Source organism: Hylobates moloch, unplaced genomic scaffold (genome assembly GCF_009828535.3).
Source record: "Hylobates moloch isolate HMO894 unplaced genomic scaffold, HMol_V3 SCAFFOLD_1, whole genome shotgun sequence".
NCBI lineage: Eukaryota > Metazoa > Chordata > Mammalia > Primates > Hylobatidae > Hylobates > Hylobates moloch.
In genome coordinates this window covers 202,782,196-203,035,744 of record NW_026652276.1, presented here as the reverse complement: position 1 = coordinate 203,035,744, position 253,549 = coordinate 202,782,196, and the positions used below count along the sequence as shown (strand labels likewise).

The 253,549-nt window shown below is 36.1% G+C and overlaps 1 protein-coding gene across 4 annotated transcripts; it reads right to left on the bottom strand.

Moving 5' to 3' along the window:
* Window positions 1-11,572: 11,572 nt before the first annotated feature.
* On the bottom strand, window positions 11,573-200,650 carry PTPRZ1 (protein tyrosine phosphatase receptor type Z1). Of its 4 annotated transcripts, none has more exons than XM_032761580.2 (30): window positions 200,259-200,650; window positions 146,585-146,650; window positions 106,009-106,188; window positions 101,454-101,605; window positions 97,809-97,904; window positions 97,219-97,285; window positions 90,604-90,761; window positions 90,309-90,459; window positions 77,539-77,723; window positions 76,091-76,217; window positions 69,434-69,480; window positions 60,204-63,756; window positions 54,782-54,926; window positions 45,466-45,557; window positions 42,546-42,631; window positions 40,007-40,027; window positions 39,743-39,839; window positions 37,464-37,546; window positions 35,272-35,406; window positions 34,573-34,707; window positions 33,207-33,370; window positions 31,440-31,575; window positions 29,617-29,763; window positions 22,560-22,653; window positions 22,147-22,220; window positions 20,042-20,170; window positions 18,994-19,140; window positions 14,648-14,790; window positions 13,719-13,854; window positions 11,573-12,528 (listed from the first exon to the last, which is right to left on the bottom strand). In XM_032761580.2, the coding sequence occupies exons 1-30, from the start codon at window positions 200,314-200,316 to the stop codon at window positions 12,388-12,390; spliced, it is 6,945 nt and encodes a 2,314-aa protein (XP_032617471.1). In that variant the 5' UTR covers window positions 200,317-200,650; the 3' UTR covers window positions 11,573-12,387. The 4 variants fall into 4 exon arrangements, with proteins under 4 accessions (XP_032617471.1, XP_032617473.1, XP_032617472.1 ...); XM_032761582.2 differs by having other exon boundaries at window positions 62,784-63,756; XM_032761581.2 differs by lacking the exon at window positions 40,007-40,027.
* Between the last annotated feature and the right edge of the window lie 52,899 nt (window positions 200,651-253,549).

Sequence of the window (253,549 nt, the reverse complement as noted above, 5' to 3'; positions counted from 1 at the left end):
TTTGGGGTGATGTAAACGTTGTAAAGTTGATTGTGGTAATGGTGGCACAACTCTGAGTATACTAAAAACCACTGAATTGTATACTTTGAATGAACTATGTGGTATGTAGATTTTATCTCGAGTTGTTATAAAAAATTAAATTACAAATACAATTTGTTTATTTGCTTCTTGGGGAAAAATCTCTTGCCTTTAGAGATACAAAGTAAGCACCTGTTTAACCTTCACAAATTGTGCTCATATCCTAGTACGTGAAACTAATTCTGCCCTTGAAAGAAGCAGGTACTACATGTGAGGTATATGACAGTTGAGAAAACATCTCCTGCTATTTGAAAACAATCGAAATTGATTAAGGCCTGGTCCCACCTGTCACAGATAATATATGGAGATCAATAATCTATTAATAAGTAAAAACATTTTGTTGTGGAATTTTTCTTACCATGACATTCAGTTCGACCCAATTGATTAGGAAATACAACTCATGTCATATTGATTTCACTCTCTAAAACAGCGCCCAGATTAATTGGGAACTGAGAAACTAGCACTTTGTGTAAGAACTGGGATCCAGTTGAGCTCTCAGTGTAGTTAACTGGTTTGCACTTTATGATGACAATGAGAATTAAAGGGGATTTGATTTGAAGAGCTGATTTAATGTTAGTGTTAAACGTGGTAATAGAAAAGGCAATGTCAGTAAGCTTGAATACAGCTATATGTAATTAAACACTACATTATCCCTCAATAACAAATTTTCCTGCAGTACCTTTAATAATAAAGGTGGTGGTGCGCATGTTCTCACTCACAGGTGGGAACTGAACAATGAGAACACTTGGACACAGGAAGAGGAACATCACACACCGGGGCCTGTCGTGGGGTGGGGGAAGCGAGGAGGGATAGCATTAGGAAATATACCTAATGTAAATGACGAGTTAATGGGTGCAGCACACCAACATGGCACATGTATACATATGTAACAAACCTGCACATTGTGCACATGTACCCTAGAACTTAAAGTATAAAATAATAAGAATAATAAATGTGGTGGTGATAGGATTTGGGAATGAATGAGCAGATTATGGTTATAGGCATATCAACATATAGCTTCACCAGGAGTCCACAATTATTTTTCTGTGAAAATCAGATATAAACATTTTAGGCTTTGCTGACCAAAGATATCAAAACTGTTTATTTCTGCCTATATATTATGAAAGCAGCCATAAACAGTACATAAATGAATGGGCATGGCTGTGTTTCAATAAAACCTTATTTGCAAGGACAAGTGTTAGGCAGATGTGACCCTCGAGCCGGTTTGTGGACCCTTGGTCTAACCATTCTGGTAGACTTAATGCTCACATCTTTCAGATCTTCCTCTTTTGTTCTTTTTTAGATAATACCAATGTTTGTATTATCCATTTTTCTTGTTCTAGGTTAATGAGACAGTAGATCATACTACACAATGTGAATGGCTCTACAACATACTAGCTCTTCTCTTCTTTATGAAATGAGGATAACAGTAACTCCCAGGATGATTATACAAATTAATGAGATAATGAGAGAGAAATGCTTGCCACTTAGTAGATGTTAAAAAACACAAGTGGGTTGTTCTTCTCTCTTTTACAATACAGTTTTTGCCTGAAGTTTATGTTTAGTTAATATGATCTTAACTTTGATATATATATATATATATATTTTCAATTTCTTGGATACCTTTGGAAGACTCCTCAAAGATCCATGCTGCTTAAACAAGCCATAGATTTATCTGCTGCATAAAGTGGTTGAAGAGATGAAAAAGACCACAACAATCATTTGGCCAAGCCTCTGACTTCACAGAAGAGAAAATGTGCCTCATAAAGTTGAATGACTTGCCTCAGGTGATAAGACTGAACATTGAAATTTGATCATCATTTGGAGACACTCAAAATACTTGAAACAATTTGGGAGCACCCTGATTTTTAAAACATCTAGGATGGATGACTTAGGGCCACCACTAGCCCATATGGTGTCTTTTTGAAAATTAGAACAAGGCATTCCTTCTCAAGACACTTCTACTCATCAAAAAATTGTTCCTAAATATACAATTTATTAGAGTCAAACACTTTACTACCCTCTAATGGAAAATTGCCATAGTGAATACAGAAATCTTTAACATCTATGATATGATTAGTTCTCCCTTAGATGCAATGCATAATTTACACATCTGTGCAAAGTAGTTAATCTTATCTTTATGTTTTGTATAGTGTTAGTGGCTTACATTTGCTGATTGTTTGCAGTGGAACTACATCTGCCAGATCTGAATTCCATTGGAGGGAATCCAGTAAGAAAAGCTAGCTGTTCTGGAGTGATACTTGTTAGTTACTGACAATTAATCTAATAACTTCCTTTTTCCAGTCTTGTTTTAGTCCTAATACCCATTCTTAATTTTCATTAATTAGCAAGAATTACAAAACACAGTCCTAACTTCTTAGATTAAGAGGTTACATCCTCCCAGTTTAAGTTGTCAGTGTAGTAAAATCGAAGGTTTCTAGTACCTTCTAGTTTCATGTTAATTGACAATGTGTGCTATATCACCAGCTAACAAATTCATAAACCCTGGGAATCCCACTCCCAGCCTGAGAGCTCATGAAGCTGAATTGATATTGCGCTCCTCTTTGTTATATTGGAGATGATTCTGGCCTGTTGCCAGGCACAACTAACCAGACCCTTGGCTCCAATAATCTGAGCCTGATTCACAGTGAAGCTGGCACAGGGTAAAACAAACCCCCATAGAAACCTCATAACCTTGACAAAGAAAAAAATCGTGCTTGCCTTAATAGCAAACTATTGATAAAAGATTTACTCTCCTTGAGAGAAATAATTAATAGGAGGTAGAAGTCAAATGGGAGCTGGGAAAGAAACTGAAATAGGTGCTGTAAAACCTGGGGAAGACCAACAGAAAAGATGAGAGAATAGCAACTCCCAGGGGCATGGATTGTTAATACTTTTGCAATGTTAGAAAATATTTGGCTGGCACAGTGGTTCTATTTAGTTCCAGACTATGAATCTGGTGAAAATTGTGCAAATGGTCCATCATGTAAGATGCTTAATAAAGATGATGATGCTTTGCATCCTCTTATTTATCTGTCCATATGGTAATTATTGATGTTTTTTGGATTTCTTCCCTGGCTTTTTTTTTTTTTTTCTCTCTCTCTGTGTTCTTTCTGGGTGCATGTATCCTACCCATGACATTGAATGCCATCTATGTCTTAAATCAATCCCAATTTTCTCACCTGAGCTTCAGATTATCTGTACTACTATCTACTTGACATCCTTGTTCAGATATTTCCAAGACTTCTTAAATTCAATGTAAATTTAAAAATTTATACTATAAATCAGTGTTTCTCAATGGGGCCAAGCTAGGTCTGCTAAATGAATCCTTCACATGATTACTCATTTCAGGAACTGGCAACCACTATCACCCTAGTTGCTCTCTATATAATCCTTGATGCTCTCTTTTCTCTCACTTCCACATTCACCAAATCAGGACTTTCTCTTCTCTATTAAACGTATTGGCTCCAAGTCTTTCTACCCACATACAACTTGTCTTCGTCAGGCTGCTATTATGTTTTACCTGGATCGTTGTGACAGTCTTTCACCTGGCCTTCCTCTCTCCAGAATTACTCCCCTAATGACCATTCTCCTCACAGTAGACGCATTAATCTTTCAAAACTGCAAATATGGTCATGTTCTTACTCTCAGCTGTCTCCCCATTCCTCCCAGGATAAAGTTCAGACCTATTATAGCCTCCAGGGCTCAGCATAAATGTTCCCCTATATATCTTTATAGTCTCATCTCATCATCACCCACCTCCTTACAAAATATTATCCAATTCCTGAACTTCCTCCACCTCCTTGAATAGGCTTGCCCTTTCTTGTTTTTGAGCCTTTTCTGGTTGTTTTTTTTTTACCCTAGATATTCATCTCCCCCTAACCTTTTACTTGGTTAACTCCTAGTCCTCTTTTTAGGTTGTAGCTTAGAAGTTACTTTCTTGAGGATTCGCAAGTGTGAGTTAGGTATTTCTAAAGGACCTTATACTATTTTTTTCATAACACAAATTACTCTGTGATTTCATTGACTGTAGACTTTTGAAAATACGTGGAAGATTTTTCGTTGTTACAGACTCAGGGCAGGGTGTTGCTGACATCTGGTAGGTGAAGGTGAAAAACAATAAATCCCCACTGAAAGAAGCCACTCAGAGCAATCGGTTTCCTTAATTTATTAAAGCATCATATAACTGTAAAGCCATTTCAGATACCTTTGAATGTTAATTTGCTTTGATGATAATGATTATGTTAATATTATCATCCCTTTCAAATCATGGGTGGGTCTATTTGTGCATCAATAAAAGCAGTCTTTGATTTCCCTCTCCAAGGTCAATAAATAAATAAATAAATCCTCGCTGAGTCATACACCATATAGACAAAACTATTTCTAGCACACAGTTGCACTCACATCTTGGCCTTACCATCAATTGCACACTTTTGGACTTCCAACAGTCAGCCTCTCTTTGCCTGAAGGCTTTCTTTGACAGTGAAAGCTCTCTTTGCTCCTAATAACAGCAGCCCAGAAATGCCAGGAATTGTGACCTTCCTCACTTCCATTCTCTTCAGCCAACCAATGACCCATGGGAGCTGATATATCAATAGGCTAGCTCGTTAGTTTTTTGGATGGGATAATTTGGATGTGGATGTCTTCTACTGGCTCCCAGAATTCTACACTGGGATTATATTCCAGTTATCCACTTGAGGAACTTGACTGATACTACATCCATTATCAACTGTCTTTCCTTCCCTGACTCATTTTCCTCCTGACAGGCATTAAACTCTTGTCACAGGTTCTGCTTCTATAGCAATCCAAACTAAGATTCCACTAGACTCCTAAGTATCCTCAATACCTATCATGGTGCCTAGCACATAGCAGAAATTATATATACTAAATATATAATACTGTATAAATTTGTTATATATATAATTTTAATTGTACATAATTATACCATATATAATTAATTATACCATATATAGCATAATTGCTTGTTTTATGTATGTAATTATATATAATTTCTGAACAGAGATGTCAATTGTATGTATAACTATATATGATTACAATTATATATAAAAACAATTATGCCATATATATGGTATAATTATTTAATTCTGGCATATACAAATATTGCAGAATAGTATTGACACCTTTAAAAGCCATGGTACGAAGATGTGTTAAAGGTGGAGGTGGAGATAAGGGAAAGTTGTTACAGGCTTGGCTTGTATGTAATGCAGCTTTAGGTTATGTTTGAACATTGGATAGTAATGCTAAAGAGACACATTCTTCTCTATCATTTCTTCCTTCTTGGAGTTCATGTGAAAATTTCCCCAAACTTGAGGGTGGGTAAAGAGCATCAGTATGAGTTTGAGCCAGCCCTGACTATCAACATCATTGTGTAACCATAGGTTTAGGTCACTGCATGGTTGACAATACAGGGGGCTGATAGGACCAGCTTTGTGCTTCTGAAAGATTTATTAGACTGAGTGTTGAGAATGAATCAGGGAAAGGGGAAAGGGCCAGAAGAATATATATTCTGAGGCTACTGCAGTGTCAGAAGAAAAGATACTTGAAAAAAATGATTGGATGATCATAGCATCATTTAGACAATTCTTTTCCAGTTTGTTGAATTTGGAGCAGGGAGAGCAGAAACCACTCTAGGTATTTTAAAGAAAAATTCATACAAGGCACGAAGATCAAGAGTGTATACACATAGCTAGGGTCCCAGGATTGGGAAGCTACTGCCCTTGCTGCCATGGTTCCAAAATTAGGTACTAGAACCCTGTAGCAGAAAAATTATATCTTTATAATCTTCTTACCAGCAGGGTCCAAGAGGGCAAGAAGAGGGCTTCTGCGAATTTCTGTCTTCTAAATCTGTGTAAGGGCATTTACAGGGTAGCCAGCAAGTCAGAAAGCATGAGTAAATATATGATAAATCATTTAATATTACATTATAATGCATGGTAAAATAACATTGTGCTTCCAGACCTGTGACTCCTGTATGTGGTGGAACATACTTCATTCAGGACCCTAGCTGCGAAGCAGTCTGGGAAATACAGTTGCTAGCATTTTAGGCTTTGAAGTGTAGGAAGTGTTGTAGTTACTATTGCTGTGTAACACACTACCCCAAAATGTAGTGTCTTAAAACAGTAGTCACTTATTTTGCTCATCAACCTGTAATTTGGGCATGGCTCAGTGCAAACAGCTGGTCTCTGGTCCATGTAGTGTCACGTGAGATGTGTTGATACAAAGTTGGAGAATCCATTTCATGACAGCTTGCGTACATAGCTGACAAAATGGTTCTGCCTGGAAGCTCATCTGGAGCCATGGGCCAGGGCCTTGGTTTCTTTGATGTAGGTCTTTCCATGGCTACGCAACTTTGACACAGCATGGTGGGGCTGCTCCAGGAGCGAACATTCCAAGAGAATCAGGCAGAAGCTGATTCTTTGATGACTTGGGCTTGGAAGTCACATAGCATCACTTTCACCATAGATCCAAGAGGGACCATAGACCCTGCTTCTCAGTGGGATGAGTTTCAAAGAGTCACATACAGGACAGAAGATACTGTCTGGCTGTTTTTGGAAAATATTATTTGCTACAGAAAGGTTCCCTAGAGGGTGAGTGGCTGTGAATACACAGCGATTACCCTAATTGTCAGTCTTTCTCACTGGCCTTGTCAATATTTCCTCAACGGCCTTAATAATTTTTTAACAGTTCGTTTTCTTCTCTAGGTGCTTTATCGAATCTTTTTAAGTATCCCCTTGGACATAAAACTAGAATGCCATGTAGACAAAATGTGGAACTTTTTTCATTTAACATTCTCTAAAAAGCTCAGGAAACATACAGTTTTAACTTCCTAAGTCTCTTAAGTTACTTCCTTGAAGTAAAGGTGCTATAACAGACTTTGCTATTTTAATATTTTTCATAAAGAACTTTAATGCTGATAGTTTTCACTACAAGGCTTATTAAATAATTAGCAATGAGGATAGCAATTACTTTCACCAGTTCATTTCTTTGTATGGATAATTCAGAACTAAAGCAACTCTCCTAGGATTGAAGCAAGATAATAGAAATCTGAGAGATACTGGGAATAGCTCATGCAAAAGTAAGATATTTCAAATTAGCATATTTGGAGCAGTTCTCTAAGGTCAGTCTGTGCTTCTTGTGGCCTGCTTAGAATGTGTCACAGCTGATGGACTGATGATAATTTTTTGTATGTAACAAGAAGTTTCAATTTAACACCTACAGTTTTTCTTACTCCCACTTCCAAATCTTATTTTTTTAAAAATGTTTTTCTTAAAAAAAAAAAAAAAACCTTGATAACTACAATTTAATGTCAAGGATGTTTAGATTCTTAAAACTGGTGCAGTGTCTTACATTTATATGTCTTAACATTTAATGCCACCCTAACACACTCATATCATACTAATGAAGAAGAGATCTCTAATGTACCAGAATATGTTGTAATTAGCAAATCAATCATGGTTTATAATATTAAAAAGCATGTTTTGTTTATCTTGACAAATGTGCAGATTTTCCATTTTCCCTGAAGAATTCAATTCAATTCAATAAACGTTTAATATTTCTGATGCGCTATTTGTAAGCAGAATTCAATTCTAATATCACATTTTAAAATTCATCTGCTAGTAAAGAAATCATAGTTTCCGAGTTTTGTGTATTAGAGAAATAGCCTGTCATAATAGGTACTAAGAGATTTGAGGCTTTCAGATAAGAAATATTACAATTCAGTAAGATTTTCGCTGTATCATTTGAGCAGAACATGCATCTGTTAAATGTTTGCATTGATTTTATATGAAGAAGCTGCTGTCATAGTATCTCAAGAAGTATCATATTGGAACTATGATGGCCTCTGTAGTCCTCATGGAGGTAGCTAAAGAGATGGATTGTGCTCCTGATTAATACTACTTTTGAGGTTTCAAAACTGCTCTCCATGATTTAAAACTGGAGATGCATTAGAACTTCCTTTTTCAACTGGAGTAAGTTACAAAGGTGTTACCAAAGAAAAAAAGAACAGATATTTTGCCAAAACTAGTAAATTTATTATGTTAAGTAACATTGCCTATAGAGCGTCAGGTTTACAAGGAAAGGACTATTAAAGAGAGTATTTTCATTTTCAGTAAAATTCAATGCATTTTTTTTTCATTCACCTAAAATACTGTGACTGCTGTTAGTGTGCCAGGCACCGTTCTACATATGGGGATATGAGATTAACAAAAGAATCAAGACTCTTCTTCTCATGGGGCTTATATACGAATGAAAGGGAAAAATAACAAACAAATATAATGTCAGAAAACAAGAAGTGTTATGGATAAAAATAAAGCATGATAAAGAGACAAAGAGGGCCTGGTGGGAGTGGCGGAGAGACAGGCTGACATTCTGCTGGTGTGCATGACTCAGTCTCTTCTGATGGTTACTGCTAAATATTTTGAATCTCCTTCTTGAGAGGAGAGAATGCCACTTCAGACAGGTGGATCAGAGAACGCTTCTCTAAGGAGATGATATTTGAGCAGAGACCTGAACCCATGAGTGGAACAATAGGACTCTGATACCCTGCCAATGGAGGTCTCAACAGCCTAACTCTTGGAAAGTGAAAGAGTAGTAAGGTAAAAATGTTCATACTATCTGCTCCCCCAAATAACACAACAATTGGTCTTGAGGAATAATCCTAAACCTGGTGAAAAGCTTTTCTGCGCAAATAAATGTTTATCATTGTATCGTAATAGGAAGGGTTCGAAAGAACCTAAAGAGCCAATATTAGGGGCCGGGCGCAGTGGCTCACGCCTGCAATCCCAGCACTTTGGGAGGTTGAGGCAGGCGTATCACGAGGTCAAGAGATCAAGACCATCCTGGCCAACATGGTGAAACCCCGTCTCTACTAAAGATACAAAAATTAGCTGGGCGTGGTGGCCGGTGCCTGTAGTCCAGCTACTTGGGAGGCTGAGGCAGGAGAATGGCATGAACCCGGGAGGCGGAGGTTGCAGTGAGCCGAGATTGCGCAACTGCACTCCAGCCTGGCAACACAGTGACACTCTGTCTCAAACAAACAAACAAACAAACAAAAACCAATATTAGGAAAATAATTACAAGAGCCGTAGTATAAGAACAGGGTTTCTCTGTCTTGGCACTATTGACATTGTGTTCTGGGTGATTCTTTGTCATGAGGACTGTCCTATGCATTGCTGAATGTTTGGTGGCATCTCTGGCTTCTACCCTGTAGTTGCCAGTAGCACCCCTCACCCTCTGGCCAGTTGTAATCATCAAAAGTATCTCCAGACATTGCCAGACAGTGTCAAATGTCCCCTTCTTTGAAACTACTATACTGAATGAAATATTATATAGCCTTGGCAAAGGTAGGCTTATATATTATGTGTAATAAAAAAATGCCTGTATCACTATAAAAAGAAGCATAAAAACGTATTCACAATGAGACCACAATTATAAAAATAAAACAATCTATGGAAAAAAGCTGTGAATGTGTTAAACACAAGGAATGAAATTTTGGTGTTGGATGGAAAAATCGAGTGATACTTACCTGACTGACTTACCTGGCTTCATTTATTTTCATTTGTCTCAATACTGATTATCGCCTCAGTAAGGATCAAGGAAGAGAAAATGTTGCTGTATCTGACAGGAATTTTCTTTTTAATCTGTTTCAGAATATATTTATTAACATTTATGTAAGAATGCATAATTGATATGATATACATGTTACTGCATAATTATTTTCTGTTGGACAAGACTCTGTAAATCACGTTACTACATAAATGACCTTAAAGGGTAAAAAATTCTGTATCTCCTCAAAGGCTGCTTGTTCCTGGGACAAAGGCTAAGGGAAAAATAGACAAAATAATTGAGGTGACATGTATTACTGATTCAGATCAGCTCATGGTTAGACATTGTGGGTGGTGATAAAACAAAACTGTAAAACAAGAGGGCAAGGAGATAAGGTTAGAAAAGCAACAAAGGAATTCAAAATTAACCTTGTGTCCTTCCTCCCTGGGAGGAGAAATAAGAAGTACATTAATTCTTTTTGTACCTTGTAGAGTGGTGCTTATCACCATTTGGGGATTTGTCACACTATTTATGAGACTTTTTGTGCGTGCCTATTTCTATTTCATATCTCCCATGACTATTGCTTTAAAAGAAAAGCTCCCATAAAAAGGAAAGCTAAGTAATTTTAGCTCAATTTTAAAGACATGGTGACAATTTCTTGATATTGCTTGAGGTAACTGGAGGCTCCCTGAAGTGTTGTTGCTATAGAGCAATGGTTCTGAAACTTTAGCATGCATTAGATTGTTGGGCCCTAGCCCCCAGAGTTTCTGACAGATGGGAATCTGAGATTTCCACTTCTAACAAGTTCCCTGATTTTGTCGATTCTACAAATCTGGGAATCATATTTTGAGAGCCACTGGTTTAAAAAAAACTTCTCTGGCTTCCTGTTCTGGGCCCTGAGCTGAGCATTCTTAGGGATCAGTGAGCTCCTTTGTAGGTAGTATTATAAAACACTCCTGGCCGAGGCAGGGGACCGCTGCAAGCATCAAAGTCTGCCTGATACTGATGATTCCATTTTCCTGCATTTCAGTTCCACATGGCTCTTGGATCTTGATGATTTGCCTCAACATGGGACCCTTCTCTTTTTCCATTCTGGAATTTTTTTTACCTCCTAATGCTTGTCTGTCTATGCCTTTTCCAATCCCCTCCTTGATCTTTGCTTATACTGGAGTCTCTGGCTAGCAAATCTGCCTACTTCTAACCCCCAGCTAGTTTCTAAACCGGAAGTTCCCAACATTTCTTGGTACATGATGCTCTTAATTCATCAGTAACATTTTCATAATTCTGTGTCTTGGTCCATTCAGACTGCTGTAACAAAATACCATAAACGTGGTGGCTTATAAACAAACATAGATTTATTTCTCACACTTCTGGAGGCTGGGAAGTTCCAAGATCAAGGTCCCGCAGATTTGATGTCTGGTGAGGGCTTGCTTTCTTATAGACAGCTGTCTTCTCATCGTAATCTCACACAGCGAAAGGGGTGAGGGGTCTTGCTCAGGCTTCTTTTATAAGGACACTAATCTATTTATGAGAGCTCTGCCCTCATGACCTAATCACCTTCCAAAGGTCTTACTTCCTAATATTATCACCTTGAGGGTGAGGGGATAAATTGTCGGGAAACATAAACATTCAGATCATAGCACTCCCTAAGCCAAAAGAAATACATAATTTTTCTGTTCATTAAGTAGTAAAGTTCAAATAATTTAATAGTAAAAGTTTGTGCAGTGTCTGCACATGTCGCTGTGTTCTCACAAATGGAAAGTTTTGTGACTTCCCTGTGTACCTCAATGCACAGTTTGGGACCCACCACTCTAAATCCTGTCCCATCCTACTAGCCATTTTTTTTGTGTGCCATCATCATAGGGGGACCCACATCCACAATTTTCTGCCACACACGCTTCAGCACAATGCTCCACAAGCAAACACAAACTAATGGCAATATTTATATTTATTTTTGCAGTTCCTTGGATAAAAACCATTTGAACAATGTTTGGTAAGGTGTTATTCTCATAAAAACTTCTTTCAAAACAAAGGTATTTCTATTTTCCACAAAAGTTAAAATTACATGCTGAAACAAAGTTAATGACTTAGGTAACACAATACAATGTCAGAAAACTGGTAGAGTAAGACCAGATAACGAACTACGTCATTAAACTAAACAATTACACGGAACTAGAAAACTTGACTCAGTAGTAAAATATAAAAATCTACAATTATAAATATAAATTTGGTCCATGGAGACACTAGGGCAGTATTTACAATAAGTAACAGATTATTTCTACTTTAGGTGAATGCTGCAGTTGTAAAATGTTGAATATCATAGGGAGGAGTGTTTTATTTACAGTCTACTGTATTAAAAGTTATATTTCTAGCACACTTGATAATTGCTACAAATACAGCTAAAAATTTGACACTAAAAACAAACATTTTCTGTAGTTTGGAATTCCTAATCTCTATAAATTGAAATTTTCTGTTAAAATCAATACAGAAAAAAATACCACAATTCCATTCTTAGAAATACTGTAAAATTCAATCATTTTAGTTCAAACATAATAAGTAAATTACAAGTCTTGCAAAAAGGCACACATTGTTAATGATATAAATTTGGCAGCTGAATCCTATGTCATGAAAGTTACTGTCAGGTGATGGGAAATCAACAGATAACAGAACTAGACTGATTTTCCTGCCTAATTTTAGGAAGAGGAAAACAATGCTCAGATGTGAGTTCCCCCACCCCTTTCTGTGTTAAACTAAAGACTCTAAGCTCTCAGCTATATTTCCATCAGGCAATGCTGCACCATTACTGTCCAGAGAGGTGGATGGATTCTCTTCCTGCCTTGTGCTTACGAGGCTGAGGATCACTTTGTAGAGAAACTGATACTGCTCCTAGAGAACAGAAGATGGGACGTTTTTAAGCTCGGTGAAGACATATATTTGTAAAAAGAAGAAATATTTTTAGACACATTTCAGCACTGTTCATGAAAGGACAATGTGTTAAGGGCACTGTTATACTCAGCAGATGTGCATAACCTATACTGATGTCTCTTCTGATTAAATTAATGTTGCAATTGGCAGACTATTCACTGACCTAGAAAATTAACCTACATACATTTGCCAACAAGTACTTAATTCTTATTCATGAAATCAGAAGGTGATGAGACAGGGTTCTGTTAACTTGTAGGGGGAAACCGTTTGGCACTGGGCCCCTGTAACTCACTCAGAAACAAGTTTCTTCTTCTTTCTCTACTTGTTAGAAAATCCACTGAGTCTGCCTGTTTATGGAAAGATCTCAGGAATGACTGTACTGTTAGCCCAGGGACCCATGTAGAATGCAATCCTTCACTGTTCACCAATAAGAAGAATTTCACATTCTATATCAGCCCCACTGGTCCTATGCCCTGCTATGAGCAAAGGTAAGCACCTGCTCTGCTGTGGTCTCAGAGTAGTGGCACATAGAAGAATGAAACAGTTTTTCTCCTACAAGTGCCATCTCAGACAGTTTGGGGAGAGGCAGCTACAGAGAACCTGAACCAGTGAGCAGCATCATAGCGGAAAACCATTAGGCCTACATGTGAAGCAGTGCATAATTAAATGCATTTGCGAACTGTGCATCTCCAGAAGGGAGTTTCATGCAGCACAAGCTTGATACAACTCAGCGGCCCTGAATGAGACTTAATAGGGGCTCCTCTGCAGTGCATGTGCGTGAAGATAACCTTGACCTCCTGCCAGCTGGTCTGGGCTGGAGCTTTGAAGAAGGTCCCTTTACAAGGCCCTTAAACAGACCAAAGAGCTGAAGATGAGCCTATGACTTCTACATTCACCTAAGCTTATTCGCATTGTTTACTATTGTGCACAAAGGCAAACATGAGATTTAAAAGTTCTTATCCATAAATTTTCTGAAGTATAAATTTTAAATGTCTATTGTTCTATGGATTGTGGACTTGCAATTCAGCTTGAAAACTACATACTAATGTTGTCAGTTAATAAGCTCTTTCTTGATACATGATTTCGGCAGCCTCTAGGAAGTTAGTAGTACTCTATCAGTGAAAAATTTGGTTCGCTGCCTTGCTACTTACAATGTCAGCAAAGACTCCTGGCCTCATCAGATTGATCATCTTGGCTACCTGGTAAACATCCACAGAATTTTCTTTTTCTAGTTGGTGCATAAGGGTTGTCAGAGCACAGAAAGTTCCTGCCGTCACTCCTCCGTGCCTTGTAAAAAAAAGAAAAGGAACAAAGACTCCATTGAGATGCACCACTCACATTTAGAACTCACAAAGCATATAGCCTTGACAACTTTGCAGTGAAAACACTGAAACTTTTAATGAATTGTCTCTCTTCACTTTTTGCACAAAGAACTATGATTTAATCTGAAATATTGCCAAGTGCTCATGATATTAATAGTGGAATACTTTACAGAAATTTAGTATTTGCTTATGGTTTATTATTTGTATACGATGAAAGGAGTTGGCAATAATAAAAAAATAACCTGAGAGTATCATATAAAGACATGTATAATATACATATAATATAAATGTATAAATACATATATAACAAATTGTATTTTATATATTTATAACATAAGTTCAGCATATGCATTTTTTATTTGTTTATGATGGAGTCCTAGGAAGATTTATTGAAGTTTCTTGTTCCTGAAAAATAAAAATCGTATCAATTTCACTTCTATGCCAGGAAATCAATGACCGAAAATGCCTCTCTGGTTGGCTCCTGTAAAATTTCACTGCTAAAACACTGACTTAGTATACAAAGTGTTCTCAGCATGAAATGCAAGAGAAGATGCTTGTGATCATGACCCCATTCTCTGTCTTCAACAGGGACTTCAAGTGAAGTAAAACAAAACAAAAAAATGTTCTGTGTTAACTTTATTGATGAGATGCAGATAATCCACCATGGCTGAATCATCACAGTGGGTCCTAAGCATTAGGTTTGTCTGAAGACAACAGAGAATGAGCAGGTGTGAAACAATCTAACACATGGAACTTACTCATCATGAACAATCATGGGCCCATCCCTATTGGCAGCTTCTTCTTTTATAACACTTACAAGTTCAAAAGTTTTACTAATGGGGCTATCTGGATTTGGCCATTTAGGACACTGAAAGTGCCTCACTTCAAGTACATAATCATCCTATAACAAGAAAAAACAAAGTAATGTTAGTGGTAGTTTACCAGGAGTGGAATCATTGAGGAAAATCAGGAATTACAGTAAGGTAATAAAACCCAATGGCAGGCATGAGTGAGCAGCAGTGCAGCACATTCTTCATTGTAGAAGGAAGAAACAGTTGTGATGCCACATTTACCACGCATAGATTTACTAGTAGAATCAAAAAACATAATTTCTTTTTTTATTCTAAAAATAAACTCTATCTGTGGGTAAAATATGCCCGTGCTCACAAACCATGAAACTATGTACCAAAGATGTATTTGCACTGCTTAATTCAGATTTATAAAAGGAAATCATTGGTGTTAAAATTTGTTTTGAAAATAGCTTACACTTTCTTCACATATCAGTAATCCTCAGGCTTAAGTAAAAGGAGATTGCATGACACAGTGGAGAAAACGCCAACAATGAGGTAGAGGTCTAGGTTCAACTCAGATCCCAATTCTGATTCTTACTTAAGTGACCAACAAGACTGTGACTTGATTAAATCCCTTAAACCTCTCACCCCCAGCTTCCAAAAGTGTACTTTTTAAAAAAAATGTTATGTTTAAAAACAAGTAGCAGAACCTAAATTTTACGTAAAAGTGCAAAGGGCCAAAATAGCCAAGATACTGGTAAATAAGAAAAACAATAGAGGAAATTAACTCATCGGATATCAAGAATTACTCTAAGCTATAAGAAGTAAAACACTGCTGAGGGATGAACAAAGTGACCAGTGGAATAAAATAAACGTCCTAGAACAAGCACATGTATATATATACTATATGAATCACATAAACTATATGATCATATAAACTACATGAATGACTGAACTGATATTGCTAATTCATAAATAATGGTGGGACAATGGGTGTCACATGGAAAATAATGAAACCGAACCCTTGTCTCACAAAATATAGTACAAAAAGTCAATTTCAGGTGGTACATTTAGAAAACAATGTAGGAGAGCATCTTCATGATTTCAGGGTAAACAGTATTTTTTAAAGATACCAAATGATGGTTTCCTTTTAAAGGCCAGCAATAAAAAAGATCAATAAATTCATATAGATTAAACTTCAAAACTTTTCTTTCACCAAAAAACAAAGAAAAAAAAGAATCACAAAGAAAGTAAAAAAGTCAAATCCCAAACTGGGAGAAAGTATTTGCAATATATGTAGCTGACGAAGGATTAGTATCCACAATATGAGACCTCTGATAAATCAGTAAGTGATAAATAACCTAACAGAAAAATGGACAAAAATCATGAACACAGTACAAAAGATAAACTCTGAATGGTCAATTAATTTATATAAAATATATTTATGTAAAATATTATTTACAAAACATATTTTATGTAAAAATATTATTTATGTAAACAATTATGTAAAAATATAAAGTTACGTTGAAGACTTCATTTTCAACAAGAGAAATGCAAATCAAAACCAACAAGAGATGCCGTTTCATTCCCAAAACAAGCACTAGTGAGGATGTAGTGATTGCAGATCACTCATACATTCCTGATGAGAGGATACCTTGGTAGGATGACTTTGGAAAACAATTGACTTCATTTAGTAAAGTTAAAGAAAGTTGAAGATGATCCAACACAATAACACAGCAGGGGAATTCCCAGGGTATCCCCAAGAGGAAATTTTGCATGTGACTAAAAATATTCATATCAGCACTGTTTGTAATAGCAAAACGAAACTAAGACAAAACACAACAAACAAGTAATAATTTGCATGTAAAATATAAAAAAGGATATGTGATTATCTGGAGTGCTAAGCAGCAGCAGTAAATGAATTTGAACTACACCCAAACGCATGGATAAATCTCAGTAGCATAATACACATAATTTATATAAAGTTCACAGATATTTAAAAGTAAGCAACACACATGTGAAGGAAAATAAAGACAAGAGTTAAATGACAAAATAGGTCAAGAGAGTAATAAACACTAATTCAGGAAGAGGCTACTTCTGAAGTGAGGAGAGGATGAAGGGGATAGGGAGCACATGAAAGACTTGATGGTCAAGGCGGTGTTCTATTTCTTAAAGTCAACGGTGGGTAACAGTAATTTAACATAATTGTTAAACCTTGCACATCGAATATAAACATCTTAAATATATTCAATATTTAATAAATTATTAAAAATAGTCCTCACAACAAATACATAAATAAAAGGCCCCTAGCTTTTGAGCTCAGTAGCATAGACCTTCACTTGTCTACTAATCTCAAATGTTGTGATATTTGGGTAAAGTGCTTGAAAATGTCTGAAATTAATGAAACTCTCCACTTTAGTCTTTCCTTCTTTTTTGATCTTTGTTATAGAAACACTGTTGATCCCTGGGTTGGGCTCCTGGATTAATAATAGCTGATTTACATAGATGAGACATACTGAATTGGGATCAATCGGGAACTTCTATTATCTAGTTTATATTCCGTATAATACTAGGAGAAAAACAGTGCTAATTTCCCAGTGCCGAGCAAGATATTAAACACGATCAGTGATCAGGATAATGGGTGTGACAAGATAATAGGTATCTAATGATTATTACTCTTGTAATAGGCTTTCTTACTAACTAGGAATAATGAGAAGAAGGCATGAGAGATGGAAGATCTAAATGGATGCTACTAAAGTGATCAGGGAATAATCAGAGGTAGAAATTAGCATGGAATATTAAGAGCTCTCAGGGACCTTAGGAGCTTTCTAGTTCCTGCCCTTCATTTTACAAATAAAGACCTAAGTCTTTTTTGTTTTAATGAGATAGGATACTATTCCACTGCTATGCTGTTTACATTATTAGTTATTTGTATTATCAAGTTTATATGTATTGGTCATTTAAATATTCTAGAGAATAGAGAATCTTCTTGCATACCATATACGTACTAGTTTTCAGAACTAGAGAAAAGTGAAACATTCAAATTATTTGGAACATGATTTAACCTTTGTCAGATTAAGAAGGTACTCTGAATCTCACATTCTTTAGACATCATTGTTAGTATCTTTTAGTATTTTACTATAGCTCTACATAAATCATTATTGACAAATAATTCAATAATAGATATTTGCATATAATTAAGAGTTTAGTAAAAGAATGTATTATCTTGTAGATAACAGCAGTATCTTGTGTAATAGATAACCAAGACTTTAGTAAAATATTCTTTTTTTTTTTTTTTTTTTTGAGGCAGAGTCTCGCTCTGTCGCCCAGGCTGGAGTGCAGTGGCGCGATCTCGGCTCACTGCAAGCTCCGCCTCCCGGGTTCACGCCATTCTCCTGCCTCAGCCTCTCCGAGTAGCTGGGACTACAGGCGCTCGCCACCACGCCCAGCTAATTTTTTGTATTTTTAGTAGAGACGGGGTTTCACCGTGATCTCGATCTCCTGACCTCGTGATCCGCCTGCCTCGGCCTCCCAAAGTGCTGGGATTACAAGTGTGAGCCACCACGCCCAGCCTGACTTTAGTAAAATATTCTTAGTTTATTGTCCTGCATGTTTTCAAAGCACTTCATTTATCAACTTATTACATCACTATCACTCATCAACTTTTTTTTTTTTTTTTTTTACAGGCGCCGCCACCACGCCCGGCTAATTTTGTATTTTTAGTAGAGACGGGGTTTCACCGTGGTCTCGATCTCCTGACCTCGTGATCCGCCCGCCTCGGCCTCCCAAAGTGCTGGGATTACAAGCGTGAGCCACCGCGCCCGGCCATCAACTTTTTACATCGGTAGAGAATAGTAAGTTTCGGTAGGTAGTATTTTTCCCATTTTATGTAGGAGAGTAAAGGTAGATAGTATTTTTCCCATTTTACTTAGCAGAGTTTAGGTGGGTAGTATTTTTCTCATTTTACTTACAAGGTAAGGGCTTACATTAAAACATGAGAATTAAAATGAATAAATTTATTCTTTTACTGTGTTTATTTTTCACCTAAATTCTGTCAACCACTAAACTGGAGTAAATGAGCTTTGATTTCCTGTGTGTGTAAAATTCAGGAATGATGTAGTGATGACTAACTGTTTAATGATTCTACACCATTTCGAAAATGAAAGTGACAAGGTAATTTGATTATTTGTGTAATTGTCTCAGTTGGGAAAAAATCAGAATCATGCTTTTCCTTTCTAGGAAAGATCCTTAGGTCAGAATATGTTTAACATGTGTTTAAGATAAAAAGTTTGTCATTTAACTTATATCCTTACCTGTGTAGCTTCTAAGATAAAGTCCTGAATTATAAGTTTTTCCTCATTAGATAGACATTTGTGTTCTTCAGCCATAAGAGTGACCTTAAAGCTCTCACAATTTATAGGCTCATCTTTATTTGGCCAGTAAACAAATTCATCTTCTGCCTGGAGAATTGCAAATGAAAGAAGAGTCTAGATTTTAATAAAATGCCCAATAAGTCAGACTGTGAAATAAAGTTAATTGGTTGGCACAGAAATTTCAACTCCGATTTTTCTTTGAATCTGAATATTTACTCTTAATATCTTCCTAGTGCCTTCCACTAGATTGACGTGCTGAATAAAATATCACACTTAGGAACCCAAGCTATTGCTTTATTATTTTACGCTCTTAGCTTAACAACAATGATAAGCTTATTGCTTCTGTAATTGACAACTGAGTAGAGAAGATTCAAGTGATTTTAAGAGCTCAGAAATTTCCAGCCTCATGTGTAATGGTCACACAATAAATTTGTAGACAAGAACTGAATATCAAAGCTAAGTAAACATGTAAAGCCTAAATGAAATATTTATTTTGCTCGTTGGGTTCTCCAAACACATACAAAGAGGGGGATGGGATATCGCTGCTTTTCTTATACTAAAAACGTCCTTCCTATACTAGGAACTCACTTAATTCTAACTAAGTCTTTTTTTAAAGAAAAAATTAGGGACCTCCTTAAACTCAGGGAATCTCTAAATATTCTAACACATTTTATTTTAAAAATGTAAATAGAAACATATAGACTGATTTCTTTCATGGCTGTGATTCTAATTTTCTTAAGCAATGCCACAAAACACATACATTTAAGTTCATTTATATCTACTTTCATTTAAAACTTTTATTCATCACTTTGACCTAGGAGATTGTATAATGAAACCAAGCCCAACAGTAGAAGAGTATGCCTTCAATGACATTAGTTTATTAGTTGAAAACAAAATTACTTTGCTTGTGTGTATGCTGGACTTTTCGCTATTTGTAACCTGATATTCCCCTGTAAAGAAAGTCCCAAAAGTGGTCTAAGGGACTTACCATGTTTTGGCCATCAGGAATCATAACCACCAGTTGGGCATTATGGTCCCATATCATCCTCCAGAAATCCTTGATGGTATGGAGGAGAGGGTGCTGGGTAATGATGAATTCATTGCTCTGGTAATAGCCCTACAAAACCAAAGAGAAGACAAAAACAACACTGGCGTATGCCTTTAAACATTCAGATAAACATTTATACATCAATGGACCTTAAGTCAAAATAGTCTTTTGAATTGCAGATTGTGTCTATGTGTAGTAATATGATTATTATAGCCAATGCTTACTGGGCACTTTGTATGTTAGGTGTGACACTATGTGTTTTTTTTCTCTTAAATCGTTTGTTCCTCACAGCAGTACTGTGAGATAGGAACTGTGATCCCCATTTTACAAATGATTAAACTGAGGCTTTAGAAGTTAAGCGTTGTGCCCAAGTTTGCCTTAAGAAGTCAGACGTAGTATTCAAGGTTACCTATCATCTTGTAGTGAGTGTTTATGATTTTTGTGTTGCCTTGGCATTCCTTTTAAATATAAGTTGGACTTTGTCATGCCAGAAGCAGAATTCAGTCACCCTCGATACAGTTTCCAGTTCTACATCGTCCCATCCACCAGTTCCTTAAAGTGATCGATCCAGGTATCTAACTTACAGAACTGCTCCATAGTGACCATTTCACTACGGAACAGCCTGCTTGGCTGGCCTTGCTGACCCTCACACCTACATGGACTTTGCAGATATGCCATAGTAAATACCTCTCAGTCATTATGTGACCTCCTGGGACTTGTGCCTGCTTGCTTTAAACCCATCAAGTAAAACTCCCCATGGAAAACCTACTTGGATTATGCCCTGGACCTGATAAAGGCATTGGTTCATGGGTCCTTTTCTCTCTTTCCCTGCTTGCTCTGCCTAAGCTCTATGCATGTGGCCTCCAGTGCCATGAACTCCTCAGGGTCCATAAATACTAAAAACTCTAAACTTTCACACTGTGCTTTTGTCATTGAAGACTTCAGGTGAGACTGCTCAACGGAACCCATGCAGGTGAATCCCATATTGGTGCTCTTTCGTCTGGGCCTCTGGTGGTCACTGAGGATGGTAGCTATCAGCTAAGCTGATAGAGAAACCAACAGTTTCATTAAAAACACACCTCTAGCTGTAGACTTACCAAACTGCTTTGTGGATACTGTCTCTTACTCCACAGAGAGTGGGAATCTACAGGAGAGTTTACATTTCCCACTTTGGTGTCCAGACACCTTGGTTGCCTCTACAAGGGAGGAACCAGGGAGACACCTTGCATATTTTGCTACAGATACCTAGAAGCTAGAGCTATTGGATTAATTGTGATATTTATACTGTCACTGAAGTCCTGGCTCTTCTAGCCCCTTCTGCTTTCAGATCCCATTCCTATTACCCAGTGGCTCATTTGAAATGTGAATGTATTTAGATGCCACTACCACACATCCCTGTGTTTCCTGCATAGATATTCCTTCATATTTTCTTTGCTGGATAAATAGAACAGAGGTTTTGGAATAAGAATTAGGAGCTTTTCATCAGAAGCCGAGCTCTGTGACTGATTGACCTTAAATGTTAATGAAGGTCACACAACAGCTACTAAAACATTCATCCCTCACACAAAAGATGTAAATGCAGAAGAAAAGCATTGTATCTTTAGAAATCCAGGTCCTAAAATGAGCCCAGTTTGCAGGGTAAGAATCATGCTGCAAACCTGGAGTAGTGATGTCAGTGAGGTTAGGCTTTGCTGAAGCCAGTGAATCCTGAGTTTGCTCAGGGGTTCTGCCTTAGTGAAGGAAATAAAGCCTTTTAGATAAGCAGGTGTAAGTTTTACACCTAGTCATCAGCTCTGAATGGTGAGTTTGTGTTCCTGCATCTACTAATTGGTCTTGCTTGAGGTTTCTTCAGTCCCAGCACACATAAAAGCATGCTGTTATTACAATTGTTGCCGTGGACTGTGGGCTTGCAGTCAACAGATTTAACTTAAATTTACCACTCATGTTGCCCATGCCTGTAGTCTTTGCTTCTGGCAGCCCATTCTGGTTTTGATCCCTGTAACACAAGCTGGCAGACAGTCTCCTCAGTGACTTCTCTGACTTACCATGATATAGGAGGCATTGATGTAGTCTGTGCCTTCTCCACTGAGGGATGAAATGCCAACCCTTGATCTTTCCACTGGAACACAGAACATTCATTGTAAAACAAAACAAAACAAAACAAAACAACCCATGCTCACAGCACTGTACCATCTTTTCCCCATGCCAGATGTAAAATACAGCTGCATTTTTCAAGTTGAAGCATCTCTGATCTGTAAGCTAATTTTTCTATATATTTTGCATATTTAGATAAGACTTCAAGGATTTATGAGTCCTTTGGAACACTTACATATTGGACAAAATTAAAAATATCTGAATGTGCTCCATTTGCTCCAAAGGTATACACATATTGCCAAATTTCCTACAAGGCTCTTATCATTTTAAAAAAGTTGTTTTTTCAAGGATCAACACAACTTACCAGGGATGATAGAAGAAGTTCGATTCTTTTCCCTGTTGCATTGCTTTAGGGCTGTAGAATAGTCACTCTGCTGTATATTTGACTGACTCAGGAGCTGGGCAAGAAAGTAAAAAAATATGTAGGTTATTTCATTTAAGTCCCCCAAATACACACACACATACACACACACACACACACACACACACACACACACACCAATCAAGATAAGATACTGACTAAAAATATATATAAAATATTTTCCAATAAGTCCTTGAATTTAACCTTGTTTTAGTGAACTTCCTGGAGCTTCTGTGTTTTACACCAGGGGAATTAGAAGAAGCAAAGAAATCTCTAGTAATTCTTTTAGCATTGAGAGAATCTTCCTCATGGCTTCCACTATAGATGTGCAACCTCCATTTCCTCTATTTAAATCTAACACAGATGTTTGGAGGTAAATTACATCATGTGTGTGTATATACATATATATATGTATATAATTCAATTTTATTTATTCCTTCTAACTGTTACTGCTCCATTACATGAATAATCTACATTCTGTTTATCTACTCCTCAACTAGTCAATGTTTGAGTATTTGCAGTGTTTTGCAATTGTATAGCTTTATAGCTATGAGCATCTCCTGTATGTCTCTTAATGTGCACATGTGTGACAGTTTCCATAGAGCATTAGGAGTATTCAGTTATTCAGTGTTTAATTTTTGACAGTCGGATAAATGAAAAATAGTATATCACGGTTTTGATTTGCATTGTCTTAATTTCTGTGAAATTGTGAATTTTGGTGCTCATTAGTCATTAAGATATCTTCTTTGATGATTGCCTTTTCATATATTTACTTCATTGCCACTTATTAATTTGTAGGGGGTTCTTGCTGTCTTGAATGTAAATCTATAGTGTGCAAAAAGGTGGAAACGTCTTCAGTTTCTTTAATCACACAGAGATTTACAGCCAATTTACTTTTCTTATTTAATAGTTTTCTGCAAATTATCGTTTTACGTAAGAAGTCCTTCTCTATCCTGAAGTTATTAAGAAATACTTTCCAATACATGCCCTGCCATGCGTTTTCCTCCCCTCCCCTCCTCTCCTTCCCCCTCCCCTCCTCTCCTTTCCCCTCCCCTCCCCTCCCATCCCCTTCCCTCCCCTCCCCTCCCACCCCCTTCCTTCCCCTCCTCTCTCCTCCTCTTCTCTTCTTTTTTGAAACAGGTGTCCACTCTGTCACCCAGGCTGGAGTGCATGCAGCTTCAACCTCCTGTGCTCATGAGTTCCTCCTGCCTCAGCCTCCCGAGTGGCTGGCATTACAGGCATGCACCACCACACCTGGCTAATTTTGGTACTTTTTGTAGAGAAGGGGTTTCACCATATTATCCAGGCTGGTCTCGAACTCCTGGGCTCAAGCAATCCCCCTGCCTTGGCCTCTCAAAGTATTGGGATTACTGGTGTGAGCTACTGTGCCCAACTCAATATTTTCTTTTCTAAAATGATCTTACAATAGTTATAAAGGTTTGCTTTCACCTTTAGGCAGTTAATCCATCTTGAATACATTTTAGTGTTTGAGGAGTGGTAGAGATACAATGTTACTTTTTTTGACATGAAAATTTTCCCAATGTTATTTATAGATTAGTCTGCTGTTTCTTCACTGATATGTAATGTTATCTTGACCACATAACAGATTTCCTCAAATGCATCATTCCTCTGCTAGATTCCTCCATTTTCCAATACTATTATATCACATCATACATTTTCCATATACAGTACAACAGAATTCTTCTATTATTATTTCCTTTTCAGTATGGGTGAGATATGTTGGCTCTTTAATTTTCCATGCTAAATTAAAATCTGTTCTACAGTTTCCATGAAAAATCCTGCTGTAAATTCGATTGATACTGCATTGACTTCTATAGTCAATGTAAGGAGAAGCAATATCTTAATATTTCCATGTATCAACATTATATTTTATTTGGGCCTAATTTTATGCTCTTCAATTCACTTTTATAAATTTCTCTATATATTTACTGCACATTTTGCTAAGTGTCTTTTTTGAGATGATGAAGTTTTTGCTACTGTTTTGTTACTGTTTTTGTTAATGATTGGGTTCTTTTTTGTTCTAATACGTTTTCCAATCACTCAAAGCTAACAAATAACAATGCTATTGATTTTTATGTATGTTTATTAAACTCTAATTAAAGATAATTATTTTCTCTTTTGTTTCTCTTGATATTCTTTGAAGGTAGTTATATTACCTATCTGCAAATCCTTTTCTACCTTTATACATCTATCTAGTTTAATTCTATTTCCAGAATAATGTTGAATAGTAGTGCCAATAATTGACATTCCTTATCTTTTCTTGAATCTACTATGAGCATTTCCAATTTTAATTTTTATGTATGATGTTTATTGTAGTTTTATGATAGATACTTTCTGGAAGGCTAAGAAAGCTTTCTTCTATTTCTGGTTCACTAAGAGTTTTTTTTTTTTAAATGAACAATATAGAATTTGATTGACTACCTTTCCTGTATTAATTGACGGGGTCATAATGTTCCTGTATGTAAATCTATTCATATTTTCCAGTGTTAAACCATCATTTCACTTTTGGAATAAACTCTATAAACTCTACTTGCTCATGATATTAAAGAAATACACAGCTGGATTTGAGTTGGTGATATTTTAGATAAGATTATTGATACTGGCCTATAAGTGTCTTATTCTGTCTTTGTTCAGTTTTGGTATCAAAGTTATATTTGTCCAGTAAAATAGCTGGGTTAGTTTTCCACCTGGATTTTTTATGCTAACATTTGGAATTTTCTGTTCCTTAAAAACTGGTGAAATGTGACATTAAATTCTTTTGGGCCTGGTTATATTTTGAAGGTGAGATTTTAGGCAGCTGATTTGATTTCCTTAATGGCTATTGGCCTAGTTAAATTTTCTATATATTTTTAGTGTATTTTCATTATATTTTTCCTTTAAAAATTCTTTTTATTTTTCATTCCTTTGGGTACATAAAAGGTGTAATATTTATGGAAAACATGAGCTATCTGATACAGGCATACAATGCATAATAATCACAGGAGGGTAAATGCGGCATCCATCACTTCAAGCATTTAATCTTTCTTTGTGTTACAAACAATCCATTGATATGCTTTTAGTTATTTTAGAACATACAATAAATTATTCATTTCATATAGGTTTTCAAACGTATTGTCACAAATATGTTCAAAGTATGCTTTTGTCTTTAAAAATGTTTCTACATTATATCTCTTTTTTTTTATCTCAATACTATTTACTCACATTCTTTCCTCCGTTCATCAATCTGGACACAGGTTTGTCTATTTTAATAGTCTTTTGATAGAACCTGCATTAGGTTTTGTTAAATCTTTATTTAATCATTTTAATTTTCTATTTAATTTTTAAAACTTTTAAAATGTTATGTAGTGCTTCTTTTGACCTTTAATGCTAAAGATTTTATAATTTCCTCTTAAATATGTATATTATTTAAAAGGGTATTTTTAATGCCCAAATATCAAAATTTTTATGGAAACTTTTCATTGTCAATTTCCAATTTTTACTGTATTACATTCTGAGAAAGTGACTGATATGACATAGATTCCTTAAAATTATCTCCCTTTTCCCTCTGCATCTATTAACAGTTTTATTTTAGAGTATGTATGCAATAGGCCAGGCGCAGTGGCTCATGGCTGTAATTCCAGCACTTTGTGAGGCCACAGCAGGCAGATTGCTTGAGCTCAGGAGTTCGAAACCATCTGGGCAACATGGCAAAACCCCATCTCTACAAAAAACATTTAAAAAATTAGCCAGGCGTGGTTGTGTACACTTGATACAGTCCTAGCCACTCAGGAGGCTGACGTAGGAGGATCACTTAAGCCAGGGAGAGGAAGGTTGCAGTGAGCTGAGATTGTGCCTCTGCACTCCAGCCTGGGTGACAGAGTGAGACCCTGTCTCAAAAAAAAAAAAAAAAAGGAATATATGTACAACACACCACACCACACACACACACACACACACATGCACACACACTCACCTTCTCTTCACAGAGAATAGAAACCACAGAGTACTTCCTCAGCCTCCAGCCTTACAGCCTATACGTGTACTACCGTAAACATGCACATAGGTTTTACTGCTTTTGAACACTAATTCCTTTACCTGTGTCCTGAATCCTGCCTCTTTGTACCACTCAGGGTCTCTGTACACTCCAATTATCTCCCTTCCCAGTAGTTTTTAAAGAAGCTCTCATGTCTCATATTAAAACATAAGCAAAGAAACCCAAAATAAACACCCCCCAAATCTTACTAACTCAAAGTTTTCTTATAGTTATCTTAATCATTCTGTCCAGAGTAAACAATTTTTAAGAGTTATATAATTGTCATTAATTCCTCAGATCCATTTACTCCTTCACTCCCTGTAATCTGGCGTCAATGCTATCCTTTCCAAATAGCTCTTAGACAAAGGTCATCAATGACTTATGTCTAAATCCAATGGCCTCTTCCATTCCCAACATACTTGATTTGTCATTAGCACTTGCCATCTCTGTTCACTTCCTCTTTCAAGAAACATTATTTACTTTGGATCCTAGTATATCCCGCTGTCCCAAATTTTCTCCTACCTTCTGATGTCACTTCCCCCCTTTCCTTTGTGGGCTGGCCATTCATTGGTTAATTAAAATCTTTTCTTAAGTAACCCTTTCTAACCTTTCTTGGACATTTCATTTTTAATTGGCTATCTTATCCAATTCCAAGGCTTCAAGGAACCATCTCTAAGCTGATCACTCCCAAATCCATTTTTTCAGGCCAGACCTCTCTTATGCTTCAGACTCAGTATCCAACTGCCAAATATACATGTTTATTGGGACATCTCCCAAGAACCTAAAAATAAGGTAGATTTGGAAATATCTCACCGTCTTCTCCCTCACCACACCTCTCAAGCATGTACCACCTCCTCTTCCTGAATTTTCAATCATGGTGAATGACATCACTACTTTCCCAGTGCCGAAGCAGAATCTGAGTAGTTATGCTTGTGTCTTTTCTCTCCTCTCTCTCTCTGCAATGTCCAATGAATCACCAAATCCTGTGTTCAATTCTTAAATATATCTTACGCAATTCTCCTCTGGTAAGTTGCATCCTTACCTGTACTTCTACAGCATCCTGTTTTACCTCTATAATGGCATTTTTCACACTATTTTGTTTATCTGTTTCTTTCTTTTTTATTTTTTTTGGGGACAAAGTCTCACTCTGTCTCCCAGACTGGAGTGCAGTGGCACAATCATAGCTGACTGTAATCTTGAACTTCTGAGCTCAAGCAATTCTCTCACCTCAGCCTCCGGAATAGCTAGGACTACAGGCTCATGCCACCCACCCAGCTAATTTTTTACAGAGACAGGGTCTTGCTCTGTTGCCCAAGCTCGTCTCAAATTCTTGACCATGGTCTCCCAAAACAGAGGAATTACAGGTGTGAGCCACTGCACCTGGCCTGTTTGTGTTTTCTTACCTGTATCTTCTATTAGACTGCAGGCACCATAAGACTAGGAGCTGGGTGTGCTTTATTTATTTTACAAATTCATGTTTGCATCCTAATAACACAAAAGCCTGGCATCTGGCAGATGTCTGATAACTACTTGTTGAATAAACAGATAGTCAACTTATTTCAAGGAAATTTTCTGCAGACAAACTTGAATAGATATCTTTTTTATGGGATGGTACACACACATACGCACAAATACATTTCCCTATTTATGATGTTAACAGGAAAGAGAGTAAAATATCTCTCTTTCAATTGAATTCTGACCTTATAGTTAATATTTTCATTTTGATCCTGGATTATTTAGCTTACCATATCAATTTTTTTATGCAACTACACAGGGGTAAATAATATTTAAATGACAGTTTTGTTGAAATGGGTAATATTGTGTATGTGTGTGTGTGTGTTTGTGTGTGTGTGTAATTTATTTAGGGAAAGGATATCTTTACAGCTTAATTACATTTTAACATTTCTTTATTATCTGAAACCCAACTGCATACTCTTTTCCCCCCTAAGGCATTCCTTTATGACTGAGATAAGCTTGGCTGAGTAAAACATGTACGACTTTCTGACAACAGGTTCTAAACTCAGTATTGACCCCAATCTTTCTTTTACACCTCCAAAGGCACACTGTGCAGTAATTTAAAAGGCAAACAGCCCAAAGGAATTCATGGTGGCTAACATCCTATGCTGTAGACTGGGGAACAAAGCAGGAGAAATAAGTGAAATCTCAACATTTGTTAACTCTCCTGGGTTTTTCTAAGGTCTTCCAAATTTTTCCTAGACATTCATTCTTCAAAATTTGGCCCTATTTCTCCAGGAACTCTGAGAAGCAAGCAGATAGCACGGGAACAATGTGGAGAGAAATAATATAGCCCCCATTCCTGTGGAAAGCTACGATTCTGCAAATGCTTTGGTCTCAGCTGGCAGGTCCAGTAACACCTGCTTTCTGAATTCTTTGCCTACTGATTTCTGAAAGTCAGAGAGCTGGTATTGTGGGAAGTACAATATGGACAAAACATGCTCTTGTCTCTGGCTTATGGCCTTGAGACAGTGTGAGGGGGAGAAACTGGGGTTCAAGAAGCTATTATTCCAGTGTGTACTACTCTGGTCCAGGGGTTTCAAGTGAGACACAGATTTTTCCAAAGAGTATCAGGAACAGCCTGAGCCACAGCACTCATGTTTAAGTGGTCTGTTTTTTTTTTCAAAGTAAAAAGAGCACTTATATAGTCTGTTTTACAAGTTCTTTCTGTTCATTCTGTTATGCTCTGTGCCCCTCTTTTATCAACAAAGTTTGCATTTATAAAAGTTAGTTTAAGGTTTCTGAGAACTTTTCCTCTTGCTACTCAGAATTATGTTTCTCCTTGAAATTTACCATGTGGCACTGTAGCCCACAGTAAGGAACAATGATGGCTCAAATACAAAGTCATTGTACCCACACTGCCCACTCAACATGACCCTGTCAACTCAAATGGGAAGATGCAGGGACATTCAGTTCTGTAGTGACATCCAAGAGGCTTCCAAGAGGACTCACCTGGAATTGTTTCTCTAGCTTTGTTTTGCCTGTTGGTCCAGGAATGAGGAGTGCATTAACATAGGCATGAATATGACTGTCCAGCACCTCAGTTTCTTTACTAAGTATGGCCTCAACCAGTGTATCATGAATGAAGACATATTGCTCCTGGCAAAACAATGATAATAAGAAACATTACTTCAAGTTTTCCTCGTATGTATCTACCTACAAACATAGTACTTTCCATTGACAGACAAGGAGAGTTTTACAGAATGGGGGAAGACCAACAAAAGATTGCTTACTAAACCTGGAAGGAAGTCAGACAGAGGAAAGGAAGTGGTCACAGAAGAAAGAACCTCTTCTCATTCCTTACCTTTTCATTTATTATGTATTGTTGGCAATACACAATAGGGTAGGAGGCAGGAAGAGTTAGCAAGGCAAAGGAATGTCCTCTCTGCCTATCCTTCCAACTTGACACCTCTACACTTCATGAGAGGGCTTTCTTGACTTCTACACTTCTGGTGGGCCTACCCCTTCTGGCAATGCCAACTCTCCTTTTCGCTTGTCATATATAATTTAACTCAATTTTATATATAGTTGTTAATAGTTCTCTGATATTTCACATACGGGACTCTTCCTTGGTCTTAGATGACCAGAATGTTATTTTTTAACGTTTATTTTAAGTTCAGTGGTACATGTGCAGGTTTGTTACACAGGTCAACTTGTGTCATGGGGGTTTGTTGTACAGATTATTTCATCACCCAGGTGTTAAGGCTCATACCCATTAGTCCATTCATTATTTTTCCTGATTCTCTCCCTCCTCCCATCCTCCACCCTCTGAAAGGCCCCAGTGTGTGTTGTTCCCCTCTATGTCTCCAGGTGTTCTCATCATTTAGCTCCCATTTATAAGTGAGAACATGTGGTATTTGGTTTTCTGTTCTTGTGTAAGTTTGCTCAGTATAATAGATGGAAGGAAGTTTGGTATGGTTTCGTTTTGAAGCCCACTCAGCCATGTGTTTCTGATTGCTTTCAAGCTGCCATTCATAGGTTTCCACTTAAGTTCATTTTTATTTAGAAACAGTGAAGATAAAATGCAGATTTGCTGACGCTGCTCTGTCACTTACAGGTAAACTATATGGGCTTAAAACGGACATAATTTAAGCATAATTTATATTTTTTTAAATAATGAATCCATTCATCCACTATGTGTATGAAGACCTTGAGATTTTTGTTAGCAAGGATGTGTGTGGATCACTCTACTTAGACTTTTGCTGTATCTTCTCTGTGACCAGCATTTTAAAGGATATTCCCTATTTGGGGTCACAAAACAGGTAAAATTTATCTGGCTCATTCATGACATAGCTGCAGTTACTGGTGTCATGGGTTGAATGGTGTCCCCCTACAAAGATATATTAAAGCTCTAACCGCCTGATAACTCAGAGTGTGATTTTATTTGTAGAAAAGTTTGTTACAGATGTAATCAGTTAAGATGAGATCAACTGGAGAAGGAGGATAACTGGTATGCTTATAAGAGGAGGAAAATTTGGATACAGACACAGACAGAGGGAAACAGCCAAGTGAAGACTGAGACTGGAGTTGTGCTGCCACAAGCCAAGCAATGCATGGGGCTACCAGGAGATGAAAGAGGCAAGGAAGAATCTTCTAGAGGCTTCTGGAAGGGCATGGGCCTGCAGACATCAGAACTATGAGACAATAAACTTCTGTTGTTCTAACCCACCCAGTTTGTATTACTTTTTTTTGCAGTCCTAGGAGATGAATACACCTACATTTTAGTGACATTTCCATACCTTAGATGAATAAAGTCATCTTTTTAAAAATCATACCTCAGTTTGTACCAAATAATTTCTTTGTGAACGGATGTGTTTTAAGAAGCCAAATATGTTGACAGTTCCTTCATGTTGAATCTGCTGCAACATACTGTCTAGCACAATATATGTGCCTGTTCTTCCAACTCCAGCACTGAAGAGAAGACCAAGAAATTAATATTTCAATGTTAAGCATAAAATAAATTTGAAAAATAGATTACTACTGGTTGTCATGTTGATTAAAATAACTTCCTTCTTCAAGCAAGTGAGCCACACAATAAATTTGGCAATTCAATATTGTAAACAGTTTAGTAGTTAAGCATAATGCTTTAAACAACAAATTTAGAAGTACCCTTTCTAATGTTTTGTTATGTGTCTAATTGCAAAACAACCTCAGTATTTCTGTTGGAGATTTTAAAACTTTTAAAAACTATATTTACTATTCATTGTATATTGTAAGATGAAAATACTATGTATCAGAGTGTGGCAAATAGACATTTAATATGACAAAAATGAAAGCTTTAGCTTCACCAAATTCTGAAAAGAAAAGGTCCCTAGGTCTATGTTTCCAGCTAGACATGTTTGTAAAGGTTTCCGCGTTAATGGGAAAAAGAATTTGATAAAGCTTTCTGCTGAAAATATCATTTCAGTGAGATTGTGAGGAATAAAGCATGACTTCAGTTATTTCTAAAGGGCCATTATCTATTGAGTTCTTCAAAGCCTCTAGCAGAAGGACAGAATTCACAGACAGGGATTCTTTTCAAATGTTCCGACAAGTAGGAAGTGCTAGAGTGGAAAATTAGCACCTGCTCTGCACAATAGCCTGGTCCTTCTCCGTCTGCTAGGAAACAATCTCTGACCTTCAGCACTATTTTTCTTGCATCTTCCTGTTTTCCTCAGTTTATAATCAGGCTAACAGATTAAAAAACCTCAAGATGGGTCTCTCAAATTTAACTCCTGAGATGGTAATTAGAATGTGTTAGATAAGCTATATATCAAAGGCAAACACTTGCTTCTCTAAAAACACACTGCTTTGATAACAATACTTCACATAGAAACAAATTTGATTTTTGTGATCACAAGGCTTGGTACACAGTCAGCACTCAATAAATATTAACTGCTATTATTATTTTAACTAAAAACATTAAATAAGGATGTTTAACATATTTTTCCTCTTTCATTGAAACATCATTATTTCTATTTATCAACCTAGTCTTAGAAATTAAAAAATCTTGGCAACAATGAATTGACAATACATTCAATGTAATGTATTAAAACTCAAGAAAATGAAAAAGGGATTCTGGTACCAAAATGTTTAAAAACAACTTAAATATATTTTGCCAAATTTCTCACAATCTATGTGCTTTGGCTTCTGTGATGCAAGCCTAGCATAATAATTCTTAAACAGACTTTTAACTCCTAGGGACAGGGGTTGTAGCTCCAGCTACATTATCCCATGGTGTTATATGTTGAGGTAAATATTTGTTTAACAACAAAAACATTGTTCCACCTGCCTCAAATAGTTAATAAGCTGAAATGCAATTGAACAGTCAAATAAAATAATCAACATCAAAAAATGTGTGGTGCTTAGAGATATTCAGAAATCCAGTTGTGAGTCTGGCATGTTCATTTCCTAGTGATCAATACTTATGAAAATGAACATATAATTTCATCACCCTCGCTTCAAGAAATCATTCCCATTTTGGCAAAAGCTTTGTTCCATTGATCTCCTTTTTGCAAGTATAAGCAATTCTATGGGTTTAGAGGCACATCTCTGAGACTCACCTGCAGTGGACGACAACAGGCCCCACTGCATGGCGCTTGGCATAGGCTGCCTTTCTCACAAAGGTCAGCACCGGCAGGGAGTACTCTGGTACTCCCATGTCAGGCCACTGCGTGTAGTGATACTGTGTGACCACACGTCCACTGGGTCTTCCTTTCTGGGAGCCCTGGAAAAGTTCAGACAGTTAATAACAGTCAAGCGCACACACACACACACACACACACACACACACACACACACACACAGTTCTTAAACAGCAAGTCAGGAGTCATAGCTTGATTTGATGCTGAGGGTCCATAATGAATGAAAAAAAGTAGAGTGTCATTTGCGATGGTTAATTTTGTGTCCACTTGGCTATACTATGGTGGCCCATTGTTTGGCCAACACTAGTCACACAAAATGTTGCTGAAAACCTATTTTTTTTAGACGTGATTAACATGTAAGTCAGTAGACTTTGAATAAAGCAAATCATAGTCCATAATGTGGGTGAGCTCCATTCAACCACTTGAAGGCTGTAAGAACAAAGACTGATAGGATAGGTTACCTGAAGAAGAAAGAATTCTTTTCAACAGTGCAACGTAAAGATCCTACCAGAATTTCTAGGCTGCCAGCCTGTCCTACAGATTTAAGATTTGCTAATGCCCATGATCATGTGAGTCAATTGTTAAAAATATAAATCTCTCTATCTCTCTATTCTGTTGGTTCTGTTTCTTTGAAGAACCTGAGTAATACATTATTCTTCGTGTTTTCTTTCTTTTTCTTGTTTCACTCTCCACTCTTTTTATTTGAATGCTGGGATTGTGTCAGGGCCATCCTATGCAGTTGCCACACAAGGTAGGAATTTCTGTTCATGCATCACATTCACTTTAAACATCAGCAACAAAACCAGTGTGGCTCCAAAGCCACAGCAGTCATCTAGAGACTTGAAAGAAACCTTTAGGACTGACAGCAGCTGTGATAAGAATTCTTTTTTTTTTTTGACAGAGTCTCACTCTGTTGCCCAGGCTGGAGTGCAGTGGCATGATCTCAGCTCACTGCAACCTCTGCCTCCTGGGTACATGTGATTCCTGTGCTTCAGCCTCCCAAGTGTGCACCACCACACTCAGCAAATTTTTGCATTTTTAGTAGAGATGGGGTTTCTTCATGTTGGCCAGGCTAGTCTCGACCTCCTGACCTCAAGTAATTCACCCACCTTGGCCCCCCAATGTCCTGGGATTACAGGCGTAAGCCATGCACCTGGACTGTTATAAGAATTTTTAATGTCTTTAGTTATATACTTTTTACCCTTTCTTGGTTCTATCGCTTATTCACTTAAAAAATGACCAAATGCATTGTTCACTTGATTATGTCCATCATTTGTTGATTCACCTTTTTTATTTTTGTGTTTCTTAGAGTAAAATTCCTCACAGTATAATAGGCAAGCACTTGCACACTCTTCTGAGTGACCAGAAAGTTCCCGTACTCCTCACTCCCATCGGCAGGCCAGTACTGATCACATTTTCTCTGCAAAAGAAAATATAGATGTTACTTCCGTATTTCAAATGCTCCATGTAAAAGTCATTCCCTGAAATCAGTAAAGGTCTGAGATGGTGACAGGAATGGACTCCTTCATTCTTCTAAATGTGTTATTTTCTTTATAAGTGACTGAAATTAGTTGTGGAGGAGGCTAGGGATAGAATCTGAGAGCTGAACGAGACCGAGATGAGGTAGCCTAAATTTTTCCCTTTCAGATAAGGTGAGTGAGTCAGAAGATTCAGGTTACAGAGCCAAGACTAAAATCCATGTCCTGTGAATTAAAATTGATTTCACTCTACATTGCTTTTCAGTGAGTCCCATTTACTTCTCTCACAGTATGAAGAATGCATTTAAAAGGCAGATAGCATGACTCATAATGAAACTTTTTGACTAACAGTATTAACAGTTTCCCTTTAGCTGTCATATTTACTAAAAAAGAATCCCAACTAACTCTCAAAGCTTTGGCTCCTTCCTAATGCTGACTCTATTAAAACTAATTTAAAGTACCTCTAATTACTTTTTTGGGGATGACATAATAGATTATCTACATACCCTTCCTTTCTCCACGAGGTTTGTTATCATGACAATAACTTCCACGTTATGTTCCCATATCATTCTCCAGAAATCTTCAGCTGTGGATTTCAGTGGACCTTGGGCAGCAATATAAGCTTTTGGTCTGTTGTAGCCCTGAAGAATTAAATGACAAATGTTTTCTACTAACTGATTTATACGTCACCTTTAACTGTACAACACCTAAGTTTTTAAGGTCAGCATACTTTTTCATAAAAGAAAACCATAAAAAATAAACTTGCAAAGTTGGAGAAATTTGACGGTACTAACTAAGATAGCTGCTCTTGGTTAGAAAATACTCTTGGTTAGGAAGCAGAAGGATCCCTATCATTTCTGTAAAAAAAAAAAAAAAAAAAAAAAAGAATAGCTCTCTTTGCTTTGACACAACTATAATTCTGTGCATTTGTATTCCAAGTGTATTTAATCTGTTTGCAGTCTACTTGCTATGCTTAAAATCAAGTCTTTAATAGCACTACTTTGAAATGTATTTTAGGCAATGGGCTCAGGTGTCTACAACAGCTAAAAAAGCATCTGGAATGTAACCTCCTTACTCTACTTCAAGGTACTGAGAAGCGCTAATCATTATTAGCAATTCGTCACTGTGTCCCATTTTGTACATAATATGGATTGGCTGTTTTCCCACCCAAATCTCATCTTAAATTGTAGTTTCCATAATTTCTGTGTGTCGTGGGAGGAACCAGGTGGAAATAATTGAATCATGAGGGTGATTTCCCCCACGCTGTTCTCGTGAGAGTGAGTAAGTTCTCATGAGATCTGATGGTTTTAAAAGGGGATTTCCTCCTTACTGGGCACTCATTCTCTCTCCTGCTACTCTGTGAAGAGGTGCCTTTCACCATGACTGTAAGTTTCCTGAGACCTCCTTAGCCATGCAGAACTATGAGTCAATTAAACCTCTTTTCTTTATAAATTACCCAGTCTGGGGTATTCCTTCATAGCAGTGTCCTTCATAGACTAATACATAAAGTGAACTTTAATCTTTCATCTATGCAAAATGGAAGCATCAACCCTGATGTGGAGATGAGGAACCTAAATCTCGACGAGTTAAGTGGCTTTCCAAAGTCCCACAGCTAGCCAGTGGCAGAGATGGGATTCAAATCAGTTCTAACTCCAGATCTCATGTTCATTCTGACATGCATATTTCCTCCTCAGGAAGCATGAGATGGTTGCCTGTAACAAACCCACTTTATACTTATGTACTCATTTATTTGAATTCAGTGTTCCACACAGTATTAACCTGAAGCCAGCTAGACTGAGAGGTGCATCTTAGGGAAATAATTGAGTTCTGCTGACATTCAGGTGATCACAGTGAAAAACCAATTAAGTTAGTGAGCGGTCTACAGCCTCTGGAGAGTCCCAGTAAGTTCCACAAAGCTGGGTATCCTGAGGAATACCCAAAATTATAAAGGTTGATAACTGGATTAATAATCATGTTTGCCTTTTAATCAGTACTACTATGGACAATTTTTGTTCATCTGCTAAATGCACATCCTTGTGCCAGGAGCTATGGGAAACTTAAAATAAGCATTGGCTCTGCCCTTCACATTTTTTTTTTTTTTTTTTTTGAGACGGAGTCTCGCTCTGTCGCCCAGGCTGGAGTGCAGTGGCGCGATCTCGGCTCACTGCAAGCTCCGCCTCCTGGGTTCACGCCATTCTCCTGCCTCAGCCTCTTGATTAGCTGGGACTACAGGCGCCCGCCACAACACTAGGCTAATTTTTTTTGTATTTTTAGTACAGACGGGGTTTCACCGTGTTAGCCAGGATGGTCTCGATCTCCTGACCTCGTGATCCGCCTGCCTCAGCCTGCCAAAGTTCTGGGATTACAGGCGTGAGCCACCGCGCCCGTCCCTGCCCTTCACATTTCAAGAGTTAGAAACCTATCTGAATCTACCTATTCTACCCTGAAGGTACACTCCCATCATGAATTCCTTTCCTCACTCAGGAGATAAACCAAGTAAAATAGCTTGAGTGTCATTTAATATGAAAATTTTTAGTCAGAGGCTCTCTTAAAAATTATTTACTGTTAATTTACCATTTTTATTCTCTATCAAATAACATGACATTAAGCACTAGTATATGTATGCATGTGTGGCATTATGGTATAATAATTCAGTCTAATATAATTTCTATAGAATTTTCAATTAAAACATGCTTACATCAACATAATTGGCATTGATATAATCAGTCAGTTTGCCATCTTTTTCAGCAAGCTGTGCAAGCTTAACCCTGCTATGATCATCTGTAATATAAAGAGAATATATTTCATTGTAGCACAGACTACTTTTCAGCATAAAGATCATTCATATTTGCATAATAATTTATTTCATACAATTAAAATCAACACAAGCAATCATTTACTTTAATAGGCTTTTTGGGGATACAGAGACAACAAAGATAACAAAGACAAATATTACAAAAATCTCCACCCTCAGGAACATTTCTAAGGTAATAGGTGAAACTAGGGTATATACACAGGTGTCAAGTGAGAGGCGCAATGCAGTAGGGGATATAAAAACAGAAATTGTTTTGGTTTGAGATAAAAGTTTCTATAGAGGTTGACATCTGAAGTTGATCTTTTAAATGGAATTTTAAGGTTGGTTACAAGGGCTGTGAACAGTGGAGAGCTTCTCAAAGAGATGGAAACGTGATGGGTGGGGGAGCTCACAAAGCTAGGAGGCTGATGAAGGAAGAAGAGATAGAGAAGAAAGCCAAAGGTTCCCTAGGAAGTTTCTGTGAATGGTTACAGCAAGCAGCTCTTTCAGGAGGAGCCTCAAAGAGAAACTGCTTCAAAAGGAGGCAGGAGAACAGCTGCTCAAGCACAGAGGAGGGAGATAGCACACTGCCAGTGAAAATAGGATGGATGCAAAATCTGGTAAATGATATAAGGTATAACTATGGTAATTCAAAGTATGATTACAGGAGTTTGAGATTAAATTCAGTTCTACGGAAAACCTATTTATTTGGAGAAGATACATATGAGAAATAAAGTATTACTTGAAGGAAACATGGGAGTTTCACTCAGAAGATTATTCTTTTCAAGGATGAAGAAGTGAATACAGACCAAACCAAAACAAGTTAAAGAGATACTCTGGGATATGAATACTTCTGTGATGGTAACAGGTCACACTGATACAGGAATGTATGTGCAAATAGACGTATGGCAACTGACAGATGGGTCTCAATGTCAGGGTGACCTATTTTTGTAGTTTGGTTTTAATAGTTTTAGAATTTCTGGATGGTTTTTCTTTATCTCTGAAATTGGACAATTTCCTATCTTGCCTGGTTGTTTCAGGGATTAAATGAAATAACTTATTTACAGTGCCAGCCACATAGTAGGTGTTCATCAAATGTTAATCTCTGTCTCCTGCTTAATTACCTGATGGGTATGTTCTATGAAGCTTGAAGAGGAAAGTCTAATAATTTTATCTCAAGAAGCAAATGAGTTTCATGTGTAGCCAGGATAGATGCAGTTCAGGAAGACAAACATAAAGCCCTCTACTAAAAAATAAAAATTAGTGTAAACTCTGTGGAAAGAAAGGCAACTATACAAACTACATAAGAGATCATGACAGTAACAGGGAGAAGAGTGCAGCTCCATTGGCTTTCAGAACTAGAATGAAACCAGAATTTAAATCATCTCGTTGGTAATACCATGCTCCTATGAAGCCAGGAAAGGCCACGCCACTGAATATATAGAAAGGGTATGAGTAGAATGTTTGTTTGTTTGTTTGTTTTTGGAATGGGGAGGGAACATGAAGATGAATTTTAGGAGATGAATGGGAATATAAACAAAAATAACAGGGAACAAAGGCAACCAGAAGTGCTATAAGAAGACAGAGGAAAGACAATAATTTCATAGAGAAATATTAGGTAAAATTGAACTAATGAAAAAAGCCAGATAGCTGCTCATTGAGGAGAAAGGGAGAGAGAACGGCTAAGAAAACAAAGAGAAGAAAGAATTAAAAGAAAGAATCCAACTAATTCTTTCTCAGACCCCAGGAAGAATGCCAAGAAAGGGAGGAAACAGGTAAAGGTAGAAGAAAAAAAGAGAAAGTTTAAAGAAAATGTCATTCGGTTAGTAAATTCACATAAGAGTAAGCAAATCCTAGGTGAAAATAGGACCAAGTCGTATAAATAATGACAAAAGCCACAAAGGGAGATGTACAGTCCATGAAAGAAAGAACAAAAGAAAGAATTGGGTTAAAATTCTAAGTTTGTTTTGTTTAAATGAAACAGATGTTATTAATTGCAGAAGGTATTTAAGTCAGAGTGATATAATGCTACATATTATCTAACACAAGTCTTATTATTCCCTGATAAAAAGGACCCCAAACAGCCACACTAAGGTCAGCTCTCAGATGACTTCAGGACACTTTTAAAAGGCACCAAAATGGCAGTGATATTGAAGAAAGAGCTGACTTAAGAATATACTTACAGGCAACGATATTTATGTATCGATTCTTGTGCTTGTTGTCTGGGTGGTTTGAGCTGTCTGCTGTAATACCTAAGTCAACAGTACAGCTCTGCACTTCCTGTAAAAAAATTATATGTAAATTATTTTAACACACATTCTTCCAAACAACGTGCCTTAAAATATAATAACGAAGACAAAACAAATAAAATAATCTATCAAATGAAATTTTTTAAATGTTACAACTACTTCTTGGCTAAAAGAAAATGCAGTGAAATAATGCCTTACCTGGTAAAACTCTTTCAGTGTCTAATGAGGGAATGAATGCCAAAAAAGTAAAGAAATCAAATTCCACAGCACACGACAAATGAGAAAAAAAAGCGTTCATATTAGGTTTACAATGGAAAACTATGATCATGCAATAAATACATTTGTCAAATACTAACACAACAGAATGTTTCAAACAGTTGCATGCAAATCAAAATGTCTAATAATTTGGAACTTTAAAATTATGTAAAAGAAAAAATAACACTTTTAAAAGGAGATAGTGATGTCATAATATGATGATTTTAAAAATGCAGATGAGAGGAGCCACATATTCCATGATACATTTTGTCATATTAGTCAGATTGGCTAATATCCAAATTTTATTTTATTTGACCATAGTAGCACTATTTGAAACTCTGAATTAGTGATACACTTTTTTGTTTTTATTTTTTGGGGGGTTACTTTAAAAAGTAAACAGCTTCCTATTAGGTGGTTTGTAACAGATTTAAGGCTATCAAAACATTAATCATTTCCTAAAAATTTTAAAAATCATACACACTACATCATTTTGAAACAAAATTTAGATAGCATAACACTCTAAACATTTAATTAGTAGACCTCTTTTTGTTTAAACTTCAATAAGTACAGAAAATTCATTTCTGCCTTTTTTATTAAAAATGAGTTAATATGCTTTCAGAAATATTTTCTAACTAAATATATGTTTAGAATTTATAATTATTTAGTATTATATAACAAAATAAAGCCTTATAATTTCTGAGAAAGTAGATAACCAGAATAAAAATCTGATTCATCAGCAAATGGCCCAGTCTCTCTCCACATAATGTTTTAACTTCTTTTGCAGCAAGTCATTCTGAACAACTAAAAGCAATTTGATGTATGAACCACTTAAAAGGTATAACACTATTAGTTACTAAGCTAATTATTCAGTTAATGAAAAATTTTCTTGAATCAGGCAGTAAGTTAAGAGATGGAATTAAGAAAAAACTTTAAAAGTGAAAACATGAAGTTATTTTATTAATTTAATGATTTTGGACTGCTTAATAATATTCAAAATGATTTTATAGTTATGAAAACCATGAATTTGCATATGTTGTCAGTGACTTATATTATAAATTGTCTATTTTGTCTTATTTTGTTGGATGTTAGCCTGATAATTTCTATCAGTTAACACTGAAATTAACATTAACACTATAGCATGCGTAACCTCTAGCCTATCAAAATAATAAAAAATAATTTGATGTTTTAGACATGTAATTCTTTATATTATTCCACCCTACTTAGTACTGCCTCACACTGCTTTCTTATTCAATGTAGCTATGATTTAGATTTCTTTTAAAATTAAATAAATTGGCTTCTATTATTTTTAAATTAGTAAAAACATACCTCTCTTTCTTTTGATTTCTTAAAACTTTCTAATCTATAACATTTTGCCTCCCTAAATAAATAATGATGGGTGTGAGTTGTGGGAAGCAATTGCTGGGTGCAGTGGGGAAAGAAAATCAGGAGAGAGCGGATTTTGTGATTAGGCTCACAGCTCAAAGTACTTCAAAGAGGGAGGTCCGCAGAGCCACTGGGGTTAGGGGAGAGGGAAGCAAAAATGCAATATGAAGCTGTCTAGTGGGGAATGGCCGGAGGGGAGGCTGAAGACTGCTTTCCTGCTTACAGCTACAGTGGAAAGGACATGAGTTTTTAAATCACAGACTTAGGTTTGAATGCAACTCTGTTATTTATCAGCTGTTGATTAAATTCTATGAAGTTTGATTTCATCAATAATATGGATAGAAATAATAACAAGTAATTCCCAGAGATGGGTGAAAGTTGAATGTGAAAACACCTAGTCCAGTGACATATAAGAAGGTGTTCACAAAGGGTAGCTTTTATTTTTTGTGGTTTTTATTGTTACCTTTGTGCGTATAGCACCCTGTTTTGAAAAATCTGCTTAGCTGATAGTTCAGTGGGCCATGATAAATTTGCAGTAAATTTCTCTGCCCTTCTATCTAATTTTAACAGAATATCATTGGAAAAACTTACTGATTTTGAAGTTCAAATGTTTTTTTAGAAATGCATATTTTCTTGAAAAGAAGACACATTTTTACCTGGTATAATGTAAGTGTTATCTAAATGCTTTTGCATTAACACTGGTGTACAAACCACAGTTAAGAATTTTTATGTAATTTGGCTGGAAATCATTAAATTTAGTAGTTTAGTATAATTTATATAATTTAGAAAATTAAAAAGAATCACTTATTAATTCAGATTTTAAAAAAGAATATTAAAGATTTGTACTTTATGGAAGAAAATGAACAATGTTTTTTATGTTTCCACCAGTACAACTTGGCTTTTAAAATAGAAAACCAATTTTCTAAATTATATGGTAACTGTAACACATCTCCTAAACACATATGTAATTACGCAACTCATATTTTTACTAGAAGTGCAAATGGTTTCAGTGTCTTTAGGTCAAGAAATAGCCTATTGCTGAATCTTTTAAATTTTACTATTTTCTATATTATTTAAAGTAGACATATTAAAATCATACCTCAAATTCTTCAGTAAACCCACTACTTGCATGTAAGTCTGCAACATGCTTTGGAAAGTGCTTTATTGGAATTGCTCCAACATCATCTACGTGAATAAAAAAATTGTGTTAGAAAGCATAATTTAACAGAAATAAACGTACCTATCATTTATAAAGTAGCTTCTGAAACAACTTCAAAGTTCAATTATTTGTATAATTCTAACTAAATCTCAGCATTCAATTGTTAAGCAACAATTACCAATTTTCTCTACATTTATTATCAATGTATTTCAGAAATCCAATTTGTTCAGCAATCTCTTTTCCGTCTATACCTAAAGATAAAATCATTTATTTTCAATGTTGATTTATAAATACCACCATAGCCCCACTCCTTATCAGTGGACTGCATCTTTTGATGGACAACTTTCTTTAACATGCCTGGATGTTGCATGTAAATTCTGAGAAAAAAATGCAGAAATAATATAGTTTCAATTTTACTGTGGACCAAGCATAATAGATAGTGCAATTTCAGTTTTATAAAACTGTACAATTTAATGTCTTACAGTCAAATAGTCAGATGTTTACATTTGAAAACATTTTTTCCTTCTCTCTATAAATAACAGAAAACATTTATATGGAGAATTTCATTAAGGATAATGTCAAAAGCCTTTGGGACTTTTAATCTGTAAAATTTCAAGAATTCTAACTTGAAAATATGCTATGTAAACAAAGTCACTGGATCTGTTAATTAGTTGTGAAGGGGCCAAATTATTTTAACTGGTTCTGATTTTTTTTTTTATTTTCCTGGAAATACTTAGACTGAGCATATTACTAGTTCACAGTATGCAATTTTACAAGAGATTTTTCTAACAAGGAAACATCAAACACATTTCACTAGAAACAGTTATTTATATCAACAGATGTTCAGCATTTAGGCCATCTAATATTGTAAAGCTTCAGTTACCAAGAATTTGCTGATAAAAAAAAATTGGAATCCATCTGTTCTCTCTCTTAGATGAGTGGCTCTGAATACTAAAATTGAATTAGTCAGTCAAGCTTAAGAAACACTAGACAAAGGTGTAATTCTACCTTCACACTTATAGAAGGATCTTGCTTCGAAGAAGCTTTTATAATTAGATAAGAAAACAGAAGTCATTTGTCACATGTAAGTCATTAGTCCTAGTAAATGTCCTTCAAACCCCTTGATGATATCCTGCACAGCCAACCTCCTTTCATAAGTAGACTACTACTTTTTATTGACAGTCAGGTATTTTGGTAATTTCTTTTATTAACTGGTCTGCAAGTAAGTGAAACTAACATTCATTTTGCTTTCTGATTTTTACATGAAAACATGCATATTCGGGTGATCAAGAGGGAATCTTTGAGAACTGAACAAGTGAAATAAGGAGATGCCCTTGGATCACCACTCTTTTGACACTCAAAACAGGGGAGTTTGGATCTCCTGGACTGGGTTCTGATTTTGTATTATTTTATTTGTTAAAAATAAACCACGTTGGACTTTGGATAAAATTTTAGTTAATTTGCATACCCATGCTGATGGGGTATGCAGAAGAGACATGTTTGGAAGTGAAGGGAATCAAAATGTAACAGATAACTGAGAGGTGTTGGTCTAAAACTTCTAAATATGGTAATGAGACACTGTGGTACTAAAATAATAGTATTTTAATTAAACTAGAAAAATAAATAAAACAGTGGTGCTTAAAGACACAGACTTGACAAAAGAGGAAAAATAGCAAACACAAGTCCTAAGTTTATAAGGCACAAAAAGAAAATATCATAGTTAAATATATATAAATAATATATATAATATCTGACATAAACATATAACAAACATCAACATATAAATGTAACATATAAATAAAATGTGTCTTTTTTTCTGTTTTTTTAAGTCATAAGATTTCAGAAGATAACATCCTGTAGAACTTGAGCCTCTAGCAATGAAATATGGAGCATCATTCGGAGAATTTAAAAAGTGCCATCTGTGAAATGATCCCATAGATGAATTTCTCCTTTTGTATCCCTAATTTCTTAACTTCTCTTTCCTTTTATTGTCCTCTATTTTCCAGATCACACAATTCTAGACCACTATTTTTTGTTGCCACTTTTCAATCTAAGATGTTATAAAATGTTAATTAAATAAGTGGCTTGGATTTGCAACATGTCCATGTAGCAAACCTGCACATGCATCCCTTGAATTTGTATTAAAAATGAGTGGTTATGATTTTACTTATAGTGTAAACTCTAGGGTTAATGGATGTCTCTATCAAAATGACCCTGGCTACCTTTGAATACTGTTATTCAGATAAAGTATGATAAAAATAGCTAAACTCTTCCCAAATATTCAACTGTTCAACATTTTGAGAGATTATTTCAAACCACCATATATTGTTTGTGTCCATGGCTTTTCCTACTATTACCACCACAATTTTATAGATCTTTTCTTCTAATGTAGGTTAAAAAAAAAAAAACATTTTCTCACATAAACTCAAGTAATCAGAAAGGAACAAGACTTTATCCTTACTTTTGTCATTTTTTTCCCATCCACATTTTCTGCATTGACTTAATCTGACTTTTGTTGCTTGGGTTTCCATTAACATAATGGGAATAAGTAAAAGTCACCATTATTCTTAACTAATATTTTATGGTTATAAATGTTTATGTTTTTAACACAATACACCTGAACAATTACAAATTATTTTTGCAATATCATCTGTATGATTAAGAACGTTTAAAATTAATGAGGACAGAATATAAACCTGAGTACCTGAAACGTGATGTAATAAATATTTGGGGCAACACAAAAATTTACTAATCTACATTATAGCAATTTGCACAGTGTCCTAATAAAAATAAACCTTTCAACATTGTGCTTTTTATTCAACATCTACCAGCTACTCATGGTCACACTTTAAGCCATTACCTGAAATTGGAAAGATAGGTGTTGGAGGTGTGGATATTACTCTAGGGGATGTACTGTCCTCTAAGTAAAAGTGTGCAGTCTGGAAGCATTTCCTGGAAATAAAAGAAAACAATTTATACTACTAGTTGCTATGGATAATAAGACAATTTCTGAGCTGCTTGAAAATTTTGATAGAAATCTCTAGAATTAAAACAAAAGCAGGTATATACCCAGAAGAGGGATTGCTGAATCTACATCCATTTTAACAAGTCACAAGACATTAAATTATAAAATTTATCTCAGTTTTACCTGTAGCAGATGCAGAAGAGCAAGTAGATATCAGGCATGCTAAAAGCACAGACAGAATTTGAAGTTGTAGCTGGGTTCAAAGTGATACTTTGTTACTATAGGAAACCTCAATGCCCTACATATACTTCCATTGTGGCTGTAATGCCCAAAATGTCCTGCCATCTTGGATGGAGCCAGAGAAGAGAAGCAATAATGTCCAAAGCTATTTTCACTCAACATTTAAGTGACCATGTTCTTCTGAGCATATACAGCTGCTAGCAAAAAGCAGCAAGCTATGTAGAAATGAACTATGTAGAAATGAACTACACAGTGCATTGTACACAGAAATGAACTATGAACTATGTAGAAATGAAACTACACAGTGGTAACATTTTGATGAAAAAAGAAAGTGGCTTCATGCTGTAATAATGCAGGAGTGACAGAACTTAAATGAGAAAATAATGAGCCATACAACCAAAAACAGGGGTGATTTTCTTTCCAGCAGATGCTAGCCTTGTTGATGAGGGTTTCGAGAAGGAATATATTCAGATTCAGTGACAACTATGATCTACAATGTCACCTGAATCTATTTTCATTCGGATAATAAGAGCAACATCTGGTAAGAGCACACCACAAACTATCGACAAGAGCAAAGAACCAACTACTGCTGTTAAGTAAAGCCAATCATCTTTAATTTTAAAAATTGGATAATTAAAACTGCTAATGACACTCTTTGATGTAGGTCCTTTAATTTATTTGGAGCAATATTCATGAGTGGTTAAATTGAAACACTTGAGTTCTGTTTGAAAACGACGATCTCACTTTCCATCTAAACCTTCCAGCTACAAGGCATTTATCCTAATGAGTTTTAATGTAACATTTGTTCTTGTATAGTGACACACCTAAATCTTTATTTTTTTCTAGTAAATTAGTTCCTTTAGATAAAATTCTTGAATGGCTTCTCACTGCAATTAGAATTACATTCAGTTATGTTAGCAAGACCTTTAAGACCTTTTTAAACCCTGACCTGGCCCCCAACCTACTTCAGTAGCTTCCTTTCCTGCAACTCTCTCCCTCACCCACCAGGATCCAGCCCACACTGGTCCCCTCCTTCACCTCTGAAGAAGCCCTGTCAGTAGCTTTTCAGGGCCTTGGCTCTTGCCATTCCCCCTGGCTTCCTGCCTCCTTCCTATCACTTTTGCATTGGCCCAAAGGCCGCTCCCTCTTGAGTTCTCCCCTGATCATGACAGCTAAGTGTCAGGCTATCTCACTAAGTCACTATTCTTTGCCTTTTTGTTTGCTCTGTGGCACATCACTATTTGAAATACTATTATATTTTCATTTGTTTTACATGTTTATAATTGGTCTCTTCTTATCAGAATGTAAGCCCCACAAGGCAAACTACTTTGTCTCAATCATTGCAGTGTTAGTCTTTAGTGTTCGGGAGCATGTGTGTCATGTTGGAGGTAACTCCGAAGCATTTCTCTGATGAATGAACTTCTATAAGTAGGAGTGGTGTAAAATTACATAGTTTGCATATAACCTTAATGTCACAAGCAAATAAACGAAAAACTTAAAGCAATGATGTACATAGCAAAATCAGTCATCTGCTGTGGTAGTATAAGCCTTTGATAATCACACCTGAGAGAAGATATATTGAGAGAACACAGAAATATCTTCAAGAGAGAGCAGGTCGAATAACAGAAAGGTGAGTGGATACAGAAACAAGTGTCAAAGGGACCCTCCTAACTAGGTTAATATCCTGGAAAATGGAGAGTATGGCAGACTGATGAGGAATGAGAGACATGAGGGCAATGATTGAGACAAAGTAGTTTGCCTTGTGGGGCTTACATTCTGATAAGAAGAGACCAATTATAAACATGTAAAACAAATGAAAACATAATAGTATTTCAAATAGTGATGTGCCACAGAAACTATCCTACAGAAGGCCCGCATGAGCAGAATTGAAACCAGATCGTGGCAGAAACTATAGAGAAAGTTTGGCTTATCTGTGCAACTATGAATGGAGCACGTTCTGACATATTGATATGGAAACACTGGACTTGCTACATGCATTTAAGATCACAAAATTAAAATCCCTTTGATTTCTCCAAAATGTAGTTACACAAGCTGGTGGAATGTTTTAAAAAATATTTCAAAGAATCTTAACATTGTAAAATGCCTTTAAAAAGTTAGTGCAATATCACAGCAGATACAAGAATCCCTTCAACAGCATCTCTAACCTATGGTTAAGAAGGTCCAGTTTGAACACCTTCAGTGAGAAGATCACTCCTTTTGAATCCTTCTTATTTCCTAGATTTTATTTTTTCTTCTACTAACTCAAAAGTCATTCTCTTCTAAGTATTTACAAATGGTACTCAAAGAACAGGTCTTTTTGATCCACTGTTAACAGCTCTAACGGGTTCATATCTATCTCCCTTTTACTTTTGCCCATATATTCTAGTTATATATTTTACAGATATTTAGATTATAATATCCAAGGTTTTTCAATACTTAAACCCCACCTGTCTGTGGTTCACACCCTGTTAGACTTTTCTTATTGAAGTTTATACTCTAACAATATAATCACATTGTAGATAAATAAACCTGCCTTTTCTCTCCTGACTCAGTATTTATCTATTCTGCTTTAAACATTCCTCTACTTCTAACCAAAATATCTCACTGGCCAATATGCCAGGCAAACACTGTCTTCTTTCAAGACAGCTCAGAGGTATCTTCTCTGTGAAACAGCCTTTCATTTCCTAAGCAGCCTTTAGCACCACAGCTTCTCCTTTTCCACTGCACCTAACCCAAATTTCTATTCACATAAGCCTACATAAAGACTGTTTTGGCCGGGCGTGGTGGCCTGTAATCCCAGCACTTTGGTAGGCCGAGGCGGGCGGATCACCAGAGGTCGGGAGTTCAAGACCAGTCTGACCAACATGGAGAAACCCTGTCTCTACTAAAAATACAAAAAATTAGCTGGGCGTGGTGGCACATGCCTGTAATCCCAGCTACTCAAGAGGCTGAGGCAGAAGAATTGCTTGAACCAGGGAGGTGGAGGTTGTGGTGAGTTGAGATAGGACCATTGCACTCCAGCCTGGGCAACAGCAGTGAAACGCTGTCTCGAAAAAAAAAAAAAAAAAAAAGAAAAAAAAAGAAAAGACTGTTTTAAAAAATACACCTAATCAATCAAAGAGTAATCTTCATTTCCTGGACATTATTCTACATTATTTATTTTAAATATTGTTCTTAATTGGTGGTTAGTGTAATTATTTTGTATTATATTTGTTTTGTGCTTATATCTGTACTACATTTTTAAAAGATGGGGCCATATCTCTTGATTTTATGTAAAACCAACTCTTAATACTGTGCCAGGAGTAGAATAGGTGTTCAATATTTGTTGAATGATTAAATGGATTTCTAGTAGCAAGTAAATCCCACCAATCATATGTTGTTCAGCTGCATCCTGGATTCCCTTACCTACCTTAGCCTCAATTGGGATAATTTGAAATCTCAAAACATTTTGGAGGGAGAGATGAGATATATAGGTAGAGAAGGATGGATGAATGGGTGGCTGGATGGGCAGACGGATCGATAGAGAATGTACCAATAACTATGACTGAATGGGAAGAAGGCAGCATCTCATAGAATATAAAATGGTAAATTAAAACACGTTGGCATTGAGGTTGAATATGTTGTTAGTGTTCACTGTAGTGTGGGTAAACACAAATTCTACTCTTGTCACAAATAAACAAACAAATCTGTAATCAAATCTTTGTTGGTTCTAGAAGATAAGTAGCCCAATAACACTACTTGGCATTAATTTCCCTAAAGGACCTTATAAATAATACCAAAAAGCTTGTAAGTAAAAAAAAAATTAAAACAGTATAGGCTAAATTACGGATGAAGGCCATTTGCATATTGGTTAGGTATACTTTGTAGTGCAGTTTTATATAGCATGTGACACTACACTTAAAAGGCAATCTGGTACCAGAAGGCCTCCATTCTGGGTTAGTAGCCATCTTCAATGACCCACAAATTTGAGTTTAATATCAAGAGAGAATTCATATTGCTTTTCTTCTCCCTAGCCCCAGCCAAAACAATTGTGTTTATGTGAAGTCCTTTTCTATACTGCTTTTGATAGTGTGCCATTTGGTTGGGTATAACTTTGGTACTTTTTAGGTTCTAACTCTTAAAAAAGCTTTCATAAATTTGCCTTGAAAAGAAAACTTTTGAAAATCTTCCCTGTTGAAGTCATTTTTGCATCTTAGAAACTTATGGTATGGCTCATGTAAATTATACCATAAAACATCTGAAAAATGATTTCAAGGCATATTATTTAATGTATGACAAGATTCAGTATCTGTAGTCCATCTGTTCAGTATAAGCAGTGAATGTCTTCACGTCTATATGCTAAGTGTTGATAACTACGTCACCTGCTAATTATCCATCAGGCATGATGAAAAAAGTGATGACTGTTTTAAACTTGTAGACATAGGTCCTATCAATCAATGGTAATCTGATTATCTGACTTATGCCTTTTCATCACAGTATTTATAATGAAAACCTAGAAATGCGAATTATTCCATTCCTGGGTCTGGCTACAATCTTTTTTTTTTTTTTTTTTTTTTTTGAGATGGAGTTTTGCTCTTGTTTCCCAGACTGGAGTGCAATGGTGCGATCTCGGCTCACCGCAACCTCCGCCTCCCAGGTTCAAGTGATTCTCCTGCCTCAGCCTCTCAAGTAGCTCAGATTACAGGCATGTAACACCATGCCCAGCTAATTCTATATATATAATATACATATAATTATATACAAAATTATATATATATATACATCCCGAAGTGCTGGGATTACAGGCATGAGCCACCATGCCTGGCTGACTACAATCTTAAAGATGATCTAGTGAACCTACCCAAATGGTAAACAGGAGAAACCAAGTCCTGGGTGGGTAATTGACATGCCCAAGGCCATATAGCAAATGCCGGGCAGAACTAGGAAAGAGATCTGGATTTTCTCACTTTGAATTTGTTCTGTCTTTTGGCTAAAATCTGCTTCCTCTGAAAGTTTATGTAAAAAATAAGGGGAATATCTTGAGTTAGGTAAATTAGGTGAAATAGAAGATTTATTATAAAACTTTGAGATTAATTTCTCATGAAAATAGGTTAGAAACATACTTAAATATTTTCTTCTAAGAATTTTATAGTTCTTACACTGATGTCTATGGTCCCTTATGAGTTCATTTTTGTGTATAGTGTTAGGAAAAGGTTCAATTTGACTTTTTGTATGTGGATATTCAATTGTCCTAGCACCATCTGTTGGAAGGACTATTCTTTGCCCATTGAAAAGTCTTTGGATCCTTGTCTAAAATCCATTGATCATAAACATAAGATTTCTGGTTCTCAGTTCGATTCCATTGATCTATATGTATATTCTTATGGCAGTACCAGACTCTCTTGATTCCTGTAGCTTTTCATTAAAGTTTTGTAACTGGGAAGCATGAGACCTTTAATTTTGTTAAATTCTTAGACAAAAATCTAGGAGTAAATCAATGTGGTGCTGGGTTAGGCAATACCTTCTAAGATATGATACTGAAAGTGCAAGCAATAAGAAAAAAAATAGATGAATTTGGCTTCATCAAAATTAAAAACTTTTCTACTTTAAAAAAGATACCATCATGAAAGTGAGAAGATAACTCACGGAATGGGAGAAAATGATTGCAAATCAGATATCTGATAAGGGACTTGTATCTAGAATATATAAAAACACACAACTCGGGTTCTCCTCTTTCAGCTTTGGAGGCCCCCTCCCTCCGTCTCTGTACGGGGAGCTTCTTCCTTCTGCCTTCTCCCCTCTTTCTTACCTATTAAACTCTCTGCTCCTTAAAACAAAACAAACAAACAAAACCACAACTCAATAATAGAAAGACAAATAACCCAATTAAAAAATAGGCAGCAAAGGATTTGAATACACATTTATCCAAAAAAGATATACAACTGTCCAACAAGCACACGAAAAAACACTCAATATCATTAGTCATTATGGAAATAGTAGAACACTTTAAAAACCATTGAATCATACACTTTAAAAAGGTGAGTTTTATGATATTTTAACATTACCTAATTAAGCTGTTTAAAAAAGTTTAAATATATAAACTTGGAAAAATTCTTAAGGACTTCATTACTATTAGGACTGATATTGGTACGACATTAGATTTTTAAACCTTTTCTCAGGCTGTAGCTTTTGCAAAGGTCTAAAATGTTTATATATTGGCTAGTGAAATCATATTGTTTACATATGTAGCTTCACTGGAATTTGAATATTTCACATAAACCTTGAAGAATGAACTAAAACTATCATCTTGTGATTTAGCACATAATACCCCTAGCATATGATGATATACAAATTTATATTTTTTAGTGAATTAACTTCAAACAGATGTTAGTAGGTCAGATATCTAACACTACTTAACATTTCAAAATAGTTAAGCAAAGATTGACAATTTTTATCAGAAAATTTAATAGATATAAAACTTATACATAAAACCATCAAAGTGATTTTTTTTTGAGACAGTGTCTTCCTTTGTCGCCCAGGCTGGAGTGCAGTGGCATAATCATAGCTCACTGTAACCTTGTCTCCTGGCCTCAAGTGATCCTCCAGCCTCAGCCTCCTGGGAAGCTAGGAGTATGGCATGCCCTACCATGCCCAGCTAAATTGTTTATTTTTATTTTTTTTGTAGAGATGGAGGTCTCACTGTGTTGCCTGGGTTGGTCTCAAACTCATGGCCTCAAGTGATCTACTTACTTCACCTTTGCAAATTGCTGGGATTACAGGTGTGAGCCACTGTGCCTGACCAAAATACTCATATATATTTTACATTATTACACTCTGCATTCAAGGTACATAAAGTGTTATTTGTGAAGAAAAAAGAAATCTCTTATTGAAGGTCAAATTAATATACTTTTGACTGGTAATTTTATCTTTTCCCCATATAATGCAGATGAAATGACCCACTATTAATAGAAGATAGAAACCTCTCCAAATTTTAATTTTCCATGAACTATCAAATTGTATTAAATAAGATACTGATTTCCAAATTTTCAGAAAATAGACTTGAAAAGTAACAGAGATTAAGAAACTAATTTCAATCTTATAATTATAAACCATCTGACATCTTTATTGGAACTTTATACTAGCACTATTTACTATGAAGCAGAATTGGTCATATTCTCCATCTTATTTTCAATTCTTAACACTGAATCCCATTAATTAAAAAGGTAGTTTGGTAGGGAAAATCAGATTAGACAGAAACCTGTAATCTGAATACACATATCAATGTGGCAAAAAATTTGGTCAATAAGTTCAGTGGGGAATGGGGAGAAAAGCAATATTTATTTTTGTTGAACACACATTTATGGATTATGGATTATGTTCAAAGCACTCTGCTAAACAAGAAACCTTTAGCAAAAAAAAAAAAAAAAATCATTGGCAATTATTGGAATCACCGGGATACAGACTAAAGAAACCAGGTTTGTTTATTTCTTGTTATGAACAAAATAGACTCCTGACCCATGTAGGGTAACAAAAGCATGATCTGTTCTCCATAGTGTGCAGTCTACTCTGTTCTAGTAAAGGAAGTCAGATATGAAATACAGTTGATAGTGAAGACATTCTACACTAGCCAACCAATGTCCAACTACATGCAACTATTAATACATGCTCCAGGCCTCACTGTGTCCGAAACATCCAATAGCTTTCACTCAAAAGAGAGCTCATTTCTACTTCCCGATCTTTGCACCTGCTGTGTCCCTGCCTGGAATGCCCTTTTCCTTTCCTTTCTCACTCCCACAGAGCTTGAGTCCTATATTTTAGTTTACACTTGCCCTGAGCATTCTGGCCTACCAAGCTTCTTTGTTCTCTGACTACTTTTAGCACTAGATTTCAACTGCTATGCATACACTTTTGTGTAATATTTTATACATTTTTATAACAAATTCTTCCCCCTCAATAAGCATAGATTTCTTCAAATCACGGACTCTTTTTTTATTCATTTGTTCGTTTTTGATATTTCCTGATGGTTAACACAGTACTAGGTACGTGGGAAACAGTCAATAAAAATGGTAAATATTTCAGAATAAACCACGAGAATATATTTTGAGAGAACACATAAAGAGTGCTGATATAAAGTTACAGAATGATGTTGCTAAACAAAAAAAATTATTATGTATCTTCTGAACAAAATTCTTTTTTAAAATAAAAGTATGCTATACTTTATAAAAGTACTATGCTATGCCCTTTCTTGGTTTACACATATAATTCCTCACACCTTCATAAAGTCTTTGTTTTCTAACAGACACAGTTATACTGACCTATGTTCCTAATAAATACACTAATTTGCTGTGTGTTCTGCTTTCCACAGGATGGAAAGTTTATGATGGGTACAATTATTCTTGTCCTTTAAGGGACTTAATAGATTATTGAGAGCAAAGCTATATTTCATCCCCAAAGCAAATTATAATGTATCTTAAATGCCTGTGCATCTTAAGATAGTCATTAGCTGTATTCTCTAATTTTATTTATAGTTTAATTGCTTGATTTTACTTTTATGCACAGGTTATCATTTTTATCAGTATGTACAGTTAATACACATCTTGTACAAACTCTTCTGTCATTGAAAAACAATATTTGTTAGTATATAAAAATGTTTTCTTAATTTTTGGAATTATAACAACTAATGAGAAGCTCAGACTTATGTTAAATGCTATGATGATATCTATTAATTAGATTAACATGAAAGTACAACTGTCAAAATACTGTGTTAAATAGTAACAGGTAAAAGTTCCTCCATTTTACCTTTAATTGGTGTATGAAGAACAATTAACTCTTTCATTATTGTGCCTTTGGATTCACAAATTTACCTTGAATAAATTAATGGCAGCTCTCAAGTAAAATAAATTTTGAATATGCTTTGAAGACCTTTCAGATGAAATATGGGCAAAATCTGAGTTTTAGGAATTAAATTTTCCAAAACAAATACTCAACTTACCTCCAGTAGATGAGAATACCCACAAGAACCACTAGACAGATAAAAGTCAGGGCTGACACGATCACAAGGGGTATAACTGCCTTCTTCTCGGATTCCAACCCCTCAGCTAGACCAATACGAGACTCATGGCTACTATTACTGGCCTCTGTAGTCGGAGAAAATTGAGAGAATTGATATTTAAGGTGAAGGAAAAGTCACAGCATTTTTCAACTGATTAATTGCAACCTTCATTGCTGTTACTTACCTTTAAAATTTTGACTCTTTGATGCAAAGAATGTCTACAATTATAAGCCAATTTAACTAAAACAAAGTTTAAAATGTAAGGCAGGATATTAGACAAGAAGAACTACCACATTCCGGCAGATATTGGCACCCAGATAGGGGTGCCTTGGCAACAGGTAAGCATAATACTGCCTTGAAAAGCCTTGCTAAATAAGAAAAATCAAAGTAGTGAAATTTAAAAAACACTACTGTTTTAAAATAGAATGGTCAGGAAAAACAGCGCTACTTACTGAATCACCATATATATTAATTTTCTAAAATAAATTTAAATAGGATTATTTTTAACCCTGCATTAGGTAAATAGTTAGAAGCAATTAATAATTTCATGAAGAAAAAAATCTTGAGATAACTCTTCTTATATTAGGATAACCTTTCAATCCAGTAATCTATTTCAATTTTAAATATAGATTGTTTTTAAATGTTATTTTGAATGCTCTTCTTATCTGTTGTTTTATTCTACAAAAAAAAAAAATAAAAATGCAATTTCAGGTGAATTGGAGGAATATGTAGATCTAAGAAATTCTTCCGAAATATGCAAGTGTAAATAATTAAAATCCGACTTTGGTCCTTGAGTTAATTTTAAAAGATGACACATGATTATTTTGGGGGCCAGTCAGGTACATCATTGTACTAGCACTTTGAAAATCACTTTAACTAGAGATTACCTTCCAAGTTGTTAAAAAAGAGTTTCAGAACAGTGAGTGTTTGTGGCCAATAACAATCCTTCCTCTTTGCTTTGAGGTGTGTTCAGTGGGAAACCACGATGATTGAGCATGAGAACGGTTCCTAACATTACAGCATGCTGACAGTGCTACAAAAAGCCCTTATCTTATCTACCTGCAGACATTCTGAAAGAACCACCTTTGAGTTTCCCATCAAAATCTACATGCCTTCTTATGCACTTGGCACTTCTGATGCTTAAGTAATAGGAGACAGAGAAACTTCACTTAACTTAAATATGTATTTAAGAAAATTGAGACTAATATAAGTGCACATATATAGCATTAAAATATATCTAATTGGAGAGAACTTAAGATTTAAAGTAATAGCTTTCTTCTGTTGATCAAGGATGATAGCAGAAAGGGCCAGGAATTTAATCCACTAATAAAGGAAATGTATCAGGCTGGGTGTGGTGGCTCACGCCTGTAATCCCAGCACTTTGGGAGGCTGAGGCAGGCGGATCACTTGAGGTCAGGAGTTCAAGACCAGACTGGACAACATGGTGAAACCCCATCTCTACTAAAAAAAAATAAAAAATACAAAAATTAGCCAGGCGTGGTGGCACACACCTGTAGTCCCAGCTACTTGGGAAGCTGAGTCAGGAGAACTGCCTGAACCCGGGAAGTAGAGGTTGCAGGGAGCCGAGATCACACCACTGCACTACAGCCTGGGCAACAGAGTGAGACTCTATCTCAAAATAAATAAATAAATAAATAAATAAATAAATAAATAAATAAATAAATGTAATGTATCACAGGAATATAAATGGCACACACACTTCCCAAGATGTTTGGTCTTATAACTATAAATGCATTTACTAGGAAAAATGGAATTCAAAGGTGTGATTAAAAATCATAAAACTGTATAAAAAGTGAAAACATTCTAAGCCAACTCAGCCCTGAGTTGTAGCTAATATTCTTGTGAGAAAAGTCCAAGCCTCCATTTTTTAAAATGTTAATCCTAAGCTCTGGCCATTATTTTGTGGAGACTCATCTAGAATCATCTAGTCACCTAAATAACCTGATGGTGAATGCAATGAGCATTTCCTTATAAAATTTAGAAAAACATCTTATTTTATATATGGTTGTCTTCACAGTTTTTTCTATTGTAACTATTGTTACCTAGATGGAAAGTAAGAGTGTCAGCAATAAATGAAAACATTCACTTAGCAAAGTCCTTGGTACCTCATTTAGTACAAATGGTGGTTAATATTATTATCTATATCAGTTTTTCTTGACGTGTGATCCCCAGAATAGCAGCATCAACATCACCATAACTTAGAAATGCAAATTTTAGGCTTCACACACCAAATCTTCTGAACCAGAAACTCTGTGTGTAAGGGTCAGCAATTTGTGTTTTGACAAGTCCTCCAGTTGATTTTGATCTACGTTAAAGTTTGAGAACCAGTGATGTAGATTAATATATGTACGAAGTAAGCTTATATAATTATGCAGGTCTTCAATGGCCACAAATTTTCAAAGCAACATGTATATGGGTATACATATATAATTACATATTTCATTTATATATGTATAGCATACATATATATGAGATATGTCCTATCATATATGTAATATATATGTAAGATATATAATGCATTATATATGTAAATATACCATATACACATATTTATATACAGGCACTGTATACACACATGCACACACATATAGTCTTGCGTATAAACTTTTCTCAAAACTGCTCTGGGATATTTGATCTTAAATCCTTTAATTAAGGAGTCAGAATGATCAAACTATGGCATGAAACCTATCTCTTACACAAGATAGGATATCATATGAAAGCACAGACAATCAGTTGGTTGCTTTGTGTACTATAATGAGGAACTAATTGTACTGATTTTATTTTTATTTATTTGAGACTAAAATATCTGTTTGATATGGCTCAGTAGTATATATGTTACCTAAATTAAAAGATTTAATTAATAGGTAATTAAGAAAAAACTAAGATTAACATTTTAAAAGATGTTTTGAGAATAAGATAGTATAATTTTGGTATTACAATTTAAGCATTACATTTATTTAATTGGCCCCTAACATGAAAGCACAGTCTTTAAGAGATAGACACCAAGAACACATTTCCAGGCTCAGTTTTGTATTTATTTACTCATGTGACCTGGATCAAATAATCTAGTATCCTTGGGTCTCAGTGTACTCATTTATAAATTGTGGATACTAATATTTGCCTTATCTATAGTATTTTGAAGAACATATCCTATAAATTGTTCTGCATTCTAGAAATACACCATAAAATTTTAAGTTTCAGAGCTAGTCTGCATGCATTTGATAAAGGGATATATTCAATTATTGGATAAGACAGATTACATATGATTTTATAGATACAGTTTTAAAAATAGGCCAGAATTTTCCCCTAATCTTGTTTGATCTTATTTACTTCACTAAGTATGTTACTTGATAATGTTGGATGTCATATTCGTATTGTTTTATCCTAATTAGTGGGAGAACATACTCTTGATAATTAAATAAAACTAATTAGTGCACTGAAGAGAAACTTGCTAAGCTTTAGTCAATAATTTTAGGTTTAGCATTTCATTATATATATCCTTCGATAATAGTATAGTCTAGCAAGATCATATCAATGTCACTGCCTGGTAAGATAGATAGATGGATTCCTGATATTTTCTTTTAACATAAATCTAATGAAAACTAAAAAGCAACTACTATAATTGAGAACAGATAACAGTTCATATATATGACAGCACTAATGACTATAGTGACCTATGGATTCATTATTCATTCTCACATATCAGCATTTAAGTGTTTAAAATGCAATGTTAAATAGGTATCAATTCAGAATACAGAAAAAGTTTTCTATCAAAATGTACAAACTTTTAATTGCTGCTGCACTGAAGAAAAAATATACAACTAATTAAAAAGATGAAATAGCAAAGAGGAAAAATATCCTAATGAGACTGATGTCTATGTTCTAGATTACAAATATTCACTTTTATACAATGAGTGCATTTTGTTACATTAGCCTATGATTTAACTTAATGTTAAGATTTAAATAGTTTCATTATTAAACTTCAAAATACCTTCACATTTAATAAAAGCAAATTATAAAATTCTTATGACCAATTCAATGAAAGTATTACTTTTCTATACTTAATAGAATTGAACTTCCCTCTTCTTTCCATTGGCATTTAAAGCAGACATCTGTATTATAAACACTGCACATAATCTGCTCTAAGAAACAGCTGGTCAGTAAGCTAATTTGCATAAAATACATTCACAAATGAAATTCATTTCTACAGAAAAACGTTTAGTGTTTTACATCTTGTCATACAATACCTATACATACTGTACATATTAATGCCCATTATTTAACTTAAAAAAGTGTGTAACAGCAGGCATAAAGTAAAATGTATTTTGATGGTTTACACTGCCCTCTTTAGGCAACATTAAGATAAAGACAAAAAAATTAAAAAAATTTTTAACTTCATTATTAACTCTCAAAACTTACTAATAAAACTTAAAAAACAACAACAACAACAACAAAACAAAAACCTCCCCGGCCTGGTGCAGTGGCTCACGCCTGTAATCCCAGAACTTTGGGAGGCCGAGGCGGGTGGATCACGAGGTCAGGAGATCAAGACCATCCTGGCTAACACGGTGAAACCCCGTTTCTACTAAAAATACAAAAAATTAGCCTGGCGTGGTGGTGGGTGCCTGTAGTCTCAGCTACTCGGGAGGCTGAGGCAGGAGAATGGCGTGAACCAGGGAGGCGGAGCTTGTAGTAAGCCGAGATTGTGCCACTGCACTCCAGCCTGGGCGACAGAGTGAGACTCCGTCTCAAAATAAATAAATAAATAAATAAATAAATAAATAAATAAATAAATAAATAAAATAATAATAATAAAAAATAAAGCTCCCCAAGCTGATATGAATGTGGAAATTAACTAATTCCTTTCTATGGGGGTGTGTCAGAGAGAAGTGCTTATGTCACATTACTCTCAGATTTAATAATTCATTTTATAATTAAATAGAATTAGTCTACAACTTATTTTAGAACAAAAGTATGAAAATTAAAATCATCTAAAATAGCATACTCTGATCTCATTTTAAAAGCAGTGTACTAAAAATGTATTATGCAAACAGAATTGCCCCCACCCATAAAAGGCATCCTGTAGAGTAGGAAATATTGACAATAAATAAAAATTGTTTTGTCTATTTTGGAGAGAATTAAATTAAAAACCAAAATGTGTTAAATAATTGTTTGAAATAATGAATAAAATTATACTTCAGAAACTGGAGACTGATTTGTTGAATGTTTTGATTTTAAAAATGATGATGTACCATTTTACCAAATTTCTTTCTATAATTTTTGTTTTACTTTTAGAGCAAGCAAACCACCACACCTCAATCTGTCCTGATTCATAACTAACCTGCCTCTGAAACGTGGAACACTTCTGAGTTCTCGCTAGTAACAGATGGTGTTGGGGACTGTGGGAATCCAGGAGTTATTTCTGAGTCACCTGCTGCCAGGATCCCATCAGCATCTTTTTCATTAGTGTCTGCAAAACTGAAATCTGTGGAAGTCTCATTCTCATTAAGGCTATCTGAGGTACCTTGCCCTGATCCACTTTCTTCATCACTTGTCAGAACTGCCCATGCTTTAGATTCAGGGCTGAGAGGAAGCAGAGCACTACCAGTCTGAATGTCATTTTCCTCTTTTCCATCATTGTGCTTTTGGGATAGCCCATTTGCTGATGGTGATTTACCAGGACTTCTGTCCATACCAGTTTGACTGTCTGAGGATACACTTGTGACTCTGTTATCTTCTTCAGAATTCTCAGATAGTGAATATGAGATTGGATTATTCTGATCCATAAGACTGTTTTCGTGGGTGTCTGAATCATTCATTACCTTTTCCTGTGATTCTCTATAGGATGAGCATGACACACACTTATGTATGGATAAGCCATCACTATCTCTGTCATCATCATCATCACCATCATCATCATCAGTGTCACCATCTTCACCACCACCCACTAAATCGGCATCAGATTTGGCACTATGACTCAGCTCAGAAGTTGCCTTAGAAGGAAACAGCAACTTGGTTGAGGTTACAGAACCATCTCTGTTGGGAGAAACAGCTGTAATGGCAACATGCCCATTTCCTATAGGAATAGAATGATCAGTAGATACAAATGTATCAGAAGCAACTGTTGGAATACCAGCAAATACCTTATCAGTAACAGAACTTTTGGTGGAGGTTAAAATTTCATTGGAATGTATAAACTTATTTATTAATGTATTTAATGGTTCCTCAATTGATAAAACAGGTGTAGCAAATGCATGCCTTCCTTTTGGGGGATGGGCCTGGTTAATCTCCAAATTGGCCGTTTGGAACAACTCATCATTACTGTACAAAGAAGGTACCACTTGGTGGGAACTTTCACTTTTAAACAAAACTGGTTCATATTTCTCACTTGCATAGGAAATGGTCAAACCTTGAAGTGAAGCAGAGTGCATATGAGAGGTAGGCGACACATCAAAAACTGGTACAGATGTAGAGTGCAGCATGTTTTCACTTGAAGCAGAATTTGATACAATGAGATGCAACATTGTAGAACTAATTTTATCAACTTTGGGGGTTTCAACCAATATTGGATCACTAGGCACAGCTGGAAGAACAGTTTTAAGCAAGGTGTCAACATCAGAAGCCTGAAAGGAAGGTTGTAGCAATACTTCAGTACTAAAAGAAGCTGAGGTCTCATAAAATAAGAGCTGAGTTGAAGGAGATAACATTTCACTAGAAGCAGGGTCAGAGGATGCTGGCTCTGAGTTTGCACTAAGCACAGGTTTAAGCGAAGTGTCACCAGATGCTTGAGAGACAGTATGTGTAGGTTGAACTGAAAAGTTATTTTCTGGAACTTGACTAATCTCATGATCAAAAACCTTAGTGGTGGTATGAGCAAGGGACCCTGGAAACATGCCCTTGGTGCTAGAAATGGAAACAGAGGTTTCTTGTAAAGATGCATTCAACTTATTTACATTATCATACATGTTGGGCATGACTGTGCTTTCAGAAGGGTAAACCATCTCATTGAAAGAAGGAATTTGCAGTTCAGTCTCATTTCCATATATTATTTCACTTTTAGAAAGCGCCTTATTATCATCACCAAACACAGATGTTGTATATGGAAATTCAGCTACAGAAACAGGTGAAGAAATGTTAAGGGCTGTCAGCCCATCTGTGTCAGGTAAAAGCAATTCACTATCAGAAGAGGCTCCAGACCATTCCCCATCACCAGAGAGGGCATGAGTAGGCTGCAGTAATGATGCAGTTGGGGTTATTAACGAAGACTTAGGTATTGGTATATGGCTAGGGCCGCTAAATAAGGAACCCTGATAAGTTACACCTACAGAATCATGCACAGGTATTGCAGAACTGTAAGAAACACTGAAGATGTGTTGGGAGCCCTCGTTATCAGACAAGGCATAAGAAGGTTCAGGCCCTGAAGAACGTGCATGCATCATGGCATCACTGCTGGGTGGTTCAACTTGAGAAAACATAAGCGTTTTATAAAGAACACCAGATTCACTACCAAATTCCAGCGTCTCTGAAGCAGCATGAGTAGTGGACAGCACATCAGAATACTGAGCAAGGCTGGGTTCTAATAGCAAATCACCCCCAGCCACTGGCAGAGAAGCATGCAAGGGCACCTTATCACTCTCGGTAGCTGAAGTAACTTGTGGAAGGATTTGAGAAACTGTATGCAGATGGCGAAACAATTCACTACTGAAGGAAGCAGAGGAAAATGGAAGCAAAGGTGCACCATCATAGGAAGACAGGATGGATTCAAATGACACATCGACACTGGGAAATACAGGCGTAGCATGCAAGGCCGAATCACTACTTGAAGCAGCAGGGGTAGTGTTGAGGATCTGATTGTCAAGCAACAAAGGGGTGACTAGAGGAAAGACTTCACTACTGTAGGAAGGTTGAAGAGGTGTCTCACCATTGTATACCGGTTGGGTTGTCTGCGAGTGTACCATGTTGACCGTGGAGACCAAACCCTGTTGTCTGGAGGATGGGGTAAAAGCATGAGGTGTTACCTCAGTTGGGAAGTAGGCAAAGGTAGAATAATGTGGCATTTCCAGATCTGTAACTGAGGGACCCTGTGACATCACTGGGCCTGCAGAAAAGGACTTGGTTGTCTTCTCAGATTCATCAACACGTATCTCAGTGTAATTAGTCTGGAGAAAGCTCTCTCTGCCTGATCCAACATCGGGCTGTGCTGTTACGTCTGTAGAGCTAGGAAACCACACATTTCCCTCCACAGAAGGATCCTTTAGTGATTCTTCTGAACCTGATGAAGTTGAATCTTCAGAAGCATTTCTAGCAGATTCTGGTATAAGGACATCATATGTGATTGTCTCTGGGTTTTCGGAGGAAAATATATACCCTTGGGATATGTTCTCAGAGATGAATGGGATAGAAGTTGCGGGACTGGAGCCTGAAGAATCTTCAGCTCCAGTATCAAGCTTGAAACTGGTCAATAAACTCTCCTCCTCATATTCTGTTATAGAAACTGTATTTAAGGATTCTGCAGTCCCCGACAAGTTCATATGTGGAGATCTAAGAACAGTTTTAGAGCCATCATTTAAAGAGGCTGAAGTACCTTCCACAGTGTGAGGTGGCAGTTCAGTCACAGTCTGAGAAGTCAAGGAAATATCTTTTTCTGTGGCTAATTTAGTGACTGGTTGGGAAGTGGAATTTAAAGATGTGTTGGGAACATCACCCTTTCCAGAGAATTCACTTCCTCTGGTTGGGGATCGGTTAGTCTTGGCTTCATTGTATTTCGTCCCTATGCGATTGTAGTGTGTTGTGGTAGAAATCTGGGGTTCCTTTTTCCTGATTTGGTTTGTAGCACTGTCTCTACCAGGATTCACAATAGCGCCTTCTTCAATGTCTTTTCCCTCTTCCTCCTCCTTTGAAAAGCAAACAAGATTTAATGAGTCATGAGGAAATAAGAGAAAAAGAAAATCTTCATATCTTACACTGCCAATCATCACTTGTGGTATCTTGGGAACTTCTTATCCTCATAAAACACCATTCTGTACAATGCATACCTCTAACCTACAACCTTTACCATCCGCTCTCCAGGGGAGTAATTAAACATAATGAAAACATCTAATTTATGGCTGCCTTTATTTTAATGCTATGGAAAGAAGTGGTTAAATGAATAGATACCACATATTTAAAAGGAAGACACACTGTAGTTATTTATTGACAGTGTTATTTAACATGGCATTTATTTTATTGTTTTTATATTTCTTTGTCCATCAGGCATCAAGGTAAATAGCCATTAGCTTACTGTAATAAGAATTGGCGATGAAACTATTTTAAAGACCAAAGTAGTTGAACATTCAGAATATTTAATTATATCTATTTAGAGCAAATCATAATTTTAAGGTCATAATAAGGGGAAAATTTAGAACTAAAAGAGGTGTTTGGTTTTCTTCTCCTTTTGTTTTTTAATATTTTCCACTTAAGACTTAGGCAGATATTTCAAAGGCAACTTGTCAAAATATGATTCTACTCCTAGTTTTTCAATTTTGTGTTTCCCTTAGAATCACCATTCAGGAGGCTGAATCTTCCATGCAATGACCCAGGAGGAGACTTCTAGTCTTCTGGCTCGAAGTTAACCAAGACCTATGCTTTAAGCATAATCTTCATTGCATGTATATATATATATATATATATATACACATAAAACTGGGCATATTCTATCTAATTATATACTTAGAAAACTCAATTGCCAAAGTTATCAATTTTTTTTTTTTTTTAGTTCATGTGGGACATGATTTTGTCAGTATCTTTGTACCCAACAGCTTGTTAGAATTGCCATTTATCTGATCATCTATTAGATATTTTAAGGCCATGTTCCTTAAAAGAAGAAAAAAATTACTGAGTACAGCCATTGAGAACTTGACCAATATCAGTAGAAAAAATCTGAATCTTAAGCCATGTGTGCTCATGAGCATGTGTCATACACATGGAAATCTGCACTGTATGAAACACACGATTCCAAGCTTAATGGCAGCCTCATTATTTACAGCTTAATTATTTGGCTGCTTGTATTTTCTGAAGCATATGTGACAACTTTAGGAAGTTAGTGCACTTGATCTGAATTATATTGAGTGCTAAAAATGGCTACTCTCTCAGATTCCCTTGACACATTTCCTTACAAGTAGTCAGTATTCTTTATGAAGTTTTACATTCTGTGTGATACCTTGTTCACAAGGACCACATGAGAGGCTTTGCCAAATAATTTCCTAAATAAAATATTCCCATAATCTACAAACCTAAAAACTCAATGCAAAACGAAATGAGAATAATTTGCCTTGACTTGCTTTTAGGGAAAATTGGTTGGTGCCAATTATCTCTTCTTTCCTTAGAAGTTCTCATAAATATTTGTTTTATAATTTGATCCAGAGTTTTGCTGGGGATCAGTGTTAAGCTTGGCAATGTGGAGTTTCTAAACTCTTCCTTGTTTTTGCAAACCTAAATATTTGCCTAGTTTTCTGGTATCACTCCACACTCTTTCTCTCTACCAAAATTCTGTCAAACCTTCATTTTCCTATCCTTTCCTCCCATTCTCAGCAGATGGCCTTCCTGTTTTCAGGGAAAATAGAAGCCACCAGACAAAGACACACTTCTTCTTAACATTAAAAACAGGGACCAACCAAGTTACCTCTGCCCCTCCTGTCCTATTATAACTAAAGAGTTGTTTTCCTTCCTTTCTAAAGCTAATTCGCACTTCTGTGTTTTAGATCTAGTCTCTATCATGAACCTGGGAATAGAACATAATTGAGTAGTTCAGTCTATTTTGTGTTTCTGATTTGTTTTCTCAAATTCTCAAACAGATCATTCTCATCAGCTTAAATTAACTCCGATCTCTCTTCTTTAAAGGGAACACAAAGGAAAACCTTTAATTCACCTTCCAGTTATCATTCTACTTCTCATCTCTCCTTCACAGCGAAAGTTCCCCAAAGATATGTCATCCATTTTCTCTACATGATCTAACAATGTCTATTGACTTCCACAATAATATTACATTTCTTTCTCTTTGCTTATATTTCCACATAAACATCGTTTATCATATACTCCTATAAGCAATGTAAATTTTCATAAAATTTTTATTATAACATAAAGCTACACACCTCTTCTTGTTACATAGTTGGGAAAAAACTATGCCCACATCAGATACATATGCGTTCTATAAACTTTATGAGGTTCAGAACCTCTCAGAACCCGGTGAGGGTGATTAGACTTTCATTAATCCTACCCTGCCATATCTTGTTGATCTCTGTAAGGTCACATTGGCTATGTCAACATTTTAAGGAGAACATATCATTCATGCCCTATGATTACTTTATTCATATCTGACTACAAATATTTTAACAAATACTCTTTCCTACAATTTCTTTGTGGAGTTATTGTGACTCTTCCACTGTAGTTTCGATCTGTGTCATATGTTATCCTTCACAACTTCATTTTAAAAAGTTAGTGTAAAGCCATGATCATGCTACAGATACTTTGTCTTGCAAAATCATACATTTCTGTTTGGAGAGGATCTAAGAAATATCCTTCAAACTCTTTATTTCTATATTCAGGGATTAAAAGTCATTACGAATATATTCCATGCATTTTCCAGCCTGTCATTCATTCCTGCATGAAGCAAAGGAAGTGAATAGTGGATTGGTTAAGCAGTGTTTTCATCCCATCTCATAATCATGCTTCAGGAAGACACATTATGACACGTGTCTCTTTTGATTTGACAATATATTATTAATACAATAGTTAATTTCAATAGCAAGAACTACTACCAATTTGCCAAGCCAAGCTTACCAATCATTGCTCCTGTATCCTTTATTTTAAATCCCCATCTGTGTGGTGGTAGCTGCCTCCCTCCCCCTTGGCAGTGCCAAGGATTCTTCCAGCTCAAAGAATTAGAGCTGCTGTTTCTTTGGGCACTACCACCATGGGTAAAGCCCCACAAACCAAATAAGCCTAATGTCATAAGAATTCTTTCTCTTCCTCATTTTCCTCTAGATCATAGCCATCTACCAACAAGTAATGACACTGATTTTTAATTCTACTCTGCCTTCTCAGGTGACTCCTTCCTCAGTGTGTTGTATATTCTCATTTTGCTTTCCACAGCCTCTCTCCACCCGTCTCCATTCTATTTTAGGTGGGTGGCCAGAGAATGTGGTGATTCCTTGGGAGGTTCCTTACCTAACTGGTCACCACAGGATGGTGCTGTCCCATTACGGAGGCCACGGCATCTGCTGTGCCATTCTCTCTGCACCTTCTCCTTGCCTTCTTGCCTTTCAGGTTTAGATGTAACAACGAGTCCCTGATATCATTCATACCAAATGTACAATGCCACCTCTTGTTTATTTGCATTAAGACTTCCCACACCTGTGAATCATCCTTTTTGATTAAATTAACCTCCATGACTCCACTTGAGTGTGACATCTGTTTCCTGTTGGGACCTGGGCTGATGTACTGAGGCTTTTTTTTTCCCTCCTGTCTAGGAACTTTTCTCTGACTACAACAAGCCAGCCTGCTCACATATCTTCACGTTCTTCTCTAACAGGAAGATCTGCTTGTGTTTGTCATATATGTAAATGGCGAGACCAGAGGCACCATGACAGGCATAGCTTTAGGGATCTCTATTGTAGAGTGTATGACAAAAATAAAGATATACCTCCATTATGTAAGTGGAATAAGCCAGGAACAGAAAGATAAATACTGCATGTTCTCACTCCTATGTGGAAGCTAAAAAAGTTGATTTAATAGAAGTAGAGTGTAGAATAGTGGTTATTAGAGGCTGAGAAATGTAGTGGGGAGGGGGCAACAGGCAGAGATTGGTTAAAGGATACAAAATTACAGCTAGATAGGAAGAATAAGTTCTAGTGTTTGATAGCACTGTAGGATGACTATAGTTAGCAATAATATATATTTTCAGATAGGTAGAAAAAAGGATCTCAAATGTTTCCAACACAGAAAAATGGTAAATGTTTGAGATAATGGATATGCAAACTATGCTGATTTGATCACTATATACCTCATAAATATGTAGAAGTACTATATGTCCATTAAAAATGGAAAATATTTAAAATAATTGTATATAAAGTCACATGTGTAGCCTATTCACACAGCTAAATATTATACTAAATACAATATTATAGTTTTATGTAGAAATTTACTAGTAATTAACATTGGAAGATTTTAAATAACTTTTGTAGGCTTATGGTAAAAGTTGCCTTAGGGTTAATGGCAATAGAGAAGAAAAATAACTAAACATGGATCTTGTAACTAAAGTAACTAAACATGGATCATGAATAATGGTAATGGGAATTACTATGAAAAATAATTGATCATTCCTTGGTCCTTTCTAAAAAGTTTGTGATGTGTAATACTTATTATATGAGACGGAACTTAAACAGAATATCATTTAGTACATGGCGCCAATTACTGAAAAAAGGGCTTACATCAGTATGTCAGACCAATTATTTGAATTAACAACTCAGCACAAATATAATTTCTTTTCTGACTTAATTCTGTTGATCACTTGTAGGCATATATATATATATATATATATATATATATACACACATATCTCCATATGCATGTGAACATGTATGTACATATACAAATAAAGATATTCTTAGTTGAAATCTGTAAACTCTTGTTAAAAGGTAGACTGGTCATTTTGGTAAAATAGTCCCTTGTAAGAGAGACTAGCCATAAGATACGTAAAATATCAAGATAGTTTATACCTATGAAAGACCTAATTGTTATTTATTGCTAGATAACAGCACTAGTTATCACACTTTTATCAGCTCCTACACAGTCTATACACATGTACACATTTGTACTATCATCAACAGTAGCACCTGAACTGAAAACATAATTTCAGTTATGATGAACAGCACATTAAGGCACATGATGAAATATAAAAGATATTAAAGAATCATTTTCTCTCTCTTTAAAAAAATAAAATAATGTTAAAATTCACAGATAGTCTCAAATACCTATAAATTTTATCTATAAAAAGTATAGACTACTCGTAGTATAGGTGTCTGTTGTTAGCACAATGTTCTTCGAGTAGATGAATATTTATCAGCCTAAATAACAAACAATTTAAGTGGGCAAAAATATATATATAAAATTTATATTTTGGGCCATATTTATCGTTAATCTATCAATCATTGGTTATTTATATATAAACTGTAGAATGTTAAGAACTGGTTAAATATAATTTTAGTTTTTCAGAAAAATTTGGAGACTAAAAAAATTCCAGTTTATAGCTGTAGTGCATAGCTATAATTATTTTTAAAGTTCATTGTTTTTTATTCATCACCATTTATATTTCTTGTTTTTTAGTACTATACCAATCAAAACATCTTTCAACTTCTTCATAAGAGAATCATGTATATAAATTATGTGACTATCTATAAAGCTTAGCAACTAACCCCACAAACAATGAATCATACACACAACTTTTATTCATGTGGCAATACCTAACACCTAAGCAACAATTCAAAACAGACCACTTAATATTAAAACATTTGAATATAAAAATGGCTATGATACCTTGATTATTTCTTCAGTTCCAATTAATTCAGGGAAAAGATCAAGTTCTACAAAATTAAAAACAAAATTAAAGTTTTTATTCAACTATTTCAGCCTTTGTGGATTTACCTTTGGGTGAAAGAGAAGAATTTAAAAAGAATAAAAAAGTTAATGTCAGCTTTGAAAATACAGACTTTCTCACAATAAAAATTCCAAATTTTAGTTTTCAACATTACTGAACACTACAACACAACACTATATGAGCTTATATGTAACTCTACCCAAACCTTGATCTCTACCTACCACTCCACTCCCTTCCTCATTCCCCCTGCCCCTGAGTCTGATTGAAGCTAAGAACAGAGAGGAGGTCAGTGAAACCGATAAAACTGAGTGTAAAGAAACGCAAACAATTTTTCATCAGTACAGAGTTATTTCATCCTTAGCAGGGCTGATAAAAGCATGGTTGGGGAAATGCCAGGGATTTTCTGGAGAATTGCTAGAATTTATTTTCTTATTCAGCTACCTCTTCCTTAAGTTTCTATTTTAACTGAGGGACAAATAATTATCTTTACTCCTCAAATCTGGCCTCATACCTATTTCTATACACGGTGCTGCACCAGGTAAAATGAAGAGTGTTTTCCAGCAGGTTCCAGCCTTACAGTCAGTAAGAAGAACTAACAGAGTGAATCTTGTGCATTCTCCCCAGGGAAACTCAGCTAATGCTGTCTGCTTAAAGAATCTGATGACCAGGATCATTCAAGTCTGCTTGTCCTAACAAATCAGAATCAACATATGAATATCTCAGTTCTAAAACAGGACCTGTCAGGGAATGTCAGGAAAGACTAAGCTGGTTCTTTCTCGCCTAAGAAGGAATCTAGCCACTCTACCACATTACTGAGCGGCCAGAGGAGAATTTTTCTTTAGTCTTGGTCTGAGCTGCCTGGGTCATTAGGAAGATGGTAGACAAAGTAACTGTGAGGTTTGAGCATTATTATAATGATGTTCTTCAAACTCCCATGCCTTTATGGAATCTCAGGCTATCGCCAAAATTTACGCTCTGCACTATCCTAAATACTGCTTATGTTCTATGTTTTATGTCCTCAAAGGAAATGTATACTCTACAGAAATTTCAAGGTATAACTGAACCAACATTAAATGTTTATCATACCCAGGTCTGTTTTCCAATACAAAGTTTCTTGACTTTATTTTTATCAAGACTCCTGGGTATTAATATATTGAAAACCATAAAATGAGAATTCATGTAAAATCTGTTAAGCATGCCTAGCTCCCAAGAAGATTCAGATAAAGTTCATACTCTTGACAACTTAGCTGTTTCAAAATTACTTACTCTAAACAACTGCTGTAATTTAAAAAGGAAAGTACTCACTAGAAACAATCACAATCTTACTTTTAATTCTCACTTTTTTTCTTGTTAAAACTAACCATGAAGGACTTTGGAAATTTTATTTCAATCATTAGTGGTCTCTTTCTTCTATTTTTCTTCCTATGAAATCCTTTCGTCACCATCTGTTCTTCATGCTCTTTATTCTTTATGTTTCCAAACTAAAGTGATTTCAATCATCTCAAACACTTGTGTCTTTGTAATCGCCATGCAAATTAATACATGTGAATTTAAAAATGAGATGCAACTAAACTGTGACAAATGACCTTTCATATGATTTTCTAAAAGCTATGACTAAAGTTCATGCATGTAAAAAATCTTCAAATTAAGCCCATTAGACAATACTTAGTTTTATTGAAAATAATTTGAAGTGTAGCCACTCTTTTTCATAGACTGTTGAAATATTTAATGCTCATAATGGCAAATCATAATCAAATACTTGTTAGTGGTACACAAACTGTAGGTTTTTCCTCTGCTAAGTGGATATAGAAAAAATATCAACTATTTTCCATTTGTTTCAACATGCTTAAGAAGGTGTTTAAAATTTTTAAAAAATGGTCTAACTCTACCTAACTTCATACTTTTAATGGGCAAATATAATTTTCTTATTTAATCGTAATAATGGTTGGGGAAGTGTATGTATGTATAACTATCACATTGAGGATTTATTCTCCTTTTCTTCAATATTTTGCATTGAATTGCAAAACTATTGCATTTGACTTATTTTTATCATTTTACCAGAGCATCAACTAACTATAGGGATTATGGTTTCTATTCTAGTAAATTACAATACGGGGTTTTAATCCAATCATATCCCCTATAGAATATTAATGACTTATACTAGAATTGGATTGCTGTTTACTGTAATAAAAGCAAGACTTTTTCTTTGGGCCTCCTTAGTTCTGGGGCAACATGTGTGGGCCTAGGCAGGTCTCCTTGGCACTCTCATGGGTGAGCACCCCCAAGTGTTGGCACATTCATATTGCTGTGTATAAACCCACCTTGAAGGCTCTTTATTCTGGTTTCCAACTGGACTGAGATCATTTGAACAGACTGAAATTCCCAGGAATACTTCAATACCTCTATTTCTTAGAATCCAGAAGCCTTTTGCTGAGTCTCTTCATAACAATTTTGAAATAAAATAATTTGGAAGATTGTTTCTATCTTCCTAAAGATTTTGAAGCCATAATTCTGGATCTGTGAATTCAACAACCTGAACTCAAAGTTTAGCTCTGCTGATGGGCACAAGCTCTCATATTGGGTACCCCTAAACCTGCTGCTTTCTCACAAGTAATAACTGATACTTTAGTAAGCACTGGTTTGAGTCAGGCACTACTGATATATTAAATATTTCAAAAATTATACTGGTTTATAGAATCATCTCCCTTCATCCAAATAGACTCCATAAAGGCTAGAAAAAAGTCAGGTAGTGAACTATCAGGATTTTTTGTTATGAGTGAACACTTAAAATTCACATTTTTGTAATAACTGAACAAAAACTGTTGACTCATTCTGGTTTTGTTTTGGGACACATGTAATGTTAGATTTAAAAAAAACACATTAGGAACACATTAATTTTCTATAACACAAAAAAGCAACACTGAGGTAGGTGAGCAAGCAAGGCTTATTTAATTGTTTGAAGATAAGCCAAGTTTCACAGTGCACGAAATAAAAGCAATGTAGACTGCAACTGCTTCAAACTATAATTCTGCATGTAATAATGTAATAATACTAATAGGAAGGATGGTACAGGTGGAGTAAGGACAGATGTATGGTGACTTAACAAGACAATTGTTATACAACTGAAAGCACACAGTAACAAGAAAACTGTTGATTTAATTCATCATGCATTTAAATCTAACACATAATTATCAAGGCCCTAAAACATGTACTTAAATAATCCCTCTATAGCTGTATGTTAATTAGCTTTATCTTCTATATGAGAAATAAACATAATTATCTTAGTAACAATAAGATAAACATATTTATGAAACAGTTTATTGATAAATATAATTAAGAAGTCTTTTAAAAGAATATACATTCCTTTTTAACATTAAAAAGGCTCCTTGTATAAATTTAAATTAATTTCTAAATGCAAACTTACACATTTTTTTAAACGACAATTTGAAATAAATACTTAATGAGCATTAGTTTATGGTGATACTTTTGTACACAAGTGTAATTAAAAGGTACAAAGGATAATGTAAGCAAATTATTAATTTAAATGCATAGTTTTATCACATTTAGGAAGTTAAAGGCACTATTTGGAAGACTGAGTTGTTCTTCAGGGAAACGGATTTAAATATTTGAAATCTGGCCAGGCGCGGTGGCTCACGTCTGCAATCCCAGCACTTTGGGAGGCCGAGGAGGGTGGACCACGAGGTCAGGAGTTCGAGACCAGCCTGGCCCACATGGTGAAACCCCATCTCTACTAAAAATACAAAATTAGCTGGGTGTGGTGACGCATGCCTGTAATCTCAACTACTCAGGAGGCTGAGGCAGGAGAATCGCTTGAACCCGGGAGGCGGAGGGTGCAGCAGGCCAAGATTGCACCACTGCATTCCAGCCTGGGTGACAGAGCGAGACTCCACCCCAAATAAATAAATAAATATATATATATATATATGAAATCTATCAAAGAATGACGGCAATTATAAATTATCTTTTCATTTCTTTTTAACAAAAGCAATAAACAATACAAAATTTAGTAAACAGTTTATCCTAAATAATAATAGAATTATTAAATAGGCTACATTACAGTTACTAAGCTAATAAAATAACATGATTAACAGAATGAAGTGGTATTAATAAAAACCATGAAATAAGCAGCAAACTCAAAAGCCACTTACATCTATATTAGCCACACAAATAATAAAATTCACAAATCTTGTAGGCAGCAAATCTGTTTTACCAAGCCACAAGATAGTATTACTTTCAAGACTTTCATTGGGATATATTTACCAAAGAAACAATATTTAAGACAATGTAATTTCAATACTAAATTGTAAATAGTTGGATAAACATGCCATTGCAGCCTTTCAGATCAGAAAGAATAACTCCTAAGAGAACCAATATTTTCTTTATAAAAAATAGGATAATCCCAAACTTTGGAGGAATAGGCTTTTGATGCAGGAATTTTTGGTAGAAATAATAGGGAATAATCTACCTAAGTTTGTAACCCTTAGCTTTTAAGAGGCATAGCATATCAAAACATCAAATCAAATACCATCTTTTACTAACACATCATTACTATACAAAATGCCTTAAGAGACTGAGGCATCCATGGAGATTTAATGGTGTATCCAAACAAGCATCTCATTATTACAATGTTCAATAGTGTCCCGGTCCTTTAAATAAATAGAAATTTAAAGTTTTAATAATATTTATTATTTAGTACAAATGTGAAAATACAACAAATGATAGAAGAATATTATACTTTGTGCCAATATAGAGTCAGTCTAACAGGATCACTCAGAAATCACTTATGGAGAAAATACATATTTAATCTGTTTCTTTCATATGCAATAAGTTTCTCCAAAATAAAAAAAAAACAAAAAAATTCAGAAAGTTTAAAGCTTTGGCATAGGAAATAAAATAGGAAACAGTGTAAAAATAAATGGGTAAAAGTAATAATTTTTTGCAAACTCCTGAGAAATGGTTTTAGGTATGAAATTAGAATAGCATAATTAAACCAAGGTAACAAAATTAAGTGAATGTGTTCAACATACTTCATACTCAAAATGCATAAATAAAGGTAGAAGAGATTTTTTTATGTGCTGTATTTCAATCAATTCATATATGGTGTTGGCCAACATGATAAATGTTGTATGGCTAAAGGTGTCATTTTTCTGGGTAGCTCATTGTGAGGAACTTTGGTGAGGGTTGCCATGCAATGGTGTAGTGTGATATGGCATAGTTAAAATCATGGTCAGTTACTTTGATACTCACCTTTCTATAAGACTTAGAGCTCACATTCCATTAAAAAATAACCTGATTTTGAAAAACAATGCTAAATAAAGTCAATAAGAAAGATGGTAATACTCAGGCCATGAGGCAGGTCATAAGAAATATTAAATAATGATATTGCCATCATGGTAGTAGTAATATTCATTAGTTGTTAATATCAAGTTGGGAGATACCTTGGCAAGTTTTGTAGCCTGTAGTTTGGAATGATGCATACTATAATATCTGATGCTCTCATATATAGTCTTTAACTTAAAAAGTCAACTAGTAAGAACAGATATAGTAAGGTGAGCAATGAGCAAGTACTTTATTTAAGCTCATGTTGGATTAAAGTCCCTGCTACAGCATTTAGACAACAATGCAAACCGTGCACATCAGTTTTCCTGCCATAGGTAAAACTGAAATAGGCTATAATTAGTATAATTTGTAACCATTCACTTACATTAAAATTTGTAAAAGTTTCAATGAGCAGGCTCCTAATATGGATGACCAAAGAATATATATATTTACATATATATGTATGCAGATGTATGTGATTATACATATGTATATATACATATATACACATCTATTCTATTATTTAAAATTGCTTATGCTAACAAGAGGGAAACTAAATTATGTAAACTTGTAAATTGTCGAATTATGATGGTCAGCATTTGATTCGGTTATTGCATATGCTCTAAGATCAAAAGATTTTCCCATATATTTAGAGAGAAGGTGCATGCAAATAAAACACAAGTAGAAACAACTTTTGTTTGTCTTGTTTTTGAGAAAGAGTAAGGGCAATCAATCAACCAAGAGGAAAACACCCCACTCCCCATAACCAAACTATAAAAAGTAGAAAAATAGATCTAAGACAAACTCTTGAGATGCTTTGTATAGATATTTGAAAGTACCTCACATGGTCTTAGGATCATGTATATACTTACTACATAATGCTTTGGGGGCTGAAAAAAGGAAATAAATACAAATTAAACCAACTCTTAATTATCCAAAATAACAGTCTCAACATTTACACAGCAATTTTCATTTAATGATCATTACAATATCATAAATATGTTTAGTCGCTCTTACTTTACAAATGGTAAACTCCAATATTAAGGATAAATTTACTTACTGTCTGGCACCAGACCTGCTGAATGAGAAATGGGTCCCACGCCCCAAAAAATTACCTGGCAATCCAGACTTAAGAGAAAATCACATTGCCTTTTGGCCAAAAGAATATAAAGTTAGAGAGAAAGCATCAATGCATACAGTAATTAAACTAACCTCATTTATTGAATTAATATATAGATGTACCTGGGGGCACTTACCAGGATTTTCAGTAGGCATGTCGACAATCAGTTGGTCGCTGTATTTTCCATATAAGCCATTAGTGCATATGGCTACTATTTGAAGAACATAACTCATATTGGGTAGCAAATTATTGAGAATAGCACCCTAAAAGAAAGATGTTAGTAATTATACAAATGTTATTCTCATAGGACTACCAACACACTAGGTATCTTTCCTAGAAAACTTTTTCTCCCTGGTCCATGAAAAATACTTCCATTTTGTTAACCTAAGGAAAAGTTTATGCAATGTTGCCTAGTTAAACTTGTGGTATTTGTGAATTATGAAGAACTGGAAAACTAGGTTTTTTTTTTTTTTTTTTTTTTTTTTTGCTTTTTAAAAATCAGATTTAGTTTTAGGAAGTTTCATTTTTAGCCAGAACGCATCAAATTCATAAATGAGTACCACGAACTAAAAATTAATATTTTAGACAAATAAATGAGGAGCATTTGCAAATAAAGAGCAATGTAAAAAAGTGAACAACTAAGTTATCTTTTTCTTAACAATATATATGCAAGAGCAGTAATAGCATTATCTTCTTCACATAATTATGAAATAAATATATTTATTACTATTTATTTCACAATTTTCCCAGATCATTGTGTCTCCATATTCTAGGCAATTGAATTAAAAGGTTACTAAAATTTTATCCATTTTGTCCACATGATATGAAACATAATTAACAGTGAGTTTTTATTTAAATGCAGGTTCCCAGGACTTGCAGGACACTAGGTGCCTGAATGCAGAGTCCAGTGTCCTTTAACCTGCAGTGGGGACTTTCTGGACCTACATCCAGATGAAGGTTTGTCGACTACACCCTAATCTATGGCCAACACTTCCCTACCAGAGCAAAGTTTAATACTGACATGCTCAGGCCACAAAAGGAATCTGTACTTTATTTGCAAGCGCTGGTGGAGGGAGGCAGGGGTGGATCTTTTTGTAAGAAATTTTGTCTTACATCCCCAAAGTTCTGACCCAATCATGACTTCCCAGCTGTTATCCGAAAATTTTTTGGTGCAACAAAGAGGACTTGTATGTCCCCTACTCTACTTTTCCTGTGCTGATAGAGCGTAATGGAAGACACAATATAAAATGTATCAGAGCACTGAGATTCTGGCCCTGTTCTACAGCTGAAATCTTAAGAAAAGCCACACTAAATGATCTCCAGTTCAGAAGTCATATATATCTACGCTATAATGTTATTGTTGGCAAAGTTATGATACCCATTTAATTAAATGTAACTTTTGAGATAATTTAGTATAGCTTCTAATTTTAATTTTTTTTTTAATTTAAAAATACTCAGCCCACCCCACCTTCACACAAAGTCTAAAAGTAATGGAGGAAAATAATATATAACCATTTGTAAGTTCTTACCTTGGAAATTAAATTATAATGTTACCATATGTAAAACAACTGATCATATAGTTACCAAGTCTTGATAGCCATCTGTCAAAAATTCATGCTTGGTTTGGTCCTCTCCTTCCAACTGCTGGTACAAAACTGCAAACTTCTCAATCATGGTATCATAAACGACTCGAGGTCTTTCCCATGTAACAAGAAGGCTGGTATAATTCTCTGGGTCAGCCTGAACATTTTCTGGTTCTGAACTACAAACTTCAGAGAGAAAAAAAGTACAGTTGTTGATAGAACTTAGCCTTGAGGACTTGCATAAATAAAACATATTCTATAAACATTTTATTGTGTTTTATTTCAATATAAAGTAAAAAGTTACACTTTCTCACTATGGAGCTATTGCTTATTCCATTTCCTATATCTAAAATTTCCCTTTCCTCCCCTCTTAACTCTATCTGTTCAAATCCTAGCTTTCCATTCTGGAAAGGTCTTGGTCAAATGCTACCTCCTTCAATACGCACATTAATCTCTACTGAAGTGATCTCTGTCATTGTCAATCGCCTATTTTATCATTATTACTGCATTATTTGCATACTTTTGTGTTATATTTTTCCTGAATGAATCTTGACTCCTCTAGTGGGTTATAAACATAAGAACCATAGCTCTGTAGTTCTATATTGCCTAGAACATTGTTTTGAATATATTTGGCATAGATTCATTTTTAGAAATAAATGAACAAAGAATATCTGCAAGCTCATGGTGACTTAATTTCTCTCGTTTGATATCTGAAAATATATTCAGTTCAGGATGAGGATAATTTCAATCATGAAAGACTTATTATTGGGACATTTTGTTATTAGAGAATCCTTGAACTAATCTAAAATTCCCAACCAGAGAAAACCAAAGGAAACCTAAAATGGCCATTTCAGTATTTTTCAGACGTGCTGACAAAAATCCCATTTTGTTATCATAAGTAAATTAAGAAGATAATTTTAGGGAATTAAGAGATTTGTTTGTCTCATCTGAAAAAATAGTATTATGAAAAATCATTCAGAGACTTCTTAAAATGAATTCAGGCCCATGCTGGTAATCATGCCCCAAATTCAGATCCATCAGAGAGTGCCCTGGTACTTTCCAAAATGCATTTATAATGTTATAGTTTGGACTAATTTGGAGAAGAAAAACTATAACATTTTATGATATTTTACTAATGAAGCAAAGTAATAAATATAATCTCCTCACAGGCCAGACAGATTTGCAAAGCAGAGGGAGAGAAAGATCTCTCAGGCTGAATATTAATTAATATACTTACTTGTTTCAGGTGATACCTGAAGTTACAAAGCCACTCGATGCGAGCATGCAGTAGACTTAGGTAAATCAGTCATCACTGATACAACAAGTACTCAAAAATATGTTAACAACTGCCGCCGATTGTGACCAAAATGACTTGTCTCTGCTAGTTTGCAGTTCACCTCATGAACACAGGAGGGCACCCACAACTAACAATTGGTCTTACAAATGGCAACAAATATTACATATAATAGTCGTCACAATTTTAGCATATGTACAATATGCTAGCAATGGTATAGCATATGTACAGTATGCTAGCAGTGGTACAGAAGTGATTTAGAAAATATGAATATATATATATATATACCTTTTACAAATAAATACATATATAGCTTTATATCAGTTAGAAATTATTTTTCACTTCAAACCTTTGATGTTATTTTTTGTTTAGGAAGGGCTTAGGTTGGGGTGTTCCTTTAGAAATAAAAAAAAATTTCATTATCAAAAAACATGAATTCAGAATAAGAAAATGTATTTTAATTTAGGTGTATACTACATGATGTTACTCTACTGAGTGAGACTTCTACTGATGTCCACCAGATGGCAGAAGACCTTCAAATAGTCTCAAGTGAGCTATTCATGTTTCTATCATTGGAGCAACAAGCTCGTTCTTGCTTCTAATGAATCCCAAGTTCAGTTTTAGAAAAGTTGGAAGTGACTCTGGACAATATCATTTGTAGATTTCGTCCTCCAAAAATCAATCCCGCTTTTTACAGAATGGGAATGATTTAAAGTGAACTATGCTCTTCAAGATGAAACTGTTTTGAAATGCATTAATTTTATGCATACATACAAAGCATAACAATCTCTTGAGAAAAAAATAAAAGGATTCGTTGCAAAATATCCAAAGGACTACTGCCTAAGTAGCAGAAACGACTTTGGTTGGATGTCTATGTTTGTCTCGCCTTAATAGTAGCAATCAGTAGATGTGTCAAAATTTATGAATCGACATTAATATAAAATAGAGCTCCAAAAAGAAAGTTATATTTTCTTGCCCATAGGTTTTCACTTCTTTGTTCTCCTCCTTGTAAATCTGTAAGAGTTTGTTAGCTATTTGTTTAATAGTTTGAGTTTATATTTTAATTAGAAATTTAGTTTTTAAATACTTGTGTTTATTGATAATCAACAATATAGTTGTATGCTATCAAGCTTCAGGTAAATCTTTTCTTGTAGATGTGGAGACACAGGATCTTATGGTGACAAAAACATACATACTTTAGAATGTTATTAACAGAAAAGCCTATATTTCTATATGTAGTTTATGATCTTGCCAAAGGATTTCCTTTCTATAAGATAGAGCTGAATCTTTTAAATAAGAATTTAGTTAATTCCATATACACTATTTGGTGCTCAAACCATGGAATGACCATAGAAGAAGTGATTAATAGACACTAAATTTTCCAGGTTTTGCATATTGAAATCAGCCCCATTATCTTTTTTTTTTTTTTTTTGAGACAGCGTCTTGCTCTGACATCCAGGCTGCAGTGCAGTGGCACAATCTTGGCTCACTGCAAGCTCTGCCTCCTGGGTTCACGCCATTCTCCTGCCTCAGCCTCCCGAGTAGCTGGGATTACAGGCACCTGCCACCTTGCCTGGCTAATTTTTTTTTGTATTTTTAGTAGAGACGGGGTTTCACCCTGTTAGCCAGGATGGTCTCAATCTTCTGACCTCGTGATCCTCCCGCCTTGGCCTCCCAAAGTGCTGGGATTATAGGCATGAGCCACTGCGCCCGGCCAGCCCAATTATCTTATTAGAAGCATACATACCCTGTAAAGTACATTTTCTGGATTGAAAATCAATAAGATTTTTCCAGATCAATATGTACTCAGACATCAAATACAAGCTGCTATAGAGTAAAATAGTAACAAAAATATAATTTTCCTGATCATGAGGAGTTCGAAACTGTTGAAGCTTCATTCCCTCCCTCAGGATTACATCTCACATACTGATTCCTTTCCACATCTACGTGTGATCTGGGTCATAGTTACTGATTCTTCAGGGGACACTGGCTAAGAAGGAGAACCTAATTACTGGTTAGTGCAGGCTTCTGGCTGTGAATCTGGGGCCCATGTCAAGTCACGTAGAGTACAAGTAAACGGCACTGTACCATACATGAACAGTGAGCAAAGAATCCTCACTATAAAGAATGAGAATGTAGTCTCCTTTATCAGGGAGCTATACATGTTCTTGCTTTAAAAACTTATTTTTAGTATTCCACTCCCATCTGCTTGGTTCTAGGCACTGTAGACATACAGAAGAAGATAGTGTCTCAGCCTTTAGGATGCTCATTCCCGTGATAGCTTTCAAACACTTAGATTTGGTAAGCTCTCAGATGTAACAAGTGGTTTTAGATTCTAAATTCTGCACTCCATTGATAGAGGAATGTATAAAAAACTGGTGAAAAATTCTGCCATTTAGGCCAAATTGGGTAATTCTTTTCAAATTTATACACATTTCCTACTAAAAGTGGTATAAGCTTCTTAAACTTTTAGCTGACACAAAGTCCTATGCTTTATCATTCATCCTCTCATTACTTAAATGAAGGTGATCTGTGGAACCAGTGCCAAAATATTAATAAGCAAAGCACTGAGTGATGAAGAAAAAAACAAAAAAACAGAGACAGAGAAATGCAAATGCATTCCTTGGCTGTGACAAATCTTTGTTAATCAAGAAAGTTGATGCAGATGACCAAGGGGAGATAGGAGATTCCTTCCACTTCTGTTGCTCTCTAGCCTGCCTTGGAAGAAGCACAATCTGCCCTGAGGGAGAAGGCGCAGTCTTAGCTTCAGGTATTATGAGTAAAATGTGGATTGATATGAAATGGCAGGGAGGTGATTCTTAGGGAGTGGCAGAGAAAATGTCATAATTACCCAAGACTATACAAGGACTCACTCAGTTATTTCCCACTAATTTGAAGTTCTGTACAGTATAACACAGCTCATGCCAAAAGTGCTTCGTAAATACATGCTAATAAGTCTACCACTTCCCTATTTGAAGTTTATCAGTCTCATTCTTAAAAGTAGTAAGACAATGACTACTGAGAGAAAAGCTGAATGACTTGCAGATCCAGAAGGTAACCAACGAGGTTGTGACTTCTTCTCGGGCAGTAGCAGATCCTAATACAACCAATGTAAACATTGACACAAATGTTGAATGTAATTGGAAAACATCTATCTCTGTTTTGTACTTCTGAATGATTACATATTCACTTTAGATTAATAGCCAAAAGAAGTCTTTCTAATTCTACCTCTTTCACTCAGTCTTTAGGGACCCAGAGTGACTTCATCAACAGTTCAATTTGTAATATATAATCTTCCAAGAAGTAAATATTCGTTTCACTTTTTAAAATATAGTTGCAGTACAGTGTTTACATACATGTGACCTTAACAAACGCTAGTAACAACCCACTGACCTTCAAGAACGTAAGTCTACTAATGTATAATTCATCATGACGTTTTTCAGGAAATTGTACAAAATTTCTCATAGGTCAAAATATTATGCTACAAAGACACTCCCTTTATGCTACTCTGCCTTGACAACTATTTTATCTTTTACTGTTTTGGTTTTTTTAAGTTTGTATTAAATATATTACAGTGCTAGCAAATGAGATTTGAAGTGCATCCATAATTCTATTCAACAATTATTTAAAAATACCTTAAACATGAAAAACTTGAATAGTATACCATACTCATTGTGATATCTTGGCTCTTTGTACATATATACACATGACAATGATACTAGTTATGAGTCAGTAGCACATTACATTCAAGGGACTGTACTGCTTTGCAAATTTTAGGTCATTTAAACCTCACCACAACCCTATAGGGTGACCTTTTTTTTTTTTTTTCCTGAGACGTTGTCTCGCTCTGTCACCCAGGCTGGAGTGCAGTGGCGCGATCTCGGCTCACTGCAAGCTCCACCTCCCGGGTTCACGCCATTCTCCTGCCTCAGCCTCTCCGAGTAGCTGGGACTACAGGCGCCCGCCACCACGCCGGCTAATTTTTTTGTATTTTTTTAGTAGAGACGGGGTTTCACCGTGGTCTCAATCTCCTGACCTCGTGATCAGCCCACCTCGGCCTCCCAAAGTGCTGGGATTACAAGCGTGAGCCACGGCACCCGGCCAGGGTGACCATTTTTAGCTTTTCCATTCTATAGGTGAAGAAACTGAGGCTAGGGGAGGTTAAGTAAGTTGACAATTTTTATACCACTAATAAGTATTGGTGCTGGAGATTAAAATCAAGTCTACTGAACTTTAAAGTCTGTTTTTCGCCCCTGTGCTTTAGCAGGTCCCTGCTTCTTAGCAGAAAAACCTTGTAAGGCGATAAGAAGGCAGCATGAAAGCATCTGATGCCTGGAAGGCATGGATACAGTTGAACTTAATCTACTTCATACTTTTGCTATGTTTGTACTGTTATTCACACATAGTACTCATTATTTAAAAAACAAACAAACGAACAACAGTTTTTATTGGCCGAGCACAATGGCTCACGCCTGTAATCTCAGCACTTTGGGAGGTGGAGGCAGGTGGATCACCTGAGGTCAGGAGTTCGAGACCAGTCTGGCCAACATGGTAAAACTCCGTCTCTGCTAAAAATACAAAAATTAGTCGGGTGTGGTAGCACGCGCCTGTAGTCCCAGCTACTAGGGAGGCTGAGGCAGGAGAATTGCTTGAACCCAGGAGGTAGAGGCTGCAGTAAGCAGAGATCGAGCCACTGTGCTCATGCCTGGGTGACAAAGAGGGACTCTATCAAAAAAAGACAGTTTCCACTAACTCTTTCGAGACCAGATGGTTCTATTAAATTCTGTGTTACTTAGAAGCGCCAGTGTCCATTCCATGATGCCAAAAAGAAATGCCTTCTTAATAAATGGCATGCTTCGTACAAATGGAAATACAGAGGTTTGAAGTTCTGATAAAATACGCATTAATTCACAAATAATCTATTGAGCGCCTGCTGTGAATGCAAAAAATGAATAAGGCCTAGTCTCTAACCTTACAGAGTTTATATGAATATATAAATCTCACATGGTTTTTGTGATTATTTAAAATGTATTTCTAAAAATACATTTTCCTACAATGCATTTATTGAGAGCAAGATTTTGACAATTTTTATGCTAGCTTTTACTTCTCCTCTTTGTCAAAATGAGGATGTTAGATATTTATAATGGCAAAAAATATATGAACTGAAGGTCCAAAATTGAGGAACTGGTTAAGGTTTAATATACAGTTATAACTATATGATGGAATACGACAAAAAATTAAGAATGATGTATTAAAGGTATAATATGAAGTAAAAAAATCAGTAAACAGACATGGTATAGTCTCATTTTTTGTGAAATATAATAACATTTTTTAAAAATTTCATAGAAAGATCTGGATAGATATTTACCAAAATCTTCATAATAGTTATCTCTGGGTAGTGTAATTACAGGGTATTTTTATTTTCTTCTGTGTGCTTATCCATATTTTCTACGTTTTATAAGTTCAAGTAATAAAAATTTTCAGATTGAATTTAGTAAAGATCAAAACTGAATATAAATACAATCCTCAATTCTTACTCTCAAATTCAGTTCCAAAGGAGATAGTATATCCATTAAGAAAAAAACTTTCGGCAGAGCGTGGTGGCTCACGCCTGTAGTCCCAGCACTTTGGGAGGCTGAGGTGGGCGGATCACCTGAGGTCGGGAGTTCGAGACCAGCCTGACTAACATGGCGAAACTCCGTCACTACTAAAAATACAAAATTAGCTGGGTGTGGAGGTGCATGCCTGTAATCCCAGCTACTCGGGAGGCTGAGTGAGGCAGGAGAATCACTCGAACCCAGGGGGCGGAGGTTGCGGTGAGCCGAGATCATGCCATCGCCCTCCAGCCTGGGCAACAAGAGCAAAACTCCAACTCAAAAAAAAAAAAAAAAAAAAAAACTTTCATAAGAACACAGTATTTCTATGCACAGGACAAATGATAATAAATGCTCATTGAGTGTAAAGACTCGCGATGGAAAAACCAAGTCCTAGTTTGTGAAGAAAGAAACAACTAATTTCTGTGGGTCTAATCAGATTCATTTCTCCTCTTTTTTAACTGCAAAAATAAAAGCAAGTAGCTCACTTCTTTATAATGATTTCAGTAAATGCAGACTGTTATACAATGGGCATCTATAAAAATTATTACATAATAAATCTTGATATGTTAGGTGTTCATTATTGTTAAGTACAATAATTTTACAGAGGATTAACAGAGTCAAAATGAAGAATGTAAATTATTTAGCTATTTTTTTCAGTGACAGAGGAAACTATTTCTTAACAATTCTATCACAATACTGATACTATCTTTTTAAAATTAGAATCTTTCTTTTCCTGGAATGATCTTTAATTTTGAACATGAACTGTACACACATGCTAATCCTACTGTACTGTATTCTTCTGAAGGATGTGCAAATTTTTAATTATTTAAAGGATGTTCAGCAAGAAGAACTTGGCTCCAACCTGTCTGGAAATCTAAAGCCAGTCATTCCTTCTGTGTTTGTTGCCAATAACACAGATGCTCTTTTTAACCCCAGAGGCTTAGACATGAGTAAGCTTTGGCCAATGTTTTAATTCATTCACTTATTCACCATTCATCAAGGAATCAGAGAGCTCTTACTACCTGCCAGGTACTTTATCAGATGTTACAGGTAACAATACTGAGATCAATTAGACAGGGATCTACTAAGGAACTAAGGCATGCACATAAACACCCCTGAAGCAAGGCAAGAAAGGCAAAGTGCCACAACTGCAGGTCAGGGATGATGATGGTTCAGAAGAAAGAGGAATTACATTCAGTTTTGGGTAATCAGGAAGGCCCTATACTGCATAGGGGCATATTAAGTATTTGACAGTGGTTCGTATTAAATGCAAAAAAAGAATTGACTGAATATGTAACTGTGTGGATGAGACTCATCCAACTAACATTACCTGACTTTTCTATTTCATTGCTATCTCAAAATGATATATTTTGACAATGATAGAAACTTTAAAATCATAAATGTGCATATTAGTCTATGTAACTAGAAAAAAAGTTCTGTATCATCTCTGATCCCCCCTAGAAGGGTATATGTTTTGGCAAATGAAGGGCCCCTTTTAAAAAATATTTATGTATTTATTTATTTATTTATTTTTTGAGACGAGGTCTCGCTCTGTTGCCCAGGCTGGAGTGCAGTGGCGTGATCTCGACTCATTGCAAGCTCCGCCTCCCGAGTTCACACCATTCTCCTGCCTCACCCTCCTGAGTAGCTGGGACTACAAGCGTCTGCCACCATGCCTGACTAATTTTTTATATTTTTAGTAAAGACGGGGTTTCACCATGTTAGCTAGGATGGTCTTGATCTCCTGACCTTGTGATCCACCCACCTCTGCCTCCCAGAGTACTGGGATTACAGGCGTGAGCCACCACGCCTGGCCGTATTTGTTTATTTTTACTTCAACTTTTATTTTAGATAGAGGGGCACATATGCAGGTTTGTTACATGAGAATACTAAAAGATGCTGAGGTTTAGAGTACAAATCCCATCATCCAGGTAGTGAGCATTATATTTGATAGGTAGACGTTTTAACTCACCCACCTCTCCACTCTCTCGTAGACCACAGTGTCTACTGTTCCCATGTTTATGTCTATGTGTGATTAATGTTTAGCTCCCACTTATAAGTGAGAACATGAGGTACTTGGTTTTCTGTCCCTGCATTAGTTCATTTAGGATTATGACCTCCAGCTCCATCCATCTTGCTGCAAAAAAACATGATTTCATTTTTTATGACTGTGTAGTATTCCATGGTGTATGTATACTACATTTTTTTAATCTACCACTGAGCACATGGGTTGATTCCATATCTTTGCTATTGTGACTAGCACAGCAATGAACATATAAGTGCACATGTCACTTCTTAGAAGAAGGCATACAACTGCTAAGAAACATATGAAAAAATACTCACCACCACTAATCATCGGAGAAATACAAATCAAAACCACAGTGAGATACCATCTCACACTATTCAGAATGGCTATTATTAAAAAGCCAACAAACATTGCATCTAGTGAGGCTGCAGAGAAAAGGGAACGCTTATACACTGTTGGTGGGAATACAAATTAGTCCAGCCATTGTGGAAAGCAATCTGGAGATTTCTCAAAGAACTTAAAACGGAGCTACCATTTGACCCAGCAATCCCATTACTGGCTATACACCCAAAAGAAAATAAATCTTTCTACCAAAAAGGGCCTCTTTTGATTGCTGAGCTCATTAGGATGAGCACGGGTAGGCAAGTTTGAAGGACCTGGGACAAAGCTAATTTTTCTGCCTTAGGAAGACGTGAAGACTTGGGTGGGATGAGGGTAGCAGCTGAGACTCTGTGAGGGGAACTGACCAAAGAGGAGGGTCAAACAATCTGAAGGCAAAGACTCTAAGACCCAGCAAGGGAGACTGCAAAAGAGATGTGTTTCTGTTAACATAATTTAAAAATAAAAACTGATGGCCATAAAGATACAAAACACTAATAAAAACTAGGATTGTCTTTTGGGCACTTTTATTTATCCTAAGGATATACAATATAAGGGAATAATACTTTCTAAGCAATATTGTCTAAAGCTATAGGCAGATATTTTGATGAGATACTGAGTTTTGTAGCCTCTCCCCATCACTCCACAAATATTTAGTCAAAAATACAAACATAACAAAGTAGTTGGTGCGATTGGTTTTTCCTGAGGAAGCTGGGGAAGGCGCACATATAGGATAAGGACACAACAAAAACAGCCTGTAAGTGTGCATTTTTATTGTAAAGCTTTCCAGTTTTTCCTTAAGTATTGCATATATAAGTCCCTTCAATTTAAATGAGTGAGTCTATTTTGAGATGTTGTTTTTCTAGTTAGTTTTACCATTTATTTTGGAACCAAACCACAGACAAATAGGTGACAAATAAATTATTATTACTATGGCAGGCATAATAGTGTTGCAGCAGGGATGTGAAATTCTGTGACAATATATACACGTGATCTAAGGGAATAAAATCGATTCCTACAAGCTCCATTCAAGAAAATTACTTTCCTTACTTTATAGGTCCTATCATATATTTCTAGAACCCAGAACGCCAAGTAGTTTAGAAAATGTTGTTTCTGTATTTGACCTTAAGATAAACAAAACACTCCAAATCCATTGCTATTTTTTTGAAGCTTCATGTCTTTAAAGTCATCAGTTTTTTATGCAAGCAGAAATTATGTTCCTGTATAAATGTAAAGTATGGTGGACAGAACTTTGCAAAGCTTTAGATTCAGGGAGACTTAGGTTCAAATACTGACTCCATTCCTTTCTAGTTGTGTAAACTTGGGCAAACCATTGAATATCAGCTTCCCAAACTGTAAAATGAAGACAATGAGGCCAACTTCATAAGAGTGATGTGAGGTCTAAGTCAAATATTGTCTGGTTCCAATGCCTGGTAGAGTCACACAGTACGCAGTAGCTATTACTGTTTTTGTTATTATGGATTATTACTTTGGGCCTTTAACACTTAACTGTGAAAGCAATGTTCTACATTAAATCAGAATTATATACAGGCTTACACATTAAACAGTGCAGGAAGCACCCATCATGTATAACTTGCTGTGTTTTTATTATGTGGAAATGGAATCTTTCAGCCATGCAGTACATATTTAGTGAATGAGAGCTTTACTTCAGTTTGGCCACAGAGATAAAGAGATAAAAGACTTATTTACTTCCATTATGGGGCTCAGAGATTGCTGGCAGAGACAAATAAGTAAATAGACAATTACCATAATACGGCAACTGCTATGAAGTCTGGAGGAGCTGAGCACATTGTACAACATCCAGAGGAGCACCATTTACCATCCATGGGTATGGTGTCTCCTTGAGTGTGCAGTCCTGTGGCCATTGCCAGGGCCAGACTTAGGGGGACAGAAGTAGAGTGAGAGATGGCCTCCCAGTGGATGCAATGCTCAACTTGAGTCTTGAAGAATGAGGAGGCAGGGAAATGAAGACAGTGGAGAGGAACATGCCATCAATGGGGAAGCCAAATGTATAAATGCACCCTAGAAGAATGTGGTCTTCCATCTTCAGGGGACTTCCTGGAGTTCAGTGTAAGGGAAGGATGCTAGCTGGGGAGGCTTAAGGACTAAGACTAGTAAACCTACACAGAGCCTACCATGCAATAACAAACAGTTTGAATTTTATTCCAAAAGTGATGCAGAGCCACCGAAGGGTTTTAATAAAAGAAAATTGATAAAACTGTGTGAAAAAAAATCATATTTATTTAATTTGTAATTTGGTCTATTATATTTAAGAAGAGGGGATGGTTAAATCCACTTTCTTTTTTCTAATCGATTGTCTATTATTTACTGAACAGTATGCTATAGTATTTAGTACTACTGATAGAAATATAATTAAATTTCCTCACTTTGGGGCAATTTAATTTAAAATTTAGTCTCACAGTAAATATAGCTATTCATCACTGTTGTCTTGAATTCTATTTTTTTGTTAAAGGATAAATGATTCTTGGAAATATCACATTAAAACAATAAAAGCTTGTTTTAATGCCTAATCTTCCAAAGCAGATGATTATTAAATTAATATTATACATGGCAAAAAAAATCATCGAATTCACTGCAGGACTGATATCAAAGAGGTCCATCTACTTGGAAAGGTTAGAAGTCCCCAGTGCAAAGGTCAGTTCAACAACTTCTTTAATGAACAAGTGACAACCTCAGTAAAAACTGAAAAGGCCAAGTCAGCAGATGTATCTGATTGTGTTCTCTGGACATTTAAAAATGCTTTTAACTACCGTGTCAGCTTCAAAAAACAGATGGCATTCCAGAGACACCCCTCTGGTGTCATTTCCCTTGGCTGTACCTAACTAAAGCAAATTTCTTTTCCTCCAAAGAAGGAAACTGGGAAGAAGATTCACTTCTTATTCATTAATAACTCGGTGCATTTATTTTCAGTACCAATTAGGTGCTAGGCTCCTTCTTGGGGGCTGCCAACACAAAGATGAGCACTTTAAAACCCCAATACTGTGTCAAGACTCAGTTCAAAGGCGGTTCTCCCATGAAGGTTTCTTGATCATCCCAACCAGAAACGATCTCCCAAGCTCTGAACACCTCAGCCTCTTATTCATTCCTTTCTCATACCTCTTAGTCCAGGCAAATACCAGAAAGTGAACTTGGAGGTGTGTACTTTGCTTTGCTACTTATTACTGTGTATTCTGGAAAAATGGTTTTCCTTATTAAATCTCAGTTTTTTCTTATCTGTAAAATGGGGCTATTCTTATGGGAAGAATAGATTTTTTAGTTGCCATTTTATAGATGTGGTATCTGATATTCAGAAAATTAGACAGCTTACCTAAAGCTACAAAATTAATAATTAAAACATTTCTAAAGCTCTAAGTCCTCTATATTTGTCATTTTACCAAAATTACCTCCTATAACATTGCATCTATGACAGTTGTAGATTACATTTAAATACATACCCGCTTCATGAATCTCTTCCTTTCCAGTATATGAGGAAAACACCTGTCTAGAGAACTTGTACTGCTGCTCTCGAAAATTGTTTTGTAAGTAGTCCATCAGCATGACATAACCAGATTGTTGCATTGTAAGAACTTCACAAAAAACAGCCAACTGAAAAAAAGATCAAATAATTTAACATATCTGCTTCAAAGGCATTGGTAAATGCTTTAAAATGGATATTTTATAGCAAAGGTACAATATAATGTTTTTTAAATGGCTTTGAATTACTGGATTTGTTTGAATTTCTAAGATTACCTGGCTTTCGGAGATGCTAACTGTATCTTTAAAAACAATCCAGTCAACTGTGTCTGTGCAGGGAGGAGATGTCAATGAGCCATTGTAAATGTAATACTTGTCAGTTGAGTTTGGCAGAAGGTTCAACAGTATGAATGGATCTAAGGCAGCCTGCTTCCCTGAAAAGGAATAATATACATCTCAGCTGGAATCTCAACACTGGAACTTAGCTGTTCAAAGCTTCTATGAAACAGAGACACATGCTTTGTTATGTATTTAATCAAAACTGAGATTTTGAAACATTTTAGATATATTTTTAAATGGTAATAAAGCTGGCATGCCTCAAACTGTATTACACGTGTCACTATACAGTGTTAGACGTCTTATCCTTACATCAAGATGGTGAACAGAATATTTTACATATAAAAATACTCAGAAATCATATGATCATCTCAATAGATACAGTTATATCATTTCATAAGACTTGATACCAGTTCATGGAAAACAAAAACAAAACCTTATTCCGGTGAAGATGATCATCAAAGCCTGTACTAGTCATCATATTTAAGAGTGACTTATTGAAAGTGTTTCCCCTAGAGATCAAGAATGACACCAGGATGTCCTGCCATCACCACTTCTATTTAACATTGAACTGGAAGACTGAGCGAGTGCAATAAAGAAAAAAGAAGTGAAAATCTTAAGATTGTATAGGAAAAAATAATACCATCACAATGTGCAAATAACATGATTGTGCATGTAAAACATTGAAAATTATTTACAGGCTGGGCGTGGTGGCTCATGCCTGTAAAAAGGCCAAGGTGGGTGGATCACGAGGTCAGGAGTTCGAGACCATCCTGGCTAACACAGTGAAACCCTATCTCCACTAAAAATACAAAAAATTAGCTGGGCGTGGTGGCACGCGCCTGTAGTTCCAGCTACTCAGGAGGCTGAGGCAGGAGAATCGCTTGAACCTGGAAGGCAGAGGTTGCAGTGAGCCAAGATCACGTCACCGCACTCCAGCCTGGGTGACAGAGCAAGAATCCATCTCAAAAAAAAAAGAAAATCATTTACAGAGTATGAGAAATAGTATGTGAAATTAGCAAAGTCACTGCACATAGACCAGTATACAAAAATCAATTTTATTTCTGTGTACCAGCATCAAACAACAGAAAATAAAATTTAAAGCAATATGATTTAAGATAGTAAAACATTATCAAATACAAATAAATCTAACAAATAATGTGTAGAACAACTACACTGAAAATTACAAAACATTCTTGAGAGAATTAAATAAATATTAAAATGGTAGAAAGACCATGTTCATGGGTTGGAAGAGTCAGTATTGTGAAGGTGTTGATTTTCCCCAAATTGATTCATAGATTCAATGAAATCCTAATCAAAATCCCAGAAGGTTGTGTGTGTAATTGATGTATTGATTCTAAAATTTCAATAAAAATCCAAAGAAAAGTTAAGACAATCTTGAAAAATAATAAAGCTGGAGAACTTTCATTACCAGATAGGAAGAGCTGTCATACTGTTATACATAAAGCTGCAGAAATTATGATAGTGAGGTATTTGTGCAAAGATCGATGAAGAGAACAATGGAAGAGAAAATAAAAGAGAAAAATATGATCATTTGATCTATGATAGAAAAATTATTATGGAATGTGGAATGGATGGTCTTTTCAATAAACAGTGCTATATCAATTGAATATCCTCATGGAAAAAAGTGAATCTTGATTCCCTACTTCACATCATAAGCACAAATCAGTTCTAAACTGATTGCAGATTTAAATGAACATATTTACAATGCTTTTAAATGAAAACATTATCATCATAACCTAATGGTAGGTTGAGGTTTCTGAAATGGCACATAAAAAATATTACTCATAAAAGGAAAAATGATAAAATTTAGTATATGACAATCAAGATCTATTCATCAATAGTCATTAAGAGAGTTAAAAGGAAAGCCAAAGAGTGAAAAAAAAATTTTTTGATACAATATACACATATGTGTTTGTGTGTGTACACACACACACACCCCAATAAATATTGATTTATTCTTATATATAAACTTGTATACAGATTATAGAATTTCTATCCAAAAACTGGTAGAGTTTTCTTAGGTGGGCCATCTGGCCTTCAAACCCTGAACCAATCCAAATATATCTGTCTCCTTGAATAGTCTCATTTGTATCTCTCCAATAGCACTTACCAAGAGCAATACCTTGGTCATTTAGCTATTTGTGAACCAGCCCTCACTCATGTGGGCAGGAATCTACTTACCAGTGAGATCTGTGTCTAATTTGTTTTCCTATCTCCGGAACTACCCAGCCCAGTGCAAGTCCTCTGCCCTCTCTATGAGATTAAGGCCATTATGAAATAGTCCCTGAAGCCAATCCGTGTAGTCTAAGTGAGGTGGCAGAGTGTAGAGCAGTGGTGTTAATCCTTATGTGAATAATCCAGGGAGTTTTAGAAAAATATCAGTGCCTCAGGCCCCACTCTAGACCATTTGAATTAAGATCTCTAGTGGTCAGTCCTGGGCATCTAGATTTTTAAAAAGCATTCCCAGGTGATGCAAACATGCAGGCTGGTGTAGAAAATCCCAAGTAAAGTGAAGCCTTTTCAAGGTTTTAGTCTTTCTTAATCATATTTTTCACATTAGAACACGAAATGACTAGCCTATCTCATCTTAAAAGTCTATTCCAGCTCTAACCTCTATGAAGACTGAACATATTCAGAAAGCCTCAAAGAAAAAAAAGTTATTTAAAAGTTAAATTAGTAAATGTTAACTTTTCTGTAACACAGAAACTTCCGAAGGGAAAAGGAGTACTGTTACTAACTAAAGTTAGAGACAACTGCTTCAGTCTAATTAACAACTGAATCTTAGAAATAAAAACATTTTCTTAACTGAATTGGTAGTCATGTCAATATGGCCTACGTGTAGTTTTAATCCATTAGAAAGTTCAAGTTTTGTTTGATTTAACGGATTCATTAGTAACTTCTAAAAGTATGTCCTCCTCTTCTCCAATGCCAAGATAACATGATCAGAATTCAGATTAGATTCAAGTTCTTAGGAACTGAGAAGAATATTTATTTTTAATCTGTGAATGTTTTTTAGATTTATGTTTTCAATACTAGAAAATTGTTGTAGTTAAATTACCTCCTTAACTGACAAGTGGACTGTAATTGTTCCTTTTCCCACTGAAGACTAAATTTATCTTACAAATATTTCATGAAAAATGTGTATGTTGAGAATACTAATTAGGTAAGGAGCCAGAAATTGACTCACTGCTAAGTTAGGTGGAAATGAATTGACCCCAGGAGAGCCAGGGGCCCGGAAGGGAAAGCAGAGGTGAGACCTGAGTAAGGAGAGTGAGATAGAGAATTTTCCTATTATTGGGAAAGAAATTAAAAGGGAAAAAAGTTAAAAAGAAGCAAAAGAATCAGAAGAAGTTTTTTTTAAAATTTTCCTCCCCCTGTCCCCAGTGTGGAATCCATTCTTTCTGCCTCTGGACCTCAATAGCGGTCACCTGGTCTCTCTTACGGATGTGGTAACTAGATATCACAAGACTTTTAAATTACAGAAGTGCTTTTCAGTTACATTTTCTTCTAACAAAATTTCACTACAGTGTTTTTCCTTTGTTTGTGTTTGTGGTTTTCATTTTGTTTTGTTGGCTTGAGAGAAAAACACCTGCTACATCCAAGTAATCTCACTATTGTTAACACAAGACAGAAGCACACCAGAGCCAGTGGTGCTCTATTTGGGGTCAGTCATTCATTTATGCAGTCATTATTTGCTTGAACATATAATGATGATCAACCAAGCAACTAATCAGATCCTTCCATGAGAAGGCTAACAGTGGAAGAAAAAAAGATGGGGAGGAACAAAGATGAAGAAACCACAATAGGGCCAAGCACTGGAGAAAGGCTGGTAACTACATAAAACCAGCTCCTATTACTTAAGACAATGATATTTAGCACGGGGCCACACCAGTGCCTATGAGGACTTTTCAGTACAGAAATTTCTGGGCTGAAATGGTGATTAAGAAAGCACTATAAATCATTCTGATGAGAATTCCCATCAGATAATCACTGATGATGTTACCTGGGATGTGTCTCTTCCCTGCAACTCGAAAGATTGCAACTAACATCTTTTGTGGGCTCTGCTTGGAAAATATTAATTCATTATCTCAGTATTGCTGCAACATCACGCTCTCTCTCTCTCCACTCCATGGATAGGATAATGCCTAACATAGAGTAGGTATGGTGGATGGGAGGGAAAGAAAGAAAGAGGGGTTGAGGGGAGGAATGAGAAATGGGCTTTGTCCTTTAGAGAGGAAACAGGAAATGAGCAACCAGCCCACAGCATAATAAGATAGATCTTAAAATCTGAATAATGGTTGAAAAAGTGTTTTTTTTAAAATAACTTACATTTTATGGTGAATACAGAGCCAAATTTGGGGGTTTAGCTGTGGTTCCAGAATCACTGCCTAAAGACAAGTCCCACCTTTGATCCTCAAGGTTGCCAGCAGCAATGTCTGATGGCCAATATGGGGAAGCCTGCAGTTTATTGGGCAGTAGGGGATTTTCTAGAGTCAGAAATAAGACTGGATTTAATTCAAGAACTCTCAAAATGGAAACGTTTGACTTTAGAAAGACTTAACTTATTTGGTTTGGGTAGTTGTCCTTGCTGAGTATATTGAAATACTAAGTATCCAGATGAATGAGTGGATAGGCATGAAGGATTTTGGTTTTTGGTAAATGAGGAAGTTGGTGCACAAATAGTGTTGATATGGTTTAGCTCTGTGTCCCTGCCCAAATCTCATCTTGAATTGTAATCTCCATGTGTTGAGGAGGGACCAAGTGGGAGGTGATTGGATCGTGGGGGCAGTTTCCCCCATGCTGTTCTCATGATAGTGAGTGAGTTCTCATGAGATCTGATGGCTTTATAAGTGTTTCACAGTTTCTCCTTTGCTCACACTCTCATTCTCTCTCTCATGCTGCCATGTAATACATGCCTTGCTTACCCTTTGCTTTCCACCATGATTGTAAGATTCTTGAGGCCTCTCCACTCATGCAGAACTGTGAGTCAATTCAATCTCTTTCTTTTACAAATCACTTACTTTCAGTGTGAAAATGTACTAATACAAGTGAGGTAGAGAGACAGAGAGAGTGGGGGTAAATGACTAGAATCTGTCCTCAGCTAATCCAAGTATTCTGCTTTCAAATTAAGAGCCAGAATATAGGCAGAATAATGCTGTTAGGGAATCTATATTCTCAGAAAAGGAGAGAATATGTAGTCACAGTGTATCTGACAAAGTATCTTCCTGAATGGTTTTCAGACAGTAGATATTAGAAAGGAAATTTTAAAGAACACGAGCAAGTTTATTCTCAAGCTCATACGAGTGCCTTCCAAGGCACCCCCAAAAAGTAAAGTACCCTGGGAAAATAAAGAGGCCTTAAGAGAAAGTCTCAAAGGTCCCATAGTTACACAAGTCAGGGTTAACACCCCAGTGTTAACATCTCTTTCATTGTCCCCACAGGCTGGTGCAAGGTCTGGAACATTCAGAATTCATATCTTATACATTTTTTTAAGTATAAGAATTCAAACAAGTTGCTTTATTTCAGTCTCGATAGATTCCACTTTGTGACTCAAGAAGGGAAAAATTAAATGTGACTTATGGCACTCAATGTTGAATTTTGCAATCTGGGTCGATTGAGGGAGATAACAGCTTCTTCTTGCGTTTGATTGTGTCTTTAAAAAGTTAAAATAAAAGCTACACTGCAGGAGTTCACATATTCCTGACTTCTGAAAAGTTGGGTCAATTCAGATCCCCACATGTAATTGACAATGATAAATCAATCCTAGGCCAGGCTTCTGCTTTCAAGAAAGGATCTACATGAGTTTTGCTTCTGATTTCAAATTTTGCAGCTTCCCAGAGAGGAATAATCCTCATTTTATTGGTAACTCAGGGCAGCATTAAGATCCTGTTTGTGAGTGCTTAATAAAAATAAAATAGTAATATTAACAGGCTTACACTCCACTGCCCATATAGTTAAAAGCATTTGTTGTGACAAATTACAAGATCCATGAGATAGCAGGCAGAACAATGTTAAAGTATATTGCATTTTCTTCTATGTAAGTGTTGACCTTCTTCCAAAAATCTCATCTCCTCATGTTGATAAAGCAAAGGATTTATCAAGGAAACCACCAGGGAATAAATTTTAACTTGAGTAACAATTCCTTTTCTACTTTAAAATATGATATTTATAAAATTAGCTGGTTTCAGATTAGGAATTAGTCTTTAAGGGATGTATAATGCAGAGACATAATAGATAAATAGGCTTTAATTGCATGATATAATTAGATTATTTTCAAGAATAAATTTTAAAAACTTCAATTTCCTATATACATTAATGTTTCATGCTTTTGATGTAACAAAATTTTCTGATAAATTGTTATTTATTTGGTGAGAAATGTATAAATTATCAAGTGTGGAAAGTGAGAGATTGCTCCTATTTAAAAATGTAGTACTTTCCACCTTTTGGAACCAGTGATTTTTGTCGTATTGTCAACATTCATATCCATCCAAAGCAGAATCTTGAAGAAAGATATTTCCCCAAGTAGCTTACCAAAGCGACTAACACTCTCGACTCCATCAATAATCGCTTTGAAATCCAAATTTTCTTCTGTCCCAACCTGTTAAAGAAGAATCACATTCTAAAAATAGAATAAAACATTTGGATAACTATTCAATAAAAATGTGAAGATTAATGAATTCCATTTTAAATATGTGCATTAAAAAATAGTAAGTTCCAAAAACACTTTTTTTATAGCTAGGTGAAAACAAATAAAGCAAACAAAAACCAGATAACTTACACATTTCACTAAGAAAAGTAAATTTTAAAATTTTGAGATTCATAGTTACTGATAATAATACATAATCATTAATATGATGCTTTATATGTACTAATAAGCAAATCGGTGTACTTATAGAACACTTTCCCCAGCTAGAAAAGATTCACCCAATTAACAAACACAAGTGTCTCCTTTTAAAAATACCAGGCAAGGGTCATCATCTTTTTTTGAAAATGGCCACCAGTTTTAATTTTACTTGTGAGCTCCTCTCTTAGTTAGAAACTATGCCTTGATATTTCACATCAATATTTAATGTGACTTAAAAAAGAATTACATTAGTGTAAAATGTATATGTAATTATTACCTCAAACAAAATGGATAAAGCTCTTAACTTCCCTTTTCCTTTAACTGCTTCCTCAAAACTTGAAAATCGGTCCGCATCAAAGCAGTAGATTTGCATCTATAAAAGTAGCAATGATAGTTTTATGACACACAAAGACTTCATAAAAATCAGCAGAGACTTAATAAAACAAGCAATTCAGTAAGTTCTGTTTGTAAAACTCTATAAGTTGTGTAATTCTACATTCTAAGTATTTCCAAAATCTTTTATAAATTACATGTATACAACTACATTTACTATCATTTACCATCCTTCAATAAAGAAGGGAATAGAAAATTAGACATATCTAAAACCAAAATGACCATTTTGAGATTACCAGGGGACTGTGCAGTAAAATTTATTAGAACAATTACATGAAATAAATAATCATATATTACTTTAACTGCTTTATGGAATTATTTTAAATATAAGTTTCTCTCTTTCTCAAGAGTGCATGCCTTTCTTGAGAGTCCAGAGTTACCATTCTTTGATATTACCATATTGTGATCTATTAATATTGAAACTCTCAAGGACTCTCAGCTTCTACCTAAAAAATACCCAAAGAGTTTTAAGTTTCATATTCTGACTCTCCTCTCCAGCTGTGAGGCTATCCCTTGTTAATTTCTGCTTCAGTCCATATATGTATCTCTCCGTAACAGCCTCTATATAATTTGGTGCTTCTCCTGTCTGGGTTTGGAAATCAGGTGTCTCAGGCTAGATAGAAGTAGACTTAAGGTAAGAGTAGGAAGCCTCTGAGAGGGTAAAGCATAGTTAGTGCTCTGATGGGAGAAATAGAGGGTGTGCAACAGAGGATGGCAGTGGCTCCTGCTTTGGGTGAGTCACCAAAACCTTTTCAGAGACAGGATTTCTAAACTGACCCTTCAAGAATGAGCAGCTTTTAGCCAGGTGAAAGGCAGAAGAGAAGGGCATGTGTTCAAGTCAGAAGTACCACCTGGGAAAGGCCTATTAGGCAAGACAGTATGACAAGCATGGGAAATCGAAAGAAATACGATTTAAAACTTAATAGTTATTAATTTAATAATCCAAGTAAGCAAACTTTTTTCTGACCTCCCATATGGCATTTAGGAGAAGAATTGATAAGGCTTTTGTTTGTTTGTTTTGAGAGGGGGTTTCACTCAGTGACTTCCTGTCACTCAGGCTGGAATGCAGTGACATGATCATGGCTCATTGCAGCGTTGACTTCATGGGCTCAAGTGATCCTCCTACCTCAGCCTCTGGAGTAGTTGGGACAACAGGTGCATGCCATCATGTTCAGCTATTTTCTCTTATTTTTTTGTAGAAATGGGGTCTCACTATGTTGCCCAGACTAGTCTCAAACTCCTGGGCTTAAGTGATCCTCCAGCCTCAGCCTCCTAAAGTGCTGGGATGACAGGTTTGAGCCACCATGCCTGGTGAATTGAGAAGACTTGATTGTGAGATGTAGGAGATAAGAAATAAGGAGCAAGCCAGGGATGATCCTTGGATTTTCTGCTTACACAATTTCATAGAGAGTGTTTTAAAACAACAAACAAGACTGGGCGCGGTGGCTGACACCTGTAATCCCAGCACTTTGGGAGACTGAGGCGGGTAAATCACGAGGTCAGCAGTTCAAGACCAGCCTGGCCAACATGGTGAAACTCCGTCTCTACTAAAGATACAAAAAATTAGCTCAGCGTGGTGGCGTGCACCTGTAATCTCAGCTACTCGAGAGGCTGAGGCAAGAGAATCGCTTGAACCCAGGAGACAGAGGTTGCAGTGAGCCGAGATCATGCCATTGTACTCCAGCCTGGGCAACAGGGCAACACTTTGTCTCAAAAAAAAAAAAAAAGAAAAGAAAAGAATAGAAAAAACAACCCAATACCACTGAGAGACAATTTGAGAGGCTTTTGCATTAAAATAATTGTATCAGTTTTAGTGCATGGATTCTGTACCATGTATTTTGATTGCTCAGGGCTCTTGTTGATAGAATTTTTCTTGATTTTCATCTTTGTTCTAAATAGGTAATATTGTGAGTAAGCTAAACTCTCAGAAGTGATATGTTGCTTAATGAGTTGACTTTGATTACTTTGACAAATCAAATTTGATAAATGTGCTTTTCTTTAAAAATATTGAATAAAGAAAAAAATCCAGATTATAAACTGTAAATGTGAATGTGGATATCCACCTTTTTAAAAAAGCTTTTTAGTCTTTTAAAAGGTAATTCACCCTATCTTATTTTTATTATTAATAACTGTTTTGAATTGTAAAATGAATAGTTTCATTCTAGGTATTTTAGAAAATATGGGGACTTTAAAGGAGAAAATAAGAGGCACCTATAATGCCATCACCCAGAGAAAATCATATTAACATTTTCTTGAATTCCATCAATTACTTTTTTTTTTTTTTTTTCGAGACAGAATCTCATTCCATCACCCAGTCTGGAGTGCAGTGGTGTGATCTTGGCTCACTGTAACCTCCACCTCCTGAGCTCAAGTGATTCCCATGCCTCAGCCTCCTGAGTAGGTGAAATTACAGGTGAGTGCTACCATGTCCAGCTAATTTTTGTATTTTTAGTAGAGGTGGCATTTCACCATGTTGGCCAGGCTGATCTGGAACTCCTCACCTCAAATGATCTGCCCGTCTTGGCCTCCTGAAGTGCTGGGATTACAGGTGTGAGCCACTGCGCCTGGCCCCTCAATTACTTTTATGAGTAATAAGTTAATCCCTCATTTAATTTCCATAATAATGTTATAAGGCAGGTGCAGCTACTATGTCAATTTCACAGAAGAAAAATGGAAGCATTGGTAAGTTAAATCATTTATACATTTTTATGTCATGTAACCAATAACCAAATGGTGGAGCCAAGATTCAAAGCTAGTCCATTTGACTCAGACTCCACTCTCAGTCAATATTTAATCAATTTTCATGTATTAAAAATTGCAAAAATAATACTGGTTATATCATTTAACATGTTTCTTTTTAAAACCATTAATATCTTATGATGAACCTTTTTTGTGTAAATATATCATTCAAAAACACGATTTTTGTGATATCTGTAATATCCATCATAATGTATTTAAATAATCATTGCCTTTTGTTTCACTATTATATTATAAATAAATTTTTGCAATTTTTTTATTTTTAGACTAAATGGCTTTAAATTTAAATGTTGGGTATTGAGTATAAATCATTTAAAATTCTTAATAAAAACAAGCAAACTGCCTCCCAGAAAGTCTACCAATTTAGACTTTCTCTAGACATGTAAGAAAACATTTTACTACACACTCATTTTTATAATTATTTACTTTGCCAATTTTAAAGCTGAAAATTTTTCTCATTTTAATCAAAAGATTTAAATCAAAGAATTCTCCAGTATGTTAATGAAATTGTCCCCCTTTTCCTTCCTTCATTCATTAATTCATCAGCATTTATTGATTACCTATTATGTGGCACTTTGGGTTGTTACCAGGAAGTGGCGAATCAAAGATAAGTCTTATATTCATTTAGCTTAATCTAGTATATTAATCAAGTAATCAAAATATCACTTTATAAATTATAATATTTGATTTTAAAATTAATCAAATTATATGTTAAATAAAAACATCCATTATTTAGAAAATAAAACAGTAAACAGTGGATCTCCTGACTTACCTCAAGTGGAAATTTTTGTCCTTCTAAACTATGCTCTGATCCATCAGATGACATATTGCATTTTCCCCAGTGAAAAGTTATCTTGCTTGCTTTAAACACCATTTCTGAAACTCCTCCACTGACACGGTAGTCATTAGTGAGATTAATTTCCACTGAAAAAAGAAATACAACTGCACCTAAGCTTCTGAAAATCAAAATTTTAAATTTCAATTAAATTTCCATCTACTTAAGGTACATTAAGAAAAATCATTTATTTGATAAAGTTACAAAATATGAAGTCGTCATTTTGGAAGCCAAACTTTGTAGGTCTACACAATATACTTATATCTTATTGCCACATATGCAAACTAAGCTGAAGATATTGACTAGTGTATGACTTCAAGGGCAGAAGACAGCCAGTCCACCTGCTCTGTTTGTCTGGTGTCCTAAGACAGCTGTTACTTGAAAGCTCTGCTTCCCTAAGATGTCAGATGGTAATAAGAAGACAGAGCAAAGGGGGAAGGAACAGAAGGGTTAAAAGACAAAAAAAAAGTCTTCTTGGAGTGCTCTCACCTTCCTATTTTCAGCCCATTTCTACTCCTTATCAGGCTGCTGCTTATCCCTCCATGTATCTCCCAGGCTTCATCAGCAAGGTCCAGAACCTGGGTCCCTGGCCGTGGCAAGAAAGGCAGGAAACTCATTCTTTTGGAGGAGTTTTGGCCATCTCATGTTTGAACCCTGAGTGGCAAAAGCTTAAACTCCCCTGTATGAGTTCCACAGCAGATATTATCTGACTATATTTTAACAGTTTTCTGGAGAGTTCTCTTGAGACCCCAGTGAAAGATTTTGATGTCTCTCAATAAAGTTTAAATAGTCTCTGTTCCATTAGGGAGAAATCACTGTTGTCATCAGGGACTGAATACAAAATATTGGCCAGCCAGCTAGGGATACAAATTCCAACTAATAATAATAATAACAAGCATAATAACAGTGACACCCAACATTTACATATCACTTACGATGTACCATGAACTATACTAGTTACTTTACAGATATTATCCACTGGATCTTCACACAACCTTGGGAAGTAGATATTACATAATCCTTATTTTACAGATAAGGAAATTGAGTCACAGAAAGGCTAAGTAGGTTGCTCAAAGGTTCCCCACTGTCATTTCAAGAGCCCAAGTAATATAGCTCTATTAGCTCAATGATCTAATAACCACCCTCCCCTAAGAAAAATAAAACCCTCAACACTCTCCATAAAAATAGCCGCCTTCAGACCTACTGTCACCCTCTGTCATTGAATGATTTGGTTTAATTACCATCTGTTTGGGATCTAATTTATAAAAACATAATCATCAGGCTATCCTTGAAATATCTCCTTCCCATTTTTCTCTGGTCATAAAGCCTAGCACATTTTATTGTTTAACAATAAGAAAAGCAAAACAGGGATTTCTATAAAGATTTTTTCTTACAATATATAATAAAGCAGAGGTTCCCAAAACAGTATGGTACTGGTACCAAAACAGAGATATAGACCAATGAACAGAACAGAGCCCTCAGAAATAATACCACACATCTACAACTATCTGATCTTTGGCAAACCTGACAAAAACAAGAAATGGGGAAAGGATTCCCTATTTAACAAATAGTGCTGGGAAAACTGGCTAGCTGTATGTAGAAAGCTGAAACTGGATCCCTTCCTTACACCTTATACAAAAATTAATTCAAGATGGATTAAAGACTTAAATGTTAGACCTAAAACCATAAAAACCCTAGAAGAAAACCTAGGCAATACCATTCAGGATACAGGCATGGGCAAGGACTTCATGTCTAAAACACCAAAAGCAATGGCAACAAAAGCCAAAATTGACAAATGGGATCTAATTAAATTAAGGAGCTTCTGCACAGCAAAAGAAACTACCATCAGAGTCAACAGGCAACCTACAGAATGGGAGAAAATGTTTACAATCTACTCATCTGACAAAGGGCTAATATCCAGAATCTACAAGGAACTCAAACAAATTTACAAGAAAAGAACAAACAACCCCATCAAAAAGTGGGCAAAGGATATGAACAGATATTTCTCAAAAGAAGACATTTATGCAGCCAACAGACACATGAAAAAATGCTCATCATAAGTGGCCATCAGAGAAATGCAAATCAAAACCACAATGAGTTATCATCTCACACCAGTTAGAATGGTGATCATTAAAAAGTCAGGAAACAACAGGTGCTGGAGAGGATGTGGAGAAATAGGAACACTTTTACACTGTTGGTGGGACTGTAAACTAGTTCAACCATTGTGGAAGTCAGTGTGGCGATTCCTCAGGGATCTCGAATTAGAAATACCATTTGACCCAGGCATCCCATTACTGGGTATATAACCAAAGGAATATAAATCATGCTGCCATAAAGACACATGCACACATGTTTTTTGCGGCACTACTCACAATAGCAAATACTTGGAACCAATCCAAATGTCCAACAATGATAGACTGGATTAAGAAAATGTGGCACATATACACCATGGAACACTATGCAGCCATAAAAAATGATGAGTTCGTGTCCTTTGTAGGGACATGGATGAAGCTGGAAACCATCATTCTCAGCAAACTATCGCAAGGACAGAAAACCAAACACCGCATGTTCTCACTCATAGGTGGGAACTGAACAATGAGAACACCTGGACATAGGAAGGGGAACATCACACACTGGGGCCTGTTGTGGGGTGGGGGGAGCGGGGAGGGATAGCATTAGGAGATATACCTAATGTAAATGAGGAGTTAATGGGTGCAGCACACCAACATGGCACATGTATACATATGTAACTAAACTGCATGCTGTGTACATGTACCCTAGAACCTAAAGTACAATAAAATATATATATATAAAATAAATAAATAAATAAAAAGAATAAAAACAAAAAAACAAAAGCAGAGGTGCCATGCCCTCCTGCTTTGTAACACCCTTCAAAACTGAAAATAAAAATGTCAAGATTTGGGACAATATACTTTTAGGTAATTATTACATGTGGCATAATAATTTTAAAAATTACTCATTCAAGAAATACTTAGTGTTTATTACATATCAGGCACTGATGTAGAAAAATCTCTACTTTCATGAGTTTGCTTTTTTTTTTTGAGACAGAGTTTCGCTCTTGTTGCCCAGGCTGGAGTGCAATGGCGCAATCTCAGCTCACTCAACCTCCGACTCCTGGGTTCAATCAATTCTCCTGCCTCAGCCTTCCGAGTAGCTGGGATTACAGGCATTCACCACCATGCCTGGCTAATTTTTTTATTTTTAGTAGAGATGGGGTTTCGCCATGTTGACCAAGCTGATCTTGAACTCCTGACCTCAGGTGATCCACCCATCTCAGCCTCCCAAAATGCTGGGATTACAGGCATGAGCCACTGCGCCTGGCATGAGTTGTTTTTTTGTTTGTTTGTTTTGTTTTGATTTCTTGGATAGGATCTCACTCTGTTGCCCAGGCTGGAGTGCAGTGGCATGATCTTGGCTCACTGCAGCCTCCAACTCTTGAGTTCAAGTGATTCTTGTGTCTCAGCCTCCTGAGTATCTGGAATTACAGGAGTGTGCCACCACACCCAGCTGATTTTTGTATTTTTAGTAGAGATGGGTTTTTGCCATATTGGCCAGGCTAGTCTGGAACTCTTGACCTCAAGTGATCCGGCCTCTTTGGCCTCCCAAACTGCTGGGATCACAGGCGTGAGCCACAGTGCCTGACTACTACTCTCTTGAGTTTTGAAATTAAATTATTACATTCAAATAATTACATTACCTAAATATAGAAAATATAAAAAAATTCACTAATGATAAAGCTTACCCCCATAGAGCTACTATTATAATTTTGAATAGTTTTCTAATCTTTGTCTTACGTGTATATTTGCCTTTATATAATTTCCCAAAATACAACTTTAAAAAAAACTAGAATATCAAAAAAGAAAAAGTGTCGTTTTTTGGAAAATATTTATCTATGTATAGTTTCTTAGAATTTGCATTTAAATTTTAATGTATTATATTTCGCTTTTTTTTAAGAAAAAAAAAAAAGATAGTCTCAATAAAAAGGCACTTAGAGAGGGTTTCCTAAGGATGGGATACAACTTTAAACCTTCTATATAGAAGAGCTAGGAATTTATTTTCTTAAATTTCAATTGTAGTCAATTGCTTTTTTCATATCCAAATACTGACTATAACATGAGGCTAGGCAGAAAAGATCAAACTATAATGCTCAAGAAAAAGAAATCCTTATTGACTAAGTAATTGACTAAATTATATTAGCTGTAAATCACATCACATCTTCTAGAGGCAGCATCATTATTGTTACATTGTAGGAAAACATGACATGATGACATTGGTCATTTTATTTTTTTTTGTACAAATTGTCAAAATATTGTCTAAATTTCCCATTTTCTCTGCTCCATTTGGTTTCTTCCACATATAACTTCTATCTAGTTCATAGTACACTATTCAAAGGAAAATGAGATGAAACTAGTCTAAACATACTCCAGGTATGAAAAATATATTAAAGGCAAAGAGAATGCAAATATTTTACCTGTTTTCCCAGTGTTATGAATGAATGTGTTTTCCAATGATGTTTTATCCCAACCCTGAAATTTAAGTTTCTTAAGATTCACATTTACTTGTGTAAGATCTTCATCAATATTGATAGGAGATTGTTTTGGGCTATTACATGTTGGATATTTCTTTCCCCAATTTTTTTGATTCAGTGCACCTAGGGAAAAGAAAGAGTAAGAAATTTAGTTTCTTAAATTACCATGCAAAAGTTAAACTTTATATTATAGTTAATACATTGCATAAAAATAGATACAATAGTAGAAAAATGTTTGACATCTTTGAACTAATGCATGAAATAATTATGCCTGTATTTAGATTCTGGATTTCAATACGAAACACTATAAAAGGTCTACAGAACAACCATGCCACTATAAAAAAACAAGTCTATAGAACAACAACCAAGGTTTGATACAACTTTGGTCTACAACATCTTTTTGTGATAAGGGAGTCAGTGAGAACTAACTTTTATGCAAGCTTGATCTAATGGCCATCTCTCATAATGTGACAAGTTCAGGGTTCAACAATGGCTTTGTCCAGTCATCACAATTCTTTCAAATCAACAGAGAGCCTAACTGTCCTGTAAGGTAGTTAGTCCTAGCCCAGGGTTCCAGATTGAAAGGAGTCCAGATATAGGAGTACAGTTCTGACTTCCTCAACACTCTCCATAAATGTAGCTGCCTTCAGACCTGCTGTCACCCTCTGTCATTGAATGATTTAATTTCCATCTGTTTGGGATCTTATTTATAAAAACATAATCATCAGGTTATCCTTGAGATATCTCCTTCCCATTTTTCTCTGGTCATAAAGCCTAGCACATTTTATTGTTTAACAATTAGAAAAGCAAAACAGGGATTTCTATAAAGATTTTTGCTTACAATAAACTGAATTTTCACACGTTCCACAGTATGAAGTGTCCTCTAAACCCAAACTGCCCTTTGTTGCCTTTATTTCACCCCTACCTGAAACCATGAACCACCTCCCATAATCTTATTTCACTGCATGTTAACTTAGCACCCAAGCAGTGCTAAGCACAGGTATGTTCTACTTAAAGTTCTTTTAAAATATTTGAAAAGTTGAGAGTCCAGGTCTCTGGTTAAACGCTAGCATTTCCATGGCCATCACAAGGAGGAAAGGAGTGGCAGTGTAGTTTTCAGTTTATATTATTCTGAATGCTTTTTTTCCTGAAAATGAGAATGGGTAAGGCCAAGATTTTACATGATTGAGGTTGAGGGGATTATAAGTAAATTTATCTTTGATACAATCCTAGTCTACACTGTCTTCTTTTGTGATAAATGAGTCAGTGAGAACTAACTTTTATGCAAGTTCTATCTAATTGGCCACCTCTCACAATGTGATGAAAATAACATTGCATAATTTTGCTCTGAAAATAAATAATAATTAGTCATACCATGAAGCTGTCTATACAGTCATGGAAAATCTGGTAATACATCTCATAGTGAGGCATCTACCAGAATCAACAGGTACTGAAAATCATCTTAAAGTTTAGGTCTATACCTAGAGAGTGTTTGAATACATTGTGTTTTAAATATGCACAGTGATGTGTATTTTGGATTCTAAGAACAGTTTTAATGATTTGAGTAATTATGTTTATTTCACTGTAAGGAACTCTGGCATAGGGACAAGAAAATACTGCTTATTTTACTAATGTCAATGCAAGAGAATGAAAGAGAATCTGCAGCACAAATCAATTAGGTCCTCTTCATTGCTCACATTTTTAATACAATATAATAAATTCTAAGCACATTTAGAAAGAGTTACATAGTTGTGGTGCACAGAAACATAAAATTTTAAATCTTCAATAACACTGAATATAATGTATAAACCTGCTATTTTCCAACGCATTTTGTGATTCTCTCTACTGGGAACCTAAAAGGCATCTTATACTCAGCATATCACAAACTGAACTCTTTTCTGCTCTGAAATAAGCTCCTTCCACACAGTCTTTGACATCCCCTGAAGTGAGAAGTTATCCTGATGCCTTTGTTTCTCCTTCAGCAAGCTCTTTAGGGTCTGCCTTCAAAATATTTCCCTAATCAGACCACTTCTTATCTCTACTATTATCACACTAACCCAAGTCACTGTCATAATTTGCCTGTACCTTGCTACCCTGCAAGCAATATCGCCATCACCTAGGAGATTGTTGGGAGATTCAGGCCACTACTATAGCCTTATGAAGTCTGAATCTACATTTTAACAAAATGCCTAGGATATTGATATACACATTAAACTTGGGGAAACACTGGCTTAGACTCCACTAGTGCCTTCTATCTGGTTTTCAGAATCTTCTCTTGCTCCTTCCACAATTCTGTAGTAGTACCACTTATGTAGTAAGTAGAATTATGACTTGGCTCCCAAAATTTCCACCCTATGGTGTAATCATCCTGTACAATTCCCTCCAATTGGGCATGAGCAGGACTTATGAATATGAAGAGAGAGTCGCTTCCTTGATTAGGTTAAATTTGTTGGCAAAGATGATGGTGGATCACTGCTGTGATTGATTACATTATGTTATAGAAAGCTCCATTTCAGCAAATTGGAGAAAGATTCAAAATGTGGGAGATTTCCTTGCTAGTTTTGGAGAAGTGACCTACCAGGTTGTGAGCTGGCATGTGGCTAAGAACTGAGACCTGCCTCTGGCAGCTGAGAGCATAACCAGGCTTATAATCACAAAAACAAAAAACACCCAACCAGTGAAACAAACAAACAAACAAACAACAACAACAAAAACCAAGGACTTCAGTTCTACAACCTCCAGGAAGTGAATTCTGCCAACAACCTAAGTGAACTTGGAAGAGGACCCCAGGCTTCAAATAAGACACCTTAATTTCAGATTTGTGAGACCCTAAGCAGAAAAGCCAGCTAAGCAGCCCTTCCTCCTCAGCTCCTGACCCACAGAAACTGTGTGATAATACATATGCAGTGTTATAAGGTGGTAAATTTGTAGTAATTTGTTATGCAGCAAAAGAAAACCAATTCAACTCAGTAACTAAAGTACGCTTTAAAAATATGTGCCAGATCACATTACTCCTTGGCTACAATACTATTTCATCTCACTCAAAATAAAACATGAGCTCCTTGTTATGGCCAACAGATCCTATATGATGTCCCCACTCATGTCCTCTCTGCTCTGGTTCTCTACCATTCTGCTTTGATCACTCTGCTCCAGCCACACTGGCTTCCATTCTGTCCCTTGAGCATGCAAAAGGTTGACACTGGCTATCACCTATTCCCGGAATACTCTCCACAGATGTCTGTAAGGCTCAAATGACTTGCTTTCTAACTTCAATCAAATCTCTCCTCAAAAGCATGTACTGGAGAGACTTTCTCTGAACCACCCTGTTAAATAGTATACTTTCTCCCTTGGTAACTCTCCATACCCTCTCCCTACTTCATTTTTCTTCTTTTAACATATTAATTATGCTTATTCATTGTTTCTACATCCCAGTACCTCAGAAAAAAAAAAAAAAAAAAAAGACTAGCACATAGTCAGTGTTTGATATGGTTTGGCTGTGTCTCCACCCAAATCTCATCTTGAATTGTAGTCCCCATAATCCCCACATGTCATGGGAGGGACCATGCGGAGATAATTGAATCATTGGGGCGGTTTTCCCCATCCTGTTCTCATGACAGTGAGTTAGTTCTTATGAGATCTTCTGGTTTTATAAAGGGCTTCCCCCTTGGCTTGACTCTCATTCTTCTCTCTCCTGCTGTCTTGTGAAGAAATACATATTTGCTTCCCTTTATGCCATGATTGTAAGTTTCCTGAGGCCTCCCCAGCCCTGCGGAATTGTGAGTCAATTAAACTTCTTTCCTTTATAAATTACCCAGTCTCAGGTATGTCCTTATAGCAGCATGAGAATGAACTTTTACAGTGTTCAGTAAACATTTGTTGAATAACTGAATCAAACCAACAAGAAGTGGTGGCCTTTTGTTTTATGAGTTTGAGCTCAGAAGGATCAAATATAACATGGCATGAAAATGAAAAAATAACCACACAAATTTGATCAATAAAAGAAGCATTTCTTTACTCAGCCGTAGGTCTCATTTGATTGTTACATGATAATTTAGTTGAGTAGTCCCTACTAAACTTTTATGGCTAGGTATCAGAGATACCTGAAGTCTGAACTATACGAGGTTAGGATAACATATAGCACAATGACACCAGGTAACTAGATTATGTTTAAAGTGCATGGAATGATTACACTGAGTGTGGACCAAATTTAAATCACCTACTAGATCATAATGAGGCAGGATAGGCAGTCAAGGAAGTGACCATGTTCTTGGGATGAGGAAACCATGGTGATCATACAGTCAGCACAATAAACCTCAGTATTTGCATTGTAACTGAGCTCATTCAGGCAAAGCTATCTTCAGTAGGGCCTTTCCCTTCTAGAGAGCATGCATATTTTGATTTTACCTGTCCCCAAACTGACCCTATGCTCATTATAATAGTAAAAACCACACCCCTGGGTGGAGTTTTAAGATGCTAATGAGACATGCAACATATGAACAAGCATGTACAGTTACTGCACATGTGCACCAGAAGACCACCCAGAACATGCTTACTAGTAACACCTCTTCCCACCTCTTTATGAATCATCTTTTAAAACTCCCAAAAAGGGAGTCTTATGCTTATTCATTATTTCAACATCCCAGCACTGAGGAAAAAACAACTGGCACATAGTAGGTGTCTGATATGGTTTGGCTGTGTCCCCACCTAAAACTCCCTAAAAGGTTGTCTCCCTAGTGCCAGTTTTTGCTGTCTCACCCTTACGAGCAGCCTGTCCTGAATTCTTTCTCTCTCAGGGTATACTGTCTATTCTGCACCTAACTTTCAAAATGTATTTATCCATAGTAATAAATTACTCTATGCTACACCTCCTTAGCTGTGTACCTCTTGTTTAAAGTATTTTAAACCAAGAAGAAAGAACTGAGGTATCACTTCAGCTGTCAACAATAGTACTTAGTACATTGGGGGCTCAAGATGCTTTCTTAATTTTCATGATTAAAAAGCAAAATAAAAGAGGCCAAAATAAAATTAAAAAAATGATTTTTTTTTTAGTGGAAAAACCAACAAACAAAAATAAACAGAAGTTGAAAAAATAAGAACTTGAGTTTCTTCATGCAAAGCACTCTACTCATGTTTCAAATCACCATGAGTAGAAAACCAAAGGAAATAAACTACTGAAGTGTTAAAATTGTGCACAGGGGCCGAGTGCAGTGACTCACACCTGTAATCCCAGCACTTTGGGAGGCCGAGGTGGGAGCCGATCACGAGGTCAAGAGTTCAAGACCAGCCTGGCCAATATGGTGAAACCCCATCTCTACTAAAAAATACGAAAATTAGCTGGGTATGGTGGTGCGTGCCTGTAGTCCCAGCTACTCGGGAGGCTGAGGCAGAAGAATTGCTTGAACCTGAGACGTGGAGGTTGCAGTGAGCCAAGATCGCGCCCCTGTACTCCAGGCTGGGTGACAGAGCGAGACTCCATCTCAAAAAAAATTGTGCACAGGAATAAAACAAAGACAAAAGAACAATACATCTTATCTGTCTTTAATAATGAAACATTAGACTAATCTTATTCTAAAACATTGTTATTATTATTATTATTTTGAGACAGAGCATCTCTCTGTTGCCCAGGCTGGAATGCAGTGGCACAATCTCTGCTCACTGCAACCTCTGCCTCCCAGGTTCAAGTGATTCTCCTGTCTCAGCCTCTCGAGTAGCTGGGATTACAGCATGTGCCACCACGCCCAGCTAACTTTTTGTATTTTTAGTAGAAACCATGTTTGCCAGGCTGGTATTGAACTCCTGACCTTGTGATCCTCCCGCCTCAGCCTCCCAAATGCTGGGATTACAGGTGTGAACCACTGTGCCTGGCCTTAAGCGTTATTTTTTTGAATTCCCAAATTAATACGGTTAATGTGGCAACCGGAGACAGCAGTTCATATAGTGGTTAAAGGCCAGGATGATGCATCTGAGAAAGCAGGAATACAGAATTCACTATATTGTATCCACCTGGGTGTTATTAGGAACTATTGTGAAGGAAGAAATTAGGACACTGACTGTAGTTGCAGCAGATTATCAGGCTGATTAACCCATAAGAAGGACAGCAGAATACTAAATAGGAGCTCCAGAGAATTAACCTAAGTTATTAATTTACATATTTATCCATGCTTTCATCCATTCATTGACTTACCTGAATTAGTAACACTCCTATAAATTTCCCATTCTTACCTCCATTGAAGCACTTAACATACTGTATTTTGTCTGTTAACTTGCCTATTTCATCTATATGCCATTGCCAAACTCTGAGTCTGGCATATGCTAGAAAGAAATTAAATGCTTGTGAAATAGCCTTTGTGCATCAAATGAATGTATTCAATATTTGCATACGTATGCATCCTCTATTCCAAGCGCAATGGAAAGCAATTCTAGGCTCCACAGGGGATATGCATGAGTTCAAGTTTGTTAGCTCGCCTGTGTGTTTATTATTACATTCCAGAAGGGTGGGGGTTTGTTAAATAAATAGACAAATGCTTAAAAGGAGTAGATGCAATGAAGGAAAGTAAACATGGATAACAAAAGCACAATAATGCAGGCCTTGAAAGATGGACAGAATTACGAAAGGCAGAGGAGAAACCAAGAACATATCTTGCTGAGTGACGAGCCTGAGCAAACTCATGGTGGCAGAAAAGTTCAGGCAATGCCGAGAGCAGTGAGCAAGCCAGCTTAGTCCAATGAGCAGAGTGAATGCAGGGGTATTCTACAGAGGGGGACGGAAAGGCAGACTATGATCAATGTGCCTGGGGAGACCAGTGAGAGGCAGGGAGGCTTTGGAAGAGGAAGGAGCTCATAGATTTCTCATCAGAGAAACTAAGCAGGTAGGAATGCAGGATAGGCAGCAAGGGAGAGGCTGCGTAAGGACCATTTTCACAGACATCTCCTATTTGTCTTAATTTGATTTTTACAGCATCACTGTACTTACTTAAACTACAATATGTCTGTCTCTTATTTATGTTTCTTTAATGGAAGAAAATGTTCCGGTACCTTTCTTAGAGCCTGGCACTTAAGAATTAAATCAACATTTGCTGAACGACAAACAAACAAACAAACAAACAAAAAATGCTTCAGTGAGATAACTGTAGTTAGCACCCTTTAATGTTCATGTGCTATACATATTTGACCAATTAGTGTTCTAGATAGAAACACACCTTAAAAAACATTCTGTGTGAGGAAATGTTACTCCACTAGCCATTAACACAAGAATATGAACTAAGAAAAACTAAAGTCTAACAGGGGAAATGTGTCAGAAAAAAATACCAATGCGGGTTTTTGGATATTTGAAGGAAAAACTGATTAAATTATGCAGATGAAATAAAAGTCAAAGAAAAAAATTAATGTTTCCCTCTAATTTTCTCTCATTTTTGCATTGTTCTTGTTGAGTCTTACCTTCAAATATCAGATTAATGGAAAAATAATTATAATTTTTGTAAGGTATTCAGCAGATATCCACTGAAAGTTAATAGATACATAATAAAAATCTCAACATTGATTTCTTTTAAAGGTTCCTATAAATTGCTATTATTTAGTAAGATTTTAATAGCAGTATACATAGAACTGATTCTTTAAAGATCAAGATATTATTAAGAAAAAATATATATTACTTTTATTCTTAATGAATTTCTTGTGTAGTCCAGGTTTTGATGTAAGAAAATGTTTGTGTCTCGGCCGGGCATGGGTGGCTCACACCTGTAATCCTAGCACTTTGGGAGGCCAAGATGGGCAGATCACCTGAGGTCAGGAGTTCGAGACCAGCCTGGTCAACATAGTGAAACCCCATCTGTACTAAAAATACAAAAAAATTAGCCAGGCGTGTTGGCGCACGCCTGTAATCACAGCTAATCAGGAGGCTGAGGCAGGAGAATCCCTGGAACCTGGGAGGCAGAGGTTGCAGTGAGCCGAGATCACACCACTGTACCCCAGCCTGGGTGACAGAGCAAGACACCATCTCAAAAAAAAGTTTGTGTCTCCACATATTCACATACAAAAATATTATGAAAAGGCAAAATAAGTGTAATATTGAAGTGAAGACTACAGTAATCTTCGTAGCATCTAGCACCAGTTGCCCTGAATAAACTCTACTTAGTGCTCCATACACTGTAAGTCATAGCTTTATAAATTACCTTGGGCTTGCTTTCTACATGCTAACAAACATACCCAAACACCAAAATTAAAAAGTCATTTAAACAGTATAAAGCTATCAGTGGTGAGTGACTTGGATTCAAATTTTAGTTTAATAAAATAAAAAATGAAGTAATTCAGTATTTTTTCAATGATAAGTAGCATAAAATTTAGAATTCCAGAAAGATGGAAAGATGATATACTTAAGAAGACACTTTTTAGATGCAAGAGTTAGCTGCTTGAAAAAAGGGGCTTCCTCAAAAATAAGAAATTAAAACCAAAAGTTACTGAATAACAATCACTAGGAGATTATATGTCTTAATGATAAATGCTATCACATAAACTGACTCAAAGCAAAGGAAGAGGGATGTCTGTGACAACTTCTCATGTTGAAAATAAGAATGAGGATGTGTTTCCATGCACAAATCAGTGTGCCTCTTTGTGTTTTTGGCCAGAGGTTTCTGCAGCTAGAAAGAGCAAAGCAGTTGCCCAATGTTGATTATAGCTGCTATTAAAGCTGAAATAAAGGCAGATCAAATGCAAACAATTTCAGAATGAGAACCTGTTTCATCAAACTACATTTTCCTTTGTTTTCTGTACTAATGGGACAATCACATCAGGACAGCAAAAAATCTTTTCAAGTCTGGCTGATATATGCAATTGGCTGGGGGTTACATGTCAGAGAAGGTAGTTATCAATTTATTTAGGAAAATTCTAGCACAAATTCCTTTTAGCATCATGATATTTAAGAAAATCATTAACTAGGGGCCGGGCGTGGTGGCTCATGCCTGTAATCCCAGCACTTTGGGAGGCCGAAATGGGCGGATCACGAGGTCAGGAGATCAAGACCATCCTGGCTAACAGGGTGAAACCTCATCTCTACTAAAAATACAAAAAATTAGCCGGGCATGGTGGCGGGCGCCTGTAGTCCCGGCTACTTGGGAGGCTGAGGCAGGAGAATGGCGTGAACCTGGGAGGCGGAGCTTACAGTGAGCCGAGATCGCGCCACTGCACACCAGCCTGGGCGACAAAGCGAGACTCCATCGCAAAAAAAAAAAAAAAAAAAAAAAAAAGGAAAATCTTAACTAAAGTCCAGCACAAATAGGCAGAGAAATAGACCAGAAACCTTTTGCAAAGTTCCTGTTTAAAATTTTAGTGCCTTTGCAAGTTGAAAAAAAAATCTAAAACGAACAAAAACCCTACAAAACATAACAACAAAAACTACTGCTCTATAATGCAATAAACTGAAAGATTTTTTTGCAGACCACAGGGGGAAAAAATAAAAAACACAAGATGAAAAAAAGATCAAAGGACACTGATGTAGTAAAATACTATTACATTGAGGATAAGTAATCAAGACCTTATAATCTGTGGTGGGCATAAATTAAATCCATAAACAGAACAAATATAATGTTCATAATGGTTCATAATTAACTTATTGCTTTAATCAGAAAATGAAACAAATATTACAGAAAAATAAATAAAATTTTAGTTAAAGCAAGAAATTATGGAAGTACAAATAAATACAATAGATTTGAGGACAATAAAAATGTCAGCTGGGCATGATGGCTCACGCCTGTAATCCCAACACTTTGGGAGGCTGAGACCAGTGGATCACCTGAGGTCAGGAGTTCAAGACCAGCCTGGTTAACATAGCAAAACCCTGTATCTACTAAAAACACAAAAATTAGTCGGGCATGGTGGTGCGTGCCTGTAATCCCAGCTACTCGGGAGGCTGAAACAGGAGAATCACTTGAACCTGGTAGGCGGAGGTTGCAGTGAGCTGAGATTGTGCCACTGCACTCCAGCCCGGGCAACGGAGTGAGACTCTGTCTCAAAAACAACAACAACAACAATAAAAGATGTCATTTTGAAGGTTAGGAATGTTTCAGAGGATTCTTATTTGGGAGTGAGGAAGGGAGAAGGGCAAAGGATGACTTCTAAAATCCTGCCAGGGACATACCTGAGTGTATCATGGTACCATTCATGTTGGTAGAGAGTATGAATAGAAAGACTTTGAATTTCGTTTTGAACCTGCAGACTTGGAAATTTCAGTGGAAGTTCATTAAACAACAAAAAATATGGGTCTGAGAGGCACTGGTCTGGGGAACATCAGTGTACGGATAGCATACATTTATAACCACAGATACAGGTGAAATACTTCAATCAAAGTTGACAAGCAAGAAGAGGATCAATGATAAGATGGTGGAGAGCATTAACATTTAGGCAGCATAAAAGGGAGCAGTGGCACCAAATGGACTTAAGAATGAGTGGCCTGAAAAGGAATTGCAAACCCAGGAGAAAATAGTATCATGAAAGTCATAGAAACATGGTTTCAACAATGAGTATCCCAAAGTAGGTGTCATACACAGCAGAGATCCCCCAAGCGTCATGAGTGAAGAGTGAGTTTGGATTTGGTTATTTCCCAACTCCAAACCCCACATTCACAGAATAAATCAATTTCCGTGAAATGATGGACTTGCAATTCAGACTACAGAGTGAATTAGAGGGAAAAGGTAGAATTAAAGCACTTTTTAAAAAAAGTTTGCTGTGAATGAAAGAAGAATGATAAGGTGGCACACAGAGACAGATGCAAGGATGAAAAATGGATTTTTTTTAAGACAGAGGGAAACATAAGTATGTGTATATATTGAGAGGAAAGAATTATTAAAAGAAAAAGTTTGAAGTTATGGAAAGTTGATGATCAAATATCCCAAAAGAGAAAATACAAAGCATGAATAGACTATTATTAGCCTAACGGAGGAAAGAAGCACAAGAGAGTCATGGAATATGTATTCATATGGATTTAGCTATATTTAGAATAGGGAAGTGAGAAATCTGATGTTCATGCCCTAGTATTTCTGTTTTACAGCTGCATCCCATCACATGGGAGGAGAAGTTTGGCAGTTGAACTAACATGAGCTCAGTCTCAGCACCACCACTTACCTGAGCCTCAGTTACCTTATCTGTAAAAGAAAGAATAATCTCCACATCTCAGACTGTGCAAATTAAATCAGATATATATGTAAATGGGCAGGCAGACAGTACAAATTTTTTCAACCCCTTTCCCTATTTTATCAGAAAAACCGCAATCAGTATCATTCACTGCAAGGGAGCAGCAGGTGTGAGAATAGGCTTGAGGAAATAGTGAAGAATAAAATCGTGGACTTTTAGGCTGAGGGAAAGCACTGAGGGCTCTCCTGATGTGGGAGACCATGAACCTGTAGAGGCACCATTTAAAATTGTGTATTGGAAGAAGCAGTGGCGAGAACGACCCACGGACAGACCAAAGCTCGTGCAACGCTGCATCCCATGCCCAGCGCATCCCGCATCCAGCACCTACGTCCTGCCACCATTGCCGCTGCCATGCCCAAGAGAAAGGCAGAAGGGGATGCGAAAGGAGATACAGCCAAAGTGAAGGATGAACCACAGAGAAGATCCACGAGATTGTCTGCTAAACCTGCTCCTCCAAAGCCAGAGGCCAGGCCTAAAAAGGCCCTGCAAAGAAGGGACAGAAGATACCCAAAGGGAAAAAGGGAAAAGGTGATACTGGCAAGGAGGGGAATCACCCTGCAGAAACGGAGACCAGGCACAGAAAGCTGAAGGTGCTGGAAATGCCAAGCGAAGTGTGTGCATTTTTGATAACTCTGTACTGGTGACTGTACAGTTTGAAATATTTTTATCAAGTTTTATAAAAATGCAGAATTTTGTTTTACCTTTTTTTTAAGCTATGTTGTTAGGACAAAACATTTCATTATTGATTTTTGGGGGAAGGAGCATATGTCACTAATGAATGTCTCCAAATCTGGATTGATGTGTGAAACAACTTTCCCTTCTAGTTTTGAGAGACTTCCTCTTGGTTCCCAGGAGGAAAGATTTCCTGACTTTGACACACATGGCCACCTTGGCGCAAAAGCCTTGTGGTATGGAAAACAAATTAGTTCTTATGTCTTCTTCTCCCTTTCCACCTTCCAGCATAGACTTAACTCCCTTAAACCCAGACATCTGTTGAGACCTGACCCCCATTAATTGGTTACCAATGAGTCAGGCAATCTGGACTTTCCAGTGGTGCCACTGAGATGGCGTGCCTCAAAAGAGCAGTGGTTATGTTTCTAGATTGTGAATCTTCAAATAAATTCTGCCATTTTCATTTCATTTCTGAAAGTCAGGGTCTGTTGTGAAAAGTTGTTAAAAACATGCTAAATGTGAAATGTCAACCCTCACTCAAAACTTTCCCTGCTCAGTGCATCAGATGAAGACTTCATTGAGTTTTATAGTGGCTTTCTGATTTTTGGTAGTCCATTAGAGAAGGATTTTTGAAAGTTGTTGTATACTGTTAATAATTGTCTGCCCATGTCCTGACTGAAATTCCAGGATTGTTTATGGAAAGTGTCTTTAATAAAGCTGGATACAGTTTGGCTCAGAAAAAATAAAAATAAGAAAATAAAAGTGTGTATTTTTGGTTTAACTTTTCAATTTTTAAGAAATGTTTGGTTGCCTGTTCACTCTGATAGTAGTTTCTTTTGCTATGCAGAAGCTCTTTAGTGCACACGTACCCTAAAACCTAAAGTATAATAATAATAATAAAAAAAGAAATGTTTGGGAAAGTCAACATTCCTGATGGACAAGCAGAGAGGATGGGTAGTTGCAGTCCTCAGTGGAAATCAGTAGGAAGAGTGTGAGTAGGATGTATAAAAAGCTAGAGAACTGGAAGTTCTGGCGAGACAATGCTGAAGCTCTCTTCCCACCACCCCCATCTCTAATCTGGTATGGGGAAAGAAAAGTAATTTTTAAAAAGCTATCAAACCGTCAGAACCAGAGTCCTCCTATCTTTCACTTTAAATTATAAGATGACAGAGTGATAGTGCTGAAACCCAGTACTGCAGTGTTTCTGTTGCTGCCGCCTGGTATCAAATATTTAATTAAAATTGGAAAAATCGCAGATAAAATTTAACAAACTCCCAGAACAACAGAGAGTTCTTGTTGCTCTATCCCCCCACTGACAAGACACCACTTCAGAAGAAAGAAAAGGCTCAGAAATAAGGTGACACTGTGACTAATGTTGTGACCTTTATATTTGCCTGATTCTTTCTAATTGCACCCATTGAATTTTAATACTCAGATTCGGACTGAAGGCAATGCAGGTTGATTAATTACAGGACTTTTCTGTAGCTCTTGCTGTTAACTAGCTGCCCTCAATGTTAACTAACTGCCCTCAACGAAAGGCAGGCAAACTATTTATGGAATTATGAGAGAAATAGAGTGAGATTTCTTTCCTTTGTTGCTGCAGTCTTGTTATTACCAATGAGATGGCAAATACAAGAAAAAAAAAAAAAAAAAGCCCTGGTGGAAATTACCCCTTGGTTTGGGAAATAAAAATCTCTTCTTGCAGAATACCTCTGAAAGTTGCCTTAGGGTCATCGTAAGCCCTCTTGTGGTCATTAACTTTCCCCCTTCTTCAATAACTGATGAGCTAAGTTCTCATAGCACAGAAATAGTGGTGCAATGGAAAACAACATAAGTCTCTGACAGTGACACTACCATCAGGGTTGTACTCGATGCTTATTATCCACACACTTATTGTAGATATGGGGCATGACTACGGCTCTGTTTCCTACCTTTGGTAAAAGGGTCAACGACACAGAGTTGAAGTCTGAGATACAGCGGCAACCTGGTATCTTTCTATTCATGGTAGGACCTCTGCTAAACCACAGCACTGTTTCATTGTTTTGGTTGAAGTCCATGCTGCCCATATGGCAGAAGCTTCTGGCTTGATTCCTATTTGAGTCATTGGTTCCTCCTTTCTGTATACACTTATCACAGAATACTCTTACATAAGATCTCCTAGGTGCATTGTTATTGGTCACATTCAAGGAATAAGAAAGAAGCTGTGGATCCATTATGATAGCAATAAATCTGCTGCTACAGCTAGGAATTCTATATTTTATATTATCCACAGATCACATCAAAATGTAATGCTGCTGATTGCAGCTTTTATTTGTTCATTTGTTTACTAATTTATAAAATATTTATGATGTGTCTAGTGTGAGACAGAACATATATCTGGTACAAAAGATTCAAAGATGAATAAAAGTGCCATCATCAAAGAACTCATGTTCTAGTGAGGACCAAAGACATAAAAACTGTCAATTATAATATAATCTAATGAATATAATAGCAGAAATATGCATAGGATATTCCAGGGACACCAAAGAGAGGTACCTAACCCAGACAGGATATGAGACAAGTAAGGCTTTCTAGATAAAAAAGGTACTCGAAATAAGACTCAATAAACAGGTATCCAACTGAAGGTAAGGAAGAAATTCATGGCTGAAGGCATCTAGGAAGACAGAGTGCATGGCTGTTTGGGAAGAATAGTAGGAGGTTTTATGTGCTCAGATATGGAATGCAAGGCAGTGAGTGGAGGGGCTGTAAGAATAAATGGAAAAATTTGAGAGCTTTGCATGCCAGAACAAGGACTTTAAAATTTTTCCAGTAAGCTATTGAAGGTGTTTAAGATGCAAGTGTCATGGTCATATTTAAATTTTATGGAAGTAACTGTGGTTACAGATTTAAGGAAGACAAAACTGAAGGAGATAGGTCAGTTAGAAGGTTCTAGCAATAGTTAAGGTGAAGATTATTATGGATCTAAACTAGGGCAGAGATAAGAAGAAAGAGATGGATTTGAGAAAGATTAAAAGTTAAAATTTAATATTTGAGAAAAAATTCAGAACTGGTTAGTTGATTAGCTGTGGGGTGGAGACAGAGGAGGGAGCGAATGGGTGAATGATCACTTTGATGACTCTGACTGATGACTGAGGATGATGGTGCCACCAGCCAAAAGCCACAGCATCAATTCCTCCAGGAACTGGTTGCCGACTCCCTAGTCATCCTTTATGGCCATTGTACAATGATGCATTAGGCTCAGGTGGTGAGTGGCTGGGAAGAAGGGGAAGAATCACTGTTTTCTTTGATCTACACCATTTTCTTTGATCTACACTGAGCTCTCCTCAATGGCCCTGACAACCAATGAGCAGCAAAAAATAGCTGAAGTGAACTATTCCTTAGGTCAATTATTTGTTGTCAGTGTAGCCAGAGAGGTACCACTGGCATCCCAGAATCTCTCAGAGGTCTCCAGGGACTGAAATAATGCCAAAAATCTAGCCTGATGATTCTGTACACAAGAAAAGTTAGTCTTCACCTTGCTTTCTTTATATTGCAAAGTGACAATAAAGGCTGACATAAAAAATAATTTAATGACAATAGATCTTTTCAAGTATGTACATAACTGAATAATAATAAACATTATGTGACACCAGAGATCATCTGCATTGTTTTTTATAAAGACCTGTTTGCCTTTTCCATTCATCTACCTTTTCCCAGTCTGACTATTGCATCATTGTCTTTTCAAACCGAGTGAAAGTTTGATAGACACTCATATAGATATCATTTGAGGAAAATTATGACACCTAAAATTTATTTCTTCACAAGCAATTTGTAACAAAGTCTAATGAGAGCAATACAACCTGTGAAATATAAAATAGATGAAAAATTAATACCCAAATTAAAGACCTAAAATGAGAAAGTAAAAAAGTGCTTAAGTGATAATTAAACCAAACTCCTATTTAAAGATAGCAAATTTATGGCTTGACTTTTGAAAATCTTAAAAGTGACTTCAAGAATTAGAGATAATTTTTTCAAATGTGACATTAAACAGCTTGCTTATTGCTGCCTCTAACCTCTTTCCTGAATTTCCACTTTTTTTTTTAAATTAGTGTCAATCAAGAGACTCTTATAAGCTGAGCAGAAGCCTGAATACTGACCCTTTTCCTTTTTTCTATCTCATTTCTTAAGGATGATGTTTAAATTATGTGTTTTAATATAAGTAATTCTGGTACATGACAATTTATAAATCAGCTAAAACAAGCTGATCATCAGCTTACATTGCAAATAGACTCATTGCAATAGTTGATTATATTAGCATGTGCCTCTGCTCTTTAAATGTATCCATAAAAAGGCTGAGAGAAAATCTTTAAACTAAAATGTTAGGAGTCATTGCCAAGAGATTATTAATCTCAAAGTAAATTATTAAACTCATTATGAGAGCCAACTATATTTGATTTTTAATAAATTGATTCTTCAAAACTTTTCTTTTCTTTTTTTTTTTTTTTTTTTGAGACAGTGCTCATTCTGTCACCCAGGCTGGAATGCAGTGGAGTGACTGTAGCTCACTGACGCCTTGAACTAGGCTCAAATGATTCTACTGCCTCAGTCTCCCAAGTAGCTGAGACTACAGGCATGTGCCACCATGCCTAGCTAATTTTTAAAATTCTTTTGTAGATATAGAGTCTCTCTACGTTGCCCAGGATGGTCTTCTACTCCTGGCCTCAAGCAATCTTCCTGTCTTGGTCTCCCAAAGCACTGGAATTACAGGTGCCAGCTACCTTCAAGTCTTTATTATGCTAAAAAAAATAGATAAAAAATACACTCACCGGGCGCGGTGGCTCGCGCCCATAATCCCAGCACTTTGGGAGGCTGAGGTGGGCCGATCACGAGGTCAGGAGATACAGCCCATGCTCACTAACACAGTGAAACCCCGTCTCTACTAAAAACACAAAAAATTAGCCGGGCGTGGTGGTGGGCACCTGTAGTCCCAGCTACTCGGGAAGCTGAGGCAGGAGAATGGCGTGAACCCGGGAGGCGGAGCTTGCAGTGAGCCGAGATCGCGTCACGGCACTCCAGCTTGGGTGACAGAGAGAGACTCTGTCTCAAAAAAAAAAAAAAAAAAAAACACTCGCATGGATTTAAAGGTATCTAAACTTGTGTCTACTTTTTCAGCCCAGGGGAAGATTCTCTAACAGTCTATTCAATAACAATATACTTAAGTAGTTTCTCTGTTTGGATGAGCAGGTTCCTTGCCTTTGTATAACTGGACGGAGAAGGTTTATCAGGAAGCTGGGGCAAAGGAAGTGAAGCAGGCACTGAGAAGCGAAAACCCCTGAGAAGTCACAGAAATTCAAACGAGGGCTTAAGACTTCCACAGGCAGTGGAATTTGAGGAGATTAAGAGGCAGGCTGGCTTTTGAGCATAACTCACTTCTTTGAAAGGTTGAGAACCCCAGCTGACACCTGTTTGAGACATTTTTAACTAATTAATACTGAGGAAGGGTCAAAATTAAGGACAAGGTAAAAATCAACAACGCACTTACAGGTCAGCAAATTCTCTGTTCACTATAGTTTAGTGAATGCAATGCCTATGTTTTCACATTTGCCACTACCAAATAATAAACACCACACTTCTGAAAGGTGTTCACATCAGAGTCATACATATTAGAACATTTCTTCAAATAAATCACTCTTTTTCACTACTCAAAATAAAACTTTTAAAAGTGATACTAGTAATATCAAAAATTATTACAAAGTATTTTTTCTTCTGTGGTAAAGGTAATGCTAGTAGCAATGAGGTTATATCTCAGCTCCAAGAAGACAGCAGTATCCCGTGTTTAAGAAATTGAACTAAAATTTTGGAAGTTTCAAATAAGTTGATTCTAGATCATATCTCTATAAAAACTGACAAACTGATTTGGAATAAAACATTTATTCTCAATTAATTCATTGTGATTTCACCTGGTAGAACTCTAGAACATAAAATGGAAGAAGTCTTCCAGATCTAAAATCTAATTTGATCATAATTCCTCATGCCTTATATTGACTCATTTGGATCTTATAATCTTCTAAATCAAAATTATATTTTATGACTTAGTCTTCTGATGCCATATTCAAAGCATACATATCTATAACTTTGACGGGTAATTAGAAAATATGGCCACAAATATGTTCTGTTTCTAAATTTGACTTTATTTGACCTTCTCTTATTCCCTGGATATTCAACAGTCTGCTACTTGTTGCATTAGTTATTACATATTTTCTAGTAACACTCCTAAGTCTGAAAATACAAATATGACTTTTCTTTCAGTGAGACTAAGGGCTAGAAGAAGAAGACATACAGATAAACAAATCACTGCAACGAGAATTACAGGTAATCTAATAAGGATTGTGCACATGATCACTTCCCTGGGGTCTCAGAATAGGTTTTGAAGAGGAGATAACATTCAGTGTAGAAATTTGCATACATACTTACTAAGGCAGGGCAGGGCTACTCCCGCTTTCTAGTCTGAGCCAGATCACCAGTCCCCTTGATAACTAGAGAAGACAGGGCAGTTTCTGTATTTCATTGCAAGCCTACTCTCTTGGATTTTACTTTGCTTCTTTATCACTATCTGGCATCAGGTTTCTATTCCATGCTCTGTGAAATCAAGTATGTTAAATTCTGATTATCCTGTCTTCTGATGATAACTTAGAATATCCATCACAGAATTTCGGGATTGGGAAAAACCACATTAGTTCATGATATGGTTTGTCTGTGTCCCCACGCAAGTCTCATCTTGAATTCCCATGTGTTGTGGAAGAGACCTGGTGGGAGGTAATTTAATCATGGGGGCAAGTCTTTCCTATGCTGTTCTAGTGGTAGTGTATAAGTCTCATGAGACCTGATGGTTTTAAAAGCAGGCATTTTCCTGCACAAGCTGCCTCATTTTTTGCCTGCCACCATCCATGTAAGATGTGACTTGCTCCTCCTTGCCTTCCACCATAATTGTGAGGCTTCCCCAGCCATGTGGAACTGTAAGTCCAATTAAACCTCTTTCTTTTGTAAATTGCTTAGTCTCGGATATGTCTTTATCAGCAGCATGAAAATGGGCTAATACAGTTCAATTACCCATTATTGCTTGAATTCTCTATAGGACACTCTCAATAACAGGTTCTTCTACCTAGATTTAAATACCTTTGATATTGGAGTCTCTATCTCTCCCAGAATACTTTATTCCAATTTTGGATTTTTCAACGTGAAAAAAATTATTTCCTCTATCAAAGTAGGTTTCTGTAGCTTTTATATTTCTCTCCAAATTTTACCTCCTGGGGGCCATCCAAAATATTTAGTTATTTTTCCACATGAAGGCCCCATAAATATATCAATACTGGCATTGATGTCCCATGTCTCCCTAGAATGTATAAAGCCAAATTGTGCTCTGACCACCTTGTAGTTTCCTGAGCCTTATCTTTTTCATGATACAGTCAAAACTGCTCCTCATATATCAAGACTCTACCAATCAAGGGGCCTTCTACCAAATACTCTCTGATTTGTCCATAATCTTTTTAAAGTTTAGCACCTAGAGTTGGGCACAATATTTTGAATGGAGCAAAATATGATAATATAGATGAGTTTTCTAGGCTACAAAACATGCCTTCAACTTTATCATTATAACAACAGTAATTCATATGTGCATGGTACTTTCTTTGGGAAGTGTGAAAGGAAAAAAAACTTGGGGCCCCCAAATCACTAAACTAAAGGGAAAAGTCAAGCTGGGAACTGCTTAGGGCCAACCTACCTCCCATTCTAATTAAAGTCACCCCTCTGCTCATTGAGATAAATGCATATCTGATTGTCTCCTTTGGGGAGGCTAATCAGAATAATGCAGCCATTTGTCTCTTTTCTACCTATGACCTAGAAGCCCCCTCCTTGCTTCCAGTCTTCCCACCTTTGCTTCGAGTTGTCCCGCCTTTCCAGACAGAACCAATGTTCATCTTGTGTGTGTTGATTGATGTCCCATGTCTCCCTAGAATGTATAAAGCCAAACTGTGCTCTGACCACCTTGGGCACATCAGGACCTCCTGAGGCTGTGTCACGGGCTTGCATCCTCAACCCTGGCAAGATAAACTTTTTAAATTAACTGAGACCTGTCTCACATTTTTAGGGTTCACAGGAAGTAACACCATATAATGTTTAGAATGCATGGGTTCTCAAGTCACACTTTCTGGGTGAAAACACTGTCTCTACCATTTATCAACTAATAACCTTGAGTAAGTCACTTCACTTCTCTATTCCTCAGTAATATTACGTAAAAAATAAAAAATGGATTGTATGAGGACCAACCTCACAGCATCACTGTGAGGTTTAAATAACAAAATAATGGCTGCTAGACTCTCCATTTTACCACACTCTGCTTTCTCTTCCATAAGCAGCCACTCTTTTCTTATCTCAGTGCCTTTGCACTTTCCTTGCTTGCCTGAAACATTCATCCTCTACTTGTCACCAGATGGCTACTTTTCTTTCTTCATACCTCAGATGAAATGTCTCCCATTTGGAAAGGTCCTCCCCACCTTTGCTAAGCTATTGTCTATCATATCAACATGTTTATTCTTATTTATTTATATTTCTAAAATGGACATGGGGTCTCACTGCATTGCCCAGGCTAGTCTTGAACTCCTGGGCTCAAGAGATCCCGCTGCCTCAGCCTCCCAGAGCGCTGGGATAACAGGCATGAGCCACCATGTTTGGCCAGGTTTATTCTTTTCACAATAGCTATCATACTCTACAATTATTTATTTATTTGCTTTTTTTTTTTTTTTTGGTCTTTTTCTTTCTAATAGAATGTAAGCTTAATTAGAGCAGGTACTTCCTTACCTGTTCTGTTAACAGATAGGTGATACCAATTTATTCATTCAATATTAGTCCCTGTAGTTAGTATTGAATGAATAAATTAGTGAATATCACCTGTATTTGTTGTTGTTATTGTGCTTATCATCATTTCCCTTAGCTCTCATGCCTGTTCTCTGAACAGGCAGGTAAATGAATTCACATTTTCAGAATAATCAAAATAACAGCAAAATGCATTTCACAAATGTGAGGGGAAATATGGTCACTAAAATGGATAAATCCACTAAAACTCCCCAAACATTTCACAGCAGCTACCGAGAATTCAGTTCAATAGTGCGTGAAATTCCATTTCATGTGTCCCAGTTTGTCATATGAGAAAATTTCAGTATGCACATTAAAAGGAATCACTTATTTAGAACCCGAAATGATATGTTACCATGCCAGATCTATTTAATTTAGTCTGGATTTGGCCTCATAAAAAAAAAAAATTCTTCAAATAGAGTCTAACAAACTGGTAAAGAGCTACAAAGCAAATCCTCAGTGCAACATCCTGCTTCCATTTATTTTAGTTAGAACCACTGGCAGACATGAATAAAGGGAAGCCCATATTAAATGATATATTTCTTAGACTTTTGTATTGTTTTATAAGCCAAATAATTTTTATGGAAAAATCATTAAACTGGATATAGAATTACTAATTGAATTATCTTTGTTTTTCAATTTAAACTGCAGGGTAATTCAATAGTTGAAACTAGTATAATCTAATTTCTGCTTTGGTAGGCTCATATCTGTGAGCTCTATGATATTATCTTTCCCTTTCTTTCTTATTAAACAATTAAAATTTTCGTGCATTGTCAGCATAGCAGAGCAACACATAGGACTATGGAGTAAAATATTAAAAGGCTTCATTTTAACCTTCTCCAACTTGTACTTCTCTTTTAAAATGCAAGTCCTATTAAGTAGTTGTTGTATATTTTTTTTCATAATTTTAAACTTAGAGAAAAAGTTCAAGTATAGAACATGGACTTTTTTTTCTTGAACCACTGGAGTGCATAGTGCCAACATCGCACTGACAGTACTTCAGCCTGAGCTTCCTACGGACAAGAATATTTTCCTATATAATCACAACATACTCTTCACAATAAGGAAATTAACATTGATAACATTAGTACCATGGAGTCCTTATGCTTCATTCAGATATTGCCAATATAATAACCTTTAGGGAATAAGTTTCCATTCAGTAACACATGTTGCCTTTACTTGTCCTCTCTCATTCAATCTGACACAGTTCCTCCATCTCTTCTTGACTTTCATGATCTCAATCCTTTTGAAAACTACAGTTCTTTTATAGAATGTCCCTCAATTTGAGTTTGTCTGATGTTTCTTCAGGCTATGCATTTTTAGTAAAAACGTCACAAAAAATATGCTCTTTTCTTCTCATTGTATCTTAGTCAGTGGTACAGGATCTCTATAAAGATACTTTTTGCTGACGTTTACTTTGATCACTTGATTGAAGTGTCTGTCAGGCTTTCCACTGTAATATTATTCTCTTTGTCTTATAATTAGAAAGTATTTTGAGGGGAGGTATTTTGAAGTTATATCAATATCTCATTCTTCATTAAATTTATTTTTTTCAACTCTCAATTTATATTAATTTGAACTCAAGATTTCCTATTTTGGTCAACAGGATACAAAATGCTACTATCACTATTTATTGGAGCTCTAAGGGACCTTCTCTCTACTTTGTTATCAGTTGTCTCTTTTCCAAGAAATGAATTAAGAGCGATGACAACTGTTTTTAGGATTAGTGTAGGGAGTAAACCAGTTTTTTATATTTCTCAGGCTCCCAGAGGAACAATTTGAATTCCCTCTCTGACTTATATTCTCTCTCATTATATTCACTGGGGTACAGGTCTTAGGATTCAAAAGCTGTTCCCATGTTTGTGGTTATTACCACATACAGGAATACCTAGGGATGTGTTAAGATCCTCCATGCGGCCAAACAGTGGCTCTATATAGTTGAACAGTTCCTTAGGTTTTTGTAGGCAATCACTAAATCCTTTCCCATTTCTCTGGTTGAAAGAAAATTCTTGTTTCAATTTCAGGAGCACTGAACAACTGTTTCCCACTCAGTTCAGAGCATGAGTACTTCTCAGGCTTCTCTTACTAGCAACCAAGACTCCTTAGCAACTTCCAATACTATATACAGTGTGGGTGTGGTGCAGAACTTTTAATGAGTGAAGGAGATTTACACTTAGGGAATGGTGCCTACTGAATTCTACTCTGAAGGTAACTTCCTATACTAAATGGTAATAATATGACCAAAGTGACAAGCTGCTTTTTTACAAACTTTTGAGAAAATTACCCCATCACTAAGTCTAACATTCTTCCTAGGGAGGTGGAGAAGAGGCTGTCTTTAAACTAAGAGGACTATTCCATGGCTTTAAAAAGAGAGAGAATTCCTTCTTGCATTGGGTGTAGATTAAGATGTTATGCTTGGCACACTGTCTCTAGGGTGTGTATGAGAAGAGGTACAGAATTTAAAGGAGAAGTAGGTATGACTGGTTGCAAATATTAGTGAGAACTGGGATGAGCTCAGTCATTTTTCAGGAGTTCCCCACATGAACTAGTTCATTATTAGGCATGGCTTGAATGGAGCTACTCATGTAATCTGGAGGTATACTGTGAATCCTCCTAAGCCAAGGGGGAATGTTGAGTCTGAGGAAATGAAAAAAAAAAAAAAATGAATTTGCAAAACTTATAACTTTGAAAATGTACCAAAAAAATTACCTACTTAAAAAAAGACAATGGCTTGATCTTCAAAATTTAGTAGTTGTTGATCTACATGTATCAATGGTTTTAATCCCTATAATTCTAGAATATCTCCAGAGGATAATAGTCTAAAATGACTGTACTCAATATTCATGAAGGAGATTGCATCTTACGCAGTAGAGTTTAATGTGCCACCGTGAGTCATTTCCTTTACCTATAGATATTTGTTCTCTGTTATTTTAGAATTCAAGCTCCATCTGGGGCACTTAGTCTTTTTTATTTTCTGCTGGCAGATAGGAGTGCATAATTAAGATGTGTTGAATATATGAATAAGTGAATGAAATTATTACACAACAAATGCAGGCTCTACCATTCATTATGAGATTTTCAAATAATTCCTCTGCTAGAGTAATGGGAACTGACAGATAACATTTTTTGGACAACTATTAAAACTTTCAAACATATCCCCCAGGGTTACAGACTAAATTTCAAGAAAAACGGAGCCCAACGACAAAAAACGTAATCTGGGCCGGGTGTGGTGGCTTGCGCTTGTAATTCCAGCGCTAAAGGAGGCCAAGTCAGGTGGATTATCTGAGGTCAGGAGTGAGAAACCAGCCTGGCCAACATGGTGAAACCCCATCTCTACTAAAAATATAAAAATTAGCTGGACCTGGTGGTGCCTGCCTGTAGTCCCAGCTACTTGGGAGGCTGAGGCAGGAGAATCGCTTGAAACTGGAAGTCAAGGTTGCAGTGAGCTGAGATCACCCCACTGCACTCCAGCCTGGGAGACAGAGCAAGACAAGACTGTCTTAAAAATAAAAAATGTAATCTGTATGTATGGCACTAAAATAATTTGTCCTGTGGGGTTGACATTATTGACTTGAAAAGTGACAATTACGAGTTGTTTAACTCCAAACAGCTACTGAAGCAAAGAATGAATAACAACCTTTCCTGAATAGAAATCCAGAAATATTTAGATCCTATTTCAAAAATTTTGGATGTACCCATAAATTACATTATAACAGTCAAAAATATTAGAAGGAAATTATTATTGTTAGGATTATTAACAACGCAATTTAAAAGGACTCTACTACCGGGCTTTAAAAACTTAAAAATATATATATAAGAATGAAAAACACAATCTTAATATTTTCAGGACCCAGGATCTTTTGGAGTCAGGTAAATAAAAAAGATTATAAAAAAGGAAATTTTCTTGGAAATTGCTAGGGATAAATGTGTCAAGAGTAGTATAAGGTAAAGATAACTTGCAGCCAGATTCACTAATGAAGGATTCGCTGGATCCACCTAGGCCAGGAATTTCCCCAAATAGGTAAAGAGGCCCCATCCAGATGGGGAAATTAATGCAAGGTGCATTAAAAATTGTCCAAAAACTTAACTCCTCTATTGATGCAGACAGCAGGTTTTGAAAATAGCATTTTCAATGTTATTAGATGTTACATTGAGGCAATACTGCTACTTTTTAAATGTCAATATACTTCATCTAGAGAGCTGAAGCACTTTTACACAAATAAATATATTCATGCATGTGCTTCCTCTTTTTCACTCCATCATTCATTCATTCCCCAAATTAAGATAACATAAGCTGAGATTGAGCTAGAGTCTAGACACTGCAATGTTTGGCTCCTCAGATCTGCAGTATCAGGAGCACCTGAGAATTTGTTAGATATTAAATTTGTGGCTTCTATCTCAGATTAACTGAATCAGAAACTCTGAAAATCAGGCCCAGCAATCTTTTTTCAGTAAGCCCTCCAGGTAATTCTGATGGTCTCTAAAATTTATGAACCACTGGTTTAAATTCTACGCTATTGGCCTGGTGTGGCGGCTTACACTTGTAATCCCAGCACTTTGAGAGGCTGAGGCAGGCGGATTACGAGGTCAGGAGATCGAGACCATCCTGGCTAACACTGTGAAGCCCCATCTCTACTAAAAAACACACACACACAAAATTAGCCAGGCGTGGTGGTGGGCACCTGTAGTCCCAGCTACTCAGGAGGCTGAGGCAGGAGAATGGCATGAACCTGGGAGGTGGAGCTTGCAGTGAGCCAAGATCACGCCACTGCACTCCAGCCTGGGCGACAGAGCGAGACTCCGTCTCAAATAAATAAATAAATAGATAAATAAATAAATAAATAAATTCTACACTATTTATGGTCTCATTCTTTATCATTGTGATTGCTAATTTGACAATTCCATTGTCAAAAAAAGAACATACCGTAAAAGTTTAAGAATATTCCAAATAAGGAAATAAAATTCCTCACTAACACAATATTTAATTATCTTTAATGTTATTTAAATACAAAGCACGCTTGTAAAGATAGTCACAGGAGTTTTTATTTGATGTTTCTTCACATACTATGAGACGGCATGCATAGATAGTATACAACTATCCATGATATTTTAGCATGAGTTTTAACAATACCAAACAGATAATAAATAATTGTTCAGTAAGAACCTGTAACATACAATCTTCTAAAGTATATGATGTCAACACATTTTGTAATCTATTCTAATACATTCCAAATATGGTTAAAAAAACTTGCATATATCTACTTGGCAAAGTTTAATATTTATCTGGCCAACAGCTGCTAGCTGTTTAATTGCTTAAAATTAGGAAATTGGAAAGTGGTGTGACTATCTATTTAAGGCCAAATATTAATTAGGATCAAATAAATACAATTCGTTAGATCTCTGTGGTATCTAATCTATATAAACATCTTGCAGTGGTAACTCCAAAATTATTAAATGAAGGCCAGATAAATTAGAGGAATTTGCATTATATGCCAAAATTAGCTTTCTACTAAATTTACTTTTAAAAACGATGGTGGCATAAAAACTCATCAATGAGACTTAGGTTTTAAATCAAGCCTTCTCTCTTGTGCTTAAGCATGAACAAGCAATCACCATAAATGAAAGTAAAACAGTTATTGTAATTTATCTAAACATGTACATTTTGAGGCTAAAGAATCATATTTAGAAGTTACAGAATTTTCTCCCCAAATATACTCTGAAACCTCATAAACATACCCTAAACTGGCTTTCTTCATTATCTCCATAGAAATTAAAGATGTAATTATTCTGCTAAAAAGCAAACAATTGAATCTGCTCTCTAAAGATGAACTGTTCTTTCAAAAGAGAATGAACTCTTTCATGTCAATAGCGACTCACTTAGAAAATGGTGAACTGAAATGGAGAATCCTTTGATTTACAGGTCAGTAACATTGTCAATCAATTTGCAGAAGACTTTGAGTTTCAGGGCTGGGTGACCACTCTGAAGACTATTTTGAGGGCATATTCGGGTTATGGGTTCCCTGCATCATTGTTCTGACTTTTTAAAAACTATACTTCCTGGTAAATGATGTAAAAAATGTGGCTCAGCTGGCAGTGATTCAGGCAATCATCTATGAGAAATTGATTCTCACTGAGCTTGGATAATGATCCCAGATTGTGAAACGAATGCAAAGTGAGGCTATTGTGTCACAGCAGAGAAGAAAATCAAGTTGTGTGATCCTTTAAGTGCCCTCAGTGGAATTCTGGCTAGATCAACTCCAGATAAAATGCAAATGTATAATATGACCATTTTCCTAAGAGAATATATTTTCACACTAATTACTATTTATTATCACTCTTTAAGGATATAGATGATTAGTATACCATTTCTGACTTTATTGCTTGGTAAAGAAGTTCACCTGGTACAGTGAAGTAGAAAAAGGCCCAGACACAGGCCCCTCAGATACATAAAAGGACCATTATAAAATGAGGAGATATCAAAAGGCGGAAGACATTCCATGATGCAAAAACAATCTCTTAATCATTCTGGAATAAAAATTAATTTAGACATTTAAGCTCCCTTTTCCCATACCTGATTATAAAACAAATATATGTTTAGTCTAGAAAAACTAGAAGACGCTGGACAAGCAAACAGATGAAAATAAAGGGCACTTGCAATTCCACTTTCCAGAAATGACTGCTTTTACCAGTTTCCTAAGAAGACATGCATAAAGGCTAAGAAGATGATACACAAGGCTTTGGAACCAGAAGTTTTTATATTTACACAAGAACACAAAGCCTAACAGCTTTATATCTTATATTATTTCCCACATCACTTAAACAAAACAAAAACAAACAAACACAAAATCAGATGTGGCCACAGAAATTCTCAAGCCAGGGCCCTAGGAGTCAAAACCCAGGTCCAAGTTTCCAGTCTTCTGCTTACTTTGTGACTCTAGGCAAATGACTACATCGCTTTATTTCTCCATTTGTAAAACAAAAGCTCAATCCACGTAGCTTTGTCCATTCATGCCATACACACTTCCTGAGCACACATGAGGTACTACATTCCGAACAAGGGAAGATGAGTGAGACATGCACCCTGCTATGTCGCTGCACTGCAACAAAGAGAGAGGGACAGAGACAGCGTATGAAAGCAAGGGATGTGCTCTGGCCTGCAGAAAAGAAGAGTCAAGAAAGAAGGCTTCACTTGAAGAAGGTGCACAGTCTGCTATTCAGGTAGGATTATAAACAGAATCAGAGAGACCTGCGTTTGAAAAGGCTGGTATAGCAGCAGGCAGGGGGAAGGTAATGATGAGGAATGAAACAGGATAGGTGGGCCAGCTCATTAAAGCCATAATATGCCAAGCTAAAGAGCCCTTTTTTTTTTTTTTATTTGGCAGGTGATGGGGAGAATCATATAATTATATCTGTACTATTGAAAGATAATAGCCTGATGGACATAAACCTGTCAGAAGTCCTTAATATGACAGAAGATTTATCTGACTTTAAATAATAATTTCATTGAGCACTTTATATGCATCGGACACTATTCTAACTGCTTTGTATATACTAACACATGTAATCATTGCAGCACCTGCTGAGCTTGGTACTAACATTACTTCTTTTTACAGATGAAAAACTTTGGGACAAAAAAGATGACATGTAAGATGGAGTCCAGATTAGAAGGAAGGAGTAGGACTGTCTCTGGAGCTTGTATTCCCATCAGACAAACTAACAAAAGAATCCCCACTACAACCTGCTTCATTAAAATACGTCCAAGTCCATAGTTTTTATCTCACTACGAACTCCCCAGAACTGTGTGACAATGTTGATTAATGCTATCTACTTGAAGCTGTACCCCTCTTGGAGTATGTAAAGCTCCTTTTCTCATACCCGTCTCTTTTGGACTCTTTCACTAGCCCCTTTTCCTTTCGTTTCCTAACTAGTGTGCTGATGTAAAATCATGCCTAACATCTCTTAAATGCAAAGAAGTCAACAGTTAAGATGTAAGCCATTGCCAATCAAACTATGGCATAAATCTTGTCATCCAGAATTTTCAATAGGGTAAGGGTACCAGAATTAATTCAGTGGGCCCCAAGAAGCTTGTCTCATCACATTCCTAATTTTCTGTCCAAAAGCAGGAAGAACGCGGTAGAGGCTGGAGCACAGTGATTTCACCTTCACCTACAGATCTTAGGAAAGCTGCTCCCTTTGCCTAGCACAATTTTTCACCCATGTTGACTTAACTCCTGTTTATGCTTTATCTGAATCTAAAGTCACTGTCTCTGGTAAGACTTCCCTGAACCTCTTAGGCCAATTAGGATTCCGTACCTTACATTAACACAATCTCCATGAGGTATTTACCATGCTTAAAAAAAAAAAAAAAAATCACGCTTGATCACTATTGTTTGCATACTTGTGATTACTTACACTCATCACTGCATCTCTGATGCCTAGTACAGTATCTGGCTTATGCTATACAATCCAATGACTATTGATTAAACTAATAATATCCACACTTTAAATTTTCCTTTGTCAGTAAGTTTATAATATCATTAAGGTAGAAAGCAAGCCAGGGAGGTGATGAGAAGTTTACTCCTTCATATTCTAACACAAGTTGACTGAACATAAAAATCTGATTGATATATGAGTACGTTATATGCATAAATACAACTGATCTTCAAGAACAAACTTTTAGGGTCTTGGAAAAGAAAAACTATATGTCATTTTTTTTTTTTTTAAAGTGCTGCAAGTAGATCTTACTTCCTAGATATGCTCATGAAGTATGAAAGAATGGAAACTACAGAGTTTAGAGGTAATATATTTTGGCATATGCCAAGTTTTGGATTTGCTTTGGCACTGGTTCTAGGTGGCTCTGCCTTTGTTTCAATTTCCAGGTGGCAAAGCGCTATAAAATGCAGCCTTCCCTGTTTTCCAATTCATTAAGATTTTTAGCTACTTCTTATATGCTAAGCCTTGCTCTGAACTCACTCCACAGTATTTATTTTTTGTATAATCTATTTGTTGCAAGAAGGATTTGGGATGATCCCCTGAAATTATGTTATTACTGGTCATAATTCCTCTCAGGCAAAATTATTTCTGTTCCCTATCAAATATATCAAATATATATTGGGCTACCAAATATATATTGGGCTCCTACTATGTGTGAGTCTCTGCTTCAGGCACAGGGATAGTCAAAGTTTTGCCCCGGTAGAAGCTTATTTTTTCTGTTGCCCTCACACTGATTTAGTTACAATACATTTACTTAGAAAGATATTCACAAACTACTTTTGAGATAAAAGCAGGTTACAAAGCAGTACATCTAGTAAGAGGCCATCAGAATTCAGGATGCATAATTAGGAAGTGTAAGGACAAATAAAAATTAAAAGTAAGAGGCTTAATTCTCCCCATTGAAAACCAGGAAGACACTTTTCTCTCCATCCCCACCCCATCCTTTTTTAAAGAGCATTTACTTTAGAAAAGAGATCATTGTAAGTACTTTCTCCTTGTTTTGCAATGTATATCAATCCTTTTGAAAGCTAGATAGGCCCTTTGTCAGCTTCATGATCCAGGATGTTTTTCTCAAGGACCCGGGGGCCATCCTTGTGAAATGCAAACATCAAGGAAGATAGTGCCCACTCTCCCAATTTCTGTGGGAAGGCAGGAGCTTAACTTCCATGAGCCTGTGGCTCCAATTTGTAAAGCTACCTCTTGTCTCAAAAATGTGAGGTTTATTTTCCCTCTGGATGAAGCCAATAGGGTAACGCAAATAGTCACTCCAATTATCAGTTAAAGTTTAGCTGAACCATGTGTGACAAAGTTGCTGCCAAGTCCTTCTACTTAAAGACGAGTTATTGTTTATCTTGAAAACATGTAATGGGTTGTATCTGTTTGGCTATATGAAGGGGTGAGATTTATTTCTATCTTGGCAATCTTTCAGTGATTGCCTGTGATGTGTATTACATTCTGGTTTAATGCTTGTTTGATAATAAAACTGCTTTTTTTGTTGTTGTTATTACATTTATGAGAGGATTTCTGAGGTGGGAGAAGATTTTGTTTTTAATTAAATTTCCCCAACAGAAGACATTAAGAGTAGTTATCTCTGGAAGGAGAAATTACATAGATAAATAGATAGATATAAATACATAGGTAGATAAATATATATAAACATATTAAATATGAAATATATGATACATGATTTTCTTAAATGAACACGCTTTTATAATGAGAAATAAAAAAGTGTTTTCCTTGTGGGGAAAAAAATATCAGATTGGCACTTACAATACTTGTGAAGATAATGGTTCAGATCTCTACACTTTACAGATCTCGGCATTAATGGAATCCGATCAGAAGGCATCTACCATCTTACCACACTAAGTCTCCTCAGCCTGTGTGTATATAGGCTCCTTTTTATTGGTCATAAGAAGTTATTCTACTAAATTAGGGAGCTGAATAGCATCCCCTAAGGGAATGAAGTTTAGCTTGCATGGACCAGAATCTGATTTTGTTGTAGGTTGCTGCCCCTTCCTCCAGACCATCAGTCTCCACCCTGGCTCTGGGTGCCTGTTTAATTGGACTGGATGCCTGCACCACATGCACCTCGGCTGCTGAACCCCCAGCATCTTCCTCTTCTCATTTCTGCCTCTTTCAGAAGCAGCCCCACTATGGAGTTGCTGGGGCTCTATTGTTTCCAGGACAAAGCGTGTAGGCATTTGAGAAAGAGGAACACTGGGTGGGGAAGGCCCCAGGGGAGCCGCCAGGTGCATCACAATGAACTGGGTACCTGCTCCTCCTGGTGCCAGGCTCCACTCTGCACTCAGTCTCTGCTGCCATGTTTCTCCCTCAGTCCCCCAACTATCTCTTGTCTCTCAGGGGCTCCTCCTTGCCTCTCCCTTGATTCTGGCTTCCATCAGGCCCACTGTCCTGAGGTTATCAAACACGGCTCTACTGGTCTGGACCCTACCTCCCAATAGGGTTCAAGTTTCCCTCTCTTCCAAAGAAACTTTAGGCTTGTGCAATTGAAGAATGAATATGTGCAGCTGTTGTAAGAGTACCAGAATATTCTGTGATATTAGAAGCTCTATAAAAGTCTACAACAGTTTGGATGCTGGTGTGTTAAGGGCCACAGAGGATCTCTAAGATCCTCTGCATCCAGCCAAGAGAAGGACCAGCTCTGGTCCAGTCAAGGGGTTATCTCATCTGAACGAAACACTGCGTGGCTTAAGCAGAAAAAGGTATGAGACAAAGTGGTAAATGTAGGAAGGCATGTTTGCTCATTTCTGTTTGCCACTATAATTTCACAAGCTCCTGACTCTGTGACAATGTGCAGCTCTCTGGAGGGATGCTTTGAAGACAACAGATACAGCACAAAGCCCTCACGTCTCTTGCCTAAGTCACTGTATTCCCTAGAAGACAAATGACCCCAATCTTTGCCTTTTCTTACACATAAGATAACATCTGATGGAGTTAGTGGTTATGCTTCTATAATCTATAACCAGTGTACTTTAGTAATTTGTAGTTAGATGGACTCTCACACCCAAACCTCGATGTGTTTCTACTTTAACGCAACTTTTGAGTGAATCTGATGTGATTTTGCACATACTGAACCTCCACAGCCTGTGTAAAAGCCATGGCTGCAACAGTGTGCAGCAGCAGTGCTCCCAACTATAGGCCTCAGTCTATAGTCCTCAGTCAGGCTTCGGAATAAAACTAACTTTAATTCTTTAAAAGTTTGATATTTTTATTCTTTAGTTGTCACATGGTATTCATAGATAAGAGGATAAACAGCCATATACACATTCCTCCTAAGGGATAAAGGAAATAAAATCCCTAAGTCCAAAATGTGTCTGACTATATTTCAAAATAATTTTTGTAATTCTGTGCTTCAGTCATTAAAATATGCTTCACTTAATAAAATTTTTTCTGAATAATAGAAATGATTTTTCTATCTTTTTGCTCCTTGATAATGATTTTTTTATCTTTTTGCTCCTTGAAAATTCTTGGTTTAAAGAGTCAGAATTACCATACAGAAAACAAAGGAAATTGAAACTAAATAAGCCTTCCACTAGGCCCTTACTGATGCATAAAATTGGAGGGCAACACAGGTCAACATAAAATTATTATAATGGCATTTTTTTTGCCTAAAAGTGTAACACATTTAAGTGAATTTTGTGTGACATTACAAACTGCAGCCTAGACTTAGATTTCTTTTAATTAGCCATGTAATTTTCTCTTCCCTTTTTCTTTTATGAAATGTATCTACTTCACGAACTAGAGCCCTCCTGAGTAAAGAACACAGAGAATGGGCTCTGCGAGGTGGCTCATGCCTGTAATCCCAGCACTTTGGGAGGCTGAGGTGGGCGGATCACGAGGTCAGGAGATTGAGACCATCCTGGCTAACACGGTGAAACCCCATCTCTACTAAAAATACAAAAAATTGGCCGGGGTGTGGTGGTGGGCGCCTGTAATCCCAGCTACTCAGGAGGCTGAGGCAGGAGAATCGCTTGAACCTGGGAAGCGGAAATTGCAGCAGCAAGCTGAGATTGCGCCACTGCACTCCAGCCTGGGCGACTGAGTGAGACTCCTTCTCAAAAAAAAAAAAAACAAAAAACACAGAGATTGAAGTAAAGGAGGCCCAGCAAGGGGAAGAAGCACAATGCGTCCTACACAAAGCCCACGCAGTTCCAGCTCAGACAGAAGAAGAAGGGGCCAAGTTTCCTCCTTCTGAGCTGCTAGGACTTGCCCATCCCATTGAAGCTTCTACTAGATGCTACCAGCAATGATACTTGTGAAGCTGGACTCAGTAAAGAATCTATGCAATTTTAACTTTTTTTTTTAATAGGGGAGACACATTAGCATTTCGTTTTACTAGCAGAGGAAATAAACAATGATTATCTAATTGTGATGCTCTTCTGCAGCCACACCTTAATTTTTTTAAGTCTATACTACATGAGAGTTGCAACCAAATAAAATTGTTAAGCATATTTATTTATTTATCTTTTAATCAGCAAATACACATTGTATATATTTATTGTATACACATGTGGTTGTGAAATATGGATACACGGTGGAATGACTAAATTGAGCTAATTCACATATACGTTACCTCACATCCTTATCTGTTTTGTGTGTGTGTGGTGAGAGCACCTAAAAGCTGCTCTTAGCAATTTTCATGAATAGAGTCAATACACATAGGTTCTGAGTTTTAGATCACTTAACCCTGTTCAGCCTCCACAACGAGGCTTGCTTTAGTCATCATTATCTAGCATAGAAAAAGTTTGACCAGAATATAAACCTTAGCTAAACTTTAAAAAAAATCTACAGATGATAGGAAATATCTGTCCATAATATCCATTCAAGCAAATCAACCCCTTCTAAATCCTCTTGTGAGATTATCAGATGGGCCCAGGCTTGCTCAATCTGTTTGGGATCAAGTTAAGACACTGTTCAATAATAATTACTTGGATTCATAATGTACTTGCTCAAAGAGCTTTCCTGCAACAATGTGAAGCATCTATTTGATCTGCACACAATTAAGTTGGGCATTATTAAGAAGTATTTTACAAACGGGAAAATTGAAATGCAGAGCTCTTAATCAGCCTAGTCAGTCTGTAGGTTAATGATGATCAGAAAACCTGCACTGAGCGCTGTCCATGCTCTTATTAGGGTCTGTGATATCCTCTCACTGAGATTCAGCCAAGCAGAGGCCCTACATTTTGACAGGTGAATACACAAAGCTGTGGTTCTTGTCCAACTACCTTTGCCCTTCTTGCTACAACTAATTCATGTTAAGTTGAAAATATTTTGTGTCAACATATTTGTCAAAAATTATTTTTTCCCCCAATATAAACAGTATACAGTAAGAAGTGAGGCTCCTGCCTCCTATGATTTCATTCACATCTAGAGATTCACTCTCCAGGGGTAACCGTGGTCAACAGATTAGAGTATATCATTCCAGCCTTTCATCTATGTCCATATAAAAACATATTTTTTTTAACAGAAATGAGATAATTCTATAGTTAGAGTTCTGGAACTCTCTTTTCTTCTGTTCAGTTGGAAATTAGAAAGGAACAGTCTGTTTATATAAGAAGTGGTGAATCAAAGAGAAAAATATAATATGTTAAAAAGATATTCCAGATTATAGAAGTTAAAGGCCAAAAATCTGTCATTATTCTACATGGATTCAAATTTTCTTTCTAAGTTAAATTTGGCTTACTTTCTCCTGGGTCAAAAGAAATAAAACACTAAACCAAAAATAAAAGCCAAACACCAAACTATACTATACACAACCTTAAATTAAAATGGCCCTTTTGTTTTCTATAAGTAGCATTTTCTATATACAGTTATCAAAATGGAAAGACTATTTAGACTATTTAGAATAAAGGATATTCTATTTACAGAAATAGAATCAATCCGGTATTTAAAGACTCCCTCATTCTAGAGTATCCAGCAAGGTCTAACAGACTTGTGTGTGGCCAGAACAGCCACACTTTCTTATGTGAATCGAACGCATTCTTTAACTAAAATTTTAAAGATGTTTAGGTTTTAAGAATGCTTGAGAATATATCAATACAAAATTTTCAATTTCAAGTTGCTTTAAAGATTGGTGAAAAAGAAACAATATAATATTTTTAAAGTCCAGAAAATAAAGATTATATTTCTGTTGTACTACTTCTAAGAATAAAGCAGTTAAAGCACTCCCATTTCTGATGATCTTATCATTGCTGGAGGTTGCAATCAAAGATCTAACAACTCAAAGCGAAGATTTTTAACATCTTCTAGGATAATCTTGGGCTATGTGTTCATGAGATTAAAAAAAATAAAATGACTTCACTTTATCTTTTTTTTTTTTTCACTGAACTGTCTTTGTTTAGGAATTGTCATAGAAAATTTAAGGTTACTAGGAAGAGTGACATTTATTTTCTGAAACCCTTAAATGAAATGAAGTTGTTACAGAAAGAGTTAGATTCTTAGTGCTGACATTCACAGATTTACAATTCACTCTTTCATCACAAAGTGACAAGCAAGCCTTGCTCAACCTCTTATACTAACTTTTAAAAACGAGGCTGTCAACTGTATTTACCAACCCTGTCATTTCTTAGCATAATTGTAGCATACATCCTGAATAGAAAGTTGTTCTTAACCTAGGCATAAAACACAACTAAAAGAGTATTACCTCTCCTCCCTTTCTCCACCCATCTGGTAGCCAGCGGGGATTTACATTGTTACTTCATATATCATAGTTGTGTAATTTTTTTCATAATGACTTTAGCTCAAGTGATTCCATTTAAATAATGTTTGATGTGTAATGTAGTATTTCTAAATGGCTTATTAGTTCTTTTACAGACAAGCCTTATAATGTACTTAGTAATTTTTATTAATAGAATCCTATATGTTCAGACACACTCAAGGGCAAGTCATTTCTTCCGTGATTGCCACTAATTTGATAAATTTAAATGATGAGACAATATGGGAAGGAACACAAACATACAGCTCAATAAGATAAACTGTTAAGATGAGACTAGAACTGAATGTGGTCAAGTCCAATTTCCTCAAGCCATTCACAAAATTAGTTACATTTAAGAATGATAAGACTAACATTTCATTCTTTTCATACAATTATTTTAAGCAGTTAGCATAGTCATTCATTTTCTAAATGGAATAATAGCATAGAAATTAAAAATACTATCAAACTTTAAATACTTGTATTAAAAATAAAAAGTGATAATTCACTTTATAGTGAATAATCCACTTTAAAGGTTTGGTTTTAATGTAATTTGCTTGGGTGAAATACATTCATTTGGATAAAGAATTTCATTTATTTGTTTTCTCTTTGATAGTCTAGTAATTTAGACAAAATAATTATGTCATCCAGTTTTGAGCTAAACAAACAGCTGTAAAATGTCCTCATCTTTAGTTTCTTCCTAGGATTCTCAAATATTCTAGGAATAATTTTCCAAACCAATGGGAAGCACTAATGTAAATAAAGCAATTCACTCTTTAAAAAACTTTGGTAAGCTTCCATCCTTACCCTGACTCTGGAACATCCCTTTTTGAGATCTGCCACCCCACCCCCTACAACAAATACCATATTTTAATGAGTCCATCCCTTTGATCACTAGACTTTGCTGAAAGAAGCTAAAGCCAGTAGGCCTTAGGTTATGAGCAAGATGATTCATCTTGATTTTAAACAAAGAACTACACATTGTTTCTGCAAAGACCCATCTGTCAAAGCCTAGCCACTCTATAGGTGCCGTGTGTATACTTAGCCCATTAAAAGGGGCAGCTCTGTGGTTGCCTCCTAAGATAACAGGATATTGAACAATGGTATGTGCTGTTGCTATCATATCTGTTGAAACCCTGGTAAAACTGTTGTCTTCTCCTAACCTGATGAGGCACACCCAAGATGCATAGGGCCCCTGAGCTGCTGAAAACACACACCACCGTCACTCCATTAGTCAACATACATCCACCCTTGCTTGGAGCTGAGAACTATAATTTTCTTTTTCCCTAGGCAATAGGCCCTCCGTTTTCTAACTCTGGGTTTAGGGAGAGTGGAGTGTGCATTAAAGTTTGTTTTTCATTTTACTCATACATACTTGGCAAATATCTGAGTTTTCTGTTTGAAAATTGATTGGTTAGAGGAAAATAACCTCCTTCTGGTTTCGCTTCTGAAACTAGAAAGTTAGCTGTTAACAAAACTAAACCAGGCTGACTTTTATTCTGTGATAATATCTCTATGTATCATGTTTTTAAAACAGTTATATATTACTCTTAATGGAGCAAACATTACCTTAAAAACAATAGAGTAATGAATTTTTAAAAGATGGCTTGTGATAGTCTTAGGAATTAAAAATAAAAACATAAACATAAAAGGCCCAAACATGTAGAACTTTAATACTCATGAAGAACTTCTTGGGGAAAAGCTTATCCTGGAAGTAGCATTCCCAAACCACAACTAGCAATATTTAAATGAATCATTTAAAAAGATGTCCTGCATTAAATATTGCCCAGATGGTGACACTGGCAGATATTTTCCAGGAAAACTAAGGATTTCCCCTTGTAATGTCATCTTCCATGGTTAGGGATGCACTCTAAGCATTCTTAGTCCCTCCTAACATGTTTTTCATAATTATTAGGGGCATTAAAAAACAGTCGTGATTTTTATAAAATACTAGGATTTCTCTTTCACAGGAAAAGACAAAATGAGTTACAATTGTCAGATGTAAAGTTATAAAGTACATAAAATTATAAAGTTTTTTAAAAGACGATACTACATTAGTTAATAAACATAATACTACCAATTGGTAATACATACAAAACATAATAGAAAAATTTGTAGGTAATCAGGGAAATACAAATTAAAAGTTAGATTCCATTTTTGATTAATCAAATTGTCTAGGTTTTTAGAGTTAGTGTTAGTGAAAATGTGGGGAAATAGATAATTTTAACACAAATTTCTGAAATTAATTTGAACATATCTGTTAATATTATAAATAGGTAGGCCCTTTGGTCCAACAACCCTTTTGATTAAACTTCATGTTTTCTGAAAAAAGAAATTCCTCAAGTAAATAGAGTTTGCTGATGTTTATTAAATTGGGTATAATTTGTTTACATAGCAAAATAAAAAAAAATTCCATTTAAATAATTCAAAATGGAGTCAAATTATGAATAATTTTTGCTTTTATGTATTTTTTAGGATTTAAAATATCAAAGGTAGTATTTTATAGATGTATGGGTCCTTATTATAAATGAGTAAATTAATAGCAGGTCTTTCTGTACAATATTACAGAGGTCTACCTCATACCCATCTGCAGAGTACTCCATAGTCGAGATGTGCCTTAATTTGTTCACTCTTCCTGCTCTGACAGACATCTTGATTGTTTTCCAGGTTCTAATTTAACTTATTGCACTGAAGAGGTATAGTGCAAATGGCTAATAAAAAATTAAAATCATGACTTCAGTGGTAATAAAAAAAAAAAGCAAATTAAAGTAACAAAACATGATTTTTAAAAATCTGTTGAATTCATAAAGATTTTCAATATGACAATCATCAATCTTGGGTAGTATAGAGTGGGGTAGAAATTTATATGACAGACGAGTGTAACCCGTCTAGGAAGCATTTAGGCAGTGTGCATCACAAAGTTATTTATTTATTTATTCATTTATATATATATATATATATATTTTTTTTTTTTTTTTTTTTTTTTTTTGAGACGGAGTGTTGCTCTGTCACCCAGGCTGGAGTGCAGTGGCGTGATCTCGGCTCACTGCAACCTCCACCTCCGGGGTTCAAGCAATTCTCCTGCCTCAGCCTCCTAAGTAGCTGGGATTACAAGTGTGCGCCAACATGCCTGGCTAATTTTTTTGTATTTTTAGTAGAGATGGGTTTTCTCCATGTTGGCCAGGCTGATCTCGAACTCCTGACCTTGTGATCCACCCACCTCAGCCTCCCAAAGTGCTGGGATTACAGGCTTGAGCCACCACACCCGGCTTGAAAGTTTTTTTTTTTTTTTTCCTACTCAGTAATTGCGTATCAATAATTCTATAGCACAGAAGTAATAAAAACATATATATCTGTCAATTCATCTATCTGTCATTGCTTATAGATGCTTAAATATACAAAAATAGGAAGTGGTTACATAATAAAAAAATTATTCAATGGATTAGTAAGAAGATTATCATGACCAGCAGGAATATTAAAATGAGGAAATAAATATAATTTTAAGAGTAAACTGGATGCATAACTCTATAAATAAAATATATAAATTTTGGATAATAAAAACTGTCCTAAAAGGACTATAGCAGTTTTTTAAGTGGCTATTCCTGAGGGAAATAAAATAATGATTTTTATGTTCTTCTTTGTACTTCAACCTATTTCTAAATTTTCTACAATGAACATTTACTACTTTTAAAATAGCGATTAAAAAGAAGAAAGAAAATACATCCTTATCTACAAAATTCAGCATGCTTCTGCACTTCATCTATTAAGTAAATTGGCCAGGCTCATGGTAAAGTCCTTGTAATCTGATTTTATCTTATCAACCCAAGTTTATTGCTAATGAGTACCCAACTCTAATGCTCAACTCCATCCCACATGGTTACTAGGCATGTCATGGTTCACCCAAATTCCACTCATATTCTTCCACTCAGGGCTAGAACTTTCTCTCCCAGAGTTTCTGATAATGATTTTTGGTTATAACTATTTCAAGCCAACTTCAGATGTTCATAATGTTCTAAGCAAAGTCTAGTAATGTGATAAAATCATTTTATACTCTAACACCAATAAATTAACAACAGTAATTCAGAAGAATGCCCCCTCTGAGAAAAAGAATCCCATCACTATTTGTTAAATGAACAAAAATAATCGTTGGCATGATCATAACAACTCCAGCAGCTAACATTTATTGAGAGCTTTCTGTTTAGAAGCAGGCTCTGTGACAAGTGCTTCACACTTTATTTATCTCATTTAATGCTCAGAACAGCACCCCATTTCGCCGTTGAAAAAAACAGAGCCCCAGGTTATGCTATTTCTTGAAGGTATATAGACAGCTTGGGCCTGAGCTTCAAATACAGTTTGGGTGGATGTCAATAAGCCCTACACTACCAAATTTGTTTGTGGAAAGCCCATAAGATATCATTTTGTATTTTATATATCTATTAATTAATCTAACTATCCATTTAGCTAAGTTGACATGATGTGTTGTGCTACAAAGCTTCCTTTTATGTATAAAAATAGATACAAAACAATGAAAGTTTCTGCTAAATCTCATTATATAAGTAATATGTTTACCTGTGTAGGACCAGCCAATCTCTTCAACAAGTTTTCTCTGTTGTCTGTAGTATCCATTAGCCCAATCTATAAAAAAGAAAAACCAAGTAATCAGTATGTAGAAAAATATATGTCCAAAAATAAAAGCTGCCCAAATTATTCATACCATAAATAGTTCTTGATTACTCCTTTCCATGTCATCTTCTCAATATGTTCTCTCAACCTCAACCACCACCATTATATTATACACTCCAATGCCCTTGTTCTGGTAGCTAGTGTAAATTTTAGAGGGTGTGTTTAAAGGATGCTGACATTCACGCAGAAACAAGGTACATATTTAGGTAATGAAAGAGCAGCTTAGAGGGGTTCAGCCCCAAAGAGGGACTGGAGTCAGAAAGGACAGCTTGTCATGCCTCCAAATTTTTGTTACCATTCCCTAAGTCTAATGCCTGAAATCCTACTGATTAAAGATACCTTTACATTTACAATCCAAGTTTTATCTGAAAATGCTTCTAGTGTACCCAGAGTTTATCATGCTTTCAAAATTTGCTTCCTTCCTAATGCAAAACAAAATTAGCTGCTGTCAGAAAGTAGAATTTAAATGTGCATATGTTGTTTGGGAGAAATGTTATGTCAGATAGCGTGAGTGAATTTGTCACTTGGAGGAACAGAGATGCTTGAGTTAGGTAATGCAATGGGAAACTTACGGCCATAAAGATAGTCAATGCCCCATGACCCAGAGAGACAGTCTCTAGATCTAGAACATGGGGCAAGGGATAGACAAAAGAAGAGGATGAAAACCAGTCTCACTCTGCATAATTCAAAATTTTGCCAGGAGCCATGCCTGCATCCAATAAATGGGAGTGTTCAGATTCATTCTCCTCCTTCCTGTACGATTGCCCCTTAATCCCTGACTGTACTAACATTAATACTTCATTTCAGCTTCATTGTGGGTAAAATAAATCTTTGCAGGATAGGTTTGGAAACTGATTGTTGATGGCAGAACTGTTTCTGTAGAGAAAGCTACAAATAGCTAGTTTACAAATGTATTTGTAGAACATTATTCATTCATACATTGGCACTCTGTTTATATAGTATGAAATTACTTCTTATTCTCTTTATACATTAGTTTTCTCTATTGGATGCAAATATCTCAAAGACATTTCAGAATTTATTTTTCTTTCTTCCATGTTATATACTATCTGATTATTACAACATGGTAATAAATTACTATTTTATAAAAACTAAAAGGCAGGCCAGCTATCAGAAATGCACACTTAAAATTCATAGGTTATCCAAAGCCAAAACCTACTTTGGAAAAATAAAGGTTTTGATTGTGTTTAAATTTTTAAAAATCTATATATTAAGTAAATATTCTATTGGCTATATAACACATTTCAACATAAATCTATTTTTTACAACAGTTTTATTAAAATATAATCTACGTATCACACAATTCATCCATTAAAGTGTACAAGTCAATGGCTTTTAGAATATTTACGAAGTTTTGTAACCATTCCTGCAAACAATTTTAGAACATTTTCATCACTCTAAAAAGAAATTCCATACCCTTAGCTGCCACCCCACACCCACGCCCATCCCCCAGCCCTAGGAAAACACTAATATTTTTGTCTCTATGGATTTGACTATTCTAGACATTTCCATATAAACAGAACGATGGGGCCTTTCGTGACCACCTTCTTTCACGCCACATAATGTTTTCGAGGTTTATACATGGCATAGCATGTATCAATACATCATCCTCCTTCACTGTCCAAGAATATTCTATCATATGGTGACCAGGACAGCCTGAAAGTTCCCCTTGGTTTGACTAAACTTTAGAAAGGGTTGTTCCTGACCATAGGCCCTTGGTTTCCCTTTATTATAGAATTTACTTTATGAATATTGTAATTGTATTGTAATTGTAACCCTTTTTTTTTTTTTTTTGATGGAATCTTGCTCTGTAGCCCAGGCTGGAGTGCAATGGCGTGATCTCAGCTCACTGCAACCTCCACTTCTCGAGTTCAAGCGATTCTTCTGCCTTAGCCTCCTGAGTAACTGGGATTACAGGTGCACGCCACCACGCCTGCCTAATTTTTTTGAATTTTTAGTAGAGACGGGGTTTCACTATGTTGGTCAGGCTGGTCTCGAACTCCAGACCTCGTGATCCGCCTGCCTTGGCCTCCCAAAGTGCTGGGATTACAGGCGTAAGCCACTGTGCCCGGCTTGTAATTCTTCCTCTACTCCTGTGAGATGTAAATCTTTTTAATAGACACTTAGTAACTTATAATCCAGAAATGTACCTCTCAAGGACCTGGGAACCACCTCTTTGAAAAGTAATCAACAAGAGAGACAGAACCTTTATCTTCCAGTTTAGGTGGGAGGGTAGGAGCCTAACTTCAGTAGGGCACCTTGCTCCAAGTTGTAAAAACTACTTCTTGTCATAAAGATACGAATTTATTTAGATAAACTTAAATGTATTTAGATAAACTCATATCTTTATGACAAGAGGTAGTTCAGATAAAGCCAATCAGCAAATACAGATAGCTTATGGCCCTGAATGTCCTGCAGTTCTTTTCCACAAGCTCACTCCAGCCCTTAAAAACCTGACCCAGTTTGCTTCATGTGTGTTGAGTTCAGACTCAGATCTAGCTTCTCTCCCCTACTGCAACAGCCTTGAATAAAGTATTTCCTTCCTGTTTAACTTTGGTGCAATTTTTGTTTTGACAATTGAATATACCACATTTTATTCATCCATTCATCAAGTAATAGATAGTTGTGTTGTTTCTAATTTTTGGCTATTATGAATAATGCTGTTATGAATATTCATACATCATTTTGTTTCACTTTCTACTTACAAATGAAATCTTAGGCTCACAATTTATTTTTCAAATAGGGTTGTTTCATAAAATGCTAGTTATTTAAGACTAAACTGATTTAAGTTAAATTCCGGGGTTAAGAGTTTCTTTATTACAAATGAATATATACAAGTGGATATTAGAAAGGGCCATAAAAGGTTACTGACTGAGACTTTTAACAGTCTAGAAAAAAGTAATTCCTATTTTAGAGATAAGAAGATTTATGCCAAAAAACGTAAGTGGTTTGTACAGGCAGGAAGTGATAAAAAATGGAAACCATAATGCGGGGCCCCTGCCTTCCACTTCATTTACCCTCCCTCAATATCAAGGATTCCTAAGAATCCTGAGCTACTGGTTACTCTCCTAAGGTGCTCTGCCTCGGCAGGAGCCTCGATAGCATGCTTGCCTTCAAGAGACACAAAATAGTGTAAAACAATACAGCGGGCTACAGGTTCATTAGCAGGAATTACTTGGACAAATAAATTATAAAGAATTGACTGTATACGTGATTTAACCTGGCAATCAATTGAAATTTTCTCTGAAACTTTACACTAGCCATAGGAAAAAGATTCCTTGACATTTTATATATATTTTAAATATAAATATTTTAGAAATGTAAGACATTTTTGTTATGCATTGTGGTGACTTCAGGAGATCAGATACCATGCAAAACCTGTATTTAACAAGCATTTTACTGAAATAAATAAAACAGTAAGCTCTTGTTTTAATGATTCCTTCTAAAGGATAACAGCAAAACATCAGCAGAATTTTAGCTTTCCTTGTAGAGTTTTATCCCTACACAATGAACATTTATCCTGGGTTTTTAATTACTTACATTAAGAAAGCTTTTTCAATACAAGATTCCCAGGTGTTGGTAGCTCTCTTCAGTTCCTTTATGTATTGTTCCCTTAATTGTTACTTCAAACAATCCGTTACACATTCATATGCTAATTACATAGTGCTTGGGCGTGAGAGAGTACCCCACTTTAAAAATTCTACTTAGAGGTCTGATAGATGAGATGTGATAGCTCCAATGAACAAGAAAAAAAGAAGCTGGGTTCACTTTTTTGTTGCATTATATACTTTGAATACCAGGAAATCCTATATAAAAAAGAATCTATCAAAGTGCTTACGCATTTTAAGATCCATTAAAATAATGAAATATAGAATTTTTTTTCTGTTTCTGTGGATTTCAGTTTCTTTTTAGTTTTTATATTTTGTTTCTTTCTATTTGAAATCTTTGACAAGGCTGTTATGGTGTGACTGTTTTGTAGTGATAAAACTAAGAAATTTCAGGAAGTGATTGTTCACATGACATACAACAAGAAAACACATATTAGCAAATCTTTTTTAATGTTATCTTAAAATTTGTCCTAAAAGTATTCTTCACGAAGCAGCTTTCTAACCTCCTAACAAAATTGAGAGAAATTTGGTTTATATTATTTCAGATAACCTAAACATTCTCCTTTCAACCCATTCCACCTTGAACTCACCTTGAGCACTCACATATATGCAAACAGGTATATATACAAGGATATATAAAAATACATATATTTATTTAGTATATGTATTATAAAGACATTTTTCTTCACTTCTGTTTACACTTATGTAAAGGAAATCAAAGTTTTGTTTTCCTTGATAACTTCCTATCAAGGAAACCATTTTTTCTCAAAATTTTTAAACCCCCCCGCCAAGTTAAAATAAGGGTGCTCATTTTCTACTAAAAAAAAATCATTATAAATATTTTGAATTCCAAAAATGCTTCTGATTGTGGCCTTACCCTAAAGAAAGTCTCTGTTTCATGTTGATTAACAATTTGTCACCTGCATTCTACTAAAAATTCTAGCAGCAGTGCTCTGAGAAAATACACACACAAACACATATACACATGTTCTTGCCATAAGTGGCCAAAATATTACTATAATAGGGAGAAATACAGTGCTCCTAAGAAAAATAACTTTCAGATAGAAAATAACCGCAGATCTAAGTTTGAAGTCTAGGATTTCATATCTCTTAAAGTGAATTTGTCCAACTTCTTGCATATTTCACATCGTTTAAAGAAGTTACTAAAGAATTTCCGAGGACATAAAAAGGAGATCAGTTGGTAGCAGAAGTTTAGAAATGTGGCAAAGAAATGATAGAATTAGAGATGAACCGTCAAAGACCTTGAAGAAGACTGACAAAGACGAGACCTGAGGAAAGGGGCTGAATGTTCCAGGTAGAGGAAATGGCATGAGGACCAAGAAGTGAGAAATCACAGAACTCGAGATTTGAGACGCCAGGGAGCGCTCATGTAGGATCTTCATAGATCACTAGGAACTTATTTTTGGTAACAGATCATTATCCATCTTCACACTTTTAACTTTCATCCTACTCTCTCTTCTTACCTAGATTTCTTTTAAAAGCGAGGAGGTAGTCTACTGAGTTGACTGAATGGCATTGAATGTATTTCATATGTTGCATATATTTTGAGGAAAAATTTCAAAGAAGAGTATGAAATAATCCAATAAATATTTTAACTGAAATGAAAGGGTTGGATGTGTGCTCGTGAAGAAAGATAGGTGGTTTGTGAAGGTTTGAAGAAGGACTTAGAACCCTCTGGAGATAGTATACTGTCATCAGAGTGGTTATCGTCCACTAAAGAATTTGACAGCAAGACATGATTAAGACTGAAGTGGCATTGATAAACAATGGTTGATAGTGACAGCAGTCACAATCATCTGTCACTGGAAACAAGTCTTTTCTCTGAGAATAAAATAAAAAATAGGAATTCCTTTAAGAAGAGAATCAACTTTTTTTTGAGACAGAGTCCCGCTCTGTCACCCAGGCTGGAGTGCAGTGGCATGATCTTGGCTTACTGCAACTTCTGCACCTCCCCCTATGCCTATGCCCTCAGTTCAAGCAATTCTTCTGCCTCAGCCTCACGGGTAGCTGGGATTACAGGCGTGCACTACCGTGCCAAGCTAATTTTTGTATTTTTATTAGAGACAGGGTTTCACCATGTTGGCCAGGCTGGTCTCGAACATCTGACCTCAAGTGATCTGCTCGCCTTAGCATCCCAAAATGTTGGGATTACAGGCATGAGCCACCCACCGTGCCCAGCCAGAATCAACTTTTGATTAAAGAACACCTATGAACACATCACCTGGTTATTAAATACTTTGTATCTTCAGATGTTCTATTATTGTTGTCTTTCTCCATTTGATAAGAAAGCTGAGTTTATGACCCAAATGATCTAACCTAAAACCTTGATTTGCTAAGACAAACTTTCCAAGTAAAATTAAATTTGCCCACAAGTACAGAGTCTACAATATTATACATGGCAAATTTTCTCTGTGGATCTTCCTGTCATTCAATGTTAAGGATTGGCTTGCTGTCAAGTTAAATTATCATATAGCCTATCTTTACCCATCTGGAATGTAAACTTTTATTCAGTATACGTGCAACGACATTTATGAAACTTAATTGAGCTAATTACGGTAATTCAGATAGTATGGTTTGTTTAGGCTATAGTACTAGTTCAAACATTGCACTTACTGTTAACCACTTCAGGTGTAACCAAAAGACCTAAAAAATACCACTTTTTAGAGTATATATATCAAGTCATTTGTTTTCCAATTTCAGCTACCTTCCAGTGTTAGGAAGCAGAGTTTTGGTTTCCTCCTCTCTTCAAAGGCTTCAAAATAAAAGTACTTTTGAATGTCTCAAAACTTAAATAGCAACTTTATGCAAAATAAGAGGATATTTTAATTTATATCATTAAAAAGAGGTAATTCTGGAAAAATATGAGTTATAAGAGTCCAGGTAACCACTTTATTTAAGAATAAGTTTAAAGAGATAAAAGTAGATGCCTGAGGCACTATATAATCAAAATGGTAAAATCATTAAAGGAGATGGAAAGTTCGAACGTAAGGATAATGGAAAAGAACAAAGGGAGTCATATCTTACATATGCTTATTTTGGTAGTGAGACATCCAATTAAATGCATATGTCTCACAGGACCAAGGAGAGGCTCAAAGGTGAGCAATTAGATTTTATTGGACATGCTTTCAGAGAGATAATTTCTATGTTGGTAATTTGTTGACTATTCAAACTTTTCAGTGAAAGCTCAAAATATTCACAAGCTAATCTTGGTAAGTAGTTAGTATACTTTCCTATTCTTAGATGCATTTAAGCTAATGTAATTTATCTATATTTCTAAAGTTGAGTTATTTTTTGCTAAAACATATTAATAATTTTGATCTTTATGACATAATAATGCATGCCTATTTCAAATAAATTACAAAAAATACAGGTAGGCAAAAATACTTTAAAAATCACTTGTAATCCTATGTCCTATAAATAACTGCTATTAACAGTTTTGCACATGCACGTATGTTTCTCTAGATGTTATATATTTATATATAATAAATTTGGACTTTACTTAAATTCAATGACACTATTTGGTAACCTATTTCTTTACATGATAATGAATCACTGACATATTCTCAATTTAATAAATATTATTTTACAGCATCATAACAGTTCACTTAAAGCATTCTCTACTTTTTGGATACTAAAATTAAAAGTTGACAATGTCAGAAGATTTATTTCTTGAGCTTAAATGATATGCATGAGGATAGCGTCTATTAAACTAGCTTTGCTTGAGCTTCAGGTATAAAATAAAATCTGTGGATGAAGTACCATATTTTTTTTCCTGTCAACCTTCTATAATATCAACAAAACACTAAGCACAAACTCATTGTTATTGTACTATAATCATTATAGTTACCTAGTTTTATGTCTATAACTAACAGTGAATTTGTTCCACCATAAGAGAAAAACCCAATGTGGACTGCTCAGTGATAATGGGAACAGAGACAGAAATATCAACCTATGTACAAATAACAATTAAAGGAACGAGCTAAAAATAACATTAAAAGTGAGAAGAGAACCCAATCTGTGTAAGAAAAAGTATGTAAAAGGGAGTATCAAATGACAAAAATAATGTGTTATTATATTTATTTATTATGTTATTATATGCTATTAACTTATCTTACCATAATAGTATTATTTAGCAATGGTAAGATTGCTGTTTTGAAATCTTATGCCCACGTACTTTCACTGAAGTCTGACGCAGAGCAAGAACATCTGCTGTGCCCCTTTCCGATTGGGGTTGCTCAGGAAGTTCTGGACAACTGGCACACTCAAATAACCAATTAGAGGATACAATGGGATTCCAGTCACATTTACCATGAAAAGCACAAAACACCAAGCGAGTTCATAAAGGAACAAAGATATGAACTATTTTTAATATAAAAGAAAATGTGAATAAATGAAGAGATCTACTACATTCTTCAATGGAAACAGTGAATTTGGGGAAGTTGTGATTTTTTTTTCCATATTAATGAATAGGTCAAATCTCACTAGGATGTTTCTAAATGGAGAAATTTTTTGAAAATTTATATAGAATAATAAATGGAGAGTAATAATTGACTAGAACATTTAGAAAAAGTGTGAATTAATAAAGGCTTGGTTAATCAATTACTAAAAAAAATGAATTGACAGGCAGATCAATAGAAAAAAGCAAACAGCACTAACATAGAACCTACTATAGATGCAAATTTAATATATGATAAAGGAAACGTCACAATTAGATAAGGAAAAGTATGAAAGTTCAAAGGTTGGGAACACGATTTGTGAAAAAAATTAAATTGTATTTGACACATACATAAAAATAAATTACAAGTGGAATAAAGAATGTTTTTAAAAGGATGTATAAAAACTATTTACAAAGTGAACATTAAATTAATCATAAGATGGGGGATGCATTTCTACGTATGAAGAAAAGGATATTATGAAGAAACATTTATAGTTTTAATTATATAGCATTTAAAACTTGTATAGAGAAATGTTTAATGAAATAGAAATTGTAAAATTAAGCTATTGATAAATGTTAAAATACATTAAACAAATATTACAATATATTCCACACATACAAAATTATTACAAATAAATAAGGGCAAAATATGAGCACAGAAGTTTTAAGAATGCAAATAAATTAATAAATTTATAAAGAACTGTGAGATTTTACTGGTATCAAAGAAACAGAAACTAAAATAACATGAAGATAGCAGTTTTCCAGCTAACCAGTTGTCAAAGGTTTATTACTACTTTTTAAATATTCAATGATGATCCAGAAATCTTGAGATGTTTCTTTATATACAGGTAGAAGAATGAACTACTATAAACTTTCTGGAAAGTGAGTTGACAAGGGTCATCAAGATCCTTAAAACTCTTCATAGTCTTGGACACAATAATTCTATTCCAAAGAACATATTTTAAATGATTAACAGAGATTAACATGATGTACCAAGATGTTTACAACATTGAAAATAATGGTGAATAACTATAAAACATGTTAATATACAAAAAGTGGGGGAAGTTTAAATAAATTATGTAATGTTCCTAATATGAAATGATGTGAAGCCATTATAAGTATATTTTCAAACATATTTATTGATTTTTTAAAAATATACATGATATAAAACATCAACAGTTATGATACAATTTTATAAATAAAAATATAAATTTCTTTATGTGGTGCCATTGGGAGTGATTTTTATTTTTTCATATGTTCTTACGTTTTCCAAATATTTGATGAGTTTTTGTTAAATATTTAAAAAATTTAAAGTGTCTATGCACTGTAAAGAATGTCTGAAAGAACGTCTCTGATTCTACAACTAGATAAGTTAAAGATAAATATGTAAATATGTTTTAAGACTGTAAAGAAAAATTTGAAATCCATTTAAAAATCTTCTTCCAAGAGACTGCATGATAGACGCAGCATTAACAGCATTTTAAAGTTAAGCTTATGAAATAATAGCCAAGTTGACACATAGTAGGCAAGTTAAGTACTTCAGCTACGAAGATAATGAAAAACAAGAACCATAGCAAAACAGGAAATGCAACAAACTCACAGGTCATCTTATTGGCCATGATGATCAGATGTACTCGGTCTGCATTTTGTGGGTAAACCCTGAAATAGTCTTATTTTAATTTTTATCTTATTTCTAAAACAGCACATTTTGCTTAGATAAAATTAAACCCAAATGTCACTGTCTATCCATTAAGCAGGACAATCTGGCAGCTTTATGTGTTAACAACCTGTTCTGAAAGAGGTGTGGGTCATGTTAAGTTGCTGCCAGGATGCTGACTGATTCACTGTGTGGTTATGTCTGGACAAGGCAGAGTTTCTTGACTCCTTTCCCACTGTATTGACTGAAAATTCATTTTTGGCATGAATTCCTTTTTTTTTTTTTTTAACTGGTCTAGAAATAAAAAACCTTTATTCCCAAGAGCATATTTGCTATAATAAATTGATAATTTTTCAATGGATCTTTAATGATTTAAGACATTTTCAATTTGCCGGTATCTTTTATAAGCCACTTGCTATTGCTCATTAAAACTACTTAAGCTTGGGTAATATTGCAAAAGAAATCAGGATGAGCAAGGGAGATCTGTCTAATTTTAACTATAAACACATATATTTTTTATGCCTCTTTTCACTTCATTCTTAAGATCGGAATCTTACATTCTGCCTTTGAGTGATGACCTTGGACAAGTCATATCTCTTTGCTTGTATTTCCACATTTTAAAAATAGGGGTATATATCTCTTTAAGTGATGACCTTGGTCAAGTCACATCTCTTTGCTTATATTTCCACAACTTAAAAATAGGGGTATATATCTCCTGTTTACTTACAATGATACTGTAACAAGAGATAGGGCATGTGTAAAACCATTTTGAACTCTTTGTAAAAAATGTGCTTATAACGACACTTATCATTTCCTGAATTTTATTTTTCAGGCATTTGGGTTTTTTCTTTCAATAGTGAAGCAATTTTGTTTTAAATGCAACAGCAATGTGACATTTATCTAATGTGCATAGCATGTTTTTGTTATCATAAATTATTCACTTGTTTTCTGATGCTCTCTGATTCTTAGTCTGAAGTGCTCTTTAGTTTTAAGGGTAAGTATGGACACTCACTGCACATTGAAAATACAAATCCTGATATTCGAGGGTGAACTGTTTCCCTAGAGAACAATGTGAACACTGAAAAACAAAATATTTAATTTAAATCAAACTTGAGGAACTACCCTTATGTAATCTAATTATGTCTTTGTATTGTACAGAGGCAGTCTCACTCTGTCGCCTAGGCTGGAATGCAGTGGCGTGATCCATCTTCGCTCACTGCAACCTCTACCATCCTGGTTCAAGCAATTATCCTGCCTCAGCCTCCCAAGTACCTGGGATTACAGGCACCCACCACCAAGCCTGTCTAAATTTTGTATTTTTAGTAGAGATGGGGTTTCACCATGTTGGCCAGGCTGACCTCAAGCGACTTCAAGTGATCCACCCACCCCAGTTTCCCAAAGTGCTTGGATTACAGGAGTCATCCACTGCACCCGGCCTGTATTGTAAATTGAATACATTTTTTAAAGCAAAATTTTTCAGAATACTTTCCTTGTTTCAGAAAAGACTTAAGGCAGCTTAAGATCACTATTTATTTGAAAGCTTATATTGTTTACATTTTGAAGAGTTCTTCATTTTAGAACCACTTTCTCCACTAGCAATTTAAAAAAATTAAACACTTTGATGACATCTCTAATTAGTAGGCTATTAACTGTTAATGAGCACCTAGCTATATTCATCACTGATTTTGCTCATAACTGTACAAAATGATTACATCTACTGCTTTATCGGTACGTAAAAATCTTTCATTGCCAGTAGACTATGAAGTGATAATTACTATTTATCATTTTATTTCCTTGTATTGTAAAGTTTATTTGAAGTGAGCGGAAACTGTGCAAATCCTATTGTCTCAATTAGTACAGCTTAAGTACGGTCTAGCTGGCTAGCAGAATCATTTTATTGGCTTCACATTCATCTGCTGGATACTTTTAGTCCCCATCTCATGCCTCTACTCTTTGCCAAACATCTCACTTGTACTCTCTTTTCTTTCTCACTTTAATAGTTGCATTCTCCATGGAACTTGGTGTCTCCACAATGCCCATTCTGTGAATCCCCAAAGTCACGCCTTAAGGAGAGGGGATTCACTTCAACCACCAATCACAACATGCTTATCTTCAAGTCTTGTAATTGGTGACCTATCTTGACCAATGACAGCACTGGGTCTTACTGGCCCACTGCTGCAACAGCATTTCCCAAATTTTGCCTGAAATTTGAACGCACTCTGCAGTGGCAGATGCTCAAAGGTGCTCATTAGGTTGCCTAGATTACACAGGTTTATTGCACTCAGAGGAACAACATTTAAAAAGCATTCCTGTTCAGTACATAATTAATAGTCTTGGAGAATACATCCCATTAGTTAGTTTTTATACACAATTACAAATTGTTGGCCAGGGGTTAGATATTATTTATTTTGGAATAGTTAACTCATTTGGAACAAATATGTTTTCTCTCCAGGTTTACTGTTCTATTTGTGAGGGTGTCAAAAGACTGAACAAGTTAATGTAGTGCTTTTGGCCAGGACTCTGCTGGCATTTTGCCCTGGACTTACTAGGCCACTGGGACACCTAGAGATAATTAACATACTCCTGCACTGTCTAATGTGATAGTGGTAACGGTTAAATAAAAATGAACAATTTTTTTTTTTTTTTGAGATGGAGTCTAGCTCTGTCACCAGGCTGGAGTGCAGTGGCGCAATCTCGGCTCACTGCAACCTCCACCTCCCAGGTTCAAGTGATTCTCCTGCCTCAGACTTCCAAGTAACTGGGATTATAGGCGCACACCGTGATGCCCAGTTAATTTTTGTATTTTTAGTAGAGACGGGGTTTTACCATGTTGGCCAGGATGGTCTCGATCCCTTGACTTCATGATCTGCCCGCCTCGGCCTCCCAAAGTGCTGGGATTACAGGCATGAGCCACCACTCCCAGCCAAAAAAGAGCATCTTAAAACATATCACAGGTAGCATCATTGCACATCAAAGGAGCTAGCTCTGTGGGCAAGTCAATATTTCTAAGTCTAGGAAAAAGAAAAAAGTGTTTTTGTGAAAGGATTTACACCTTGGAATTTACATATCATATAACACAAAGACAAAGATATTGAAATGTAACCTGTTTTCCTTAACAGATATTTTAGCATCTAAGTGATCATACCTTTCTGAAGTTATACTTCTGCCATTAATTTCATTAATGGCAAATATTATTTTGACAGAAGATGTTTATCAGATAAACTATTATAGATCTAGCCAAGGATACACTGATTTAACCTTGGAAATAAGATCACATAATATGCATTTTGTGTTCAAGCGGATCACAAACTAGAGTATAATGCATAAAGTTCTTTAATATGTCATTCAAGTTCATTGGCAAATTAAGAAAATAGTGACTGCTGAAATTGAATTTATTTTAAACTACCTTGTTTTTTAACTTCAGAAATGGCTTACAAAAACTGTCAACTCCTACCATCTTAAATGATACGCACCTCTAACTAACTTAAATGTCTTGCTTCACATTTATCCTCACAATGTTTCTTGTGAGGATAAAATTCCCAGAAGCCTCTCCGGTCTCAGAGCAAGGGGCATTAGTAGGCAAAGAAGTTCTGCATTTCCCAAGAGGACCTCCACCAGACCCCTTGAGGCTATGCACTCACTTCCTACCTGAACCTCCCAAATAATACAGTGGCTGGAGAATGTGATGCTCCCTCCTGATCAGGGAGTGTCTGGTGATTTGGGATGGTGATCCATTCCAAGGAATCATGATAATACCATCAGCCTGACACAGCTTTCTCATCTCACACAAAGCTCCTGTCATTCAGAAGTATGTGTGCAGTATATGGCGGTGCTCTAGTGGGTCTTGATTATCAGAGAGAAAGACTACTCCCATCTCCCTGACACATCTAAAAATAATTGATGCAGTTTTCTAAGCCCTTCATTTAATTTTGCCCTCGTTTCCAGTCCCCCAAATTACTTACGGGAAACTTAGCCGTAATTGTAGACGTAACAAGAAAACCTTGGAAACTTTTCACATGTAATGTCAGCATGGTGCCTGGCACATGAGTGAATAAATGAAAGTTACACATCTCACATCATGTTCAGTTCTGTAGTTAGGAGAGGTATAGGTAGAGCAAGTATCCAGTAAAAACCCTCAAGAAGAAAAGGCACTGAGGATATTATTTCACGGTCTTGAACAATCCCATTATGTTGTTATTTTAACTACTTTTTTTACAATTTTGGTCTTTAAAATACCATGGACCACCAAGGATATTTCAACAAAATAAGATTAATAGATAATTTATGATTTTCATGAACTTGATTCTTTAAATTCAAGGCACGTCCCAAGGATTTTTCACAAAAACAATTGATCCTTTTCATGGCTTAATGCCACTGTAACTTCCTCCACACAGCTAGCGGATTGCCATGGACACACACTCGGACGCCTTTCATTCTCTCCAGGTCTCCAGAAGTTTATGTTTGAGGACAAAAAGAAAGAGCAGAGGAATCTTTTCTATACATAAAGCTTACTTGGGACCTTAAACAATATGCATTTTTGTAATACAAATTACTACCAGAAATTTATAGTATGCTAAAACATTACTTCTACACCAATTAAAAAAAGAAGTAATGTTTTAAAAATCCAGAAAATATCAAGTAATCATAAACCAGTGATTTAAGACAGTGGTAAACACCTATGATTTCACAGAGGTGTAGCAACCCATAGCTAAAAAGAGAAGTGTCTGGTTTCTGCTTCTTTCTTTCATGTATTTATTTAGAGACAGGGTTTCACCATGTTGCCCAGGCTGCTCTTGAACTCCTGGGTTCAAGGGATCTGCTCGCCTCAGCCTCCAGAAGTGCTGGGATCAGAGGCGTGAGCCATCACACCAGGCCAGGTTTCTGTTTCTTTTAAATAGGTGCTATACACAGAGGTAAAAAGGATAAGGTATGCAATTAAAAAATGAATACAGACTGTGTAGCTGGATAATTCTGGGCAACAGTTCCAGTTTTTTTTCCCGGGAATTAAGTTAGACGGTTTTTGTCTGAACTTTATTAATGATTTTCTGAATTCTTTACTTAATATATATGTGTGAATAAGTTGAGAATTCTTTTGGCTGAATGGTAAATAATTTGAAATTTCACTCAATCTTTTTCTATTTTACTGATAATACTCAATGGAAAAGAAATGAGAAAAAACTTTCCCCCATACCTGCTAAGGTAAAGATAATTTTTTTAATCTTTTCATAAGAAACCCCAAGATAAACTTCCATATTGTGGACAGTCTCTGTGTCAATTTGTAATATTTATAAAACTAGCACAGGTTAAATGCAGCATCATTTTATCAACTACCTATTTGCTGAATAAACCAATTAATTCAATGACTGTAAACACACAAGAAGGGCCAAATTAATAAAACATCCAGATATCTTATTTATTCCATGCATCTTGCTGGTGCTACAGATGAAAACTTTCTGAGGTCAGTTCCCCTAATGCAAAGCTTCTCAAACTATTTCATATCATGTCTCAGTTAGAAAGTGATAATTTTTTTGTGCCTTGGAATAACACATAAGAGCTGAGCAGATGAATATTTGGCACACATGTAATTCACGAGTGGCACCATAGCACACTGAGTGGGAAGCCTTGCCACCCTCAAACGCCTGGTCTCAGGGCCTTTGCTCAGCCATTTCTCCAAGTGGGTATCTCTACTTTCTCCTTTCTCTGCCTCCTCACCCAATCCCAAGCCTTCTTATGCATCATATGGTATCTTAATACCATTTCTTTAACTTTTACGGTCTTTCTCACAGTTATAATTGAGTAATAATTTTTTAATATTTGTTTACTGTGTCATGAAGGCATGAACTGCTTTAGAATTCAAAATGTGCCTATCTTGCTCCCTGCTGCATATTCAACACCTAACCTAGGCAAACGTGCTCTGTAAATATTCATTGCATGAATAAATGACAAATTTAGGATTTATAATCTCAGAGGAATGTTCCCTGCCACCCATAATTCATTTACCCGTCTCTGTTCCCCAATCTTTTTCAAATCAGTGACTGCTAAGTCCTTCCTTTTATGATCAGGAGCAGACTGAACATTCTGTTCTCACCAAGAAAACAGAAAACGGGAAATTTTGCAAGTTCCCTCCTCTTCACCTTTTAACTAACTTCTATTTTCATCACCGTCTTTCTCATTGCATCTCATAGAGACAGATGCCACCACTCTTTTCCCATCCTCCTACCTTCTCCAGGATTTTCTGGACTTCAATCTCTCCTTCTTCACTGAACTGTTCTTTTAAGCCCCTGTAACATACTTAAGCACTGCTACCCTAAAAATTCCCCTTCCCTTAGTCTCACCCCCTTCTTTACCAAATGCACTAAGCATCTGTATTTCCATACATTTTTCAAATGGCAGCTGTCATATTTCAATGAACATACACCTGTATGTCTCTCTTCTGTCTATGGATTACTTTAAGAGCAGAAACTAGTACAGCCTTAGATCCTCTATATCATAGTATCAGGCACAGAATAAGTTCTCATGAATATTTAACACAATGAATAAAAAGAGATTCTTGGATACAGAATGAGTACAAAGCAGTGCTAAACACGTTATCAACTTCATAACCATCTCTTACATTGTGTTTCCCATACTTGACTGCTAACAAAGAACAGTGGATAGGGACACTATATTTATAATGAAATGTAAACTTTGCCTTGTCATAATTTTCATATAAAATGGTGGCAGTTAACAATAAATATATGAAATTTATTTCTAATTCCCTCTAGGATTTACTGGGCTTTCTTGAATTTATCTAATACTTCCTGCTGTTCAATTATGGACATCTTCAACTATACATTAGCCCCTTATGGATAAAAGAATCTTAGTTTCATACACTGGAAAATGCTTCATCATAATTTTTTATTTCAAATATAATATGGAAACAGACACTTCTGTTTTCAAAATAGGTCTACTTTTATTAGAAACTCATTAACAGAACTTAAATTTTTCCCCATTAAGTTCTTACACTGAAATAAATGTAATGACTGACCTTTTAGTTATCTAGGTGCCTGTAATATTGAATAGCTTATTGAGATATTGAATAGCTTATTAAAGTGAAATGTATTTCATATGAACATATTTCATATATATGTGTATAAAATTTAAAAGTTTCCAATATACAATGCATTTTCTTATATGATATGTGATAGATTATATGACAGATGAAATGCTTTTACAACCATAGCTTCCTATCTCCCATCTAAGTTTCAGAAAAGGAAGAGGCTCTGAAAGGATAAGAAAAGGAAAGAAGATAAGATAAGGAAAGGGTAAGAAAAGGAAGAAGTTAAGAATCAGAGACAGTGGCAAGGTTGCTGTTCATATTTGCTAAAGATGTGCATCAGAATTAGACATGAAAAGTTATTTTAAATGTATGCAATCTAGAAACATTTATATGGAAGAAAACCACCATATACACGTAACTAGTTATGACTACTGAGACAAGGAAGAAAAGGACTTTATTTCACAAAAATGGCCAGTTACAGTGCAATAGATTACCTGTCATCAGTATTTTCAAATATACAGTCAAAATGAAGATACGGATTTTTAAATTATGCGAAAGCTTAAATACATGCAGGTCATAACTGTGCATATAATTATTAAGAAATGTAATTTATTTTCAAATCAAACTTTATAAATGTTAGTGAAATTGGTTTCCATAAAATTATAAATAAGAATAGAATACTATGTTTTTAATAGAAGAAAACACTATTAAATAAGTACAATATTAAACCTTTCATTACTCTTAGGTATGAGCTTTTATAGTTCAAAGCACAAAAATCCTCATATTTGTAACTTATAGGCAAGCTAAACTGTAAAACTTGTAGAAAAACTCTACAAAAGCTTTTATTGTTGTCATTAGCTAAGTTATTGTATCATTCTTATTTTTATTCGATGTCTAGAACTTCTGTGGGTTTAAATAGCATTTAATAATTTAACTTTATTTTCCATGACTATGAATGCCATTCACTTCTAATAACATATACTAGAATCTTGACATTCCTTATTTTCAGGTATTTCCTGCTTATAAAACAGATGAAATATTGGTTTTAGAAATAATCATATTTTTCATTATAACGCCAACTTTATGTTCAAGCCTATTTCAAATTCATTCACTTCTCTCCATTTACGGTGCCTCTACCCAAACTCAAACCACCACCATCTTATGAAATAATGCATTTGCCTCCTCACTGGTGTCCCTTGTTTTGTCCTACCTTCTCTTTTTTCTTCCCTTCCTTTCTTTAGTCTTTTCTTTCTTCATTTAGTTAATTGATACCTTCAACTAATATATACTGATTACATACTGTATGCCAAGCACCATTTAATAGCTTACTGAAATACTGAATAGCTCATTAAAATAAAACGTGTTCCATATATATGTTTCATATATATAGGCACTTGAGATGCACTGGTGGACCCCTCAGCCATCCAAACCACAAACATATTGTCCTTGTGTAGTTCACATTGTAGTAAGGGGAGATAGAAAGTTAACAAAAACCATAATAAATGACTTAATCATGCAGTATTTAAGAAGGTGATAAACACTATGGAGAAACGCATTAGAGCGGAATAAGGCAGATGCATGAGCAGGTGCAATTTTAGACTGAGTGGTCAAGGGGAACCTTGCTGAGAAGTGACATTCAAGCAAAGCCTTGAAAGAGATCAGCGAAGAAGTCTGCAGACACCTGAGGGAAGAGCAGTGCTGGCCCAGGCGCAGAGTTCCTAAGACAAGACCAAGCTCCATGTGTTGGAAAAATAGCAAAGAGGCCAGAATGGCTGAAGCTGAGAGCAGGCAGGGGAGATTACCAGGAAATGAGCTTCAAAAGATGAAGACAGCCACTTCCATTCTTTTCTACATTGCAAACTGTCAAGAGTTATCACAGTATTTTTTGCACTTTTAAAAATATTTACTTTTTTATTAGGCATGCATGCAGTTTAAAACTTCAAGGACTACTGCATGACTCATAATGGAAAGCAGCTGTACCCTGCTTAATTTCACTCCACCTCTCTAGTCCAGTGTCCCACAGGTCACATATTCAATTCTTTCAGCTATCTCTTCTGTAATTTAACTCCATATTTTCAGATAACATACTCTTATTGTAATTTCTTGACTTATAAATTTTAGATACTATGTATTACCTTTTTACTTTCATGGATAAGTATTTATGCTCTAACTTAAATAGTTCTATTGTCTCCAAACCTAGAGTATAAATATCATATTTTAGAGGTATTCAACATTATCATTATGTAAATATTCATGACTGTTGAGCAAAGTAGTGTATTATGATTATACTTTCTATTCAACTTTTTCTTGAGTTAATTAAGGCCTTTTAAATTTGATTATTTTCTCAGGACCAATTGCTAATTTTCTCCAGATCTGTAAAACACTTCTAGATTTTCAAAACACATATGGATCAATATATTGTCTGATTCAGTCAATGAATAAGTGATACAGAATTTCCACTTTTCTCCCTGAAATCCTCTCGTTCTAGTTGGACTGAGGGCAGCGGAGCCTGCTGCCTAGCTTGTGTGCTCAAGTCATTCTGATTGCTGTTTTACTGGCTGCAACGCTGGTTTCCTGAATCCCACGAACCCCCTTTATTGGTTTATTCCCTTATTTTGGTGAGCACTGGAGCATATACTCCAGCAGCTTCTGAAAAAAGAGTCACAAGATAAAAGTTTTTAGATTGTCTTGTTTTATCTTCACAATTCTAGGCTAAAAATAACTTTGTCCTCCAGTTTTTTAAGGCATGTATTGTGTTGTGCCATTATACTCTAATTTTAAGTTTAATCTGAAGGTAGAAGAGAGCAAGCAAATTGATTCTAAAATTACATTAGCACATATATTTAATACATCGAATAATCAGAAATAATCCAAAATGTGACAATACTAACGTCTAACATGTCTGCTAAATATTCTGCAAATCCTAAATAAATTCCCACGAGATATTCAGGCGCCAATGAATATTCAATAAAAAATCCCACACTATATATTTTATATATATTGCCATATACAAAACTGTATTTGGACTTTCCCAATCCTTATCCAAGAGTGTCTCACATTTATCCCAGAAAGATGAGTAGCACTATTAATAAAGCGTCATTAGTGATGTTATTCTAGCCTGAAATGTACTTATTGAAAACATTTTTAGATTTAAAATTATTCAATAACCCATTTTGAAATAGCAATTTATTCAAGTTTTTAATTTTTAAAAGCTGCTTACTTGAAGTATGGTTACTTATAATTAAAGGGTAACGGAAATACAGAGAACATTACAGACGTAAAAGATAGCATTCTAGAGGAGACGACCAGTAAGACTGGAGTATGAACATCTGAAACCTCATTAGAAAGGCTAGGTAGGCCGGGCACGGTGGCTCACGCCTGTAATCCCAGCACTTTGGGAGGCGAGGTGGGCGGATCACGAGGTCAGGAGATCGAGACCATCCTGGCTAACACAGTGAAACCCCGTCTCTACTAAAAATACAAAAAATTAGCCGGGCGTGGTGGCGGGCGCCTGTAGTCCCAGCTACTCGGAGAGGCTGAGGCAGGAGAATGGCGTGAACCCGGGAGGCGGAGCTTGCAGTGAGCCGAGATTGTGCCACTGCATTCCAGCCTGGGTGACAGAGCAAGACTCCATCCCCCCCCCAAAAAAAGAAAGGCTAGGTAAAAAATAAATCTTATGCAGAAACTAAAATATAACACAAACAAAAAGGAATATAAAAGTTGGATACATTAGTATTCTTAAAAGAAAGAGAAAAAATAAGATAAAATTAAGTAATACAGATGATGTATAGTTGATATTCTTTTCCAAAGGGATCGATCTACACATTTTATAAAATCTGCTACTTACAATGCATATAGCTGCTACAGGAGTGGTGGAACTAGAAAGATATGAAGTTGACAACAGGTGACCTGTTGTATAACCTGACCATATAAAGTAACTATGTGGTCAGGTTATAGTTAACTAACCATCACTAATACATTTCACTGGAACCTTGAAGAGAAATTATTCTACAGACAAATGATTAACCCTTTTCAATATAAAACATGGTATCCTCTTCCTCTATATTTATTTGGCAACCCTTGACACATTTGGTTAGAGCTTAGTATGTTCAAGATTAAAATCATTGGTTCAATTTTCACATCAGCCAAATAAATTCTTCCATTCTCTACTCAAAGTCTGAATATCTAAATTTGATTATTATTTTGCAGTTGGATAGCTATATTTGCAAGTGTATCAATTTAAGCCAAGAGCATATAGCCTTCAAATGGTGGCTCAGTTTCATTTTCATTTGAAAAAATAGTAACTTTTAGAAATGATCAAGGTAATTCAGAATCTCATTAAATTACACATTGGAAAAAGAAAGGTGTTTGATATTTAATTAGCTTTTATTAATTTTATTTGTGAAGTTTATTTGTGAAACTTATACATTGAAAAGCTAATGTAGATATAAAATAAGTTAGATCCTGAATGTACTAATTTACATAATTTCAAAACGCCCTGACTTTAGGCCTTTCCACAGATTTTAACATATAAATATAAATACTCTAAACCTTGAAAAAATTGAGGATATATTCTAATAATTTAAAATATTCTCTTAATCCTATGATTAAATGAAACCATGTGAAAATTTAGATGGATACTGAAATCACTGTTTAATATATGGTCCTGGGCCATCAGCAAATAATAAATGGTAAAAGGCATTAGTATATACATGTCCTAATAAAATGTGTCTTATGGTTTTCACTTGTAAAATATTTGTTCCTAGTTGTTCAACCACATATAATTAGGTAAAATAAATGTGTTGGAATTATTTGCCACATTTAATTCATTTTGAACATAAGTAAGTTATTTATTAGGGTGTGTAGTTGTTCAGGAAAACTATAATGGATTTTAACAAACGTGCCAATCAGTTTAAAGTTCTTTTCTAGACTTGTCACTACACATTTAATAAAAGCAACATAATATTACTCCAGTTATTCAATTAATGTGATATTTGTAAGCAAAAAACATAATTTAACTTATTCCTTTTTATCATGTATTAGTCACATTATTAATTATTGATGAAATTGAACCCTATGAATAGTGTTTATTTTGATAATAACAAATATAGATAAAATATTCACACATAAGAGACTTGTTTCTAATTCCAATATCACATTGTAGAATTAAAACTGAGGAATCTTGTTCTGTGAAAAATCTATCTGCAAACATAATATATAAGTATACCATTACATCATTGTCATCTTTAAAATGTAATAACTTACTATTCCATATGTATACTGAATACAACTCATTTATTTTACAAAATTATGGATCATAGACTTCATTTTCAAAATAGTGTGAGCAAAACCTGACCATTTCTTATTTTAATTGACACTAGGAAATGAAGAATAAGCAAGCCACTGTCCACATGATGTCAAGCCAGTGAATATCTTTAACCTCTTTGACGTGTAGTCAGAACCCACTGCCCTTTCCCAAGCCCCATCCAAGACATAACCTTGAAATTAAGGGAAAAACCCAAGCCCCTTCAAACAAGTCTTATTTTTTGAAAACCTGGCGCCAGCCAGGCACCTACCAAACAATGCCAAGCTTCAACTTAATTATATTTCTTATGAAGCTTAATTGGAACTATGGAAGCCTACCTTGACATTGGTTCTAAAATACTGAACCGTATCTCAAACTGATACAATCAAACTAAATGTATAACATTTGATGAAAAATTTCTTTCATTTAGCCTTTAGTACATTAGTAAGAAGACAATATAGTTTTATTTTAACAACTACTACCAAACATAAAAGTAAAATAACCATGTTGTATATCAGAGAGTGAGCAATACCACACCCACATGCCTCCTTAAATCTAAAATTTATATTTTGAACACAAAATCTCATAAGGCAGGAAATATTCCAGACATAATCTTTCATCCTTGATACAGTCTTTAGTCAACCAGAGATCTTGTGCTTTTGGAATAATTGCTTCCTTTAAATGGAGGTAGAGACCTTTTAAAACTGTTACCACTAGGCTAATTTCTAAGACCAGAGATTCCCGTATAAAATTAAGTTCTCCAGTTTCCTAGAAAAAAAGTACCACTGAAACATTACAGGGAAGGTAAGAGTATTACCATATACACGGAAAACCACAACTTTTATTTGAGAAGCAGTCTCTCATGCAGTCAAGGTTTTTTTGCCCTTTGTGTAGTGGAGGCAGTTGAAATAGAAATAAACCTACTTGTACTCACTATCATCAGTACCTCTTGTAAATTATGCCAAAAACCCAGGAAAGGGGTACCAACAGGGTGATTGAGCAAAACTGTAAAAGAAAGAGCCAGTGGTAAAATGACTAGGTGATCTATCAAAAAAATGCTTCAGATTTACTTGCGGCCCAACCATACAGAAAAGATACTGTATTTTTACAGCAGGTCTAAATTTGAATTTATATCACAGATCCTTCTTTTTCTTTCACCTTTAAAGCACAGATGCCCACCATTTGTGTGTGTGTGTGTGTGTGTGTGTGTGTGTGTGTAAAGAATAGAACCCAGAAATCGGCCGGGTGCAGAAATCACTGTTAAGTGTTACATGTACTTCAGATTAACTTTCAGCAAAATCTTAGATTTGAATCTCCCTATAGATGTCAATTTCCACTTGTTGCAGATATTTTAGATCTTTCTCAATGACTCTCATGCTCATGCTTCAATTTCATATCTGCATGGCCTTGTTGAAGCTGAAGTGGGAAACTGGGGACAAGACCCTTTACCAAAAGCAAAGCATTGTGTGAGGCAGCTGTCCTTGATGACTCTCCTCATCTCCTTTGTCCATGACTCTTCTCATAAGACCTAGGGAGAGGTGTGAGGGATGCTAGGGTAAAAGTTGACAGTAGTAGGATCTGTTCTTTGAGTAAGACCTGGAAAAGGTGCTGCCTTTTACTATGGTTGGTGGTTTACTATAAAACATGGAATTCTTAGACATCATTGTGTTCTCCCAAGGACCAATAGCAGTGATTCCAAGGCAAGAGAAAAAGTCTTCCTCAACATCCTGCTATGGAATCAAATTATCTAGAGTTTCTTTGGCAAAATAAATATGAAAGCATATCTGAAGGTTCAAATCAGTAAAAAAGCACAAGTGTTTTAAAAGCAGACATAAATCTACATAATTATAGTTCATTTACAATATCTTTAATTAAACAATTTTCGTAGACAGCAAAAATGTAATTACTTTAAATTTACCAAAGTCAAGTTGAAGACCCAGCTTTAATTCTTAGGCTCATGTAAAAGCTAAAAGATTGTAGATTACCTAATATCATTATTTTTCTAGGTAGCTGAACAAAATTGTGCTTGCATTTATTAAAGTAGCGCTGACATGAAAGGTTATGTTTTCTATGCTAAGTCAAGTTCTTCTTATTTTTTGCAGCCAAACAATAAAATTTAAATTCTAGAAACTCTGGAATCTATTCTTTCAAATCTCACTAAATAAAACCATCTGAGTCTCTTCTGATTATAAGGCCTATAACATTTTTACAAATAAGGAATTCAAGTACATTCTCTGCTTCATGAATATGGCAAAAAATGTTGAGATATCTTACTGTGTTAAAACAAAAAAGATCAAAAATTAAAAACTCAAAATAATTGTTATGTAATTATGATCATTTAAGAACATGAAACCAGAACAAGAAGATTCAGTTCCACAAGGTGAATTTCTTTGGGGGCCTATGTCTGCTTTCTTTGAGTGAGGCTGTGAGTGCCCCCACTGCACAGCTCCCTGATATGGGAGACCTGGTTCCAGGCTGCCGTTTGCGATCCATCTTAGTCCTCCTCACCATGATGTGCCCTTCACTGTCTTCCTTCTGGGGTGTCCTTGATTGGCAGCCAGCCTCCTGAGTGAGATACTTGAAAAATGGCTCAATCTGCCTTGTCTCTCCATTCTCTTTTCCCCTACTTGGAGGAACTGGAAGTGCATGCACTCTTGCTAAGCACATGTCCAATCAGAATGGGAAATTATTTGGAGATCTATTAGTGAAAGTTTCAATACTTACTCATTTCACAGACTAACACAGAAAAAAGTAATTTATATTCAAAGGCAGTCTTACGCTGTAATTTGAACTTTTTGCTCAAATTTTATTATAGTCTAAACACCTACTATTGTGTGTGTGTCTAAGTGTGTATGTGTGTGTGTGTGTGTGTCTGTGTGTGTGTGTGTGTGTGATTTAAAGACTGGAACAGAATCCTGCATACATTTCAGATTAACTTTTAGCAAATCACTGAATTTAATTCATTCTGCTATTTTGTTCATTCATGCTTTCAGTTGATATTTAGAGAATGTATACTATATGCCATATCTTTCTTCATTTCTCAACCAAAGAATGAGCAACAGTAAGAGGCTTACTAGGATTAACTCTCTTCTTCTTGTTTTAGGACTCGAGCTAAGGGATGGGTAAAAGATGAAGTTTGAATTGACCTGGAGATTAATCTTTTAAAAAGAAATGGACTTTTAAAAACCAAAGTGAGCTGAAAGCACAAAGAATGCCATTGTAGGATAGAAAAGTAGAATTCAACCTAGCCTGGTTGGATACAATGGCTGGGTAAAAAATAAAAATCTTCATATTTATATTCCATTGATTTGATGTGCCTTAATGCTTACAATTTCATTCAAAAGTTAGCAACAGAACCCTGGATTTTCTTTCAATTTGTTTGATAAACTAATAATTTTGAACAATTCAAAGTGGAAAAATCTAGTGCTTTAACAACAGTAGAAGCCTGTAATAAAATGCATCCCTCCCATTTTTTCATTGTACAAATAATGAACATGACAACAGCTTTTTAAGTGAATAAATGATATTGTAGTTGATACAGTCTAACTAGAGAATTTCTAGCAAATTCATACCTGCCAGCAAAAATATGCATTTTTATCAAATGAGATAAATTCATTTAAAAAATCACAATGTTACATGATACCTAACTATAATAACACAGTTGCCCAACCTTAATTAAGTGATGCTATCATAATTGGTATTGCTTTAGTACTAAGTGCAACAGCAGTATTCTATGCAGGCAAGGGACTGGACAGTCTTGTTCTCCTCTATATTCCCAGCAGTCAGCCCAGTGCATGACACATAAATGTTCCATATTAAACAAATACATAGAACTTTCAAAATAGGAAATTTGTGGTAGACAACTGTTACCTCTGTTTTGTTTTTTCTTTCTCCTACATCAAAAAGTAAATCTGCTGATTTTTCAACATTACACTGCATGGCTATGGAATCTTGAAGAAATACAGAAAGCAGTATTATAAGGTTTTGCTTCATTGTGGTCATGAAGGCAGATATTATCAATAAACATTGATCAATAAACTAAATAAAGAAATTAATACACTTTCTTCTTGACACTGGATTATAATAGGTAAAAGAAAGTTCAGGAACTCAACTCAGCAGTAAAAATAATAGTAATAATAATCATTTGATAAAAAATAGGCAAAAGATCTGAATCGATATTTCTCAAAAGAAGACATACAAATGGCAAATAGGTATGTGAAAAAAATGCTAACATGACTAATTATCAGAGAAATACAAATCAAAACCACAATGAGATTTCATCTCATCTCAGTTAGGATGGCTATTATCAAAAAGACAAAAAATAACAAATGCTGGTGAGGATATAAAGAAAGGAGAACTCTTATTCCCTGTCGATGGGAATGTAAACTAGTATAGCCATTGTGGAAGAAAGCATGATGTTGCTCAAAAAATTAAAATTAGAATTACCATATGTATCAACCATCACACTGCTGGGTATATATCCAAAGGAAATGTAATCCAAAGGAAATGTAATCAATATGTCAAAGATACATCTGCACTCCTATTATTGCAGCACTATTCACAGTTGCCTAGGTATGGAATCAATCTAAGTGTCCATCAATGGATAAATGAATTTCAAAATGTGTTCTATATACATAATGGAACATTAGCCATAAAAGAATGAAATACTGTGATTGTGACAACATGGATAAACCTAGAGGATATTATGTTAAGTGAAATAAGCCAGGTACAGAAAGACAAATACTGCATGATCTCACTTACATGTTGGAACCTAAAAACGATCTCATAGAAGTAGAGAGTAGAAGAGTGACTACCAGAGGCTGGTAAGAGTAGCGGGGACAGTCGGGAATGGACAGAGATTGGTCAACAGGTACAAAGTTACAGTCAGACAGGACAAATAAATCCTGGTGTTCTACTGCACAGTAGGGTGACTACAGCCAACAATAATGTATTGTATTCTTCAAACTAGCTGGAAGAGGGAATTTTTAATGTTTCTGCCACAAAGGAATGACAAGTGTTTGAGGTGGTGGGTATGCTAAGTACCCTGATATGATCATTACACAATGTATATATGTATTGAAACATCATATTGTAGCCCATAAATATGTACAATTGTCATTTAAAAACAAAATAAGACTTTATTCAGGATAACAAAATAATCTTCCACACTCTGATATGCATTTATGAAATAACTCCTAGAAAAATTATTTCAGGAAATAGCATCAAAGGCCAAGTAATTGTTATATTCTAAAAACACTCATCTGTAATAAAATATCAAAAAATTAATTATAAATAGATTTGACTTGTGCAATACTTACTTCATCAAATTTTAGAATATACTAAAGAGTGAAGATATTTTTGGTAACTCTGTAATTCTGTAATATTCCTTGAATCATTTCTTTAAAAAGTGACCTATATTTTATATCCTGAAACAACATACAGAAAAGATTTTAAGCCCATTTTAACAAAATACATCTTTTCTGCAATAATATTTACCTAAATTTGGCTTTTATTACATTTTTCCTGAACTTTACATAACATTGCCTCATCCCTATTTTTAGCTCTGTTTTCTCACTTTGAGTAGGTTGTGAAGACGAAAATGAGATTACTGGCGTGCAAAATGTTTTTGCTTGAATTATGGAAGGAGCTTTTTATAACATTGCTCTCTGTTACTACTTTCATTCTCAACAAAGAATCACTCAGAATCTAAGGGCATTCATGGTGTTAAATATCAGAAACAGAAAACGGGGTACATAGATCAGGACACATACTACTAAAATTCTTTTTCTTTGAGTTCAGACACACTAATCCAAGCTCACCTACTTAGCAGCTACATGATATTGAACAAGTTATATGACCTCTCTATGCCTTATTTCATTTTCAAAATGGATATAAGTCTTACAGGGTTGTTATGTTGAATTACTTGATAAATGGCAGTTAGCAGTGATTGGCACATCGTTCAAATACAAGAAACAGTGGTCATCATACTTATTATTAGACTTTGAAGGTAGAGATTTCATTGTTTTTTTTTTTGCATCCGAAACACTGATCACAGTGCCTTTTACAGTGCCTACTAAAAGAATACATAAACATATTCCGGGTTCAGGTACATCCTTATGGTCCTATGTCATCCTCCCAATGCAAAGATTTAGAGCCAGGCAGGAAGAGGCGTCTGAATAAATTGGGCAGCATGACTTACCCTTTTCTATATGCTAGAGGTGAACCACTATATCAAAGCTGTTTGTTGGTGGGTTCCCCCTACAAACAGGTACAGAGACTCTCAAGATCTCTTTGCCAATTGCACATCATTTACATGTTATGTGGTAAGTTAGTCTCTGGTGCTGAGGACTTCAAGGAGTAGAAAGGGAAGAGAAATGTATAAACAATTACCATATAATGGGATCTAAACCATCAATGGGACCCAATCCAATAAATAAAAGAGGCACATCAAAACAGCATGATTTCACAGAAGGAGTGAACTTCCTGGGACAGACAGAAAGGTATCAGAGACGAAACAAAGTTTGTATTCTGTTGTGAAGGGTGAGTGGCCTCTCCTGGGTCGAGCAGTTTTCTTGAGATGCCGGGGCTTTGATCCTTGTTCACGTTTATGACCTCGTGTCTTCAGCATCTAGTTTCAGTTCACCCCTTCTGCTTACTTTCTCCCTGGTCATGTTTCTTCCTTCTTCCATCTCCCAAACTTGACCTCTGCACTCTGAAATCCAAATACAGGCTCTCGACCTGTCTCTCAGGTTTCAATACATATTCTCGTGCCCCGTTCTGTCTCAGTAATTGACCCTCTCACATCTGCTCAGGCTTCAGCCATGAGTGTCTATTGACTGGGCCAGAATTTTCTTCAGAAAACTGATCTGTGTCTGTTTCAATAGCTTTGCAGGCCCCTACGTTTACCCACTGGAAACAGTGATCATCATTATTAGAGAACTAGTTCCTAAGCACAAATACTATTTCTAGAGTTTCCCTGTACTTTAAAAACTCTTTCTTGTCCAAGGCCCCAAGCTTGGTCTCCAATAGTCCGTAAAAAGAACTCTCAATTCATGAACATCATGTAATACTCTCTCAAGGGATTTGTCAACCTCCAATTGAAGGCTGCTCCATAGCCCCAGTCTGACTTGCACAGAGCTATATGGGCAGTGACAGAGAGTGCAGACTAACCAACCAGACAGCATCATGCATTCATGGGCTGTGGGGATAGAGGAATGCATAAAACAAGGTAGAAAAACAAGAACAAATGTCCATACTCTGAAAGCACCATGGCAGCAGAAAGCCTTGAACCCATGGTATCAATGTAAAAAACTTGAGATTCTGGCTTTGAAGAAGTCATGTTACATTTTTTTTTTTCCATGGAGGCTAGTTCTTAGGAATGTGTATGCTAAATCTATGTCAAACCTATTTCAAACTGTATCTCCACCATTATTATGAGTAAAGCCCATTATCACTGAAGGGTATGAGGTTAAAAGCAGAGGCTTTGAAATCAGCAGACCTGGGTTCAAATCCAAGTTCTGCTACCTTCCACTTATGACTTTAAGGAAGCTAAAAGACCAATAATAACAAGGAAAACAACAATAGTGTCTATCATTGCATTATAAAGATTATATGAGAACACAAATACAAAGTGTCTGGTACTATGATTGTCTTGAGAAATGGTTATTATTAATAAGGACAATACAAACCAAGCTAGTTTCTTTCTTTGTACAAGAAATGTTGATTATCAAATAAACCCACTGACAGTTTAGAGATTAAGGCAAATTGCCAATTGAGGGAAAAATAGATTAAAGCCATAAGCATGGAGCAATGAAAAATATCTCACCCCAGAAATATCTCACCCCAAGCCCTCAAAAGTATCTAATCTATATAAGTGGAATCATACAGTATTTATTTTTCTGTGACTGGCTTATTTTACTTAGCATAATATTCTTGTTTCTTTTTTTTCTCCTTTTTTTTAAATTTTATTTGAGACAGAGTCTCACTCTGTCACCCAGGCTAGAGTGCAGTGGCACAATCTTGGCTCATTGAAAGCTCCGCCTCCTGGGTTCACGCCATTCTCCTACCTCAGCCTCCCCAGTAGCTGGGACTACGCCCGGCTAAATTTTTGTATTTTTAGTAGAGAGGGGGTTTCACCATGTTAGCCAGGATGGGCATAATGTTCTCAAGGTTCATCTATGTTGTAGCATATGACGGGTTTTCTTTGTTTTTTCAAGGGTGATTAATATTTCATCGATACATATACCACATTTTCTGTGTCCATTCATCCATTAATGGACATTTAGGTTGTTTCCATCTCTCAGCTATTGTGAATAACGCTGTAGTATCTAAAGTAGGCAAACTCTTAGACACAGAAAATAGAATGGTAGTTTCCAAGGCTGGTGGAGAGGGAAAAATGAGAAGTTGTTCAATGGATACAGAGTTTCAGTCATACAAGATTAAGACATTCTAGTTAGATCCTGTACAATGTGCACATAATTAACAATTCTATACTGTACACTTCAAAATTTAAGAAGGTAGATTTCAAGTTATGTGTTTTTATCACAATAAAATTTTAAAACATCTACTCTATATCAATTACAGAATCATTGCTGTTAATGTGTTCCTTTTTAAAAATGTACATATGTCCTTATTAAGGTTGGAAATTCAAAGTCCAGCATAAATTATGTTGATCAGATAATCAGTGAATATATCTATAAATGAATACTCAAAGAAATGTATACTTGATTGGGAAAATAGGCAGAATGACTGACTAGGGAGCCTGGTAACACTTGACGAGAAGGAGGACCCAGACAAAGGGCAGAAAGGGTGATTCTAACCTTCCAAGTGCAACGAAATAATATGTATCTGGGGAGCATAGGAGAAGAATACATCAAAGAAAGGGAAAGATGCTAAGCCAAACTTTTATTTCTTTGAGATCTGCCTGATATCTGAAGGATCTGGTCTTTTGCATTTCACTGACAATTATTTTCTTAACCTGTTTAGTGTACAGACTGTAGGCTGCCAACGCCTTTTATATCCTTTCCTCATAAGGCCAATCTGAGTCATCATGAAGACTCTCAAATGATCCTTTACGAACGAGAGATCTTTATTTCTAGTGTGTAACACTAGAAGATTCATAAAATTGTAGCAATGTTTACAATAAAATAATTTATAAACTAAGCCTTTACAACTTGTAATAAACAAAATCTTTACTTTCTCCTGTAGTTCACATTTCCTTTAAAATATTATTTTACATCTCTCTCAATAAAAATCTAAGAAAAAGGGCATTGCTATTTTTGTGGCAAATGGTCTGCAAAAATTCTAATTAGCTTATGCGATCAATTCTACCCAACACTATCAACTTCCTGGAAGTCCCCTTATTTCTTAAAAGCCTACAATTCAATAATCTATCTCCCAAAAAAGAGAAATAAGTATGATTATCCTACACCTGCAAGACTTAAAGAGGGTAGGGGAAACAGTACTAGAAGAGAACAGACAGGAGAGACAGGTCATAGCTATTTTTCTCATTAGGGTCACAGCCAGACTTTCAGGCCAATGCCTATTTTTATGGGCTCCAAAAACCAGGGGTACATCCTCTGTTTTAGAAGAGAAAGAAATAATATACCCTTTTAAAGCATTTGGATATCAAAATAGCTAAAGATTGTTGAACAAAAGATATAAACAATTTATGCAAATAAAAGCCTTCGGAGGACACATTTTCCTTCTGTCTTCTATTCTAAGAGAGGGATTATCATTTTTAAAATTAAGGTGATACTCTCAAGCAAGAACTAACTATGATGACATTTAGCATATCTTTCACTTTTAAAATCTATCCACTTCCATAGTTAGAAATCCCAAAATTATCTAAAAAGTTATATATGACAAAGAAAATGAACATAATACACCTTACCCCAAATCCAATAAAGCCTATCAAAATCCAAGGAAATGGTCAGGGGGAATCCAAACTACATATCCTTAAGACAAAGAATTCTAATAATCTATAAGCAAAAGAGCAATGATTGAATGGGATAAAAGGCAATTTAGGACCAGGCGTGGTGGCTCACACCTGCAATGCCAACATTTTGGGAGGCCCAAGTGGGCAGATTGCTTGATCTCAGGAGTTTGAGATGAGCCTGAACAACATAGCAAAATCGTGTCTCTACAAAAAATATAAAAGTTAGCCAGGCGTGGAGGTGCGTGCCTGTAGTCCCAGCTAAACGGGAGGCTGAGGTGGGAGGATCAATTGAGCCCGGGAGGCAGAGGTTGTGGTGAGCCAAGATTATGCCACTGCACTCCCGCCTGAGTGACAGAGGCAGATCCCTTCTCAAATAACAACAACAACAACAAAAAAAAACAATTTAAATAAAAGATTTGTACAAAAAGCAATTCGCAAAAGAAATGGAAACAATAATAAACACCAACGTAAATGTTTAACCATATTATTCATCAAATAAATGTCAACTAATGTATTAGTTAGTGGTGTATTAGAGTGGTGTTTCTGTTCTTCTGATATGTTAAGCATTTAATGCTGGGAAGGGTTTTGGAAAAGAGGTCCTTCTGTATACTGCTGACAGGAGCACCAACTGGCACCTGCTTTTCAGAGTGCAGTTTGACAATGTGAATCAACAGTCTTAGAAATATGCCTAACTTTGTGGCAGAACTTATCCTTTTAAAATTTTTTTCTAAAAAATGATTAGATAGTAGGCGTTAAGGACTTGGAATTCAGACATAGATCTGAGTCTCATGTCAATCAACCATTTACTAGCCCTGTGCACACGATCGGGTTGTTCAACACTTTCTCATTTAACCTATTGTAAGTCTAGACTTCCTCAGTCATATCCCTGAAAGAGGATAAAGAAGTGTAGCTACCTAATCATATCATTATATTCAGTTGAAAAAATATATACAAGATAATTAAAATACTATCTGGAACCCTATAAATACTTAGGAAATCTTGGCTATCATTAAGAAGTTGTTACAGGGGAACCAAATGTAAGACTATTCATGAATGCATTGTGAATAACAGAAAAAAAAAACTGTCAAAACATATTTTAATGAAATACTAGTTTGACAGTGATTGCTAATTGCTCCCCAATAACCATTTCCCCCTTTTTCTACAGTCACAAATTGTTTAGCTGAGCACCTGGCCATCCAGAATAAATGCTAAATTTTCCAGTATTCTTTGTGGACTTGCGGCTAAGTTCTGGCAAACTGAAGAGTGCAATTTCTGCATTGTATCTGTAAAGGGAATACACAGGCTTTGCCATTTCCCCATTTCTCCATTTCACTTGACAGAATACTGACAGGATTGTGAACTAACCAGGAAATATGGAAGAGAGTAATACTTCCAAGACAGTGGAACAAGATAAAAGAACCTTGGATGTCGACACCACAGTGCAAACCATCTTGACTGACTTTGTAAAAGAGAGGCCCACCAGTCTGGACTGACGAGGAAAAGAAAAGAGAAACAAACCTATTCTTGTTTGAACCACACAGCCATTTGGGGTTTTTTTGGGCATGCAATCAAACTATATTCTAACTGATACAGTGACTAAAAATGATGTTTAACGACATGACAAAGTTTCAGAATATTTTACATTCAAAAGGCAGATCACCAAGCCATTTGTATAGGGCAATCATTGTTAAAAATGTACACCTTTCTCTTCCTCTCTCTCCCCCTCCCTCCTTCCTGCCTCTCTGTCTGTATGTATGTGCATGTAGAAAAATGCCAGGAAAGAAGTTAAATAAAATGTTAAAAATTTGTATCTCTGATGGAATTGTGGATAAATTTTATTTTTATATATTTTATGTTATTTCTGAATATTTGCAATGATTGTGTATAATTTTCTAATCATGAAAATATTTTTCAAAAAAACAAAGATACCCACTACCGTGCAGAAAATGATATATATGGTTGAAAAGCTAGCATATTGCTAAGTCTTGATATATTATCTTTATTTTCAGGTAAATTCCAACTGCCTTATTATGGAGAATTGATTATTTTCTTAAGAGTCACTGCAAGACATTTATATAAACATTACATATATATATATATATATATATGAGATGCTTGAAGAACTCTAAGATATATCAGGTAGAATGACTTTGCCCTTTAAATGGTGAAATTGAAAAGTCAAATTTAATACTTGTGAATAATCTTGTTACATATTAAAGATTCAAATACATAATTTTTAATATGTTTAATTATTTTGATGATGGAGAGAAAATTAAAATACTCTTATGGTCTAATACCTCAACTAATCAGAATTCTGTGTCTCTTCCTTTTACCAGGCAGGTACTAAGTTTTGAAGATTTCCTATCCCACCACCCCACCTCCTCTTGCAGCCATTAAATATGCCAAATCTGGCATAAAAGAAGTGACCTTGGGGTGGAACTTTCCGTTCTTTTCTCAGTAACACTAAATGCCATAACATAAAAAAGCAGGGACCATATGTTTTGTAAGAAAAAAGGTTGTAACCCAATAATTTTATTTGCATCCAGGTTGTCTTGAACATGTGAAGAGAAAAAAGACATAACATATATGTCTTACACAGAAAACAAGTTACCTAACAACATTTTAAACAATTACTTCAAGGAACAGCCCAACCCCAAATGCTAAAATTATGGTATAAAGCAACAAACTATAAGCTCTAAGACATAAAAAATACAAATAATTTTTGTTAGGCTGGCTGTTGTATGACTATCCAAAGAAAATATAAAAATCAAAAAAACTTAAGAACATTCTGTATTTAAAATAACAAATTAGTATTTACAATACTAAATGATAGTGACAGAGAAGTGAGGGAGCTGGAAGAAGGCTGCTGGTGGTGGGTGGTAATGCATTTCTTCTCTGCTGTAATGCAGGACTCAAAAAACAGTTTCACTTTTGACAACGACAGAAAAAAAACTTAAGGCATTTTACTAGTTAATGTCTAGAATAATTAAAAATGTGACCTAGAAATGATAAATGAATGCAAAGACTAGACAATGCGAAAAGCAAAAACTGGAGAGTATGTAACACAATTAGTATGGATAAATATGAAAAATCAAACAAGATGAAGAAAGAATGTTGAAAAAGTATACTAAGATTTCAGACAAGGTCAAAAAATGTGATTATATGATGTTTTCAAGGTTCATTTAACATTAATAAAAAGTTATATAAAATGTCAAAAATAAAATGACAATGCAAGTTATATATGACAATACAAACTAAAAAAAGAAGCAATGATATCAGCCCAAACAGGATTCAAGCAAAACCAAACTAAAAAAAAAAAAGAGGTTGTTTTATTCAACAAATATTTACTAAGCACCTATCATATACCAGGCATTATGCTAGAGTCTGGGGCTCCATGGTGAACGAACGCAAAAACCTTCACGGGGCTTACATTCCAATGGGAAGAGATAGAGAACAAAATAATTTAGAAAAATGCATGAGTGATAAGAACTAAGGAGAAAAATAAAGAGGGGAAGACAGAGAACATTTGAGAAGAGAGGTGGTTGCAATATCACTGCAGTGTGTCCAGGGAAGTTCTCAATGAAAAAGTATCATTGAACAAAAACCAAAGGAGGTGAGGAAGTGGATCATAAATAATTACAAAAGAAAGGCATTCCAAATGGAGAGAATAGCAACAACAAAGGCCTTGAAAAGAATGTGCCTTGGTGATCCAGAAAGGCTAGGAGGACAGTGAGGCCAGAAGAGGGGAGTGAGGGGAGAGTGGAGTGGGAGGTCACTGAAGAAGTAACAGGAGAGCTAAGCATGGTGGCTCAAGTTTGTAATCCCAAAACTTTGGGAGGCTGAGGCAGGAGGCTCACTTGAGTCCAGGAAGTCGAGACTAGCCCAGGCAACATAGATAAATTCCGTCTCTACAATAAATTTGAAAAAAAAAAATAGCCAGACATGGTAGCACATGCCTGTAGTCCCAGTTACTCGGGAGGCTGAGGTAGGAGGATTGCTTCAGCTTAGACGGTCAGGGCTACAGTGAGCTCTGACCATACCACAGCACTACAGCCTGGGTTACAGAGGGAGACCTGTCTCTAAATAATAATAAAATAATTTAAAAAATAAAAAGAGAAATAATAGGAGGCCAGAGCATTTGGGGCTTGATGGACACTTCATGAGTAGAGATTTTGGCTTTTATTCTGAGTTAAACAAGAAATTGGAGAGAGACATGATCTCACTTATATTTGAACAAAATCACCCTGGCTGATTTGTGTGGCAAAATAGGGAGACCAGCCGGGAAGCCAGTGAAATAACCCAAGAAGGCATGATGCAAACTTGGATAGGTGGTAACAGTGGATGGAGATCATGAGAAAAGGTAACCCAGGGGCAATACTGACATTTGCAATGGAAGATTATGTGTAGGCTGTAAGAGAGATGGAAGAATTAAAAGTGGCTCCAAGGTTTTTGTCCTAAACAACTGAGTGCAGTTGTTATTTATTGGGATAAAGAAGACAGTGGAAGTAGGAGTTGGGATGGGAGGAAGATCAGGAGATCAAGTTTGAACATGTCAAGTTTGAGAACTGTGTTACATATCTAAATGGATAGTTGAATATATGACACTGGGGTTCAGGTACAACTTCTGGTCTAGAAAGACAAATTTGGGAGTTATCAATGTAGAGAATACAGGGATGAGATAGCCATGAAAATAGTGTAGACGCAAAACAGAAGTAGCCCAAGGAAGAACTCTAAGGACTACAATGTTTAGAAGTTGGGGGGGATGAGAAGGAACTAGAAAAAGAGATTGAGGAAGACAGTGGAGTACAACATATGTGGCTAGTGAGATGGCAGGAAAGCCAGACAAGTATGGCATCCTGGAATTCAGGTGAACAAAGCATCTCCAGAATGACACAATGATAACAATCGAAAGCTCTTGGTAGGTCCACAGTGAGGACCAAGAACACTGACTATTGGGTGTACCAACGTCAAAGGCACTGGTGAGACTGATAAGGTATTTTTTTTTTTTTTGGCATGGTGGGAGCAGAACCCTGTTTAAAGTGAGTTCAGGAGCAAAGGACAGGAGAGAAAATAGATAGTGACTATAGAAAACTCTTCCCAAAAGTTTAGCAGGCAATGGAAGGGGAGAAATGTGGCAGAAGTCAAGAGAGGAGTTTTTGGTTTTGTTTTATTTTTCTCTAATGGTATAAATAATAGCATGTTAAGAAACACCCATTATCTTAACCACATTTGCTGATTAACTTATCATATGCTAAGCTAGCAATTTGAAATAAAACACCAATGTTTCAATTATGAATGGATATAATGCAAAAAACCTGAATTTTGTAACTAGAGATGTGATAGCTGTAAACATTCACACAAAACCTTGCTTTAGGATGGCAGGAAGTCCTTCCAAAGTAATTTATGGTACCTTTGTCTACATTCTCTAGTATTTTACAGCCCTTTCTCCTTTCGCACAGAAGATATATCCTTATCAAAAACTGCAGAAGCCAAAGTAAACTTATCCTAATACAAAGACTAAACATAGTTTTACGATTAATACTGCCTCCAAAGGACCATAACTACAATAGCTAAATTTTGTGCAAGGCTTCTCATACTGAAATGTTTGACTCAGGCCTCACTTTAAATACTTTTTTAAAAAAATAAAGCCTTTTGAAAGTGGGATGAAGGTATTCATTCTTAAAAATTAATTTTAAACCTATATAATTCCTTTCTGTGCTCATAATTTTAAAATTTCAATAATTTGATTCATTCCCTATATAATCGTGTTTTAAAACCTGATTTATCCAAATTAAGTCCCACAGAAGCCTTAATCATTGCTTATAGCTATTTGCTAATTCTTCATTAGATCAAATATTGCTGCTTTTAGCTATTATGTAATAAAATAATGGATTTTAAACTTTTAATAACATAGCTAATATTCTACCAAACATCACTATTTCAACAAGTAGTCTGTTTTTTAGTGTCTCTTAATTAACGTCTGAGCCCTGTAATTACTTCCCTCAGATGTGTTGTTTTCTCTTAATTATGTATTTCTTAAATTATAACGATTACATTTTGTCCTGGCATATTAAAACAAACATTTCAAAATAATTTCTTAAATCACCTATTATTCAATATTAGTCAAATTCACCCTAAGTTAAAAGTAAGGGCTATTCTTTCAGTGTAAGCGATCACATATTTTGGTGGATCCATTATCCTAATTCTAATTCTGATAGGGATGAGTGTTTTCTGACTTGGATTTTCCTATTGTTTTTCACAGAACTGGGCAGTTACAGAAGTTTGTGTAAATAATTTCCATTTGTCTATTAGTCTCATAATGATTTCAGCCATCTTTTATTGAACATAACACTACCTTTGATAGTATTCCCCTAAACGTTTGCCCCATCTTGATAGACTTTTATTTTTCACAATCTATTTTTTTCACAGTCCCTTACTGTTTTACCTGTCTTACTGGGGAGTCTTCATCTATACTCTAATGTCAGCAGCCCAAAGAAGAGAAACTGATTCTTGACACAAAATGTATGGTCTCAGAATGTCACTCAAAACCCACCAAGCAGGGCAAGGCATAACTCTAATATTCCTACATTTTTCAAGACTTTGAAGCATCAAAAAACACTGTCTCTCATTTCTAAGGAAAATAGCTTTTCCTCTACAAATCTTTTATGCTGCTCAAAAATTTTAAAGCATTCCATGATAAAATGCTGACAATACAGCTATTGACAGCAACAGGTAACCAACGGCTGTAAAATATACAGTGCTTTCTCCAAGCTTGAATCAAACAGGATCTCACATATCTCAGATCTTGTTCTTGGTAGAAAGGGATAAAAGGAACTGAGAGAAATGCTCTTGGCTGGCACCGGCTGGGGTGTTGGAGGGATGAAGAGGTGTTAGCGAGGGGGATCCGGTATCTTTTTGTTCCATTAAAACCCCGGCTTGACAGGAAACATAGGGAAAACTTACCCATAGAAATGGTGCATCCGCTGTGCAGGCCAAAAAGTAGATTCTCCCACCGCTACTTAGAATAAAGAAACTTATAGTTCTCTTTCTCTCGTGTTTCTGGCTACAGTCATCTTTCTTCCCTTCTTCTGCATTCACTATTGTACTCTATTCCAATCACTTAATTTTCTTTCTTAAAACTCTGAATGCCATGAGTAAAAGCCCTTAGGAAGTTGTCCATGATTGTGTGCCAATTCAGTTCAAAATCTATATAGACTCTTGGACCTGTTAAAATGAGAATGTGATTTGATTGACCTACTTTCTGTTTACCTTTTTTTAAAATAAAAAAATTAAGAGGGATTGAGTGAATTTGAGGGTGAATTGAATTCTAATTCCAAATGCTGCAAATGTGATCTCGAGTTGCTTACTCCACCAAATGGGGGTACAGAATTAGTTGAGGTGGTAGCAATGTTTAACATTTGATTGGGTAGAAATTATTGTATTTTCTATTTTTCAAGTGATTACTTTTGAAGTAATTTCACTCATTTATGCCACAAATATTTACTGAACACCTACTATATGAGCAAGAAGTCTTTAGAGCCCAGTGGCTATATCCCACGAGGGGACCAGACTCCTTGAAGATACAGTCATGGAAACAACAGACACGCAATGTGAGTGCTGTGCCATCATGGGTGAGATGATGTTTCCCCTCCTGTGGAAGGGGACAATGATGTGTTAGAGAAAGTTTCACAGACAAAGTAAAAGACAACAGGAATGCATGGGGTCCAAATCCACCCCAAGACGAGGAAAAGATTGAGCCAAAGGGAAGGAGCACACGTGTGGAGATTCAAGTAAAGCTGGACAGGTAGCTTGAGTTCAGGTTTTGATGCACTTTACATGCCTTGGTAAGAGTATCACATGACATCAAAACTCAAAAGAACCTATAGTTCCTTTCCCCTGATGAGTAGAAAAAACACAAAATTTTGTTCATTATTTTCTCAAAGGTTTCCATGGATGGGGACCCTGGCATACCTGTATTGTGTTTTGTTATTAAAGTCAGTTGTAGAATTGCTTTCTGAGAATTACAGAAACACATTATATAAAAGGAAAGTCCTAATAATCTGATTCCTTAAATCATTTCAATAGTCATGGCTACAAACTTGCAAAAAGTCTTTTAACATTGGCCTTAGGCAATAATTTATGTCAAATAAGTAATAATTATAAAGTGTTTATTGAACAGTATACATCTTGGCAAGAAAGCAGGCTGGTGAAGATTTCCTACTTTGATAGTAGATGGGTTTGTTGTTATTTTAATGGCTGTGTGTATGTGTGTGTGTGCGTGTGTCACATTTAATAGAGTGGAATGTTTCAGCTGTGTTTTTGATGAACTAACATATGTGTTTGGGATTTTTAAGTGAATGAACAAGAACATATATGATATACAAAAAACTTTCCATTCTTTATTAGTGAATACCAGATAAAGACCCTTTGAGGATTAATCAGTAGGAACTTAAACTCCAGTCTACAGATCCTAGGTAGGATTATATGTGCACATATTAATATTTTCTCACTGAAACTGCATAGTCTGGCATATGGGATTGTAACAGACTGCAATAATCAAGCATAATTACTTCCACACAAAAAAGTCTATATCAATCTTTTCTTAATGACCTATTTTCAGTGCATTTTCCCCAGTAGCACAATCACCCAAACACATCTCCAGCAAACTGTGTACTACAGTCTCAAAGCCTCACGTTTTAAAAACCAACACTCCCCTTGTATTTAAGAGGGAGAACTCATCGCATAAAGATACACTTTTTCTGCCAGTAGAAGACCCAGCCCATGTCACCATAAAAGGGTTTATATGTCATTATCATTAGCAGAGAGACTATTTGACTGAATATTTGATCTTTGCTTGCCTGAATGCCATCAAGTCTAATACAACCTAGACTCTTGTCATGTTTGTAAAAATTGTGTTTTTTTCCCTCTCCAAATTGACAGATGCTATAGAATTCTAATTTTAAAATGTGAAGTAAAAGAGGATGTCTTGAAAAGCTCCTTCCAAATAGGGAATTGAAATACTTTCTTATGGGCATTTTGCCATTTTGGGGGTAGGGAGGGGTTGGTATAATATTTTGAATAATTTATTGAGAAACATGGAAGCATCTTGTGTTTTCTTGATTTCTTATGCCAAGAATACTGAATAGTTAAAAAGTAATGATAAGTTAGGAGAAAATAAGCTGGACTCACAGATAAGACAGAAGCATCATTGGATAATTTCTTGTGGGATGGACGGTGCCCAGATGTGCTGTAATTTAAAGGATTTAATGGCAACATACATTAGCCACTCTTGGCTAATTAAATGTGATTTCACTCTTTGTGCTTCTTTCACAGGGATCCACTTTTCAGACAGCATTGCCATCTACGTTCAAAATTCTCCAGAGTGGCCAAAAATCATATGCATCCTAAATCATTCTTGGAAATTTTGGCAACAAGAGTTTACCTTTGTCACAAAATAGCAGCTGCTACCACCAAAAATTAAGGCTCAAGTCGGGATAGACTTAACTGTGGAAATTATGTGACATTTTTCTAGTGGTAGGTGTTGAACAGAACATAGAAGAAGAGTGTTTTAACATACACATTTTGCTTATATCTTTTCCTACTTACCCAATTATTTTGAACGTGATAAAGTGGAATGCTGGGGAACCCTAAATGCATTTTGGAGACGAAAACCAACAAACTTTCATATTCAAGCTTCTCTTTAAGCAAATAACTGAGTAATACAGGCTTATTGTTTTGTTTTTTGAATGTAGCAAAAATGACGGAGAGGGCCACAAAGGAGGTTCGTAATACTGAATGCAACTGCAAATGGTCCATCCATGTTCAAAAGGAAGAAGTGCTGCTCACATGCTCAGAGACTTTCTATTTTTTAATTATTTATTTATTTATTTATTTATTTTTTGAGACGGAGTGTCGCTCTGTCGCCCAGGCTGGAGTGCAGTGGCGCGATCTCGGCTCACTGCAAGCTCCGCCTCCCGGGTTCACGCCATTCTCCTGCCTCAGCCTCTCCGAGTAGCTGGGACTACAGGCGCCCGCCACCACGCCCGGCTAATTTTTTTTTGTATTTTTAGTAGAGATGGGGTTTCACCGTGGTCTCGATCTCCTGACCTCGTGATCCACCCGCCTCGCCTCCCAAAGTGCTGGGATTACAAGCGTAAGCCACCGCGCCCGGCCCAGAGACTTTTTAAAAAAAAATGAATTCATGTCTTTGTCTTTCCTTTTTCTGAATTTCCACAGACTTAAAATCTCATCCAAATAGTCTAGCATTCACATTATTATTCTCTTTTCTCGTATGGTCCCACCAGGGTACAATTCATATCTGTAACCAGATTAACTCTTCAAAGACAAAAATAATTTATTAAAAAAGACCAAGGAGAGTGTGGAACACACAGTAAACGTTCAACAAACATGTGCTGAACTGAGTTTCACTGCTCTAACTGGGCCCAAACCCTTTGGAGAGGGACGACAGTGTATTCAGGTCACAGGAAGAAGCAGCATTCTTTCTGTCCTTTATGTTGGAGGCAGGAAAATGTCAGGCTCAAAATATCCAGGATATATGCTACAATTAAACAAAATGATGTTTCCAAAGGATGTAATCTTTTAACATTCAAAATAAAGCAGTATCAGTTTTTAGCAGCAGGAAAAAAATGCATATATATGAAATATACACGTGCATTTGTGTATATATATGCACTTCCATATATGCATTTATATGTGTCCTTATTTAGGTGTGTATATAGATGCATATATGCACATATACATATATGTTTCCATATAACATACTTATATAAATGTATTTATATATATAAACCATCACATGTCATTTCCCCATCTGAAAGCCATCAAAGGAAACTTTACAGTAACCAAATACTTCTATTGAAAATCAATTCAGTCATACTTTTAAAATAGACAAAAGTTTGGCATTCAACTCATATATAGCACGACATGTCTATATTTTTTCATTACATAAGGAAAAAATATGCTTACATTTCAGTCTTGACAGCTGCCGCCTTCTCTCTTTCCTAAACTTAATGATTGATTTACCAATTCATGTATCTTAATGTATCTGAAGAGACATAGAGTAAACAATCCTATGTATTTTTCATGAATTAAAGAAAAAACTGGTCAGGCACAGCACTTTGGGAGGCTGAGGAGGGTGGACCACCTGAGGTTGAGAGTTAGAGGCCACCCTGACCAATATGGAGAAACCCCATCTCTACTAAAAATAAAAAATTAGCTGGGCATGGTGGCTCATGCCTGTAATCCCAGATACTTGGGAGGCTGAGGCACGAGAATCACTTGAACCTAGGAGTTGGAGGTTGCAGTGAGCCGAGATCGCGCCATTGCACTCCAGCCTGGGCAACAAGAGTGAAACTCCATCTCAAAAACAGCAAAAACAAAAACTGCCAAAGTCAATTTTTAAACAAATTCTGAGAAGCCTAATCTATGCATTATTTTCGATTACACTATTTTTATATAAAATACAACTTGTAAGCAATTTACAAAGATGCTAGTTTATGGACATAAATATGATGGCCTTCAAGTAATCTGAACTTGTGGTTAAGTGTACTGGCAGAATGCTGGCTGAAATGTCACAATAGTACATGTGTTCACTGTAAAAAGGACAAATACAAGGGTTTGAAAGGTGAATGAAGTAAGTAGCTTTCATACTGGCATTTGATAAGATTAACCTAAAACTATAAATATGCTAAAATCCACCCTTTAAAAAATGTTTGCTTGTTTTAGTTAAGTTGTGACTCTAATCTCTAAAAAAAATAATCATTTTTAGCAGCACTATTTCCTCTTATTTCTACTCAAGGCACTGAGCTAATCCGTTCAGAGAAAATGTCTAGAGTCAATTACTGCCTTGTCTTAACAAATTTAAGAGTTTCACCATTCAATAAATAATCAGGTTTCAAGCAACCATCCTCTATTTCTCTCTTCTTTCTTCCCTCCAAGTTATCAACTTCTGTGGACTTGCATGTATTTGCTATCTTCTCATTTCCTTCCTGGATATTTCTCTGATTCCATGTATTCCATGCTACATCTTCACCTTCCCAGAGAAGACACTCCCTTAAGGATCACCAGTGACTCACTCCAGAGAATGGCACAATGTCCTACCACTTATACCAATTACATTCATATCAAGTGAGATAATGTATCTGAAAGTGCTTGTTAAACATTAAAGAATTCTATAAAGAGGATGATATTATTATATCCCAAATGATCTATACATTTCCACTGTGACTGCCACCGTGTAAAAGGCTTTTAACCAAGCTTCCTGATTCCCTGTCTCCCTCGGCTTCAATCCATCCTATGCTCTGATACCTGAGTTATCTTCCTAAAATAAAGAGATCTATTCCAGTCATTTCACTGCTCAAAACCCTTTAGTAATTTCCCATTGTATAATGAATAGATTTCAAACTCAAAACTCTTCAGTTGGCCATTGTAAATCCTACCTACCATTTGAGACCTTTGACTGTTATACTCCTCTTTCCACTGTCCCCTCCCTCCAATTACCACGTTCTCACTTTCAGAGCATGTTTCTCTGAATGCCAACCTTAATGCCTCTGATGCTTTCTGGTCCCATGGTGACCCCTGAAGCTCTATCCATTTATCCTGAATGGTCTATATCCAATCCCATCTCCTACTAGAAACCTTCCAAGAGGTGAATTTAAGACTAAATATATCTCCACACAGCTCACACTCTCATATGCCAGAAACTCCATCATGTATGAGACATACTTATGTATGCATCTTTCTATCTTGTAAAAGTTCAGCTGGCCATGAGAAGTATAGTCTCTCTGGAGGAATATTTATCCCAAGGAAGATGCTCCAAAATGATTCATTAAATTAATTTGTACTTGCATCATCACTAATAAGTATATTAAAGGAGTTATTTGAAGCACCTAGAAAAGTTCATTGTTAATTTTTAAATGGAGTTATTGGTGCTTTTCAAATACAGTAAAAAGAAATAGCCTATACCTGATTAATAATTTCACAAAAAACACAAATTGCTAAAATGAAAAAGCAATAGCTAAATCTTAATATCTGTTTCATAACAGTAAACAAAAAGCCAAGTTCTAACAAATTATGCATGGAGAAAGAAAATAAATAATGGAGAACAAGAATATGTATCATTGATGAAATGAACGATATTATGTGACTGTGCCTGGATAAATGTCACTTGGAGTCCCCATCTTGGAAGCTGGTTCATTTATCCTCTTACCAGCTGATAGACTTGAATCTTTGGACCCACTCCAAGACTGCCTGGCCTCCTGAAGTTTCCCTGGCTTTCAAAGACTATGAGGTCAACCACCATAGAGCATACTCCTCCTTCTAGGGTTACTCTGAAACTGAAACTGCCTTAAGAAGAGAGAGAGACGGGAAAATTTCCAGGACCTTTGTCTTGTGGCACTAGATTTGTTTTAGGACAGCATAAAACCTGCCAATATCTCCACCTTAAGAAAAATGAACTAAGATTAGTAGTGTCATGAAGCTGGCCTAGATCTGTGGTTTGAGTCCTAGGCTGTACTCTATAATCACCTGGAGAGTTTTAAGAAAATGTCCATGTCTGGGCTCAGCACCCATACATTATGAAGTACTTGATTTGATGCCCAGGCATCAGTATGATTTAAAAGTCTCCCAGGTGCATAGTCAGCTTGGGCTGCTATAACAAAATACCATTTACTGGGTGGCTAACATAACAGACATTTATTTCTCACAGATCTGGAGGCTGGGAAGTTTAAGATCAAAAGGCCAGCAGATTTGATTCCTGGCGAGGGCTCTCTTTCTGGATTGCAGATGGCTGCCTTCTTGCTGTGTCTTTACATGGTGAATAGAGAGAGGACTCTGGTCTCTTTCTCTTCTTATACAGGCACTAAACCCATCAATGACAGCTTCACCCTCATGACCTAATTACCCTGCAAAGGCCCTATCCCCAAATACGATCATAATGGCAAGTTAGGGCTTCAACATGAATTTTGGAGAGGACACAAACATTCAGTCCATAACACCAAGTAAGTTCAAAATGCAGCCAGGATTGAGAATTATCGACCTAGATAAATGGTTGTCAGCGTTTTCGTGCACTAAAACACACATGACAATAATATCCCACGTGCTCCTCAAGGATATCCTTATGCTCCTTTGGGCAGATCATGATTTTGCACAACTCCGTGGCAGCTGAGACAACACCACCTTGACATATCCTATTCAAGAAAATGTGTCAGAATGCAAGTGGGTAAAAATTTAATAATAGAAATAATTTTTAATCTGATGACAATATGAATAAAAATCATTATAAAATCTAGAAACTTCCTTATATCTGGCCAGCATGTTCTAAGCATGTAATCAAGACTCTGGTTATTACCATGATCTCTGCTTAAAGGGCTCATTTTAAAAATCAATATTTTATTTTATTCCTACTCAAGGTACTGAGTTAATCGGTTCAGAGAAAGGAGCTCATAGTGAGAGCCATCCTTAGGTAAATACATTAGAGCTTTAGGATTCAAGAAATAGGCAGTTCAGTCAGTGACAGTGAAAAAGTAGAAAATTTATCCAGTAAGTGCTAAAGGGGAAGGCAGAGAGAGAGGGTAGAATGTTTCTCCAAGAGCAGGAAGATACCTGTATTCTCATCATAGTTCTGGATATTCTAACAGAAAATCCTTCTTTCTTACTAATGAATAAATTATTTCCAAATATCCAAGTACTACATTTCCGAAGAAATTTGTAAAAAAAAAACTATCCCCTGTTAGTGTGCACATAAATTGACTGGTACTTATTGAATAAGGCCAAAAACTTCACATTAACCAGTACCCAAAATAACTGAGTTTACTTTAATATCTGTGGGCAAATATCAGAAGGGGAAAACAAAGACAATCAGCCCATTTTACCACACTGGAATATTTAGGCAGAAACATCTGTCAACTCATACTTTAAAAATTATGTTAACGACAAAGACCTCCAAATGATATTAACATAGTAAAAATATTTTTAACTAATGATTTCAAATAGCATTAATCTCTTCCCTACCAAACTTTTCATCAAGGTGCTGAGCAAACTTAAGTTTATTTAATTATCTTAAACTCATGCTAAAAGAAAGTGAAGCTGAAGAGGAAATAGCAACAAAAAAAGAAAAAGAAAAGAGGGAGGGATTAAAGGAATGAAGGATAAAAGGAGGAAGGGAGGGAAGAAGGGAGGAAAGGGGAAGGAAGGAAAAATAGAAGGAAGGAATGAAGGATAAAAGGAGGAAGGGAGGGAAGAAGGGAGGAAAGGGGAAGGAAGGAAAAATAGAAGGAAGGAAGGAAAGAAAAAAGGAAGGGAGGAAGGTAGCTCAGCAGAAAATAAAGCAAATATCCTAACAAAAGATTGTCTCCTTTTTTCTGATTTTGACTCCTGTGAAGATTTTTAACTGATCCCATGTCCCATTCCATTTGAATTCAACTCAGTACAAATATTTGCTATGTGCAGAGTTAAACTTGTGTAGCACATCCTCTCTAGGATTAATGATAAAACTATTGACAAACTCCAAAGGCATGTACATCCACATGATGAAACTGCACTTCCCATCATTTGCCTGGTTTTCAAAACTGTTTTGTGCCATTATCTCTTATGGCCTTCTTGACTAGAGAAGACTTAAACCAATATGATAGCTTTTGGCTGACTGAAAATACAGTGTTCATGGGCTCGAGATACTTTATTTACTCATTACTGACCATCCTGCATCCCCCATTGCCCTCTCCTCCCCAACACCAGAGCAGCACAGGCACATGCACTTGTACACATACAAAGTGGCACACTAGCTGACTTGATGTTCTGGCCCCCTGGGATGTATCCAAAACTCATTGGTGCCAACTCATCTAGAATTAAAAGCTCACTCAAGACTGCTTCTGTAAGTACACATTCAGGATCAATCACAGGAGCTTTATTTTCCATGCACAGATAGTGTCTGGATCTATGTGATGCTTGTACAGGCATTAATCACATTCATGACAGCTCCAGCCTCATAGAGGATGCTTACATGCTTACATGTATTTCTGGGAGAATCAATGAAAGTGAAGTTCGCGTACCAGAAGTGACATTAAAGATGGACAGGTCAAGGTGAATGCTGACCTTACTCCCAGACTGAGATCATAATCAAAAGAGGGAAAGACCAGTGAAAACTGGCCGGTGTCAACAACAAACAACTATTTTTTTTTCTAAGAAGCTTCATTGTACAACCTTTCTATAACCTTATACATTAAAGATTTATTGGCACCTACTGTAAGTGCTAAGTTCAAGAATGCAATGTTGATTGAATTTTTCATTGAATTCTTCAATGAATGAATTTAACAATGAACGAATGATGAATGTAAGAATGAATTCTTTACCCTCAAATAATGTAGTCGAGTCGAGGAGACAGATAAATTGAAAAACAATACCGTGGATAACATAACAAATTATGGAAAATGTACTATGGGAGCAGAGCACTCACTCCCGAACCAGCGGTTAATCTCTTCTGTTCAACCTCAGTCCATAAAGGCTACAAAGTGGCCATTGAACTCTTTTCACCTATTGCTGCTCTACCAAAGGCCCCATCTTGTTTCTAGGATGTTTGCAGGCTAACACAGTACAAACCATAACTAACTCACATGCATGAACACTTCAAACAATTTCAATGACTTTAGAAATTTTTCTAGTTGAGTTGATGACTCCTCATGAGTTCTGTCAATCATTATTTTACCAGCGTTTTTTGTTGTTGTTCCAAAACAACACTGCCCAGATGGAGATGTTCCACGTCTGCACTGTCCCATGCGGTTGCCACTAGCCATACAGACTACTGAGCACTTGAAATGTGGATAGTGTGATTAGGGAACTGAATTGTTTTATTTTAATAAATTTTAAATTACATAGCTACATCTGCCTAGTGGCTATAGTATTAAACAGGACATTTCTAAAATATAAGTGTTTTAAGATTGTGCTATATGATACTTTTTCTTTAATTTCTATACATTATGCTATACATGTCTCTGACACTGCAAACACAGAGAAAAATTGGTTTCCTTTTGTAACCTGAAGTTACTTCTAGGAATTAATCTCAATAAGACACTAAAATTTGAAATATAATTTAAATATTTTTATATATATATACACAAACACATAAATATATATAATACACTTTTATGTATATGCATATATATACATTTATATATGTATATACACACATATCTCTCTCTTGTTTAAATTGGCTCTGACTTTTACCATTGGAATTCTTAATGGAGCAGGAAGCATTTTAAAATATTTGAGAGTTAACATATTCAACACATTAAGAGATATTTGGAAAAGACTTATTTTCAACTAGTTGTGAACAGAAAAAGTATCTTTAAAACAAGATTTAAAGAAAGTTTTCATTGTGGGATTGAATCAGATTAGCTGGGTTGTGACCATCATGAGTTTTAAGTCTCTGTATGTTGATGCATGGTTGAATTATTAGCGCCTAGCATGGTGCCTTGCAGATGTCGGGCACTTAGTGAACATCTAGTGAATGAGTAGTTAAAGTAGCATGGCTGGAATGATTCTGTATCTGGATCACAGTGATTGCTACATGACCATATGCATTTGTGAAAACTTTCAAAATGGTAAAAATGTAAATTATACCTTAATTTTCAAAAAAGGATAAAAAAGTAATACAAGAGTACATGGGCGAAATCATGAAAGGGATCCTCAGAAAAGCAAATGGGACTGTGAAATGTACCATCACGTCACATGTAAGCAAGCTGGTGAATGCCAAACAGCAAATTGATCTTGGGAAGGAAAAGAGGAAAAGCCTCAGGCTCTAGAGTGGGAAGGAATACACAGGCTGAATCAGGATGTGTAATGTTAGGCAAGTTATCTGAGTTCTCTGTGCCGGGTTCCCTCATTTGTAAAAGGTGTAAGATGAAAACACCAGTATCAAAGGGTTTTGAGGAGAATGAAATGAGAAAATGTACATCAAATGCTCAGTGCTGAAACTACACCTAGTAGACACTTGAGTAGATGGTAACTGAAAATGAAACACAGGCTCATCTTCTTAATTATGCCTTCCTTTGAGATCTTCTGGTCCTGACTGAGGGGGTTCCATTTCCCTGCAACAGTCTGAACGGTCAGCAAATGGGTGGTCAAGCAAATCTCTCACATTAGACAGTACTCAAATCTTTTCGGAGTTAAAGGGAATGAGAAAACGCAGCTCACGCTTCCAGAAAAACCTGATTTTTTGCCAGAAGCAAAATTCCCACAACATAAAATTTTAAGCAAGATCTTGAATCTCTAGTGCAGACATGAGAGTAGAAATGAATTCATCAATGAAATGATTTCTCCTGGCAAACTTCCCTGACTGGAAGCAACCACAGTATATGTAAAAAGGAGAAAGAAATGAAATAACGAAAACTGCAACTCTGCAATCAAAAGGAATTACTTTTCTGAATAGAGGCTAGTTATTATTTGGGAAAAAGGCATGAATATTTTTTATATGTGGTTACAATTTGTTTTCGGAGGATAAATAGACCAAACTGAGAGTCACAACTTATCGAATTTCACGGACTCTATAGCCAGCATAAATTAAGAAGTTAATTCTTGCGGAGGAGTTAGGTTTAATTTATTGTTAATGTGGCTCTTAAAGCAGTAAGATGTGACTAAAAAGTTCAGAATCTGATTCATTACATATTTAATAATAATACTTAAACATTTGAACTTAGTGTACCTTGCAGCACCATAATTCACTTAATTCAAAGATCCTGAATTCTCTCATTAATTGGAAGAAATTATTCCTTAAAAGCTCTTAAAATATCTACCTCTCCTCCATGACTCATAGTTAAGCCTCCTTACAGGAAAGCCACTGTAGTTTTTCCCATAAGATATACCTGTTCAGTGGGTCAAGAAAAATTTGTTTTGGTTCATGTATTCTGATAATTTTTTTGTCTGGAAAGTTATTTGAAAGAAGCAGTTGGTCTATTATGTCCAGTTCAAAACATCAGGACATTTTAGATACAAAATGATATGATCTGATCACTAAGACATTCTTAATTGCCAATAATCAATATCTTAGTGAACTCTACAACTTGTTCCTGGATAATGGTAAGAACGACAGCCTAATGTTCAAATTCTTTTGAGCTGTTCTCCTGTACAGCAAGCCTTAGTCAGTTGACAGACCCTTACTGAGCACTTATTACATATGCCAGGCTACCTCGTTGGCTATAAGAACACTGAAGATGAGGGTAAACGCATCCACAAACACTGAAGTAGGTGCTGAGTGAAAAATAATTGAAATGGAGCCTAACTTTTTCATTTGAAGATAATGTGCCTCACTTTTTCAAACCATGCTGCCCCAAGATCAAGATATTTATGTTACTTGATGTCGCCAATGCCTCCAGGTCAGCCTGTTGGCAACTGTGTAAAAGGCCAACTTTGTTAAAATGGTGAGGAATACAAAAGTAGTCACTTTCCAGTCTCAACAAAACTCATTTGGAGTTCCAATGCAAGCTTACATTCAGTAGCATTACATAAGCTTGTGATAGTCTTTAAAAGTTAATTAAATTCTTTACACTTAAATTTTACGTCACCAAAGACTTAAAGAAAATGTCCAACAGACTGAAAACTATACAACCAAAAATAGGCTACAAATAATGCTTTACAGAGAAAAACCTTTGCAAATATGGTATATTTAGTATATTGACATAATGGAATATTACTCAGCCACAAAAAGGAATGACGTATTTATACATACAATAACATGGATGAAACTGGAAATATTATGCCAAGTGAACAAAGACAGACAGAAAAGGCCACAAGTTGCATGATTCTATTTATATGAAATGTCCAGGATAGGCAAATTTATAGAGACAGAAAGTAGATTAGTGGTTGCTAGGAGCTGGGGTCATGGAGAATGGGGAATGGCTGCTAAGGAACATGGGGTTTCTTTTTGGGGTTATTAAAACATTCTGGAATTAGATAGTGGTGATGGCTGCACAACTTCACGAATATACTAAAAACCACTGGATCATTTTAAAAAGATGAATTGTACAATGTGTGAATTTTATCTTTTTTTTTTTCAAAAGGATCCACAACATGCTCTGGGCATGTGGTTTTGAAGACATACAAAGCAATACTCTCTGGTTTATTTCCTTGCTACTGTGATATTTACTTAAATAATTTAATTACTAAGAGGACCTGGCTTCATTGTTAAAATAGATCTATAATAGAAATGTGAATTCAACAGGTGTGTGTTTGATGACCACGTACTTTTTAAAAATGTCTTCCCCTCTCCAGAACTGACTATAAGGTTTTAGAATCAATGGAGACCAGAGATTCCCCTGCATGTCTTACGTGTCAACTGTGCATCACACCACCCCTGAGCACTTTCATAAAGCCTTTGAAATTTAAATTACGTCCATGTGTGTGGGGGTCTATGGGGAATTATCACCATATTTGCAATGTAATTCTCATTTATTAGAACTTAAAAATAATTTCTGTTTGTAAAGGTTACAGTGCCAAGAGCAGCACCATCTATTGGATGAAAATGTACGCTTAATATCTACTCTATTATGAACCATCTAAAATTTAAAAATTGGGAGCCTCTGAAAAGAATTAAATATGTGTACTCACAAAGCGAAGTACAATACTTTGTAACTTTCAGGTTAATGCGTAAACCAATCATTATATTCTATCGCGATAGAAAACCATGAAGAAAAAAAAGCATTTCTTTAATAAAACGCAAAAGTCCAATCTTGCACTTCTCGAAAATGACCGGAAAACTTGAGTCTGCATCGCAGGTAAAGCGAATGCTTAAACTGGCTATTTCAGAATGCAATTTCGGTTTTAAATGTAACCTGGAGGGTGTGGATAAAAAATGAAATCTATAAATAAGTATATCAACCTGCAGCTCTCCTCTGACTTTGGCGGCACTGGCAAAACCTAGAGATTTTGATTGAACTGTTTTTTTTTTTTTTTTGTAAGTAATTGCCCAGACTTGAATATGACTAAATTGAAAGTAATAAAAAACCCTGAAAAGTCAGGTTGGTGCTTGTGCCTGTTACTACCTTTCAGGTGTGCGTGTGTGTCTGCAATTCACATCAGACACGTGTACTTTCCATTTAAGCCCATCATACCTGTAGCATAAAAATGAACAGCAAAAAAGACAGTACAGTACGCAGCCCCGCACCACAGCTGTATTTCTGGTCATTTATCTTCCTATGTATATCTAAAAGGCGATTTCTACACTTCGCAAAAGGAGGAGAGAAGAACGGTGGCGGCAGGGATCCGAGTAGCCCCAGCTCTGTCTCCTGGGGCCCCGGGCACTAATGCCGGCGGGCCGATGGAAGGGGCGAGGGCGCGGGGCGGGGAGGGGGCGAGCAAATCCCACGCAGCTGCCTGCACAGCGCGGCCGCCCGCTCAGTGGGAGCCCAGTTGCCTGTCCCTTTTCCCTCCTGGCTAGATGGCGGCGGCGGCAAGTCGCGGACACGCTGAAATGCTCCCACCCTCATCCCACCGATTCCGGAGCTGAAACCCCACCGAGCTCTTCTCACTCACCCAGGCGGCAAACACAGAGGAGCTGAATGCAAGCGAGGAAACGCTTTAGGATTCGCATTTCCAGACGGTTTGCGGCCCCTCGCCGTGCGGCTCCTCTGCTTCTCAGAGTGGAGAGGGAGGGGGCGCGAAGGAAATGTTGTTTGTTTGTTTTTAATCCTCCGGTGTATAGATCGAAGTGAGATCGTGCGTGCGTGCGTGTGTGTGTGTGTGTGTGTGTGTGAGAGAGAGAGAGAGAGAGAGAGAGCCAGAGACAGCGAGAGAGGAATAATCTGGAGAAAGCCGCACGGTGGTGGGGCCCGGGGCCGCTAGCCGAGGCGCATGTCCTCCGGCGTGCGGGACTTTGCCTCTTTCGCCGGCTGAGGCGGCCGCGGTCTGAGCGCTCCCAGCGCAGCGAAGCCTGAGTGCCGGGTGCGCGCTCCGGCCGGGCTGTGCGCGCCGCGGCTCCTGGAGGGGGCGGGGGCGCAGAACCGCGCGGCTGGGAGCGTGCCGCGGACCCGGGGTCGCGCGGGGGGCGGAGGGGTGCGGCTGCCGCTCTGGGTCCGGATCCCAGAGTAGCAATTAACACACCGACAATCCTCCCCCTGTCCGCTGCCAGTGGTTTCGCTGCCCTGGAGTTAGAGGGATCCGCTGGGGTTTCCAATGTTCGCAGAACATTGGAACTCCTTCATCACTTCGGAAGGGAAGGGAAGGGAAGGCCGGACATCCCGCACAGCCAGAGGTTGACCTTTGAGTTTCACCTCTAAGAGTTTTTTTCATTTTTTTGTTCTCTGCAGGTGCTTAAGTGGGTCCAATCAGAATGTGGTGAGGGCGCCTGGGTACATTGTTTCCCTCCCTTTTTTCTTTCCATTTTCCTAATAAAGTAGTAGACCCCATTGCCTTTGGGAGAGTTGACTCCAAAAAATCTCCAGCCCTGATTGTGACCAGTCTGACCCTGCCCTTTCCCTAGACCCCAACGAAACTGCCATGCTGGGTACAGCTGTTTGGGGGAACTTTCAACACGGCGGTGGTCCCGCCAGACCGAACCACACAAGTGCCTCCTCCCACAGGGTCGAACGGGAAGATTTTTTATTACTTGATTGAAGGGTATGCAAAAAATGTATAATACATACCTTCTGCTGCCTTAGAGCTGGAAATGTCACCTTCATGTGCTCTTTTCTGTGGTGGTGTTCAGAACTAGACTGTGAACGCCTTGATGGCAGGGAGTTTGCCTTTATTACTATAACCCCAGATCCTAGCAAAATGGCCTTAAAAAGAAAATCAATAGGTGTTCCCTGAATGTTTGTTGAATTACTTTGAAGCCAAAAGGAAACAATGAGAAGGTAATTGGTGGTAGTCTCTACACTGAAAATTTATGAGATTTTCATTTATATGATATCCTTTAACTATTAGTACATGTTTTTCGTATATGAGACCCACTTTAGAGCCTTTTAGGAGTCCCATCTAAGGCACAGAAAGCCAAGTTGTGGAATTATCCCATGTATTCTTAGTAACAATCTGATGTAGGTATCTGTACAGTGTGTACTATTGTGTCCTGTTCTTGTCTCAAAAATAGTATTCTAGCTTTAAAAATTTTAAAGAAAACTTACTGCACATAAAATTGGGTTCTGAATGTATTTCAAGTGTTACTACGAGTTCTTGCTAATATCCCAGCCTGTGAACACTTGGCTAAATGTGTGAGCTAATGGCAGTTTGCTGTTGCTTCAGGAATAGATTGTAATCATGTCATAACAGATTTTGAAACCATTTAGTGTTTATTCAGAAGCACATACCAATATTAAGAAGTTGATCTTTGATCTTATTCTTACCATGAACAGAAATAGAAATGCTACAACTTTTACAAGAATTACGATGGGGAGATTGATGGCTGCTCATATGGGTTTCCATATAGAAAGAAAATTTGGGGGCCTTTTTTTTGCTAGCATTACAAGAAGTATGCAGGTGTATAAACTGACTGTGCACTGAGAGTTCAGAGAAAGTTTTATTTAATATTGACTAGAGTAGGCAAGAAAGGTTTCCTAGAGTTGTGTAGTTAAACAAGAAAGACTAGCAGGAAAAAAATCATGTCAAAGTTAGTGAGGACAGGAAGGAAAGAAGCAGATGTCATATGCTATTAAAAAAACAGTGTGAATTACATTTGAGCAGATTGAGTGGGGTCAGACTGTGACAAACATTGATTTCCCAGTGGAGCAGCTTATATGTGAAATACAACACAGGAGGGACCACAAAAGAAACTCCTAAGAACTTCTGCTATTTAGGGGAAGCTTGGTTTGCTTAGGGGAATTATGGTGTTCCAGTAGGTTCCAATTATCAAGGATACCCCACTAACCTGCAAGAATAATCCAACAACCACCATAACCCTGACTTTTCTCTTACTGGACAAAAAAATCACATCACTTGTCAATCTTCTGAATTAGATCACCAAACAACAACACTGTTGAAATAAGTTTCCCTAGTAAAAAGGGAAGGGGAATATGTGATTTCTGCTAATTTTGTTCTGATAGTTAATATTACTGTCATTCCCTGGGAAGGCACAAAAGCCACCTTGAGGGAGTAGTCATGTTGCTATTGAGGTTTGTATGGGATTCAGGATAGAGGCCAATTCTGTGAGACTGAATGACAGCTGTGGGAAACTGACTGGAGGACCAGTGAATGTGGTTCTGATGATCCCCGGGAGGGATGTTGGAGTAGGAGGTTGAGGTCCTTGGAATATAGGTCACTGTAACAGCCAAGGCATGGGAGAAGAGAAGGCATCAGCAGAGCAGGAACATCAAAAATGTACTGTATCTCACAGTTCACAGTGTTACTGGGGTCATAGTCATTTCTGAGACATGGTACCTGATTAATATGCATTAGCCATTGTGAGTTGAAGTTATAAACTTGCAAAACCACACACCTTCATTCAGAGTATACATATATATATATAAATTTACGTATACATGTATTCAGAGAGAATATACATAGAAAAACAGAGACAGAACAGAAAGAGGCAGAGACAGAGACAAACGGAACCTATATCTAAAACATTAGCTTGGTGAACTAGATCCATTTTATCCTCACCTACATACGATCCTGGAGCATTTTGTAAATACAAACTCATGTATAAGCCAAAGTTCTGGGAGTCTTATCACTCTCAATAAATATAATATACTATTTAATATGAACAGTTTAAACAAAGAGATGAGAAGAGATCATATTAGTTGAACCTACAAGGAAAAGGAATAGGAGGTAGATAATAGTTGCATAATGGAAGATTTGACAAAAATTTCAAAACTCAAGAGTTTTCTAAGAGAGAACAAATTTGAGGGTCTTTAAAATTTGTCCTCTACATTCAGTTTTTCATTTAATACGGTTCTGTTGTGTGTGTTCATTATGTATCACACACTGATACATAATGAATTATTTCATCTCTGCCATAAAGGGACTCACATTCTAATAGGAGAGAAATCATCACTACTAAAATGTCTCTGCATAGTATTGCCTGATAAAAGAGAGGATGCCCAGTGAAATTTGAATTTCAGATACACAATAGATAATTTTTATGTACTCTCATGCAATATTTGGGACATTCTTATATTTTAAAAAATTAATGTTTATCTGCAACCCAAGTTTAACTAGGTGCTCTGTATTTTTATTAGCAAAATCTGGCAATCTATTTTGTTGTGTCTGAGAATTTTCTAATATCAAGGTTGGTCACTGTGATTATAAAATGTCCATAGTTTTCCATAAGTTTCCTCACTCCACAGATTATTTCCAAAGCGTCCCTAACATAAATATAGGTAGATGGAAATGGGGAAAAGGAGATGTTTACTTTGCACAATCTGTTTGACTTTTAAATTTGGTGGAAGTGCGTCTTACAACACTTCCATGTTATAACACAGTGACTATAGAATATTGTACGGTCACTGAATAAACTATGAAATTAAATGGGAAGTGAAATATCTTATAACAATAAATTGTTCATGTTAGGCTCACATACATTTTTGCTCATTTTTATCCATTGTCATTGAAAAATCTATTTGAACAGATGTTAAATATGAACAGAAGTCACTGAACTGAATCAAATGTTTACAAACTGAGAAAGTCATAGTTAACTTCTTTTGAAGTAAAATACAGTTTTGGTAATTATAAGGTGTTTGTCAGAAATAGATCTCATTTTACACGGAACAATGTATTTCAGACTATGAAGCTAGATTTATCTTGTGTTTTACACCTTAAAAATTTTGTTCACATCTGATTGACACAATAACATCTACTTAGTATTCTTGTAATGTGAAATTTCTGAAAACATTAAAGACTAATTTTACTTCCTGTAGCATAGACAAATCTTTTATTTGGATTTGTCCTACTAGAACTTTCTGCTTAAAAAGCAGTTCATTCCTACCTGCCTGAGCTTTGCATCTTTGTTCCTAGTGGCCCAGATGGCCTGTTATTGCATTTTTCCAGTATCAGGCATAAAACAAGTAGGAGGGTCATCACTGATAGCTCCAGAGCTAGGAGTGATGTGGCACCCTGAGTCCATCTGAAGGAGGCATAATTATGTTTGAGAGGAAAACCACAGCATGTTACTTTCTTAGCCTTTTAGTATCTTGTCAGGATTGACAGTAAAGTAATTTAAACCTGTTACATTCAATAATTCAGTGAGAACATTATATTAAAAAACACAAAAAGGTAGGAATCATTTTTTCCATTTCAGGAATATTTGGTACAGTACGAGATTCAAGATAATTCTTTCTCATTGTATCAGTAGAATAATATTATTCTGTATTTTGTATATTTTCAATGAAACAGTGGTTATAAAAGATAATCATAAACTTTGAAAATTACTTCTGGATGAATATACTTAGATTTCAGTTTTTTCTTCCTTAAAAAGAAAACGCATCATCATGGCAAAGATCTTGGGTCTATTCTAAGTTCATTCAGGCAGCTAAAACAAAATACTAGTCTGAGTGGCTTATAATTAGGAATCTGTTTCTCACGATTCTGGAGGCTGAGAAGTACAAGATCAAGGTATTGTTAGATTTGGTGTCTGATGAGGGCCCAATTCCTGGATCATAGATGGCCATCTAATCTCACGTGTTCAAGGGGCAAGGCAGTTCTCTGGAGCCCCTTCTATGAAACATTACTCCTGTTCATGAGGGCCCCACCCTCATGACCTAATTATCTCCCAAAGGGCCCACCTCCAAATACCACTGCAATGGGGATTAGGTTTCAACATATGAATTTTGGAGGAAGGACAAATATTCAGCCTGTAGAAGCCCTCCCAAACACAGGATTTGTTAAAATGCTATCTTGAGTTGAAAATTTTCATTTGTTGTATGGATAAGCTCATTTGTGTATTTCTTAAAATTAAGGATATTAAGGTCTTTTTGAGGCTCTATATTGAACTAAACTGTTTAATTGATTGACTCATTTTAAAATATTTTGATTCTTTTCAGTAGACTTATTGTTTAGAGCAGTTTTTGGTTCACAGCAAAATTGAGGGGAAAGTACAGACAGTTCCTGTTACCTCCTGCCCCAAGACATGCATAACATGCATGGCCTCCCCTCATCATCAATATCCCATATCAAAGTGGTACATTTTTTACCATCGATGAAGCTACGTGGACACATCATTGTTACCCCAAATGTAGAGTTCACATTAGGACTCAACCTTGGTGTTGTGCATTCTATGAGTTTTAACAAAAGTAACATGACATGTATCCACCATTATATTATCACAGAATAGTGTCCTAAAAGTCCTCTGTGCTTTGCCTATTCATCCTGCCCTCCTACCTGACAACCACTGATCTTCTTACCATCTTCATAGTTTTGCCTTTTCCAGAATGTTATATAGTCAGAATCATACAATATACAGCCCTTTAAAATCAGCTTCTTTTTTTTTTTTTTTCTTTGAGACAGAATCTCGCTCTGTCACCCAGGCAGGAGTTCAGTGGTGCAATATCGGCTCACTGCAAGCTCCACCTCCCAGCTTCACACCATTCTCCTGCCTCAGCCTCCCGAGTAGCTGGGACTACAGGAGCCTGCCACCATGCCCAGCTAATTTTTTGTATTTTTAGTAGAGACGGGGTTTCACCGCCCTAGCCAGGATGGTCTCAATCTCCTGACTTCATGATCCACCTGCCTCAGCCTCCCAAAGTGCTGAGATTACAGGCGTGAGCCACCGCGCCCGGCCAAAATCAGCTTCTTTCTTAATAAGCATTTATGGTTCCTCCATGTCTTTTTATGGCTTGATAGTTCATTTCTTTTCAATGCTGAATAATATTCCATTGTCTAGATGTGGTACAGTTTATTTGTCTATTCACCTACTGAAGGACATATTGGTTACTTCTAATTTTGGCTGTGATGAATCAAACTGTTATAAACATCTGTATTCAGGTTTTTGTGTGAGCATAAATTTTCAGCTCATTGGGAAAATACCAAGGAGCTTGATTGCTGGATCATATGATAAGAATCTGTTTAGTATTATAAGAAACTGCCATTTTTTTTTAAGTGGCAGCACCATTTTCTATTCCCACCAGCAATGAATGAAGGTTTCTGTTGCTCCACATCTTCATCAGCATTTGGTATTGTCAATGTTTTGGATTTTGACTGTTTTAATAGATATGTTGTAGTAGTATCTCATCATTGTTTTGATTTGCAGTTTGCTAAGGAATTATGATCTCGAGCATCTTTACATATGCTTATTTGCCATCTGTATGTCTTCTTTAGTGAGGTGTCTGTTCAGGCTTTTTGCCCATTTTAAAATCAGGTTTTATATTTTGGGTTTGATTTTTTTTAAATTTTCATTTTGAAATAATTTCAGACTTACTGAAAAGTTGTAGAACTAGCACAAAGAAATTCTGTATACCCTTTATCCATACTCTCCAATTAATATTTTACCTTTATTATTCTCTCTACTCTGTTCTTTCTTCATTCTTTATGTCTATACCTATATCTATCTCTCTAACCACATATCTATCTATCTATCTATCATCTATCTATCTATCTATCATCTATCCATCCATCTATCCATCCATCCATCCATCCATCTGTATCTATAGCTATAAACTTAAAAGACCTTTTTGGCAAAGTAATTGGATTCATTTAACCTTCTTCACCAACCACTCCTCAGGCTGTTGTTCTTCGGTGGCTTCTTGATCTTATCAAAGAAGCTTTTGTTGATTCTAGAATGTTTATTGAAAACCCAATTTATAATCACTTAGAAGAGGAATTAATTATTATTAGGAACCATCTTGGGTTATTTAAGGATAAGCCTTACTAGAGTCATGTTTCTTCCTTAGAAAAGTTGCTCTTAATCTTGAAGATGTTTATTCTCAGGTACAAATCCCTTTCTTCCAGCTCCCATTCATCTTGTTTCTGGCTGTGTCCCTCTTGGATGAAACTTTGCACCCGCCTTCCTACTGAATGTGCTGCCATTAGTCTTTTTATGTTTTAGTCCATGCTCAATACCAGAGTAATCTTTATAAAATGAGTATCTAATATGGAGTATATACCAGTAAATTGGGACCAGCATTAGTGATTGTTTCCAAAGATTCAAAAGTATTACCCAAGGAGAATTAATCTGATTCTATAGTGGGAGCTTTTATTTGAGGAGATTATGTAAGTCAGCAGTGTGCTATATTATTCATTATTGGCTGTGTTAAGTATTCATTGTACTGATAGAACTGTATATTTTAGAATAGGAGAGGTGATTCCTCTTCTACATTATGCTGGTCCTGAGCTAGCGATGATATTTCAACACGGGCACAACTTGCTCCCTTCTCTTTGCCCCACCAGCACCTTTATTACAGATGATGATGGAAGAATCATATTTTTCTTTTCTCCAAACACCCGTGATCTTAACTTCATTATTGAAATAACTTGCAAGGCAATGTGTCCTCAAATTTGTATGAAATTACAAAGATCCATACGACCAAATATAGGTTTATTGCTAATTTCATTTATTTGCCATTTAAAGATTAAAAAATCCACCCTTCTGCCTATTATATCAGAGACAAACATGAGATTTAAAGTCTTCCTACAAGCTTAATTTAAACATCAATATCCGCCTGCTCACTAGGCCTTTGAAAAATGTCCAGGATATTTTAGATTAGAAAGCAAATGTATAAAACAAGATCTATAAATTAAAGAATCAGCACTGGATGGGGTCACTGGAATGAGTTGCTCTATTTCAGATTTACAAACTTTTCTGATAAATGGTCATTTTTGCTGTTTTGTTTTTTGTTTTTGTTTTTTTGCCTATCTCCAAGTAAAAATAATTCACAATCACCCTACATGATCCATTATATTTTTGACCATAGTAAAAACCATTCACCTTTATATTTAGCCAAAGTATTTTTCTCTCTATTCCTGCCATCCATTTAACTTTAGGGACCCGGAACAAATCTTTCCCCTCTGTTTGTAAAGAGAACTTTCCTTCTAATTCCAATGTTGTAATTTTTTTTCTCTTGCTGAATTCTAATTGTTCCAAGCTTGATCTGAACTCCCTGACTCTTCTGGAGGCAATAGTCCATCAGTTCTTTCTTTTCTTTTCTTTTCTTCTTTCTTTCTTTCTTTCTTTCTTTCTTTCTTTCTTTCTTTCTTCTTTCTTCCTTCTTTCTTTCTTTCTTTCTTTCTTCTTTCTTTCTTTCTTTCTTTCTTTCTTTTTCTTTCTTCTTTCTTCTTTCTTTCTTTCTTTCGCTCTGTCACCCAGGCTGGAGTGCAGTGGCACAATCTCAGCTCATTGCAAGCTCCGCCTCCCAGGTTCACGCCATTCTCCTGCCTCAGCCTCCCGAGTAGCTGGGACTACAGGTGCCCGCCACCATGCCCGGCTAATTTTTTGTATTTTTAGTAGAGATGGGGTTTCACTGTGTTAGCCAGGATGGTCTCGATCTCCTGACCTTGTGATCCACCCGCCTTGGCCTCCCAAAGTGCTGGGATTACAGGCGTGAGCCACCACGCCCAGCCTATTTATTTATTTTCGAGATGGAATCTCACCCTGTTGCCCAGGCTGGAATGCCATGGCATGATCTCGGCTCACTGCAACCTCTGCCTTCTGGGTTTAAGCAATTCTCCTGCCTCAGCCTCCCGAGTAGCTGGCATTACAGGTTCATGCCACCACGCCCAGCTAATTTTTGCATTTTTAGTAGAGGCGGGGTTTCACCATGTTGGCCAGGCTGGTCTCAAACGCCTGACCTCGTGATCCTCCCACCTTGGCCTCCCAAAGTGCTGGGATTACAGGCGTGAGCCACCGCATCCGGCCCATCAGTTCTTTCAATCTCTCCCACTCCCTATTTATTCTTTTCGCCAAGCTATCATTATCTTTTTCCAAAAACAAAACAAACGAACAAACAAACAAATAAAAAAACACCTCTCTTGTCTCATTACAGCTAGAGTCCCAGATGCCTTACTTCATATTTTATGGTAAGGATAGAGTTTAATCATTATCTCCACCTCTTAATTTCTCTTCAAGCCACTACAATTAGGTTTCTGCCTTTCTAATTCTATTAATAGTGGTCTTTAAAAGATAAAAATATCACATTTAATGGCCTTGCACATGCGGGACACTCAAAACAAAAACTCATCATTCCTCTAAAACTGGTGCTTTCCACAAAACCAAGAATTCTCCTAGCCCCTTCTTCCTTAACATTCCCATCTAATCAGTCACTAAACCCTACAGTTTACTCTTAATTTCCAGTCTGTTTCTATATATTTTTTTCTTACATAATCAACAGACCTGGCATATATTCAGTGCTTTAAAAATATTCAAATATATGAGTGAATTTATTGAAGAAGGGCAGCTGCCAAGCCAGTATTACCAGCTCCTCTTGCCTGCTTATAACAAGGTTCTGGCACATGTCTCTGAAGTTTCTGTCAGTTTCTGGACACTAGATTAGGCCCTTAGATTAAGGCATCTTCTTTGGCTTGACTTACTGGCTGGTTTCCTATAACAGTCTTAGACTGTTCGTAACCTACTTGCCTTGACTTAGAACTTAGTGGTTTTTGAGTTTGCAGTTCTTCAACTGATAGTGTGGGCTAGCAGACCTAGAACACCTCCAGAGAATTTCCTGGCTTATTTTAATCTTACCCTCTATTTTTCTCTTCACAATTAAATCCTCCTCCCCTGATTTTGTTCAAGCAAAAAGCCAGCCAGACCTGAAGACCGTGAACTTTCCCTGAAGTGTTGGCAATATTCGGCCTTTAGTTATTTTAAATTTGAGAGTTAAGAAATATCTCTATTTCTAGGCTGTTTCAAAACTCTGACATTTGCCATTGGTCATCTTCTCTAAGCATCTGTTTCTCCTACATTATTTCTAGACAGCTTCTCTTATTCCTTAAAATAAGAACAGAAGCTGAGGAGGCCTACAGCCCTAGAAAATTCTCTCATTACTCTCATAAGAAAGAATATAACTCAAATAGAAAATGCGCAATTGAGAAACTAGTACAAATTAAGGGTTCCAGAAAACTAATTATCAGTCATCTACTTTATCTCCTTCTGTCATAATAGTGGCTGTAGCCACAATTTCATGGCACCTATTGGGTGCCAAGTTTTGTTATAAAAGCATCATATATAACTGCTTAATCTCTATAGCAAACCTATGATGTGGGACTTATTACAATCTTTCCAATCTCATAGGAAAGCAGAGGCAGAATGATTTGTCTAAAGTCACACAGATCGTAAGTGACAGACCTTGGATGTGAACTCATACTGAATCACTAATCTACACTGCTTCTCCTTGAGAACGCTTAGGAGGTTCCACACCAACTAATTTATTGCCAAACTCAGACCAGAAAATGTGTGCCCACTTTGTTTTCCTGATATGTAGTACATTTTACAAAGCTTACCCAATGTCAAATGTCAGTAACACGTGTGTGATGTGAGAAATAAACACTATTCTGGGAATTAAAATATGCTGTCTGCCCAAATAAGATTATTATGAGCTTGAAAAGGATTTCTGGCTTTTCTCTTCAGTTACCCAGTAGACATATTTTGGAATATAATCCCTGAAATGACTTGGGAAGTCAATATAGCAGATTTGAGCAGAAAAAGGCATTGCCTCTCTCAGGGATGGTGAGACAGTGCAGGCTGTCTCCTAGTCCTTGCCTCGTGGCTGAAGTTACTAGGGACTGAGAGTAAACACAAGAATAGACATAAAACTCAAGTGATATTAAAGGATTCACTTATAGGACTGCTCATGCCTTTAAATTTTAAATAAGAATACCCTGAGATACCACGCTGTGTGACTGCAGAAAGTCGTTGCACAGCTAGACTGTAGTGATTATAAAATTCACTGAAGACGTGAGGAGACTGTGAGAGAATTACATTGCAGAAAGGAACATGTAAAGCATGATATCACTGAATGTCCTATGTAGTTTTATAGGGAGGGTATTTAACTTGCTGGTCACCTCTTTAGATTGCAGCCTAACACCTTTCATTCTTGCAATTGATTCATTCTACAAGTATTTTTTCAGCATTTATTTGTGCTAGACATTGTGTACACAATGGAGGAGTTTACAATTTAGAAAATGTTTTCATTGTACTTAAATTTAGAATTAATTGTCTCATACTCTCCTTTCCAGACTAGGGCATTGACCTTAACTTTAGAAACCAAAAGTGCCCTAAAATTGTTTTACTTAACTAAAGACCAATCAGCATCCAAAGATAAATTCTACCTGTTGTAGCCGCTGAACAAATGTTTTGAAATAGTCTCTGTGTCCCCACCAAAATCTCATCTTGAATTATAGCTCCCATAATTTCCATGTTTTGTAGGAAGGACCTGGTGGGGGATAATTTAAACCTGGTGGTTTCCCCCATACTGTTCTCATGGCAGTGAATAAGTCTCATGAGATCTGATGGTTTTAAAAGGGGAAACCCTTTTCACTTGATTCTCAATTCTCTCTTGTCTGCTGTCATGTAAGATGTGCCTTTTACCTTCCACCATGATTGTGAGGCCTCCCCAGCTATGTGGAACTGTGAGTCCACTAAACCTCTTTTTCTTTATAAATTACCCAATCTTGGGTATGTCTTTATCAGCAATATGAAAACGAATTAATACAGTCTCTTGCACTATGAAATCAGAATTACCCAAGGTAGAGCCAGGACCTGATACATAACAAGGGAAACAATTAAGGCACAAAAGATTAAAGGTGGGCTGATTAACACCAAATGTACTAAAACATAATAAGAAAAAGACTTTTAAGACCTTTCCATTAAAGTAACAAAAATGCTAGCACTACAGTAAACAAAAATAAAAAGAACATATTAATGCAAACATTGAGATAAATACATTATATAAATAAGTTCGTATTTATACAGGTAATAAGAGGAAGTTCTAAAAGCTAATAAGAACAAAGATAAAAGGAGAAATATTTTAAGAATAAGTAGATACCAATAATAAGGGAAATACAATTAATACATAAATAATAAGGGATCTACAAGGCCACAAGTTACAGAGGTGGCAAAAGATGAAAACAAGAGTAGCTTTTAAAAAATGCACAGTATGGTAAAATATTTTAAAACTACATAGACAGTGCCAAGCTAAAGCTTTTAAAAATAAAATTCTAAGAATGTGAAGGAGATGAGTAAAGTAGGCAAACTACCCGAGTGTTTCACATGGGTCTCTGATCCTTTACATCTTGCAAAGCTTGGGTTACCTTATTCAGGTCCTCAAGGCTGGAGAACAAAGGGGCAATATTGGGACCCTTTTTTTCTACCCTGAAGCTTTGAGCATCTGATTAACTTCCAAAATCTTATCAGAAAAACATAATAATAGTAATATTTATCCTTTATTGACTACCAACTCTATGCCAAATACATTAGCATCTGTTATCTTTAATCCCTCCCAAATTCTGCCAATGAGATAGATCATTTCCCCATTTCATGGATGTTCCCCAGGGCTCAGAGTTTAGCATTACTCAGAGCCAGAGAAAATGTAGTGGTGGAATTGTAATTAAAACTCGAGGTTCTCTGATTCCAGGGTGTATCCTCTTTCTATAAATACACCTTGAATTTAATTGGCCATAGGAAGCACCTTTCTTAAGCAGCAGTACCCAGTTCTTACCATATCGCCGAGTGAACACCTGCAGTTCAAACTGAATTGGCAAGTTTCCTGCTAGCTTTGTATTCCAGTGATACTGGTTCTTCTTAGCATTTATGTCTTTATATTTTTAGATAGATAGATAGATGTACATATATACTTATATATACATATATTCATATATGTATAGAGATACATATCTTTATATGCTTATATGTATAAAGACAGATATATCTTTTTATATATAATATGCAATTGAAAAATTAAAATTTGAAGATAAACCAAGCATGTTTAACAACATGAAGGAGTGCCTAAAAATGAGGATAAATTAAAATAACAAAAAATAAAATGAGGGCCAGGTGTGGTGGCTCACGCCTGTAATCCCAGCACTTTGGGAGGCCGAGGTGGGCAGATCACGAGGTCAGGAGATTGAGACCATCCTGGCTAACACGGTGAAACCCTGTCTCTACTAAAAATACAAAAAAATTAGCTGGGCGTGGTGGCGGGCACCTGTAGTCCCAGCTACTCGGGAGGCTGAGGCAGGAGAATGGCGTGAACCTGGGAGGTGGAGCTTGCAGTTAGCCGAGATTGCTCCACTGCACTCCAGCCTGGGCGACAGAGTGAGACTCCATCTCTAAATAAATACATTAATTAATTAAATTAAATGAGGAAATAGGTCATGCAAAGTGAGTATGTCAGTCAGGACTGACTATGTAATGTTGCAGTAACAAGAAGTGTCTTGCTCACTTGAAGCCTGTTATGTGTTCAAGTAACTCTCCAAGATACCTGTCTTGGATGTGCTCATTCAGTAACGCAAGGGGCTTTCAGCTTTTGGCATTTTCTTTACATGTGTTGTCATCATTTCAGAGAAACAGTGTGCTGGTTGTTCTTGCACTGTCAACTTAAATATCTCCACACAGATATGGCTTATATCACTTCCCTTCCAACCCATTGGCTTTCCAATGTGCCTAGGAGAGGAGAACGAAATATGGATAGGAATAGAGAGTCTCCTACATAGAAAAGAGAGAGAGAGAGAGAAGAGGGAGGCAAGGATAGGAGAGAGTGAGAGAAAAGAGAGAGAATATGAGAGTACAAGATAAAATGATATGAAGAAACCCCAAATCAATAAAGTACACTTTGTGATTGCATAATGGTTTGATAATTGCTTTGCTATCTTAGGTTTTGAACATAAAACAATTCTAAAGTCTTTCAGAGAAAAAAACATGAGCAACTTCCAGTGTCAAAACTGAAACAGCTCACAGAATGTTAACCCACTTCCTTTATTAATCTTTGAGATGTTGCTCTATCCCAGGCTTCTGTAGGAGTTTGAAGAGAGTGGATGAATAAGGGCGAAGGGACTGAAAGTGACAGCAAAACAAATAGCATGTATTAAAGAAACAAATCACTTCTCTATTTCTTACTTTTTTCACTTTTGAGGAGAAAAAGTTGATGTCATTTATATAATTTAAGATCATGAAGGCATGACCTGTTGTCAGCTTGTATTTATAACAGCACCAGTCATTCTTTACTGCTTAGAAAAATTTAAAAAATGCTTTTGCCACTTTTAACTGGAGCCACATTTTCTTCATTCTACAGTCAGATTACAGTTTTAAAAAAGAACTATTGCTGGAAATAAGAACTACTGCAGGAAATAAGAACTACTGCTGGAAAAAGCCTGAGGAAAGAACATGGTGCTTCAGCTCAGTTGAGCAACATGGTGTTCTTATTCGTTACCTCCCAGCACTAATATGATCTTGGTTAGATTACAAATTGAACTGTCTTTCCAGATTTTTATATACTTGTAACAGGTTATTGAAGAATATAGACTCATAGAGCTAAAAATATAAGAGAGTTAATTTTTTTCCATGAACCGTTCTCTATAGTTACCAAGTTGCAAATTCCTTTTCTCATCCCTTATTGCATCTTGATCAGAGTTGGTAAGGTTTCTGGGCACTTTCGTTTTAAAGAAAACTCACTCCAATAAAGTCTGCAATTTCAATATCATAAAAAGTCAAACTTCTTCTTTCTCTCCCTACCTGCCTTCCGAGGGATGAATAGACTCAAGTGCCCTCGTCATGGAGTATTCCTCTTAACAGGATTTTCTAAATTCTCTAAGAGCTCTGACTCTTCTGGACTTGGAATAGAGTGTCAGAGAAAAATGGCCTATATCTCCTCACTTATGTTTACAATGACACGATCCTCTTCTTATTGATTCTTGCCACTTCTCTGTCACTGATTGGCTGTCTGTGTCTTTTGGAGGTATTCAAAGTCTAACTCTTGTGGGTTGGGTGAATATGTGGATTCTTTAGAGCTTCTGTACTGCAACATTTTCCCATGTACATGATCCAGAGTTGTCTCTGCCTTTCCCCCTTAAAGCCTACAACCATTGATCCATCCCAGAGACCCTTGTGGCTGGCTACCCTGTAGCTTACCATGGGAATCCTTTTGGGACGAAGTACTAGGAAGATGACTGAAGCCCAGTTACCTTTTCAGCTGTCCATTCCATCCCTAGGAGTGTTAAACAGAATAACGGTTCCCTTCCACCCCACCAAAGATTTCCACATCCTAATTCCTGGAAGCTGTCAATAAGTTATGATATATGGGAAGAGTTAAGGTTACAGACAGAATTAAGGTTGCTAATTAGCTGACCCAAAGTTAAGTAGATTATCCTAGATTATCCATGGGCGTTTCCTCTGCCTCTAACAGTGGTGGAGGAAAGCAGAAGCATGTTAAATTGATGTGATGTGAAAAAAATTCATCCAGCTGTTGCTGGCTTTGAAGATGAAGAAGATCACCAGCCAAGGAATGTGGGTGGCCCTTAGAAGCTGGAAAGGGCAAAGAAATGGGTTATTTCCTAGAGAGACCAAAACAGAGGGCAGTTCTATTGACACCTTGACTTTAGCCCGGTGAGACCCATGTCAAACTTCTGACCTACAGAAATGTAAAATAAATCTGTGCTGTCATGGCAATTTGCTATGACAGCTATAGAAAACTAACATACTAGATATCCCTTGTATCCTTGCCATGCCCAATGCTAGTGTCTGCTCCACTTGACTGCCTAATGTTCTTTTACCCTTGTGTTTACTTTCCCTACCTCAGGTAAACATACAGACTAGCAATTCTGCAGCCTGGGCAGATATCTGAGCAGGGAACAAAATGCCAGTTTCTCATTCATGTAGGCAGTGCCCATCTTTTTTATTCTTGAGTTTGCTTTCCACTAATGTGTAAATGTGTAGTTAGTACAAATGTTCTACAAAGTTCTTTATGAAAAACACAGCGACCTCTTTCCATCAATGCCCTTCACCATTACCTGCTTTCAAGAGGCAACCAACTTTAATTTATTTAGCTCTCTCTTTTGGTAGTTGATTCTAAACCTCTATGTGGCATGCTCATATGGCTACTTCTTAATCTTTATAAATATGCTGCCTTCCCCAAATGAAAAACTTAAATATGCTTTAGCTACATCTTTGTCCACCATAAACAAACTTTCCTCCCTCCCTCACACGCTTCAAGAGTTACATTAAAATTTTCATTTGATTAACGTTAAGAATTTATATTTTTATGAACATGAAAATATCATTCATATATGATTGTTTTCTTTCTTCATCATTCCTGGAATAATTAATACCTTTCCTGTTTATTTTTCCTGATTTTCTATCTCTGTGTTATAATTCCACCCTGGATTTTTGCTGAATAATACAAATCCTTTCTCGATACTTTCAGACTCAATAGATGTTCTGATTTTTGCTACTTCTGGAGAAAATGCTTCCATAAAATTCTGTTCTGCTTCAATCTGGACTAGTTGCTTCCAGGTGCCTAAAACTTTTCCCTCTGGGACCTCCACTGACCTTCCTCCTGGGATTCTTGTCACCTCCTCCTTGTGCCAGATTACCTATTTCCAGGGTTCACTACTGAGAAAGTGTGCACCTAAGGCAAATTCTGAGGACTTGGTCTATTTAGAAACATCTTTACTCTTATCTTGAATTAATTTTGGCTGAGTGTTGAATTCTAAGTTTAAAATCATTTTTGATTAGAATCTTGAGGTAATTGCTCTATTTTTTTTCTGGTTGTCAAGCTATCGATGTTTCCAAAGCCATTCAGATTCGTGGTATTCTCTCTGTCCCATATCAGCACATAGGAGTGCTGATATCTCTTCAATAATCTTATTTTAATTATTTGAAATAAATATCCAGAAGTGAGACTCCTAGATGATATGGTAAGTCTATTTTAAAATTTTTGAGGATCTTCTCTACTGTTTCCCATTGTGCCTGCACTATTTTGCATTCTCACTAACAGTGTGCAAGGATCCTTATTTCTTCACATTCTCTCCAACAATTTTTCCTTAATTCTGTTTTTCATAATTGCCATTCTGACAGATTTGAAACCATAATAAGTTGTGAAGTGATATATCTCATTATGGTTTTTATTTTGTGTGTATGTGTATATATATATATATATATATTTTTTTTTTTTTTTTTGAGACACAGTCTCACTCTGTTGCCCAGGCTGGAGTGCAGTGGTGCAATCTAGGCTCACCACAGCCTCTGCCTCCTAGGATCAAGTGATTCTCTTGCCTCAGCCTCCCTAGAAGCTGGGATTACAGGTGCACGCCACCACACCTGGCTAATTTTTGTATTTTTAATAGAGATGGGGTTTTGTCACAATGGCCAGGCTGGTCTTGAAAACTCCTGACCTCAGGTGATCCACCCACCTCGGCCTCCCAAAGTGCTGGGGTTACAGGAATGAGCCATCACTCCTGGCCTCATTTCTTTGATGATTACTGATGTTGAGCATTTTAAAAATATACCTTTGGCCATTTGTATGTCTTCCTTGTAGAAATGTCTATTCGAGTTTTTAGGCCATTTTAAAATTGAATTATTAGTTTTAGAGACAACCTTCTAGTTTTAAAATCATCTTTTCCCTTACTTCCAAAAAGCAGCTGGTAATACCTATTACTGAAGAATTTTCAGGGATCTGCAGTGCAAACTGTGTTGCTTATTGGCTTTTATCACAGTCATTTAGGATTCAAGTTTCTTGGGATTGGTAGATCAGTCAACATTATCCTGATTTTCAAGTTATGATTTTTCTTCATTTTTCTATTTTTGCAATGATTTTTCTCATTTTCTTTGTTCTTGTGATAGCATTTTCAAAAAATTCATATTAAATATTAACTGTTGTTTAAGTAGGCCTCTGTAAGGAGTAGAGATAAATTTATATATTAAATCTACCATATTTGTTCATTTATTTGTATTTTTAGACACAGGGTCTTGCACTGTTGTCCAGGCTGTCTAGAATGTAATGACATGATGATAGCTTTCTGAAGCCTTGAACTCCTGGGCTCAAGCGATCCTCCTGCCTCAGCCTCTCAAGTAGCTGGGAATACAGGCTCATTCCACCACACCAAGTTAATTTAAAATTTGCTTTTCATAGACAGGGGTCTCACTATGCTGCTGAGACTGCTCCTGAACTCCTGACCTCAAGCAATTCTCCTGCCTTGGCCTTCCAAAGGGTTGGAATTACAGGCGTGAGCACTGTGCCTGGTCCATATTTAATATCTTTAATTGGGATAGCACCATACATCTTTAGCCATGATTCACTTAAAATTATTCTTCCCACACTAATCTCTTGGCTTTGGAAAAGAAAGTCATAACCGAAAAAGAAAACCCTCTCAATACAAACACTGCACTCCTTAGAGAACTAGGCACTGTGTACCTCTCCCCAGTTGGTGGTCCCAGAGCTGGTTTTATAGCCTCTTAGAAAATGTTAAAGGTCTCACCTCAGTTTAGTTTTGAGATGACTCTAATTAGAATGCAGCAATTAATTTTTGTCATTGAACCTTAGATAAAATTCTGTGATAACAGAAGAAATTCCATTCAATGTCCTATTATATACTGAACTGAAATGGCTATTATATATCAAACCCTCTGAAAGACCCCAATATATGTTGTTCCCCTCTATGTGTCCAGGTGTTCTCATTATTTGGCTCTCACTTAGAAGTGAGAACATGAGGATTTATTATGTATTTCCTCAACATGGCCTTAGTGTCTATCTGATTCCATGACTGTGGGAACCATCCCTACCTTAACTAATACACTTTTTCTTTTCTGATAATTTTCACTCACTTCCAGTTTTCATTACTACACACTCTATGCACACCATGGAACTTTGCCACTTCACCTCCAAAAGTGCTAATTTAAACAATCCACTCTTTAATCACAATTGATATTCCAAATTCCTTATTTAACTAGTTGTATTGGGATTGTGCTTCCACGAAATTATGATTTCTAGTCCATTTATCTTTATATTTCTTTCTGTCTCTAAGACATCTCCTGTCTTCACTTCCCTTCCTTTCCTTGGTCTCTACAATCCATTATTTTAAGTTTCCTATTGCCAGTATTCCAGTTTACTTCCCCTTGTTGGGGAAAACTTCAAACCAGGATTAACCCAATTATCTCTTTTATTATGCCTTTGGGTGACAGATACTACAAGAAAAACTCAAAGCAGGGTAAATAGTTTCCCTATTACTTTGTATTAATCAAATTCAAATGTATTCCAACTCTATCAGAAGCCTGATTTCATTTTTCCAGTCAGTTTGTTTTTCCACTATACATAGTAACTATTCCATTTCTTTTCCACTCTCCTTACTCACACCCTTAACGTTCATCAGAAAACTTTCAAAGAGGAAATTGAAGCCACCATCTGGAGTTTCCTCAGCTTTGTTCCACTGTATTTCCAAATGTAATTCTGGTTGATCTCATTCTGTCTTCCATCTTTCTTCTTTTAATGATGGAAATTCATGGCTCTGAACTGCAGGTGAACCTTCCCCATTTACCTGGATCACATTTCTTGCTCTATGTCCTCACTTCATCAATTACTATCTAGCTATTCTGGTTTTCCACATCTCTCTCATTATTAGGTTTTGCCTTCAGTATTATTTTAAGTCTGGGATATTTTTCTTGAGTTAAAAAAAATTAAACCAACCCTTCTTGAACCACATTTCTCTTTCATGCATGATTTTTTCTCCTTTATAATTTTTTATTTACACTCACACTTCATCCATTTTCCTTATAGTTGGATTTTGCTAAAATTAACAGTGTCTTCTATGTTACTAATTCCAATGAACACCATGTTAGTTTTTCTTAACCTCTGTCAACTCTCAACTCAATTAATGATTCCATCTTTCTTGAAATGCTCTTTTTCCTTGGCGCAATAATATTGCACTTTTTTAAGTTTCATTCTTATCTTAATGGAAATTATTAATCCATATTTTGGGAGCTCTTTCTCCTCTACTATCTGACTATAAAGCGTTAAAGTTCTTAGTTCACTTCTCTCTCTACAATATCTAGTTGATCTTAGTCCCTCTTGATAGATTAAGGTGATGAAAGCTTCTGTAGCACATAAATCCCGAATTTCAATGGCTTGTGTTAATAACTATTAATATTTTGGTCACATTATGTCCCATTATGGGCACTTCCAATCAGTAGGTCTTCTACATATTGATCCAGAGATTCAAGCTCCTTCTATCTTAAGGATTTTCTCTCTTACAAATACGAGATGTTTCCATTCTTTTGGCAGATGAAAAATAAATATTTGCAACTCATGTAAGACTGTACACTATTTTTAAAATATATAGGGATCTCATTCAAATCAATAGGAAAAAGAATAAGAACTCAATAGAACATCATGCAAATGATATAAATAGTCTTAATCCAAGCTCCAAAGACCGAGTGGCTAAGTGGACTGAGAGTTCTGGGCAAGAAGTCAAGGGAAAAATATCTTCAACATTCCCAAATCTCAACTGAAGTCAATAGAGGAAGGGTTGAGGAGAGGTAACTGGGCATTAATTTAGGATGTCACTGTTGACTTTTGACAAAGAAGTGTAGGTAGAGCATTTGAGAGTGGAAGTCAGATTTCAGTATGCTGGTGAGTGCTGCAGAGTTAAGTAAGCAGAGGCAGGAATGTTGACCATTGTCAATAACTTCACCTTTTAAATAAAACAATATTTTATTTGATAAAATTGCTTTGTATTGTATGAATTTTTAAGCTTTTTTTTTTAAGTTCAGGGATACAAGTTTGTTATATAGGTAAACTCATGTCAGGGTGGTTGTTGTACAGATTATTTCGTCACTCAGGTATTAAACTCATTAGTTATTTTTTTCCTGATCCTCTCCCTTCTCCCATCCTCCACCCTCTGGTAGGCTGCAGTGTCTGTTGTTCCCCTGTAGGTGTCCATGTGTTCCCATCATTTAGCTTCCACTTATAAGTTAGAACATATGGTATTTGGTTTTCCGTTCCCGAATTAGTTTGCTAAGAATTATAGCCTCCAGCTCCATTCATTTTCCTGCAAAGGATATGAACCCATTCTTTTTTATGGCTGCATAGTATTCCATGGTGCATATGTGCCACATTTTCTTTATCTGGTCTATCACTGATGGGTATTTAGGTTGATTCTATGTCTTTGCTGTTGTGAATAGTGCTGCAATGAACATATGCATGCATGTATATTTATAATAGAACAATTTATATTCCTTTGGGAATGTACCCAGTAGTGGAATTGCTGGGTTGAATGATAATTCTGTTTTCAGCTCTTTGAGAAAACACCACACTGCTTTCCACAGTGGTTGAACTAATTTATAGTCCCACCAACAGTGCATAAGCATTCCTTTCTCTCTGCAACCTTGCCAGCACCTGTTATTTTTTGACTTTTTAATAACAGCCATTCTGACTGGTGTGAGATGGTATCTGATATGGTTGGCTTTGTCCCCATCCAAATCTCATCTTGATTTGTAATCCCCATAATCCCCATGTCATAGGAGGGACTCAGTAGGAGGTAATTGAATTGTGGGGGCGGTTTCCCCCATGCTGTTCTCGTGATAGTGAATGAGTTCTCATGATATCTGATGATTTTATAAGCATCTGGCATTTCCCCTGCTGGAGCTCATTCTCTCTCCTGCCACCCTGTGAAGAGGTGTCTTCACAGGAAACCATGATTGTAAGTTTCCTGAGGCCTCCACAGCCATGCAGAACTGTGAGCCAATCAACCTTCTTTTCTTTATAAATTACCCATCTTGGGTATTTCTTTATAGCAGCGTGAGAAGGTACTAATACAGTATCTCATTGTGGTTTTGATTTGTATTTTTCTAATTATCAGTGATGTTGTGCTTTATTTCACATGCTTGTTGACCACATGTATGTCTTCTTTTGAAAAGCTTATCTTCATGTCCTTTGCCCACTTTTTAACAGTTTTTTTTTCCTGTAAACTTAAGTTTCTGATAGATGCTGGATATTAGACCTTTGTCAGATGCATAGTTTGCAAATATTTTCTACTTTTCTGTAGGTTGTTGGTTTAGTCAGACGATAGTTTCTTCTGCTGTGCAAAAGCTCTTGTTCAGTTAGATCTCATTTGTTAATCTTTGCTTCTGTTGAACTTGCTTTTGGCATCTTGCCTGTTTCTATGTACAGAATGATATTGCCTAAGTTGTTTTTCAGGGTTTTTATAATTTGGGGTTTTACATTTAAGTTTTTAATGCATCTTCAGCTGATTTTCATATATAATGTAAGGAAGGAGTCCAGTTTGAATCTTCCACATATGGCTAACCAGTTATCCCAGGACCATTTATTGAATAAGGAATCCTTTCCCATTGCTTGTTTTTGTCAGCTTTGTTGAAGATCAGATAGTTTTAGGTGTGCAGCCTTATTTTTGGGCTCTCTACTCTGTTCTATTGGTCTATGTGTCTGGCTTTGTATCAGTACCATGCTGTTTTGGTTACTGTAGTCCTATAAAGAAAGTAAGAAGAGAGTGAGACTAGGAGAAAAAGAGGGAGGTATATTTAATGAAAGTTTTTTTTTTGTTTGTTTGTTTTTTTTTTTTAGTACAGGAACAATTAAGCATTTTCGAAGATGGAATAGAAAGAGTCACCAGAGAAAATGAACCTGAAGACTTCAAAAAATAATGGATGATTAACGAAGCGTATCATCATTGTGAATTGTGGAATTCACAATTCCATCATCCACTACTTACAAGCCTCTCCTGGGCAAGAGGCATAGGAAAACCTTTGAGTTTTAGGTAAAGATTAAGATGGTATAAGTTTAAAGCTCTCATTAAAAATTAGAGATGTGCAAATTCATGATTTAACCTAAGGAGATACAACTAAATTGGTACTTCTGCTATGTTCTCACAGCACTCCTCACCTCCATCTGTCCCCCCTCTTTCTCCTTTACTATTCTGAACTGTGGAATTGTGACTATTTACAAGCCTATCTCACCAGACTCCTACATTGCCCTGCTGTTGAAGGAGTGTCTGAATATTGGGAAACAAATAGGAATCCTTAACATGGCTGATAACCTTAGCAAGTGTAGTTGTCCACCTATGAGGCCAGGTGTTATGAGTGAAGTAAAGCTGAAAAGGCTCGAGGAGGAGTCAACAAAAATAATGCAGTCTGGGAAAATAGAACTTATGTGAGATTTTTTTAAAATCCTGAAACAACCCACCCCACCCTAAAAAAAAAAAAAAAAAAAAAAGTGAAGTAAGGCAGAAATGTGATAAAACAAGGAAAGAAGTTGAAAAGTATATTAACAATTACTAAAGATAAAGGCTTCAATGTAGAAAGTTAGTGAATATAAATGCTTGGTCTCTGAAGAAATATTTCTCAAATTATTAAAAACATTGGCTTCTGGCTCAGCATGAGGGTTCCTCTCTTTCTGCAGCAGAAGGCATATTAAAATGATTGCTACACCTCTCTACTTGTTATTTTATAACACTGAGTTAGTTTAAAGAAATCTCATGGGTTCTATTTATTCTTCAGTGGTGTGACTGATTTTACCACGGAGAAATAGCCTCAGGAGACAAATAAGAGGTGGTTATTTACCATGATGGTAAATTTGTTTTAATTTTTTAAATTGCTTTTTCCTCCCATTGACTTTGAATGAAACAGATGGGAAAACTAGAGTTGAGCTCGGCAGGCCTTTTGTATGTTCTGCTATTTGTGAATATATGCACATGTGTGTGTGCATATGGGTATGTGTATGTGTTGAGGGAACAGGCTTAACGACCTCCTGCTACCATATTTTTCTCATCATCCCCCAACTTTCTGGATTTCTAATATAGGACAGTTGGTCAATGTTAAAATACAAAGCTAGCAAAGACACAATATTAAGAATCTATTAGGTGGGTTTAAAATTAAATTATATTCATAAAGGCTGACAATGTTCATATTTGAAAAAGGCAATGTGATAAAGAAAAAATATGAGATATAATGAAAAAAAAGTGAAAAAACTAGAGAAGCACCTAAAATAAAACAAAATGTCAGCCTAAGTGGGGAGGGTTTTTGGAAAATACTTGCAGTCACTCTAAGTCAGATCTAATAAAAGCTTTGAGGCTTAAGTTCTAAAAAAAATTGATATGGTGCTTGTTTTTAGTATCCATTGAAGAAAAATGCTCTATTGAAGACAATCAGAAGAGGTAATCAACTTGTAAATAATAGTGATGCTTTGCAAGGCTTGTTTTTATTTTTTTGTTTCCTGATTTTACCTTTCCCCCTATATCAACATTTTGAATTCTGAAAAATTAATATTCTGTCAATAGATCCATAATTTATGCTGAATGGTTTTCACAAAAAATTGTTGTAAAATAAGTGATGAATACTCTTAGAAACATTTTCCATAACATTTTTAAAACTAAAACAATCCAGAGTTGAACTTAAGGAGATAGGTAAATTCTAAGTCCCAGAAAAAAAGAAGTTAAAGCAAAGCAATAAACAAGTGCTGATACAAATGGAACTTGTGGGAATTGAGAAGCATGGGGCATGAGAAAGAGGGCCTGGGATCAAAGTGAGCCGGGAAGGGAGAACTGATTCATTCCCTAAAGCTCACAATCTAGAAAAACAGACAGTACTACCTCTACATAGTATCCAAGAGGAGCCTAGTAACTAGTAGGTTTATTATTCACTATTATGTAAAGATAAACCAATGTCCATTATTAAGTAGATTTTTTTTCTTTCTAAAGGAGAGGAAACTAGTTTAATGATACAGTGTTCACAGCAAGAGTAGCTCTCAATGTAAGGCCATATTTGTTCCATGGAAAAAAATGATCAAGTTCTTCTTCCCTCCCTCCCTCCCTGCCTCTCTCCCTTCTTTCCTTCCTCCCTTTTCTCCCCATCCCTCTTTTCTTCTTTTTCTCTTCCTCCTCCTCCTTCTTCCCTCTCTCTTTCCTTTTGTTTTTCGTTTTTCAGAATAGCACATTTATTTGATTGAATATTATAATTCAAACTCAATTTCTGGGTAGCACAAGCTTGAACATGAATAAAATCAAATGTGGAGATAGTGATTTTTTTACTGAGCAACTGAAGGAACAGCAAGAGTAGCCCCAGTAGAATATTAGAAATAAATAAAATTAATACAAAAACTGGTACAGGATTTATTAATACCCAGGTGTTTGGACAGCTTCACAATTCAAGCTCCATAGGATATACACTTTCTCTTACACATATGCATGCACACACACACCCATGCACTCAAGTTATACCCTCAATTAAAAAATACACACAATAGAAAAAAACAAACAACTATAAAAGAGAATTACCAAAAGTAAATAGAGGAATTTTGCCACAAGATCCAGAAATATTAGAATAATTCAAAAGACCTTAAGAATCATACTTAAGTACTTTATAGGGGCAGTTCCTGTGACTCCACCCACTAAGGACCAACTCTTTGCCTGCCAGGGTGGAATCCTCTACACTCACTTATGGAGGTGGATGTACTGCAGAGAGAGGGGACAGTGTCTAGAAATGTGGCTGTGAAATTCAGCCATAGCAAACCAGGAACACCTGCTGGAAAACTGGCCAGGTTTGTGGATGGCTCTATTGTAGTATAGTCAGATGATACTGCAGTGATGGTCACAGTGATCAATGAAACAAAATCTTCGTGGTCTCTGTTCATACCTTGATGGTCACAATAGAAAGAAAGCTGCTGCAGCGGTGGAATCCCCGCATACTCTCTTAGAAGATAAGTTGCTTTCTCTGATAAAGAAATGGCTACGGCCGGGCGCAGTGGCTCATGCCTGTAATCCCAGCACATTGGGAGACTGAGGCGGGCGGATCATGAGGTCAGGAGATCAAGACCATCCTGGCTAATACAGTGAAACTCCGTCTCTACTAAAAATACAAAAAATTAGCCGAGCGTAGTGGAGGGTGCGTGTAGTCGTGAAGCCAGGAGGCGGAGCTTGCAGTGAGCCGAGATCGCGCCACTGCACTCCAGCCTGGGCGATAGAGTGAGACTCCGTCTCAAAAAAAAAAAAAAAAAAAAAAAGAAATGGCTACAAGTGAATAATAGATGGTTCAGTCAAAACATTTCTTTCCAGCTGACTAGTTCTAAGATACACAGTTCCTTTGTAATTTTTGTTTGCAGTAGACGGTGTTAATGAACTGATGCCGTAGCAAACAATGGAGCTTCTGTAACCCCTTTATAGGAGGTATTTCTTGGAATGGGCATTGTTGGGGCAATACAATTAGGAATGACTAAAGGAAAATGTCTTAACACAATATACGTGCAAAAAATGTCATCTCATACTTTAAACTTGGTGGATGCTGAAGCATCCAAAAAGTCAGACTGTGATATTACAATGCCTCCAAAAAAAAAAAAAAAAAAAGTATTACATCAGGATTTCTGCCACAACATTAATGTGGGAGTGAGGTTTACTGAACAAATAGTTCAGGCCATACAGTAATGAGTAAAAGAAATTGGTGTTACCAAGCAGACAAATTCGGCATCACTTTCTTCTTTATAAGAGATTGTGAAATACAGTCACACATTGGCTTTGGAAAGATTATTCAGCTTTAATTTTTAACATGTCAAAATTTCTAGAGATAAAGTTATTAACGAAGTGATATTGGATAATGTAGTGGTACTAAATGAAAAATTTCTAGAGATTATTCCATATTAATAGAATCTTTCAATACCACTTTAAAAGAGGCTTTAAAAAGTATTATTTTGAATGACTACAAAGGTATGATAGTTAAGATACGACTTCATTTAGGAATGTATTGTAAGGCTGACATATTTCAAACTCTTCATTGGATCAACACTGCTTTAAAAAAGACAATTGCTAGTACTTTGTATGATCACACCTGATTCATTAGAATTCACTCTGAAGTCTGATTTTATTACAAAAGCAATAAATGGAACAAGATACAAACTTTATATTGCACTGTTTCCTACTTACACAACTAATAAAATTGACTAGGTCATATGTCTAAATAGAAGAGAACCTGGGCATGATGATCTGATAGATTAAGCTTTTTGAAGTATTGTTTACAAATATTTTGCTTTCACTGTGAGAGTTACCTTGAATCGAATGGGTCTTATCTATTCAATAAAACTCTCTGCGGTGATGAAAACACTCTATACCTGCATTGTCCCATACGGTAGTCATCAGCCACACATGGCTCTTGAGCCCTTAAAATGTGGCTAGCATACCTGAGAAACTGAATTTTTAATTTAATTTATTCTGGTTAAATTTGAATTTAAATAGCCACATGTGACTAATGATTACATTACTGGACAATGCAAGTTTATAGCATAGATCAATAGTGGAAGTTTAGAATTAATAGAACCAGGGGCTCCAATTTCACATGCTTTTGCAGAGTAGGAATGTTATCATTTACCAAAAATAATATTGAGGACTATAAAATAGATTATCATTTGTTGACAGAATTCATGAGAATTAGAGATTAAGGCACTAATTTAAAATAGCTGACATCAAAAAAGAAGTAGCTGTAATACGCCCAATATTAAATTATCAAGGACACCAATAAAAATTTAATGGAGGCCATTCAACAAGCCTCAGGAGTAAAGGAGAAGCTATAACAGGCAATGAAAAAATAACTCAAAAGCCTCCAGCATCTAGAAAATAAAACAGACCTGTTGTAGAAACTGTCCTGATTTCATTGTACAAAAATGATCCAAGTATCTCAGACCAGGTAGATGTAATTTTTAAAACTTCAGGTAAAAGGAGGAATAACTATTCATCAGTTGGGGGAAGAGAATTTCTTTATATTTGCATTACTTTGTAGTGCCATGCATGAAGCTAAATACCTCATTCCTAATATCTATAAAGATAATTAGGGAATGCAATTAGAATCTGCAGCAGTGTATACTGACACAAGAAGTGATATTGGAGACACTGGAACAACGGTAAAGCTGTATTAAAGCATGATTGCAATATACCTCACAACATCCAGCCTGATCAATGAAAGGTTAAATATCACACTTTCCTACAATTAGCAACTGCCCAAAAAATATAGGTGAAAGATTTCAGATATTATCTAGCTGATGAAAGAATGAGGTATTATTATCAAGTAATTCAGTTGTCTGCTACAACTCCTGTCAAAACTTTAAATGATAGAAGCAATATAGTAATAGCAGAGGCAATTCTTCTATTATTGTTTATTTTTTCCCTGATTTCTTAAATAACTGCAGAGTAAAATTTGCCTCATTGAAAGAGACAGCAACATTTCAAGAATTCCAGTGTGTACATTTATATATATAATAAATATGTACCAATATTTTGTTCAAAATGCAATAAAGGAATTTTTAAAACAATAGAAACAAAATGGGCAGTGTGAAAAAACACAGGCAGTGTGAAAATAGGAGTACTTGAAACATAATCAATGAATTTCTATAAATGAAAAATAAGTTATTTAATTTAAAATAAAGAAGTCCAGGTCCAGTGGTTTGTGCTTGTAATCTCAGCACTTTGGAAGGCTGAGGTGGGAGGATTGCTTGAGGCCAGGAGTTTAAGACCAGTGTGGATGACATAGTGAGACTCCATCTATACAAAAAATTTCTTAAAATAAAAGAAACTAGCTTGACATGCTGGCATGTGCCTGTGGTCCTAGTTACTCAGGAGGCTAAAGTAGAAGGATCCTGTGAGCCATGAGTTCAAGGTTGTAGTGAGCTATGATCATGCCCCCACCACACTTTAGACAGGGCAATAGAGTAAGACCCTTTCTGAAAAAGATAATATAATATAAATATTTTATATAAACATAATATATAATATAAAAAACTCAGCGGGTAGTTGGAGAGCAGATTAAATGGCTGAAAAAAGAATTAGCAAATTGGGAAATAGATGTAAGGAAATTAGTGAGTGACTAACACAAAGAGTTAAGGGATAGAAAAGTATGAAAGATAGGTTATGAGAAAGATAGGCTGACAAGAACTTTTTATTGAAATAATACATCTTCATTTATAGTCCAACCTAATTTTCTTAGATGCAGGCCAGGAGGAAAAATGATCTAACAATTTATTATTTCAAAACACAAGAGGACATAAGCTACTATGAACAAGAGTCGGTAGAAGAAACCTAGCAAATTTAGACCCCAGTGACTCAGATTGTCTCATGATCAGAAATGAATTACAAAATAATTTATATATGGAAAGTTCAAAATATGAAGCCACAACATAAACAAGTAATAAGATTTAAAATAACAAAACAAATCTGAAGAACAAACCAGGATATTCAGAAAAAAATCCCTGAAACTGAAGGATAGATTTAAAGAAATTTATTTAGATTCAGCAAACAGACACAAAGAGAAGGAAAATAGAAGACATGTTAGAACACATGGAGGCTATAATGAGAAAAAGTTGCACACATCTACTCAGAGTTTCAGAAGAATAGAAATGCAAACATGGGAAGAAATAATATTTTAAGAGTGGCTGAGAATCCCAAGAATTAAGATTGTCACATTCAGAAAGCATCCCAAATCCTATAAGGATAAATAAAAACAAGTCCAAGTCTACACGTTTAGCAAACAGCAAAACTCCAAAGATAAAGAGAAGACAGTAGAAACAACCAGAGAAGAAAGACACATTACCTATAATGTACTGTCAGCTGGATTCACTGAAGGTGTTTCAAAAGCAAAAATAAAAGCCAGAATATGTTACAGTGTTATCTTAATAGAACTTAGAGAAAATAACTACAGTCAGGAATTGTTTACTCAGCAAACTCACTCTCAAGACTGAGCAATTCCAACAAACAAAAGCAGTTTATTATAAGTATACATTCTTATGAGGAAATATTACAGATAGAAGACAAAATAAATTGAGCCCAGACTAAAGAAAATTTAAGATCCAAATAGAAACTAAAAGTTAAGGAATGAAAAACATGTTGGTTAGCATTAAGTGATAAACCATAATAATTTCTAACTTGTGGGATTAGTAGACAACTTGTTATATATATATAACGTGTTACTGGAAACAAGTGTTACATTACATAGGAACTGTGCTATAGAAGTTAAACCCTATGTATTGTGTGTTAAAAAGAAGATAGGCACTGATTAACTTTGATCTTATTAAACTAAATATGCATGGCATTTTTAAAGAATACCCATCAATAATAAAAACAGAGTACATAACATCCAAGTCTGTAGAGGAAGAGAAAATGCAATAAAAAATGGCACTAGAAGGCAAGAAGACAGGAAACAAATTAAGGTTAAATGTATCAGTATCAGTATTCCCAACAAACGTAAGTAGACTAACCTTCCCTTTATCTCCACACACAGAGTTAAGAGAAAATGTTGGGTTATATATTGCCTACAGAAGATACACATAAAGACATAGAAAGTTAAATATACTTTTAAAGATGTCCAGGTAAGTCCAGGTATTTCTCTTTTTCTTCGCCTATAAACCATTCAAAAGCAACAAAGAAAATAAAAAATGAAAATTCCAGATACCAGGGATTTTTGGAAAATTAAGCAGCAACAAAACCCCTAAATCCCGAAAGTGGTGAGGGCACTAGCAAAGCATTAGAGTCAAAACAGGGGTAGAAACAGAGTGGACTCCACATCTGCCAACCTCAGAAAATGGTGAATGGCAAACCTGTTCTAAATCCTTTGTCTGCAACAACTGAAATACACTATACAAACCGTTTTCATGACATTCCTTTGATCTGAATTTTTTCCAAGAATTAGAGGCAAGGTTGAACTAGGAATCATACAATGAAGAACCCAAATGAGAACTTGTGTGATAAATATGTCATCTTAAATGGTAGATTAAAAAGATGAATTATTGTTCAAATGGTGTTGTGACAACTGGATACTCATCTGAAAAACAAACAAACAAACAAAAACAGAACAAGAAGGCTTGAATCCATACCTTACATCAGGGTAAATTTCAAGATAACTAAATATTTTAAAAAATAAAACCATTAGCATACTCTAAAAACCTTAGGAGAAAATTGTAAACATAATTTCAGACTGAGGATAGTCTTTCTAAATACAACACAAAACAAGATACAAAAGGAAAGCATAGAATTTTTTTCCATGTGAAAAAGACCATTGGCCAAGTAAAAAGACAAATGACAAAATGAAAAACAATATTTGCAATTCGCATCACAGATGAAAGGTCTCTACCCACTTATTTTCCGTGCCACAACAAAATTTTACCTTCATCAGTGTGAGCAAAGAATTGACAGAATGAACATATGACCAGCCAGATAGCAGAATAAGAAATACAAATGGCTTTTAAACATAAAAAAGTTATCAAGTTTACTCAGTACAGAAGAACTACAAAGTAAAACGACACTGAGGTATCATTGTTTGACCTAACTGATCGGCAAAGATCAAGTTAGAAAACACATTCAGTGTCTTAGGCAACTGGAAAATAGAAACTCTCATACCTTGATGATAGGAGAAAAAATTGATAGTTCACACACTTAGAAACACATCAACTCTTTGGCAAGTTATTCCACGTGTAAATATTTATCATGTAGGTTTGCTTTTATAAGTGAGAAGTTATATTCACAAATTACACATTGCAGAATGGTTTGTAACGCCAAAGTTTAGAAACCACCATAATACTTAACAATAAAGAATGGATTCTATAAATAATAGCTTTGATTCACATAATGTAATACTGTATAGCTTTTGTGACTTGACATGGAATAATCTCCAAGCAAATGCAAAACAAGGACTCCTTATTGTTTATGTCATTTGTTTCAATCATTTATTCATGTATGCATTCAGCCATACATTCCTAGGAAGCATTTCTATGGTTGCTCATGTATTGATTCTTACAGAATATAAAAATTTATATATATATAATATATATGTATAAAATGGACCATATATTAAAGGCAATATAATTTAGTGGCAGAGAATTGAACAGATGGAGAATGAAGACAACATACACAAAAACATTGAAAACAATTTAGACTCCAGAAGGAACTTTCTCTTAAATATAGAAAAATAAGTATCTCTATTAGAATATATAAATCAATTTTAATTTTATTTACTTTAAAAGCACATTTAATGCAGCCTTTACAAAAGATGCTATTTTTTTTTCTGACATTAAAAAGTTAATTAGTAAGTCTGAGTGCCTTTTTCACTACCTAAAATGCAATCTGTTCGTTTGTGGGTGGAATATGTTATGATTTTATTGTGTCATGCACTGACCAGCTGCTAATTTCTACTAAGCCAGGTATATTTGTTCAAAAGAGCAAAATATTCAAGGAATAATCAAAACAGTCCCTCCTAGTTCCAATAAAGTTTCATCCTAGAGCTTTCTGTCAATTGCCCCTGACTTTATAAATGACAACAGATGGACTCCATGGCTGAAAGGAAAAAAATGAGGCAGTCTGTGTCAATTTTAGTAGAAATCCTCAAAGACAAAAAAGGCAGACATAAAAGGCACATTTGAAGACAAAACTGTATGAAATTGACACAATAGTATTTGTGGGTAAACATAAATATTTTAGAAGCATACAGACAGAAATAAATACTTTTCAAAGTTTTTGATAATAGAAAGAAAAGACAAATTTTTAAATCAGTAACTTATCTGTAGTTTCATGCTTTTAAACTGCATTATATTCTTTTGGTTCATAGATTTATTATTCTGTTAAAACTCAATGTTTATTTGAGCTACATATTTTTGTCAAGGTTCTTGTTCTATGTTTGAGAAAAAGGGCACCTCTAGTGCAGTTCAACGTTTTTATATTAAAGGGTGACTAATCATGTCCTTCTCTTCTTGTTCACACTTTTTACTAGGCAGATGAAATGTTTTGCAAATTTAGAATCCATGTGCCATCTGGCTTTGTTGTACATAATTCATGCACTGAAAGGCAGTGCAGTTACACGATTAAAAGCAACTACTTTGGAGTCAGACATACCTTCTTTTGTCACAGGCTGTGTGAATAGGAGCGAATTACTCACCATCTCTGGGCATCTACTATTGACATTAGGGCCACAGTTTGGTGGTCAAGCAACTCTGTCTAATATGATCCTCATACTTTCTCCCAGGTGAAAGAACCTCCGTGGACTGCATAAAACATACAAACTGTATTTGCAACTATATTGACTGCTAGCTATATAGGGTAGCACTGTCTAGTAGATACATTACATGAGCTATTCATGTGTAATTTCAAATTTTCTAGTAGCCACATTTTTAAAAATAGAGAGGTAAAGTTTATTCTAAAAGTATATTTAGTTTAACACAACTTATTTAAAATATCATTTCAACGTGTAATCAATTTAAAAATCTTATTGAGATGTTTTCATTATGTTTATATATTGCATCTTCAAATTTAGTGTGTTTTATATGCATATCACAAGTCAACTCAGACTAGTCACATTTGAGGTGCTCAGTAGCCTCCTGTTGCTAGTGATTTCCATATTGGACAGCACAGATAAAGACAGCTGCAGCTGGATTTAGAAGAAGCAACAAGAGAATGCACTAGCATAGAGACTTGGGGGAGAATAGAACTAAACTGATTAAAGGAAAACTGTGGTTACACACGGAAAGATATTCTCATTATAGAATTTATGATTTGTACTGATTCTTATTTTAAAATAACTTTCCAAAATATACAAACTGGGCAGGGGATGTTTCATCTAGCACATGGTATTTTACCTCTTTAAAATTAAAAAAAAGTTACCACCTAAAGATTCATAGCATAGGACTAAATACCATAACATGTCAATGTGATTTCCATTTGAAATTGATCAGAAAGAAAAAAAATATATCTTAGCCTAAGAAGATTCAGGAAAATATATCCTTAAATATGTAAAGCAGTCTCAGAAGATGCTCCCCCCAAAAATGCCCTTTGTTTAAAAGAAATGGCTCTTAAAATTTATAAACGACTTTAGCAAAGTTTCAAGATGCAAAATTAACGTGCAAAAATCAGTAGCATTTCTATACATCAATAACGTCCAGGCTGACAATGAAATCAAGAACACAATCCCACTTACAATACCCACAAAGAAAATGAAATACCTAGGAATAGAGCTAACTAAGGAGATAAAAGATCTCTACAAGGAGAGCCACAAAACAACTGCTGAAAGAAATCAGAGGTGGCACAAACATGAAAAACATTCCACGCTCATGGATAGGAAAAATCAGTATCATTAAAATGGTATGATGTACAAAGCAATGTACAGATTCAATGCTATTTCTAGCAAGCTACCAATGTCGTTCTCACAGAATTAGAAAAAAAAAAAACTATTCTAAAATTCATATGGAACCAAAAAAGAGCCTGAATAGGTAAAGCAATCTTAAGCAAAAAGAACAAAGCCAGGGGCATCACACCACCCAACTTCAAACTATACCATAAAGCCACAGTAATCAAAACAGCTTGGTACTGGTACAAAAACAGACACGTGGACCAATGGAACATAATAGAAAACTCAGAAATAAAGCTGCACACCTACAATCATCTGATCTTTGACAAGGTTGTCAAAAACAAGCAATGAGGAAAAGACTCTCTATTCAATAAATTGTGCTGGAATAACTGGCTAGCCATATGCAGAAAAAAGAAGCTGGACCCCTACCTTTTGAGATATATATAGATATAGATATATATATATATATATAAATTAACTCAAAATAGATTAAAGATTTAAGTGTAAGACCTCAAACTATAAAAATTCTGGAAGAAAACCTAGAAAATACTCTTTCTGACATCAGCCTTGGCAAGGAATTTTTGTCTATGTCTCCAAAAGCAACGGCAACAAAACCAAAAATAGACAAGTGGAACCTAATTAGACTAAAGGTCTTACGCACAGCAAAAGAAACTATCAGCAGAGCAGACAACCTACAGAATGGGAGAAGATATTCACAAACCATTCATCCAACAAAGACCTGGTATCGAGAATCTATAGGGAACTTAAACAAATCAATCAGCAAAAAACAAATAATCCCATTAAAAAACGGGTAAAGGACATGAACATTCAAGTGGTCAACAAACATGAAAAAAATGCTTAGAATCAATAATCATCAGAGAAATGCAGAGCAAAACCATGATGAGATACCAACTCATAACAATCAGAATAACTATTACTAAAAAGTCAAAAAACAACAGATGCTGGCAAGGCTGCAGGGAAAAGGGAATGCCTATCCGCTGCTGGTTACAGTGTAAATTAGCTCATCCATTGTGGAAAGTATTCTGGCAATTTTTCAAAGAACTTAAAACAGAGCTATCATTCAATCCATTAATCCCATTACTGGGTATATACGCAAAAGAAAATTAATTATTCTACCAAAAAGACATAGGCACTTATATGTTAATCACTGCACTATTCACAATAGCAAAGATGTGGAATCAACCCAGGTGCCCATCAACTGTTGATTGGATAAAGAAATGTGGTACAAATATGCCATGGACTACTATGCAGCCATAAAAAAGTAAAATCATGTCCTTTGCAGCAATATGCATGGAGCTGGAGGCCATAATCCTAAACAAATCAATGCAGGAACAGAAAACCAATTACCGTATGTTCTTATTCATAAATGGGAGCTAGGCATTGAGCACACATGGACATAAATAAGAAAACAATAGACACTGTGGACTGCTAGAGGGTAGAGGAGGGAGGTGGGTTAAAAAACGACCTATTGGCTGGGGGCAGTGACTCACGCCTGTAATCCCAGCACTTTGGGAGGACAAGGCGGGCGGATCACGAAGTCAGGAGATTGAGATCATCCTGGCTAACACGGTGAAACCCCGTCTCTACTAAAAATACAAAATATTAGCCGGGCGTGGTGGCGGGCGCCTGTAGTCCCAGCTACTCAGGAGGCTGAGGCAGGAGAATGGCGTGAACCCGGAAGGCGGATCTTGCAGTGAGCCGAGATCACGCCGCTGAACTCCAGCCTGGGCGACAGAGCAAGACTCCGTCTCAAAAAACAAACAAACAAACAAAAACAAAACAAACAAACAAAAAACGGCCAATCGGGTACTATGTTTGCTACCAGGGTGACAGGATCCGTACTCCAAACCTCAGCATCATGCAATATTCTCATGTAACAAATATGCACATGTACTCTCTATATCTACAATAAAAGCTGAAATCCAAGAAAGAAAAAAGAATTTCTATTGGAAATGCTTTTGCTTTCATCTAAGTCTAATGCAGATTCATGTCAGCCAAGAACTGACTTCCTATGTCTCCATCCTGACAGGGAGAAGCCCCAAAGTACCCAATTCTCTCATTCTGTTCTTGTAATTCTTGTATCTCAATCTCTTTCTGGAAAAAGCCCCCACCAAAATGTTAGGAAGCCATTAAGAATTCATCTCCATTCAATCTTTCAAATCTCTGCCAAAATTGAGAACAGAGTGCCAAACAGCTCTAAGTTGTTTGTAGATCTGAGCTGAGCTGAACAGATGAATTCACACGGAGTCTTTATTTCTCATTACAAATTCCGAGTTATCTGACTTCCTATCAGATTTAATTTTTATTACTTCTACTGGTTTCATTAATGAAAGCAGTAGGAAAAAATGAGTAATCATATATAAAACAGCCTATAGTGTAATCACATTACGAATATAGATATTTCATTTCTCAATGGTTGTCCTGGTCACACTTTGCAACTTATTATCAGCTGGTTACTGAATTTTCCAACAAATATGCTTCTCCCTTTTGTGATGCTAGCTGCCTCTGTGATTTTGTTTTTTTGGTAAGTGTCAAAAGTATGGAAGCATACAATCTATTAAATAAAACAAATTTTGGTGGCTTTATTTTATTTCTTCATTAAGATGTGCAACATCAGTAAAAAATTAGACAAGTTTGTGTGTTTGCACAATATAGAAGATCAATTGATATTAAGGTATAAAAAGGGATGTTTTTCATTATGAACAATCTCTGTGCTTTCTAGGGCTTTGAAGAATTGTACCTATGAGCATTGTATTATTCAAAATACAACTGTGAAATCTTTCTGCCTAAAAAAACAAGTCATTACCATCAAGTGGTGCTTGCCCTATGGGTTTATCAAGGCACATACACCTTAATGATAGATGTACAGGTGAGTGACAGTTCACTTGAGGGAGCTGTTTAGAGTTAAAAAAAAAAAAGACACGGCTTACTACAAGTAATTACTTAACTTCTCTTTAATTCCTATAAAACATCAACATAAAAATTATTTCAATGAATGCCACAAGGGTTATAGTTAAATATGACATATGCTAAATATTTTACTGCCGAAAGTAATGCAAAATTGAAATGACTATGAGGATAGCTTGTATACTAGGAAAGTATCTTTGAATAAACACAGGCTTCTTCTGAATAACCCTTTTTGCTTTGTATGTCAAAATACAAGTATTCAAATACATCTTTCCATCATATCAGACCCTAGAGAGTGGATATTAGATGGCCTGAATACACTAGAGAAGAGGTTAAAGAAATTGAACAGCTAGCTTACAGTAGTGCTTTTCTTGTGGTGATTTTAAAAAGAGAAAAAATTCATTGGATAAGAAAAGAGAACCACTTAAAATGCCCAACAAAAAATGGAAACAAAAACATATACGTATATATGTATATGTGTATATATTAAGGGAAAAAATCCACGTATATATGCTTTTGTGTATATATAGTATATTGTATTGCACATACATATACGTATCACATATATACAGACACATACAAATGCACACACATATATGTAACAATCATCCATTTTAAAAATTCATAAATGCATCATGGGCCAAGTTGAGCACTTTATGCCTTGTACGGTTACTTTTTATGCAGATTACTTGGAAAAGTACTGTTTGCCTCTCTTGTGCGACTTCCATGAAATCAGCATTCAGCAAGTCTGTCTTCCTGGCAAACAACGGAACATTCAGCTCATATGTAAGGAAAGAGATCCCACCAATGAGAAGGAAGGGCACAGAGTGGGAAAAGTGACAACTCTGGTACAAAGAAGCAAAGAACGATGATTCAGAAGGAGGGTGGGAGAGCGAAGCCTGCCTCCATGCCTGCCACGGTGTAGATTCCACAACTGGCACTCACTTGGCAGATAACCCGCCAGGGCGCCGACCTTGGCAGCTTTACAGAGGTAACCTTTATGTGAAGAGCAACTGTTCATAAACAATGTCTCCAATATACTTGCCACAAAATTTATTTATTTTTTCCCAGGAAAAAGGGAAAAATACATGGCAAGGCATATTTTATTTTTCCACCCCTCCCCACCCTTTATAAACTAAACCTCTTGTATCAGAGGCAACATTTATGGCTCACTATGGAAAATTTCCCATATGCTCCATCCGTCTTTCATAGTTCTTAAGGATGTGTAAACAACATTTAATTATAGGACACAGCAACAATGGCTTTTATGAGTTCACTGAATTTTCCTTTCAATTCAAGGCCATAGGATAACTAGTTCTCCTTAGTAACATTTGTCTGGGTAATTCTGTTAGGCGATTTCATTCCCAGGGAGGCAGTCTTCACCTGGACCGTTGCCTTCTGTCCTAGGGGTTCTTCTTTCATCCACATGCCACGTTATGCAAGTGGCTATGGTGGCGGCTCTCTTCCTTCCATTTACATGATCATTAACTGCCTGCAATTTGTTATTTTCAGTGTTCCTCTACTGACCATCAAAGGTACTAAAATATATATAGTACTTTGTGTGTGAGAAAAAGAAAGCTCTTGTTTAAGAAAGAGTAGGAGGTAATTTTATACTCTGGCAGTATGAAGCATTAATTCAGTGGGAGCAAAAAAAAAAATGAGAGTCTAACCTTGTTTTTAAATAAACATGGAAAGACTAGGAACAGTGTCCTTTCTGGGGAGAAAAAGTATATCTGAAGACTTTACATGCCTGTGCATGTGTAGTAAGCTGCCAGCTGAAACTAGTGGTAAGTCCATTCAGAAATTTCAACTCATAGCTCCTCTGGAAATAATGTGCTATTGTGCCCGCTAGCTCCAAGTCAGAAAGGGCTTTTTCCCTTACAGCTGGCATCAGGCTTAGTGATGAATCACTTGCCTCTTAATGGTTTTGTTCCTCTTATTTTATTGGAGATTACTGGCCTCGATTGATGGATCCATGCAACTGGTAAAAGCAAAAAACAGCTGCTCTAGAGTAAAACAACAACGAAGAAAAAAACAATACTTCTTCCTTAGTTTGGCGGCAAAACCAGTCAGTTTTGGTTGCTGATGACTGGAAATTTAGTTTCCTATTCTGTACCTCAGATATTATTGTCTTTACTCATAACAGCCAGACCATGCTATAAATAAAGGAAAATAGTTTCTATTAAATAAGCAAATACTGTTAAGCCAGAGTGAATACACTTCTGTTTTGAAAGGGTATTTTGGATAATAAAACAATATTATCTTATATATCTGCCCTCTGTATCTCCATACAGTACTGTATACTTTATATATTTTTACTATTTATCCTAATTTCAATTAATAAACTATGTGTTAGTTATTTGCTTATCAATAGTTTTCCATGCTATTTTATCAATACTGTAAGTGTGAGAAAGTAAAAACAAGCCCATCTTTTCATTACTGTGTCCCCATCACAGGTGCTCAATAAATATTTTAAATCAATGACCATATGGTTAATACAAGGATGTATAATGTAAGATGTCATTACATTAGGTGTGTTTTGTTATGAAAAATCAAACAAACTTATACATTCCCATGAAAATATGAGGGAGCAGTAACTATAACACGAGAGAAAGTGATGTGGAAGTTTGGAGGAGAAATTTACTTTTTGACTCAGGGGAGGGGAGATCAGAGCAGGCTGCAAGGCAGGGGTGGTGTTTAATTTAGGGTCTGAGGGTAGAAGAACAATGGAAACATTGAGTAGCTGAAAAGCATAGACAGTATTTGAGTAGAACAAATTGTTTGAAGCAGAGGGCTGATTTATAAAAGTTGTTGGAAATCATGCTGGTAAAAACAGATTAGGATCAATTTGTTAAAAGCCTTGTGCAACAAACCAGAAGATGTACATTTTATTTAGTTCTAAAGGGATTCAGGAATGATTTTTAGTGAGTAAAGCACAGTAATCAGAACGGGACATTGAGAACACTAATCTGGAATCAATGTGAAAGATAAGTTGGAGTGTGAAGAGGAAACTGAGGAGTTAAATGCCATTATTATCATCTAGAAAGTAGATAATAAGAGTATGAAGTATGGTGAAGAGGGTGTGAATGGAGATGATAGTTTAAATAGAAGAGATGATGCAATGGCAAAAAGAAGATGCTTTTGTCAACAGAGCATTTGGATTTGGAAGAGAGATGACTTGGAGGTTTTAAACACCATTTAGAAGGCCAGTGATGGCATGGTAACCAGAAATATGAAAAAAATTAATCTGGATGACAAGATGATGAATTTAGTCTTAAGCATGGTAGTTAGAGGCATTGACAGGCCATTGGCTTAGAAAATTCAATTTAAAATGCAATTGGAATTTCAGTTTAGAACCTCCATGGGAGAGCAATCCATGATGATGGGACATGCATGTGAGGAGCAGCAGGCAGGTCTAGTGGATTGGAGGCAGATGTCATTGGAAATAAGACAAAAAGTTCTTCAGTGCAGGGCAGTCTAGGGGGAAAGGGTGATCTAGAAAAGCATATAGATAAAAAAGGGTTATTTACTTAATTCCTAGCTCCTGGGCTCTTCCTCTAGCTATTCATAGAGAACTGTGATGGGCTATGAATGAAATATAATCAACTGCTAAATATCTTCTGAGCCTTCCCTATACACAAAGCTTGGTAATAGGCTCTGAAGGGACAGAAGGAAATACAGTTCATAATTTCTTCTCATAAAAAAGTTTGTAATCTAGTAAGGGAGATGTTATTTATTTAATTACAGATTATTCAAAACCATGAAATAAGTACCTACTTTGTACTAGGTATAGCTACACTTCTTACCCCTCAGAGATTTCTTCTCCAGGCTAGACATTTCAGTTCTCTAAACTACTGCTTTAAAAAAGGTGGTATCAAATGTTTTTCCTACCCCCATTCTCCTTCTAATTTATCAATGTTGTTCTTACAGCTGGTGTCAGAATTGTGTGCTGAGGTAAGTAGATCACTGAAAGCTGGAGAGTGGTTTTTATATCCAGTGGTAGAATTCCTCAGGTCAGGATATTATATTTCTGTCAGTGTAAGCAAAGACCCCTTTTTGGCCATTTGATGAAACTTTTTCTCACATAGAAAAATTAGGAAATACAGATAAGCAATAAAAGATGAAGGAGAAGGAGGAGGAGGAGAGGAAGGAAAAGCAGAAGGAGAAGGAGAAGGAGAAGGAGGAGAAGAAGGAGGAGGAGGAGGAGTTGACGACGACGATGAAGGAGGAGGAGGGTGAAGAGAAGAGAAGAAGAGGGAGAAGAGGAGGAAGAGAATAAGGCAGAGGAGGAGGAGAAAGAAGAGAAGAATTCCACACCCCCAAATTCTAGTTTTTAGATACAGAGTGATCACTTTAACATTTAACTCAGATATTTATTAGTTTTTCTGTCTAGCAGCTGTGTGATCACAGGACAGAGGTTCTCATCTTTTTCTAAGATACCAACATTTCTGAGTGGCACCTACCTTTGCCCTCTCTCAGTCTATCAGCTTCTTTTCCAGTTACCTTTGCCCCAGGTCTTAGATCTTGACCCTTCTCTCAGATGTAGGCCGCTGCCACTGTCTACACCAGCCTGCTGCTTGGAGCTCACCAGGTGCTTCTTGCTACTGCACTCGTGTCGTTTCCCTGAATTAGGGAAACTGCCTGCAACCCTTTCCTTAGTCCCCTTGGCAGTTGCTCTGTCTTCATCAGGGTTGACTCCACTGCCACTTCTTTCCAGAGCTTTCAGTGGATTTTCTCTCTACAGCATATGTTATCTGTACAGCTGTCAGAATCATCCAATGATGCTTAAACCATGAGAAAGATCTTGGGGGAAAACCAGCTGTACTCATCGCCATTGCACAGGGACCTTCAGTGACTGATACTTGACTGTATTTATCAGTTCTAATTAATGCCAATTTAAAAACAAAATCACCCTTCCAGGAGACTCTGACCTTGAAGTTTCCTCTGATCACTTTCTTGCCTCAGGGTCTTCCCATTGTACTCTCCCCTATTCCCAAGACCACTAGTAGAGTCATTGGCTCCGGAGACCACCTTGAGATTTCTGTCCCACTCCCCAAATGAGAATATCTACCTTATTGGAGTCCCAGATAACTCTGAATTATCTGGTGGAAGGAGCTGGCCACAGGACACATCAGTGTTCTTGATACGGAGCTCAATAGTAAACTCTAGACTTATTGTCAGTTCACTGCACCATATTATTAGAACACTTAAGGTCATAAAAACCTGAAAGTACCATTTACATGGGCAAAGCCAAACAGGAATTTATTGGCTTAAAAACCTGAAAATTTTTGTTACCTTTGTGTGTGTGTGTGTGTGTTTGTGTGTGTGTGGGTGGGTGGGTGGTGAGAACACTTAAGTACATATGTAACAAACCTGCACGTTGTGCACATGTACCCTAGAACTTAAAGTATAATAAAAAAAACAAAAGATCTACTCTCAGTAAATTTTAAATATATAATATATTATCATTAACTATTATTAGTGATAGTTACCATGCTGTAACTGAAAATTCGTACCCTCTGACCAAAATCCCCATATTTCCCCCACCTCCAAGTCCCTACCCTCTTTTTCTATAATTCTGACTTTTTACAATCCCACATATAAGTAAGATCATGCAATATTTGCCTTTCTGTATCTAGCTTATTTCTTTTAGCATAATATCTTATATATTCATTCATATTGTCACAAATGGCAGAATTAACTTCTTTTTTAGGGCTGAAAACACACACACACACACACACACACCACATTTTACATTTTCTTTAACCATTCATCCATTATAAACACAAATTACTTCCACATCATGGCTGTTGTGATCTCTTCAACTGATTTTATTTCCTTTGGATATATACCTAAAAATGTGATGGCCGAATCAAATGGTAGTTCTATTTTTAATTTTTAAAGGAATATCCTTAAAATTTGTCTAGGATGGTTATTTTCCATAATGGCTATTTTCTATAATGGCAGCACCAATTTACATTCCCACCAACAATGTATATGGGTCCATTTCCCCCGTATCCTTGCCAGCAATGGTTATCTTCTTACTTTTTTATATGGCCATCCTAACAGGTGTGAAATAATCTCTCACTGTGATTTTTATTTGCATTTTCTGATTATTAGTGATGTTGAACACCTTTCTATATACCTTAAATATATACAATTTTCCCCTCAATCTTACCTCAATAAAGCTGTCTTATTCTGTTCTGTGCTTCCAAAACAGACTACCTGAGACTGAGTAATTTATAAGAACAGAGATTCATTTCTTATAGCTCTGGAGTCTAGCAAGTCCAAGGTTGAGGGGTCCACATCTGGCAAGGCCCTGCTTACTGTGTCATCCATGGCAGAAGGTGAGAGGGCAAGAGAGCACACACAAGAGAGAAAGAAGGGGAGGGGGCCAAATTCATTCTTTTATCAGGAACCAACTTTCAAGATAACTAACCTGCCACCTCTACGATAGCATTAATCCACTTATGAAGTCAGGGCCCTCATGACCTAATCACCCCTTAAAGATTCCCCTCTCAACACTGTAGCACTGAAGATTAAGTGTCCAAAATAGGAACTTTGAGGAACACATTCAAACCATAGTAAAGTTAAAAAAAAAAAAAAAATCTGAAAATTTGGGGTAATGGGATAAACTGATTTTAAGTAGAGCTGTATACACAGGCTTAAAGGACAGGTTTAGTATCTGGATTATTTCTGTATATTCGTGCCCTACTTCTCTGTTGGGTTCACTTTTGGACAGATTCTATCATATCAGTAGAAATATGCCTGCCATATAGGTCAAAACAGCTTCCTTTTAGTTTCAAATGTTAGGAAAAAGAGGATCTTTCACCCAAATTCAGCTAGAAAATTAATATTTGACTCATATTAGTCCAGTGACAATTTCTGAACCAAATATTATGGCAGGGGAATGAAAGGTACTAATTGATTCAGGCTGAGATCACATGGCACCTCCAGATTGGGATAGAGTTGACCCCAGTAAAAACTGGATCACTTTTACTAAAAGAACAGGAAATGAATGCTGGATTGCTCAAACCCAACAGATAACTGCTACAACCTGCCATTGTCCTGTGGTATACTGGTGAAAACACAAATTAGTGGGGTATTGCCAGTGTATACCTGGAAAAGTATTCCACATACACAAACATGGATTTCTGAGACAATCTAATAAATACACATATTTGTTTTTTGAAAAATGAGTTCATACTAAATATACTGTATTGTAAACCTGTGGGTTTTTTTTCAGTCATATATAATGATCATCTTTCCACAGGGCTATATATACTTTTTGGGTTTTATGGGAATCTGTTGTATGGGTTGTCACAATTTATTTCAATATATGTTCTTCTTTTTGTTGCATATTTATGTTTCCTTTTTTAATTTTAAGTGATTATAAACAGTTCAGCAATCAATTTTTGTAGCTGATACTTTAGGGACATATTTATTCGTCATTGCCTCCTTAGACAATATCTTACTTTTTTTTTCCTGATAGTTCAATTCTGAACTATCAGAGCTGAAAATTTGTGGTTAAAAGTTATGAAGCTTTTGGGCCAGGCGCAGTGGCTCACGCCTGTAATCCCAGCACTTTGGGAGGCCGAGGCGGGGCGGATCACGAGGTCAGGAGATCGAGACCATTCTGGCTAACACCGTGAAACCCAGTCTCTACTAAAAATACAAAGAAATTAGCCGGGTGTGGTGGAGGGTGCGTGTAGTCCCAGCTACTCGGGAGGCTGAGGTAGGAGAATGGCATGAACCCGGGAAGCAGAGCTTGCCATGAGCTGAGATTGCCCCACTGCACTCCAGCCTGGGCGACAGAGCGAGACTCTGTCTCCAAAAAAAAAAAAAAAAAAAAAAAAAAAGTTATGAAGCTTTTAAAGCTCTTGATGTATATTGACAATATGGTGCAATTATATCTCTCTCATTCTCTCTCTCTCCCTCTCTGCACTCATATTAACACTGTTGGTTCATGCTAAATTTGTGATCACATTGCTTTCTGACATGGATAAACTGTTGCCAAACTAGGTATTCTCAATTCTCATTCGATTACTAAAGTAATCTATAAGTTTTATTTCTTGAGGCTTCTTTTCAGATCCTGATTCTTCAGCATGACATTTTTGTCACCCAATCCAGATTTGTGTTATCTGTAAGTTCCATAATTAGGCCTTCAATATCTTCATCCAAATCACTTATAAATATCTTGAACTGTGCAAAATCAAGACAAGATCTTGTTGTAATTTATTGGTCTCCTTATATGTTGATATCAAATTGTTTGAAACTTTACAATCTTTAAATTTTGGAGTAGGAAATCAGCTCAGAATTAAATAGTCTGACTGCTTACTTTTGTTTTTATCCAATTAGGAAACAGACCCAGAGAAATTTAGTCATGTTTGCAAGACTACACAGCTAGAATGATAAAAAGATATACTATTATTAAATTGAATTCCAATTACATGTTCCTTTCTATTCTCCAAGTGTTGTCTTATCCAAAATTATATCATCAGAGGATTAATCACACATTTTACTGAAATCAAGAAACTTTATGATTAGTGACATTTCCCTATCAACTCATCAGTGGAAATGAAGTCAGCGTGACATACCTTATTATTTAGTGTACTTATAGTAGCTGTTCCATTGAGTAATTCAATCAACTTTTTGTTCCTTATCATGCTGTAATTATAATTAAAGCTCTTCATTATATATACCCTCCTTCCTAGGTTGAAGATCATTCTCTTTCATGAATATCAAAATAAAAATAAACTGGCAACTTGGTGTCCAATTCCTTTTCATTTGTTGGGGAGGCAGGAAACCGTGTCGTGGAAAGATAAAATGACTTAAGAGTAATGTTGTGTCAGTTGCCTTTTCTTTGTAATCTTTGAACATTACATCATCTTCTCTGAGACTATTTCTCTTTCTTTTCATTTTGACCACATCTATAAAGTCACTTTTGTTGTCAGGCATTTCTGAACCTCATCTTGCTCATATAACCTCAGTGAGGACTTTGGTCTTCCTGTCACTATTTATACAAGTTCACATTGATCTTTTAGCTTAGTCTTGGTCATGTGCCCCACATTTGGTTTTTTGCTAGTCCCTTCTGGAAGATTTCTTTAGTTGCCCCCTTAAAAATTAGAGGTTTTTTTTTTTTTTTTTTTTTTTTTTTTTTTTTTTTTTTTTTTGAGAGTGAGTCTCGTTCTTGTCACCCAGGCTGGAGTGCAATGGTGCGATCTTGGCTCACTGCAACCTCTGCCTCCCGGGTTCAAGTTATTCTCCTGCCTCGGCCTCCTGAGTAGCTGGGATTACAGGTGCCTGCCACCATGCCCAGCTAATTTTTGTATTTTCAGTAGAGATGGGGTTTTGTCATGTTGGCCAGGCTGGTCTCCAACTCCTGACCTCAGGTGATCCACCCGTCTCAGCCTCCCAAAGTGATGGGATTACAGACGTGAGCCACCACGCCCAGCCAAAAATTAGAGCATTTTAAAATAACTTAGGATTCTTTCCCCTAGGCCATTCTAGATTATCCCTATTATCAGAAAGTACATCTCTTTATAACACGTTTCTATAGCATGTTTCTTCCCTAAACATTTGAAATATCTTTTCCCAAACTCAAGTATATTTTCTATTCTCATAACTCACTGTTACCAAGTTCTGTATCACATTGTATCTTTTACCCAAGATGTTTCCACTTCCACATTGTCAACTTTCTCTTCTGATAACTAAAATTAGGCAGAGAGTCTTTCTTTCTGTGAATGGACTCACAGTTGTCAGGAAGAGTTCTTTCCAATTTCTGATCTTATTCAGCAATGCCTGTTACTGGGTGCATAAATCTGTATAACTCACCGTCTCAGTATTGCAAACCTACTTAGGTGCTGACATAAGCTACATTCGCCACAAATCAGTCTTGTCGGTAATACAAATTTTTTCTCTCATTTTTCTATTTGCATTATTTCTGTCTCGCTCTTGTCTCTGTTAGCTCAGGAAGGGAAAAAATGAGTTTTGCCTTTTGAGCTCCCTCAAACCCCAGACCTGGGAACTATGTCAGGAAACCCTGAATACAACTCCATGGCCTTGTGGTAAAAGCACGTTAGCCTCCCATTATGAAGTCCCCTAAAGATGATGCTCACTAGGGCCAGATGAGTTCACTGGGAGTAAGAGGCTGTGAGGCAGTAAACTGACCAAAGGAGGTTCTATGTTTAACGAAGAGACAATGACAAGTAATTAACAAAAGAAATAGATAATGAAGAAATAGAAAGTGAGAGGTGGCACAGGAAATTACAGATATGGAGATCATAAAATAAGTTTCCTAAATAGCTTCAGATGTAGTATAATTTGCACATGTGAGGAGTTTGATGGTAGAATAAAAGAGATTGGTGATAGCTAGAAAAAACATTATGACAACAGAAACTCCATCTTATTTTTTTAAAGATAAATGATACTGATAGGAGAGAAGAAGTCTATGAAGAGAGAGATTACAAACATGTTAGGAAGAGAGAGAGGGGTGTGTGTGTGTGTGTGTGTGTGCATGTGTGTGCATGTGTGTGTGTGTGTGTGTGGAGAGAGAGAGGGAGAGAGAGAGAGAGAATTTTCTCCTTAAAGTAATTTTGAAATGCAGATTTTTCTGCGGGCTCACATATCTGTATTGTAACACCCAGACGCTTTGTAAGCACACTAAAGATTAGAAACTATTATTTAAGCAGATTTGAAAGGGATGGGATCTGGTGTCTACAGGCGAGGGATAAGCTTTAGATAAGAAGTAAATCTCTTCTGACACCAGTTGGAATGATGAGAAGATAGACGTATGTTTAGTAAATGGTAAAGTGGAAAAGTTATATAAACAGTAAGGTAGGAAAACTTGCATTGCTTGATGTTCCATGGTATTTTCACCTATTATTCACTTAGTGACAGAAATAATTTTCTGTGTGTGTTAGTCCCTGTGCCAGGTATTTTACTTTTGCTCTGTGATATAATGCTCAATGGTGAATCTATATAGTAGAAATTACTATCCGCTTTTTGTTTTGAGAAAATTGAAACTTGTGGAAATGGCGTAACATGTCAGGATGACATAGGAAAGGAGTGATGGAGCCAGAGCTTGGCTCCAGGTGAATCTGTCCCCACATCTGCAGCTTCTTTAGCTAGGGTGGGAGTCAGGAAACTTCTTCTGTAAAGAGTCAGAGAATAAATATTTTAGGTCTTGTGGGCAACTACTCAACTCTGCCACTTGCAGTGCAAAAGCAGTGATAGACAATATGTAAATTGATGGGTATGCCTAGTTCCAGTAAAACTTTATTTATGGACCCTGAAATTTGAATTTCATGTAATTTTCATGTCACAAATTTTTTTTTCTTTTGATATTTTTTCAATCATTTCAACGTGTAAAAACCATTCTTACCTTGCAGGCTGTACAAAAACAGTCAATGGGGCAGATTTGGCCCATAAGCCATAGTTTTTCCACTCCTGGCATAGGGCACTGCTTGTCAAATTCATGCTCATCACTACATCTTTCCAAATGCAGGAACTGAGACTATCCAATCAGAAGGAAGATGAAGCCTTATATAGTTAAGTAAAAGTCTGAAATAATTATTGTTTTCCAGAGGAAAAATATGACTGTGCTAGTTCTATCTAATTTTTTATCCTTTGATCTCGGACCTGTGTATTAGGCCATTCTTGCATTACTGTAAAGAAATACCTTTACCATTTATAAAGTAATTTATAAAGAAAAGAAGTTTAATTCATTCACAGTTCTCCAGACTTTACAGGAAGCGTGGTGCTGGCATCTACTCGGCTTCCAGGGAGGCTTCTGGAAGCTTACGATCATGGCAGAAGGCAAACAAGGAGCAGGCAAGTCACATGGCAAAAGCATGAGCAAGAGCAGGTGGAGGCAGGGAGCATGTCACACACTTTTGAATGACCAGATCTCCTGTCAACTCAGAGCAAGAACTCACTCATCACCAAAGGGATGGCCCAAATCACTCATAAGGAATCTGCCTTGATGATGCAAACACCTCCCACGAGGCCCCACCTCCAACACTGGAGATTACAATTCAACATGAGATTTGGGTGGGGACACAGATCCAAACCACATCAACCAGATAAAGAGAAAGTACACTATAATGGATATTATGCTGTAGATCACCTATTTGTCTTTCCAGATTCATTTTCCATGCTGTTCCAAGACTGAAGAGGCTGTTTGGCTGGATGCCTCCTTATATTTTGGCTTTTGGTGGGGCTGGCCAATGGTGAGCACCTGTAGAGATTGGGAAGGAGGGAGGATAATACAGTTAGGATTTTTGTTCCTCTGCTCCTTCCCTAAAATGTCCATGTAGGTTAAATGTGTGCTGTGATGTCTCAGCTCTTTTTCAAAGTGCCCCTCAGCAGGGCACCTTCTCCCCAGGTTCTAGGAGCCACTTCTCCCCTCCACTTCCAGTCTAATGGTAGTGAGTGCTATCAGCCATGAGGTACTGTACTATGCCTTGTGTTATTCCAAATCTTTCTTGCATTTTTGTATATAGTCCTTTTATTAATCTCTTCTCAAATTACAGAATTTGAATGTGTCCTCTTGTTTCCTGTGAGAAGCTTCTGATACAGAGAGCTGTGTGGTTGGGTTCAGCAATATCTGTTCAGGAGGCCTCTCTGGAGCATTGCATCCTCTACAGGAAAAATAATAACCATTCCTTCCTAAATGTCCACATTGTAGCCTAAAATATATTTTAACAACTTTACTGAGGTTTAATTTACATAAAATAAACCATATATACTTAAAACACACATTTTAATAATTTCTGATATATGTACATACTATTGAAAACATCACCACAGTCAATAAAAGGAACATACTCATCACCCCTGGAAGTTTCCCTGTGCCCCTTACAAATCCCTCCTGACTACGCTCCCTGTTCCCTTGATCTCATCCTCAAGCAATCGCTGGCCTATTTTCTGCTATCACAGATTAATTTTTCTAGAATTATACATATCAGTAGAATTATATAATATATACCCTGTTTTTGGTCTGGCTTATTTCCCTTGGCATAATTATTTCTTGTTTATTTTAAATCATTGCATCAGTGAATGTTTATTGCCTGCATGTGACATACCCATTTGCCTCTGTTTAAACTTCAAGTTCTTCAAGGGATACCATGTTTGCATTGTACTCCTAGAACCTAGCATGGTACCTCTCATACAGAAGAAACTTGATGATTATGGAGCTGACATGCCAGGTTATAGATTTTCAACAATGCTGCCTCCATTTCTTTATAATTGCATAGATATAATAATTTATCCAAGGACTAGATGTGTGAGTTACCCTGGAAACTTAACTGCCATATATAACCCGTTATAGAAGTTCCCTTCTATTCCATGATAAGAGTTGTGTTTTTTAAAATCAGAAATGGATACTGGATCTTTTTTTCTGAGTCTACTGAGATGATTATATATTTTTTCATTTCTGTTTTTGATATGGGACATTACACTGTTACACTGACAGAGTTTTGAATGTTAAATCAACCTTGCATTCCTGGGATAAACGCATCTTGCTCATGAGGTATTATCCTTCTTATATTCTGTTGTATTTGATTTGCTAGAATTTTGATGAGGATTTTGTAACTATGCTCATGCAGGATACTTGTCTGTATCTATTATGGTTTTGCTTAGTTTTGGTATCAGGGTAAAACTGGCATCAGGGAAGAGTTGGAAACTGTTTACTGCTTTTCAGTTTTCTGAAAGAGTTTGTATAGAATAGTAATTCTTCCTTCAATATTTGGGAAAATTCACCAGTGATGCCACCTGGGCCTGGAGTTTTCTTTGTAGAAAGATTTGAACTACAAATTAAATTTCTTTAATAGACATAGGATATATGAGCTCACTTTTCAGTAAACTTTATTGGTTTTCTTTCACGTCATTTGTCCATTTTATCTAAGTTGTTGAATTGATTAGCATAAAAGTGTCCATAGTAGTCTCTTATTATCCTTTTAATATCATTAGAATCTGTAGTGATATCACTTCTCCTAGTTCTAGTGCTAGTAATTTATGTTATCTGTTTTTTGTTCCGGTTAAGTCTGGCTAGGAGTTTATCAACTTTAATGACCTTCTCAAAGAACCAGCTTTTATCTCTTCACTTTGTTGTTTCCTTCATTATGCAGAAACTTTTGGTTTCACTGATTTTCTCTATTGTTTTTCTGTTTCCAATTTTGTTGATTTCCATAGTGATATTTGTTATTTTCTTCCCTCTACTTATTCTATGTTTATCTTTTTCTTCATTTCTAATTTTTTAAAGTAGAAGCTGAAGTCATCAATTTGACACTTTTTTTCATTTCTGACATAGGCATTTACTACTATAAATTTCATTCTCATTACTACTTTGTAGGCAGACCATAAACTTTTATATGTTGTGTTTTCATTTTAATTAGCTCCAAATGTCTAATTTCTTCTTCTTTTTTGACCCCTTAGAAGTGTGTTATTTAATTTCCAAATATTTGGGGATTTTCCAAAGATCTTTCTGTTATTGATTTCTAATTTACTGCTATTGCGGTCAGAGAACATACTTGTATGAGTTGAATTCTTTTGAATGTATTGAGACATCTATTATGGCCTAGAATATGGTCTATCTTGGTAAATATAACGTATGGATGCAATGAGAATATTGTTCAGTATAATATTCTATAAATACCAATTATGCCAAGTTGGTTGATAATGTTCAAATTTTCTATACCTTTGCTTATCTTTTCTCCACTTGTTCTATCAATTATTGAGAAAAAGTTACTAAAATCTTCAACTGCTCTTGTGTCTTTATCTATTACTCTTTTCAGTTGTACAGTTTTTGTTTCATGTACTTCAAAGCTCTCTTATTATGTGTAGAAATGTCTAGGATTATTATATCTTCTTCATGAATGGACTTTTTTTATCACTATCTTATCATTTATTCTCATGAAATGATCTCTTTATCTCTGGTAGTAATTTTGTTCTGAAATCTACTTTGTCCAATATTAATATAGCTATTCCTTTCTTTTGATTAGCATTAGCGTGCTATACATGTTACCATCTCCATACTTGTAACCTTTTTGTCTTTATATTTGAAGTGCCTTTTTTAAAGATGGCATATAGTTGTGTCTCCCTTTTTTGTACAATCTTAAAATCTCTGACTTTATATTGGATTTTTAGGCCATTTACATATTTTGTGATTATTAATATGGCTTGGTTTAAATCTATCATTTTGATACTTGTTCTTTATTTGTCTCACCAGTTCTTTATTCTTTTTTTTTTAAACTTTTTCTGCCGCTTTGGGATTGAGTACTTTTTGTGATTTATTTCATTTGTTGGCTTATTAGCTACAGCTTTTGGTTAATTTAGTGGTTGCATTAAAGTTTATAGTATATACATTTAACTCATTACTCTCTACCTGTATATTATACCATTTCATGTATAGTAGAACCTTATAGTAATATATTTTCATTTTTCCTGGCCCAGACTTGGAGCTAATTTTGACACACATTTTATTTTAAAATATGTTAAGAATGCCATAACAGATGGTTTCTACTTTTGATTAAACAGCTAACTATCTTTTAAAGAGCTTTACATAATAATAACGAATTTCATTTATTTACCCATGTATTCATTTATTTACCCATGTATTTCATTTCTGGTGCCCTTCATTCCTTTGTGTAGGCCAGGTTTCCCCCGATATCATTTTATTCTGCTTGAAGGTCTTTGGTTAGTACATCTTACAGTGCCGGCGTGGTTGTGATAAATTCTTTCATCCTTTCTATTTCTGAAAAAAATCTTTATATTTTGCCCTTGCTTTAGAAAAGATATTTTAGGTTAAGTTTTTTTTATTTCAGCATAATAAAAATATTGCCTCACTATCATCTCATTTGCATTGTTTTTTGATGGGAACTGGTGTTATCCACATCTTTGGTCCACTTATAATGTGTCATTTTTCTCTGGTTTCCTTTATGTATTTTTGTTTCTCACT

Coding starts and splice junctions, on each gene's coding strand:
- PTPRZ1 (XM_032761580.2), bottom strand. CDS start 200,316: ATGCGAATCCTAAAGCGTTTCCTCGCTTGCATTCAGCTCCTCTGTGTT. Junction 97,286..97,808: donor CTTTATCCATTTTGTTTGAG/GTAATAATTACA, acceptor CTTCTTTAACAG/GTTGGGACAGAAGAAAATTT. Junction 14,791..18,993: donor TTATCTTAGAAGCTACACAG/GTAAGGATATAA, acceptor TTCTTGTTATAG/GATGATTATGTACTTGAAGT.